The 218,341-nt window shown below is 38.0% G+C and overlaps 5 protein-coding genes across 6 annotated transcripts; 4 read left to right on the forward strand and 1 right to left on the reverse strand.

The window, feature by feature from the left end:
• Positions 1-2,677: 2,677 nt before the first annotated feature.
• tmem150ab (transmembrane protein 150Ab) lies at positions 2,678-18,766 on the reverse strand. Its single transcript, XM_039662384.2, has 8 exons — positions 18,715-18,766; positions 13,880-14,128; positions 13,707-13,754; positions 12,895-12,981; positions 12,692-12,759; positions 12,242-12,369; positions 11,948-12,125; positions 2,678-7,628 (listed from the first exon to the last, which is right to left on the reverse strand). Exons 2-8 carry the CDS (start codon positions 13,942-13,944, stop codon positions 7,318-7,320), a joined length of 885 nt encoding a protein of 294 aa, XP_039518318.1. The 5' UTR covers positions 13,945-14,128; positions 18,715-18,766; the 3' UTR covers positions 2,678-7,317.
• A 909-nt stretch (positions 18,767-19,675) lies between these two features.
• On the forward strand, positions 19,676-31,921 carry slc25a46 (solute carrier family 25 member 46). The gene is made up of 8 exons (XM_039662374.2): positions 19,676-20,115; positions 21,893-21,935; positions 22,049-22,106; positions 22,285-22,362; positions 23,724-23,824; positions 24,087-24,143; positions 24,444-24,501; positions 30,679-31,921. Exons 1-8 carry the CDS (start codon positions 19,863-19,865, stop codon positions 31,264-31,266), a joined length of 1,236 nt encoding a protein of 411 aa, XP_039518308.2. The 5' UTR covers positions 19,676-19,862; the 3' UTR covers positions 31,267-31,921.
• Positions 31,922-41,671: 9,750 nt separating this feature from the next.
• On the forward strand, positions 41,672-73,262 carry wdr36 (WD repeat domain 36). The gene is made up of 23 exons (XM_039662363.2): positions 41,672-41,960; positions 43,183-43,210; positions 43,311-43,411; positions 44,626-44,743; positions 44,832-44,964; positions 46,647-46,701; positions 51,553-51,685; positions 51,767-51,942; positions 52,047-52,167; positions 52,268-52,333; positions 53,744-53,827; positions 54,608-54,762; positions 54,853-54,967; positions 55,060-55,225; positions 61,279-61,387; positions 62,797-62,876; positions 64,216-64,323; positions 66,060-66,157; positions 66,242-66,387; positions 66,475-66,591; positions 67,740-67,821; positions 67,912-68,099; positions 72,993-73,262. Exons 1-23 carry the CDS (start codon positions 41,799-41,801, stop codon positions 73,140-73,142), a joined length of 2,691 nt encoding a protein of 896 aa, XP_039518297.2. The 5' UTR covers positions 41,672-41,798; the 3' UTR covers positions 73,143-73,262.
• A 2,217-nt stretch (positions 73,263-75,479) lies between these two features.
• camk4 (calcium/calmodulin dependent protein kinase IV) lies at positions 75,480-172,920 on the forward strand. The gene is made up of 12 exons (XM_039662379.2): positions 75,480-75,638; positions 75,740-75,886; positions 101,575-101,653; positions 102,280-102,342; positions 102,596-102,678; positions 106,058-106,130; positions 140,618-140,708; positions 141,855-141,929; positions 142,092-142,167; positions 146,015-146,141; positions 165,768-165,920; positions 172,363-172,920. Exons 2-12 carry the CDS (start codon positions 75,777-75,779, stop codon positions 172,525-172,527), a joined length of 1,095 nt encoding a protein of 364 aa, XP_039518313.1. The 5' UTR covers positions 75,480-75,638; positions 75,740-75,776; the 3' UTR covers positions 172,528-172,920.
• Positions 172,921-174,843: 1,923 nt separating this feature from the next.
• On the forward strand, positions 174,844-212,204 carry kcmf1 (potassium channel modulatory factor 1). 2 transcript variants are annotated; one of them, XR_005620938.2, is made up of 8 exons: positions 174,844-175,065; positions 194,638-194,805; positions 196,125-196,264; positions 202,210-202,311; positions 206,423-206,600; positions 206,716-207,001; positions 211,428-211,743; positions 212,033-212,204. XR_005620938.2 is itself a non-coding variant. In XM_039662377.2 (7 exons), the coding sequence occupies exons 1-7, from the start codon at positions 175,050-175,052 to the stop codon at positions 211,687-211,689; spliced, it is 1,152 nt and encodes a 383-aa protein (XP_039518311.1). In that variant the 5' UTR covers positions 174,844-175,049; the 3' UTR covers positions 211,690-212,204. The 2 variants fall into 2 exon arrangements, 1 of the variants encoding a protein (XP_039518311.1); XM_039662377.2 differs by having other exon boundaries at positions 211,428-212,204.
• Positions 212,205-218,341: the final 6,137 nt, after the last annotated feature.

The following is a 218,341-nucleotide window of genomic DNA, read 5'->3' on the forward strand; positions in this document are numbered from 1 at the left end:
AACGGTTTGCTTCCCACAATTAAAAGGTTGTTATAAAGAGGAATGCTCCTTCCCAAATACCAAAGACAACACAAGAAGTGGCTTGAGAACAAGTCCATTCAGAACAAGTATTCAAAGTTCAGGTTTGAACCCTATTTGGTCTCACTTTAAACTCAAACAAACTGGGAGACATACTCATGAACTTCAGTTAGTATGTCTTCAAACAGTTAATCAATGCTCATGAACTGTTTGCAGCCATCAACATTGAGTGGAACAACACTAACTCTTCTTCCTGAAAAAAAAAAACTGTCTATTTACCCACATGGCTTAAACATTTAAAGAAAATAAAGGGGAAAGCCCATGCTATCTACAGTATTACTTTATCTATGATTTTGTGATTTAAACGGTTAGAGACTACTAAAAAATACCCCTTTTTTAATTGTCCAATTACCCCAGGAGTAGGCCTATGTGTGTGACGCTGTACATGCAAAGCGCATGAATAAACAGCAGAGGGCACCATCCAATCTATCAAAGTGTTACTTTTACAGGTTCAAAACACCTTGATAATTGTTAAGTCTAATTTAAAATTAAACTCTTAATTTAGTTTAACATTAAACTTGTTTAATTAATACTAATACATATATATATATATATATATATATAAACAGCCAGTTCAGGAATTTCATGTGTTGGGAGACAGGAACGGACAAGCAAAAAAGCAAAAAGACCTGATCTGACGAAACTATAAGGTTTGTGGGGTGTTTCCAGTAGGTTATGGACCATTTCACAAGATGTAAACAACACTGGTCCAGAAACACTTCCTGTTTCAGTTTGTAACTGTTTTCTTTATTTCACATGTAAAGAAAACATCTTAAAGATGTTTGTTTAACGTTTTGATTCAGTTTTAAATGTTCTGTTGGTTGTATTTTATCCCAGCTTTTATGTAGTGTTAAAAAACTGAAACAGGAAGTGCTTCTGGACCAGTGTTGTTTACATCTTGTGAAATGGTCTTAAGGACGACTGGTGAACCAACATCAGGGTCATGGGTGCTTAGCCTAAAGCATGAGCGAATGCTTTAGCTCGTCTGGTCCAATTACGTAGACAGACCGTAGTTGAGATTGCTGAAAAACTTGATAGAAAGGTGTCAGAAGACACAGTGCTCGCATGATGACCCCTGTTCACTACTGTAAGCCCCTACAATGGGGACGTGAGCATCAGAACTGGACTTTGGATCAGTGGAAGATTGCCTGGTCTAATTAATCACGTTTTCTTTTAGATCAGGTGGACGGTCGTGTGTGTGCCGGTTATAGGGAAGAGATAGCAGCAAGATACACTATGGGAAGAAGGCAGGCCTGTGGAGGAGGCAATGATCTGCTTGAAAACCTTGAAATTGGTAAGGACGGGGACGCCAATAAATAAACATATTTTAAGTTTTGATAGAAATTATTGCTAGGGATATATCAGTCATTGAAAATTGGTAGGGACACGTCCCTAGCATCCCTACTAAATTCTACGCCCCTGGGTCTTGGCATTCATGTGGATGTTACTTTGACACATACTTTCTCATAAAGACTGTTGCAGACTCCTTCATAGCAGTAGGCTCTTTCAGCATAAAGCACCCAGACACACTGCAAAAAATGATTCAGGAATGGTTTGATGAACATGACAAAAAAGTTCAAGGTGTTGGCATTCAAATTCCCAAGGGCCAGTTGTTCAAAGGTAAGCTGATCGGATTTTGGTTATCGGATTGGATCAAATCTTGAAAATGGGTTGTTCAAAAGGGAAAAAAGGAATCTGAAATCAGATTAGATCAAGGAATCCAATCCTAGTTTTAATCTGGATCAAACCTTCAGTTTGTGTTGTTCAAAACTTGTCAGTGGGATTTGGATAACTTTGATACAAAAAAAAAAAAAAAAAACAGGATTGTCCTGATCCCAACAGGGGGTAGGCTTTCAAAGTGGATTTCAGGAAGAAAATGTAGTAAAACTTTAAAATTGGTCAAATAATACATTTGTATCATTTAGTGTATATACTTTTATTTATATTTTGTACTTAACTTGTATAACCATTGTAACAGTGATAAGAAGACATAGGCTAACAATTAAGCTATTCAGTATAGTAAAGTAAAAATAAAATAAAAATCATCTTGTGCCCATTTGAGTTTTGTCTCAAAATAAGAAACACTTACAGTGACCCCATGTTGGCTCTTCTACCTGTTTTTACATAGCTGGTAGCCCACATTGTGATATGTTGTCCCATTTAGAGCACTGGTAATCCGGTAAAACTGTGTATCTGGATCAGGGTGATCCAGTCCAATGTTGCTTTGAAAAACCGGCATAAAATTAAAACGGATTGCCTGATCCTGGATAGGAAAACAATGGACTCATTTTGATCCAGATTAAATGTTTTGAACAACTGGCCCCAAGGTGTCAATCCAATGTTAGAGGTGGTGGTCCAACAAATGCTTTTATTATCAGTGATATCTTCAACAAGGTGCTGGAAACATTCCCCAGATATTTTGGTTCAAATTAAAATGATATCATTACAGTTTCTGCAGATTTGTTGACTGCACATCTATGATGTGAATCCCCCTTTCCACCACGTCACGACTGTGGTGACCATTTGAACTAATTGCCATGTCCAAGAAACCAGTTTGACCAAAAATGACTATAGGAGGGATTACAGAAAATCACTTGAATGGTGTCTGAAATATAATTTATTTTGCATTTTTAAGTGGTTTTAATGGTTACCTATTATTATATACATTAAACATGACATAGCTGCTGTAAACAGTTTGATACTGGCAGCAAACATCCTTCTGAGTGAACAGTGTCTCTCAAGGTACATTTGATTTCACAAAACAAAACCCTTGTGAAAGATAAGGAAATGTGCAGAATGGATCATAATTCAACAGAAAGTTGCAGTTTGAACTTGAAAGTCGATAGCTCTATTTCAGTTTCCATTACACAATGTTATCAGACGATCTGACTTCTAAACAAAAAAAAACTGTTTTTAGAAGTCTTCTCATTTTGACACGTCAATTTGTGAATTTTCAATTGAACAAAAAGTAATTCATTATTGTAGCCTAAAAAGTGACCAGGGCCTAATTCAAACAGCTGCACTGATATTCTCATTCACTGCCAGCCCAGAAATAAAAGTCAGAGTCTATGGTTGGATCATTATTGCAGTGATTATTGTGTTACTAGCATGTTATATGTTTGGATACAGTTCTTCAAACCCCAACTGATGGAGTGTGTAGCTTTTTATATCCTAAAACAACTACGTAGGAAGAAGACACATCATGGCCGTTTTCCAGGATGTCAATGTCAAGATTCATCAGGCTCAACTTGTGAAAGAATGGTTGGGAGGGAGCATGAATAATCATTTTCACACATGAATTGGCACTTCTGAGTCCAGACCAGATTCAGTGAAAGTCCTTGGGATGTGCTGGAGGAGACTTTACAGAGTGCATTGTCAATACAAGATCTTGACCAAACACTGATGCACCCCTTGATGGAAATAAATGTTGTGATGTTATATGAAACATAATGATTCAATCATAGCATTTGCCTCATTTTTAGCATTTTTTTGGGCCGGGCAGTGTAAAATGTACATATAATTCTGAATAACCAAAAAGAGGACTAAATGTAATTATTTTAACTGAGCTTTATGAGGCATCAGGGCATCTATACAGATGTTTGAATTTGGCCTTCCACACTAAACAGAAACAACATAATTAATACATTTCTGTAACGTATATCTTAGCAGCTCCTTTAAGAAACTGTGAACATCTCACCACAGTAAAATTTTCAGAGGTATTTTGCAAGTACTTGAACAGAAGTTGCATGGTTTCATTGTCTGGCATTACAAACGTAGAAATTATAAAACAGATACAACACATAACCAACTGTCATTGGTTTTTATAATAATTCTCAATATAACATATTGCTTTCAAATGAGCAATATCTAAAAACAAAAATACTGTGTAGTCAAAATACAGCTTATTAAGGATTTCACATTTCGGGTCCACTAAATAAAAAAAAAAACAATACTCAGGTTTCCCCTTTAGTGCACTACATCATTTCCAATACAAGAGAATTTCTTTCAAAGTATTCTATATATTACTAAATGATTTGTAGGAACTGAGGTGTTAACAATGGTGTGGAAGCTTTCTTCATTTCATAATTACTGACTAGACCACAGTCTCAAACCCATTAATGATATTCTATGCAATATTATGCTCAGCTAAAGGCATTCACTTACAAGCAGCTCTGCGTATCAAATGCACATCATTTACAAATAGTAATTTTTTAAAACAATGCACTAAAAAAAGACAGTGGATAAGACCTCTGATTCTGTTTTGTGACAGGAATAGGCATGTTGGAGAAACAAACAATGTCTTCATTACACGAAACTATCTCCAAATCCACCTGAAAAGCATACAAATAATAGTTTGACCGCTTAGAGATACACTTCAGCAGTCGACAGCACCAAATAAATAACAATTAGTTCGCTTCACCATCTAAACATTCATCTCAAATGCAGATATAAGAGCGTGCATTTTCTGTAGCATTTCCTGTTTTGAAATATATATATTTCTTAAGTTCAAAAAAGTGATGGGAAAAATATGAGATGGGAGGAAAATTGTAATTTCAGTGCTTTTGCGTTCCCTTGCAAATTAAGCAATACGATACTTTTGCATTCCCCTTAGAAACGTTGGGTTAGCTCGCAAATTGTTCGTGTTCTCTTGCAAAATGAATGCTTTTCCCAGAGATCCCAGAGAAACTCTGCATTTGCTCACAAAAGCACACGTTTTTTTCTCCATCATCAGTTCCAGTTAAGTTATGTGAGCAAATACAAAGATTCTCATGGAAATGCCATGCATTCAAGTTTTGCGTTAAAAAAAAGGAGAAAAAAACGTATTTCAATGCTTTTGCGAGCATTGAAGTTACTCGGATGAATACAAAATTGAGTGTTTCCCAGAGAAACTTTGCGTTCGCTTGCAAAAGGATTGTGTTTCCCTGAGAAACTGTGCATTAGCTCGTATTTGAGTAAATCCAAAACTTCTTTAAGAGAACACAAAATCTTTGCGATGCAAATGCAAAGTTTCTTGTGGGAACGCAATGTATTTCCCACAAAAAACTAAACTTTTGAATTCAAATGTCTTGGTTTCCTCTAAAAATCCTTGCGTTTGCACGCAAAAGCATTGAAATACAGCATTTTCAATTCGTCATACAGACGCATAGTCTTTTGGAAAACTGATAAATATCGCCTAATATTTCTAAAACTGAAATATAAACTAAATACGACTGTGCTTAAAACCAAAACATCAGAATAATAGTCACAAAATCTATTTTCTTGTTGTCCTGAAATGTTTAGAATTTGTTCGCAAGATACCTGGAATTGATCAATGCAGGCAGTTTTTTGGATCAAGTGATGAAAAAACTTGGCAAAAGCACCAAAACGTTTGAAAAGGTTGCACAGAGATGCACTTAAATCTTAGTCAATACAGCCACATGTATCCAGAGCTATAGGACAGAGGGTCCACGACACCTGATGTCATGCCACTAAGCTGTGAGCACATGGAATGAATACATAAACTGTTCCTCAACCTCTTTTCAACCCAACTATTGGCAGCAAAGGCTGGTGTGACTGACTTAACGTCTCCACTGCTACAGTGATGGCTTGACCCGTTGTGTAATCACAGTTTCTACAGATTAAGCGGGTTACGGAAGGTCGGATGGGTTTAGCTAATTATATTCTTTGTCTAAACAAGTGTCTTTGTATTGCTGGCAGCAATGTAACAGATTCACACTGACAAAGACAAAGCAACCAAAGTCACTGATGTCCAATGAGAGTTGGAGATTTAGGGCGACATGACCGTTGTGAAAAATTGCATTCGTTTTTCAAAACTTTATGTAAGAGCAGCGATTCAATGCACCGACTACCAGTAGAGTGCTGCAGGGACGTCATATTTTTTAAGGACAAACCTAGAAGTTGCCATCACCCTGGTTCCCTTGACAAAAACCCAATAGGATTTTTCCATTGGATTAATGGAGAAAATAAACTCTGTGACCAACAAACGTTATGAACACAATTTGTATGAACTTACAAGCCTAAATAAATCCAATCACCAGAAATAAAAAGCTAAACGTAGGCATATAAGCAAAAAACGACATGGTGAAGACTTCAAAAATTACCATCACTTAGCTTCTGCACTGTAAAAAAATATTGATGGTTTAACTTAAAAAAGTAAGTAACCTGGTTGCCTTCAAATTTTAAGTACATTGAACTGTAAAAAGTGAGTCAATACAATGAAGGAGATTAATTTAACCATCAGAAACTCAAAATTATATGTTATCGGAACTAAATAAATTATTTAAGTTGATTTGACAAAAGAAAAAATTTTGTGATTACTACACTGTAAAAAAATATTGTTGGTTTAACTTAAAAAAGTAAGTAACCTGGGTTACCTTAAAATTTTAAGTTGATTGAACTGGAAAAAGTGAGTTAATACAATGAAGTAGATTCATTTAACCATCAGAAACTCAAAATAATAAGTTATCTCAACTAAATAAATTATTATAAAGTTGATTTGACAAAAGAAAATATGTTGTGATAACAAATCTTGAAAATATTTTTTTACAGTGAAACATTCCTTGATTATACACACGAGGCTGATAAAACGGCTAGTGAATTTAATTGTTCAGTTTGTTGATGTTTAGTGTTTCTGACAACTTCTGTAGTGCCATTTAGCCACTTGTTAGCAATCGCCTTTTTCAAGACAAGTAAAATCACGAGGGAAAAACATGAAAGTATCTTGAGTTAACCACAGACCTTTTCAGGTGTTTAAGCAAAAACCCAATGGACTTTGGGGACAATAGAACAGGAAGTGCTAAAATGCTAACTCAGTTTTGGCCTACAAAAATATGTCATCCCTGCAGCACTGATGCTGAAATACTACTAGCAACCAACAGTTAACTTGTTGCCCCTGAACAATTGAATCGCTGTCAGTGTGAATGCACCTTCAGACATGAGTTATTGCAGTCTGAACAGTAAATTGAAACATTCCTATCTATCAGAGGCAGGAATCACCTGTGCTGGTTACTGGGTCTGTACTATGAGTTGCGTTCTCTAAAACATGAATGCAAAATATCATGCAAAATACCTTAGTTACAACCGAACCGAGTGGTCATTACCGTTGGATTATAATCAGCAAGTCTGTAAACTTACTGTGATTCTGTATTGCTTGTATCAGAGTTTCACAAATCCGTGAGCCAGACGAAAAGTTCTGAGTCTATACGCTGAGGTCTGAGGGAATACCATAGCGGTTAACCCCTAAAGCATGGCGATGCTTTCTGGTGTACAGTTGAGGTGTGTGGAAGTGCTGCTGCCACCGGGTGACTTGAGACTGCGGGCGCCACATCCCATTGCAACACCCTTCCCGATACCCCCCATGATGACCGCTGACCCCTGATGGTGATGTTCACTGCGTTTCATTAAGGCTGCCATTATGGTGTCACTGTTGACGGTGCCAAACTCATAGGTGAAGGTGCCGTAGTACACCAGGACCAGCACCGTGAAGACCCATTCACAGATCGCGGCGGCGTGCTGCAAAACAAAACTCTCATGGACGAAGAAGATGCCACCTTGAATGGGAAGTATGATGTTAAGGAATGAAACCTTCAGCATTAAAAATATGGTTATAAAACAAAGATCTGACTAAAAATTAAAAAAAAAAATACTTTAGAGTTCGATTTCTATTAAAGGGGTGAAATAATGCCCTCATGAATCTCTGAATGTCCCCAGAGTGTGTATGTGAAGTTTTAGCTCAAAATACCCCAAAGATCATTATTAAATAGCATGTTAAAGTTGTCACTTTTTGAGGGTGAGCAAAAAAACAGACCGTTTTTGTGTCTGTCCCTTTAAATGCAAATGAGCTGCTGCTCCCAGCACAGGGGGCGGAGCTACAACAGCTGGTTCTTATCAGCTTTGATGACTTCACTCAGACATTTGTTTCAAAAATTTCAAAAACGTTTAGCCTTTTATGTTCAAACCAATGTCAAAAAGATGGAGAGACTCAAGAGTTGATGAATTTATGTGATTTAGTGTTTTCTTCTAGTCATTGATTAGCATATTCCGTCCTGGCCTTTATAATTTATTGTTGTGATGTTGTTCATTGAGTCTCTAATTTCTAAAATTCTCCACGTGAAACTGCGGTCTTCCAACCTTTTACTATCGATTGATTTAATTAATATGCGCGAGAGAGAACAAGACAGCCCTCGTGTTGTTTGAAGACGTGAGAGTTAGGGATGTCAACGATCGATTAATTGTCGATAATACATTTACTTGATAAAACTTATCGATCATCGATTAAGCATGCCCGTGCGTGTGCATGCGCGCGTGCTGCTCAACCGCGAAACATGTAAGCGAGTGCGCCGGAGTTATGTTTGGGACTATTTTACACCTTTATCATGACAAGAAGTTGCCGTGTGCATTCGCAGCCTTCTGTTTTGTGCAAATGTAAGTTGTAATAGGGGATTATCACGCTGATACGCCGTACTTCCGGATTCAGTGATCTTTGTGCACTGCCACTTCCGTTGAATCACCGTTCTCGCTGGCGAACTGATGAAGGACTACACTAAGTTTATTTATATGTCATCCTTGGTAAATTCGTCTGATTCACTAAAGTGCCAGCTGCAAACAAACATGCTACCTTGTTTTATTTTAAAGTTTTAATCCAGTTCTTCCTTATACTCAATTCAGTCGGGAATCCATGAAAACTTAAGTAGGGTTGGCGTTGTTGGTTAGATTTTCAAAGTGGAACAGAGCAGTGACATAAATAGCATTCGTCTCAGGCATTGTTGAACTGCGTCGGAAGTGGACATGCACAAAGTTGACAAATCCCGCCCATGAAACCCGGAAGCGTGATACTCCCCTATAGTTTATTTTGTGTAATGCCTATGGCCTATCTATGTCTGCTTTATCTCATATTGGATGTATTTGGTTAAGAATTGACGCTAATAAAGCATGATTATCTTTAGCGTGCGCTGCTCAAATGGCGATGCACGACTAATAATGACTCTTGGGACTGTCATATTACATAACATTATAAAGAAAACAATATTGTTATAAAACATTGTGAATTATTTGGGTTGAGTTGCCGTGTCGCGTTGTTCCAGGAAGAGCGCGTCCACAACATGAGTCATTCTGAATGGCCCGTAATTAGTTCAAGTTCACTTGTGCATTCACGTCATTTTGTGCAGATATAAACTGTAATATTATGTTTATTTTGTATATATCTGATCAATCTCAATCTTTAAAAGTTTCTTTGAGTTAAATAATGCGCTAGCAAAGTGTTCAATGCGTACAGCGCGCGCCACTCAAGCAGAATGCACGACTAATAATTACGATGATTAACGTTAATTTGGGACTGTCATATTACATAACATGAGAACACTATTTTATTAATTCGTTGTAAAATCATTGGGTTTAGTTGCCGTTTCCAGTGCGTTGTTCCAGGAAGAGCACGTCCACAACAGTCACATTCTCAAAAAAACATTCGCATTAAATTGTTGAGGAACATAGCGTTTTGAGCAGCATTTGCAGACCCTGTTCTGTTGTTGGCCATATGCCACTGCAGCGATGCATATTGCAGTATTAAGGCTAACGAATAATCGTTTAATTGATCGTTAATTTCAACAACGATCGATCATGGGAATTTGTGAAAATTGACATCCCTAGTGAGAGTGCGCGCGCGCTCCTCGCTCTCTCTCTCTCTCTCTGCTTGTTATGCATCTTGTCAATCGCAGCATCACTCACCGATCAAAATAGGCTTTGGCGGCCGCCAAAAAGCGGACGATCTGACGGTTTTAGAAGATTAACTACCCGAAACTAAAAAACAGACCTGGCCTCTATTTAAGGCCGGCTTTTATTTACCCAAACCTGCAGCCACACCAGGCATGTAAAAGAGACAGGCATCTCTTTGGGCATCTATTTGGGACGCTATTATTTGAAGTTTTACGGTAAAAATCACGTTTCCGGGGGCAAGGCTTACGTAAATTTTAGGGGTCGTGATGTCACTACTAGCCGTTTGTTGTAGACCTTAAAAAGCAATCTCTTTAAAAGAGAATATCTCCCTTTGCTTTGAACTTTGTGCGTTGTAACTTTGCAGGTGTTGTTTATGCTCAAACAGCAACATTACACACTAACTAAAGTTCAACCATCAACCACCCCTTTAAGGAAAAACACTGCTCTGAGTCATGTAAATTGTATAACAGTGATATTACTGTTCATTACAGATTGAAACAAGTGTTTTACTAGAAGGCTAGGCCAGCTTTGTTAATTGTAATGCAAGCATTCATCGTTTTGCCCTGTTAGGCCTGGTTTCACAGACAGGGTTTAGATTAAGTCTGTAATGTTCATGTGCTTTGAGACATGAGGTTATACCATCTTTTGTCACATGACGCTTTGCAGACTCTGCTATGAGTTTACTCGTTTGGGTAACACTTTATTTTGATAGTCCACTTTAGACATTCTACTAACTATAAGTAACTTTGCAGCTACATCTCAACTAACTCTAATTAGAGGATTAGTAGACTATCTGCTTAATATTTGTAAACACTTTATTTTGTTGGTCCCCCAACAGACTTGGCAACTACAAGTCAACTTATTCTACTAACCTGAACCTTAACATCTAAAACAGTCTACTGACTGTCTACTATAGTCTACTTAATACTCTAATGAGAGTAAGATGACATTAAGTTGAAAAGTTACTTATGGCGCTTTTCCACTACACAGTACCGGCTCGGCTCGATTTGTTTGGTTTTCCACCGTGTAAAAGTTGTACCCGTTCCTGCTTTCGGGTACTTTTTTTTGTTCCACCTCCGACGAGGTTCAGAGCGAGTTAAAGGCGAGCTGAGGCGATACTAAAATGCGATACTAACCCCGCTATTTTTAAATAGTTTGCCCAGAGATAGTTACTAAACTAACTAATATTATTATGGCAACTCAGAAGAATACGCAGTGGTCAAATGAGGAGGTGCAGACTTTCCTTTGTTTGATGGCCAAAGAGAGGATCCGGACAACGAGGAATGAAAAGCGTCGCTATGACGACCGGGTACTATTTGTGGCGGACGGAACGGAACGAAACGGAACGAAAAGTGAGCTGAGTCGAGCTGAGCCGATTCAAGCTGGTACTGGTAATGGAAAAGCGCCATTATAGTCAGTAGAATGTCTAAAGTGGACAATCGAAGTGTAACCCTCGTTTGTGTTTTGAAGGAGGTGTGGCTTTAGAGAAGGGAGTGGTTGTGAAGATTGGTTGAGATCTCATGATTTCAAAGCATCTTTTTGCTAGCATCTCCGATATTGCCTATCCTACCCATTGATAGCAGCATTATAACTTTTGGATTGTTTACATTTCTCAATGATTACTCAATGTTCTTTACATACATGAAACTGGCAAAGCATTGTTATTGTCTTTGTCTAATGGTTTTCTTTTTATTCTTTGATCTTTATTATTATTTAAGACACTGAAAAACACTTCAAAAACTTCAAGCATTTTCTTTGTTGTATATTTTTTTTCTTTATTACGGATTGTTTCCTGATACTTTACGCATGCTTATTTTGTCTGTTTATTTCAGTCCGTTTACTTAAATATTTATTTGAAAAACTATTTAACTAGTCTATTAATTTAAACATTAATGTTACTTAAAAAAAAAAAGAAAAAAAAATCAAAATTGGTATTGCAACCCGTGAAATTTCAGCAGCATTGGACTACTGAAATATTTGTGAAAATATTGTGAAAACTCTACTAATACATGTATTTACTGGACATTGTATTGTTTATCATTCATTGAAAAGCAATTAACCATTGTGTTTAAGTCTGTTTGCTTAATGTTCAAATGTACTCATCCAAATTTCAGTTTCATGTATCAGATCATGACTTATGAACACCTGGTAAGGATACTAAGGATAAGCGACACCAAAGCTCCAGCTGAAAGCGCCACACGCACATGAGCCATCCAGTAGTCCAGCGCTGTCTCTGCTATACGGTACGTCAGAACGCACTGCAGACACACAAACAACAAGCCGGCAGGGAAAGCTACACCGGCTCCCACATAATGAAGAGTCTTGGCATGATCAACCTGAGAAAAAAAAAAAAAAAAAGAAAACAGATGGAGAGGGTGAGACTATGAGAAGAAGTTTATTTAGATTTATATGTTATGGGCTGAAGTTGTGAGTCTATTATCATAATGTTCACCTGAAAGTTCCCAACCATGACCAAACCCAGGGCATTAATGCAGCCGGACACCAAAGAACTTGTGTTGGTCCAGCAATGATGACTGTGTTCAATCACTTGAGCATAACGCAGCATGCACACCATAACCACTGCAGGGACACATTACAAAATGATCATAATAATCCATTGTCTTAGACAGAGGTGTATTTCTCAGACAAATTGAAGTAATATTGACCCCAAAAAAAACGAATAAAAAAAAACACACATTTAAATATGAAATGCCATATCTTTTTTATACTTAAGACTTGAAAAAGGTTACATTTCTTAAGTGAAATTATGGTAACTAAACAGATTGGATAGCCTTCTAAATTAGATGTTTCTGCAATACAGGCCCAGATTAGGAAATCAACAAAATTTCGGATTTAAAAGTACGTTTATTTCGTTTAATTATTTTCATACTGTAATTCTTACCCATAATGGCCCCAACATTGCCTATCAAACTGAAGAGACAGCTCTCTGGTGGATAGCAACCACATTTACTGTCAAAAGAGCAGAAAACCACATATTTGACAACCGTTGCATGACAAGGTGGTACAAAACAATACTACTAAGGAGCTATCTCGAAAATGTGGTAATTTTGTGGTATTCCAGATAAATTCAAAGTAATTTTTTACCTAATGAGGGGGATGTCTTGAAGAGTGCAGCAGGACTTTGGGAAGCCCCTCTTAGCTGTTTCCTCTGTACATGTCAAATTGTATGTCCTATTATACAAAGAACCATGCATAAAAGTTAACAAAAGTATGTGGTGTTTTCATTTTTATGCAATAGTTTGCTAACCGAAACAGTTTGCATATGTGTGTGGTGTTTTTTATTTATTTATTTATTTAATTCTGAGTTTCATATTTGATACATCAGGCTTAAATGACTCATATAATATGATATAAAATATGGAGCTCATATTCATGGTGGAAAAAAAGCACCTTGAACTGAGCAGAAAATGACATTTATTTGTCTAGAAAGTAACATTAAATTCTGATGGCTTGTTAATAAGATCTATATAGCAGTATATTATCAGTTGTCACTTTACAGTATTTCTCCCAATAATGTCATAGTAAGATAAATCAAATAACGGACATATAATTTTTGATACTCGCTGATTTAAAAAAAAATGCATGTAAAATGATGTAAACATATGTTTCTTTACAGCAGTAAGTGTTTAAATTGAAAAAAATACTAATAATATAAAATGTATTCTCACGTTTTAATTTTACGTCAAAATCAGTAAAGATTTGACAGCAAAAAGAGGTGTACCACAACCTTAAGGAAGACGTTTTATTTAGCTACAATTACTTGCTAATTAATTAATGCTTTTCAATTACTTGAAAAATATAAGCTATCACTCAAATGACAGAAGGCATGTAGTAGATTGTGCATATACATTGATAAATTCTATATAGATACAGAAGGCTTTATAGAGTTAACGTACCAGTTCTCAACAGGACAGACATGGTGGTTCATTACTGCCATGGCGTAACTAGAAAACATAATATTTGAATGATTATTTGCAATAAGTACATGACTTGTCTGAATGTATAGTATATTAGCTAAATAAATAAACAGTAGAAATTTTATGTAATTCTCCTTCACTTAAACACTCACACAATCCATATCCCTGTGATGGAGAAGGCAGACAGGCTGACAGGCAGAACAATCCAGGCAGTCATTGGTCAGTCTGTGAGACGCCTGAGACCCCCGCATGAGGGTGTGCAGGACGGGGCTTATGGAGAGACGGTGTGAGACACCAGCAAGTGAAGCCATGCAGTGTGGGGGTGTGTGGACCAGCGGGGGCAACGTGATGCTCCTTCAACTACATCTGGAGGCTTGCAGATTGCCAACAACCATCAATATCTAGTTTAAAAACACAATACACTGATAAAAGATGTTCACAAAGATTATACGACACACCGCTGCTATATTACTGAAATACAGTTATCAATGTAGAGACAATTTAATTGAGACAGTCTTCGTAGGTCATTTCATGTCAAATTTCGGAAACTTTCCTGGCTCAAATTTGATTTCATTCTTATTTTTTTCCGAAGAAAGACAAACATAAGTGGGTGATTCTCACGAAACCATTAAAACACCACAGCACTAATGATTTTAAATATTAAACATGTTATTTAGTAATATAAAAAGCATCACAATAAAGACAATACTGATCTTTACCTTGCACATTGTGTAATTTCAACATGGGAATTATTTTATTTTCTATTTTACTGTATTTTCTGTGAAAATTCTCATTACCGTAATGCATCCAACTTAAGTGAATGTATGTTATGTTGTAATTTAAACAAATTTAAAAAGAAAAAAAAATCAGAAAAAAGGATGTTCTACTAGATTATTTCAGATGGCAGAAAAAATAATTTACTGAATATTCATGTATAATAATAATGTAAAAAAGTAGGAAAACGATGTGTCCATGACTGCGGTTCTCATCCTCCGCAACATTTTTTTGAGGACTGTTATAACGCACATTCAGAATTTAAATAAAGTTTTAATTTTAAATAAAGAAGCACATGGGCCAGTTCCTTCAAGATGGCTACTAGATAAGAAGATCTCTTTATATTTCTCCAATAAATGTAAAATATTCACTTGTCAGAATGTGTACACGACATTTTGATTATCATTACCGAAACAAGTAGATTTCTACATTTAGAAAATTGTTAGATTTACAATTTTTTTTTATAAAGATAAAGCCAAAATATTAAATGTAATTAATGTATATTTACATGGTAATCCACTATTTTGTACAGGAAGTCAAAATGGCAATTTTTACATGAGATTTGGAGCCAAATTACAAGGGGTAAAAATGACTTTTGATGACAGAAAGATGACAGCATCAGTAGTTTTTTACACAGACATTGGTAGGTCTATTAGTAAAATATGTTTACTTCATATTTTGCTGTATGATATGCCAACAGTGTATCTGCATATCTCCGGTATTGAGCCATAGACTCTTCCATATATACTTTTCCAGTACCAGCTCGACTAGACTCGCCTCAGCTCGCTTCATTACGCCACAAATAGTACCCGGTAGTCATAGCAACGCCTTTCGTTTCTTGCAGCCCTATCAAGGTCTCGCTGGATACTCTCTTCAGCAACCAAACAAAGGAAAGTCTGCACCACCTCGACCTAGTTTGACCACGGCGTATTCTTCCGAGTTGCTATAATTTTAGTAGTAAATTTAGTAAATATCTCTGGCAAAACTATTTAAAAAATGGTGGGGTTATTCTGGATACTCCATCTGGCGCATGCAACAATGACACATTGAATGGTGTTGATTCTCTCTGACCAAACAGCAGTCGGAATTGTTTTCACGTCAAATTTTAGTATCGCCTGAGCTCGCTCAGAACCTCGCCAGAGGTGATACAAAAAAAGTACCCGAAAGCAGGTACAGGTACAACTTGTACACAGTGGAAAACCAAACAGAGTCGAGTTGAGCTGGTACTGTGTAGTGGAAATGCGCCACTAAGGCCGTGTGTCCACCAAACCGATTTTCCATGCGCGTATGTTTTCAATTGTTTTCAATGAGAGCGCCGTGTTTTTTTAAATGCCATAAGCGTAACGAGGTGCTGAGCGTTTTTCATCACCCACAACATAAAGCACGAAGACACTTGCACGCATTTCAGACGTGACACTCGACAATGGAAAAGCAAAGAAAACACGGTCGGAAGAGTCTAAGAAAAGGAAAAGAGAACGAGCCTCTCTGCTCAACACGTAAATAAACCCGTAAAGTTTTGTTTGAGTTCTTTAATGGTCTAAGCGTGTCAGAGGTTACAGGTTCTACGTTTTTTCTCTCTCATCAAAACTGAATACTTATGTTCATTAGTGGTTACAGTCTATATCAAGCAGGGACACGTTTATATATTTTGTGATTTCATTTTGAGTCAATAGAGAGTCTCCACAACTGCGATAGATTGAAGAGTGCGTCCGAGTGAAGACTGTGCACGCACCGCCACAAGAGACACTATCCATGACACTGATAGCAGCGGACACAAGTGCTCAGCTTGAGTTCAAAAACACATTTTAGCACTAGATCTCTTATTTAATGCAAAAAATGCACACTATGCAAGATTTGTACCTTAATATAACAGCTTCAAATGGGTATCAGGCTGTAAGTACAGAGACCAGTCAATGGCAGAGACGCTCTGCGTGAGTTGTATAGATCTTATGTAGTCCCGCCCCTTTTCAGCATTGCGCTCGTTGTCTTTTGACTTCCGGTCTGTATTTTCACAGCGATCTTGCATAGGTATGAATGACCTGCTCGTAAAAAAATTTCCCGGTTGACATTTGTTAAGACATCTGCTTTACAATGCTTTTGATAAACTTTACAATGCTCATGATAACTTTTGTTAACTCTACAATAAGTAAATCCACTTCACCAGCTAATTACTCCTCGACAGCGATGCCATAGAAAACCACAAAAACGGAAGTTCAAACAAAGACAATATTCTAAAGATGACAGCGCACACGTTTCTCTGGTGAATAAGGTCTATACGACAGTAACATTAAATACAAGTACTCCACAGTGACTCTGGGGGTCACTGTTTGACAAAAACGGAATTGCATGCATAGTGTGCCTTTAAGTAAACAGATTTAACTATTGAGAATGAGGAGTTGACGTCATTTTACAGAGCCCCTCCCCTCTCCGCCATGTTGGTAGGATTCCCACGGCAAAACAGTATTGTTTACATGTGTTTTTAGCTCGGTAGTAGAAAAGTTTCTCGCAATACCGCACTGTTTTACCATGTCTGGAAGTAACTGCTGCGTTAAGAACTCCTCCAGTGACTCACACGATACATTTGGAAAACATAGGAACAATGGAATACAGTTTCTGGGGTTACCGAAATGGACACAGCAGGGAGAGTCTGACCTGACGAGGAGACGCCGGATTGCTGGGTTTGCTGATGCCTTTAGTATACGATTTTCACTATTTGCTGTGCCTTAACGAACATATGCAAAAGTGTTGTTTGAGTGTCTTGTTCATTACTTTTTTATTTCATTGAAATAAATGTTTAAAACAACTTGATATGGCTTAACAATATTTATTGAGAACTGAAATATATAGGCTATTTGGACAACATTAGTTTCATGGACAACATAAGTAATAATAATAAAATAATAATACTGTTATTAGTGCAAAAGAACAAATATATTGATGCTGCTTCTCCAAATACAGCTGTTTTGCACTTTGTGTGAGTTTGTTCCTGTAAGGTCCCTTTTCTTTCGCCTTATCTTTTAGCATTGCTTTACTTTCTTCCTTTTTTTCTCGTATTCTTATCCGTCTCTGTCCTGCCAAAATAATAAATGCGCGAAAATTTAAGAGCTCTGGAATGTTTAGTCGCGTCTATGGGTTCTAAAGGCGTTGCCCCTGGTAACCGATAGCGTATTCTACCATCATGGCCGACCGGCTCAGACCCCGCCCAAATCGGCACGTGACTCCTCATTCTCTCCAGCCAACTTTCTTAAGTAATTTTTCCCATCTGTAAATTGACACCAAATCTCATGAAAAACTGTCATTTGACCCCCTTCTACAAAACAGTGAATTACTCAATAAATATACATTCATGAAAAGTAATTTTTAGGATTTCTTCTCCATTTATGTATTTCTTTCACCAGAACAAAATATTATTGAAATATTATTATTATTATTTTTTGCCAGGGATCTCTGGGTGAGTTGACACAGAATTGTCATATTCTAATGTAATCTAAATTACAAACAAGCCACCGTGATGACACTCAGCATGTTTACAATAATAGTTATGAAATAAAAATGTATGACTAATTAATATTGAAAATATTATTTCGCCGAGGATTTAATTCTCTTGAAGTACAATGTAAATCCCACATAAACCTTTTCTTTAAATGCGTGGAGTATAAGCAAAAACTTCGCAGTTGTATTAACAAATTATAAAACTGTTATTATCATTGTGGGTTGAGCTCTTATTTAAATTATACAGACTTCATATGCTTAAATATGGTTATGGCACGTCCACCAAAGACGTCAGGTAGGGTAGGTTTGTAATCGGTTAATCTAAGATGAAAGATCCTTTAAAGCACAAGTCACAGCCGTACTAATAGTGTCCCCTTCAGTCCAAATCAATCTCAATGTCACATCAGCAAATACAGTACGACAAAACTAACCAGATAAATGTTTACAATTATAACTACGGTATACGGACTAATAGCGAAAGAACAGTAAATAATAACTAAACAACAATTTTTAATGATAAAACTCAATATCGTGTAGCTTGCAAGCTATCCAGCAGCAGATGCTATTGCAAGTAAACAACTTAATAAAACGGCTAAGTTCTCAATCTCTACGTATTTGTGTAACTACAAACGCAGCATATGTGTTCGTACAGCATTTGAACTACCATATATTAGTGTGTCATTGAGATATTATGTTTTGAGACGTAAAAGCATGATCTTACCGCAGGCCCCGCGGCTCCTGACCGGATGCTGCCTTTGCAGTCTGAGTCTTCATCAACAGAGGGCGCCCTTCCCTTTGCTCCTCCACAGATGGTATTTCTATGGGGTTAAATCCTGGTCAAATATGATACATTGAGTATGTTGTTCTTGGCAATAATTTACAAAACATGCCATGATGCCATGATACTTGTTCTAGATACTCGTTCTAGAAAAAAACTTCATGTTATTTTTCCTCATTCATTATGTCCCATAAGGAAAAGGGGACATAAGGGGACATTATGTCACACAAGGAAAACAATGTATTCCTTATGGGAATGATTCAAACTTCATGGTTCCACTGAATCATTAAATTACTTATTATTCAAAAGAGCGATACTTCTAACATCATTAGCAAGAGATAATAGTGATAACACTCACTTTCTGAAAAATAATTTGCCACAAGTTTGAACACTGAATTGTCGCCAGAAGCTAACAAAATATGTGGTACCTAATTAAAACTATAAGGGCTATAATTTGCATTAATTTCCTTATTCTTGCCCATATTTATCCTAGTCGTTGTATACTGATTGTATTTATATGCAAAACTCACATCATTCACATTACAAGAGGGCCTCGTCAGAATATTATTAATTTCGCCACTGCGTCTATTTGTCATGCCACAATTATTATTTAAGTTTATTTAGATAGGGACAGATACAAATAACATAGACAAACATTGACAGTAATCTGATGCATGTATCATAATTTAACAATTTACAAAATCAATATAATTTATATAACCCATTTATATAATACAATATCAATATAATTTACAATATCAGGCCCAAACTTGTCTCTTGTGAATTAAATTGCATCTAATCTGTGTGTTTCTGGTTTTCGTGATTTTCGCTTGTCAAAGCAATAAACTACAAAACCCATAATGCCACAATCAAACCGGAAGTAAACTGTCAACTGACAAAAGTCATTCGAACGGGTTGTTTTGCTAAGCACAGGCATTGCTCTCAGCCTCGGTCAACCAAAAAATAATTCTCGCATTTTCGATTGCTACAATTTTCAATGAACTCGTATCACATCACATTGGTTATACATCGTAGGAAGTCAGACTGAGATATATTGTCATTTCAGTGTAGTTTCCCTAGCGATTCCCAGCATGACTTCTCGTCGGCCTGACAGCTTTGAGGGTTTGGGTTACAGGGGCAGAGAGGATCCTTCATTCAGTGGGGGGTATTCGGCCAGGTCATTCAATAATTCATCCAGCTCTGACCTCCAGCACTGGGTCAGCACACCTCCAGATATACCTGGAAGCAGAAACCTGCATTTTGGCGATCGCACACCGCAATTTGAGGCGGCGCCTGCCCAACCAGGAGCAGCAGACGAAGCGCAGTCAGCGGCTCCACCGTCCGGTAACAATGATATGACAATGATACAATTTATGACCAGCATGCAAGTGATATGTTATTACTGAACGGGAAATCCACCTTTTTTCCTAAAGAGCCTACTGCGTTTTAGATAATGGGTGGCGCTTTCGGTTTGATGAAGTTCCACTTGAAAAGACTGAAACAAATCATAAGGTTGCGCTACAAAATAAACCTTATCCGCCAGTTTGACTGGATGAACTGTAACATTTCCTCCACTTTCTAGTTTCAGAAGTCAGGACAATAACGTAACGTTTGAAATTTGAATGCTACATGGTAACAAGAATATTTATGGAAATAATATTATGAATAAATATATATACTGCGCATTTGTGTTCTGATCTCCCAAGTTAAATTACGATATATCCCATGAATAATTCACTGGAATGCAAAATCTTTCTTTTTCTCCCTAAAACGTCTCCTCTCTTTCCAGGTTTGTTTTCACACGGATGCTTTAAAAATGTTTTTTTTTTTAACTTTACTTTTAATCATATTAATAGTGTTTATAGTAAAATATTATAGTAGCAGTGAAATAATGTTAATTCTAGTTAATGCACATTTTTAACATTTGACATTTATTTTATACAAATAACCACAAGCCAGCATCATCTAGCTCTGATCATTTCTGTCATGAGCTTTACTGTATAATACAGGGGTCCTGTAATCATAAAGTACGAGTAAAGTATTATGAGTGTTGTCACTCACAGAATACAGAATTGCAGGGACATGCAGCATGCAGCATCCTCAGGGGCAGGGGCTCATAGGGATGGGCAACGATTAATCGCATCCAAAATAAAAGTTTGTGTTTACATAATATATGTTTGCGTAGTGTGTATAATTAATTTGTATATATAAATACTCACACATGCATGTATATATTTAAGAAATATGTGCATGTATATATTTTATATATATTTATTCACAATTAATATTATATATAAATATTTGATATATTAATAACACATTTTTCTTAACACAAACTTTTATTTTGGATGCGATTAATCGCGATTAATCGTTGCCCATCCCTAGGTACTTATTATAAATACCGGACAAAAGGTTGTACACTACTATTTTTAATGTTTTTGAAAGAAGCCCTTATATGCTCTCCAAGGCTGCATTTATTTGAAAAAAAAAATGAATATTGTTCTATTAATATATATTATAATATATATTGTATTGTAATTGTAACCTTTGATACTTTTTTTAGGATTCAGAGTAAAGAAACAGAACATAATTTATTTCAAATAGAAATCTTTTGTACCAAAATACAGATATTTTGACCTACCATTCATACCATCCAAGTTTGTGGTCAGTAGTATTCTTTTTCTTTTTTGTTGAAATTAATAGGCTATTTTTATTCAGCAAGGATGTGCTAAATTGATCAAAAGCCAGATCACACAACCAAACACCCACCCCCGCACGGGCCTGCATGCGGAATCGTACATCATAACCAATACAACTGCAGTAATAAGACGGATTAACAAGAGCTATTCTACATTTATTTTAATAAACAAATGTCGTTTTGCATATGACAAATCTTGAGTCAGAATTATATACAAAGTGTTGTTAAGCAGGTCATGAACTTTTCTGATGCAGCTGAAACTTAAAGATGTGTCACTCTTACAAACACTCCATGTTACAGTATTTACTGCTAGGTGTAAGCAAACACATGAGTCAAACAGAGACCTTTAAAATATAATATACAAAGGCATATTGGTCAATTCAACACTTTTTCTTAAAATGACTACTAAAATCTGTCTTTCAGAGCAACTGAACAGATTTGCTGGTTTCGGGATTGGCCTTGCAAGGTAACAAAACCCAATAATCACTACTTAAAATAATTTTTCATTGAAAGTACACTGAGATTCAGACATGTGAATGTTAATAAACTCATAATCATTTTTTGTATGGTTTGAATTAGCCTCTTCACAGAAAATGTCCTGGCCCATCCCTGCATTGTGTTTCGGCGTCAGTGTCAGGTAGGCTGAAGACAACGTTGAGCACACAAATCCTTCTATCATGAAAGACTTTTAGATGCTTATATCATAGATATGTATGTGTTTCTGAAATGTACTCATTTTGGATTGCATAGTCCTGAAAAATATAATTTAATTCTGTCATAAAAATATCATTTAAAATTGTGAAACTTTGTTTCAGGTGAATTACCATGCCAGGTGTTACCACCTGTCCCCACTGACTGCCATCAGCGTGATGTACAATGTTACCAAAACTCAGGTAATATATACAGTAAATCATATCTTTGTCGCTGTGTTGTTGCTCAGAAATGCCTTCTTTTAAAGAACAGGTTGAAAGCAGGGTAATTGAGTACTCTTGGAGCTCCTCAAGGCTCCGTGCTTGGACCTATCCTTTATACAGGCACATAGTAGTTTATAGGGCTGGGTAATAAATATCGATTTTTCGATATTAATCGATTCTCATTTTTATGAACCGATATCGATTCTTAAATCTCATGAATCGATTAGTCATCCTGTTTCATTTGAATGAATGGATCATTGTATCGCGGCTGCACGCATCCAAAAAATCGCAATAATCTTTCTCCTTTGTTACTATTGATATGAAACAAAGTCTCAATTTTCAAATTACGTCCATTTTCTTTAGAAATTCAAAAACATAAATAAGGTTTTGGCTCTGTGGCGTGAGATCGCTCTGGCGCAGCTCTAGAGAACCAGCAGCGCTGATCTCTCTTCCGGCTTAATAATACCAGTTACAGCGCGAAATAAACATGAATGAGCATCTGAAAGTGTGTTAAAAGAGAGTACAACTTATCGAAATCCGTATCATGTCACATTGATTCGCTCAATCAGCGTTTCAACCGTGGAAAGACGTCAGTTAAACAGCTTGTAATCAATGTCATGTATCGTCATATTTACCTCAGAAAATCCACATAAACTCGTTAGTCCACACTCGTTAGTGTTCTTCAATATTTAATGCATATTTCAATAAATCTGGCAAGTTTTTATGATGGCCACCATTTAAATGTTTATATTTCATATAATCTTCTTATTATAAAATAAATAAAAGTGTAATTTAAGTGTTTGTGTAGCTACAAAACAGTTCATTATTACCTTCATATTAGGCTAATGAAGTCTATAGGCTACAACTAGACTCCCATAGTTTACAGCATTTAAGAGATTTGATTCCCTTGAGAAAAATTGCCATTTATTGTAACTGATATCCAAAATAATCGATATTGAATCGAATCGAATCGTAATCGAATGGAATTGCAAGCTTGTGAATCGAAATCGAATCGAATTGTGAAATTTGTCTCAATACCCAGCCCTAGTAGTTTAGCCTACCATTGCTACGCTGATGACACGCAGTTTTACTTTCTTTTTAACCAGTGTGGAAGTAAATGAAAATGCAAATTCATCAACTTTCATTCCACAACTTTTCATTCCGCCTTATAACTTTAGAAAAATAAAAACATCTGAAAGAATTCCATCAAAATATAATGTTTAATTAATAGCATAATTTATTGTCTTTTGTCCATCTCTCTCTCTCTCTCTCTCTCTCTCTCTCTCTCTCTCTCTCTCTCTCTCACACACACACACACACACACACACACACTTTCACAGGGTCCAAAGGCTTTATGGAAAGGAATGGGCAGCACTTTTGTGGTACAGGGGGTCACGCTGGGAACAGAGGGCATCATCAGCGAATGCACCCCACTACCAAGGTATAGAAATATACAATGTGAGCCATCACTAATAAGTGTCCATGAAAACACCTTCTAAAGGTTATTCATTGCTTATTTCGTTCATCAGTCTATGTTTCATATCAAAATTTTTTTTTTAAATGACCTCTATATTTAGATCTAGATATTTTGATAAATGACAGTTTTCAGGATTTGAATTTATTTGATCAGTTCTCAAGTTGTTTCCGTTGCCATTATTGAGGTAAATTACAGTTCTGTCTAATATTGGGATGTACATTCACAGGGAGTTATCACACAAGTGGAACCCCAAACAAGTCGTGGGACACTTAGTACTCAAAGGGTAAGTTAAGCTAAGTGAATTCAGTTGTATTTTTGGTATTTTTTGGAAAATGCTATAAGCTGCAAGTTGTTTATCTCTTGTTTCATTTGAGTCATAATTGTTCCTTGGACTTCCATATCTGTATCTATTTGAATAATTTTCTGACTAAGCTTAATATGCAGGTAGTTTTTATATAAAACAAAGTCTCACAAATTCCATAGGCTTGACATTTAAATCGTCTCCTTATCTCTTTTTGTGCAGTCCTTTGATCGTGTGAAATCATTCTGTGTGTTATTTTTTTTTGTTGTTGTTTTTTCCCAGTTTGACATATGTGGTTGCAATGCCGTTTTACTCAGCAAGTCTAATAGAGACTGTACAGGTAAGATATTTTAATACATTGTGCTTAAACCGAGTGAAAATAACTGCCATTAGAACAAGACAAGACATATTTTATTGGAAAACAAAATTCGATTGAGAAAATAATGTTTGCTCTAGTCTATGAAAATAGTTTATTAATCATTCAAATAATACATTTAAAAAATTAAATATTACAAATGTTTTCTAACTGTCAGGGGATTTTCAGTTAAAGACCAAAGGACCAGATATGATTAATTAAGACCCAGAGTCAGAAGTGCACATGGACCGATAGGCAGTAGTACATTTCCATAGTCTGTAAGGCTATAGACAGCTATAGACTGTCTATAGGTGCCAACATGTTGAAGAAAACAAGTCAGTCAATATCCAATAATGCCACTTGTTCATTGACCTGTTAACAAGAATACAATGACGCTGGTAGTGACGATTCTGTCTGACCAATCAGTGATCTGCAATGTTTCACGTCACATTTTAGTACCGGTGTTCTGACAATTCATGCTACCCATCGAGATTTGCTACTTACCGGTTATGTGCATGTGCAGACTCTTTTTTTTTTTTTTTTTTTTTTTTTTTTACAAAAGGTACATTTTCCTGTTATAATGTATAATTTGCCTTTAAAAAATGCTTACTATCATATGAATATTTGTACGGTCAGCCAGCTGAAAAGGAATGACTGAAAGTTTCAGTTACTATGAGGAAAGGTGCTTTGACAAGTCAAAGATGAATATTTTATGAGAATTTTTACTTTTCACACCGTTTTAAAAATAAAAACTGTAGTCTACAGTATACAGTAGCTACTCATAACTTAGAATTGTATTATAATTGTATTTCATACAACTTTAATCGGCATTCTGTGATCAATTCGCGCTACGGTAGCATTTTTCGACAAGGCAGCAAAAATTGGCAGAACACCGGTACGGTAGGCTTGGAACCTCAACAGACCAGGTACCATTTGAAGCGAGCTGTACCATACCTTACCATGCAGTGGAAAAGCACCAAGGTGTGCCGTACCGAACCAAACCCTACCGTATCATACAGTGGAAAAGCGCCATAACAGGCACACAGCTTCTTCAAGGTTGGATTTGGCCAGGCTCTAACTACAAACAGGAAAGTATCAAACCATCAAGATAATCAAACCATCAAACCATCTTTCTCTCAAGGAGAGGACATTTTAATATAACGCAGCAAAGTAAAGCTTTAAATAAGAAATGTATGACTTCAATGACCCCTGTGACTATAGTTGTTGACACAGGGTACCTCCAGAAAAACTGATACATGTATTATTGACACGTTGAAGACCTTTCTCAAACTCAAAACAAGTCCATATTTCATTCAGTCACCTCTCAGATATTTAAAGAGATACTCCACTATTTTTGGAAATAGGCTCATTTTACCACTCCCCCAGAGTTAAACAGTTGGGTTTTACCGTTTTCGAATCCATTCAGCCGATTTTCTGATATTTAGAGGAATATCAGTAACCAGACAGTTTCTTGTCTCAGTGGAGTATCCCTTTAATGCAGACATTAGAGAATACATGACAAAAACATTTCAGTAATCACACTGGTAACCTCTATCACTAAGTAATATCTTGTGCCTGAACGCGTTCATTGAACGATAGTTCATGAACTCGTTCATATTTTGGGCGAACGTGAACTGAACATACTGTATTACTGCCTGAGGAATGTTACTGTGAACGCATTCATTCTGGTGTCTGTGAACGCACGCTCTCTCAGTTTAACTTCGTTCAATTGGGTGCAAGACTTCTATAGAGCCTTCGAGGCTAAAACACACCGTAAACAGGCCTTAATATCTGGCGAAAATAACTAACTAAATAACTAAAATAATTATCTGGCAACACAAGCCACCAGTTTCGCACCGCGGCTGCCGCATGTGTCATCAAGACAAAAAGCAGCATGTCAACAAAGCATCGAGGAGGCGTCGTATATGATCATTTAAACAAGTTTTATGACAAGGTTGGTGACGATGGGAAAATCTTACATTTCTTCGCAAACTGCTGTCTGTGGTTGTATATGGGCTGTGGCAATAATTAAAAATAAATAATTAAATAAATAGCTTGCAGCACCATATGGAAAAAATTAACTATGAACTAGTTCATTTTTGGAACTTGTGAACTTACTTAAAAATTGTGAAGTATGAACTGAACTACAGTAGTTCATTTTTAAAATTTGTGATCTGAACTTTGAACTAGTTCATGTAGAAAGTGAACTTTCCCAACACTGCTCACAAACCTAGAAAAAGTCATTCAACTCATTTGATATTTAGAAGGAAAAAGTTTAATATCTTGATTATAATCACTCATTAGATATATTGAAGCAGCTGTGAATTCCAGAATCCACCCCTTCACAACAACAAATAAAGTGCTTTCACATTTGAAAAACATCTTATCCAGGCACAAGATCAAGATTTGAGTTTCTTTGCAATAACCGCATTTGTTTTGTTTTTATTTTGAGTTCAGCTTTTTTGGAATTTGCTGTTGGAATTGAGCCATTGAGAACATTTTGAGGTTGTACTGTCAAAATCAAGTTAATTTTGGCATGGAAATGGAAATCTTTTGGCATGACTTAACTGTCATTTTTGATCAAATTAATGCATCCTTGCTGAATAAAAGTATGAATTTCTTATTTAAAAAAAAAAAAAAACGGACCCCAAACTTTTAAACAATAGTGTAATTAGTTAAATATTAAAAAATGTGCTAAAAACAAAAATAGTTTGGGGAACATGCTTTGATTATATGTAACTAGTTTTACTAAACCTAGATTAAACTTTTCTTTGCTGTCATGGTGGTTTCTCTGATTGGAAAATATAAATTTTAAGTGAATACGAATATTTATTATTATATTAACCCGTTTAATCCCAAATTTGTTTTGCAACTTGAGTACATGCATTTTACTCCTTAGACCTCCCTAACCGTACGTTCACACCGGCGCCGACTTGAGCTTCCAAAGCGGCCGGAAGTCATTCATTTTCAATGGAAGCTGGCTTCTCTCAAGGAGCGTCAAATCAATTGGCGTCGTGTTTTGGGCGTTTTGAGCGTCAATCAGAAAGTTGAAAGAAGTTCAACTTTATGGTAATGAGCTGTGACGCGGTTCAGCGGCAAGCAGCAGCAATACGCCAGCAACCAATCGGAATATAGACGTCTTTCACGCTGACTGATTCCGGAGAAATATACAATGTAAACTTTCGTTCCTACCAAAACATTAGTTCCGAGTAAATGGAGGAGAAGCTAATAATCGCCGTTGCTGGGCTGCCTACAGGTTTCCTATCATTAATGACATGACGTTGTTTGCTTATAGATCTTATGTAGCCCCGCCCCTTTTCAGTGTTGCGCTCGTTGTCTTTTGACTTCCGGTCTGTATTTTCACAGCAATCTTGCATAGGTATGAATGAACTGCTTGTAAAAAATTTCCCGGTTGACATTTGCTAAGACATCTGCTTTACAATGCTTATGATAAACATTACAATGCTCATGATAACTTTTGCTAACTCTACACTAAGTAAATCCCTTCACCAGCTAATTACTCCTCGACAGCGATGCCATAGAAATATACAGAGCGACCGCAAAAACGGAAGTTCAAAGACAATATTCTAAAGATGACGGCGCCCACGTTTCTCTGGTGCATAAGGTCTATACGCCTTATTCACGGCAGCGCCATCTTTGATTTTTAATGAGAATGAAAGCGAGGCTGTGAGGGATAGACTTGCATCTCTTCAATGGGCTGTACTGTTATTTAATGTGTTTTCGTATTGTTCTGCTCATGAAACACTGGAAAAATATCTTTCAAAGAAATGTCAGTTGACAAAAAACTCCCGACAATGTAAGCTGTGGAAAATTGTAAGTAATCTAGCCGCTTTATTCAGCTTTTTACAGCGGATGCCATTGGAAACACAGTAAGTCTATTCCTCACAGCCTCACTTTCATACCTGTCATGGCGCTGCTCTGAATAAGGTCTATAGGGACCGCATGAGCGCAACTTTGATTTGAAATATTTACGAACGTTCGTTTTAAAGCGGGAATGCAATTAATTTGCTCATGGTGACACCGATTTGACCGCAAATAATAATAATAATGGCTAACTATTTTTTTTCCAACCAAATATGACCAAAAGGGTTATAAAAATGCTGTCATTATAAAAGGTTTCTTTATGTATTTCTTGTTTTTTTTCTGTTTATTAAATGTCATGTTGTGATACTTCTATTCTCCATGCAACGTCAGAGCGTTCAAAGCGTCAACAAGCTTCCCCGTACTTTTTTACAAGCGTCCTTGACAGGGCGGCCAGAGCCTCTTTGACGTTCAAGTCGGCGGTGGTGTGAACGTACAGTAACACTCAAACATTATGCCTTTTTTGATTTTATGTTGGTTAAGTTATATGGTGGGAAACAACATAGTCAGAATTCATTCAAATTCTTCAATTAGACCTATTGACGCAATTCATTACAAGACATCCAATATCTCGTTTTTTCTTTTCGTGAAGAAGGCTTAGTGAGGGGAAAAGGTTGTCATGTACAAAGTTACACCCTGGAGGAACTTCTGCTTGATCGGCTAGACCCCATGGGCTAGACCATGTCTACACTTGGGCCTTGTCCTAGGCCAGTTTAAGTGAGGTGTGTTTTCACTCATTCAGTGTACTGAAGATGGGCCATCCATTGTAGAAAGTGTTGTTTGTGGTCATGTGTGGGGCACACCAATTCGTTCTCATGAACATCTGCCCATTCCTCCAGATAGTTCACCTCTGCATTGCCATTCAATAGTCTACTTGGCAAATGGGCCGTTTCACCCTGGTACTCCCCATCTGAGCCATCACTATCATAATCACTTTCAATTTGGGGTGGGGGGAAGGGAGGTCACACATTGATATTATATAATTACACTGAACAATAAACGCAATACTTTTGTTTTTGCCCCCATTTTTCAAGAGCTGACACAAAAGGCCTATTTCTCTCAAATATTGTTCGCAAATCTATCTAAATCTGTGTTAGTGAGCACTTCTCCTTTGCCAAGATCATCCATCCTCCTCACAGATGTGGCATATTCAGTGTAGGATTGCCAATGCCAGCCAATACCTGTGTTTTCAATTGAAGCACTGTGTTATACTACCGGTCACAATGGTCAAAAAGTCTTACTAGCAAAATATATATGCAGGAGTATAATTCTCAAAATACATCAGTAGTAGACCCTTTAAAGAATATATTTACAAAATATGATAGTTCTATCTGTAAATTAAGATGTTTAATATACTACTTTTTGTAGTAGTCTGAGGAAGAAATCTTCTAGAGGTGCAAGCTAGAAGTGAACTGATCTGGGGGCCGTTTACACCTGGCCACTTCATGCGTTTTCTGTGATCGTGAACGAACCAGGTGTAAATGCCCCTCGAAACGCATTTGAGACGGATTTGAATCCGATCGCTCAAACCACATCAGAAAGTGGTCCGGCCTGCATTCCAGACGAAACTGGACATGTGTAAATGCATCTAGTTGTTGAAACCACATACGTAAATTTTACTCCTCCCAAAAATGCTAAAAAAATAAACGTGTGAGAGTCATGCTATATGTCATGCTATTTTAGTCAGATATGACGACGCTACTGCGACACGCATCACCTCAGATGAGCAGCTAAACGTGTATCAAGCCAACGCGCCGCAATCTATCGCAAATCAAAGTGAAAGTAAGACGCAGACGATTAACACTACCATCTTCATTAAAAGTAGCCTAAGAAACGAAATGATCTTACCAGGACTGCCGCTCTCTTATTGCTGTCTTTGCTGATTTTGAAATTAGCCGATGATCAAAATTCAGCTCATATCTGTTGCTTTCGGTGACGTGCACTTCATGAAATCTGTACATAGCGTGGGAATTGAAGATCGGATTTATATCCGTTTTGCAAAAAACACATTTATGTGGCCAGGTGTAAATGGAATCGTTTTGAGAAATCCGATCTGAGAAAACGCATGAAGTGGCCAGGTGTAAACTAGGGACTGGTCATGTGACCATTCACACTAGTCACATGACATTAATTGATTTTAATTGATCTTCCAGAAATAAGAAAAAAGCTGCGCTCACAATTGTGACCGGTGGGATTAAACGGGCTCTTCCCATTTTTGCAAATACGTAAATATATTGAGATTTTGTCATTTAGTGTCTCTTCTTGGCATTCCCTCACCAGAGTGAAATAATCCGAGACAACCCCGGCATCCTGGACTGCGTGAAAGAGGGTCTGGGACGTGTAATGGGTATGGGAGTGCCTCACAGCAAGCGTCTCCTTCCTCTCTGGGACCTGGTGTTTCCCACGGTCCTCCACGGCATCCTCCACTATCTTATCAGTTCCAGCGTGCAGCGGCTGGTTCTTTACCTGTTGCGGCGTCGGAATAACGGCTCACCGAAGCATTCGCCCCCTGACTCGGGCGCAGACACGGTCCAGTCTATGTTGGATGCATATTTCCCCGAGCTCATGGCCAGCTTTGCCGCCAGCCTGTGTGCAGATGTGCTGTTATTTCCTTTGGAAACGGTGTTGCACAGGCTGCATATCCAGGGAACGCGCACCATCATCGACAACACCGATCTTGGTTTTGAAGTGCTGCCCATAAACACCCAATATGAAGGAATGAGGGACTGTGTCAATGCGATCCGCCGTGAGGAGGGCACCATGGGCTTCTACAAGGGATTCGGCTCCATCGTGGTGCAGTACTCGCTTCATGCCGCAGTGTTGCAGTTCACCAAGATGATCTACTCGACGCTGCTGCGAAACGCTTGATTCTGAAGGGATTCGTTCCTTATTAATTCACTAAGAGGTCCTTTTTTGGTTGAATTGGACATTCCAAAAAATGTGTCCTAGTATGAATTGATAATTGCAGATATGTGAGGTTTTCTTTACCTCTTCCTGTAATTTTTGTCAGTCTACTTCTGTACATTTGTTTTATAAAGCACTGGTTGTTTCATTGATTGCACGACACATTTATGCAAAATATGCTCTCATATTCGCACTGGATTTGAATTATTCTCATGGTGACCCCCAACCCTCCACCAAGCTTCGCCACCAGCGCCAAAACATGTATATTTATAAAACCCTGACCTTTGTAATTATATGTCCGTACTGTTTTCTGTTCTCAGTTTCTTTAATGGTCACTAGGTTTTGGCAACATTGGTTTAAGCCCTGTGCCAAGTTTCTTTGTCTTTAAATTATTATTTGCACCTTAGTGAAACTTGTGCCAGTGTTTTAAACTGTGAAAATGTTTCTATTTGCCAGGTTTAACAAGATATAAGAGATAAAAATGTCAATTTATTGATAGAAGTCATTATATACACAAGGTTGCATGTGTAAAACTAATGTACCTCTGGTTCCTGGGTGAGTAAATGATCAAGTTCTAAATTATTGGGCACGATGCTTTAAAATAAATGTGTACAATCAGTGTCATGTGATTTTTTTATTTTTTTTTTATTCTGTGTTTCATGTTACAGTACATATGTTGCAATAAAAATGTAGCCTATACACTACTGTTCAAACATTTGGCGATAGTAAGTAACTTTAAAGACACTTATGATATTACAATTGATTTCTATTCAAATATTTGCGGTTCTTTAACTCTTTACTTTAATTCACAGATGTATCAGTTTTCACAATAAAATAGCTGCACAATTTTAGTGTAAATACGGGGGTTCCTCAGGCCTGCGTGCTGTCGCCTATTTTATTTTCTGTATATATAAATGAAAGCAAGTGTCATATTAATGGTATGTCACTTTTGAAATGACATGGATTTGGTGGCTTGCATAACAGATGAGCAATCCCTGGTCACATATAGACAATATGTTGATTCTATGGTCCAAAGGTTCCAAGAAAGTTCTCTGGGTTTGAATATAAGTAAGACGGAGTAGTTGTGTTGTCGGACGTTTTGTTCATCAAATACCTTACATTACAATACTTAGGCTGGTAGTGGAACAAGTTAAGAGACCTTAATCTATCCTATACTCAGCATGTGAATAGTGGCTATAAGAATGCTCAACAATGCTTATTTCTTTTGAGAAGGTTGAAGGGTTTAAAAGGAGTAGTTCACTTTAAAAAAAAAAAACGTTTGCTGATAATTTACTCACCCCCATGTCATCCAAGATGTCCATGTCTTTCTTTCTTCAGTTGAAAAGAATTTAAAGGGATACTTCACCCAAAAATGAAAATTAAGTCATTAATTACTCACCCCCATGCTGTACCAACCCTGTAAGACCTTCGTTCGTCTTCGGAACACAAATGAAGATATTTTTGATTAAATTGGAGAGCTGGATCTCTGCTACATAGGATGCCTGAGGGATTGAAACTTGACGGCCCAGAAAGTCAAGGAAGAAAATGTTTAAATATTCCATGTGACAACAGTGGCTCAGCTATAAGTTTATCAAGCAACGAGAATACTTTTTGTGCAAAAAACAAACAAAAATAATGACTTTATCCAACTATTCCTTTTCTTCCTTCTGGGCCTCAGACGAGAGTTCAAGAGATTTCCACGACGCATGCGCTAGAACTGCGATCTTCTTCTACTACTTCTTGTTCAGTTCTCGCGCACGTGTCGTGGAAATCTCTTGAACTCTCGTCTGAGGCCCAGAAGGAAGGAAAGGAATAGTTGAATAAAGTCGTTATTTTCGTTTGTTTTTTCGCACAAAAAAGTATCCTCGTCGTTTGATAAACTTATACTTGAGCCAGTGTAGTCACATGGAATATTTAGGCAAGGCAAGGCAAGTTTATTTATATAGCACGTTTCATACACAATGGCAATTCAAAGTGCTTTACATAGAAGAAATTAAAATAATCCAAAAAAGAAATCAGAATAATTAAAACAGTTTAGAATAAAAAATAAGAAATAATGAAAAATAAAAATTATGATAAAAATAAAATACAGTAAATTAAAACCATTTAGAATAAAATGAAGTGCAGTAACAGTCGGACGAACAGTGGCACAGTGCTCATTCAGTAAATGCACAGCTAAACAGATGTGTTTTGAGTCTGGATTTGAATGTGACTACTGTAGGAGCACACCTGATCTCTTCTGGAAGCTGGTTCCAGCCGAGGCTGGCATAATAGCTAAAAGCAGACTCTCCATGCTTAGAGTGAACCCTTGGTATTTCTAGCTGATGTGATCCTAATGATCTGAGCGATCTGTTGGGTTTATATTCAGTTAGCATATCTGCAATATATTGAGGTCCTAACCCATTAAATGATTTATATACCAGTAATAATACTTTAAAATCAATCCTAAATGTAACTGGCAGCCAGTGTAAAGACCTGAGGACTGGTGTGATGTGTTCATATTTTCTGGTCCTGCTCAGAATCCTGGCAGCAGCGTTTTGTATGAGCTGCAACTGTCTTATGGTCTTTTTGGGAAGACCAGTGAGGAGGCCATTACAGTAATCCACCCTGCTGGTGATCAAAGCATGCACAAGTTTCTCTAAGTCTTGACTGGAAACGAAGCATCTAATTCTTGAAATATTTTTCAGATGATAGTATGTTGATTTAGTTATTGTTTTGACATGACTATTGAAACTAAGGTCTGACTCTAGACATGGGGGTGAGTAAATTATCAGCAAAAGTTTTTTTTTTTTTTTAAATGAACTACTCCTTTAATGTAAGACAACATCTTAAAAGCAGTGCATCATTCTCTTGTTGAATCAATTGTGACCTTTAATATTACATCCTTTTCTGCTGAAAAGCAGTCTCCATTGTTACTGACTCTTTTCAGTTACTGCCATCAGGTTGTGAATTTAGAGATCCTTTGCCCAAAATGAAAGCTAACAGGAACTCTTTTATTCCTACTGCCATTTCTATTTTAACCCTTAAAGAGTTTCTGTATCCTGGGGGATACAGACATTTAACAGGCTGTAGGGGGAGGGGCTATGGGGGGAGAGGCATTATTTGGTTGCAGTTGATGAGAAACACTGATGGGGTGATGGGTCATGTTTTGCTTTAACAATCCAAATATTTGTATCAAAATCCAAAATGGCAGCATATATGGACAAAGACACTCGCCATGAGCTAAGTGTTTTTATATTTTTCACGATTATGCTATTTAAAGTGATTTTGTTTTAGAAAGTAGTTTTTTAAGGATAGTTTTACATGTTCTTGTTGTTATTTTCAAAATAATCTTCTCACAACTTTGATTATTAGGCATTGAATGTTTGTATCCCGGGGGATACATTGCCCATATAAGGGTATTTTCCAGGGCTGATCACTCACAGATATTCTCATGTTTTGAGGCCTGTTCTCTACAGATACTGAATAGGATAAAGGTTTTGGATGTGCCCGGATGGGCAGAAATCCATCATGTGTCAGAAGTGCAAAGTCAGGCTTTGGCTGGTCACTGGTCAGCCCCCCCCCCCCCCCCCCCCACCCCTTTTTTTTTTGCGAATGGGGGTTAAATGCTCTATTCACACTTAAATGGTTATAATTCAAGAATGCCTTGGAATATATACCCAAGTTTGGTCTTGTTTTAAAGAAAACACTCAGCAGATTATTGCTGAAGTGAAAACACTTCAAAAAATGAAAGTATGAAAAAGTTATGGAAGTTTTAATTCACAGTAAATCAAATATACTGTACTATGTATTTTTTATTTTATATAAAATATATATTTTACAAAATATTTTTACTCTAAAATTACTATAAAATCAAAGCCATAAATCTAACCAAGTTATGTTCCAAATTTGAAGTTGACATCACAAAAATTGAAGTTCCCATGAGATTTTGTTTAGGCGTAGTACCAAAAATAGCCACCGGGTGCCATTGAATTCCATTGAATTTAGTTGTGTACATTCTGCCTTAACAAATTAATACATTTCTGTCCAAATATCAATTTTGTCACAAAATTTGGAACCTTGGGACTCAGACCTTTCTGACAATATGTGTTTTGTCAAGATTAGAAAAGGTTTTGATCATAAATTATGAAATATAAGGATGCCCAAAAGGGGAGGAGCCTCATAAAATAAGTACCGTTTCTATGGTAAGGCAACGTTCAATTATAAAATGGTTTTCACAGGATGAATTCTGAGTTTATAAGCTTTCAAATGATACCTAATTTATGATAACTACTAAAATATGTGAATATTTATAATATATTATTATATGATAATATATACATATATATTATAATTTTTAGAGGATAATGTTATACTATACTTTTTATTTTTTATTGAAAAATACTAGATTATATGTTTTATTATGAACTTTTAGCATAAAAACAGAAGTTTCAATGATTAAAAGTGGGTGCATCAACTTTTTGTGACAAAGGTCAGACCTCCTGTTATGATGCAGATTTTTTTAGGTGCACTCTTGTCATAAATTCATTAATTACTCTTCCTAGATAATTTTTAACACAAAACAGGGGTCGAATATTTAATTAGAAGTCTTAGACCTTTCCAAAAATATATAATTATTGACAGTTAAGGGGTTAAAAAGTTATGAAATATTAAATGTATATCCTACATAGGCAATGCATCTTGGGAGAAAAAGTTCAGTTTTTTCAAATTTTTCTAATGTTGTATGGATAACATGAAAAATTGTAGCTAATTAATTGTTCATTAAATGTTTTAAAAGTTGTCATATTAACTATAATAAAAAAAAATAATAATAAATTGCAAAATGTAACCCTAAATGGGCAATGTATCTCGGGAGATACAGAGTATAACTTAGAAACTATAGGTCATATTTTGAAAAAAATTTATGAACTCTGCCATTTTAGTCTAGATACATACAAAAATAGCAATGAATCATTTTTCCATCAAAATTATTTATACTTGCCCCTTAAAGGGTTAAATAAGAACAAATAGTTTTATTAGTATAGTGTATTTAAGCCTTTATTTATTACATATTTGTAAGGTACTTTCTTTGGAGTAAGTGTGTTTTGTGATTACTGTGTATATGTGAGCCTTTTAACCTAGACAAATTTCTATCACTGGTTGATTGATAATAACGTTTCATGAATTGAAGTGAATTATAATGCGATAAGCAAATCATCATTTTAGAATGATTTCGGAAGGATCAGATGGCACTGAAGACTGGAGTAATGATGCTGAAATTTCAGCTCTGCCATGACGAATACATACTGTATTTTTGAGCAAATAAATGCAGTCTTGTTGAGCTTAAGAGATGTCTTTCAAATGTCCTTCAAAAACATTAAAAAAAAATTCACTGTAGGTTTCAGAAACCTTTTTTTTCTCTCATTATTCTTTGGTCTTCTCATTATCCTGTAACTTCTGAAGCAAATGTGTAAAGCAGACCTATCATGTCCATATTCATTGCCATTATTGAGAAAAGTTGAGCTTTAGTTAGACTGGGGCTAGTTGTCACACTTATAAAAACAGTGAATGGTTTTCAGTAGCATTTTATTTTTGAGTCAATTTCTGTATCTACACGAACCATGTTGGTTTGGCAAAGCATTTTTGAATATTTCCACCACCGTTGAAGACTAAAGACACCTTTGAAAATGATACACACTGTAAAAAAATATTTTCATGATTTGTAATCAACATTTTTTCCTTTGTCAAATCAACTTAAATAATTTACGTAGTTTAGAGAACATAATATTTTGAGCTTCTGATGATTAAATCAATCTCCATCCATTGTATTAACTCATTTTTTTTTTCATTTCAATGAACTTAAAAATTTTAAGGCAACCAGGTTACTTAATTTTTTAAGTTAAAGCTACACTGTGTAACTCTTTTAGTTTATTCTTAGCTAAAAACACTTAGTTCTTATAAAAATATATGTGCTCATTAATGTATATTTACTTAATATACTTATAATATTATAATATTATACTTATAATATGCCATTGAAAATACATACGGGTAAGGGGTTCTAATGTCGGTCACCATGTTGCCAAAGAGGGACATACCCGTTAATTCAAGCTTCGCCTTTCGCGTTTACGTTTGAGTTAACACTCATGGACGAGGTCGAACTGGAAGCCATGTTAATCTTGGACTACACTGGCCACTGTAGGAGTTAAAACGAAATCGGAATTGAGAGGAACAGAAACTAATATTCACTGGATGGTCATATACCTTTTCACCGCTAGATGGGGTTAAAAATCACACAGTGTATAGCCAAAGAGTGGTGTAGCTTTATAGGTGGAATACCTAAGATTTTTGCATTAAAATATCCCATAATCACAAGGCCAGTGTTATATATTTAGTTATGATGATAACTCACAATATTCCAAATGTTTCAAACAATGTTTAAATCGCGAGAAAATTGAGATTTTAACCAAGGAAACGGGGCGTGTGAGCAGGGGTGAGCTGGGAGTCGCGAGTCAATCGCGTCATATCCGCTTACCTCGGTTTCCGCTCGTACTACGTGTAGTCCTGGACAAATGCGGTAGTTGTAGTTGTGCGTTAGCGTCTATCAAGCAACAAACGTCAGCTTGTTTCGCGCATTTGTTATGGAATGGAGCACAATTATTCTTTTCATTTATTCTCGGAATGTGAACTGTTGGCTGTAAAGGGGGTCGCACACCGGATGAGAAGCTCCGGTCGCGTCTAGGACAACTCCAGGTAACGTTATCGCACACCGGACGCGCATTTTCTCATCAGTGTATGGCCAGCAATATTGTTATGTTTAATGACATGAAAGGAAGATAATGTCTGTTCTATGTTATTGTACTGTACAATTAAATACAATCGTTGCTGAGTCTGCATTCTGAAAACTTTACCTCAGAGCATCCGTTCACTGAATGAATTGAGAATCTCACCTGAAAAATCTAATAATCAGTAATTGTCATTCAAGCAGCTGATTTCTGTAAATCACTGCAAAACTAAATGCATATTGCAGCATAGGGCGAAGTCAGGATCCATTAGCAACGATTTGAGACAAAAATAATTACAATTTTATATAAAACTATGTAAATGGCGCTCTGTGGCGCAGCAGGATTTTGAACACGGCCCTGAGGCGTTGTTGCTGGGCGCCGCGGACAGACGCCGAATGGCGCCGGCGGTATGTGTACACTTATAGATAATAATGTGTTCGAATTTTAAAGATGTGGCGCGACGCGGCGCTGCAGCTTCTCGTCCGGTGTGCGACCCCCTTAACGTTTATTTTGTGAAACTGTAGCTGTGGTTACTTACACGACATGAAAAGATGTGTCAAATGTACATTAAATTGATTTTTTATTTTTATAAAGTTACCAAGGAGGACCAGCCACGTCAACTCCTTGCAAGAGACCTGCCCCTTCAAACCCTTTCCACCATAGCTTCGTCTAGTGACTCGTACAGTAACTAATTTACTTTCAAACCTGACTTTTCTTGCGGTTATTTCAGTTTAATGAAAAACAAGCATGTCATAGAAATCGATCTTTACCTCATCCAAGACAACTAATTTTCGATTCCCGTCTGACTGATTTATCCACGGTGGAGTTGAAAACAACAGTTCCCATCATTCCGCGTTCCTCCACGTCGTCATCAAGCAAAGCCATTGTTGTTGTTTCGAATGTAGCGCCCTCTAGCGGCATCTAAATCTTAGGTATTGCAGCTTTAAACCAACAATATTTTTTTACAGTGCAGTGCACTGATCTCACATAGTGGGGATGTTGTCACAGTGTATGGGGTTGCAATGGGAACCTGCTTTAAACAATTATGAAGCTGCAAGTTTAAAAGATAACATCAAATATTAAATAAACACGTGACAACGAACCCCAATATTCTTATTTTCACCAACACACAAGGCCAGTGCTAGAGAAAACATACATTTTGAGTTTTAAGGCAAACTTTAAAAATCGTACTTTGTGAGATTTTACATGTGTGGGCCAGAAGGGTTGCAAAAATTAGATTTTTTTCTATCCTGGTGGGGACTTCAACCTGAATGCACATGACTCATGGGGACTTGTGTCACCGTTGGAACCTAAAGCGAGGTCCACATAAGTATAAAAAAAAAACCTTAGAAATCAATGAGTTTTTTTTTTTAACATTTTAAAAATTAAAGGGACAGAATATACAGTTTGTACAGTATAAAATCTATTACGTCTATGGAGAGTCCCCACAAAGATAACAAACCAGATGTGTGTGAGTGTGTGTTTGGTTCTTAAAAAAAATGTATACAAGATTGTATCAACTCTAATCGTATTCTGTGTCAGCCAAATTGTAAAAATGTGATTTGGATCTGTGTGTATTTTTTGGTTCTTAAAAAAAGTTTAGATGAGATCGTATCATCACTCATCTTATGTTGTGGGACAGCTATAGTGATCTTTATAGTGATCTTTTGAAACACCACAGCAAATAGAGGCCATAGAATATTGCGTTTGAATATTTGTTTTTGCGTAAATGCTTAGAATTGTCAAATAAACTGTGTTGCCTGCCTATAGTTTCTGGATGATTTGGTCACAACTGTGGAATTCCTACGAAAATGTGTGGGGTGAAGACAAGCAATGAGATTTGAGTCATAAGTGTAATAAGTCCTTATACGTAGAAGCATTTATCTGTCACAAAGTCATACTTGAGGTAAATCTTGCACTGCATTTGGTCTATAAAAGAAGCGTCTTATGTGATTTGCAATAGTGTTAAAAGATGAACAACAGAAATCTTTGGAGTAAGAGCTATTTCACTTGCATTTATTTACTGAGCATGTGTCATGATATTTTTTTTCTTATCTCTTAACATTTTTTTTACAGAGTTGTTCCTTGTAGTGCTCACACTACACTTTGTCAGGTCAAATAGAAAATTGACAAATATAAAATGCCTCGAGACAATTCAAAAGGATGCCTTGAATATTATACATCCTCATTTGAAGGTAAGTCTTTATTCTGGTAATTTTAATGGTTATTTTTTTTTTTTAATGATTGTTTATTGACACAAGGTAAAATAAATCTGCAATTTCTTCCCTGCCAGAATTATAACATCACCTGTGACCACCTGGTAAGTTATGGTTCACATGCAGCCTTTTTTCCCAGAATAAATAAATAAATCTCAAACTACTAATAAATACATATTGGAAAAAAGAGAATACAAATGGTGACACTTTACCCTTATGTATAATACATTATAAAGGTATTTGTAACATTATATATTTTCATAGTTAAAATCATAGTTAAAATACATTATAATATTTGCAGATTCCGAAATTGGTTGTTTGTCAGGTGTTTTAATGCGTTATACTTTTTAAAGGTTTGTTCAATGAATAGATAAATAGTGTATTATAACAGTAATTACAATCATTCATGAGACCATACAATGCATTATAAGGTGCATTACAGGACACAATGCTTTTATAATGCATTATACAGAAGGAACTTAAGTTAACGGAATGTTACAATGTTACCTTGTCTTAATTGTTTTTTTACAGAAAAAAGACATTACATGCATCTTGGGCTGGACTTTAGATGGAAAATGTACAATATTGGAGGACATTCAAAGGATGATAAGAGACAGCAGTGTAAGAACAAATGTGTTACATTTCAATTGCTAATTTTAACATTCAGAATAAAAGCATTTTATTTCTTTGAATTATTCTGTTCTTTTTTTGTACTGTTGTTATTACATTGTAGAATTGTAATTATCAAGGTTTTACATGTATGCATTTTTTTTTTTTTTTTCAGGAGAAGTGTACCATAAGACCAACCCTAAAATCGCCGAGGAATTGCTCTCTTAAATCCTTCTGCAGATGCTGGTGTGGTTTTATACTTGGAAACTTGCAAAACAGTAACCGATATAATTAAATTTGTTAATCTAACCTAAAAAAAACTGTCTAAGCTGATTGATCTGTTCTAGAATCCCCACAGGACAAGTATCAATCCGTTAAGAAAATGGATTGATAGATGATTGTATTTGTTCTGCACAGTGTGCACAGCACGAATGTTTTATTTTCAAATATTTGCTGAACAGTTAACTATTTTAAATATTTGTCTTATGGTATGCACTGTGTCAGTCTCTTTTATTTTTTCATCATTTTTGAATGTAGGCATTAACAGATCCAACTAATATATAAGCCAATATACTGTATCAACAATGTTTATGAAAATAAAGAATTATGCCTTTACATTCGTTCAGTAATGCAGTTTGTTCTATTTTTTTAAACAAATGTATTTTTTATTTATTTATTTAATTTTTTTTAAATAAAAATGTTCAAAGTAGTAAAAATGTTTGAAAATTTAATGATTGACTTTGTGGGTAGGAACCCATTGTATAGAGTTTCCTGACGAACCGTTTTTAATGTAACACAATTTGACAGCTTCGGGTTTTGATACAGAAATGTGTGGGGAACGGTGGTAACATTTACTTGAATTCTGTGCAAAGTCAGTGAAGTTTAAAGAGTGTACGGGTGAAAATACATGAGCAATATGTCTGCTGGAAAGAAAGGAAGCACGATCTTCTCTGGATTCAGGGCGCTGGGGAATTACTCGAATCATCTGGCGCACGTGCTTCGCTTCCATAAGAAACACAGAGAGTTCTATGTGGTCACTGCAGTCGGACATTGTTTCCACACTTATAATGTAAGTTTGAATTCAATTAATGGAAGTTAGTCAAAACAACCTCTTTGTAAAATATGTTATGCTATATTCTTCGTGTCTGACCTCTTCAGTGGTAATACCGTTAGTAACGTTAACGTTACTTGGGATAATCATTTAAAATCCATGGTACATAGCTTAAAAGTTTAACTTATTAGCCTACCATGCATGTAAGACCCATAGTATCCTTGAATTCACCATATAATACAATATAAATACATTTGTGCATGCATTTCTGTGCTCTGGTTTATATCAAAGCGCAAGTTGTACAGTGATAATACTATGGTATGGAGATTTTATGTATCATGATTTGTCCATGGTAGCATTGTAAATGTCTACAATACGATAGTTGTACCATGATACCATGTCCAAAATCAAGGTAAACTATAAACAAGCTTTTCAGTAAATGCACCGTAGTATTGCCATCATTGTATCACCCACAGGAACTCTGGGTTGCCATGTAACCACAGTAACTTACTTGTTTACTGTGGAAATAATACCTGTAGTTGATGCACTAATTAAACCAGTTTAGATATGCATGTTATTGTTTTTGTTTTGTCTCAAAGTGACGGATTAATTTTGTACAAAATTTGGCAACATTATTTTGTAATGTCGCACTGTTACATGTATTAATATATTACTCAGTATTCATTTGCATAGCCACACTTTTCTAGATACAGTAATCAACCAAATATGGTGTTACAATTAAAGTAATACAAGTTGTGTGTTAATAATTGTAAGTTGGAATAACTTAATTCATATAATATGGCTTTTTTATTAGTTATTGGGTTAGTTCACACAAAAATAAACATTTGGTCAATAATTACTCACCCTAATGTCATTCCAAACCAGTTAAACATTTTGTTCACACAAATTAAGAAGATCTTTTAATGAAATCTCATCTGAAAGCATGTTGTTTCTCCATTGATGGCTACAACTACCACTTCAATGCTTCAAAAAGTTCATAAAAATATCAAAAAGAAAGTTTTTGAAGCGTGCTAATTGCATAGCTGTCTATGGCATTACAGGAAGCTCTTTCCGAAGATGAACGAAAGTCTTACGGGTTTGAAACGTCATGAGGGGGAGTAAATGATGACAGAATTTTCATTTTTGGATGCCTTTAATTTATGGTACTGCTTTCAGCGAATTTAAAATGAACTGAATCTTTGATGAAATCCAAAATGAATATTTTTTTTTTTCCTGGCAGGTAAAGAAACTTGGAATCGTTGCAGTCAGTAAGTAGAATTCAGTACATGTATTTCCTGATTACAGAACATTTTCTGCACATACATGATCAAACAATTATTGAAACACTTGCAATAACCACCTATACAGGTAATGCCCTGCCAGAAGAAATTTCATCCCTGGCGGCAGATCGTATGCTTGTCTATGCTGCATATGGAAAACTTATCTCAGCTTTTGCAAAAAGCAAAGAGGTAAAGCATGAAAGTGCATATTTAGTGATCTACTGTGCTCTTAAAGGTGAAGTATGTAAGATTGTTTTTTATATAAATATATTATATATTTCTGAACCCAGTTTATTGTTCATTGACTACTATTAGTATGCCATTCATGGGTTTATCTCCCCAAAAGTGTAAACATTGAACTTCCCAGGCTGAGTGCGATCCGCTCCGATCCATCAGTCTCTTACCAGCTCAACCTATAGCGAAAGTCTGGAGCGTGGCTACTGTAGCAGGCCGAGCCAGAGAATGTTTGATGTAGGGCTGTGAACGATTTATCACATCCAAAAATAAAAGTTTGTGTTTACATAATGTATGTGTGTGTATAATTATTTTGTATATATAAATACACAGACATGCATGTATATATGTATATACTTTATATATATTTACACAAAATTAATATTACATATATAAACATAAATATTTGATATATTAATAACACATTTTTCTTAAATATATACATGCATATGTGTGTATTTATATATACAAAATAAGTATACACACTACACACACATATATTATGTAAACACAAACTTTTATTTTGGATGCGATTAATCGCGATGAAGGGATAGTTTGCCCAAAAATGTTAATTCTGGCATTAATTACTCAGCTTCATGTTGTTGCAAAAAAAGTCTTTCATTCATCTTCAGAACACAAATGAAGACCTTTTGATGTAATTTTTTTTCTGGCCATTGACAGTTACGCAACTACCACTTTGACAATTCAAAAAGTTCATAATAATATCGTAAAACTAATCCATGTGAATTGAGTGATTTAGTCCAAATTTTCTGAAGAGACTTGGAACAGGTTTAATTTATGCTTTTATTCACTTATACAAGTAAAATACTTGTGTGCACTAAGTATGCAGAGTATTAGCCCTACTCATTTGCTGACTCAAAGTTTTCCTAATATTTTATTAAAAGTAGCATGCTTTTTTTCTGTTGAAACATGCCTTCATGAGCACCTGTAAGAGCTGTTTGTGATTTTGAGTTGGCGAGGCACGAATCACGACTCACTGAAGGGCAGTTTGTGCGGTTGTATGATAACATGCTTTGTTTTTGTAATTCCGCTAGGCCACTAGTGTCGCAGAAACTACACACTTCACCTTTAAAGATGCATAAAACTAAAGAGACTTTGAAATAATGATTAGTCATAAGTAATATGTTTTTACTGTCTCTTCCATCCAGGTTGTTTACACATACAAAGGCCATCAAGCTGATGTTCACTTACTCTTGCCTTTTGGAGATCATCTCATTTCTGTCGACAAGGACAACGTTGTCATTATTTGGGATATCGCGTCTGAAGGTTGGTTTGTTATTTTTGCTATGTTTAAATTTCGTTTCTTTCAGCAGAATGACAGTGTGTGTAATATGTTCTGTCAATCTCACTGCAGACACATACCTGCAGATTTCATATGACAAAGCATCATTTGAGGTCTCTGCACTGATGCACCCGAGCACCTACCTGAACAAAATCCTGTTCGGAAGCAGTCAAGGGAGTCTTCAGTTATGGAACATCAAATCAAAGTATGCACTTCTAATGACTGCCGAATGTAGTGGGTGATATTAGTGGCTTCCACGACATTTAAAGTTAGTGTTTATACAGTTGAAGTGTGCTCTGTGCCTTTAACTCGTAGATTAATGGTATGAAGATTATCTTTTGAGTAGGGGTGGGCGATATGACCAAAATTGTGTTTCACGATATGACTAATTTTATTTCACGGTAACGATATATTTCACGATATAGTTATCCTCAAAAAATAAAAAATAAATCGACAAAAAGGGCTTTGTATAATAAATAAACTCAAATAATTTAGAAATGAAAAGTATGTCACCTTGTTTTATTTTTATTTTATTCGGTAAATTATTTATTTGGTAAACTATTTTTATATCAAAATATAGTAAACAAAAAACACTCATAAACTTTTAGATGAACTTCCCACAATAGATTGATATTAAATACAACTCATAGGTGCATTTCAACTTTAAATAATTTTTCAATCTCATGCATTGCTTTACTTCATCAATCAGTTTATAATATAATTATAATATTCTTTTTACCACATGTGCTTATTATACTGCGTTTTTAACGGAGAAGGGTATTCCTGCACAACCGGAGACTGCACACACTGTTGTTTTAACGGGCTTGTTTTGCTCTTTTTGTAATATCTGGCAACCCGTCAGTTCAGAAGTGACAAGAAGGAGAGCAGCAATATGAAAACCAAACCGCAGCTACTGTTAGTGTTGTTAGTGTTGACTGTCAGTGTAGTTTAAATTCACCTTATAACAGTGCGTCGAACACCGCGCGCTCCCTCTCAGTGCATGTGCACGCGCGCGTCTTTTACATCAACAAAATGCGATGCGAAGTTGTAATCACGGATCGAATCAAAGGAAGATTTTATCAACTGGTTCAGTAGGCAATTGTTTGGAGTTAAAAAATATATAACTCGCGCTGCATATTTAGTGATTTTGCCTCAGAAACAGGATTGTACATTCGTTTTAACAAGCAGGATGTTCATTCATGCTGAATGCGATTTTCATGTTTAAAAAGTAACTATACATAAGAGAAGGAAAGATGCGGATAACTATACATTATTTAAGGTTATTTCTCATAATGATATTGATATAGCCTATGAAATGTTGTTATCAAGTAACTTCATGCTTTCCCCGTTGCGAACGTGCACTCCTCTAAACTGTAGCCTGGGTGCTGCTGCTCTGCTCAAGTTGACGGCTGCCTTTCCCCCCGAACATATCACGTTAACAACAACCCTTTAGAAAACGTAATTCCTTTGTGGATCCTCTTGATCTGCTTTCTCCATGTTTCTTTGACAAATCTCAGCATCAGTCTCACGCGCGCTGCACTGGAGTTAACCACGCCCCCTTATTTGCATTTCGCGGTATACACGGAATAAAAAAATCTGTTACGACTAACGTTTTCTATCGCGGTAACGATATACTGTATATCACCATATCGCCCAGCCCGTTTTGAGTATTTGCATTGCTTATAATAGTAAGTAGCTGTGTTACTTACGAGTTGAAGCACTCCAACGTCATATTCCACTCCGAGAAAAAGAGAAATTCTGTCACAATGCAAATATTTTCTATTTTATTTGTAATTCTCATTATTCCAAATGATGACTGTTCTCAATGATGACCTTTTTGTTAGTGTTGTTTGAAATAATAAAACAAATCTTCCTTTCTTAATCCAGCAAACTCCTGTTCACATTTCCTGGATGGGCATCTGCTGTAACTGTTCTTCAACAGGTTGGTCTCATTACTTTCTTTCTTATTATTCTTTACCCTGTGCACGTTTAAAACTACACCTATTCATAGTTGACTAATTCAAAAACAGAATCCACAAACATGGTAGAGTCGAGTAATTGACTGATATTAAAAGAGATATACGCACTGAATATCTGTAACCTTTGCACAAAACTATCAAAGATGAGAAAATACTCTAAAAGTTGTTGCGCCCGCAGACAGGGATGTTTTCATACCCTTTCCAGCAATTAAAAAATATATGACAGGGCTAGCCTGGTTAAAACCAGACCAGTTATTCTCTGGCAAAGCTTCATAGACCAGTCATTTCCAAAGGGGCGTCACCAACGGACATAGCTCAAATGCCTCTGGGCACAATTGGATAGACCTAAAACCAATCTAGAGCGATGAAGGAGATGACGTATGCAGAGCAAAGTTCATCTGTTATAGAACAACTTTAATAAACTAGCAGACACTGGTTAGCTACTTGCTCTACGTTAATTTAAAATGAACAGCAAGACAACTAGAAGTAAATATGCTTTCCAGTAAATATATCACACACAGTAAACAAAACCTGCGGTGAGACGTACATGCTCGGGCAGATTCGGCTTGAAGTCGTTCATCCTCAGACACGGCGCTGCGCGCACTGTAATAAAAAAAGCCATGCACATATCCAAGCGAAATAGGGTCTTGCGCACCCAACGCGTCATTTTTGTGCTATAAACAAGTATAAACAAGGCTTTACTCCGTGTCAGCGCGCGCTTTGATCGGTAAAGGTGCACAGACCTCACCCGAATCATATCCAGCAGTAGCAGCCTCCAACTCCTAACTAACTCCTCCTCCGTTTCCCTTATAAGCTAAAATTAGTAATTAAACAATCTCTATGATAAAAAAGATTTGTGAAAAAAAATTATAACATGGTTTTGGCAGTTACAAAGTTCTAATGACGGTGTTCAACTATAACCGTTCCACAGCGGCATCCATCTTTGTAAATGTACAAAATCTGCTTCACCATTGCTGTGCAGTCGTCATCGTGTAAAGCCCGCCCCAACGTTTCTGATTGTTTCTGTGATTTCAAAGGATTAGAATTGGGCTTGAATGAGCTCTTTGCCAGACTAAGTTGCAGAGCAAATCTAAATTTACCCGAAGTTGTCTGGGTTTTCCCAGGCTATTGGTGCCTTCCTCCTGGGGAAGTTTCTTACATACGAGGTGGGAAGTCGTGTTTACGATGGCAGTGCTTTCAAGTCACTTTTGTCGGAGTAAGATGGTGGAGTACTTTCTCTTAGGGTGTATTCACACCTGCCTTGTTTGGTTCGATTGAATCGAACTCTAGTTCGTTTGCCCCCTTGGTGCGGACCTTTTGGGCAGGTGTGAATACAGCAATCGAACTCGGGTGCGGACCAAACAACCGAACCGAGACCCAGCTGAAGAGGTGGTCTCGGTACGGTTCCAAACGAACTCTGGTACGGTTCGTTTACGGTGTGAACATGAACCGACCCAATTGCAAGAAAGCACTGCGTCGAAAGAGAATATTGCGCGTCTTTCTGCGCGTCGTGTGTGAATGTCTAATCGCGCAAAGATCCAAAAAAAATATCATTTGCGGTTCATAAAGCATTTGCAGTTCACCACCTTTTGGTGGTGGTTGAAGAGTTTCCCCCTTAAAGCGAGTGCCGAGAAAAATTCTATATAAATGTAATGAATTATTATTATTATTATTAATGTAAGGATAGTTACAATACAAGGATGATGATGCGTTAATTTACGTTAAACTGGACAAACTTAATCGCAGGCGTTAACATTGACCGCACTTGTTAGTACACAATAAGAATCTCATTATTTGAATGAGTGAACATAGCCCCTCTCTATGAATGAAAACTTTATACCTTCTCCGTCTTCTGTGCAGTGCCACTTGTAACGCAAAGTTGAGATGTTGCCCAGAGATAAAAAAAACAGAAGGTGGTCGAATGAAAAGATGCACGAGAGACGAGAGTTGTCGTATTTCCCCGTGTTTATAGAGCCACTCAAACGTTACACTCGTCGTCTTCTCAAAATCCGAATTACAACTTCGTATAGATGACATTGTATCATATGATACTCATTAGTTTCTTCTAGGGATGCACCGAAATGAAAATTCTTGGCCGAAATCGAAAACCGAAAAAGAGGAAACCAAGGCCGAAAACCGATAACCGAAACACCGAAAGAATTATTAGTATCATTGCATTTATGGCTATGACTGTGTACAAACTTTACTAAAATCAAGGCATTGCAATTGCATATTAATATCACATTTTCAAAGAATAAATCAATTACAAATTATGCAAATATTTATTTAGCACAATGCACAGTATAAAATAAAATTCTAACTAAAATGTTTAACTTGACCCCACTCATGTGTACACTAAATAATAATCTACTGGCCTGCAGAAAGGTTTTAAAATGAAACGTTCTCTCAAAAACAAAGCCGAGCGCAAACTTCTCATCAAACCAGGACCCAGTTTGCATGTCTAAATTAGTTACATTTTAAAAATATGGCATACAATAGCATAAAAAGCCTTTTTAAATGAACAATAGTCCGTGTTTAATAGAAATGTACATGAAACTTGATGAAACATGTTTAGTGAATGTATTTAAATATTTAAGAGAGCATTAATTTAGTTCTATACATACATATACATAGTTCCCAAACCCATATACATATTTTTTGTAATGTCACAAGTAATAATCTCAGGGTTTACTGGATTTTACATGATTATTTTTGTATTGGTGGTGGAATAGCCTACTAAAAAATAAGCACTGTCATGCGTTTATCTTTCTTCTTCTCACCGATTCCTGATGGTTAGAGGACAGTTACTTGAGTCGTCCCCTGTCGTTTCAAGGAATAGTAAAACGGAGAGCGCTCCAAGTATAAACGCCTCGACCGTTTGGAGCGGTGCGCGCGCTGTCTGTGGAGACTCGCGCTGCCTTGTTTACTTTCGCCTGCCTCCGCAGCGCGAGTCTCCACAGACAGCGCGCGCACCGCCCTTGACCCGCTCGCAACTTGAATCGTCGTCATGGCGGCGCGCGTTGTTTAGAGCAGATATAGGTGGATAAACAAGGCTTCCGTCTCCTCGCGGGTTCAGATACACTGAAATGCGTCCGCACCGCAGACATGTTGCTTCAGACAAGCACGTGCAGGTCGCGGTTTCTGTTTGCGTCATCACAACATTTCGGCCGTATTGTTTCGTGATAAAAGTCTTTCGGCCGAAAACCGAAAATGCACTTTTGGGCCATTTTCGGCCGAAAGTTTTCGGCGGCCGAATATTCGGTGCATCCCTAGTTTCTTCATATTGCGTTTGTACAGAATTAACACAAAATTAGTAAAAGAACAAATATTGCAGTATGAAATATATGGAAATATCTCCATGCTGAGCCTTTTTTGCACTTCCTGATTTCCCTTGAGAATCCTTGTCCAATGAATGGACGACCTTAGCACACGTGTGGTTTGGTTTACAAATTTTGGTTCACTTGCAAAAAGAGCAGTGTGAAAGCGAACCGTACCAAAAAAAAATAAATAATAATTTATTTGGTCCGGACCAAAGCAAGTGAACTATCGGACTTTCCTGGTGTGAATACACCCTTAATTAATTACACAAAAATACCGTAAGGTTCTTCAACTCTTGTTCTAGAAAATGAAGAACAAAGAAATGTGCATTGGATGAACTTTGTATTTAATTTTTTTTTTATTTATGAAGCCACTGCCAACTTTATATGCTTTAAACTGCAACGTTACATGTTGCACTGTTATATTATAAAGCCATCATGCAGGCAATTTGCTTAACTGCACTGTAAATAAGAAAACCTTGACAATATCACTGCATAATATTAAAGTATTGTGGTATTCCGCCATGTTTGACACGCTCACAACACGGAACAATTGGAGCTTAGAAAAAATTCGACGTTTAAAGTATTTTCAAACAAAACGGAGGCTAGATAGACCCTTCCTCCTCCTCATCTGCACTGACCCCCCAAACCCCACCCCCAGGGCCTTCTTGGCAGTTATTGGCTGGAACAGTTTGTTATGTTTCGTGGAGCGGGTTGCCACAGTTTGTTTTTGTTGCCATTTGTGGAGCCTGCATAGACCTCATTTTTTTACAGTGTGTTTAGGGAACAGACAGCTAGCGGATAGTGTGGAAATGTTTGCTGTATGTGACAAAAAAAAAGTTTGGCCCTAAAAAACATGTGACATCGCTTAGAGCTCCTTTTAAAAAAAACATTTTTTTTGCAAAGGATACAAAAATGTGGAAGTATAATCTGTAGTTTTCATGAAAGCAGTGGAGCTGTCAAAATTCTGCTGAATGATGTGTTTTTTTTCATTTACATTACATTTACAGACATAATAACAATACAAAGCAGGTTGAAAATTGGCAAAGTTACACTTGAACCTGTTATGTACATGATGAGAAAGAATAAAAAGAGCTAAAAATCGAAATCAACACTGCCTAAATGATAACATGTGAAGAGCTGCCTTTCAACACATTGACCTCTCAGATATTACTAATGAAGAAAAGTGGACTCACTGGATGTGTACAAGACAACATTTATAGAATGCATTGAGGAGGAGGCCAAATTACACTGGCCATGTGATACTGACATAATTACCTTAGTTCCCAGGACATCCACAAGATGGATGAAAATGTGGATGCTGTAAAATGAGGGGAACGATGTAATCGCATGATAGGATGGCTGAAATTAAGTGTTTCAAAAATGTCAAAAAATTTTTTTATTTTGTAACACCTAAACAGTTATTTGGCGCCTAAAATTGATTTCTTTGTGTGATGTCTAGTGTGTAATGTGTTCTGTCGAAATGAATCTTTTTAGACTACAGCTGTGGATGTTGTGGGTGTGGGTTTAGCATCTGGCCAGATCATCATTCACAATATCAGATTTGATGAAACACTGATGAAGTTTCAACAAGACTGGGGTCCAGTTACAGCTTTATCCTTCAGGACAGGTAATGTTATTGCCTAGGCCTCACAAAGTGAATACTATACTTTTCCAATTAAATTCTACTTACTTTGTCCTTGCCATGCAGATGGGCATCCAATAATGGCATCTGGCAGTCCTATTGGACACATAGGGCTGTGGGATTTAGAGGAGAAGAAATTAGTCTGTCAAATGCGAGATGCTCATACAACAGCCATTGCCGGCCTCACATTTCTTCAAAATGAACCCCTCCTCATCACTAACGGAGCAGACAATGCCATACGGGTTTGTGTTTGCTCTGGCTTGTTTTTCATATTGTAAATTATTCAGATGTGACGGTAGAATTTGAATGTGTGTTATGCCAGTAAACAATGGTATGTGTGACGTAGGTGTGGATTTTTGACGTTTCCGGAGGAGACGGCCGTCTTCTAAGACATCGGATTGGTCACAGCGCCCCACCAACAAAGATTCGACACCATGACCAGAGTGGCTCTCAGATTCTTAGCGCAGGTACCGTAATAAGCAGTACATTATAAATGTATAAAGGCGTATAAGCGCAGATAAATGTATTTAAGCATAATGATCTTAATATTTTTACTTCTCATAATAGGCCAAGATGGTACTTTGCAGTCATTTTCAACTGTTCATGAAAAGTTCAACAAGAGTTTGGGGCACGGTAATATTTACTTGCCATTTTCTTGTTAGTGCATGTAAAGGTAATGGGTCTCATTCATGAAACACGAGCAGAACGAATTTGTGTGTAAAGTGGTCCTGGCGTAAATTTTCGGATTCATTAAAATGTTCGTATTTTCCAAATGTTAGTTGGTACGCGAGAAATCTACACCTGCTCCCAGCCACGCGTAAATGGTGCGCTTAACATTCGAGCGTTTTGCTCATTAATAAGGCTGCATTTTAATTTACCTTAATCAGGTACATATTCACACAGCATTTTGAAAAAATATTATATAGTAATTACATATGGTTTTTCTTTGTACTTTTATTATGATAGCCAGTAATAGCAGATCTGGTGATCGATGGCGGTCCTTCTCCAGTTTGAATACGATTTTTTCCGAAGTGAACTAATTAGTTTTTTTCTGTCAAGCTTAATGTCGAACCATGTTCTTTTCACTTCTGGGACTGTTCGATTAACATGAAACTCCATTAACTGCATCTGTAATATGCTGCCAAGCTTCCTTTTTTTAGGACCCAATACGCCACTATGTACGCTTCAAAATAAAATGTGGCGTTTTGAATGACTTCTGATAACTTCAATTTCTGCATCTTTTGAAATCTTTCTTTTTCATTCGCATTCATGTTATTATATGCCTATATATAGATGTCTGTGGGATATAATGGGCAGGATTTATAGTAATTGAGAATGAACGTGCACGCGCATCCCATTTACGACTGGTTGGAATTCATTAACACACACACACATTTCACGATCACATCTGACGTTTACGAAGTATTTGTGAATAAGGAGAAGAGTTTTCGGGAAGGTCTCTTTACGCGCAAATCACTCTCATATTGTATATTTACGAATGTTTCATGATTGAGACCCAATGTGTGATGCATTTATGACTTGCAGTCCAAACAGATTTGCATAAAATAATTAGATTTGTACGTTTTCTGAAGTGTTTTTTAATGCTTTGCTTGGGTGTTCTTGAAATTGAGTATTTTTATACTTTTTATGTTTAATTCAGTTTGTTCAGATTATTCATAATAGCGAGGCTTACCTTGTTTCCAAACATGTTTTTTAAATACCCTTAAGCCTTAGTTTCCCATCATTCAAACTATCAAGTAAATTATTTGCTAAACTACTTATTACAGCTTGTCCCACCTTCAAATTCACACCATCTGTCGTTATATCTGTCAGTTAAACAAACAACACTCTGTTTTAAAACAGTCTTAACAAGGTCAGCCTAAAATTGCCTTCCCTCCCATTAAATTAGTAAAAAGTATTCTTTTAAGTATTACCTTAACGCTTAATTATGGGCTTGTTACGTTAAAAAGACAATTGATGTCATTTTGGTTTGCTTCAAGTAGTATCTATTCTGTAAAATACTTTTTTTTTTTTAACCAACAGGCACCCTCAACAAAACAAAAGCTAAAAAAAAAGGTGTGAGGAACGACACTGAAAAACTTCCAGCCATCACAACTTTTGCCTCAGGTGATGATGATTTAATTTTTAGAATACCAGTTATAATGTATGTTTTTAAAATGATTAGATGAAAATTCTGTCATCAATTACTCACCTTCATGTCATTTGTTCATCTTTGGAACACACTTGAAGATATTTTTAAAATTCTCTTACCTTTATTTTTGTTCATTCATTTGAAAGTCCACACAACCAACGTTTTCAAGCTTCAATCAAAAAAAAACAAAGACATTTGTATAAGTAATCCTTATGAATCAAGTGATTCACTTTATATGATGAACAGATTTAATTTAGGCTTTAATTCGCATATAAATATTGATCAAAACACATGCATAGAGCACATCAAATGTGGCAAACGGAAGCTCAATCATGCATGCTTGAAGTGAGAACAAACCCCATAGTTTCCCACGAGTCATGCATGCATTTTTGGACTTTCTAAAAATATTGAACTTATAAAAATATCTTCATTTGTTTTCAGCTGTGCACTTTTACCAGGAGGGACAATTATGTTCATAGCAGAATAATAATGGGTTTGCTTATTGTATTCAGGGGCTACATGCAATGCACAGTTTAAATAACTTATTTAAGAGGTAATTGGTAAATATTACAATGAATGTCTTATTGGTTTGGAGCGACATGACGGTGTGTAAACGATGACCGATTTTTAATTTAAACTCTGTTCCTCTCTCTATATCCAAAACAGTGTTAGAATTACCTTACAAAATAACTCATCACATCTAAAATATTGAAAGCCATAACTGTGTGTTATGCTGCTGATGTTATTTTGTTTAGAAACGGCTCGTCAGAGTGACTGGGATGGCATTATTGCATGCCACCGTGGTTTCCTTATGACTACGACGTGGAATTACCAGAAAGGTTCAATGGGTGCTCACAGGTTGCAGCCTGAACGCCTTAACAGGGACCTTATCGTCAATGCCCATGCAACCGTAAGTGTGTAGATGTGAGGTATATGTTTACATGATCATTTAGCTATGTAACAAATGACTACAAATCAGATTTGGTCATATGTTGTCCAGGCTGTGGATATCACCTCCTGCGGGAACTTTGCAGTGGTTGCACTATCTTCAGGACACATTGATGTGTACAACATGCAGTCTGGTTTTCATCAAGGATATTACGGAGAGGACAAGGGTGAGTTAACCCCATCCTGAACATCAGGGGCAAAATACGTGTCAATTTCAGTCTGATCTCAAGAGCATTTTTGTGTGTTTGTTTGTGTGCAGCTCATACAGGGCCCGTGCGTGGGGTCGCTGTGGATGCGCTGAACCAATTGACTGTTAGTGTGGGAGCAGATTGCCTTCTGAATATCTGGAAGTTTAAATCTAAGGAGCTGTTGCATACACACAGCCTGCCAGCCACCCCTGCCTTATCTCAGCTTCACAGGGACAGGTATTAAAGATGTTAAAAATTAGCGTAAGAGATTTCTGAGAAACGCTGTTGATATTTAAAATCCCCACAACAAACACTCCCTTGCCCAAAAAGATCAAACCGCTATCTTGATAGCTCCGCCCCCAAATTCAGGAACACACCATGCAACACCGGCACCTCCCCCCTAATGAGAGTATACGCCTCTTACTGCTTATTGGCTACAAGTGTGTTTTGATGCTCAGTCCGATCCATTTTAAACAGTGTTTTTCGGAAATCGCTTACTGCACTTTTAATGCATAATTAATTATGCATTGTTTTAAAAACACTTTTTATGGTACAGAAGATTTGACCCTCAACTCAAGATTTGCGGTTGGGACTTGAATCTGCGAGCGGAGCATTGTTTTGGTAATTACGTGAGAGGGGCTTCAGCTCAGCTCTTCAGTGAGGATGAATATGATGTTTTGAGACATACCCTACGGCGTACCTGTTAGGGCTTTCGTGGTTATTAAATATAACCATCTGATCGTGGTTATTTGATTTAATTGTGATTATTTCAGACAACCAGGATTATTGTGCTCTTTTAGAAGACACATGGGGGAGATGTATACCAAGAGTTTTCGGTGATTTAACAACGGATGATCCTCAGGCTACAGCAAGGATAGTTTTTAACACTGATTTCTTTCGAAGTTTTCTTTTTAAACCCTAAAATAAATCTTCTTTTCTACAGCTGTCTGTAAAAGTGTAATGCAACTCTCCTGTTTTGCCACTGGTTTTTCACACTTCAGATTTGAAAAAGACTCTTGACATGGATGTGTCAAATTAGAAAAGTTGGATTGTAGAATGTGGGAGTAGGGGAGGCAACAACAAATTAAACAGACCTAACACACTCATTATACAGAAAAATGAATATTAAAATATGAGCAGAGAAAAAAACAACAACAACTGAGGGGCAAATTGAAAACAACAAAATCCCAATAATCTTATTATTAGATAAGAATAATAAAATATTCTAATTATTAATAATATTATTAGATTTTATTATTTCATTGTTTGAGCACTACAATCCATGAAGAAATGACATGCATCAGTTCAGCAAAGAAAGAATAAATGCTTTTAATAAATTACTTTTTGGACATTATTTGAATATTACATAAATTATACATTGTCTTCTGTGGATCAGAATAATTAGAGTAATTTTGCCTAACGTTTAGAGACCTAACGTTGGTTCGAGTCTCTCTACCGGCAGGAAATGTTGGTAGGGGGAGTGAATGAACAGCGTTCTCTCTTCCACTCTCATTGCACACAACTGAGGTGCCTTTGAAAAAAGCACCTAACTCCCAATCACTTCTTGGACGCTGCAGCAAAAAATGTCTGACTGCTCCGGGTGTGTGTGCACTTGGTTGGGGGAAATGCAGAGTACAAATTCTGAGTAATGGGACCAAAGTCACTTTCGCTTTTCACTTTCATTGCGTTCATAATCAGATGTTCCGTTGAACATGTGCCAAAATAAAAGGGAAAGTGAGATGTGAAGGCCAAGTTTTGTAACCCATACTCGAATGGGTTAAATGTAGAGGAGAAATTCCAAGTTAGTGTACAAACATTTGGGGTAGTGAACACACACCTGGAACAGTGGGCAGCCATTTTTGCTGTGGTGCTTTGAGAGCGACTGGGGGTTAGGTGCCTTGCTCAAGGGCACCTCAGTCATTTTCAGCCACCTTTGAGACTTGATCCCGCAACCTTTGGGTTACCAGTCTGACTCGAACCATTAGGCCACGATTGCCACATAATGACCGAACATTATGGCCAGTCGCACATGAAGTATCATTGATCTTCTAACAAGCCCACATATAAAGCTCTGGGTAAATTAGATTTTAAGCAAACAATCAGTTCCTCTTTGTGCCAGATTGTTAAGGAAAAGAGAATGCTTCAGATTGTCTCTGAAATGGCAAGGTTTGTGGGTTGATCCCGGTCAGCAGTGGTGAGAATGTAGCAACAGTGGTCTGAGGGACAAATCACAAACCAGACTCAAGACTCATCAATGCATGAGGGCAACAAAGGCTATCTTGTCTGGTCCAAGCCCACAGAAGGTCTACTGTTACAGGCAAAATTGTATGACCAATAACAGACCAATTAGAGTACCTATGATGTCCCTTGTCCACCGCTGAAAGCATCTACAATGGGTGTAGTGTTGAGTGTTGGAACTGGACCTTGGAGCAGTGGAAGAAGGTTTCCTTGTCCGATGAGTCCTGTTTTTTTTTTTTTTTTTTTTCATCATGTGGGCAGTCGATACGTGTGTGCCATATCCCTGGGGGAGTGATGTCACTAAAATGCACTGTGAAACTAGCCTGGATGCCAGCCGGACTCAGCACTGCCCACAACATTTGAGGATGGGAAGTTCGGTCTGGACTTGATCCGTTGTGAAGCAAGTATGGCCGAACCAAAGCTGTTCGGACCAATCAAATTGTCAGGACAGGCTTTATACTATGATGGACAGATGTGCTACAGTAATGTAACGAGGACTGTCAATCTTCCTCTGTAATACTATTTGAATTCCATTCCTTATTTTATGTAATATTCAAATAATATTCGAATATTAAATGCTCAAATTTATCCTATTATTAATATTTACGACATTACATGTTCCTATGGATCGTCAATGCCACTATAGCCTGTGGTTGTTGTTACACGTTCGGTCCACTAGAGGTGCATCTAACATTACTACAATGTTACTACTGGGCTGTTTACACCTGGCCACTTCATGCGTTTTCTCAGATTGGATAGCTATCTGATTTATCAAAACGATTCCATTTACACCTGGTCACATAAATGTGTTTTTGCAAAACAGATATAAATCCGATCTTCAATTGCCGCGCTATATACAGATTTAATGAAGTGCACGTCCCCGAAAGCAACAGATATGAGCTGCATTTTATTGATCATCAGCTAATTTCAAAATCAGCAAAGACAGCAATAAGGGAGAGCGACAACAGCCCTGGTAAGATCATTTCATTTCTTTACTTTTAATGAAGATAGTAGTGTTAAGCATCTGCGACTTACTTTCACTTTGATTTGCGATAGATTGCGGCGCGTTGGCTTGATGAATAGTGGCTCAGAACTGAGGTGATGTGATCGTCATATCGGAAGCATCGGAAGTTCCGGGAGTCTCCCGAATATTGATAGCGTCTCCCTGATGGCCGCAAATTAGTTAAAATCTCCCGGAATCCGCGCATGACATACATAGCGCGCGGCGCGTGCATGGCAGAGAGGAAATGAACGAGACCTTGCGAATGTGCCACGCGAAAGCTTGTCCCTGGCTCTCCTATTGTTAATAAGAAAGCAATCTAAGGGGCAGTGTACACCTGGTCACTTCGGAAGTATATATATATATATATATATAGAGCTTTCGTTAGAACTCATGTCTCACAGCCATAAAGCTCTACAGATAGACAAGTTGCATTAAAGAGCTGAGTCCTGAATTCCATCGATGGCTTAGTAAGCAGATTCTTTAACTTGGTAAAGGCCACCCATGCAAGAGATTTTTGACGTCTTTCTCCATCGATATGATGTAAGAACCAAGATACTTGAATTCGTTTATGATTTTAACATCCTTTCCGTTTATTAGTAGATGTTCATTGTCAGTGGAAGCAGTCATTTGCACTTGGACAGTCTTCTCCTCATTTAATTCTAGCCCGACTGTGCCAGCTTTTTGTTGTAGTTTGGTGAGCTGTTGTTTTGCCCTAGTAGGATCATTTTCCAGGAGTGAAATATCATCTGCAAATGCTAAATCGTTAAGTTTGCTTTCTGCTCTATATTCCTTGGCTATGGCTGTACCACGTTGGGGTCTCGTATTACTCCTGTGTGGAGGACCTTTTTGTGTAAGGTATCCGAAGCTTCCAGCAGATAGCCTTGGCCTATTGCTATGATGAATAAAAACGGAGCTAGAACGTCACCCTGCAATACTCCAGTTGTGACAGCAAATGGCTCTGAAAGCTGGCCCTCCAAGTATACCTGGCTCACCGATGCATCGTACAAGACTTGGATAGCATCAACGATCTTTTGAGGAATGCCATAGTGTCGCAAGATTGCAAACATCATAGGTCTATCTATCGAATCAAATGCCTTCTTGAAATCAACGAACGTGATGTAGGGGTGTGCGATATGACGATTTTTAATCGTGGACGATTAAAATGTCTCCACGATCTGCTTTTGAAGAAATATCGTAGTATCGTGTTACAGTGCATTCTATCAGTTCAGTTCTGGCACCTCCGTCTCTCAACTGTACAACGCGACGTAGCCTACACATGATCACACGTTAAGGAATAGGTATGGGACACCGCAATTCACAAAAGTTAATTATTTGCATAAGCCTTGCCAGTTAAACATTTAATTCACGCGCTGATGCGCTGTTCTAACGTGCGCTTTCCTGACCGCATACCCCCCGACGCTCACATGCACTAGAAGTCTGTCAAACAGCGCCTGAATACTGGACTAAGTTATCTCTCGAGTCTTATTAAGCTAATACTGTTAAATACACACAATGTTTACATAAACAAGCTATGTCTAAAGTGAAAGCAAACATTTGAGAGAATATCTGGTGTAATATGCGTCTATATTAAACGCGTCGCGTGCTGGTCTAAAAGCAACAGGAATATATAGTAGCCTACTGCCGCTTGATCTTAAAGGGATAGTTCACAAAAAAAAAAAAAAAAAAAATCCGTCATTATTTACTCACTCTAATGTTGTTCCAAACCTGTATTAATTTCTTTCTTGTGCTGAACACAAAAGACAATTTTTTTTAATGTGGGTAACCAAACACTTGCTGGTCCCCATTAACTTCCAGGAGAGAACCTATAAAAAAAACTATAAGGAGACCAGCAACTGTTCGGTTACCCACATTATTCAAAATAACTTTTATTTTCAACAGAAGAAAGAAACTTATTCGGGTTTAAAACATCTTGAGAGAGTAAATTAAGACAATTTGAATTTTTGAGGGAACTATCCCTTTAGTGTTAATAAAACAAACAAAAAAACACAAGGAGAAAATCACTCACTGACTGAGAACTTTAATATATCTTTAATAAGAATCAATAATTTATTCAGTGAAGTCTATGTAGTGTTTTAATTTCATATTTGTTCATTTAATTACTACAATGCTACTGCTAAATACACCTACTGCATCTGAAAAAATAAAGCACTATTTATTTAATATGAATATTAATTTGTGTAATGTTTATCTTGTCTTATTTTTTTAATAACAAAGAAAATAATGACAAAGATTTTTATCTTTGCCACTGGCCTAAATGTGTGGCTTTCTTTTTTCTTTTGTTACCTAAGGCTGTGTTTTTAACATAGGGACATTAGTTTGGCTGTAATGAACAGCCATTTGCAAAATATTAAAACCAACTTGAAAAAGAATCGTGATAAAAAATCGTGATCGTGATTTTCCTAAAAAAATCGTGATATGATATTTTTCCATATCGCCCACCCCTAACGTGATGTGCAACGGTAGTAGTTGTGCTCTTGCTGCTTCAATGACTCTTCTTCAATGTGGATCTGCTGTGCGCAGCTGCGCCCGCTCCTGAAACCTGCCTGGTTGTTTCTGAGGAGCTTATCGATTGGTTTCCTGATGCAGTTAAGGACAATGCGATTGTATGTTTTTGCTGCGATGGACAGCAGACTGATTCCTCTGAAGTTGTTCATCAGCTGTAGATTGCCCTTCTTGGGCATCTAAACCATCTTTCCATCTAAACCTGTATATCTCTTAGTAATGAATGTTTTATGGGCAGTACGATAACCATATTCATCCACACAGTCTGGCAGAGCCGAAGCACAACCAAAACAATGCTCTTTCACAAAATGCTAGTAGTATTTTTTTAACCCCTAGATGTTAAAAAATGTTAAGTTGTTTTTTAACCCCTAGATGGCTACAAGTTACATAGTGTACCTTTAATAATAAACATAATGAGTGCTATTGTTGTTTTCATTATATTATTATATATTGAAATACCTTTTTTGTCATAGAGCCCTAGTTTGGATGACAGTGATGTTGATTTATGCTTGATCTCTCCAAACAGCGGGATGCTTGCTATCGCGCTGGATAATTTTTCAGTTCACATTCTGGACATGGAAACTAGGAGGATTGTTCGCAAATTCTCTGGAAATCGTGGGCAGATAAACGACATGGTGAGCTTCAACTTCATAATTCAAAATTGACAAGTCTTTGGCCATTCTCAAGCATTATTTTATATATACTAGTGTTGTCACGGTACCAAAATTTCAGTATTCGGTACCAATACCAGTAAAAATTCACGGTTCTCGGTACCAATTTCGGTACCAAAGCTTAGTTTAAATTTACATATATTTAAGTGTTTATCACGGTTACAAGTATGGAAACTGTACATTTGTATTATAAACACTTTAGAAAAAAAATAGATAAAATGACCTAAAATAAACAATAGTACACTAACACATTTTTAAAGTTGTTTGTAAAGTTCTAATCCGTTAACATTTATTTAATGCACAATGAATGAAGTGAACAAACATGAACAATCAAGTGTTTCTATTAAATAACATTTACAAACATTAATTAATGTTGTAAAAATATATTGTTCACTCAATGTGTTGATGTGAAGTAGCTAATGTTGATGAATGGTATCTTATTGTAGCATTACCAAACTATAGGCTACAGGAGAAAAAACATGTTTTATTTGATTTGACTGTACTTTTATTTAATCTAAAACTGCATTCATATTTAATTTTGAAAAGGCTTTTTAAAACTGCTGAGTTATAAAGGCAAGAATACGCCTAGAACTGGCACTGACATTAAATGACATAAATCGGGATGCATCGATACTAATACCAGTACTCTGGTGTCGGTTGGATACTACTGTGCTCATGTACTCGTAAAACTACCCCTAAAGCACTTTAGAGGCCGTTCACATATCGCGCGTGTTTTTTTTTTATTATATTTTTGCGCGTGCTTATTCTTTCCAAAGCGCTTGCTCTCACGCGGCGTCTGTCGTTGCTATGCAACGAGTTTTTATTATGAGCGCGCTTGCCTCGCGCCTATATTTGAAATTGCGAATTTGCATGTAATCGGCCTCTTATGGCAACGTGACATTAGCCTAATCCAAAATATTTCCATATGTGGCTCTTTCCTCCTTTCGTGTCAACAAGTGGATTCAGAGAGAGAGAGCCATATCAGCGTTATGAAGAGGACGCAACTGTGCACCTTTCAGACAGCGCGTCTAGAACTGGATTAACCTGGTATTCGGTACCTAGAAAAGCTGGTACCGTAACATTTTTTTTTTTTTAGTACCGACTTGGTACCGAAGTACCGAGTTTTTTGACAACACTATAGACTACTATTGTGGTTATTTTTTGTCATTGTTTGGAGCTTGATAGGCCCTGGTTACCATTAAGGTTCTTAATGTGGACAAAATACTTTTTTTTCATATTGTGTTCCATAAAAGAAAGTCAGTCGAATGGGTTTTGCATGAGGGAGAGTAAATTATGACTTTTCATATTTGGGTGAGTGATTTAAGTATGCATAACTAAGTGCTTATGAAGTGTGCTTTATGCTTTTTGTGCAGACATTTAGTCCAGATGGACGTTGGCTGATAACAGCATCTATGGACTGCACCATCAGAACATGGGATCTTCCATCTGGCAGGTACAAAGTTTAGAACATAAACTAAGGCTTTTCAACTTGCAGCCAGTGAGCCCTAAAATTAATGGATGAAATCGCTGTGCTTTTCTTTTGCGTATATAATATTTTCTAAGGAAAAACACCCAAATTAAGAGAATTCAAAGACATTCACCTACATTTTTGTGGCAGATGAAAACATAATAAAAAAAGTGGCTTTTCTTCAAGCTCAAATTGTTTGGTTGGTAGGAAAATTTACATACGGATTGGACATAATTGTATCTTTTTTTAATATATTTTTTACAATAGCATGTTAAATTGGCAGCCCTAATCAGTATGCGAATAACTTCTATGCTGACATGGTGTTTTGCTCGATGCATGAGAGGTTAAAGTGTGTTAACCTTGAGAGGTTAAAGTGGGTTAAAGTGTGTTAACCACACAATTCAAGAATAAAAATAGAAATGGACTCTTTACTTTCTGGATGTTTTATCATCTGAAATGTGCTGCAACTTTTATTCCAAATCAATTATTGCAATTGCATAGGTACCCGATCCCACTTTTTTTGTATAGCACATTTCTCACACGCTTGAATTTTTGCTTTAAATGCATTTGTTTAGACTTGCTGTATATGATAAATGTTGTTTAAAATAAATGCCACTATAATTTGTTTGTTTGATACTCTGTGATATTTTGAATATTGTTGAACGTAAAGGATGTGTTGTTTAACTAAAATGCATGTTTACATTGCATGCAGTTTTAGTCCAAAATGTTATCGAATTTTACTGTTTTTGAAGGTATTTATTGTTTATTGGCAGTACCATAAAAATCTTCAATTGAGTGCTTCTAAATATTTTATCAATAGGATGTTTAGATGATGATGTTTTCTGTCCATGTTAACATGCCTTTAAAATGGAAGTGCTAAAGGACAGTTCCCTTTTTTCATTTGCATAATCTGGCCCTGAAAGTTCGTGTCTTGTAACGTGTGTAGGTAATGCTTAGATTGGTAAGTGAGATTGCATCACGGTCGTTCCACTACAAACCACTAAAGTAGCCTTTTGAAGGAGGGAAAGACCAGGCCAGTCCACTGATACCTTTTCCACTTTCTATATTATTGACTGGTTAGATATTTGTGATGACCTTTTTCTGTTTAGTCAGTCACTGATACTTTTCAAAGTAACTAGTGAAACCAAATTCAGAGATAATTATTATCTTTCATAGATACGGCCGTAGTGACATTTAGTTTGTTGGATATTTTTTCGTTTGTCTAAAGGGGATTCCTCCAGCCGATGAAGTCCCCTCTGGCCCAATTGAATGACTGAATGATTGTCTTTCACACTCTTCCACTTTCTCTTACTGTCATTCATAGTTTGGTCGACTGTTTCCTGGTAGACGCGGCAGCCGTCAGTCTCAGTATGTCCCCTACCGGGAACTTCCTGGCCTCTTCACATGTTGACACCCTAGGTGTTTACTTATGGTAAGAGATTGCCTTGCAGATATTGTGTCTGTAAACTCTTGTTTCTACTTCAATGAGTTATTTCACACACATGAGATTGAGATTTGTGCGGTTGAAGTTTGGTGAACAATTAGCACAAATATCTTATCATTCATCATGACTGAACAGTGAAAAGGTTATGTGGGTAGGTAATGAGTTCATGATGTTGCATTTTTATATAGTTTTAGTTATTTAATTAAGCCAATGTCCTTTCCAATTGATGTTTTTTTTCTATGCAACACAAAATCAGGTCAGACCAAACCAGATCAATACAAGTACAAATGCGGTACACGTGACTTTTTGCTGTGGTGTAAGAATGTTAGAATAACATGTAGTAAATTCATAATATTTCAAGATGAGTAATTACTGGGCTGAAGCAACTTGGTTTTATTTTATTATCGGGATAATCTTTTAGGAAAATCATGTTAAAATTTGCATATCAAAAATGATACATCAGACTGTTGAGAAATGTTTATTTGTGCATCTTTCAATCATCATTGTTTTGCATTTCATTGCTTATATTGCATATGCAAACTACAGAGCTTTGGTCATAGAACAAAGTATTTCCCAGTTTACTTGGGCATTATTCAGATATATAGAGTGACAGCTGATATGTATATGAATTTTATATAAATAGTCTGATATAATGTTTCTCATTGATTTCCCACTAATTTACTTTTCAAGCTGTCAGAATTTGATCTTACTGTTTGGCCACATAAATATCAGCATCTGCAGCAATTAAGGTGTTTTTTTCCTCAAATATGTGCTATAGTATAAAAGCCTGGTGTATCCAAGGTGTATACTCCACAATAAACACATGAGAGAATCTTTTGTATTTTGTCAAAAGGTTCAATAAACTGTTACATTTAAATAATTTTTTATATGTATGTATAAATCTCTCTCTCTCTCTCTCTCTCTCTCTCTCTATATATATATATATATATATATATATATATTTATTTAAATATTTATTTAAATATTTAAATATGTGCTTTGCTTTATAAATAATAAATAGCCAATATTGTAGTATATATATACTGTATATACTACAATATTGGCTGTTTATTATTTATAAAGCACATATTAATGTCTTATTCTGCATGACCATATTCTACATCCCTTAAAGGGATACTCCACTTTTTTTGGAAATAGGATCATTTTACCACTCCCCCAGAGTTAAACAGTTGGGTTTTACCGTTTTCGAAGCCGATTTTTTTCGAAGCCAATTTTTTTAGCCGATTTTCTGATATTTAGAAGAATATCAGTAACCAGACTGTTTCTGGTCTCATTGAATCCCATAGTATATATTTTTTTCCTACTATGGTTGTTAATAAAACCAGAAACTGTCTGGTTACTGATATACTTCTAAATATCAGAAAATCGGCTGAATAGATTCGAAAACGTTAAAACCCAACTGTTTAATTCTGGGGTAGTTGTAAAACATTGTGTTTCCAAAAAAAGTGGAATATCCCTTTAATCCTACCCCATACATAGATTTTAATCACCATATTAACTATTAATAAGCACCGTGTGTATATATATATATATATATATATATATATATTATATATTATAAAATTTCATGTTATGTTTTATAGAATTATGGTAGTGTGCTGTTTCAAACATAGCCTGTCATGACCCAAGTATTATGACTCAAAGAAGTTGCCCAATGAAATATGTAATATTCCCTAAAGAATGTTGTTTCGTTTCATTCCTAGGTCCAATAACACACTGTGCAGTATGGTGTCATTGCGCCCTCTACCTGCAGACTATGAGCCGACTGTGATCATGCTGCCAGGAACCTGCCCAAGCAAAGGTGCAACCCCAGGATCATATTGATAGTCACTTTAAAATCATTCAACTTGATATTAAATCCTTTTAATTTTGTGCTTGTAAACAGAAACAGAAGAAGAGGAAGGTTTTGACGTTGACAGCTCTGAGATGGCTGAGTACGTTTCACCAGCACAACTGGATGAACATCTGGTCACCCTCTCACTGCTTCCTGACTCACGCTGGAAGAACCTGCTGCATCTGGACATCATAAAGGTATTATCTTTGTAAAAGCAGCAAAAAAAGGGTCTGTGCTTAAGTGTGATGTTTGATAAACTCTTAAATTAAAATCTTCATCTACAGAAAAAGAACAAGCCCAAAGAGCCTCCAAAATTACCCAAAGCGGCACCCTTCTTCATTCCCACCATTCCAGGGCTGGTGCCCCAGTTTGCTCAACCAAACACACCCTCAGAGGGCCAGGTAAACTCTCTTTTGATGGTGTCTCTTGAGTTTGGTATTATAGGAAACTCCAAAGTGAAGACCAGGAGATGTGATTGTATCTTCAGCAGGATTCTTTATTAAGAACACAAGCTGCGGTCATCAAGTCCGACTAAGGGAACTTTACATGGTATTTTATGGGCAGTCAGTGGGCCAGCCTTAAAGGTGGTGACCTTACACAGCCGATGTGACCACTAAAACAAATCATCTAAAGACAATACAGGCGATTTCCCCTAACCTTGCAAGTAATGATACCCCCCCAAATTGTATAAACACTAACTCTAAGATTGTAAAACACACAGTTTGACTCTCAGTAGGAAGAGCAAAGACTGACAAATCCCATTACTGGAAACTATTGAATCTAATCAATAAATTTATTCCATCACGTTCAGGTTGAATGCCCAAATTACAGTGTAGTTGACCTTAGTTTTTTCATGTGATGTTATATCCAGGATGTAGGATCAGCAGATCTTAAACAAATTCTTAAATTGTTAATCCCACATTTTAGTATTTATTTATGTTGAAAATATATATATTTGTAGATTATACAAATCAGAAAGTTTCCATTTTTGTTTAATGTCTCGGAAAAATAAAAACACTTTGCTCTTGTTTCACAGATGGGGCTTAGATTAAGTCAAGTTTGGGCCTTCGTTTAATTGGGACATTTGAGTAGCTTTTATAAACATGGTTTAGAAAAAAAAAAAACATTACTGGTGTGCATCTTGAGACAAAACAATGCCACTGATATATTTAAGATATGTCAGTTCAAGTTGCTTTCATTTAAAACAGCTCAAAAATATTTTAATCTAGGACTAAATCCTTGTTTGTGAAACGTATAAGCACTGACTGGAAAATATTTATTAGAAAGTTTACATTTACATTTAATTAGCAAATGCTTTTATCCAAAGCGAGTTACAAATAAGGAGAACAAAAGAAGTTATCAAACCTACAATAGGGCAAAAATATGCAAATGCTGTGACTAGTCCCAGTTAGTCACACAGTACAGGTTGCAAGGTGTTTTTTTTATATATATAGTTGAAGCTATATATAATGTACAAGTAGAATATTAATTATTTACATACAATGCATGTTATGATCATTTAAATTTGTCGTATTTTTTTTTTTCTTAGTCTAAAGTTGTCAACTTGGGGGTGTTGGCACAGAAGTCCACCTTCTACCTTCAGCTTGAGAACTCATTAGACAGCAACTCATGTAAGTCTCTTATGCTGTTATTTGAAATGAGACTGTACTTTTGAATTTGCAACACATTCACTGTGTTGATCATCCGTTTTCTCATGATAGACGAGGAGCCAGTGAAGCTGTTGAGAGAGTTGGGCCCCTCTGCCATTGAAACAGAACTTCGGGCCCTGTCTCCAGAAATGGGTGGTGATGTCAGAGTTATGCAGAGTTTCCTCAAGATGATCCGCTGCATTCTTCAGTCCAAAAGAGATTTTGACCTGGCTCAATCCTACCTTGCATTGTTCCTCAAGGTACGGGATAAGCAATCTGCTGAATTTAATTTTTTTTTCTTCCAAGTTCCAATACAAATCTATAAGCAGGGATGTGATTTTTCCGGATTAATCCGGAATTCCGGATTTTCTGACCTGAAAATGTGACCTATGTGAATCATGCAGATCTGTAAAAAAAAAAAAAAAAAAAAGAGGGGGACGGGTGTCAGCAGCCGGAGTGAAAAGGAGAGAATATGAGGACATAACCCATAACTGGCTGACGTGCGTACAGAAAGTTCCTTTCAAAGTATCAACAAGGACGTATTTGCGTTCAGCCAGAGAATGTCTAATTGGTTCAGCTTGTTCACCTGCTCAATTTCGTATCTCAGTCGCTCTCGCGCTGGTATCGTTGTCAGTTGACAACATCACAGTTAGGTCACCAGGGCTGGGCGATATATCGATATATTTCAAATTTGCGCTATGATCCTTGCTCCAAGCAAGCTGCTGACTGCTTTTGTAGAAATATGTAGCAGCTATATCGTGCATTCTGTCAGTTGCAGTCCTGACACCTCCGTCTCAACAGCATTAGTGTACAACGCGACAAATACTCGCAATATTAACGCAGAAGAACGGCTACATCAGTTCAGCGAGTTCACAAAAGTTAATTTGCATGTGCTTTAAAGCCTTGCCGGTTAAACGTGTCATTCACTGCTGATGTGCTGTTCTGAGCGCGAACACCCGACGTGCACATGCACTAAAAGCTTGTCTAACAGCGCCTGGTTGCTGGACTAAGTTATCTTTCGAATATTATTTCGCTAATACTCTCAAATACACACAAGATTTACATAAGAACATTTGGTTATGTCTAAACTCAAAGCAAACCGAGAAAATTGAGAGAAATCTGCTTGTCAAATGCTCCGTGTATATTAGACGTGTCGCGTACAGGTCTTAAAGTGACAGTAGCCCTAATAATAAAAATGCAGCTGCTTGTTCTTAAATGGATAGTTGACCCCAAAATAAAAATTCTGTCATTATTTATTTACTGTAAATGTTGTTCCAAACCTGTATTCATTTATTTCTTGTGCTGAACAAAAAAGAAGATATTTTGAAGAATGTGGGTGACCAGACAGTTGCTGGTCCCCATTGACTTCCATAGGGAAAAATTTACTAGGGGGGTCGGGTTCCGTATATTTTCCTGCTTTTTTGTCCTTAGCCAATCACATGCCTGATAAGACTTTTTGTAGGACCTGCTAGTTTCTGGCCCAGCTATGATTGATCTAAGATCCTGTTCCACATAGCTCTATAAAGCCAAATAAAGACCGTGGAATGTATTTTTTTATTTTTATTTTTGGGAGGGAGGTGGAGGATTTGTGCTCACTTCCAGCAGATGGTTTTTCTATGAAAATATGTATAATATACTATTATAACATTTATGTAATATTTATGATTTAAAAAAAAAAACACAATTGTTTTTAATCCAGTTCCAGAGGAAATTAAAATTTTAACAATGAAGGGCTCAAAATTTCTATAGAAAACGAAATTCGAAGTTGCCAACCATGATTTGTGTATTCGTGTGTGTGTATAGTGATCAAAGTGGGCAGTACCGGCTTTTCTATATTTTAATCTGTAGCGTACCCTTACTTTTTCTTGTATACTGTCACTTCTCACATGTTTCTAGGCTCCTCATCATATTCCTCAAACCATTCCTGAACAGTGTGTGGCAGGGTGCATTATCCTTCTAAAAGAGACCACTTCCACTAGGGAACACCATTGTCATGAACTTGTTTGTGGCACTGGTTCAATTTGGTTCACATGAATGACTGGACTCTGGGTTTCCCAGCAAAACATTGCCCAGAGCATCACCCTCCCTCCACCGATATACATCATTCCACAGTGCATCCTGTTGCCATCTTTTATAGTGCTTAGTTTGTGCCGTACAAGCCAGGGCTGCGTTTCCCAAAAGCATCGTAAGCCTAAATTGATTGTAAAAACGATCGTACGAATGATCTTAATATTATGTTCTGTTTCCCAAAAGCATCGTAACTTAAGTAGCACTTGAAAATCTTCGTAGAACTACGAGTGCTCTGGAGTAATCGTACATCCCCCAAGTGCATCGTAAGAAGACAGAGTTATGAGGTCACCTGCAGGACAAACGGCAGATTACACTTTTATCTAGATTCAATAGATTACACTGCAATGTAAGTAGCCTATAATATATAGGTTTTGATTTGTACACTTTGTTGTACTCGTGTTTTGTTTAAATGAATAAATTAAATAATTAAAAAGGAAGAAAAAAATAGAAAATTAAAATTAAATCTAAATTAAACGAATGAACAACAACAACAAAAAAAATCATAAAATAAGTAATCTGAGAAATATGCTTTAAAAAAAATCTGTCAATGACTTGCTGACGTGCACGAAAACCAGCCATGTATTGGGCATTTCTCGTGGACCTCCTTCCCTGATATTTGAACACGGTTTCAGTTAGTTTGCAATGTGACATGTCCTTCCAGATGTTTTGTTTTTCCTTAAAGCAGCAGAGTGCAATGCCACAGTAGACTTTCTGTTAGCTCAGACCAGACGGGATATCTTTCCTTGGCCTCGTGCATTGAAGAGTTTTGGGCACCAAACACCCTGTGGAAAGCCTTGTCGTTAGTTTGCAATGTGACATGTCCTTCCAGATGTTTTGTTTTTCCTTTAAAATCTGTCCTTTAAATCTGTTAAAAATAAAATCTTTGTTTCCCTCTATCTCCTCTGGAAGGACATTAATTTTATCTTTTTGAAAGGTAGCCTATCTTGTTTTTTTTTTCAGCCATTTTGTCAGCCTGTATAGGTGTTTTATATCCATATAGACTTGTCTTGATTTCTAATCCACAACAAATGACGATTATTAGGTTAAACGTTCAGAATACGACTCCATAAGGTTATATTTCAGCACTTCGCGAATGGATAGCGACGCTTAAGTAGCACGTAGCACGTTCACGCGCATTCATGTTAAGTGCATTTTTGGGAAACGCACGTGGAATTGCTGCGATCGTTCGTAACCTTGCACGTAGAGAGCACTCTTAAGAGCTAAGATACATCGTTATCGGGAAACCCGGCACCTAATTTGAAAAAAATATATATTAATGTTATCACCTGTGTACATATTTGCAGGAAAATTTGTAAAAGGATAGTAATGATAACGTTGTTTATTTGCTATAATTATGTATTTAAAAAAAAAAATAATTAATTAGGTGCAGCTTCAAAGTTTTCCATGGTTTTAATGACATGTCAATGATTTTATATTGAGAATGAGAATATATATTTAATATATTTAAACTTTGATGCACATCATCAGTATGCATTGTCCGTTTTCGGAATCGTATGCGTTAATGCCCATCAAAATATTTGGATGGAAACCCGACTAAAATTGCGCATATGTTCTGTTACCTTAAAGATCCTATTCTTCGTGATCCCATGTTTCAAACTTTAGTTGGTGTGTAATGTTGTTGTTAGAGTATAAATAATATCTGTAAAATTATAAAGCTCAAAGTTCAATGCCAAGCGAGATATTTTAACAGAAGTAGCCTACATCGAACGGCCCGTTTGGACTACATCCCTCTACTTCCTTCTTTAATGACGTCAGTAGAACAGTTTTTTGACTAACGTCTGCCCACAGGAATGCTCCCTCAACTCCCTCAACTTGCACACTTCTTATAACTGTGTTAACTCAGCTCTTACGGTGATTTTCTGAAGTAAAACTGCTGCTTCATCTTTTGTGTGATGTACTATAAACTTTATTAAACTCATCAGAACATATTTGATCATCATTCGTACCTGGTCTGAAACGGCTGACTTGTAGGCTATTAATAAATAATGGATACATACAAGCAGATGACAAACACGTTATAATAACCGTAATTAAACTACTAAACTATACCTGTTCCATCTCTATACAGCACTCTGACTCTGTAGGCATTATTGTCCGACTCGAAATGAACACCGTTACTGAGAGTTTCTGATATTATCATCATTCCATGAGATGAAATTGTCTCAAAAGACTGAAGCTCCGCCCCCTGTGCCAGCAGCAGCAGCTTATTTGCATTTAAAGGGCACAAATTAAAACAGAGCGTTTTTCTGAGCCCCAAAAAATTTAAACTTTAAACTATACTGGACATCAGAGACTTATTTTATATCTTGTGAAAACTGAAAAGGGGCATAATATGGGACCTTTAAATGACGCACACATATATGGCCATCTACTTGATGTAAAAGAAAACGAGACTTGTCAGACCAACAAACTTTTTCCACTTCTCCAAGGTCCATGTGCCCTTTGTAGGCATTGTCAGCTTGGACAGGGGTCTTCATAGGCACTCGGATTGCTCTGAAGCTACACAGTCCCATGAGCAGCAGAGTGCAATGCCACAGTAGACTTTCTGTTAGCTCAGACCAGACGGGATATCTTTCCTTGGCCTCGTGCATTGAAGAGTTTTGGGCACCAAACACCCTGTGGAAAGCTTTGTCGTTTTCAGCAATACTCTGACACATTCTCTTTGCCATAATAATTTGGCCTTTCTCAGATCTTTATTCCTGCCCATTTCTCCTTCATCCAACATGTTGATTATGATCACTGATGGTTTGCTTAACATCTAATATACTCAGAGCTTGATATGTGGCCTTGTTAGGAGAAGATCAATGATATTTGCTTCACCTGTGAATGGTCATAGTGTTTTGCTCATCAGTAAGTGATTGTTTTGGTTTTTAAACAGCAGATGGCAGCAAATGTTATATGAAAATATTTCCCATTGTGGTTATAGTTAAACAGCTTTTGTAGACTGTCTCCGTCATTTCTGTACATTTTAATTGTAAAATCATCTGAACATTATTTAGTAATTTAACAATTTGAGGTTTTTGACTTTTTTTTTTTCTCACAATGCCGTCTTTCTGTGTCAGCTTCATCTTCGGTTCATCGCAGACCAGTCGGAACTGATGGAGGAGGCAGAGATTGTGTTGAAGGACCTGGAGGAGATGTGGATGTCCATGCAGACGCTCTTAAACCAGAACATTTGTCTGTTGTCTTATATCAAGAGTGCGCTAATATAAAGCACCTTTTTTTTTCCAATGTAGATCTTTTGCATTTTTGAGAATCTTGTTGACTGACTGTGTCAGACTAAATGTTCTTGCTCTATTTTGTTAATGCACATTAAAAGTATTCCAAATCTATGTGACTTTTCTGCTTAGAGTTAAAACATCATGTTTACAGTGGTTTTGAATGGATGACACAATATCAGACCAAGCCTTAAAATAAATGCTGTTTGATTTGGTATTCTGTCATCTAAAGCTATACACAATATATCTGCTATACATATGCACACCCGTACATCCAAAAGGATCCTCCATCATCTTCCAGTGCTTCTCATTTTGTATGACTGTGCAGCAAGGAAGTGAATGTGTGAGGAGAGTGATGCTGGGATTGTGGTTGTTTTGTATTGAGCAGATACTGAACAGATGGGTCTCTCTGTGTGGGAGCCCAAAACACTCCTGCACTGCTTGAGCTTTAAAGGATGACCAGTCATGCAGGCCAGTACAGAGATTTGGACTTTGTGTGGGTGATTTCTTCCTTATAGCACATTCAAATCATCACTGAAAGTGGCATATTTGAAAAATGTAAGAAAAAAGTTCTTCAATAATGCACATTAAGTCAAAATATGTAAGGGTATTGCTGTCATCCAAACGAATGAAGACTGAAGTAATGTGTACGTGCTTCAGAGGTCTGGGGTAGTAAATGCTTTAATAAAACATGTTTTTTTAGAATTGCCTTTTAAACAGCACTTTCAAAAAAAAAGTACTTCAGATCAGATGGTAATGCCATGGCACTTATATAATCTACCAATGATAGGCAAAAGTATTGGGGTGGTTCAAGATTGCCATTCATGCCATAGATGAAAACTAGAAGTAACAAAATAAAACAACAATGTAAATATTTTTATATAGTAATGAGATTTCGTACAAAATGTCTTAATTTGTGTGCCGAAGATGAACGAAAGTCTTACGGGGTTGGAACAATATGAGGGTGAGTCATTTCCGACAGAATTTTCATTTTTGGTTGAACTAACCATAAAAGTTTAGTGCATCAAAACTTATTGGACTTTGTTTGACTTTATGCAAAATATAATTTCTTAATTAGGGCAGTGTGTTCATTTTATTGAATTTTGTTAGTAATTTTTAAGGCTTATATGGCATGTATTTTTTATAATTAATTTATGTATATAAAATAATACTTTTATAAAATAATGTTGGTAACAGCATTGAGCCAGACCAATTAGGAAAACATTAACTAATCCGGTCTCACAGACAAGGCTTAAGCCTATTTCAGACTAAAATGCATGTTTAAGTTGTTTTAACTGAAAGCAACTTGTGCTGACCTATCTTTAAAAATGTCAGATGCAAACTAGTAATGTTTTTTTTTTTGTTTTTTTGCTGTAACAAAGAGGCAGGGATGAAGCGGAGAGAGAATCCACCTGCAAGCACTACTTTAAAGACAATACAAACAGGTATCCAGGGCAAACAAAGAAACTCAGGACAGAAACATGGAACAGCAAAGAACGACTGACGAACCACAAGGGAAATTTATACACACAGGCTAACAAGGTAACACACCCTTCCTGTAACCAAGGGAACTAACAAGACACACCAAGAGAGAAAAGCCTAATCAACATGAAAAACTACATAACATGGCACTAGACTGGAAATAACACAAAAGTCCTCACACAAGACATGAACAAAGCCTGGCATCCTGACGCCTAGCTTGGCTTAATCTAAGCCCTGTCTGTGAACCCGGCCTAAACGTTATAATATTACTTAACGTTATAATAATAATAAAAAAAACGTTATAATAAAAAATAAAAATAAAAAAATAAAAACTTTTTCATGGAAAGTGCTACATTATAATTTGGAATACAATATATTTTTTTATTGTTATAGTATTTAGCTGCCACGCAGTGCACTGTTGCTATGGTTACCTAAGCATCTATTCATGAGTGGATATTTAGCGCCCTTTTCATGTTTTTAGTTTTTAAAATCAAAAACGCAGTTGAAAATACATGTGAAAAATTCACCCAGGTAGCTGTAGCCTAAATCTGCGAATTATTCATTTTATAGACAGAAAGGTGTCTTATAAGTAAAAAAAAAAGAAGAAGGATGAAATCGATATGGCTAAAATATCATTTGCCATAATGATCTATTTAAAAAAATAATATATGGCGGAGTAGTTATTTGACGACGTCCATTGAATCCAGGTAAATCTCTCTCTCTCTCTCTCTCTCTCTCTCTCTCTCTCTCTCTCTCTCTCTCTCTCTCTCTCTCTCTCTCTCTCTCTCTCTCTCTCTCTCTCTCTCTCACACACACACACACACACACACACACACACACACACACACACACACACACACACACACATCCTCAGCGCCCTACATAGGCGACAGTAAGACCCAGTGGAAACCGCGCGCGTCTCGTTCAGAGAGAGCGACATGACAACCGCGATCAACTGACGATACACATTCACGGCCACTCAGCGCACCTCACCAACAAACATTACAGGTAATGGCAAACTCTTTCGAAAATCATGTATATCATTTGCCTATCTAGATTGTGTGCCCGCTTTTACCACGCCATTTCTTGACGTTGTTGTTTCTGTGCAGGTCGGCGCTGCCCTGATAGTGAACTAAAGCGCAGGAGATGCTGAAAGTGACGATGCCCGCCTCTAGAGCCGCTCCTGAATACTGGATCGATGGATCCAAGAAAGAGACGCTGGCGGACTTCTATGAGCTGGAGTCTGAATTGGGACGGTAAGTGAAAGTGCAGCAGTATACAAAGGCTAATGTGCAAATGAGGTTTGAGGGTGGATGTGGAGCATCTTTGAAAATAAGCAGCTTATCAAAGAAAATATTCATTTATTGGACCCCTAACAAAATATAGGCTGCCTGCCAGAATATGTGTTGGTTTATGTGATTATGAATGCGATTAATTTCAATTTCTAATAAATATTAGACTACTGTTGTTGTTGTTGTTTTTTTAAAATATCCTATTTTTTAATCATTTTATAGTAATTTTGGTCACAGTGGCCACTGTCAGTGTTGAATAGTTAAGCTTGCCAGACCCAGTCAACACTAAAATGTGTGTAAAATTTCTTGTTGCAATCAATGAGATCATCAGTATCTATCTAATAGGTTAGGCTACTGAAAGAATGTGGTATTTGTGTAGCCTTTTTATTGTAGCGTTCATGGAAATAGAATTTGACCTAAATTTAGCTGTCATTTTGAAATATAGGCCTAGGCACTGATACACCTATAATGCTATTTTACTGGTATTGATACATTTCCTTGAATTAAATCTGAATGGCCTATTTGTTTATCTTTCTCACAGTAATTTTGGCAATAGTGTTGAGCTTGACGATTTACAGTCTTTTTTAATTGAGATTTATACATCATCTGAAAGCTGAATAAATAAACTTTTCATTGATGTACGGTTGGTTCGGATATGACAATATTTAACCGAGATACAACTATTTCGCCTTCAAAGAAAATCGCCTTCAAAGTTGTCCATTTATGTTCTCGATTTTGCTGCATTTATTCACAAAAATAAATGTTTAATATATTTACGGTAAGAAATTTACAAAATATCTTCATGGAACATGATCTTTACATAATATCCTAATGATTTTTGGCATAAAAGAAAAATCGATAATTTTGACCCATACAATGTATTGTTGGCTATTGCCACAAATATACCCGTGCTACTTATGACTGGTTTTGTGATCCAGGGTCACATATAACATATCTAATAGTTCTCACTCCAAAAAAACGAGGGAATTGTGTCTTTTGTTAACCAAGTTTTAACCAAAATGTTGCTGTTTTGCTGTCACTTAGTGAAACTGTTTGGAAATGTTGGTTTATGGTATTTGATAGACCTTTTTTTTTATTTTATTATAAATATCTTTTGTAAAAAAAGAAGAAGATATAAATCATTTTGCTAACAGTATTGAGCCTGACCAATGTATTCAACACTAAAACTTTTATAAACAATCGATTTTACTGCTTTAAAATAACATCACTAATTTGGGACAATGGGACACACATTTTTGCCTTTTTCATGTAAAGTGCTACACTAAAAATTGTATTGCAAAATATCAAATCTGAATCTAATCCTACAGGAATATCATGCGTTTTGTTCTCAGGTAGAGAGAACAGTTCTTCTTCTTTAGTTCTCCTCTTTATTTGTGTAGAGATCTCAATGTTTAGGATGGATAGATTTAACACAAATTCTCTTTTTTCTCAGGCAGGGCATTTATTGATCGTCATCATGAATTCATGTACACGAGGCAGACATTAGCAGTCTGTTGAAATGTTTCAATGAGACTCATGGGAAAAATGACACCATTAGAAAAACGAATCATTACTCTAAGACAGGTCATTCGTCTAAATCTGATTGCTGTTTACTTTGCCACCTATTCATTTTTCTCCAGGCAATAAATATTATAGGAAAGGACATCCTCAAAGTACAAAGTGTTTCAGGACACTGAGTCTGAAATATTTGGTATCAGCAGAATTTCATAGTGTACTTATTTTGGCAGACAATATAGGACAAGATGCTTTCTTAACAACTATTGAAACCACACACTTCTTTAACAACTATTCACCCAAAAATGAAAATTCTGTCTTCACTTACTCACCCTCATGTCGTTCCAAACCCATGAGACTTTGTTTATCTTCGTAACACAAAAGAAGATATTTTAAATTAAATCTGAGCAATTTTTGTCCAGACTACTACCACCAGACTACAGAGCTTCCCTGAGAACCAATGAGGTTCATTATTGTGTTACGCAGCACGTTTGAGCTTCCGTAAGAACCAATGAGGTTCATTATTGTTTTACACAGCACATTTGAGCTTCCCTGAGAACCAATGAGGTTCATTATTGTGTGTTACACATAGGGGTGTGCGATATGACGATTTTTAATCGTGGACGATTAAGGGCCGGTTCACATATCGCGTCTTTTGCGCGCTCAAGTTCGTTATTTCAAATGTAGGCGCGCGGTATGCGCGCTCATAATGGAAGCGACGCGGTCGCGGTGCGACGCGCTCGTTTTTTCCAGGCGCGTCCGCGCCGCATCGAGATAAAAACATCTCAACTTTTCAGAATGCCGCAAGCGCAGCGTAGGTCACGTGACACGAACCAACCAATCAGCTTCCTCGCCATTTTTGTTACCTCTTCTTAAAATATAATCAAACTGGTCCTTGTCCACTCTGGAATAGGCTTTGAACCTCCCATTGTTCAGGCGGAGTTCCTGAATCAGCTGGTGAAATTCCCCATGGTTCTTGCGTTTTTGTAGTATGGGGTGCACCCAAACACTGCGGCGTTTTTTTACTTTTCTGAGTAAATAAATCTTGTAACAGAGTTACAGCAAGGGTTGTTCGGTGGTGGAAATCCATTGCTGAAATTTCCTTCATGTAATGGAGAGCGCAGCTGATGGTTGCTTAGCAACGACAGACGCCTCCGGAGTGCAACCGCCCTAGCGCTTCTTTGGAAAAAGGAGAACGCGTGCGCCTAGCGTTTTCTACGCGTTTTTAGGCGCGATATGTGAATGGCCCCTAAAATGTCTCCACGATCTGCTTTTGAAGAAATATCGTAGTATCGTGTTACAGTGCATTCTATCAGTTCAGTTCTGGCGCCGTCTCAACTGTACAACGCGACGTAGCCTACACATCACACATTAATGAATAGGTATGGGACACTGCAATTCACAAAAGTATATTATTTGCATAAGCCTTGCCGGTTAAACATTTAATTCACGCGCTGATGTGCTGTTCTAACGTGCGCTTTCCTGACCGCATGTCAAACAGCGCCTGAATACTGGACTAAGTTATCGTTCGAGTCTTATTATGCTAATACTGTTAAATACACACAATGTTTACATAAACAGGCTATGTCTAAAGTGAAAGCAAACATTTGAGAGAATATCTGGTGTAATATGCGTCTATATTAAACGCGTCGCGTGCTGGTCTAAAAGCGACAGGAATAATACTGCCGCATGTCCTTAAAGGGATAGTTCACCAAAAAAAAAAAAAAAAAAAAAATCTGGATTCTGGCATTATTTACTTACTCTAATGTTGTTACAAACCTGTATTAATTTCTTTCTTGTGCTGAACACAAAAGACGATTTTTTTAATGTGGGTAACCAAACAGTTGCTGGTCCCTATTAACTTCCAGTAGAGAACCTATAAAAACTATAGGGGGACCAGCAACTGTTCGGTTACCCACATTATTCAAAATAACTTTTATTTTCAACAGAAGAAAGAAACTTATTTGGGTTTAAAACATCTTGAGAGAGTAAATTAAGACCATTTTCATTTTTGAGGGAATCTCTTTAGTAAAAGGAAAAAAAAAAAAACACAAGGAGAAAATCACTCACTGACTGAGAACTTTAATAGTAGCTTTAATAAGAATCAATTTATTCAGTGAAGTCTCTGTAGTGTTTTAATTTCATATTTGTTTAATTTAATTACTTTCTTCAATGCTACTTCTAAATACACCTAGTGCATCTGAAAAATAAAGCACTATTTATTTAATTTGAATATTAATTTGTGTAATGTTTATCTTGTCTTATTTTTTTAATAACAAAGAAAATAATGACAAAGATTTTTATCTTCGCCACTGGCCTAAATGTATGCCTTTCTTTTTTCTTTTGTTACCTAAGGCTTTGTTTTTAACATAAGGACATTAGTTTGGCTGTAATGAACAGCCACTTGCAAAATATTAAAACCAACTTGAAAAAGAATCGTGATAAAAAATCGTGATCGTGATTTTCCTAAAAAAATCGTGATATGATATTTTTTCCATATCGCCCACCCCTAGTTACACAGCACGTTTGAGCTTCCTTGAGAACCAATTATGTTCATTATTGTGTTACACAGCACGTTTAAGCTTCCCAGAGAACCAATGAGGTTCATTATTGTGTTACGCAGCACGTTTGAGCTTCCGTAAGAACCAATGAGGTTCATTATTGTTTTACACAGCACATTTGAGCTTCCCTGAGAACCAATGAGGTTCATTATTGTGTGTTACACAGCACGTTTGAGCTTCCTTGAGAACCAATTATGTTCATTATTGTGTTACACAGCACGTTTAAGCTTCCCAGAGAACCAATGAGGTTCATTATTGTGTTACGCAGCACGTTTGAGCTTCCGTAAGAACCAATGAGGTTCATTATTGTTTTACACAGCACATTTGAGCTTCCCTGAGAACCAATGAGGTTCATTATTGTGTGTTACACAGCACGTTTGAGCTTCCTTGAGAACCAATTATGTTCATTATTGTGTTACACAGCACGTTTAAGCTTCCCAGAGAACCAATGAGGTTCATTATTGTGTTACGCAGCACGTTTGAGCTTCCCTGAGAATCAGTGAGGTTCATTACTGTGTTGCGCTGCAGCACGTGACGTTTAAGCTTCCGTGAGAACCAGTCATGTTCATTATTGTGTTACACAGCACATTTGATCTTCCGTGAGAACCAATGAGGTTCATTATTGTGTGTTACACAGCACGTTTGAGCTTCCTTGAAAACCAATGAGGTTCATTATTGTGTTACGCAGCACGTTTAAGCTTCCCTGAGAACCAATGAGGTTCATTATTGTGTTACGCAGCACGTTTGAGCTTCCTTGAAAACCAATGAGGTTCATTATTGTGTTACACAGCACGTTTGAGCTTCCATGAGAACCAATTATGTTCATTATTGTGTTACACAGCACGTTTGAGCTTCCGTGAGAACCAATGGGGTTCATTATTGTGTTACGCTGCAGCACGTGACGTGTGAGCTTCCGTGAGAACCAATTATGTTCATTATTGTGTTACACAGCACGTTTGAGCTTCCATGAGAACCAATGAGGTTCATCATTGTTTTACACAGCACGTTAGAGCTTCTGTGAGAACCAATGAGGTTCATTATTGTGTGTTACCCAGCACGTTTGAGCTTCTTTGAGAACCAATTATGTTCATCATTGTGTGTTATACAGCTTGTTTGAGCTTCCTTGAGAACCAATGGGGTTCATTATTGTGTAACGCAGCATGTTTGAGCTTCCTTGAGAACCAATGGGGTTCATTATTGTGTTACGCAGCATGTTTGAGCTTCCGTGAGAAACAATGAGGTTCATTATTGTGTGTAATGCAGTACATTTGAGCTTCCGTAAGAGGTTTGTTCTCACATGTCAAACAGTTTCGGTTGAGCTTATGTGTATGTTCGCTTATCAATGTTTAAATGTGAATAAAAGCCTAAATTCAATCTGTTCATCATATAAAGCATCCGAGTCTGTTAAGAAAATTTGGACTAAACCACTAAATTCATATGGATAAACTTGACTGAACTTTCTGAAGCGTTATAGTTGCGTAGCTGCCAATGGAGTGACATACTGTAAAGCTCTCAGATTTAATCAAAAAGATCTTAATTTGTGTTCCGGAGATGAACAAAAGTCTAACAGCTTTGGAACAACATAAAAGTGAGTATTTGATGACATAATTTTCATTTTTTGATGAACTAACCCTTTAAATATGTTTTAAATACCCTTTAAAAGTGTTACTCTTTTTACTTCCATATTCATGTTCCATGGTGGTTCCACATAATATTGCTATTTATACCTGTTTTTTTGTGTAACTGTGACGTGAAGCTAAGACAACACAAAAAACAACAACAACAACAAAAACTATATGTTCATGGTGTCCAAATATCATGGTCAAATCATACATGTTACTTTTTCTGAGAACAGGTTTAAATAGCAATGCCATTATGGATAGGATACCATAGTTTGTGCTGAACCCAAATTGTCTTGGATAATCAGATTGTGGTGTTTCTCTCTGGACTGGGCACAGCAGTGCGTAGGAGAGGGAACATTCATCGATCTTTGACGGGTTGGCAATGAATTGTTGCTGAATGCCCATAAATTGTATTTCTCTATGTAAGAATGGCTGCTCCACAAACCATACTACTATATCAGCCTAGATCATGAGAGCTACAGTCTGTACTTTCTAGACACTTGGAGAGACCTGGGCCACAGTCCAAATGGAAATGGACACTTAGTTCCTTTAAAAGAGCATGAATATATACTGTAAGTGCCTTTTACTGGAAAAATTGTATAGTAAAAGAATATTCTTCCACTAAATGAAAATATGTATCCTACAAAAGCATTTAGCTTTTGCTTTGTTTTTCCTAACACAAAAAAATCACATTTGGTGAAAATTAATAAGGCCTAATTATAAAGCTATTGTGAGGTTTTATGGCAGATGCTGAATATTTGCAATCAAGGTGTCTAATTTGAGGAACAGAAACCCAGCGCATGAACAAAACACGCACATGGAGCTGGTACAGCCTGCGGAAGCAAGACAAATGGATTTTGCCATCCGCTCAGCTGAGAGTGATGCTTATCTCCAGGCACTTAAAGATAAATTCAGTTAATGCAATTAATCTTGAGAGAAAAGAATCACATGCATCTGTGCTGACGGGGGTAATATATCTGTTAATGTGATTACTCACCGGACAGCGCTGAGGCACAACATTACAAATGATCCCAGATTTGTACATTTTCTGGAAAATATGAGTGGTTCTTGTCTGTGCATAAAATCACTGGCAAGATGCTAGTAGTTTCCCTGGGAATGCTAGTAACATGGTAGTACCATGGTACTTTTTGCGACTTTTTGTATGTGTATTGCTATGGTATTTTGTGTATTTTTGGAAGTTTCTGTGCGGTTGTTAGGGTGTTCTGGATGGTTGTTAGGACGTTGCTAGAATATTATAGTTGTTACTTATTGCTCTAAAGAGCCCATTCCAAATCTTTGTGATATTCTGGTCCCTACATAGGGGTCCCTCCATACATGTAACATGACTTTTTGTGTTTCTTCAACTTATTTATTTCAATTAGCTGAAATTAGCAGCATTTCTGATTTTTATGTGTTTTTTTTTTTGTTTTTTGTTCAATTACCATAAACTGTTTTAAATAGTTTAAGTTTTAATTTAACAACACTGCATTGCAACAATGAATGTGAATAAGTACAACATATTCTTGGATCAACATCCTTATTAATGTTGGAACAACAGTCCAATCAGCCAATCAGATCTGAGGGAGAAGTTTACAGTTAATGTAAAGTTTTACAACTAGGGTTTGGTTCTTCTACATCATTTCCCTCTAATTTTAAGGATAAGTTATGAGTACGCTTAGGTTTAAGACTAGGAGTAGGAATATTAGGGCTACGTTTTCGGACAGGAATGCATTGCATTGCAACCCATTGACCTGCATTCATTTTATAGACAAAAAACACTGAGATAAATATCTTGTTTTGTGTGTGACAGAATAAAGAAATGCGTACAGCATACGTCTGGAATGACATGAGGGTGAATTATTCCTAGTTATATTTGTGCTTTGGACTAAGATCTAAGATGGATCTCAAGCAAAGAATGCCATGAATAGAAGTTTAAAGTAGTTCATACATTAGCATTATCAGCTCACAGTTGGCCATGGGCATAGATGCTGGACTCTTGTAAATGGGGCCAGATGCAAACCGCCCAGATCCTAAAGAAGGCAGAACGAGCTGAATAATGAAGCCTACCACACTCCCTAGAGAGCTACTCTTCCTCCCTCTCACACTCACTCTCTCTCTCTCAGTCTCTGCTGTGATTATATAATGCTTGGAAAGTAGAAAACAGAAACAGGAGCAGCTTGTGTAACATACACTTCCACACTGACTCAGCTGTGTATCAAGTGCACAGGAAAGCTACTGTAAAGAATACACGTGATGGATCTAGTTACAGTAAGAGAGCCACATTCATCCAAAACATTCACAGTTGTTCGAGTACGGTATTACCGTTGGGATCAATATTTAATTATTAAACACAATATATTTTATGATTCCAAAACATTTGCTTGGGTCTTAATTTTTTAACAGTGGATAACATTTAAAATTGTGTCCTATTCAAGCAATAAGGTTTCAGTGGTTTTGCTATTGTAATATAGACCTTGTTATGTGGTGTATTTTAGACTGACTGGAATGATGTAACAGGCACCATCCATTTTATATATATATATATATATATATATATATATATATATATATATCCTATGCCTTTTATATTATTTTAGTTTTTTTTTATTAAATGTAAAATCTTTTATAATATGAATTTTTTTTTTTTTAGAGTGTACTTTTTATATGTTTATAGCAATACTGTATGTTTTAACTTTGGAATATGTTCCTTGAGGTTCACTTATAATGTTAGTGAGAAACTGTGCCTCTTTAAGACTTGTCAGTAAACGCCCAATGATTGGCTAATGTCATAAATTAAAACAGGTGTAAAAAGTAATCAAAAATTATACTTAAGTGAAAGTATAGATACTGGGTGAAAATTAAGTATCTAGCCAAAAACATAAAAGAAGTAAAGAAGTTACTTTAAATTGTACTAATTAAAAATAGAAGTAACCTAGAAAAAAAAAAATGAGTGAGGAGTTTCGTTTTACGAATTTATTATTTTCTCCATGCGGTGTGAATGAATTGCATAAAATATTATGACAGACAGACACTGATAGATTTGGTTTATGGGTAAAAACAAAGTGTATACAATGCATAGTGTATATAGGTCAAAAACAACCATCTTGTGTATGTTTACATAGAACAACAAACAACAAGGTAACAACCCATAAATCTACCTTTGAAAGTCAAAACTAAATTCCTAAAAATGGATTGCTGTGGACTGTAGGTTTTATAAGTGATATAGAATTAAAACATACAATATGGACTTCTAAAGCCACTTTTAGTGATGCAATTTCATTTTCATCTGTCTGCGACAATGAAATGTCTTTAAATTGTTTCATTTTGTGGCATTTTGCTTGTTTGCTCGTTTTTTTTTTCTATTTATATTATTGATATGTGATTAAATACAATTATATTAATTAGTCAGGATATAACAGCCCTACTTGTTACTAATTATAGCCCTTTGTTAACTTTATACAATTCCAACATGTACTCCCTGGTTAGAATCAATAAACATCTTTGGTAGGAACTTTAGTAAATATTTACAAAGAATTGAACATCTTATAATATTACTATAAGTGCTAATTGTTTTCAAGGTTTTTAACATTAAATAAAAAAAATAGGGATGCACCGATAATAGAGTTTTGGTCGATACCGATAACCGATAATTATATTTGTATAACCGATATATTGGCTGATAAATCTAAATCCATATTTTTATATAATTTTTTAGCGCCTGATTACTAAAACAAAAGTCTCAACATTAAAAGCTATGTCTCAATCAAACAATTATGTTCTCATTATAATTTTTGTCTGAAGTCAGGCTTGATTCCTCTGCTTGTATCTCTTCTCCCTCTCCTACACGTGTGGTCTCGCACAGCTGAGCTCATTCTCAATCAGCGTTCCCGCTCTTCTCACACCCATTTCCCCTTTGCCCTGATTTTCTAGCTATTTAGATCTTGTGTCATTTCCCCCTCTTTGACGGTTTATTGTTTGTTTGTTCATGCCCGTTACAGGCGCATCATCATAGTAAATTACTACTGCTTATTCTTGTCCTGTCTGTGTATGTCAGACGAGAGGTTAGCTACCCTGTGTTATCCTAACCCTAACCCTAACCCTAACCTGCTACCCTGTGTCAAGCCTGAAGCCTGCGGTTTCTGCCTAGTGGAATCTGTGCTCGTCGTTACCAGCGTGCACTTCCTGACTGCAACGACCTGTGCCTTTCATCCTGCTTGGTTGCAGCCTTGTTCTGTTCTGCGTCCGTCTAGATGGCCGGTGACTGGCAGACAGACTGTGTTGACATTTATTCTGATTTCCAAGTAAACCTCTTTTAACCAGCTTTCGCTTTTGGGTCCTTTTCGAACTGTGACAGAATAAACCGACCATTATGGATTCAGTGAACAATACGACCATCCGCTTAGCTGTTGAAATTGCAGAGAGCAATGCTGGACAGACATTGCCCAGGTGTCAGATCTGACTGGTCCGCTACACCACTTGTGCCAAGACCAGTCCTCATCTGAGTAGCGACACACCTCCGAACCTCGTATCAACAATCTTCCCTGCTACTCTGGTGAGCCTATTGAGTGCCGTGCATTTTTTACCTAGTGTGAGGTGGTGTTTTTTCTTCAGCCTGTCACATTGCATGGCCATTCGTTTAGACAAACATTTCGATTTACGCCAACATGCTCGTGCTGATGTCATGGGATTCCGGGGATCCCCATTCACTCAAACAGCGTCACCACCTGAACCACACCCGGAGCCTGAGCCAATGCAGCTAGCTAGAAAACACCTCTCCTCCACCAAGCGCCAACGCCGTAAGAGAGGTTGCTGTGTTTTTTGGACATTTCGCTGCCACATGTTCATTAAAAGAGAGAGCTCGCCAGTAGTTCAGGGAAAATTGGCGAGCACAACTCTACTTTCCCCATCCTTCAAGACAAGTCCTGCACCATGATTTTGTCCATTCTTCACTGGGGTACCACTTCTGTCGGCTGCTCTGCTCTAATGGACTCCGGGGCTGAGAGACATTTTCTCTATGAGATGTGGGCTATTGACCACGATTTCCCCCTTCATGAATTAAGAGAGACACCCAATGGCCTCTGCCCTGGATGGCCGCGTTCTTTCTAATATTCACCTGCCCACTGCCCCGGTGAGTCTCACCATGTCTGGCAAACACCAAGAGAGAAATTCTTTTCTTGTGTTTCAGTCACCTATGGCCACCATTGACCTAGGACACCCCTGGTTAAAACAGCACAAACCCCAGATTAACTGGTCTGGGAGATGAACCCATTCAGCGTTTTTTGGGGTTTGAAAACTTTTATCACCGCTTTATTAGAAATTTCAGGTAGGTTGCTACCCCTCTGACTGCGCTTACGTCTGCGATGTCCCGTTTTTTCTGGTCCGAGGTGCCAGAGTGTCGTTTGAGCGTTTGAGCGTCTTAAGAGATTGTTTGCGTCCGCTCCCATTCTGATTTTGCCTGATCCGGAGAGTCAGTTTATTGTTGAGGTTGACAAGTCTGACATCGGGGTGGGAGCAGTGCTTTCGCAGCGCTCTGCTCTTGATCAGAAAGTTCACCCGTGCACGTTTTACTCACATCGGCTCTCGTCTGCCGAACGTAAATATGACGTGGTTAACCTGGAACTGCTTGCCATTCGACTGGTCCTGGAGGAGTGGTGCCATTGGATGGAGGGAATCTCTAGTCCGTTTATTGTCTGGACTGATCATCATAATCTAGAGCAGCCTTTCTCAAAGTGGGTGCCGCGGCACACTGGGGTGCCCCCTAGCTGTGTCAGGGGTGCCGCCAAAAAATTACGTAGGCTAAAAAAAATGTAAAAAAAAAACCCCAGAAAAAAAAACAGCTGACATTTCATATATAAATATATTTGAATTTACATTCTTCTTTTTAAACATATGAACATATTAATAAAATTGTAAATTCATTTTAGATAAATATATAAAATTAATCATAAAAAATCCGTCTCACAAGACCGAAGCAAGACACACACAACTTGACGCAAGTGACGCAATCCATAGCAACGCGTTATAGCAACACCTCAGACTGACAGAAACGTAAAATAAACGTGAATTTAGGCCACTTTAGTTACAGCATTATGGATCGTTTTTTGAAAAGAAAATCCCCACAAGAGCCGGGGATTTTTATTTTATTTTATCTGCATCCTGCACTTCATTTGAGTTCTCCTGGTCTGGATTTGTTATTGGGTTCTTGTATTGGGCGGTCCACCTCTTACGGTTTTATAGCATTTGTGTCTCTGATTAATTATTTTGTGAATTACTTTCCAAACCTGTGTTTTTAAAGGTGCTATAAAGTTTTTATTATTATTGTTATTTACAGTTCATATTATGCTCTGTTCATTACTGTTCTGTCTAACTAAACAAGACATTTGCATTTAAATTTGGGTTATGCAGTGTTTTTAAATTATATTTTACACTGGGGTGCCTTGAGATTTTATGCACTTTTGAAAGGTGCCCTGACTGAAAAAAGTTTGAGAAAGGCTGATCTAGAGTATATCCGCCAAGAGGCTTAACTCTAGACACGGTCGTTGGAGCCTTTTTTGGGGGGTTTTCAATTTCACCATCTCTTATCGGACCGGGTCAAAAAACATTAAGTCTGACACTCTTTCTCACCAGTTGTCCTCCTCTGAGGCCCCCCCCCCACCACGGAGACCATCCTACCGGAGGTATGTGTGGCTTGATCCATCATGTGGGGGGTGGAACAGCTGGGGGGTGGACAGCTCACACCGTCGTTCCCTGAGTGGAAGCTATTTGTTGCTAAGTCCGCTCGTCCGGCTGTCCTTCGTTGGGGTCACTCCTGTAAATTGGTCGCTCATCCGGGGGTGGGGTGTACTATGGCAACTGTACGCCAGCGATTCTGTTGGCCTGCCACGGAACGTGAGGTACACCGATTCTTTGCGTCATGTTCCGTCTGTGCCCAGCAGAAGTCCAGTTACTCGCCTCCCAACGGTCTGCTTCGTCCCCTCTTTAATCCCTCCCGCATTGGTCCCATATTCCCCAGGACTTTGTCACGGGGCTTCCCCCCTTCAGTGGAAATACCGTGATTCTCACTGTTGTTAACCAGTTTTCTAAGGCGGTTCATTTCGTCCCTCTCCCCAAGCTTCCTTCTGATGTGGTTTCAGACAGGGGACCCCAGTTTGTCACTGACTTTTGGAGGGAATTCTGCTGACAGATTGGTACCACTGCCAGTCTGTCATCAGTGTTTCACCCCCAGAGCAAAAAGTTGAGCGCGCTAATCAGGACCTCAGTCAGGAACTCCACTGTTTGCCAGCTCATAACCCCACCTCCTAGTGGGAGCAATTTTCATGGGCAGAGTACGCTCATAATGCTCTGCTATTGTCGTTCACTGGCCTGTCCCCATTTTCTTGTTGTCTGGGCTACCAGCCACCTCTGTTTCCCTCTCAGAAACCAGAGGTTGCCGTTCCCTCGCACACAATTTCAATTGTAAAACTAATAAAAATATAAACTAATGTTTTAAAAATAGGTTTATTTGGCAAGTGACCGTGGTATAATGCCCTTCAAGGTGTCCATTGTATAGGTATTAATGGACTTCGGCAGAGGCAACCCTACACTGCGCATCAGACGGTTCACGCCTCGCCGTCGTCCATTAATACCTGACAATGGACAGCTCGTCGGGCATTAACCCTTACTTGTCCACCCCTGAAAATAAATAAATAATTTTAAAATAAAAACAAAATAAAACACTAAATTATTCAAATTAAAATTATTAAATATCTTCTGTTTACCTGCATATCATGTGACCATTGACCAACATCAGACAACCATAAACATGCGATTATTTGTCAAGTTATTGAAATATTAACTTAAAATCTCAGAGGTCAAAGCGGTTCGGCTGATAAAAATAAGGTTTGGAATCCTTGACATTATAAGGTTTGAGAGGTAACTACACATTATTAGTTTTGGCATTCTAATTTGAATTCGAAAGACAGGGGTACTACATGTGAAATTTGAACTATCTTGGGTACAGTGGGATGTCTGGTCACCCAACTTCTGAAAAGAGTTATAGAGCTAGTTTTTCTCAGTCATACCATGACTGTTTGCATGCACATGTCTGAATCCCATGTGCGAATCAGCAGGTTATTACAACACTTTTGTAAATTATCAAAAATTTCAATCATGTCAGTCATGCCCATGATTTACTCGCATAGACACACATGGTCTGTGGATCAAGTACCCCTGAGAGAAATCAGGCTGCATCATCACCTCATGTGTGTTTCATAATGATCTGCCCATGGAGGATGCAATTGTTTTGCCCTGTGTACCTCCCAGTCACAATGTGATGTTATTAACATAATGAATATTGGTTGAGTTTGAGCCATTAATAGTAATGAAGGTTTATGACGGGAAGGACTCCCATCTGCCGGCCTGTTATAGCTTTCAAAAGGAGTGAACTAGAGTTTATTCTTTCAACAGGCCATTTCATCTCCCTTTTCCCAGAACAGGATGTGTAAGTTAAGGCTTGGTCGATTCTGAACTAGTCTCAGCCCCTGACTCGCCCATGGACAGTTTATAGACCGTACAAACTGCTAGCTCATATCTGATTGGCTGGCTTATGCAATTTCCAGATGTCCGTTTTTATACATCCACCTGAGAAACAGGTGTGATGAGCTGATTTGACATGAATAATTAGGCATTTACTATATTAGATATATTTGACTACATCTGTATATTCCACTTTAATCTCAGACTTTAAATATTGTAAGATTTATGTGCCCCAAAACTGGTTTATGGTTACATGATGGTCATATGGCTCGTGGGTGGTTCTTGGCCAGAATATACTGGACTTGGAGTGTTGACTGGACTTCATGATGATAGTAAGAAACGAGTAGTACACTTTGGCATCTTTTAAAAGAGAACTAAATAAATACACAATTTGAATTTACAATACAAATTACTATACTTACACAATTTAGTGATTATAATGTTTTGAACACTTAATTGCATGTTAATTGAATTAAAATAAAATTTATTATAGTTTAAGTAAGTTTATATTAAAAGCAATGAGCTGAACTTTAGAGTGATTTTTTTAGCCACTTAAAGGGATAGATCACCCGAAAATAAAAGTTAGCCCATGATTTACTCACCCTTAAGTCATCGAAATTTGACATTCTTCTTTCAGACGAATACAATTTTACAATTTTTACGGATTTATATAAAATGTCCTGGCTCTTACAAGCTTTATAATGGCAGTGATGGATGGTTCTGTTTTGAAGTCCATAAAAGTGCACCCATCCATGATAAAAGTGCTCCACGCGGCTCCGGGGGGTTAATTAAGGCGTCCTGAAGCGAAGTGATGCGCTTCACAACTTTATTATGTAAAATAACTAGCTTCCGGCCAAACGAACATACGGATTTGACTTAAATCGAAGCGCAACTTATGCGAGTAATGTGACATACTGCTGATATTTACGCTACGCCTTGACGTACTACGGTACTTCTGACATCATAAGTTGTGCTTTAGGGGTAAGTAGACTGTGTATGGGCGTTTGGCCAGAAGCTAGAATTTTACTTTGTGACATGTTAAATGTGGATATTTTTCTTACACAAACGCGTTGTTTGAGAGGGGGACAAATATGCAAATTAGTCTTACCTCCACTCACTCACGCCAGCTCGGACTACCTCAACTGTAGTAAATGCTGTACAATGGCAAGTGGAAATATTGATTTAATAAGGCAAAACCATCCTTAGTTGATAAATATCACATTGACGAAAACAGATGTGGTAAACACTCCAGTCATTTTGCGTTTACTCTCTGGAGAAAGTCAAATGTTTCTATTTACTACGTGTTTTTAAAGCAGCGAGCAATGTAGCCAATCACAGACATGTTTGTTGATACACATTCTTTAAGGAATATATTGTTTGTCCATGGTTTAATTGACTAAATCTGTTTTGCAGCACTTTGCCAAAAAATAAAAGGATTAAAACATTTGCTAAACTTTTATTTGATTACCACTGTTTTGGATAATATATTTCTATTAAATCATTGAAAAAATTGTTTTTTCAAATCATGATAAAAAATAAGATGTCAATCATAATCATAATCAATTATTGAAGTTAGTTGATATTATGTTTTATTGAACAAATGTTTAATTTATTTAACTGTCATTTTAACTGGTGAAAATAATAACCGTAATTTAATAATGCAGTTTATATATTTAACAATTGTTTAATACCATAAACCGTGATATTTTCTGAGACGGTTCTGTGAAACTCTCATACGTTACAACCCCACATGGGGGAGTCCCCAACCCCACCCCCGCTGTTAAACAAGTTACTCAGCAACTTTTACTCATGTTTTAAATTAACTACTTTTTACTTCAGTAGATTTTTAGACTGGTATTTTTACTTTTACTTAAGTAAAAATGTATCAAAGTAATAGTAGACTACTTTAGGTTGAATAACATTCTTCCAGTTTCACCTCTGATATTATAACAGTTACTCTAAAATAGTTATGAATTATTAACAACAAATGACATCTTCAACGGTGTAGTTAGATTAATGTAATAATTACTATCTCTAGAAAGTATTGGTCTACATATTACTAAATCCTATATCAACCTCAACCACTTGATTAATACAAGGAGGAGAGACAAGAAACTGCACTTTTAATGCTTTCAAATTAACAATACAATTGCATGAATTATTCTTGAATTGATCAAAGTGTGTAGAGGGAGAAGGTTATATAAAAATATACCTTTTAAAAATGTATGCTAAATCCATTATTGTTTTATACTGAATTAGTCTATAGTTTATGCAGTAGCCTATTTAATGTAATTGCATCATATTTTATTTTAAATTAAAGAAGAATTAAGAGTAATCCCTTTAATTAAATTACAATATTTAGATTACTTGGTAATTAATTATACCCAACACCTCTTTTTGTCTGGCGCTGTTGCCATGGTGACTCGTAATATCTGCGCTCCATTGATAATGGCTTTTTATAGCTGTGGTGCACGCGCTTAACTCAGAGTCAGTCAACTCAGAGTTGATTGAACTAACTCATTTCAGCTGTTCTGTAACCGAAAACTCGGAGTTTCCCATCTCAGGGTAAGTCAACTCTGAGTTCAAGCTTTAACTCAGAGTTGGTTGAACCTCCTTATTGAAACGGGCCCCAGAGTTTTTGTTCAGTGCTGTGTTTTGCACGCTTTTAAATCCTCTCATTCACAAAGTGTTGGCACTATGTAAATAATAGATACATTATGTAGTGTAGACAGCTTCACTGATTATAATGGAACTTTGTGAGATCTTGAACTTACATAAGTGACAGCTTTTTAGTTATTATTGTAATGGTCACCAGGTGGAGTGCCCTTGAGAGTCACCAGAGGGCACTCCACACCAGATGTTCATGTTTCCCTCACAACTACGTTTCCCAGAACTCACTGCCCGGACTCATCATCACTGATCACATCCACCTGTACCTCATTCACTGATTGCATTCACCTGTCTCATCATCCTGTTAGTCTGGCTATATATACCTTGTTCATTCAGTCACTCACCGCGAAGTCTTGTTTAAGTGTTTCACTGCAATTCTGAGCATTCTTATGGTTTTCTGGTCTCTTGGTTTTGGATATCTTGCCCTGTTCCCTGGATTACTCTCTTGCCTCTGGTCCCTGCCTGTTTTGTTTGTTTCTTTGTTTATCTGTTTTGGACTGCCTATCTATTTATGACCCTTGCCTGTACATTGGATTACGCCTCTGGATTGCCCTCAAATAAAGCTGCGTTTGGATCTCATCTACAAGCCTCAGAGCAGTTCGTAACAATTATAAAGGGAGTGCTCTTTGCAAGCTTTCTACAGTCCATTAAGAATTTGAATAAAAGTCAGCATGACATGAGCGTGAGTTTATAATTATATAGTTTTTTCATTTTTGGATGAACTATCCCTTTAAGCAGAAAATACTCAGCAATGGTGTTGACTGATGAATTTGTACATGGTTTGTCTTAAGCATATTAAAGCATATTAAAAACACCCCATAGACATATAAACAACATTAAAAACTTGATTTTGACCACAGTGAGTCTTTAAGTGTACTTCTGGCGCTCTAGCAGTTAATAAACAAAACTGTATGCATCTTGTGGCTGGAGCTACTTGTTTATGAATGTAAGCATCCCACTTGGTCTACAATTGTCAGAATATAAACACTTATTAAAGGCGTTCCATAGTGATTCGGGATAAAACAAAAACACGGTTTGGAAGATGGATTGATGATCGCTCATTAAATCAATTTTGTAAATTTTGAACAAAAAAAAAAGGTTACACCATGTACATTTTACATATATGTGTACATTTGTAATGTAATTTAGCACATTTAAAATATATTAACTTTTAATGCAATATTGAATAACATTATAATCAAGTACTTTACATGCTCTTTAGTATGTTAATCAGCACATCAAAGTGTAGGCTACTTGGTAACACTTTACAATAAGGTTTGTTAGTTAACATTAGTTAACTACATTAGTTAATATGAACTAATAATGAATAGCACATATACAGCATTTGTTAATCTTTGTTAATGTTATTTTCAACATTTACTAATACTTGATTAAAATCTTGTTAACATTAGTTAATGCACCGTGAACTAACATGAACAAACAATGAACAGCTGTATTTTCATGAAGTAACATTAACAAAGATGAACAAATGCAGTAACAAATGTATTGCTCATGGTTAGTGCATGTTAGTAAATACATTAACTAATGTTAACTAATGAACCTTATTGTAAAGTGTTACCGTGTACTTGAGTGTACAAAGTGTACAAAGTGCGTATAAGTGTACTTAAACATGACAAAAGATTATTGAAACAATGATTTAAATGTAAAGTAAATTATTACAGAGAAATAGCATTTCAAGAAACAGTCATGAAAATGTATAATCTGCAAGTAGTCGTTTAAAAATTATGCTTTAAAGGTTGGAAGAACACAACAAGTGCACAATCAGGTGAGAATAGCACTAAACAAACTTCACTGGTGGCGGGTTAAGTTATAAGCTAATGCTATTGTCAGATGTTTATGTTACTATAGGTTTTGTGCTAGTAGTGACTGCCACAAAATACCTTTTTTCTTTTTTTTTAGCTGTAAGCTGCATTTTCTGAATTAGCTCTCGCTCATGGACAATTCCACAATCACCTTACAATACAATGCCTCTAATTCTATGCAAATGCTTAATCAAACAATGCTAAATAGTCCAGTTGGGAATTAATGAGATGGAAATCCCTGTAGCATCTCATTCCAAGGATTGAGTGCTGCAATAGAATGAGGTTGACTTTATTAATAGAGACAGAGTGACTTATCAGTGGAGGATTTCTTAAAATCTCAACTAATCATTTATTGTATGATAAAGATAAGATGATTCTGCATGAAGTTGAAACTAATTGTTCTCTCTAAACCTCTAACCTTGGGTTAACATAATCCTGGATTATCTTGTTCTATTGATAGTGTGTTAAAGTTTAATGTTGTTTATATGTCTATGTGGTGTTTTTAATGTGCTTTAAGACTAACCATTATGCTAAAGCATAAATCAGCAAAATCTCTGGTGTTTGTGACATCACAAACTACCTTGTAACCAAACCCGTCAACGTGTGATCATCAACGGGTGGATCTCTGAGCTGGTGCGAGTGAGTGGAGGCGGGGCTAATTTGCATATTCATAGAACCGTGTATACCTACTAAATGAGGCAAGGGAGTAGAGTTACACTCAAGCTATTTTAAGGCATGAAGAATTTTTTTTTGCGGAAATTTTTTTTTTAATATGTAATATTGGTGATTGATCAAAGATGAGTTTTAGGGATAAAATTACAGAGGGACTTTAAATAAAAGTTAACGACATAATGAGTTTTGACCCTATACTTTTTTTTTTTTATTTTAATACACGTTCTTGCCTTGCTGTGGTATACAAGTAGCGTATACAAGGAGGCGGCTTGCCCGCAGGTCTTGTAAGCTCTGACCGCCAAACCTGACGCAAGCTTACAGGCCTGCGAGGGGAGACAAGGATCCCCCAGATGCTACGGCCATCGGGCACAGGTGCACCTGTGTCGCGACATACCACTCCACCAGAGGGACAGCCTCATAACCCCTCACCGCTCCTCCCTTAAGGGTAGCGATTGGGAAAAGCTATTCAGGCAGTTTCTGGCAGAGAAAAGTGCTGTCCGCAATCTAGTAAGCTCTCCATGGACTTTGGGAAAGAAAGGCAATGGGGCGGCGAGCTAAAAACCAACGCGGCCCGTCCTGACATGGTCGCATTAAAAATAGGGCTAGGCGGGGCAAAAGCCCCGGGGCCCGAGCGAGGAGGGGGCCCGTGATTGGCTTTGGACCAGATTGACTACTACTAGCCATCTGATTGCCATAGCCTTTCCACGTCTCCCACAAATTAGCCCTGTTATCTATTGGCGCTTTGTCGTATATTTCATGCGTTTATAATGGAATCATTATCATGAATATTAAGGCCATTGCACACTGAGTCCAAAATTCGCATCCGAAATTTTCGCACGTTAAAAAAAAAATTCGACCTCACGTTATGTCAGTCACGCTTGCACACCACCTCCGAAACTTTCGTCCGTCATAAAATTAATCGGATCGGGTTCGATTTTCTGCGTTTTTCGAATCCATTCTAGAGCCAGCATTTTGAGAGGTCTTTTGACAATTCAGGGCCGGGGGGAGCTTGTCCTCAAATCATTGCACATATGCGCCGTGCTTTCAGTTTCGGTTTTCAATTCGATCAAGTGTTTATGTTCTCTTCTCTATATTGGATTATGAAATTAATAAACCTCCCCTTTCAATCAGATTGAACTTTAGGATCGAATAAGGTGTGATTGAGCAGCCTATTCGATAACTAATGTATTTGGGCACAATACACAATAACAGCCTAGCTGTTCTGTCTGCCCAGTGTCTCCACCGGGCCGCGCGCGCGCGCGCGGGTGTGTGTGTGTTTGTGTGTGCCCATACCTGGTCCATACCAGACACACTGCTAGTCTCCGTTCAGAATCGATTGGTTCACGGAAATTGGTGGTCTTGTTTTTAATATGTGGCTCCAGAATCGCTAGCAAAGCATCAAACTGTCCCACTGACATTCTGAGGTAAATTTTGAATCGCTCAGGATAAATGCGCAACTCCTTGATAAGGAACTCACCTTCCTCTCGGCGCAATTTCAGGATTGGATGGACGTAATATTTTCTCTTTCTTCTCTTTTCAATAAGAGAGAGGGCAAAAATCATCCGCACTGCTTGACGAATCCATTTGGTATTTTTGCGTTTTTTCCCGCAAAGGTTTAATAAATACGCAACGGACTCGGTGTGCAAGGTTTCTATGCGTGACGAATTTTTAGGCTGACGAACACGAAAATACGCATACGAATATTTCGTACTCAGTGTGCAATGGCCTTTACAGTGACCGTTCGCAAAGACCCACCTTTTTTAGTTTCTATGTGACAAGCCAGGTGGCTCTCACAAGTCACGCACATCATGTTCTCACTCACGCAGTGAAAAATACATCACGGGGCAAAGACTAATTTTACACTAAGTGACTATTCGCCAACATACAAGAGAGAGCTCATAGCAGCTTACTGTTGATATGAAACAAACTTTCAAATATTGTCATTTAAGTAATTTAAACAATACCGTTTTCCAAATTCAAGTCCACCAATGTTAATCTACTGACAGCTTTGTTGTCGGACAAAATTGTGTATTCAGCATTAGGATTGGTCAGGTTGCCTGTCAATCAAACCCCCGTGGGTAGCAGGACATGGTGAATTGAAATGGCACGTTTTAATTTTATATAGCAATCAAATACATTTATATTTAACTTGTGAACGATCTATCAGATGATGGCTGCCTGCGCCTTATTAGAATATATGCATCAACCAATCAATCGCCTCGACTCTTCACTTCATTCTAGACTATTCTTAAGACACAGCGCCATCATCGACCCCACCAATTTTCGATAAGTTTGATTATTAATTTGATGGATGTATGATATTGTTTTTTTGTGTTTGATCAAACTCTATATTCGCCTAAAGGGATGGCGATAATATATCCGGTAGAAATATGTCAATTTTGCTGCACCATCATGATGTTTATAATTTAAATGCGTTTTTTTAAGCATTGTGGTTTAGATACTATTTTAAACTGCTCAGGCACAGTAAGTAGCGGGAGAGAATTCATTTTGTAAATGCTCGTTTTGGGACCATGGTGAACTTGCGCTGTGCAGCGCACTTGAGTTCCGACCCTGAGGTCTTAAAGTGACAGAAGCTGCTAGTAAAGCTGCTGTCGCCTTTTGTGTCAATAATGTTAATCAAATATCAGAAAGAAAGTAATTAACTGCCCTTGACTGAATCACTTTTGTAAAATAAATAAGAATGAATGTTGAATTTATAGTGTTAACTATGTATTGTATATTTGATTACTTTATACAATATAATATTATTCATTATACAATATATGCTTTAAGTTTCTCAAGTAGGTCTATTTCTTATGTGCCTTTGTTCTATTATTATTTTTGACTCTTGTCATCAGTAAGCTTAAGATTCTTTTCTTAAGCTACTATTATTTTTGTGATATTAAAATTGGTCACAAGAATTATGAAATTTTAGTGGCATTCAATTTTAGTGGCATTTTAGTGGCATGTAATATTATTCAGTGTTTTAAGTTTCTCAAGTAGGTTGATTTCTTATCTGCCTTTGTTTTATTGTTATTTTTGACTCTTGTCATCAGTCAGCTTGAGATTCTTTTCTAAAGCTACATACTATTATTTTTGCGATATTGAACATGGTCTCTAGAATTGTGAAATTTTAGTGGCATTCAATTTTTATAAATGATAAAAATCGTATTAAAAGTAATATAACTTGACTGTGAAGTATATCATAGATAAACTAAATGTTATATAATTTTACGAGTAATTTTATCTATGTAGTTGGTGACCTAAAGTGGTGGGGAGCCCTGCAACTCATAGCCCTGGGGCTCATTGAGCTCTTAATGCTGCCCTGCGCCCCGAGATACCAAACTCTCCAACCGAGATAGAACAGGACACGTCGAAAGCATAGAAAATATATTTTGGTCCAAAAATAACAAAACCTATGACTTTATAAAACCTGCATTGTCTTCCGGTTCTGTCCGCAGTGACGCTGGTGACGTGTTCTCTGGTAACCAGTAGAGAATACAATGTTTAATAAAGTCTTAGTTTTTGTTATTTTTGGACCAAAATGTATTTTCGATGCTTCAAAACATTCTAACTAACCCACTGATGTCACATGGACTACTTTGATGATGTCTGTATTTCCTTCCTGGACAAGGACAGTATACCGTACACATTTTCAATGGAGGGACAGAAAACCCTCGGACTAAATCTAAAATATCTTAAACTGTGTTCCGAAGATGAACGAAGGTCTTACGGGCTTGGAACGACATGAGGGTTAGTCATTAATGACATAATTTTCATTTTTGGGTGAACTAACCCTGTAAACCCCTGCTAAGGATCCAGATAGAATCTAAACAGGGTTTTGAACACAGTAACTATAACTAATGTTGGTATGGATTCTTACAAATGTGGTTATATAACCTACTGAAATCAATGTTTTTGAGACCTGGGGATTATGTGGAGGAGATTGGAGCCATAAGCCGGTTGCTACACTATTCACATGTACAGTCAGTGGGAGGGTACGGTCAGCATAGAGAGAGAGGCAGGGGATCTATAGCTGTGTGGATCTGGCATTGGTCTCCTAGTGAGTACCCAGATGCTAGTTCTCGGACACTGAGGTGGCCTTTCTGCTTTAATTGCATTAGCCAAGCTGTCCACCCAAATTTCATTTATTTGCACACTGGACAGTTTCCAGCTGAGATGCTTGTTTGTAACTGCTGGCTGGTTATTGCTTCCAACATATTGTGCTGGTCCTGTGCCAGCAAAATACCGTAGTAAGAGATCTGATTATGAAGATATTAAGAGATTGAAAGCACACAAAGCTAGACAGCAACTATATCTTTATGTCTATATTTTATGCATTGCTGAAGTTGATATGGTGTTGTGGATGTGTGCCAAGGCATTACTGCACATTTTATAGGATGATCTACATTAGGTGTGTTTCTGAGTGGTTGTTAAGCTATTGTATTCTGGCATAGGTTAAAAGAACCTACTCCCTTTAACAAGATTAAAGTTTTTTACTAATTTTTATGTACCATGTGAGCCACCGACCATTAATAAAACCTGACCCTATAATCATAATTTTTGTGAAAAAAAAGGACTAAAAGTTGTTGGTGTTTTACCTCCACTAGTGTTCATTTTTACTTTGCCATAATGTAGGTAGAGGCACATTGCTCCAATGTTTTTCATTTCAATTTATAGTATTTGTTAATCTATTGCTAAGGGGTGTTATGAATGGTTGTTAAAGTGTTCTAAGTGGTTGCTAGGGTGTTATATGCAGTTTCTTACTAGACCAAGTCAAAAGAGCCCCAATTATCTATGAAGATAGCCAGAGCACAAGTACAGTACAAGTTACATACCTATGTTAAACACATAGGGCAAGATTTAATACACAGGGCAAATTAGCGTGAGATCACAATTCCAAAAAAAAAAACGCTGGTGGGAGTAGAAAGTTTTGCGTGTGATCTACTGATGACGTGCAAAATAAAGAACACAGATGCAGTCAGATCATTTCCATAATGACCAACGCATTTAGCAAAACCAGCGGAAATTAGCATCTGGTTCAAGACACGCTTTTTGGGGCGTTAAATAATGGCGCAATGTAAATTGACTGGTGCAAAACCTTAATAAATCACTTTGTGTGATGTATTAAAATTCTCTCCTCCCATAAATTTTGCATCTGAAATGGAAACTAAGTATAAGCAATAGTAATACACGCCTTAGCAAACACTTCTATACGTGTGCCATAGTTACCAGTTGCTAAATGGCTCACTTAAAGAGCTTTAAATATGTATTCCTTTGTGTTTTTGTACAAAGTTGTCTTTTTAATGGTACTTCCCCAGTTGACAAGCTGTTGTACAAGGTACAATTTTTGCAAATCAAAATGCATGGCACTGCAAGGAGTAAGATAATATAAAGTAGGTTGTCTGAATAAGGGACGAGGTTAGAATTTAAAATATATAAATTTGAATTGCTATAATTTCGAAACCTGTGGTATTAATATTAAACTTAATATTGTCATGTTTTTTTTACTGTTGGGGATGGAAAATTATTGTTTACATGTTCATCCACCTAGAAAAGTAGTCCCAGGTGCACATTTTTGTATGAAAGAAACACTTTCAATGCTTTAATAAAAATATGATCTCTGATATTTGAGAGTTATTTTGCTGTGCATGTAAACACACACATTGTGTCTGATACCAGACAGCATGTCACAGATGCTGCTTAACATGCTGTAAACCTAAAAGATTTGTTTAATTTTCAGTTTATATATGTCTCTCAACATATACAATAAAGTTCAAAAGTTTTGAGATTGTTTTAATACTTTTTAATACAGAAATTAATACTTTTATTCAGCAAAGATGCATTAAATTAATGCATAAAGACTTTTACACTGAGATAAATTATTTCGACTTTAAAAATGCTGGTCTAAAGGCTACTAATTAAAGAATCCTAAACAAATGTAACATAGTTGCCAAAATTTGTTTCCAAAAATGTTTCTTGAGCTCCAAATCATCATATTTGACTAATTTCTGAAGGATCATGTGACACTGAAAACTAATAATGACTGCAAAAAAAATCAGCGTTGCCATCACAGACATAAATACATTTTAATAATAATATTTCACATCATCAATTTTTTTACTGTTTAAATGCAGCTTTGGTGAGTATAAAATACTTCAAAAACTTTTTTAAAATGCTACTGATCCCAAACATTTGAACGGCATTTTATAGTGGTAAATGTTAATGTATGGGATATAGTGAATGTATGAGTCTGCTATTCTTCTCTCTTGCAGGGGAGCCACATCAGTGGTGTTCAGATGCCATCAGAAAGGCACCCAGAAGCACTATGCTGTGAAAATGCTGAAAAAAACAGTAAGACAGATTTCACTCCACGTTACCGCATGCTTTGTTCTCTTGCCTTTGTTCTCCCTCATATAGCCAAGGAGTTTCTGGTCAGGACTTCCTTCCAGCTGCTAAGATCTTAAAGACCTCACTGCTGTTGTCTTCCATTTCTCTACATCACTCTGATGCATGATGGGTAAAAATTGCTGTCAGCCAGTGTTGTTGTCAGAGCCATACTCCACATACCTTGCCATTTGTAACATATCATCATTTGCGCTTTCTTGCGTCTGTGTAAAGAATACTAATGCTATCTTAAGCCTCTCTAATGCATACACAATTATATTATGATGCTATATATAAGGTGTTATGGCAATGCATTGTTAAGTTGCTGCTTAAATGTAGTGTCAAGTTACAGTAAGAACTAGGTGTACTAAACATGGCTGAAATGGAAAAGATAGAACAAAATGATGACAGAATATTTATATATGGAAATTTATATATTTTCCCTTTAAATATGGAAAAATGTTTGATTTACTCTTTGATTTTTTTGAGTTTTTGAGCTGATGTTGCTATTCCACTTCACTTGATTGTAATGGCTTCATAAGTGTGCACCTTTTTCACTTTGTACTCAGACAATATCTTGGTTGTTCTTGCAGGTTGACAAGAAGATTGTACGAACGGAGATAGGTGTATTATTGCGCCTCTCTCATCCAAATATAGTAAGTCAAAAGGGGAAAAACCCAGGGCCTTGTCTACTTGTGTCCTATGGTAGTTACACAGCCTAAAATATGGATAAATATACATGAACACTCTCTTAGATGTCTCTGCAGTACTGTTGATTTAGTAAGGTCTGATTATGCAAATGTTAGTCAGACATTATAGCTACCGTAGACTATCAATAATTAATCATTTGATGTTTTTGAATTCCTCCAATGAAATGTTCTCTCTTTTTTTCATTCCATTTTCTGTCAGATCAAACTGAAGGAGATCTTTGAGACCCCTGCGGAGATTAGTCTCGTGTTAGAACTTGTTACCGGCGGAGAATTATTTGACAGGTCAGTTCACCATGGGGCTAAAGTGCTACAAGCTAATAATGGCTGATTAAATTGTGAACTCCATGCTGTGCATTGACACTTTTTCCCAGAACTTGAATCAACGGTGTTTGCTAAAGGAAGCGTCACTATTTCTAATGCTCATACTTAGAGTTAGAGATTTTCCTTAAAGGGTTAGTTCACCCCAAAATGAAAATTAAGTCATTAATTACTCACCCCCATGCTGTACCAACCCCGTAAGACCTTCGTTCATCTTCGGAGCACAAATGAAGATATTTTTGATTTAATCTGAGAGCTGTATAACTCTTCCATTGGCTTCCTAAGGGACTGGCTCTTGACGGCCCATAAAGTCATTAAAGAAAATGTTTAAATGTTCCATGTGCCTACAGCGGCTCAATTATAAGTTTATCAAGCGACGAGACTTTTTGTGCGAAAAAACATAAATAACGGCTTTATTCGACTATTCCATTACTTCCTTTTTGGCGCATGCGCGAGAACTGAGACGAGGACGTTCTCATTCGACCACTTCTTGTTACCGGCTGCTCACCGCTTAGGAGTTTTACCGCCCCCTACCATATAAGATGATAATAAGGCACACTGTCGTTTTTTGAGAAGATTAAAGGCTTTTAAATGCACCTTGTAGTGCGGAAAATACGCTAATTGAAAAGTGTATGTACAGCGCGCATCTTCCTCTGCTTGTAAACAGAAAGTTTTACCGCCCCCTACCGTATGAGCACATCATCTTATACGGTAGGGGGCGGTAAAACTCCTAAGCGGTGAGCAGCCGGTAACAAGTCGAAGGAGAACGTCCTCGTCTCAGTTCTCGCGCATGCGCCCATAAGGAAGTAATGGAATAGTCAAATAAAGCCGTTATTTATGTTTTTTTCGCACAAAAAGTAGTCTCGTCGCTTGATAAACTTATAATTGAGCCGCTGTAGCCACATGGAACATTTAAACATTTTCTTTAATGACTTTATGGGCCGTCAAGAGCCAGTCCCTTAGGAAGCCAATGGAAGAGTGATACAGCTCTCAGATTAAATCAAAAATATCTTTATTTGTGTTCCGAAGATGAACGAAGGTCGGATATGAACTTACGGTGTTGGAACAGCATGGGGGTGAGTAATTAATGACTTAATTTTCATTTTTGGGTGAACTAACCCTTTAAGCAACTTGTTTTTGCTGCAGATATGATACATTGTTGAGGAGAGGTTTTATTACTTTTCAAAGCAAGCAAACATTGTAATTTTTAGTGAGTGATAAAATGGGTGGAAAGAACACTTACTCGACTCGGTTTTAATGGAGAGCTTTATGGAAACATTTCACATCTCAAGTCACATCTCCTCTGAAAATGAATATATATATATATATATATATATATATATATATATATATATATATATATATATATAATATATATATATATATAATATATATATATATATGAAGAGTTCAGATGCAAAAGCCTCTAAATGCCATTTGAAATTTTCTTCTTTAATGATGATTTTTTATCAAACTTGTATATTTAAGTTCAGTAATTTCACTTAAATAACAATTAATAGGTAATTATCATTGCCATTTAAGTGAAATCACTGAACTTAAATATACAAGCTTGACATAAATTATCATTAAAGAAGAAAATTTCAAATGGCATTTAGAGGCTTTTGCATCTGAACTCTTCATATATATATTTATATAAAGATATAGGAGAGAGCAAAGGAAATTAAGCTTATTTTAACATATAAAAAAGATCATTGTTTAAGTGTCATATAAAAATAATAGGCTTTAATTTGTCTGTGTAAAAGATATTAAAAGTATATGAATATAATAAGAGTATTAAAAGTAAAACAGTACTAGTGGGGCCTGCATAGGAGCATGGGACAAAACACACTGAAAAAGTGGTAACCTTGGTAACTTAAATTAACAAGGTTTTATTGAAATCAAAAATGTTGTTTAAAGGAGTAGTTCACTTTTGAAAAAAAAAAAAACTTTCGGTGATTATTTACTCACCCCCATGTCATCCAAGATGTCCATGTCATTCTTTCTTCAGTCGAAAAGAAATTAAGGTTTATGATTAAAAACTTACAGGATTTTTCTCCATATAATGCACTTCAGTGGGAACCAAACAGTTCAAGGTCCAAATGACAGTTTCAGTACAAACTGTTCAAAGGGCTTTAAACGCATCCAGACGATGGATAAGGGTCTTATCAAGCGAAACGATCGCTCATTTAAAAAAAAAAGTTTAAGTTTTATCAATAAATATAAGTTTAAGTTTAACTTTTATAATAAAGTTTAAGTTTTATAAGCTCAAATGCTCGCCTTGCTCTGTTCTGTGACACACGTTTGTAACTTTCCTGTTTGAACTCGTTCATCAAAATGAATGAATCTTTCCGAGTCATTTGGTTCATTTTAACGAACGAAAAAGATTTGTTCTTTTTATGATCGAGTTCGAACAGGAGAGTCACAAACGTGCATCGCAGTACAGAGCAAGGCGAGCATTTGAGCTTATAAAACTTAAACTTTTTTTTGTTCTTTTAAATGAGTGATCACTTCACTTGATAAGACCCTTATTCATCGTCTGGAATCGTTTAAAGCCCTTTGAACAGTTTGTACTGAAAGTGTCTTTTGGACCTTGAACCGTTTGGTTCCCACTGAAGTGCATTATATGGAGAAAAATGCTGGAATGTTTTAATCAAAAATCTTAATTTCTTTTCGACTGAAGAAAGAAAGACATGGACATTTTGGATGTCATGGGGGTGAGTAAATTATCAGCAAAAGTTTTTTGAAAAGTGAACTACTCCTTTTAACATTACTGAATCGACCTAAATTATTGTATACCAACAAAACTGGGGGGTTAAATCAGGTAGAAATACAACACATTACCAAACTTTAGCAGGGACATATAGTAATGCCCTGGCAAGAAAATGTTCTTCAGAAAATGTTAAAATCTAGTTGGTCTAGTAAAAGGCTTCTAGTAAAAACTGGAAGACCTGAATTTAGCTTCATCATCTGTTACAAAATAACAGGTGCATGTCTGCAGTCATGAACTAATCAATTAGCAGAATTAGACTTTAATAGAGGAACATTTGTGACTGTGAAACCCACTGATTTTACTGTTATTCACTCCATTTTATCCTCATTCAGGATTATCTTATTTCCCGTTTCCATACAGCTGCCAACGTGAGTCATTTAAAAGAAAAGCCTCTTCATAAGGACAATCAATAAAAACGTCTCCACTCATTTTGTGTGCTGAGGTGTGGTTGACTCACACTAAGGCTGGAAAATTATGAAGTGAAAATTGGAGGGAAAAAAAAGAGTCAGCCAGCTTTTTTTACGCACAATATGGAGTTACACTGGAGACCAAATGGTGCCTTCCATTTTTCAGGGTGGTGGAGAAGGGCTACTACAGCGAACGAGACGCTGCTGACGCAGTTAAACAAGTGCTTGAGGCAGTCGCGGTGAGTTTATTACATTTCCTGTTTGAAAACAATTCTAGTTTTTCTAGTTATAGTTTTTTGCTTTTCCTGAACTACTGAATACAGATGATATATAGGACATAGTGTGGCAACCCAACAATGTACCAAAATTGTTTGACATTAATATTGCTCCGAACCATGAACTGTAGTCAGATTTTACATTGGACATAGTGTTGCAACCCAACAATGTACTAAAATTGTTTGACATTAATATTGCTCTGAACCATATACTGTAAACCCAACAGTGTTTAAAATTATTAAAAAGACATGGCTGAATAAGAAAATTAACAATTTTGTAAATGCATAGACAACAGCAGAGGTGTGGTTTATCAACCTAACACATGAAACAAACAATTGGCCAAATATTGTATTATAAGCTACTGAACATGAAATGCACAGCTACTAAATTCATAAATATATCAAGGAGATTTCAGTAAGAGAGACTTCAGAAAACCGTGCAACTGCCCATATTAATATAATATTTTTTGTGCAGTTTTTCACTGTTTTCGAACATCATAGCATGGCATGCAACCTGTCCATGTTGGCATCTACCGAATTTGGCTAGCTTGTACTAAACGACAGATGATACTGTAGGATACTGTAGAGTTTGATTGGATGCACGACGTTTGACCTCACCAAGAAAAAATATGCTAAACCTTTACAGTCAATTTCTTTAACCATCTTGCATAGCTGATACCAGATAGAGCCATGACTCATTACTATCCACAAAATACTGTTTACGTGACTCAGCCCACAGGCATTTGGTATCAAGGGTTATTATTGTTAACTAAAACTATTAAAAAAAATGTTAATTGAAATAAAGCTGAAAATAATAAAATAATAGATGAAAAACTTGCTTTTGACATTTAGAATTATTTCCTTGGCAACAATAACTGAATTACTAACTGGAAATAAATAAATAAAACGAAAACTTAAAATGAAATACCTAAATAATTATATATTTTTTATTTTTTACAAAAGCACTGAACACAATTACTTTTAATAAAATTTAAATTAAAAATACAATTTCGATCAAAACATAAATAAAAAGTATGTTTACATATTTTAAATATAAAGAAAACCTTTATTTGTTGTCTACAATACATTAGCGTTTCCCTGAGAAGGGGACGAACGAGTCACTGCGTCATGGAGGTGATGCTATGGGAAAGCTCCGCGTGAGCTTGTGTCTAAAGCACTTTTGTTACACGGCAATCTAGATTGGCTATCGCAGTCAGGTGACGGGACAGGCGCTCCGTCAGGCTATAAGAGGGCACCTAGAGAAAATTTCATCAACTTCATATTGTCTGAAGGAAGATGTACAGACATGCCGGAAGTATGACAACACGATGCAGTGTCTCATTTCTGGGTTACATACTTAACCGAGATGTTCCCTTTTGAAGTGGACACAATGGGAACATTAATACCCACCATACTGAACAAATGCCTGCTCACTGTGCTGTGAAATTCTCCAATGAGCTAGGATATAGCTTAAAATTGCCATAAAGCACAACAAGTGACCAAGGGCTAAATTGCCTGAGTTACGACATCCGCAGCTCAATACTGCACGCACTTCCTGTAAACAGGGGCAGAACTGACTAGGTAGATCGCAGCAACACCGCATCTGACAGCAGCTTCCAATAAGGAGGGGCAGACTAGGGTACTGCTACCCAGAACTAGGCCATCAGCTCCAAAGGACAACCTACTCCAAGAGAGCAAAGGATTATTGTTAACTTTTGAACAGGCTGATCTCATGAAGTAGCGTGTGTATGACACGCCAATTCGTATTTCCATTTTTGGCGTGCTATCAAGACGCATAATCGCCTTTCAGCGTGTTTATGAACGCCGTTGACTTAACGTTATATAAATATAGGACTTACCTCAACCCCGTCCCTAAACCTAACCGTCACTGGGGTTAATGGCATTTATGACTGTTCCCTTACCATCCTAGGTAAAAAAAAGATATGACTTACCTCAACCCCATCCCTAAACTTAACCGTCACTGGGGTTCATGGCATTTATGACTGGAGATTTGACGCGCGTGTACGGACACGCGGAATGACGCGGACGTTTATGGCGTAGACATATACGCATACACGTGGATACACGCGGATAGCTCAAAATGCGTAGAGATAACACGCCACCTGACTCGAAAGTGGCGTATATGTTTATGCAAAAGTCATGATGTCATGTTGCTTTTGAAGCAGCATCTCAACAGCCTGGAAAATGTGTGCAGGGCATCAAGGAAACATGTTGAGCCCTGCGAGGTTTAACTACAGATGTCGCTCTGTGGCTATCATATCAGCAAGAGTGCGGCCAATGGCACGAGCCGCCTGCTTGGTGGCACGGAGAACAAGGTCTGTGATGTGGCGGAGCTCCAGGTCTTCAGTAAGTCGGCCTGGTACACATGCAACACTGCCATGGTGTGCAGTGCAGCAGCTGCCTGCTTTGCCTACCAGCTGCGATGTAAACCAGCATGGCTTAGAGGGCAGGACTGGAGCCTTCAGTGAGGATACCATTTCAGGAGAACGATATCTCACAAGAGTCTCTTTAACCCAGGGCAATATAGGCGGCGAGCTACATAGGCCTACCGTGCACCCCCCCCACCTCCCAACAAAACCATACTTTTTTGAAAGGTCTGGATGTGTAGAATATGAATCTGAATGTTAACATTGAAAATTTTGGGTTGCACTACCTGTTTTAGGCCTGTGAATAGGGAAACCCTAAAAACGTTTTTAAGCGATTTTAGTATTTCGAGATTGGCCTAGTCAATCAGAACAGCATTTAGGGACCCAATACACACTCAAACTTAACATATGATGACTTAGGTCAAATATCTACCATGCTGCTTATTGGTAGGTGTCTAAAATTAACATAGTTAAGGCTTTATGTTGACATAATGAGCCCATTTCATGCATAGGCCATGACCATTCGCCTATCAGACACCCCAACCCCCTCCCCTGACAAAATCATGCTTTTCTGAAAGGTCTGGATGTGTAGAATATTAATCTGAATGTTAACATTGACATTTGACATTTTTGGGATACACTACCTGTTTTAGCCCTGAATAGGGAAACTCTAAAAAAACGATTTTAAGCTATTTTAACATGTCGAGATTGGCCTAGTCAATCAGAACAGCTTTTAGGTTACCCAATACTCTTACTATACTACATTGATAGTTACTTTAAATAGTTGTTTTTAATTATTTTTTATTTAATATAGTTAAGGCCTTGTATGGATATAATCGATCAAGGTCCATTTCCATAGTATCACTTAATATGCTAACATTCTAACCCTCATTACCCTTTCCATCAAAGGGGTGTGGCTCACAAATCATTTCATTGACAAATCAGAAACCTGTCTGGGTTGTTCATCCAATGACAAAATAAGATATTTGTTGAATTTTCATTAATAGTTTCCTCTGTGTCAGACAGCATAGCTGTCAACATTGAACATTGAAAATAAGGGAGATTTCCCGGAATCCGTAGCCAAAATAAGGGATTTTTCTTTTATTTTTTACATTATTAAGAGCATAAGAAACAAATGAAAAAAAATATATATATATTTTATTCCTATGTTATGCTATGACCTCTGTAGTGGACACCAGGACTCGATTGTTTAAAAAATGATATGAAAATATATATAGGCAAAAATAATGGAAATTTTTGACATATGAACATCGTTTTTTTTTTGGCCTGGAAACGCTTCCAACACGCTTGAGTGTCGCGTGGAAAATAGGCATCTGGTTCTATTTCTAGCATGCACGCGTTTGCGCGTGTCACGCAGGCAGTGTGCAAGCTCTAATCTGTTAACATGGGAGCCGAAATAAAAACCATAGACAGTAAAATAAAAACGGCCACGCCACGCAGCTGAGACGCACGCAGCCAATGTGTCTCCGGCCAGCACGCGCAGCGCTGCATCCGAATATGAACGACGTCAAGCCGAATAGGTCCGAGCTTATACGTCTCACACAATCAGAGCGTAAAAATACGGGATATTTTACGGGAAAATACTAAAACGGGAAGACAGCGGGAACAGAGATAAAATACGTGAGAAACCCGGAAAAAACGGGAGGGTTGACAGCTATGGTCAGACAGGTATATAAAGATTGTCCTGAAAGACTGTTCTTACTCACACAGACAGATCCTCCAAGTCTGCATCCTCTGCCTATACAGCTAGAAATTTGTTTCACTGAATTGCTCGATGTTTGATATTTTAGTTTACAATTTAATATAATTGACCCATCTTACTACACTACATTGATGCTTACTTTTACTTTTAGCATCAACTACATTGATGCTTACGTTTTTAATTATTTTAAATGACATTTGATAGATTAATAGATATATAGCCTACTTTATACCAAAGGGAAATTTTAGACGTCCAGTAGCTTATTCACACACACACACACACACACACACCCACACACACATATCTCATAAACATAGATAATCTAGTCGGTTACGTAGTTGGTTTCTTCAACATACACTCTAAAAAAATGGTGCTAAATAGCACTAAAAGTGGTTCATTGGCTTGTAATCATAGGGGAACCACTTTAAGTGCCATATAGCACTTTTCTTTGTCATATGGTGCTATGTAGAACCATAAGAGGTGCCATAGAGCATGTTAACCAACCCAGGGAACCACTGAAGAACCAAACTGGGCTTAGTGGTGCTATATAGCAGCATGACCACCGCAAAGAACCCCTGAAGAACCTTTTTTTTAGCTGAACTGCTCAGTTATGCCTGAGTCAAGACATGAGTCAGTGGGCCAGGACTGCAGGTCCTTCAAGGCGTAGGGGATGTCATGGGACAAAACCAAAGTCCAGATGCATTGTGCATGTCCCTGGTCTTGTATATGGACCACTCGTGCAATTATGGGCAAATGCAGATTCTGTTTTCTATTGATACAGAGGAGGCATAACCTACTTTAAATGTATTGAAATTATTAAGGTATCTTTGAGTAAACTTTGAGTATCATTTGAGTAGGCCCAGCTGTTTGCCAGGCCGAGTGTCCTGGTTTTTGGTAATCAAAATATGGTCACCCTATGTATAATATACACAAAATTTTGAAAAATGGAGTGCAAGCAAAAAAAAAAAAGTGCAAGCACAGAAAACAAGGCCAAACAAATCCAACTAGTAGAAGCTCACGGTGAGGCATTTGGTGCTGTATCTCGAGTAATTGACAAGGAAATCATCGGCAGCAACAAAATGATGAAATTGACTGATCTGACCAAAATCTACATAGCTCATCTGCAATGCACAAACTTCCCCAATCCCAAAATCCCAATCACATGAACATTGTAATTCCATCTAATTTGGATACAGCACCAAATGCCTCACTGTGAGCTTCTACTAGTTGGATTTGTTTGGCCTTGTTTTCTGTGTTTGCACTTCTCCATTTTTCTAAATTTTGTGTATATTGGACTCTACAGGATTTGTGGTATTTAGCTTCTGTAGCAAATAGATCCTTTCCTCTAATTCTGCAAAATAAATTTTCATCAAAGTTTTGTTCTGAACCTGGGTTTTGATCCTGGGTTCTCCCAAGGTTTTTTTCTCCATCCAATCTGATGGAGTTTTGGTTCCTTGCTACTGTCGCCTTACTTTTGGCTTGCTTAGTCGGGGATATTTAATATTCAACAATATATTTTATCTGTGTTGTACTACTTTTATGTTATCACTGTGAAGCTGCTTTGATGCAATCTATATTGTGAAAAGCGCTATATAAATAAATGTGACTTGACCAGTTGAGGCCCTCTGACTTTGCCTTGAACTTGCTGCTAATAGTTCAGGCTTCTGGTCGAGTCTTTTGAGATTCATGGTGAATCTTTGGTAGCATTCTCTGTGATATCCATCACCTTCTGTAATGGTGTCTGGTATAAGTTCACAGGTTACAGTCATTCTGTGAGCAAATTCCAGTGGTTCAGCTAATCTCACGTCTCTTATTTCTTTCATTCTGGCTAATCTTGCATCAGAATCTGCTTTTGCCCATAATTGCACGAGTGGTCCATATACAAGACCAGGGACATGCACAATGCATCTGGACTTTGGTTTTGTCCCATGACATCCCCTATGCCTTGAAGAACCTGCAGTCCTGGCCCACTGACTCATGTCTTGACTCAGGCATAACTGAGCAGTTGAGCTAAATAAAAGGTTCTTCAGGGGTTCTTTGCGGTGGTCATGCTGCTATATAGCACCACTAAGCCCAGTTTGGTTCTTCAGCGGTTCTTCAGTGGTTCTCTGGGTTGGTTAACATGCTCTATGGCACCTCTTATGGTTCTACATAGCACCATATGACAAAGATAAGATTACAAGCCAATGAACCACTTTTAGTGCTATTTAGCACCATTTTTTTAAATTGTATGTAAGAAACCAACTACATAAAAGACTAGATTATTTATGTTTATGAGATATGTGTATGTGTGTGTGTGTGCGTGTGTGTGTGTGCGTGTGTGAATAAGCTACTGGACGTCTAAAATTTCCCTTTGGTATGAATAAAGTAGGCTATATATCTATTAATCTATCAAATGTCATTTAAAATAATTAAAAACGTAAGCATCAATGTAGTTGATGCTAAAAGTAAAAGTAAGCATCAATGTAGTGTAGTAAGATGGGTCAATTATATTAAATTGTAAACTAAAATATCAAACATCGAGCAATTCAGTGAAACAAATTTCTAGCTGTATAGGCAGAGGATGCAGACTTGGAGGATCTGTCTGTGTGAGTAAGAACAGTCTTTCAGGACAATCTTTATATACCTGTCTGACACAGAGGAAACTATTAATGAAAATTCAACAAATATCTTATTTTGTCATTGGATGAACAACCCAGACAGGTTTCTGATTTGTCAATGAAATGATTTGTGAGCCACACCCCTTTGATGGAAAGGGTAATGAGGGTTAGAATGTTAGCATATTAAGTGATACTATGGAAATGGACCTTGATCGATTATATCCATACAAGGCCTTAACTATATTAAATAAAAAATAATTAAAAACAACTATTTAAAGTAACTATCAATGTAGTATAGTAAGAGTATTGGGTAACCTAAAAGCTGTTCTGATTGACTAGGCCAATCTCGACATGTTAAAATAGCTTAAAATCGTTTTTTTAGAGTTTCCCTATTCAGGGCTAAAACAGGTAGTGTATCCCAAAAATGTCAATGTTAACATTCAGATTAATATTCTACACATCTAGACCTTTCAGAAAAGCATGATTTTGTCAGGGGAGGGGGTTGGGGTGTCTGATAGGCGAATGGTCGTGGCCTATGCATGAAATGGGCTCATTATGTCAACATAAAGCCTTAACTATGTTAATTTTAGACACCTACCAATAAGCAGCATGGTAGATATTTGACCTAAGTCATCATATGTTAAGTTTGAGTGTGTATTGGGTCCCTTAAAAGCTGTCTGATTGACTAGGCCAATCTCGAAATTCTAAAATCGCTTAAAAACGTTTTTAGGGTTTCCCTATTCACAGGCCTAAAACAGGTAGTGCAACCCAAAATTTTCAATGTTAACATTCAGATTCATATTCTACACATCCAGACCTTTCAAAAAAGTATGGTTTTGTTGGGAGGTGGGGGGGGGGGGTGCACGGTAGGCCTATGTAGCTCGCCGCCTAATACCACATGATTTTCTCCACGATCTCGAAACTTCCTCATGGAGGTTGTGAAGAAATGGAAGGCTCAAGGTAGGAAAGCAATTATGCTTTCTTGTTTGTCTTGTCTACCTGGAGCAGATTCCTCTTTATCCACTCAAAGATTCTCAGGTTCCCGCAAGGTCACCGTTTCAAGCTCTGACTTCTTGGAGATGGGGCATGGGCAGCCACACTTGCCTTCTGACCATGCCTCCACCAAGAGCAAGGTACAGAGTCAGAAGATAGGGTTGAAACTCAGGGAAATGATCATGTATTGTAGAATACAAAATACATTTTCTTTAAATGTGAAATATTTAAAAGGCTTTTTTTAATAATGTTTTGAATTAATTTTGTTTATGTGCGTTATATGTTAATTTATTATGGACAACAAACAAAGTTTTTCCTTTAATGTGAAATATAAAAATTTATCGAAATATATGGAGGACAAAATATATTATTAAATGCTTTAAAAGTATATGTTTGTGTTTTTAAAATATATTATCTAAAATATAAAAAAAAAAGATTAGAAAGTATATTTACGCTATTATATGTTAACATATATACTTTACCAGCTATATTTTTTGTATACTTTGAAATGTTAAAATATATTTTAAAATATATGTGCTGTATGGGTTAATCCTGACCTTATTCAACAGTGATGCATAGGTTATTCTAATAAAGACTCAGTGAATTTTCAGTGGTTTTCTGAGTCATCAAATGTACAATTATCTTCTGGCCTATAATAAAACAGGCTGAAAACTCTAGGAGACCCTAGTAATATCTAGAGACCAAAATCATGAAGACTTGTTAAGTAACCACCCAGAATGCATTATTAGACTTTTCAAATACCCTAGCAACCACTCAGAAAAACCTAGCAACCGGTGAAACTGTGTAACTCATGCATATGTATCAGGCTTTGAGATTTTAGTCCATAAAACTTATAGTATATGCACACATTAGATCATCAGTGAAACCTTTATTAGTGGAAAGAGAATCCTATTTCCAAAATTAAGTTACCATAAGTGGATCTAGATTGCATTTGAGGACCACAGGAGACCATTTATCGTTTTTTTATTGCAAAGAGCAAGCTCTTCTACTGTATTTCACCCTTTCTCTCTCTCCCTCATTCCTTGTGTTTTGTTTGTTAGGTCATGTATCAGTCTTATCTACCTTGTCATCTACTGTATAACTTGTGCATACAATTTCTGTTTATATTAGTCATGGATCCATGTGCCTTATTGATATACAGTCAAACCAGAATTTATTCAGACACCACCTTGCTATCCTAACTTACATAAATGAGCCAATATTGTCCTGCACCCACTAGTAAAAAATATAAAAAATGAAACGGTGTCTGAATACTTTTGGTTTGATTGTAGGTGCCTGAATTAGAATGTAGACCTGTTCTTCATCTCTGTGAATGTATTTTAAAAGCATTTCTGTTTGAAGTGTGTTTTCCACCACTGGCTCTCACTTCATCAAAGATTCCGGTTGCCAAGGCGATAGTAAGAAAGTGGGCAAATTTCACATACGCTGGATTTAGTTGGTGGGCTGCAATAAGAGAATTCCAACTCTCCTACTCTCACTGGGGCATAAAACGGAGCAGAGTAAAGGAAACGTGAATGCTGCTAGTCCCTTTTGAAGTGACCCGCCTTTACAGAAAGTATTTTTTAACGTGTTATTGTGTGAAGAGTTTCACAGTTTCCCTCACAACAGCAGAATATGAGTTTCTGTCACATCAAAGCCAGCTAGCTGTTTGGCATCCATCTGGATCTGTGTTTTGTAGATTTCTGACAGTCTGATTGGCTGGGATGTCCTCTGTGGCTTGGGACTTTGTAATATCTTGAATTCTGGAGCTCTCGAAAATGATATATTTTGTACTGCTTGAATTGAGAATCTTTCTTGCTCAGAAGGTTTGAAATTAGTTGATGCCACCAAGTTGGTACTATTGTAAGACTAACAGAACCTACTGTAAGACACGTTGATCACTTAAGATGTAGACAACACAAACACATACAGCCATTTATCTCCACACCCCATAGAAAGAAGTTGCGGGAAAACTTCTTTCCTTCCTGTCCTTCCTTCACATTTGTTCCTTTTCCCCAACTTCTTTCCCTTTATACATTCTTCTCTTCACTCAGTTCAACATAGAAAGATTATATAAAAATTGAGACTGATACAATGGCCTCGTCTCCACAAAAGTTAACTAAAAGGTGATAAAGGTTTTTAGAAGTTTAGAGATATTTTGCTTACAGAGGAGGGTGGATCCGCTGCCAAGGTTTTCATGCAAAATTACCAGTGTCATCCATGTTTTTCCTGGTCGGGTATGCAATGTTTTACTCTTTATTTCTGTATTATCTTTTAATTGATTATGTAATTGGCATGATAAACTTAACAGACTTGATTAAGTTTGACTTGATTAACTCTAGTAGATTACGTTCTATCCATTGTTACCGCAAAGCTGCATCAGGTTAGTAACGGACTAAAGTCCAGTTTTGAGTGGAGCATAGGGCACACAAGTTCCGGCAAACTCGTGGCACTGGTTCAAGTGTACTAAGACTGTAAAGACTAATGAAGTGAATTTCAGCATGTTGCTTGACCAACCTACGAGGAGCAGATGAAGGGTTGGTATCTGGAGGGCTGTTTGGCAGGAGAGGCCAGGTAGGAACCAGAGGTGGCAGAAACCAGGGATGTGATGATGGGTGTATCCAGGGCGGAGCAGAAGGTGGTAGAAGCCAGAGTGATGCGATGTGATTTTAGGATGATTCCCAAATGCCCAGTCTAGTGTCCCATGATGCTGTTGCCAGAGGAAAGAACCATGTGGTATAGAGTTAATCGCCACCATGGAGACGGATGATGGGGATGTTGCTGTTGGGGAAGGAGCCCTGGGTACAGAGGGTAGATAGAAACTTACGACACTGCTGACTTTGAATGCCGCGAGGAAGCTTCCACGCCGACCCCCCAAGGTGGACCTGGAGTTCTGGAGCGCTGCGTCAGAAGCAATGTGGTTGAGGACTGTCGCGAATGCTGAGGTAGGACGGTGCCAGACTGAGCTGCAGGGGTGGAGGGCCAGAGTGCAACGGATGGTCTGCAAGTCCATGGCAATAGGCAGGCAAGGTCTGACCCAGGTGGAGCTGGCAGGTCGAGGGAGCACGGGCACTTATAGTCGACAGAGGAGCCGAGGGAGGGAGGAATGGAGGAGGAGGAGTTAGACTGGCCGAGGTGGAGTAGTGGGGACAGTGACTGGAGGCGGAGCCAAGGAATCCTCCAGCCTGGTTTAAGATGACTAATGAGATGACCCAGGTAAATTCTGATACAGTGAGGAACTTAGGGATGAACAATGGGGTAGACAGGTGAGGACGAAGACAGGGCTGGAACTAGAGATTGTGGTAAAAAATGAAGAGAGGGTGGGACCAACATATCCGTCTCCCAGTCCAACACGCACTCACTCACAGCTGCGTGATTGTCAGCGGGTAACTTCTCCATTCCCTCAATCTCCACTAGTATTTCCTCTGTCATGGGTATTGGTGGCTGGCTTGCACTTCAGGTCAGATGTAAGGGGCTCGGGCTCTGGTGCGATGGTGGGCACACCCGCTTCTATTGACATTGGCAGCTCCATAGTGGCAGGCGCTGGCACTCCATCTTTTGGGGGCTCCAGCTTTTACTCCGTGTTGCAGGGTGGTGGTGGGCTGAACCGGGGTAGAACCTCTCCAGACAAAGCAGAATAGCATCCTTCCAGCTTAGTCCTTGCATGCCTGGGAGGTCTACTAGATGTTTATGTTCCCCCTATCCAATACAAAGATGTGATGGTTTCATCATCAAACGGGAAACGAATGGCAAGGTGGCAAATTTGTAGAGTATAGTCCATCAAATTTGGCCACACCTGGCCAATTCAGCAAATTAAGCTGCATAATTAATTTCGTGCTCGGTTAATCTGTCACAACTATAAAAATCCAAAGATGAGGAAGAGTCAAAATGTTCTTATACGAGGTAATTAATAATAAATCAGACTCCATAAACCATAAGGCATAACAGAGTGCATGTATCAAACAAATAGCTGTGATGATTAAATAAATATCCATGGTAACAAACAAATGGTGGGAAATGTGAACAAAGTTCACTAAAAGTCAATGAAAAGGAAAACTAAACTGACAGTTCATGACAATCTCTCAATTCTGACTTTTTTTCTTGCAGTTCCAAGTTTACTATAGGCGCTTTTCCACTGCATAGTACGGTACGGTTCGGCCCAGTACGCTTCGACTCGGCGCTTTTATCTTGGTTTGCAATTAAGCAATGTTAAGCTAAAGTTTCTAAAAGGCCCATTATAGACTCATGCGTCACGCCATATCTGTAATCTCTAAACATGGATGATCAGGTTTAAGTGCTCTCCCATACATGATTCACATGGGAAAATCAAGCCTTACACTGACAAAACTTCTCTTAACTGTCAAACTAATATGCACGACTGCCCATATTAAGGCAGAGTCACCACAGTCCCCAGTGTAAAAACATTTCAAATGGTTTGTTTGCAATAGAGCCGCAGAAGGATTCCTCAGAGGACGAGCAGTACAGTGTGCCAGCTTCCCAACACCAATTATTATGGTGACATGAAGGAGTGTTATCTTTTAGAGGGGTCTGAGGGGAATACTACCATCCTGTTCAAAACTCAGTGGAGCTGACACACATAAAGTACATCTTCTCTCTCCTTCTCTTCCTCCTCTCATCTGACAAGAGCAGGTCTGTAGCTTGCCACTGCTGCCATCTGTGTCCCTACGCCATGAAGATTATTTTAGCAACTAGCCTCGTAATGTAGATTCTCACAGTTAAAGTGAAGTGTGTATTTTTAGTGCACTAGTAGTGGCTCAAAATGGAACTGCAAAATGAATGTCTGTTTTCAAACGTTAGTTACTGTCTTTGTAAAGGCTAAATTACTCTTCACTGACAGATTGTCGACCAACAGCAACAGATACGTTCACGTGGCTTTGTCAGATCCTTCTGTTAGTGTTGGTCAGCGCTTGTTTTCGCCAACTAAATATGTTCAATCTGCATTTGTTAGGTCGCGAAATGTGTGAGAAGTGACATCCTTTAATCTCGTGATTGTCGACGGTCTCTGCCACTGGTCTTGCCAAATATGGCTTTTGGTCTCAACCGAGTCCAACATTTTTGAATGTGTGTTCATTTATTAGGCTAGCCTATCAGGGTAACGTTAAAGGGTTAGTTCACCCAAAAATGCTCAAGAACTGAGACGAGACCGCGAGAACTGAGACGAGACCGTTCTTCTTCGACTACTTTTTGTTACCGGCTGCTCACCGCTTAGGAGTTTTACCGCCCCCTACCGTATAAGATGACGTACTGATATAGCCGGAGGCGCAAAACGTTCTGTTTACAAGCAGTACGTCATCTTATACGGTAGGGGGCGGTAAAACTCCTAAGCGGTGAGTAGCCGGTAACAAAAAGTAGTCGAAGAAGAACGGTCTCGTCTCAGTTCTCGCGCATGCAGCCATAAGGAAATAATGGAAAGTCGAATAAAGTCGTTATTTACGTTTTTTTTTCGCACAAAAAGTAGTCTCGTCGCTTGATAAAGTTATAGTTGAGCCACTGTAGGCACATGGAATATTTAAACCTTTTCTTTTAATGACTTTCTGGGCCGTCAAGAGCCAGTCCCTCAGGCTGTCTATGGAAGAGTGATACAGCCCTCAGATTCAATCAAAAATATCTTTATTTGTGTTCCGAAGATGAACGAAGGTCTTACGGGGTTGGTACAGCATGGGGGTGAGTAATTAATGACTTAATTTTCATTTTTGGGTGAACTAACCCTTTAACTTAGAAAATGTCAAAATTAACCGACCAAGTGTTCACTAAAACGGAGCGCATCTTACTGTCTACTAAAGCCAAGTTCACACTACAGGATTTTAAGCTCGATTTATGCCCGATTTGCAAATCGTTGAGCTCGCTGACAGGTCAGGGTGTTATCGCGTGCAAATCGCGGGGGATTAGAGGACGATGAACGCTTGCCAATCTGTTAGTATGAAAGCGAAAACGCTCGCAGACGCCTTGCAGATGCCTCGCAGACGCCTCACAGACGCGTTGCAGAGCCCAGAAAAATATCTAGCCTGCTAGATATCCAGAGCCGTTGCGCGACTCAACCTCAGTGATGTCATGTGCTGCAGCCAATCATAGCACTGCATGGGTTGAGGACACCAGGGCGGGGTTAGGTGACAAGACAACACAAACATGCAGCCCAAACAAATGGCCATGTGCTTACACATAAAACATGGGTCTGTCATGATCCTGCCACAAGACTAGGAAAAAATCAAGGAGATGATGGCAGAATCATGACAGAACCCCCACCTTAAGGAGTGGCTTCCAGACGCTCCTCAAGGAGACATCAAACACGGGACAAGACTGACTGAGACATTGACAAGAACCAACAAAACATGACAAATAACAGTAGGCAAACAAGAAAACACAACAACAGGGTTAGGATGACAAATTAAAAATAATAAACACGGAAGGGGAAGCGGAGGAAACACAGAGTTCATGGAGGATTGTCCAGGGTGCATATGTGGAGGAACATGAGAGTTCATGGGGGATTGTCCAGGGTGCATAGATGGACAGGGGGTCCTGGGTCTTTGGGACGAAGGCTGAGGATGAGGAATCCGGGCAGACTTTGACGGGGACACACGAGGAGAGGTCTTTGGGAAAACAGTCTGGGGCATAGTGGTGGTAGGGGTGACCGGGGCAACACACGGGGGTACTGCAGAAGGGGGCGCAGCAACAGACACAGAAGGCGTTGAAACAGGAATCTGGACTGGGGAAACAGCAGGTAAAGGAAACGGGCACATGACGGGGTGAAGCAGGAGGCTGTGAAGCGGGAACAGGAACTGGGATCTCAGATGCAGCTTCAGAACCGGTGCTCTCCATAGCATACTCGGAAACGTCGATCTCTGCAGTAGACTTGGAAACAACGTTCTCTGCAGCTAGCTTCAGAACAGAGCTCTCTACAGCCCTAGGCACGGGGTCTGGGGACAAGACAGGTCTGACAGGGACTTCTAGGATCTTGGCAGCAATGATGACAGGCATCTCCTTCTGGGCAGAACCTGCTTGCAGAACCTCCTTAGCGGCTATATCGGCCGCAACTCTCTCAGCAGGTCCGGAATCGGCCTTTTCTGCAACAGATCTTGGGACAGCTCTTACAGTAGCGGGCTCTGGGACAGCGCTTACAGTAGCGGGCTCTGGGACAGACAGAGTATTGGAGACTCCCTTCCTTCTCTTCTTTCTCCTTGGCCACGGGGCAGATGCCATTGTTTGACTAGTGACTGGTTGGGGAAACTCAACAGGAGCTGTGACTGGGGCAGGGAGGACCGTCTCAGACAGGGCTATTTCCGTCGCAGAGGATTCTGATGGAGACTCCCATGAGGTCCGTCTCCCTCGCTTGCCAAGGAGACTTTCGGGTACGGCTGATGCCTCGGGATTGGAAGTGGAGACAGCTTGATTCCCCTGGGTAACCACAGCCAGAACACGACCCTCCGGGATCACTGACAGCTTGGGTGATGGTGACGACAAGGTGGAACCCCGCGACTCCCTCTGTGATAAACAATTCACCATCTCACCAAACGGGTAGCAGACCAGCTTCTCCCATTCAGCCAGGGGTGGGGGAGCGTTGAGACCCACAATGAAGTAGCGGTTGAGGAGGATATCAGGTAGGAAAAACCTCCTCTCGTTTGCAACCTGGGCGTGCTCCCTCAAGGACCGCTTTCCCTGGGAAGGAATCGGCAGCTTGCCATTACTTGCATCAGAAATAGTCCTCAGCCACCATTGTGCACCATTGTCATCCGGGTTATGCTCAATAAAAGAGGACGTACTGTCTGCTGGGTTCTTTGGTGGTCGGTACATTCTGTCATGTGGATGAAGGACGGACCCAATAGCAGACAGCAAGTAACTCAAAACAGGGATTTATTAATGACAAAAACAGAAAACAAAACCCATGAGGGGGCAAAACAGGACTGGAGGATAGTATACTTAGACTACGACATGATGACAAACTAAGACACTGACTTGACAGGAAACAAACTCACAATGTTTGACAATGTACCGACACAGGACAGAAGACATGAGGGGATTAAATAGGGAGCAAACTAATCAGGAACACATGTGAAAACGATGGTCTAATACAGGGGTGCCCAATCCTGCTCCTGGCGATCGACTGTCCTGCACAGTTCATCTCAAACCCTAATCAAACACACCTGAAGTAGCCAATTAAGGTCTTTAGGATCACATTCAGGTGTGTTTGATTGGGGTTGAAGATGAACTGTGCAGGACAGTCGATCGCCAGGAGCAGGATTGGGCACCCCTGGTCTAATAATTACAACAAGGGGGCGGGGTTAGGTGACAAGACAACGCAAGCACACAGCCCAAACAAATGACCATGTGCTTACACATAAAACATGGGTCTGTCATGATCCTGCCACAAGACTAGGAAAAAATCAAGGAGATGATAGCAGAATCATGACAGTTCACGTCATTCATGGCACAAAGTTTCTTCCTGGTTTCCACGTCAGCGCTGTTTGATCTGTTAATAACGGAGAAATGTGAAGGTTTCTCACTAGATCTTGCAGCGATGTTATTACTTCAGTGGTGAATTCAAATGTTTTCTTTACTGGATTTGGCTGTGTAGTAACAGTGCTGCTTGATTAAGATCGGCTCGCGCTGCATTGGTCCAAACTGATAAATGGTTCATCATCCAGACAACCACCTAACGAGTAGCTCAGTTTCGTTCTGCTTACATTACATTTGCCATTTGATGTTGGGCAATGTTGTGATCACGCCATTGTCTCTTACATTATGAGTGTGCTTGCCATGCACAACGCGCCTACATTTGAAATAACGAAATTTTGGTCGGCAGGAAAAATGAACCGAACGAACCGTTCGGTTCAAAAATGCATACCGAAAACCGAAACCGAAAGCCTCGTACCGAACGGTTCAATACGAATACGTGTATCGTTTCACCCCTACTAATTATATAAAACTATTATCAGTGCACTATAAATAAACTGGTTCTGTGCCTGTATTAATAAAACTCATTTAAAAAATACAAGGTTTAAGACATTTATAAAAATGCCTTCTATATTTCTGTTTTGCTTTTCACTCCATTTTACCGAAATCGTACCGAACCGTGATGTATGAGCCAAACTATGACTTCTATGTACCGTTCCACCCTTAGTATTGTCGTCATACTATGAATTACGTTAAGCTATGGTAAAAGTGGTACTGCCAGACCTTGAGATCGGCTGAATTGTTTCCTAAACGGTAAAAAAAAAACTGTTATCGGTACCGGTAGGCGCCGGAGGTGGCGCAAGGAGAGAAAGCAGAAACCTTGAGATCAGCTGAATTGTTTCCTAAACGGGGAAAAAATAAACTGTTATCGGTACCGGTAGGCGCCGGAGGCGGCGCAAGGAGAGAAAGCAGAAACGCGGATGTCGGACAGGTCTGCTAGCCCAGCTAAGGAAACAGCCATCCGCTATCATCTAGCCTCCTCATGAACGCCAGATCTCTGGTGAACAAGATGGATGAGCTGCAGTCACGGACCGCCTACAATCACCTTATCCATGAGTGTTGTCTGCTGATTGTTAGCAAAACCTGGTTACACCCACTAATCCTCGATGCTATAGTGGAGCTAGCAGGCAGCACTATCAACTGCCAAGACCAGACTGAAGCCTCCGGTAAGATCAGAGGAGATGGACTCTGTGTCTACGTACTTGAGGATTGGTGCTCAGAAAGTAGAGTACTGCTCACCGGACCTAGAGGCCATGTCTGTCCAGTGCCGACACTTCTACCTGCCGCGGGAGCTAACAGTAGCTATTGTGACTGTTGTTTACATCCACCCAAATGCTAACGTTTGCATGGCACTCAGCTAGCCTTAGCTCATGGCAATTAAACAACCGAGGGCTCATCTGGATGGTATTCACATCATTGCGGGCCGGGGTACTTTAATAAACCACGCCTTAAGACTGTACTCCCCAAATTCCATCAGCACGTCAAGTGTGCCACTAGGGGAGAAAGCACATTACATCAGGTTTACTCCAACATTAAACATGCCTACAGAGCGCCCCCCCCCCCCTCCTTCACCTCGGACAATCAGACCACCTCTCCCTGCTCCTCTTCCTGGCCTACACCCCCTTCAGGAGGCAAACAAAACCAGCCACACAGACCATAACAGCCTGGCCTGAAAATGCTCTCATCCAACAGAAATAAGTATTTTTGAAGACCAGGACCTGGACATACTGAGTCTGTACTATTTTACATCAAGTGCTGTATCGAAAACATCACAGTGAAGAGAGGAATCTGGATTTTCCCAAACAGGAAGCCCTGGATGACAAGTAAAGTCCAGACCCTGATCAGAGGTCATAACTCTACCTTTAGGATGGGAGACACCACCACCAGAGCTGACCTGAGAAGAGGCATTAAACAGGCCAAGGACTCCTTTTGGAGGAAAGTAGAGGCACATCTGATCGACAACAACCCATGACAGATGTGGAGGGGTATCCAGGCCCTAACCTAACCAATAATACTAAAGAGTTTTTTGCATGATTTTAGACCACCACCACACACCTGCAGTCACTGCCTCCCCCTGGCTCCAGCACTCCATTGCTTTCTCTTCAGAAGCACGGGGTGATGAAGAATCTAAGAGCAGTGAACCCCAGGAAAGCTGCTGGTCCCGACAGGATCCCAGGAGCAGTGGTTAAAGCATGTGCAGACCAGCTGACAGGGATCCTCACTAAACTATTCAACCTCTCCCTTATACATGCCACCATCTACACATGTCTGAAGGCCTCTACCATCATCCCCATTCCCAAAAAACCTGCCATCCAAAAAGTTGGATGTATCCATGATGGGGTCCAGACAGCGTACAGGGCAGAGGTGAAGGATCTGTCGGGCTGGTGCTCAGACAATAACCTGACCCTGAATATCCTTAAAATAAAAGAACTAATTTTGGATTTCAGGACGAAAAGACAGGATTACACCCCCTCGTCATTAATGGAGATCAGGTGATCACCTTCAGGTTTCTGGGCATTAGGGTTGGGTATTGGTTGGTTTTTATCTGATACCAGTACCTAATCTGTATTTTTTAAACGGTTCCGGTGCTTAAATGGTTCTTGAAATGGTACTTCAGAAAACAAAACCGCACACACTATGTAAAAAAATAATACCCCTTTATTTATATGGCCAAACTGGACACAATATTAACTTATATCTTTAAACAATATAAATACAAGTAACATTTGGTAATAATAAATAAACCAATATAAATTAAAAATTCACATTTACATAATATCAAATAAAACAATATTGTATCAAACAATGTAAAAATACTGGAGATTAATAGAGATTACTACCAGGGTAATCTAATATCGACATGGCTACAGGTTCCCATGTTTTGTCAGCTTGAACCAGTCATGTAAGTGATCTGGTCATTTTACTAATTACGCAGCACTTAGCTTGGCGAGATTGGTATTTCGTTCCCACTGTGTCTTAGCTACACAGCTTTGAGTAAACTTATGAAAGAGAACATCTCTGTTTACACCCATGTTCTCTGAATAGGGAACGAGACGCTGCATTCGCTGCCAAACTCCTCGCGCTGCCGACAAGCTTCCTTTTTCTACAGAGAAATCTGAGGAGCAGATGATGCGTGCCCTAATATAATATGATGACCTGAGCGTCAAGGTGGCCCGAACAATCGTTCTGACGCGTAATTTTACACGTGAAATGCAGCCAAACCTTGGAGCGTTTTGTCTTCGCCATCATTAATCCTCTCGCTATCAGCAGACGTTCCGGGAGTCTCCCGCATATTGATAACGGCTTCCTGAAGCCTGCAAATTAGTTAAAATCTCCGGAATCTAGCGAGTAAGCAAGTGTGCGCATGCAAGACAGATCAGACTGTGATCTAAACCGTATAGTGCGTGCACTACGGAGAGGGGGAGAGCGAGAGACTTGCATCTGTGCGCCTCATGACAGAGACTCAGGCACCGAAATTTTCGTTCTTATTCGGTCTGGTTACTACCGTTTACGTCAGAACCGGTTCCCTATTGGCACCGAGTTTTGGAACCCAACCCTACTGGGCACCCACATCTCTGCTGACCTCTCCTGGACCTACAACATCAGGACCCTGATTAAGAAGGCTCAGCAGCGGCTACACTTTCTGCATGTCCTCAGGAAGAACAACCTGGACACAAAGCTGCTGGCTTGCTATTACTCCTCTGTGGTGAGCACACTAACACGCTGCTTCAGTGTGTGGTACGCAGGCTCCACAGCTGAGGACAGGAAGGCAGTGCAGATGGTCATTAACACTGCCTAAAACATGATCAGCTGCCCTCTGCCCAGCCTGGAAAACATCCTGTTGCCTCAGGAGAACCAAGGCCATCACAAGAGACCCCTGACACCCTGCCTACCCCCTGTTTGATATGTTGCCCTCGGGGAGATGCTACAGGTCAACCCAATCTCTCACCAGCAGGCTGACGAACAGCTTTTTCCCTTGGGCCATATGAACTGCCAACACCGATGGGTACTCGCAGACACAAGCCCCACCTCCAATTACCCCATACCGCCTTGAAGAGCAAACAGTCAGCTCACTTCCTCCTACCTGCACTCTTGTAATAACTTTAGAAACTGTAAGATTTTAACTTTTTATTAGATTCTAGCGATCCTAGCTTTGTTACAACAGCGCCTTTTATACTTGTATTACTTCAGCGTGTTAAAATGTTTTAGAGTTTATTCTGGCTTTTTTTTCTCTGCAGACTCGCCACATTCCAACTACCACATTCAAAACCAAGCTAAATCTATCCTAGCTAACCGTCTTATAGCTAATTCTCCATCCCAGCAAATCAATTAGTTTTTGAGGTTTACTTTTCAGAGAAACTTAAATAAGCCAAATTAAATTAAATAACTTGGTTTAATTCCATTTTTTCCTTCTTTTTATATTTTATTGGAAACACAACTGGTAATTTAAATAACACAGTTCTCAAATCATCAGGCTGACTTAAAACTATTATAGAATAGAAAAAAAATCTTACCTTGAATAATTGAGACTAATGCCTGAAGATGTGATCCTGTTTGTGACGCCAAATTATAGATTTGGAAATCCTGCTTTCCCCTATTATTGATGAATCACGGAAGCTACACCAATTACTTTTTCCAAGAGATTTATCAATTGAACATGTTACATGTGTCGGACAGAGAGAAACAGTCATATAAGAATAAGGCTAGAGGCGAGGAGGTCTTCATTCCAGATTTCTCTTTTCTCCATTCGTTCACATCTCCATTCGTTCACATCACCCCATCATGCTAGCTGTAAATGGTTTATGGGTGTTTCTCCTCCCTCACCCCCTAATGCCTCAGTTTCTCCTTCCTCTCACCCCACCATGCCTCTATTTCTCTGAGGTGGTACAGTAAGATCGAGCTTATATAGATCACAGAGAGACTTACAACTTCCTTGTAAGGTAGAAAAACATATTGCTTATGTTTAAAAATGGAATATAAACTTAATGCTTACACATGGTACAATCCACTCATCTCCTCCCCCTCCCTTCCGTGCTTCTTGAAATAATTGTGAACGTGCTGAGTGATCTGAACTGTATGAAGCGGGGTTCGGGGATCGATTTATCGAGACTATTTTTTAAGATGGCTCCTGTCTGTATACGCGAAGTGAACTGTCTTCATAAAGTATCTTCTTATTAAACGGTCTGTACACTTACAAAGTTCTCAATGCTTCGTTTTGCATGTATGGAGCCTCATTATGTTACTGCGTTAGTGTGGGGCTATTTGTGAGCCTTGTTAGTGGTATAAACCAGCGGTTTCTTTTTACTTAGTCAATGCCCCCATTACTAGCATAATACGCTAAACAGTTTTTAGAGATAAAACTCTTTACATTCGATTATCATGAAAACAAATCTCAGAGAACGATTGACTAGGTAGGTACCGATGTTTTATTAGACCAAAGGTTCATTGTTCGCCGGAGTTCTCCTTTAAGTCTCATCCAATAATGCCAGTGCAGTCAAATTGATAATACTACAGAATATTAAGTGTTTTTTAAACCAAATGCAACACTGACAAGGAACCAAAACTCCATCAAGTGACAGTAGTGGAGGAAATAACACACGTTTTGTGCGTTTTGTTTGTTTCGATTCTTTAATCGGTGGAGATCTAGGGAGAGTCATGGGTAATGTATTTTTTTATCTGGAATTCTACGGTTTAACATGATTATTTTAAAATAAGTTGAAATAATGTGGGCTAATGGCTGTAACAACATGCCTATACTAGTATAACAACATCGTAGCTCACGGTAGGTCTGTCTTTAATGATTTCTAGTTTCCTAAGGAGAAAATGAATGGAACTTTTACTTCTGGAACCTAACTTTTGCACTTTACTGCACATTCTTAGAAGAAATGGTTCTATATGGAACCTTAAAGGGTTCTGTCAGGCACTTCATATAGAACCTTTTAGGGGTTCTATCATCAGATCATTTTATAATTTTGTTGAAATTCATTTAGCTTTAATTCATTTATTATTTTTATTAATTAAACAGCTAGTAAACATGCTTCATCACTGGATAAGATTGAAATTACTCATTAAATATGAAAGCATTACACAATCATTTAATACATACAGAGAAATGATCTTCCATTTTTATACATAGCTATAGTTTCTAGCATGTTATGTAGTTATAAGGAGATTGCTTATTGGCCTCATCAAAATAAATATTTTTGTTATTGTTGTTGTTTCTGGTAATACCTTTCACTCATCTTCTTCAGGTTGGGAATTTTTATCATGTTCATCAGTTCCCTCGGTAGCAAATGACAGATAGTGACCACGTGTTGTTTCTCTGTAACCAGGCAGACTTATGGCCCATGCTACTCTGTTTAATGAGTTTCCGTGGTAACACTCACCAAGGCACTGGCAAGTGCTTCTGGCTGATTATAAACACAGATCTGTTGAAAGCGATGGACATTGGTCTAATTAGTAGTATTTGCTAAGACAAGTGTCACTTTTAGCATTACTAATTCTGAGGAATAGTGATTTGAACAACGTCCTAACACTAAGTATTTAACTTTGGTTAGAGCCTATGTAAGAATTATCATCTATTAACCGCTTTTTGTAATACCAGTGTGTGGACAGCTTGTAATGAAACTTCAAAAACAACATAGCAACTACATAGCACCTTTTACTTTTCCAATTGTTATGAATTGACCTCACACACATAGCAACAATGTAGAAAACCCTAGCAAATTAATAGTGCTAAAACACTCCAAATACTTTAGCAACTGCATATGAACACTTACTGAAGGCAGCTAAATATCAAAACTCTAAAATGGCTCTCAATGTATATTTAACAGTTACTGTTAAGTGTCTTACACAATTTCAACTTTAAAATCACTATAGTAGTAATCATAAACACAGTCTGTTTTCATAAAGGCGCTCAAGGGCTCCTTACCAGTTTTCCTCCCTAAAAAAACTCATCTAGCACAGTTTTGTCATTGGTAGAATATAAAATGGGTAAAATATTTCTATACAAGCTTTCCTGTAAATTACAATGAATGTCAAACCTTTGCACAGGAAAAACTTTGCACAAGGATCTTGGCGGGATTAAGTTAAATTCAACAAATTGTTGACATGTTGTTAACTTGGAAGATTTTACAGTGATAGATTTTAAATAGGGATCATTTTAAGATTTTCAACCTTTAAGATCTTAACCCTTTGATGCATGAATTATTGAAATAAAAAGTATTCACAAATTATTAAATTATTCATGTTGTCCTAAATTCAAAAGGGCAGATATGGAATAAAGGATAAGGGTTGAAAGACCTTGCAGGGATAAGAATGTATAAGAATTGCTTCTTTGATGATGGTTGATATCAAAAAAGTTTTTCAAAAACAAACACACCTAAATAACGCACGTAAGCATCACATGTATATTCTGTTTTGCTTGAGTCCCTGGCGAAATTGCATACTCTCTTGAGTAGGTAGGCTACTTATTTTGAATATGTAATTACTTCGCTATAAAAATATGTATAAATGTGTGTATGAATGTAATCTGGACGTACCACATTCAGTGTAGGCCTACATGATCTTAAAGTTGGACATCCGGGTATGTTTTGCCTAGTCTTACTGTGAATTCAAACACTACTTTTGTCACTTACTGTTTTTCATCTATTAAATACTTTGTAGACAATTATGGGATTTCAGGTTCAGCCCTTGTGTTTTGGTTTTACCTAGTTAGGGCCCAAGCCCTGAAAGGGCGAAGGCCCTATTGTTTTCCTTGGGATTATTTTTCTTCACTATTATTATAATAATTAGGGCCCAAGCCCTGAAAGGGCGAAGGCCCTATTGTTTTCCTTAGGATTATTATTATTATTATTATTATTATTATTATTTATACGACTATTCGGGCACTTTTGGGGCCCTTAACATGCTCAAAAACTCTTGAAACTTAGCACACGGGTCAGAACCCGCGGCCATCAGGGCCGGGCTGAAGATGGTACCCGGGCGTGGCAGGGGGACTAGACAGCGCCCCCTGGAACGGGGTCCGAAAACTTGGTCCAAAAATCAAACACGCTTGCATGTAATAATATGAAACTCGGTGCACATATAGATCTCATCGTACATATATACCTCATACTATTACTTTTTACCCCAGCCCAACAGGAAGTGTGTTATTTAGAGTTGTTCATAAAACACTCGCAATGGAATTTGAAGTACTACTCCTAGAGAATTCAAACACACGGCACGAAACTCGGTCAGCATGAAGTCAAGGCATTGACGATGAAAGTTTGCGAGGGGATTTTTGATATCTCGAACGGTTTGGCCATGGCGAGGAAACGAAATTATGGCGAGAAACGTGAAACAGGAAGTGTGTTATAACTTCAGCATACATTAACTGATCTTGATGAAACTTCAGCAGTGTGTTCGCTGTAAGAGGACGATCACATGGATGTGACTATTGTGAGTCAAAGTTATAGCGCCACCAACTGGTAGCAGGAAGTGTGTCACTTTCAAAATGCTTTGAACTCACCCATTTATTTTTACCCGATGTGCTTCAAACTTAATCTGTATAATGTAAATACATAGCAGATGAAGACCTGTGAATGGATTCTTGATATCTTTGATACTGTTGCCGTGGCAACGCATCAAACTTTAAAATTCTTTTTTTTATGATTTTGAGACTCTTAGCGGCTTTTGGGGCCCTTAACGGCTTTGAAAACTCTTGAAACTTTGCACAAAGGTCAGATCCCACAGCCATCAGAGCCGGGCTGAAGCTGGTACCTGGGTGTGGCAGGGGGGCTAGACAGCGCCCCCTGGAACGGGGTCCGAACACTTGGTCCATAAATCAAACACGCTTGCATGTAATAATATGAAACTCGGTACACATGTTGATCTCATCGTTTCATCTATACCTCACGCTCTTACTTTTTACCCCAGCCAAACAGGAAGTCGGCTATTGAGGTTTGTTTGTAAAACGCTCGCAATGGAATGTGCAATACTCCTCCTAGAGAATTCAAACACACGGCACGAAACTCGGTCAGCATGAAGTCAAGGCATTGAGGATGAAAGTTTGCGAGGGGATTTTTGATATCTCGAACGGTTTGGCCGTGGCGAGGAAACAAAATTATGGCGAGAAACGTGAAACAGGAAGTGTGTTATAACTTCAGCATACATTAACTGATCTTGATGAAACTTCAGCAGTGTGTTCACAGTAAGAGGCTGATTACATGGATGTGACTATTGTGAGTCAAAGTTATAGCGCCACCAACTGGCAGCAGGAAGTGTGTCACTTTCAAAATGCTTTGATATCACCCTCTTATTTTTAACCGATTTGCTTCAAACTTCATCTGTATAATGTAAAAATACAGCAGATGTAGACCTGTGAATGGATTCTTGATATCTTTGATACTGTTGCTGTGGCAACAAATCAAACTTTAACATTCTTTTTTGATACTTTTGGGACTCTTAGCATGCTTGAAATTGCTTGAAACAGATAGATACAGATAGCTCGACAGATACATCACATTTATTAGCCAGTAGGCATGTGCAACTTTGGCAAAAGATTAAAGTAATGTCAAAAAAGTAAACACTAAAAGCCTCATATCTTCTAAAAATGTAATTATACATCATTTGTTTCTAAATTAAATTATACAAATATTATAATTAAACCAGTTTTTCCCTTTTTTCATTAAAGAATTATGTTTACGTTCAAAAACAGCCAGAATGGTTGTAATTCAGAAGAAGAAAAAATAATCTGAGTCATACGTAGTGCTATACTGCCCTCTTGTGTTCAATATCAGTTATCACCGGTTAATCAACGTGTGACTCCGCTGGGACTCGGGAACTTTTAAATCGCTTACTTAAAACCGAAAGTCAAAATACAGATATCCGCACAAGACATTAATGTTGTGGAGTAGAGCAAGCATTTTAAATAAATTCCTATTAAGTAGGATTGAACTAAACAGAATGAACGTTCACTCTGTTCTGCTGGTTCCTCGCTGTTGGCGCGCACAGTTATGAATGCTTGTGCAGCCATGAGTTTTAGTTTAATTTTAAAATTAGCGCAATTTCGGGATTTGTATTATTTGAATTTATTTTTAAAAAACACAATGTTGAGTTTTATTGTAACACTGTTTAATCGCGCCCACGGTTATATTTTGTATATTATATATAATTATAATGTATTTCTGTATAAAATAATACTACAATAAAAAACACATTTGTGACCGACCTGATCCAGCAAAATTAGTCACAGTGACCCAAATTTAAAAATTGAGATTTTGATATTAATGGAAAGAGGACACTGTAAGCTTTCAAATGATACCTTGGTCATACCTTGAATGGTTGTAACGATATACAGATTTGAATTCTGGTCGTCTGCCCTTTTTTTTCCAATTGAAAACCTAAAAAAAACGCTTTTAAAGTTTTTTTGCCCGTTTTTTTTTTTTTTTTTTTGATATCTTTCAAAATCCATAGCATTTTAAGGGATAAACTATTTATTTTATATAGCTTAATTTGACCAAATAGATTAACATATATAAATGCAATTTAACGAGGCTGAAACTCAACTTATTTTTAATTTTTTTGAAATAAATAATTAAAAAGTCACTTTTACAAAAATGTTCTAAAATCAGAAAGATTAAAGAGGAGTCAGAGAGAAATTCAGTTTTCATACGGATTAGCCCACATAAGCAGAGAGCAGTCTGTTTTCTTTCATTTTGAATGGTTGTGTTTAAAAGTAGACATTTCAATATATATGTCTGTGAGGATACCTTATACGCTGACTTTCGGTTCATGAGACAAGCTTCAGTTCACGTGCCGCGCGTCTCCGCGTCGTGATTAGGCCTAGCCTATTGTCTGCAATTTATTTCTTATTATTAAATCCTAGTAATTGGTTGATGAAACATTGATTTAAATTAAGATAATTATTTTAAAACGAAATTTACTTTAAAGAAAGGCTTTGTGCTTGCATGTTTAAGCTATGTGAAAGTTTTAGTGCTGCTTCGGATTGTTTTTCCTCATAAATGCGAACACGGAAAATAAAATAAAGATTTTATGTTCTGGAGAGAGTCAACCCTTCTTCATCGGGTGAGTATTACTTTTGGTTTGTGCAGTGTGGTTCACATAGGCCAATTTATTAAAATATTTAATTATCTGGGAATTGGATCTCCTCCATAATGCTGAAATTGCCCAATTTAAAAAAAAAATTAGTAATAATTTAAGTTTTGTGGTGTAAGTCTACGTATTTTATAATGTTAACTTCAAATAATACTAATAGTAATTTAAAGATGTTGTAGCTAGCATTGGGTCTGGACGTGAAGGATAACTTCGGGAGTTGAAGGGACGTGTCTGTGTCGTGATTCTGTCTTCTCACACCGCGACACAGGTTCGTGGATCTGAGTGTCGCGATCGTTACAGCCTTACATAGGCTATATTCTTCTTGCAGATAAATATACTCACGCAGTTTAGGTTAGAAGCCTCCAGTGAGTTCAACGTTTCAGGGGATACCCGGGAAATGCTCAGAGGTGACGAGGGGAGTTGAGAAGAGCAATGTTTATTTCAGCGAATTTAAAGCTTTGACAACTTTAATCGTTATTTAAATACCTTTACTCAATTATCTCGACTACGAAACCCTGTGAGATTATTTTTGAATGTCTGTTCTTTGAATTTTTTTTTTTTTTTTTTTTTGTTATTTCATGGTTTTTCCACATAATCGGCCCATATCTTAAAATGGAAGGTTGCAACTTCCGACTCATTTCGCCAGAGCGGGTCACATTTGATTTTTATTTTTTAAACAATGTAATGTGTAACCTAAAAATAAACATATTATTTGATAAATGGTATATTTAAATCTGCATATTGTAGCCTAATATCTGCAGGGCAGCCTAGTCTTAATAAATGTATGCTTAATTTTTCATTAGTAAATTTGATCAATAAATTCAATAATTTAGAATAATAAGACACTATAGGGCTGTTACCCTAGGTAAGGCTGATCAAATTAAATCGGTTACACAATAATGTTACGAGATTGGTTTAACAGGAGTCAATTAAAAATCGCTGTAAAGAACGATACTTTTAAACATAACCCTAAATCACCATAAGGTGTCGCCAGATGACCGTCTTAATGAACGAGTCATGGATTCAAAATGCTGAATCATTCAGTAATGAGAAAACACATTGCTTTGAGATGCGCGATGGGTCGCTGTGATCTTTGTTTAACTATTTTCTCTGCTGAAACAGAAAAAAGTCAATATTGCATCTAAAAAGTCAATATTGCATATAAAATGTAAGTGACTTGACTTGTGTGTGTGACTATGTTTGTTGTAGTGATAAGAGTTGCACCCTTGTTAAAGTTTAAGGCCTTGTGTTTTTGGATATATATCTTTCTTTCTTTTTTTTTCTTTTTTTACAAAATATGCATATAACCCATATATTTTAGATTTATTATTTGCTTTAAATTAAATTAAGATTGTATTTTTAGTAATTGAACCTGAATGAATTTAAAAATGAATGTGCTATATTTCAGATCATATATTTGTTTTTCTTAAAATTTGAACTAACTTTATTCTCAGCTGAATTATAAATATTTTATTTCTGTATGAATTAAAAACACATTTGATTTTTCTTTTTTAATCAATGTAGAATGTGTAACTGAAATATAAACAGATTAGGGCTCTGTTCGAGGACAAGTAACTAAAACCAATGCGACATGATGAATGTTTGTTTCCCAAACCATCTCAGAGTAACAGCTTACTTTTCTTTCTTACTATATTCTTTCTTACTATAAACTGTGCTGTAGAGCTTGCATCAGTCAAAGCAGGGTTACATTTTGCATGTCGTGCACAATAAACCTAAAGGCACCAGGGTGGCGGTGCCACCGGCTTCATATATATATGTATATATACAGTATATATATATATATATATATATATATATAGCTGTGATCCGCGATGAAGGGCCAAAGCCAGTGGCATGGCCACCCTGGTGCTTTTAGGTAACTAAGGAACCAGGGTTGCGGTGCCACCGGCTTGGGCCCTTCATCGCTGCTCGCAGCTATATTTATTATTTTACTACCTTTTGGGCACTTTTGGGGCCCTTAACGTGCTCGAAAACTCTTGAAACTTTGCACACGGGTCAGAACCCGCGGCCATCAGAGCCGGGCTGAAGCTGGTACCCGGGCGTGGTAGGGCGGCTCGTCAGCGCCCCCTGGAACGGGGTCCGAACACTTGGTCCATAAATCAAACACGCTTGTATGTAATAATATGAAACTCGGTACACATGTTGATCTCATCGTTTCATCTATACCTCGCGCTCTTACTTTTTACCCCAGCCCAACAGGAAGTCGGCTATTGAGGTTTGTTTGTAAAACGCTCGCAATGGAATGTCATATACTCCTCCTAGAGCTTTGATCCAAATTCGACGAAACTCGGTCAGCGTGAAGTCAAGACATTGAGGATGAAAGTTTGCGAGGGGATTTTTTATATCTCGAACGGTTTGTCCGTGGCGAGGAAACGAAATCATGGCGAGAAACGTGAAACAGGAATTGTGTTATAACTTCAGCATACATTAACTGATCTTGATGAAACTTCAGCAGTGTGTTCGCTGTAAGAGGACGATCACATGGATGTGACTATTGTGAGTCAAAGTTATAGCGCCACCAACTGGCAGCAGGAAGTGTGTCACTTTCAAAATGCTTTGATATCACCCTTTTATTTTTACCCGATTTGCTTCAAACTTCATATGTATAATGTAAACATACGGCAGATGTAGACCTGTGAATGGATTCTTGATATCTTTGAAACTGTTGCCGTGGCGACGCATCAAACTTTACCCTTCTTTTAGGATGCTTTTTGGATGCTTTTGAGACCCTTAGCATGCTTCAAATTGCATGAAACTCGACAGACACATCACATTTATTAGCCAGTAGACATGTGCAAAGTTTCAGAAACGGGCGTGGTGAGGGCTCAGTAGCGCCACCTTTTGACAAAAGTGGGGTTGTTAGTTTTAACTAGAGTTACAAAAATTGGTATGTATATTGTACTCCTCGAGCCGGACAACTTTCTAATTGACACTTATTAGCTAGGACCCACAGAAAGTCAGATATTTTTGTTTGAATATGGCCACTCTGAGCCTACATGTCTCTGTGTCTCTGTGTCTTTGGCTGGCTGGCTGACTGGCTGGCTGTCTGTGTGTGTGTGCAGGGGGAGGGGGCTTAACCATTTCACTGCTGTGTGTATGACCTGCCTAAAGAAAATACATTTCTCAAGCCTGGTATTTTTTAAATAAGTTTTTATTTTTATTTTTTATAAGTAAAGGCATATAACTACACTCTAAAAAATGCTGGGTTATTTTAACCCAACTTTGGGTCAAATATGGACTAACCCAGCCGTTGGGTTAATTTTTTACATTACATTTTTAACCCAACATTTAGGGTTTGTCCATATTTGGCCCAAAATTGGGTTAAAACAACCCAGCATTTTTTAGAGTGTAGTTTAATTGTAGTGAATTGACAATAGTTTTATATAATTAGTTTATTAATCAGATTAACTTGGTCAATAAACTTGGTCTGAAAATTTGGTCCATAAATCAAACACACTTGCATGTAATAATATGAAACTTGGTACACATATAGATCTCATCGTTTCATATATACTTCACACTCTTACTTTTTACCCCAGCCCAACAGGAAGTCGGCTATTTAGGGTTGTGTTTAAAACACATGCAATGGAATTTAAATTATTGCTCCTAGAGCACTGAACCAAATTTGACGAAACTCGATCAGCGTGAAGTCAAGACATTAAGGATGAAAAAGTGCCACGGGATTTTTGATACCTCGAACGGTTTGGCCGTGGCGAGGAAACAAAATTATGGCGAGAAACATGAAACAGGATGTGTGTTATAACTTCAGCATACATTAACTGATCTTGATGAAACTTCAGCAGTGTTTTCGCTGTAAGAGACCGATCACATGGATGTGACTATTGTGAGTCAAAGTTATAGCGCCACCAACTGGCAGCAGGAAGTGTGTCACTTTCAAAATGCTTTGAAATCACTCTCTTATTTTTAACCGATTTGCTTCAAACTTCATCTGTATAATGTAAATACACGGCAGATGTAGACCTGTGAATGAATTTTTGATATCTTTGATACTGTTGCCGTGGCAACGAAACAAACTTTAACATTCTTTTTTGATGCTTTTGGGACTCTTAGCATGCTTGAAATTGCTTGAAACTCAACAGATACATCACATTTATTAGCCAGTAGACATGTGCAACTATGGCAAAAGATTAAAGTAATGTGAAAAAAGTAAACACTAAAAGCCTCTTATCTTCTAAAAATGTAATTATACATCATTTGTTTCTAAATTAAATTATACAAATATTATAACTTCCCCAATTTTTCCCTTTTTTCATTTAAGAATTATGTTTACGTTCAAAAACAGCCAGAATTGTTGTAAAATTCAGAAAAAAATAATAATCTGAGTCATACGTAGTGCTATACTGCCCTCTTGTGTTCAATATCAGGTAGGCCTATGGTGTATATTCCCACCGGTTAATCAACGTGTGACTCCGCTGGGACTTGGGAGCTTTTAAATCGCTTACTTAAAACCGAAAGTCAAAATACGGATGTCCGCACAAGACATTAATGGTGTGGAGTAGAGCGAGCATTTTAAATAAATTCCTATTAAGTAGGATTGAACTAAACAGAAAGAATGTTCACTCTGTTCTGCTGGTTCCTCGCTGGTGGATCATATGATTACTTTGTCATAATCTATGACAAAAATGCTATTATAAACTATATTAATAATAGATAATACACATTGCTCTTATTTTTAAAAAATACATTCATGAAAAACAAGATAACAAAAATCATAAAAAGATATAGCCATGGCTGCTATAAATGTTTGAAATGCATAGGACAGATGTTTAATGACGCAGCAACATATAATTGAAAGGCAATTAATAATCTGTCATTACGTCACTGCATTATGATATTACAGCTCTAATACGGTGCAGCACAAAGCACTTATGTGCATCCCGAGCGGAGAATGATGTGCTTGAAGCCACATGAAGTTACAGCGCATTGAGTCCGTATTGAAAAGTTCAAAGCACAAAGGAAATACATATTTATGAACAGTGTATTATACATTATATATCTATGCAATAGTTTATTGAGCCTTTTCTTTTAAAGGTTTTAAATTTCAGTTACTGTGTGCGTGAAGAACAATTATAGTGCTCTGACTCTAGTGTTGTGATCTAACCGACAGCGTCTGACACCCGGTAGAAAGTAACACGATTAAGTTACAGCAATAAAGTCCAGCAAGAAAAAGTTTCTTCATTCGAAAATATAGACCTTTAGACCTTTATCTTAAAGACCCAGTATAATAGGATTAACATTGAATCATCTTGAAGATCGTTTCATCATTGACTGTAACCGAATGCGACGTGCTGTTTGAATGCTGAATGGAGAATGACTGACAGGCGCAGAGAGGGAAAAGTTTACGTGTTCTTGAATTTAATGACTTAAATATTAATTTCTATATCACATAATAGCTTCAGAACACTTATAATACAGTACACAAAAACTTTATGGTACTTTAGAAAGTTTTTGTGCCTTTGTGCCTTACATAGAATAGTATATGCACAATATAGAATTTGAATCAGCCTCGTCAAAGATGGCAGTGTCAGAGCCGATACCGATCCTGAGTATCTAATCGGCGCACTTCTTTTCAACAGTCAAATTGAAATTGAAATTGCTTGAAACTCAACAGATACATTACATTTATTAGCCAGTAGACGTGCAAAGTTTCAGAAACGGGCATGGTGCAAGGACTAAATAGCGCCACCTTTTGACAAAAGTGGGGTTGTTAGTTTTATCTACAGTTACAAAAATCGGTATATACATTTTACTCCTCAAGCCGGACAACTTTCTATTACATAGTCATTAGCTCGGACCAAGAGGAAGTCCGATATTTTGGTTTGAATATGGTGAGCCTCTCTCTGAGCCTATGTCCCTGTATAAAGCTAAGTTTGCCTATCCGGAATTAACATTGTAGATATCAACAACGTCTTTCTGTCTAGTCGTAATTACATTTTGGATAGTTTGTATTATCATTTAAGATATCTGTAACATAATTTTGACTAGTCGAAATGACAGAGTATGGCAAGCCGTTTTAACATTTAATCATGAAAGGGCCAAAGCCTTCGGCACCGCCACCCGGGTGCCTTTAGGTAACTAAAGGAACCGGGGTTGCGGTGCCACCGGCTTGGGCCCGCCATCGCTGCTCGCAGCTATATTTTTCTTTGTTATCGGTTTCCCGCCACTTGTTTGTTACTGTTCCTGATTAATCCTCACCTGTTCCTTGTTCTGTTGATTGGCATCCCTGTATATTTAAAGGGTAACTAAACCCCTGGTCAGAGCCTGGCAATATTTGAAAAATGCTGGAAAAGTGGGCAGAGCCCAGCGGAGGGGGGCGTGCACCTGAGACGCATCTCTTTGTATGGAACTTGCCTACGTCACCAACAACCGCTGTGCCACGTACAACCGCAAACATCCAATAGGAAAATTCAACTGCAGTAGCCACCGTTCAACCTGAAGAGGGCAGCACTAAGACGTTTTTACACCATATATTGTAGAAATAGAACACTTTATAAACAAATGCCAAAAAAGTTACTCGAATCAATGACTGGTATTAATAAAGATTCATTCTTACAGATCATTAACTAAAAAAAGTTGGTTAAGTGTTTAGTTACTCTTTAAGCCCTCAGTTTCTTCAGTCCTTTGTCTTGCTTTGATGTTTCTATTGTTAAGCTGGTGTGTTACTCTGTTCCTGTGTTAATTTGAACTTCTTTTGGTATGTATATGTATGTGTGTGTGTATATATATATACAGTATATATACAGTATATATACACACACACACACACAGCAAGTGTGACACTAGTGTCTCAAGATAGAAACATAAAAAGTTTGAGAAATATCAATACAGTGCGTCCTTGGCTACAGTGTAACACTTAAATGGCCTCCGAGCAGTGGAAAGATCTCTTGATGCACTAAATTATGTTAGTTATGAAACATGTTTAATCAGTACAGCTTGGTCATTACTTTAAATTTGTTCATTATCAGGCCCAGATTAATCTGTTTACCAACCACAGAGGAGATTCCCATATGAATTTGAAAACTATAAATGGTTCACCATTGTGCATGTTAATTATTGTCACTATATTGTACAGTCACATGTGTCTGTGTACACCACAGATTAATAAGAGAAAGCCCCCTGTGTCTACATGTGTGTTTGCAGTACCTGCATGAGAATGGTGTAGTGCACAGAGACCTGAAACCTGAGAACCTGCTGTACGCCACATCAGCGCCAGATGCTCCGCTCAAAATAGGTAAGGCTCTCTATTTGCTTGATGGGGGAACTGCAGTTTGGCAAAACATCTCTTGTTGGTGAATTAGCTTGCAAACATGCAACATGATCCTGTTGTGCATAAGAGAAACATTCACTGTAAGATTTAAAGGAAGAATAATCACTGAAATTGTGTCATATTCAAATGTAGCTGTCACCGGTCATTTGTAATGATTTCCTCATTCATAGTTTGGGTTAAGGATTTGAACTCATAAGCGGATGTATTAAACTTCAGCATGTGACTTAATGTCATGCAAACCTGTCCAGGTCAGGTTTCATCACAAAAGCAAACTTAACTTACTAATCCAAACTTAATGGAATGCAGAAGCAAATATTTGCATATATTAAGCACTATAAGCATGAGTATTTATTTATTTATTTATGAAAGAATGAAGCATTCTAATAAGGTGCTATATCCTATATATATATATATATATATATATATATATATATACTGTATATACATATATATATATATATATATATATATATATATATATATATATATATATATATATATAGGATTCTTTGATAAATAGAAAGTTCAAAAGAACAGCACTTCGGTCACTTTATTGTTTATGCATTCTTGCTAAATTAAACTGTTAACCTAATTTCTAAAAATAAAAAAAGTACATTTATATATGTATTCAAATTCATATGTATTCAAAAGTTTGTGGTCAGCGAGACATTTTTTAAAGACATTTACATTTTTAATTAGCAAAAAATGTATCAAGATTTCTTTATTGTATTCAAGAATGTTAACACTAAGAATAATACGATACACTGAAAAAAATGATATGCTTTATCTAATCAATAAAATTGTGGCAACATATTACAAGCAATAATATTAATTAAATTGTACAAATTAGAATTAATTAGAAAATTAGTTTGATTAACTATTACTCAATTCTAATTTGTTCAATTTAATAAATAATATTGCTTGTAATCTGTTGCCACAATGTTATTGATTAGATAAAGCATATTCATTTTTACAGTGTAGATAGATAGATAGATAGATAGATAGATAGATAGATAGATAGATAGATAGATAGATAGATAGATAGATAGATAGATAGATAGATTTTTTTTTGTTAATCTGCTTTTATTTGGTGTGATTTATCTTTTACAGCCGATTTTGGTTTGTCGAAAATTGTAGACGATCAGGTAACAATGAAGACTGTGTGTGGGACTCCAGGCTATTGTGGTGAGTTCATTAAAGAGTGTTTTAACAGCACCATCTGTGGCTTATTTGCACAAAGAGAATTACAGATTTTTTTTTTTTATTCTTTTTACAGCATGAGTGCAGCAGAGCGTCTCCTCCCACTTTTATTCTTTTCTTCTGATGTTCTTTCTTTCTCTTCCTCAGCTCCTGAGATTTTACGGGGATGTGCCTATGGCCCCGAGGTTGACATGTGGTCTGTGGGAGTTATCACGTACATTTTGTGAGTGACACGACATACTTGTCTAAAGTTATTCTCTCACAAGAATGCTGTGCTTAGTCATTCCATCTCTCTGTCATATCAGTCACGAGAGGCTGGTTTTGTCTCAGATCAGTCTCAAGTGTGAAGCACGTTTTGAACTTTTGTGTGCAATTCTAGGAGTTTGATATAAATTATTTTACAAAAAGTCTGAGAAATGTTTACTCTTTGTCAGAAACGTTTTAGAAATGTCATCATTTAGTTTACATGCTATTAAATCCATTTGACCCATTTGTAAGGAACCAGTTATTCACTGAAAAACTCAAATGTAATCCTGAATTTCTTTTTTTGTATTCCTATGAAATTCAAGTGAAATAGGCATTAATGTATTTATGCACTTTCTAACCACAGGGGATAATATTTAGATGTACTGTATACAAGACGATCTTAAAAAGTAGCACAAATTAGCTAGTAACTAGCAAAGTAACTAGTACCTACATAAAGGTAGCGAAGTAAGAAAGAAAGAGAAAGAAAACTGCTCAGTTCCAGATTGAATATGTAAAAATTTTACTATTAAGAGTGCACATACAGACTTTAGTCTTGTAGTTTTATTTGAATTAGTAGTAATCTAATTTGCAGTATTTCCCATGGTTTGTTTCTGTTTTGGGTGTCAGCTTCCATGTTTTTTCATTGTTTGATTATTGGTTGCACCTGTCTTCGGTTGGTTGGTTGCACACTGAGGAACGCATGCGCCGAAACACGTCTGTGCAAATAAAACAATTTATGCGATAGTGCGGCCACTTTCCTGTTTTTATACATTCTATTCATTCAGGCCAGCACTCTTAAAGTCTAAGGCCCTGTTTACACGAGAACGCTCACGGGTGAAAACGTAAAAATATTTTTTCGGATGTCCCTTTCGTTTACACGGCGACGGCGTTTTGGGGGCTTAAAAACGCAAAAAAGTGAAACCACCCTCCAGAGTGGAAATCTTAAAAACGCTCCACTGCCGCGTTCCCGTGTAAAGGGAAAAACGCAAAAGTCTGCTTGACAGTGAAGGTTGTACGCAGGCGCGCAGTCTTGGTGTTGTTGTGTGGCAGTGCTCCACATTGCCACCTAGCCGCCTGGAGTGCATACTACATTGAATTCCAAACTCTTTTGCGTCACCATATGCACGCGGATTTCCCACCCAAAACGCTCGTCGAAACGCAGAATAAAAAGTGATAACGCAACGCCACTTTTGCGTTTTCTCTTCAGAATCGTTTCCGTGTAAACATAGCCTAAGTGTAATTATTGAGTGAAACCTGCTCCTACTCCCATTCATTGATTATTGGTTGCATTGATTGTTTGGTTTTAAGCCCCGAGCTCAGGGCTGTTTTCCAGAAAGCAAGGTTATCTTACCGTCAAACACACCCTGAGTAAGTTGTTCATCCAACTTATGTATGTTAACGGTTAACTCACCAGACATTCTCAACAGACCGTGGAATTGACGAGTCACCATGGAAATGGACACTAAGAAGAAGTGCGCCATACTACTAATTTCTTCTTCTTTTGTTAGATGCTGATTTATATACTTAATGCATATTGCCACCTGTTTGGTTGTTGTGCAGTAATTTTTCAATATTTTTGTTTAATAATCTGTAATCACAGTGAATAAGAACTATATAGTTTGTTTGATGATAGTTATATACGGTAATAAAAACAAAGACTGATTAAACTAAATAACAGTCTGTGCATGCAAAGATAGCTTGGCTGTAGACATTTATTTTTTTGTTTTGTCATTTTGCTTCCACATCGCTTGAAAGGTATCATATATCATATCATATATGTATTTTATTATAGAAATACATTATAGCATAGAAAACGTCCTGTTGCAAAATAAACAAAAAATGTCCGAATGCAGATGAACGATGTGTGAGATGAGAATAATATAGGCTAGCTATATATATATATATATATATATATATATATATTATAATATAATTAGCATTACCTTGTTTTAATAGCACTTTATAAATCGATATATATTTAATACTGTGTGCAATCTATCACACCTACTGAAGCCTCATCATTCGGGCACGCATCGCATGCGCTGAACACCTCTGAAGTAAACTAACTTTGGTAAAGAACCTGCTCTGGAGCAGGTTATGTTCAGGTATAAGTTGCTATGACTATTTACATACAGTACCCTGAAAGTTAACTCCGTTTTTGGAACCGAAACTTGAGGTTATCCACCTACCTTTAAACATACTCGGGTATGTAACATAACCTGCTATCTGGAATACTAGAATACAACTCTGCTACAAATAGATGTAGCACCTTTTATTTCATCGTCTTTGTTGCAACCTGGCTGTGACGGCAAGGAATCTACAGTAATTTTCTATTCTATATTTATAAAATGAATCATATTATATATAATATAATATTTAGAGCCAGATATACTGACAGCTTGCGCCAGCACAAACCCTCTTTTGCCATTAAAAACCTACTGAAGTATTTACCAAAGACACGCAGTGAAAAATTAACGCTGAAAATGTGTGGACAGGGATATTTTTGTGGCTGACCTTATTTCGCATGATGCATTTGTAGGAGTTTCCCTTTCAAACACAAAATTTATGGGATAAGAGTATTTAAATGAATCACACAACATGATTTACTAAAGTTTGCATTATTTAACGCCCAAAAAAGCATGTCTTAAACCAGATGCTAATTTGAGCTGGTCTTGGTATTGCATTGGTCATTATGAAGATGATCCCACTGTATCTGTGTTCTTTAACTTGTCAGTAGATCACAAGCAGAACTTTTCGTTTTCTTGGATTTGCATTTTTTTTTTTTTTTTGGAATTGCGCTCAATGTTTATTAAATCTGGCCCTTCGTATTTTGCTACATGTATCCATTCAAGATATATAAATATACATATATCTATTCATGTATCTACAGTACATATCTATTTAATATTTATAATATTAATAAAACAATTATCATAATATCTATTATTTTCTGCATGCCTATATTACTTAAAAAAATCTAAGGTATTTTATATAAAATATTATTATAATTATATTAATATTAATTATATATAATATATTATAAGATTATTATAATAATATATAATAGTATACACTACCAATAAAATGTTTGGAATAATTATGGGTTTTTTTAAGAATTATCTTATGCTTACCAAGGCTGCATTTGTTTGCTTAAAAGTAGAGTAAAAACAGTGATATTGTAAAATATTATTATTGTTTAAAATATCTGTTTTCCATTTTAATTTTAAAATTTAATCTATTCTTGTGATGGCGATCATTACTCCAGTCTTCAGTGTTACATGATTATTTCTGAAATTATTTCATTTCATTATTTTCACACTTTTATTATTATCAATGTTGTAAAAAGTTTTTGCCTCTTTTTTTGTGGAAACCATTATACATTACCATTCAAAAGTTTGGGGTAAGAGTTTTTTTAAAGGAAATTAATACTTTTATTCAGCAAGGATGCATTCAATTGATCAACCATGACAGTGTGTTTATAATTTTAGAAAATATTTATATATCAAATAAATTCATTGAACTTTTACGGTCTCCACAAATATATTAAGTAATATAAATGTAAATTATTAATGATTGAGCACCAAATCAGCATATTAGATTGATTTCTGAAAGATCGTGTGACACTTAAACCTTAAGAAATGGCTGCAGAAAATCCTGCAAATAAGTTACATTTTAAAATACATTAAACTGTTAAAAGTTTTTTTTAAATTGTAACAATATTTTACAATATTACTGAATTTGATATTGTTTTACAGTATTTTAATGAGGTTTCTGTTAAATCTAGTATTATTAAACATTTTTTTCTGTTTCTGTTCTCTCTATAGGTTATGTGGTTTCGAACCCTTTTTTGATGACAGAGGAGACCAGTACATGTTTAAACGCATCCTGAATTGTGAATATGAATTTGTCTCCCCCTGGTGGGACAATGTGTCTCTCAATGCCAAGGACCTTGTGAGTAAATCTCAATATATATATATATATATATATATATATATATATATATATATATAAAATTATATATATATATATATATATATATAAAATTTTGCTAAAATTTTGTAATTTTGTTGTTACTGCCAGTTCATTAAATCTGTTACGTTTTGTGCCTAACAACACCTAACAACACCAGTAAATCACTATGATGCACACACAAGATATTTTATATATGTTTATATTTATGTTGCAAGATAATATGTTCATTTTCACATATTCAAATACTGCATTCCTTCATATGGTACAGTGTGCATATTTTAAATTTAACTAGTCTGAAACGTAATAACTTTCATTATAAACAACTTTTTTTGTTTTCCTGGTTACACTTGATTTTTAAGGTTCCATTGTTACAGTAATATTAATTAACATGTACTTTAGTGTTAAGGTTACTTTAGTGTTACAATAAGTACATGTAACAAGGACACTGTAAAATAAATTGCTACCATTTTCTTTTATGATTTCTTTTATGATGGTGTTGGGTGGTGTTAGTTTTTCTTGTTTTGGAATTCCACATATGATAAATGTCCCCATTACCTGACAGATATCACTGAAATACAGTAGGTGTCCTGAAATATCACACATTTCTGTGACCGATTTACACTTTTAAAGGACAACTCCGGCGCAAAATGAACCTTTGTTCTAATTACACATTGTTACCTATTCAACCGTTATCTGAAATTTGTTTTCATGATTGCTGAATGTAAATAGTTTTATCTCTAAAAACAGTTTAGCCTATAACGCTAGTATAATGCTAGTATATAGGGCATAGAGTAATGACAAATAAAAATCGCTTGTTATTATCACTAACAAGGCTCAAAATAGCCCCACACTAACACGATAGCATAATAAGGGTCCCTACATTCAAACCGAAGCATTGAGAACTTTATCAGTATCCAAACAGTTTAGTAAGAAGATATTTTATACACACAGTCAACTTCGCGAATACAGGAAGAAGCCATCTTTGAAAAATAGTCTCTACCAGTCGATCTACGAATGCCGATCCAAGTGCGCTGAACTGTGCAGAATCTCATATGGTCCGTTGTTTCCGAAAGAAACACAAACACGAACCGTTTTCTTCTCTTCAATATGTACATCTAGACTACTGTTCGCGCTCACCTTATCACCTTATTCACATCTCACCAGCGCACATGGATCGGTGTTCGTAGATCGACTGGTAGAGACTATTTTTCAAAGATGGCTTCTTCCTGTATTCGCGAAGTTGACTGTGTGTATAAAATATCTTCTTATTAAACTGTTTGGACACTGACAAAGTTCTCAATGCTTCGGTTTGAATTTAGGGACCCTTATTATGCTACCGTGTTTGTTAGTGGTAATAACAAGCGATTTTTATTTGTCATTACTCTATGCCCTATATACTAGCGTTATACTAGCGTTATAGGCTAAACTGTTTTTAGAGATAAAACTATTTACATTCGGCAATCATGAAAACAAATCTCAGAATATAGCTGCAAGCAGCCATTACCGGGGCCAAGCGCAAGAAGCGGCAACATATGCCAAAATGGCTAGGAGTGGCAGACCAACTGCAGCAAGGAGCAATTACGGGCATTTTGAGAGAACTTTTGGCAAATGGCTAAAAAAATCACAAACATTACCTTATAAGATGATTTAATGGGTTATCACTTTCGAACAATAGGTGGCGCAGTTCCGAAATAGATGTGATGTGGTCAGAGTGAGGTGACAATGACACATGCAAAGTTTGGTGTCAAAATGTGAAGGCATTGCAGAGATAAAGCCTAAATAGTAATTTTGGCAGCATGCCTAAACTTTGATGCTGTGTTATACCAAAACGGTTTTGTCTATCATCGTGCAATTCATAACTTTTATTCGGCACAGTCTGGAGATGATACGATTAAATTTCCGTGAAAATTGGACAAACAGTCTAGGAGGAGTTCGAAAAAGAAGGTTTTTCAAAGAAATAAAGATGACGGACAGGAAGTTTGTCTGATTATGGAAAACCTGATATCTATGTTTTCGGCATAACCCAAGGAATCTATTAAGATCAGTTTCATTGCAATAGGCACATTTATTCAAACGTTATTAGCGTTTTCAGAAATTAATTATGACTTTTGACCAACAGGTGGCGCTGTCTCAAAATATTTTGAGTACCTTCAGGGCATGCTGCTTATGGCACACACTGAGTTTTGTAATATTACACCAATGCATTTGTTTAGTATAGCATTTTATTTCACAAAACTCTATTGAAGTCAATGGGAATTTCACGTTTTCTTCTTTTATAGCGCCACCAAGAGCCTCAGTCCCACAATTTTTTTCCTGTGTCTTCAGAGTGAGCCCATACATATGTGTGTCAATTTTGGTGAAAATATCTAAATTCGCTTCCGAGTTATAAACATTTATATGAAAAAACACGTAAAAAATGACTGACACATGACTTTTTTTGAATTTTACTACCCCTTACTATCAATATTTTCGCATTTGGGCATTTGCATGTAGTTAACAAGCTATGATTCCGTGTTTCTGACGATGGTTTCGTCTCGATCGGAACAGCGGTTTTGAAGATATCGCCAAGTGTTTTTTTCGCGCTAAATCGCTACGCTACACCAACCGTAAGACGAAACCCAGCATGTTTAGTATCGTTGGACTCGGCAACGATTCAGGAACTCAAAAACATGACTCCCGTGAAAATAAGTGTACCACACCCAAAGCTATAAGAGTTTGAAAAAAAAATTCACCACTAGGTGGCGCTGTTTCGAAACTTCTCAGGCTCCTTTAGGGCATCGTACTGATGACCCATACCGAGTTTCGTAACAATTCGTTCATGCGTTCAAAAAATACAGCATTTTAGCACATAATTCAAAATGGCCGACCGTCAAAATGGCCGTTCTGGGAAAATTGGATATCGGTGGACTCGGCATGACGCCCTGAATCTAACGAGACCAAATTTATGATTTTTGGACAAACCGTTCAGAAGTTACGAGCAAAAATAGCCATTTTTCATATCTCCGGACCACTAGGTGGCGCTGCGCCGAAACGCAGCACGTAGCCTCAGGTCATGCTTGTGATAACAAGTACCAAGTTTGGTGTGAAAACGAGTAAGCGTTGCGGAGATACAACCTCACGTCTGTTTTCGCAAGCGCTACGTAAAATTTGTTTATGCGTTTATCGAAAACGGTTATTCGAATCATCTTGAATTCCATAACTTTTTGTCAGCACTGCCTGGAGATGATCGGGTGCGATTTTGGTGAAAATCGGACAAACCGTCTAGGACGAGTTCGCAAAAGTAGGTTTTTTGGAAAATTCAAAATGGCGGCCGTTTTTTTATGACGGAAAATGACGTCATAGGGTGCGATCGAATCGGCATGAGCTCAGGAACAAGAGGAAAAAAGAATTTTGTTGATAGGCCTTACGGTTCAAAAGTTATTAGCATAATAAAAGTGAAACTTTGGACAGTTGGTGGCGCTAGAGGGAATGAGTTAGAGACACCAAAATTGGTGTATTTAAAGTTGGGACTGTCCTCTATCAGAATGTCAAACCAAAACAACTTTCCCGCAAACCGGTCTATGGGCTGCCATAGACGCCCAGTCGGAAGAAGAATAATAATAATAAATATAGCTGCAAGCAGCCATTACCGGGGCCAAGCGCAAGAAGCGGCAACATATGCCAAAATGGCAAGGAGTGGCAGACCAACTGCAGCAAGGAGCAATTAAGGGCATTTTGAGAGAACTTTGGGCAAATGGCTAAAAAAATCACATAAACATTAACTTATAAGATGATTTAATGGGTTATCACTTTCGAACAATAGGTGGCGCAGTTACGAAATAGATGTGATGTGGTCAGAGGGAGGTGACAATGACACATGCAAAGTTTGGTGTCAAAATGTGAAGGCATTGCAGAGATAAAGCCTAAATAGTAATTTTGGCAGCATGCCTAAACTTTGATGCTGTGGTATACGAAAACGGTTTTGTCTATCATCGTGCAATTCATAACTTTTAGTCGGCACGGTCTGGAGATGATGCGATTAAATTTTCGTGAAAATCGGACAAACGGTCTAGGAGGAGTTCGAAAAAGAAGGCTTTTCAAAGAAATAAAGATGGCGGACAGGAAGTTTGGCTGATTATGCAAAACCTGATATCTATGTTTTCAGCATAACCCAAGGAATCTATTAAGATCAGTTTCATTGCAATAGGCAAATTTATTCAAAAGTTATTAGCGTTCTCAGAAATTAATTATAACTTTTGACCAACAGGTGGCGCTGTCTCAAAATCTTTTGAGTACCTTCAGGGCATGCTGCTTATGGCACACACTGAGTTTCGTAATGTTAGACCAAAGCATTTGTTTAGTATAGCATTGTATTTCACAAAACTGTATTGAAGTCAATGGGAATTTCACGTTTTGTTCTATTATAGCGCCACCAAGAGGCTCAGTCCCACAATTTTTTTTATGTGTCCTCAGAGTGACCCCATACATATGTGTGTCAATTTTGGTGCAAATATCTCAATTTACTTCCGAGTTATAAACATTTATATGAAAAAACACGTAAAAAATGACTGACACATGACTTTGTTTGAATTTTACTACCCCTTACTATCAATATTTACGCATTTGGGCATTAGCATATAGTTAACAAGCTATGATTCCGTGTTTCTGGCGGTGGTTTCGTCTCGATCGGAACAGCGGTTTTGAAGATATCGCCAAGTGTTTTTTTCGCGCTAAATCGCTACGCTACACCAACCGTAACACGAAACCCAGCATGTTTAGTATCGTTGGACTCGGCAACGATTCAGGAACTCAAAAAGATGACTCCCGTGAAAATAAGTGTACCACACCCAAAGCTATAAGCGTTTGAAAAAAAAAATTCACCACTAGGTGGCGCTGTTTCGAAACTTCTCAGGCTCCTTCAGGGCATTGTACTGATGACCCATACCGAGTTTCGTAACAATTCGTTCATGCGTTCAAAAAATACAGCATTTTAGCACATAATTCAAAATGGCCGACAGCCAAAATGGCCGATCTGGGAAAATTGCATATCAGTCGACTCGGCATGATGCCCTGAATCTAACGAGATGAAGTTTATGATTTTTGGACAAACCGTTCAGAAGTTACGAGCAAAAATAGCCATTTTTCATATCTCCGGACCACTAGGTGGCGCTGCGCCGAAACGCTGCATGTAGCCTCAGGTCATGCTTGTGATAACATGTACCAAGTTTGGTCTGAATAGGATTAAGCGTTGCCGAGATACAGCCTCACGTCTGTTTTTGCAAGCGCTACGTAAAATTAGTTTGCGCGTTTATCGAAAACGGTTCTTCGAATCATCTTGAATTCCATAACTTTTTGTCAGCACTGCCTGGAGATGATCCGGTGCGATTTTGGTGAAAATCGGACAAACCGTCTAGGACGAGTTCGCAAAAGTAGGTTTTTTGGAAAATTCAAAATGGCGGCCGTTTTTTTATGACGGAAAATGACGTCATAGGGTGCGATCGAATTGGCATGAGCTCAGGAACAAGAAGAAAAAAGAATTTTGTTGATAGGCCTTACGGTTCAAAAGTTATTAGCATAATAAAAGTGCAACTTTGGACAGTTGGTGGCGCTAGAGGGAATGAGTTAGAGACACCAAAATTGGTGTATTTAAAGTTGGGACTGTCCTCTATCAGAATGTCAAACCAAAACAACTTTCCCGCAAACCGGTCTATGGGCTGTCATAGACGCCCAGTCGGAAGAAGAATAATAATAATAAATATAGCTGCAAGCAGCCATTACCGGGGCCAAGCGCAAGAAGTGGCAACATATGCCAAAATGGCAAGGAGTGGCAGACCAACTGCAGCAAGGAGCAATTAAGGGCATTTTGAGAGAACTTTGGGCAAATGGCTAAGAAAATCACATAAACATTAACTTATAAGATGATTTAATGGGTTATCACTTTCAAACAATAGGTGGCGCAGTTACGAAATAGATGTGATGTGGTCAGAGGGAGGTGACAATGACACATGCAAAGTTTGGTGTCAAAATGTGAAGGCATTGCAGAGATAAAGCCTAAATAGTAATTTTGGCAGCATGCCTAAACTTTGATGCTGTGGTATACGAAAACCGTTTTGTCTATCATCGTGCAATTCATAACTTTTAGTCGGGACGGTCTGGAGATGATACGATTCAATTTTCGTGAAAATCGGACAAACCGTCTAGGAGGAGTTCGAAAAAGAAGGTTTTTCAAAGAAATAAAGATGGCGGACAGGAAGTTTGTCTGATTATGCAAAACCTGATATCTATGTTTTTTGGCATAACCCAAGGAATCTATTAAGATCAGTTTCATTGCAATAGGCAAATTTATTCAAAAGTTATTAGCGTTCTCAGAAATTAATTATAACTTTTGACCAACAGGTGGCGCTGTCTCAAAATCTTTTGAGTACCTTCAGGGCATGCTGCTTATGGCACACACTGAGTTTTGTAATATTACACCAATGCATTTGTTTAGTATAGCATTTTATTTCACAAAACTCTATTGAAGTCAATGGGAATTTCACGTTTTGTACTATTATAGCGCCACCAAGAGGCTCAGTCCCACAATTTTTTTTATGTGTCCTCAGAGTGACCCCATACATATGTGTGTCAATTTTGGTGAAAATATCTCAATTCGCTACCGAGTTATAAACATTTATATGAAAAAACACGTAAAAAATGACTGACACATGACTTTGTTTGAATTTTACTACCCCTTACTATCAATATTTACGCATTTGGGCATTAGCGTATAGTTAACAAGCTATGATTCCGTGTTTCTGGCGGTGGTTTCGTCTCGATCGGAACAGTGGTTTTGAAGATATCGCCAAGTGTTTTTTTCGCGCTAAATCGCTACGCTACGCCATCCGTGAGACGAAACCCGACATATTTGGTATCGTTGGACTCGGCAACGATTCAGGACCTCAAAAATATGACTCCCGTGAAAATAAGTGTACCACACCCAAAGTTATAAGCGTTTGAATAAAGCAATTCACCACTAGGTGGCGCTGTTTCGAAACTTCTCAGGCTCCTTCAGGGCATCGTACTGATGACCCATACCGAGTTTCGTAACAATTCGTTCATGCGTTCAAAAAATACAGCATTTTAGCACATAATTCAAAATGGCTGACAGCCAAAATGGCCGATCTGGGAAAATTGCATATCAGTCGACTCGGCATGATGCCCTGAATCTAACGAGATGAAGTTTATGATTTTTGGACAAACCGTTCAGAAGTTACGAGCAAAAATAGCCATTTTTCATATCTCCGGACCACTAGGTGGCGCTGCGCCGAAACGCTGCATGTAGCCTCAGGTCATGCTTGTGATAACATGGACCAAGTTTGGTCTGAATAGGATTAAGCGTTGCGGAGATACAGCCTCACGTCTGTTTTTGCAAGCGCTACGTAAAATTAGTTTGCGCGTTTATCGAAAACGGTTCTTCGAATCATCTTGAATTCCATAACTTTTAGTCAGCACTGCCTGGAGATGATCCGGTGCGATTTTGGTGAAAATCGGACAAACCGTCTAGGACGAGTTCGCAAAAGTAGGTTTTTCGAAAATTCAAAATGGCGGCCATTTTTTTATGACGGAAAATGACGTCATAGGGTGCGATCGAATCGGCATGAGCTCAGGAAAAAGAAGAAAAAAGAATTTTGTTGATAGGCCTTACGGTTCAAAAGTTATTAGCATAATAAAAGTGCAACTTTGGACAGTTGGTGGCGCTAGAGGGAATGAGTTAGAGACACCAAAATTGGTGTATTTAAAGTTGGGACTGTCCTCTATCAGAATGTCAAACCAAAACAACTTTCCCGCAAACCGGTCTATGGGCTGTCATAGACGCCCAGTCGGAATAATAATAATAATAATAATAATAATAAGAACCGGCACAGATACAATAGGTGCCTCCGCACCTTCGGTGCTTGGCCCCTAAATATAGCTGCAAGCAGCCATTACCGGGGCCAAGCGCAAAAAGCGGCAACATATGCCAAAATGGCAAGGAGTGGCAGACCAACTGCAGCAAGGAGCAATTAAGGGCATTTTGAGAGAACTTTGGGCAAATGGCTAAGAAAATCACATAAACATTAACTTATAAGACGATTTAATGGGTTATCACTTTCTAACAATAGGTGGCGCAGTTACGAAATAGATGTGATGTGGTCAGAGTGAGGTGACAATGACACATGCTAAGTTTGGTGTCAAAATGTGAAGGCATTGCAGAGATAAAGCCGAAATAGTAATTTTGGCAGCATGCCTAAATTTTGATGCTGTGGTATACGAAAACGGTTTTGTCTATCATCGTGCAATTCATAACTTTTAGTCGGCACGGTCTGGAGATGATACGATTCAATTTTCGTGAAAATCGGACAAACGGTCTAGGAGGAGTTCGAAAAAGAAGGTTTTTCAAAGAAATAAAGATGGCGGACAGGAAGTTTGGCTGATTATGGAAAACCTGATATCTATGTTTTCGTCATAACCCAACGAATCTATTAAGATCAGTTTCATTGCAATAGGCAAATTTATTCAAAAGTTATTAGCGTTCTCAGAAATTAATTATAACTTTTGACCAACAGGTGGCGCGGTCTCAAAATCTTTTGAGTACCTTCAGGGCATGCTGCTTATGGCACACACTGAGTTTTGTAATGTTAGACCAAAGCATTTATTTAGTATAGCATTGTATTTCACAAAACTGTATTGAAGTCAATGGGAATTTCACGTTTTGTTCTATTATAGCGCCACCAAGAGGCTCAGTCCCACAATTTTTTGTGTGTGTCCTCAGAGTGACCCCATACATATGTGTGTCAATTTTGGTGAAAATATCTCAATTCGCTTCCGAGTTATAAACATTTATATGAAAAAACACGTAAAAAATGACTGACACATGACTTTGTTTGAGTTTTACTACCCCTTACTATCAATATTTTCGCATTTGGGCATTAGCATTTAGTTAACAAGCTATGATTCCGTGTTTCTGACGGTGGTTTCGTCTCGATCGGAACAGCGGTTTTGAAGATATCGCCAAGTGTTTTTTTCGCGCTAAATCGCTACGCTACGCCATCCGTGAGACGAAACCCGACATATTTGGTATCGTTGGACTCGGCAACGATTCAGGACCTCAAAAATATGACTCCCGTGAAAATAAGTGTACCACACCCTAAGTTATAAGCGTTTGAATAAAACAATTCACCACTAGGTGGCGCTGTTTCGAAACTTCTCAGTCTCCTTCAGGGCATCGTACTGATGACCCATACCGAGTTTCGTAACAATTCGTTCATGCGTTCAAAAAATACAGCATTTTAGCACATAATTCAAAATGGCCGACAGCCAAAATGGCCGATCTGGGAAAATTGGATATCAGTCGACTCGGCATGACGCCCTGAATCTAACGAGACCAAGTTTTTGATTTTTGGAGAAACCGTTCAGAAGTTATGAGCAAAAATAGCCATTTTTTATATCTCCGGACCACTAGGTGGCGCTGCGCCGAAACGCAGCACGTAGCCTCAGGTCATGCTTGTGATGACACGTACCAAGTTTGGTCTGAAAACGAGTAAGCGTTGCGGAGATACAACCTCACGTCTGTTTTCGCAAGCGCTACGTAAATTTTGTTTACGCGTTTATCGAAAACGGTTATTCAAATCATCTTGAATTCCATAACTTTTTGTCAGCACTGCCTGGAGATGATCCGGTGCGATTTTGGTGAAAATCGGACAAACCGTCTAGGACGAGTTCGCAAAAGTAGGTTTTTTGGAAAATTCAAAATGGCGGCCGTTTTTTAATGACGGAAAATGACGTCATAGGGTGCGATCGAATCGGCATGAGCTCAGGAACAAGAGGAAAAAAGAATTTTGTTGATAGGCCTTACGGTTCAAAAGTTATTAGCATAATAAAAGTGCAACTTTGGACAGTTGGTGGCGCTAGAGGGAATGAGTTAGAGACACCAAAATTGGTGTATTTAAAGTTGGGACTGTCCTCTATCAGAATGTCAAACCAAAACAACTTTCCCGCAAACCCGTCTATGGGCTGTCATAGACGCCCAGTCGGAAGAAGAATAATAATAATAAATATAGCTGCAAGCAGCCATTACCGGGGCCAAGCGCAATAAGCGGCAACATATGCCAAAATGGCAAGGAGTGGCAGACCAACTGCAGCAAGGAGCAATTAAGGGCATTTTGAGAGAACTTTGGGCAAATGGCTAAGAAAATCACATAAACATTAACTTATAAGATGATTTAATGGGTTATCACTTTCGAACAATAGGTGGCGCAGTTACGAAATAGATGTGATGTGATCAGAGTGAGGTGACAATGACACATGCACAGTTTGGTGTCAAAATGTGAAGGCATTGCAGAGATAAAGCCTAAATAGTAATTTTGGCAGCATGCCTAAACTTTGATGCTGTGTTATACGAAAACGGTTTCCTCTATCATCGTGCAATTCATAACTTTTAGTCGGCACGGTCTGGAGATGATACCATTCAATTTTCATGAAAATCGGACAAACGGTCTAGGAGGAGTTCGAAAAAGAAGGTTTTTCAAAGAAATAAAGATGGCGGACAGGAAGTTTTGCTGATTATGCAAAACCTAATATCTATGTTTTCAGCATAACCCAAGGAATCTATTAAGATCAGTTTCATTGCAATAGGCAAATTTATTCAAAAGTTATTAGCGTTCTCAGAAATTAATTATAACTTTTGACCAACAGGTGGCGCTGTCTCAAAATCTTTTGAGTACCTTCTGGGCATGCTGCTTATGGCACACACTGAGTTTCGTAATGTTAGACCAAAGCATTTGTTTAGTATAGCATTTTATTTCACAAAACTCTATTGAAGTCAATGGGAATTTCACGTTTTGTTCTATTATAGCGCCACCAAGAGGCTCAGTCCCACAATTTTTTTTATGTGTCCTCAGAGTGACCCCATACATATGTGTGTCAATTTTGGTGCAAATATCTCAATTCACTTCCGAGTTATAAACATTTATATGAAAAAACACGTAAAAAATGACTGACACATGACTTTGTTTGAATTTTACTACCCCTTACTATCAATATTTTCGCATTTGGGCATTAACGTTTAGTTAACAAGCTATGATTCCGTGTTTCTGGCGGTGGTTTCGTCTCGATCGGAACAGCGGTTTTGAAGATATCGCCAAGTGTTTTTTTCGCGCTAAATCGCTACGCTACACCAACCGTAAGACGAAACCCAGCATGTTTAGTATCGTTGGACTCGGCAACGATTCAGGAACTCAAAAAGATGACTCCCGTGAAAATAAGTGAACCACACCCAAAGTTATAAGCGTTTGAAAAAAGAAATTCACCACTAGGTGGCGCTGTTTCGAAACTTCTCAGGCTCCTTCAGGGCATCGTACTGATGACCCATACCGAGTTTCGTAACAATTCGTTCATGCGTTCAAAAAATACAGCATTTTAGCACATAATTCAAAATGGCCGACCGGCAAAATGGCCGATCTGGGAAAATTGGATATCGGTCGACTCGGCATGACGCCCTGAATCTAACGAGACCAAATTTATGATTTTTGGACAAACCGTTCAGAAGTTACGAGCAAAAATAGCCATTTTTCATATCTCCGGACCACTAGGTGGCGCTGCGCCGAAACGCAGCACGTAGCCTCAGGTCATGCTTGTGATAACATGTACCAAGTTTGGTGTGAAAACGAGTAAGCGTTGAGGAGATACAACCTCACGTCTGTTTTCGCAAGCGCTACGTAAATTTTGTTTACGCGTTTATCGAAAACGGTTATTCGAATCATCTTGAATTCCATAACTTTTTGTCAGCACTGGCTGGAGATGATCCGGTGCAATTTTGGTGAAAATCGGACAAACCGTCTAGGACGAGTTCGCAAAAGTAGGTTTTTTGGAAAATTCAAAATGGCGGCCGTTTTTTTATGACGGAAAATGACGTCATAGGGTGCGATCGAATCGGCATGAGCTCAGGAACAAGAGGAAAAAAGAATTTTGTTGATAGGCCTTACAGTTCAAAAGTTATTAGCATAATAAAAGTGAAACTTTGGACAGTTGGTGGCGCTAGAGGGAATGAGTTAGAGACACCAAAATTGGTGTATTTAAAGTTGGGACTGTCCTCTATCAGAATGTCAAACCAAAACAACTTTCCCGCAAACCGGTCTATGGGCTGCCATAGACGCCCAGTCGGAAGAAGAATAATAATAATAAATATAGCTGCAAGCAGCCATTACCGGGGCCAAGCGCAAGAAGCGGCAACATATGCCAAAATGGCAAGGAGTGGCAGACCAACTGCAGCAAGGAGCATTTAAGGGCATTTTGAGAGAACTTTGGGCAAATGGCTAAGAAAATCACATAAACATTAACTTATAAGATGATTTAATGGATTATCACTTTCGAACAATAGGTGGCGCAGTTACGAAATAGATGTGATGTGGTCAGAGTGAGGTGACAATGACACATACAAATTTTGGTGTCAAAATGTGAAGGCATTGCAGAGATAAAGCCTAAATTGTCATTTTGGCAGCATGCCTCAAATTTGATGCTGTGGTATACGAAAACGGTTTTGTCTATCGTCACGCAATCCATAACTTTTATTCGGCACCGTCTGGAGATGATACGATTCAATTTTCGTGAAAATCGGACAAACGGTCTAGGAGGAGTTCGAAAAAGAAGGTTTTTCAAAGAAATAAAGATGGCGGACAGGAAGTTTGGCTGATTATGCAAAATCTGATATCTATGTTTTCAGCATAACCCAAGGAATCTATTAAGATCAGTTTCATTGCAATAGGCACATTTATTCAAACGTTATTAGCGTTTTCAGAAATTAATTATGACTTTTGACCAACAGGTGGCGCTGTCTCAAAATCTTTTGAGTACCTTCAGGGCATGCTGCTTATGGCACACACTGAGTTTTGTAATATTACACCAATGCATTTGTTTAGTATAGCATTTTATTTCACAAAACTCTATTGAAGTCAATGGGAATTTCACGTTTTCTTCTTTTATAGCGCCACCAAGAGCCTCAGTCCCACAATTTTTTTCCTGTGTCTTCAGAGTGAGCCCATACATATGTGTGTCAATTTTGGTGAAAATATCTCAATTCGCTTCCGAGTTATAAACATTTATATGAAAAAACACGTAAAAAATGACTGACACATGACTTTTTTTGAATTTTACTACCCCTTACTATCAATATTTTCGCATTTGGGCATTAGCGTATAGTTAACGAGCTATGATTCCGTGTTTCTGAAGATGGTTTCGTCTCGATCGGAACAGCAGTTTTGAAGATATCGCCAAGTGTTTTTTTCGCGCTAAATCGCTACGCTACACCAACCGTAAGACGAAACCCAGCATGTTTAGTATCGTTGGACTCGGCAACGATTCAGGAACTCAAAAACATGACTCCCGTGAAAATAAGTGTACCACACCCAAAGCTATAAGCGTTTGAAAAAAAAAATCACCACTAGGTGGCGCTGTTTCGAAACTTCTGAGGCTCCTTTAGGGCATCGTACTGATGACTCATACCGAGTTTCGTAACAATTCGTTCATGCGTTCAAAAAATACAGCATTTTAGCACATAATTCAAAATGGCCGACAGCCAAAATGGCCGATCTGGGAAAATTGGATATCGGTCGACTCGGCATGATGCCCTGAATCTAACGAGATGAAGTTTATGATTTTTGGACAAAGCGTTCAGAAGTTACGAGCAAAAATAGCCATTTTTCATATCTCCGGACCACTAGGTGGTGCTGCGCCGAAACGCTGCATGTAGCCTCAGGTCATGCTTGTGATAACATGTACCAAGTTTGGTCAGAATAGGATTAAGCGTTGCGGAGATACAGCCTCACGTCTGTTTTCGCAAGCGCTACGTAAAATTAGTTTGCGCGTTTATCGAAAACGGTTCTTCGAATCATCTTGAATTCCATAACTTTTTGTCAACACTGCCTGGAGATGATCCGGTGCGATTTTGGTGAAAATCGGACAAACCGTCTAGGACGAGTTCGCAAAAGTAGGTTTTTTGGAAAATTCAAAATGGCGGCCATTTTTTATGACGGAAAATGACGTCATAGGGTGCGATCGAATCGGCATGAGCTCAGGAACAAGAGGAAAAAAGAATTTTGTTGATAGGCCTTACGGTTCAAAAGTTATTAGCATAATAAAAGTGCAACTTTGGACAGTTGGTGGCGCTAGAGGGAATGAGTTAGAGACACCAAAATTGGTGTATTTAAAGTTGGGACTGTCCTCTATCAGAATGTCAAACCAAAACAACTTTCCCGCAAACCGGTCTATGGGCTGCCATAGACGCCCAGTCGGAAGAAGAATAATAATAACAAGCAGCCATTACCGGGGCCAAGCGCAAAAAGCGGCAACATATGCCAAAATGGCAAGGAGTGGCAGACCAACTGCAGCAAGGAGCAATTAAGGGCATTTTGAGAGAACTTTGGGCAAATGGCTAAGAAAATCACATAAACATTAACTTATAAGACGATTTAATGGGTTATCACTTTCTAACAATAGGTGGCGCAGTTACGAAATAGATGTGATGTGGTCAGAGTGAGGTGACAATGACACATGCAAAGTTTGGTGTCAAAATGTGAAGGCATTGCAGAGATAAAGCCTAAATAGTAATTTTGGCAGCATGCCTAAATTTTGATGCTGTGGTATACGAAAACGGTTTTGTCTATCATCGTGCAATTCATAACTTTTATTCGGCACGGTCTGGAGATGATACGATTCAATTTTCGTGAAAATCGGACAAACGGTCTAGGAGGAGTTCGAAAAAGAAGGTTTTTCAAAGAAATAAAGATGGCGAACAGGACATTTGTCTGATTATGGAAAACCTGATATCTATGTTTTCGGCATAACCGAAGGAATCTATTAAGATCAGTTTCATTGCAATAGGCAAATTTATTCAAAAGTTATTAGCGTTCTCAGAAATTAATTATAACTTTTGACCAACAGGTGGCGCTGTCTCAAAATCTTTTGAGTACCTTCAGGGCATGCTGCTTATGGCACACACTGAGTTTTGTAATATTACACCAATGCATTAGTTTAGTATAGCATTTTATTTCACAAAACTCTATTGAAGTCAATGGGAATTTCACGTTTTGTTCTATTATAGCGCCACCAAGAGGCTCAGTCCCACAATTTTTTTTATGTGTCCTCAGAGTGACCCCATACATATGTGTGTCAATTTTGGTGCAAATATCTCAATTCACTTCCGAGTTATAAACATTTATATGAAAAAACACGTAAAAAATGACTGACACATGACTTTGTTTGAATTTTACTACCCCTTACTATCAATATTTTCGCATTTGGGCATTAGCGTATAGTTAACAAGCTATGATTCCGTGTTTCTGGCGGTGGTTTCGTCTCGATCGGAACAGCGGTTTTAAAGATATCGCCAAGTGTTTTTTCCGCGCTAAATCGCTACGCTACACAAACCGTAAGACGAAACCCAGCATGTTTAGTATCGTTGGACTCGGCAACGATTCAGGAACTCAAAAAGATGACTCCCGTGAAAATAAGTGTACCACACCCAAAGTTATAAGCGTTTGAAAAAAGAAATTCACCACTAGGTGGCGCTGTTTCGAAACTTCTCAGGCTCCTTCAGGGCATCGTACTGATGACCCATACCGAGTTTCGTAACAATTCGTTTATGCGTTCAAAAAATACAGCATTTTAGCACATAATTCAAAATGGCCGACAGCCAAAATGGCCGATCTGGGAAAATTGCATATCAGTCGACTCGGCATGACGCCCTGAATCTAACGAGGTGAAGTTTATGATTTTTGGACAAACCGTTCAGAAGTTACGAGCAAAAATAGCCATTTTTCATATCTCCGGACCACTAGGTGGCGCTGCGCCGAAACGCTGCACGTAGCCTCAGGTCATGCTTGTGATGACACGTACCAAGTTTGGTCTGAATAGGATGAAGCGTTGCGGAGATACAGCCTCACGTCTGTTTTTGCAAGCGCTACGTAAAATTAGTTTGCGCGTTTATCGAAAACGGTTCTTCGAATCATCTTGAATTCCATAACTTTTTGTCAGCACTGCCTGGAGATGATCCGGTGCGATTTTGGTGAAAATCGGACAAACCGTCTAGGACGAGTTCGCAAAAGTAGGTTTTTTGGAAAATTCAAAATGGCGGCCGTTTTTTTATGACGGAAAATGACGTCATAGGGTGCGATCGAATCGGCATGAGCTCAGGAACAAGAAGAAAAAAGAATTTTGTTGATAGGCCTTACGGTTCAAAAGTTATTAGCATAATAAAAGTGAAACTTTGGACAGTTGGTGGCGCTAGAGGGAATGAGTTAGAGACACCAAAATTGGTGTATTTAAAGTTGGGACTGTCCTCTATCAGAATGTCAAACCAAAACAACTTTCCCGCAAACCGGTCTATGGGCTGCCATAGACGCCCAGTCGGAAGAAGAATAATAATAATAATAATAAGAACCGGCACAGATACAATAGGTGCCTCCGCACCTTCGGTGCTTGGCCCCTAAATATAGCTGCAAGCAGCCATTACCGGGGCCAAGCGCAAGAAGCGGCAACATATGCCAAAATGGCAAGGAGTGGCAGACCAACTGCAGCAAGGAGCAATTAAGGGCATTTTGAGAGAACTTTGGGCAAATGGCTAAGAAAATCACATAAACATTAACTTATAAGATGATTTAATGGATTATCACTTTCGAACAATAGGTGGCGCAGTTACGAAATAGATGTGATGTGGTCAGAGTGAGGTGACAATGACACATACAAAGTTTGGTGTCAAAATGTGAAGGCATTGCAGAGATAAAGCCTAAATAGTAATTTTGGCAGCATGCCTAAACTTTGATGCTGTGGTATACGAAAACAGTTTTGTCTATCATCGTGCAATTCATAACTTTTAGTCGGCACGGTCTGGAGATGATACGATTCAATTTTCGTGAAAATCGGACAAACGGTCTAGGAGGAGTTCGAAAAAGAAGGTTTTTCAAAGAAATAAAGATGGCGAACAGGAAGTTTGTCTGATTATGGAAAACCTGATATCTATGTTTTCAGCATAACCCAACGAATCTATTAAGATCAGTTTCATTGCAATAAGCAAATTTATTCAAAAGTAATTAGCGTTCTCAGAAATTAATTATAACTTTTGACCAACAGGTGGCGCTGTCTCAAAATCTTTTGAGTACCTTCAGGGCATGCTGCTTATGGCACACACTGAGTTTTGTAATATTACACTAATGAATTTGTTTAGTATAGCATTTTATTTCACAAAACTCTATTGAAGTCAATGGGAATTTCACGTTTTGTTCTATTATAGCGCCACCAAGAGGCTCAGTCCCACAATTTTTTTTATGTGTCCTCAGAGTGACCCCATACATATGTGTGTCAATTTTGGTGCAAATATCTCAATTCACTTCCGAGTTATAAACATTTATATGAAAAAACACGTAAAAAATGACTGACACATGACTTTGTTTGAATTTTACTACCCCTTACTATCAATATTTTCACATTTGGGCATTAGTGTATAGTTAACAAGCTATGATTCCGTGTTTTTGGCGGTGGTTTCGTCTCGATCGGAACAGCGGTTTTGAAGATATCGCCAAGTGTTTTTTTCGCGCTAAATCGCTACGCTACACCAACCGTAACACGAAACCCAGTATGTTTAGTATCGTTGGACTCGGCAACGATTCAGGAACTCAAAAAATGACTCCCGTGAAAATAAGTGTACCACACCCAAAGTTATAAGCGTTTGAAAAAAAAAATTCACCACTAGGTGGCGCTGTTTCGAAACTTCTCAGGCTTCTTCAGGGCATCGTACTGATGACCCATACCGAGTTTCGTAACAATTCGTTCATGCGTTCAAAAAATACAGCATTTTAGCACATAATTCAAAATGGCCGACAGCCAAAATGGCCGATCTGGGAAAATTGGATATCAGTCGACTCGGCATGATGCCCTGAATCTAACGAGATGAAGTTTATGATTTTTGGACAAACCGTTCAGAAGTTACGAGCAAAAATAGCCATTTTTCATATCTCCGGACCACTAGGTGGCGCTGCGCCGAAACGCTGCATGTAGCCTCAGGTCATGCTTGTGATGACATCTACCAAGTTTGGTCTGAATAGGATGAAGCGTTGCGGAGATACAACCTCACGTCTGTTTTTGCAAGCGCTACGTAAAATTAGTTTGCGCGCTTATCGAAAACGGTTATTCGAATCATCTTGAATTCCATAACTTTTTGTCAGCACTGCCTGGAGATGATCCGGTGCGATTTTGGTGAAAATCGGACAAACCGTCTAGGACGAGTTCGCAAAAGTAGGTTTTTTAGAAAATTCAAAATGGCGGCCATTTTTTTATGACGGAAAATGACGTCATAGGATGCGATCGAATCGCCATGAGCTCAGGAATAAGAGGAAAAAAGAATTTTGTTGATAGGCCTTACGGTTCAAAAGTTATTAGGATTAATAAAAGTGAAACTTTGGACAGTTGGTGGCGCTAGAGGGAATGAGTTAGAGACACCAAAATTGGTGTATTTAAAGTTGGGACTGTCCTCTATCAGAATGTCAAACCAAAACAACTTTCCCGCAAACCGGTCTATGGGCTGCCATAGACGCCCAGTCGGAAGAAGAATAATAATAATAATAATAAGAACCGGCACAGATACAATAGGTGCCTCCGCACCTTCGGTGCTTGGCCCCTAATAATAATAATAAGAACCGGCACAGATACAATAGGTGCCTCCGCACCTTCGGTGCTTGGCCCCTAATAATAATAATAATAAGAACCGGCACAGATACAATAGGTGCCTCCGCACCTTCGGTGCTTGGCCCCTAATAATAATAATAATAAGAACCGGCACAGATACAATAGGTGCCTCCGCACCTTCGGTGCTTGGCCCCTAATAATAATAAGAACCGGCACAGATACAATAGGTGCCTCCGCACCTTCGGTGCTTGGCCCCTAATAACGGTTGACTAGGTAACAATGTGTAATTAGACCAAAGGTTCATTTTGCGCCGGAGTTGTCCTTTAAAGTTCCACTGTAGTCAATAATGTTATCCTTTAAAACTCCCCAAAATGATGCATTTAAGCATTTTTTCCTATGATAAAAAAAATTACTCATTCCTTAAAATAGCTTGAATGTAACTCTACACCTTGCCTCATTTAGTATACGCGGTCTAATGAATATCCAAATTAGCCCCGTCTCCACTCACTCACACCAGCTCAGAGATCAGCTCAGCTCAGATGATTGGTTTGTTTCAAGGTAGTTTGTGACGTCAGAAAAAACAGCGATTTCAAACCGTCTTTGGTTCACTGCAGTTTTAAGGACAAAACACTACAATGGTATTGGCTTATGGATTTGCACATGGTTTTTCTTAAAGCAGATTAAAAACACCACATAGACATATAACATTAAAAACTTGATTTTTACCACAGAGATTTAACAGTTAAGGCAGTGATGGCATAGAAGAAGTTTGGGTTCAACAAAGAACCTTACTGGACAGCTGATATTGTGAAGAACATTTAATGAACATTTACCATTAAATACCCTTTTGTGCAATGAAAAGTTTTTTTCAAATCCACATTTGAAACCTCAAAGTGTTACTGAAAGTGTAACTTGTCTTTCTTGGCTCCATAGGTGAAGAAACTGATTGTCCAGGATCCAAAGAAACGGCTGACGACGCAACAGGCGCTGCAGCACCCCTGGGTGACTGGAAAGGCGGTTAACTTCACCCATATGGACACTGCTCAGAAGAAACTCCTGGAGTTCAATGCTCGAAGAAAACTCAAGGTTTGAAGCTTTTGGCTTAATGACGCATTTTTATAAGGGTTTTAACCCGGTAAAGCCTAATGTATCATATTTGATATGCTAAATTCTATGGCTTCTAAATGATCAAAATGATAAACAATTTGCCCAAAAACCTGTTATACACAATCTAATACATGCCTTCTGGCATCTTTTGATTTATATTTGATTGGTATATTTTCTGCAAGTAAAAGTCATTTGCTTAGCATTAACACACCCATGCTAAAAATTATCTTTTGGAAATTGATCTTAATGCCCTAATTAAAAATTTTGGAAAAATCCAACCTTTAAGGACGCCAATTTTCTTTGTGAATGAATGCATAAGTCAGGACACCCCTATGTTAAATTCCTATATTCCAATTTTTATTTTTAAAGGCCAGTTATTTCATGGATCCAGGATACCATGCCTCCTGATAAAGTTCCCTTGGCCTTTGAAAGTAAAATAGCCCCACATCATCACAGATTGGCATGGTTTTATTTCAGTTAGCCTAATAGCTCGTCTGATTTGCATTGACATATGATCTTATGGAAAGTACCCCATGCCAATCTCTAGTTATGTGATGATGTGGGGCAATTTTTAATCCAAAGGCCAAGGGAACTTTATCAGGATGCATAGTATCCTGGATTCATGAAATAACTGGCATCTGTGAAAACCAAGCGTGCCACACAAGCCCTTAAAAGTGATGCCAAAACGTCTTGATCGCCCTCCAGTGACCGGTCCTAGTATAGGTTATAAACCCCGCCTGAGCCTCCCCATGTTATTCAACGTGATGTGAATTAACTAAACAATTAAATTACACTTTACATATCCTTTATCCAAAAAGATAGTTTCTGTCATTTATTGTTGTTTCTATCACGTTTATATAATTAGTTTGTTTTTAAAATAAGTTTGTTTTAGTTAGTTATGTGCAGTGGCGGAATGTAACGAAGTACAAATACTTTGTTACTTTACTTAAGTACATTTTTCACGTATCTTTACTTTACTTAAGTAGAATAAATAGTGCATACTTTTTACTTTTACTTTGTTACATTTTGCAGCAATTATTATACTTTCTACTCCACTACATTTCTACAACTTCTGTTACTTTTTCATTACATTTTCTGATCAGTTTTCCCCTGCCAAAACGTAATCTGACCATCCGTTCGTTGCACGTTTGTCTCACCAGTGACGTTTGGTTGCCATTGCCATAGATATATCAACTCGGTCACACTAAATGCGTCTCGCACGCAGTGTGTTTATCGTGCAATTTATACGCGATTTTTTTTTTTTTATGTGCATAGGAAACGCACCGTGTGTAATATACGGTTGGTTAGGATTATGGCAAGCCAAGAGGTTCAGAATTACACCATAAATTAATCACGTTTACTGCCAAACATAGTTATTAATATATAGTAAGCATAAGCATGATGTGCATATTGCCTAATTGCAAGTTTGTTTCAGAAATGGTGACAACAATTTCAACAACAATCAAAAACGAGTATTAGGTGGAACAAGTTAGAATTAAATGTTTTATTAATCATTAGAAAAAATAGACATTAAGAGAATAAATTGTTATGCAAGTACTTTTACTTTTAATACTTAAAGTACATTTAAAATCAGGTACTTTTTACCTAATATGGTTGTCATTGTGTTACTTCTACTTTTACTAAAGTTAATATTTATCTGTTTATTTGTAGTTTTACTTAAGTACTGAGATTCAGTACTTCCTCCACCACTGGTTATGTGATGCTATAAAAAACGGTCCTGTGACATCATGATTGACAGCTGTGATTGACAGGTCACTGAAGCACCAACAGACTTTTTTTTCACAATGTTGACTATGTGGTTAGTAGTTGTATTTACCTTATTTTAACGAGGTACTGCAATCAGCAGACATCATTGGAGAAGAACGGAGCAGACAGAGGTCACTTAATAAAAGTGTCGGGCGTTTGCTTGCGTTTGATTCAGCGAGAATGAGGGCGCGGCCTTGATTTCGCAGCTTTACTTCCTGCTCACGACTGTGCATGTCTGGTCCCGAAAAGCAAGTGCGCAGACTCAAGTTCTAAGATGTCAGCGCCATATCAGAGCCCGTCTAACGGAGAGCCTTGGCACTTCCTATTAGCCCCATTGTGTATCATCCTGGTTGCAGTTCCATTAGAATTCCACTGGAGGTGATCGCGGGTGAGTGCAGAATGAATGGGAGTCTATGGGGCTAAACGGCTAAATGTGTCTCTTTCACCTGCTTGTCGTTAAATGAACATAGATTTTATTGTTGATTCCGCAAGTTCAATATAGATTATAGGACAAAAGTCGAATGAACGAGTACTTATGTCCTTTTGATTTCTTACAGGTTAGGCCGTTGTTGGCCGGAACACGCTAGCATTCTGCTATTGTGTGACGTCATCACAGTTTTGAACGGATTTTTAGAACAGATAAGTAAACTTAAAAATGCAATTTTCAGCTGAGTGTATTATCTCAGCCCTCCCCTTTGAATGCAACTTTCAAATTACTTGACAAAAAATTACATCCTGAGAAAAGTGGATTTATGGGGGTGAAACCCCATTGACTCCCATTCATTCTGCACTCGACCGCAAGTGCCCCCGCATGGACAGAGACGTGTTACTGCAGCCAGTCCAGAAACCGGAAGTAACCAGCCACTGCCAATTCTCTTCAATTAGACATTCTCTGGCCATATTGCGACATTGGCGGCTTCAGTTCTCTCTGATGGAAAAGAGCGAAGGGGCTTCGTCCATTTTTTTTTTTTTACAGTCTATGGTGAATACACATCATGTGTATTCACTTATGCTATAATTATGTCCACCTTCCATCCGTGCTGAGACATTTTTTTTGTCCTGCGAAAACTGAGTTTTTTTGAAAGCGCTTTACCAAGTGGATAAATTTGAAAACAGTGTTTTCGTGTTGTAGTGTGGACTGTGAAAACGGAGGTATTAGAAAACGATGAATCATGTTTAATCATATGATGCATATTGAACCAATAGATATCTATGTTTATACCGGTAATGCGCCTGTTATGTGCTATTCACTTTCACAATGTTGCGATAAGTTACTTTGTTATGTTACTTTCATATTGCTGTCCTGCAAAGATGATATAAAATTTACTCGCAAACCTGAGAGCAGTTGCGTTTTTTTGACATACTGTATAATGGTGAGAGTGCGACCTGGATGCATCTGTGAATGGCGAGATATTTTGCTAAATAAAATGTTCCTGTCAGAAGATTGAGAACTTTATTTTGTGTGTTCAGTCTGTATCATCTCAGTGAGCTTTTGTGAGAGGTTACGCATCCACAGTAATGTGAATTTTGTGTTTTCTGGCGTTTTAGTGTGGATGAGAAACTTTTGGTAAATGCTAGTGTGGAAGGAGAGCGTTTCGAAACGAAAATGCCGTTTTTAAATGTATCTGGATTAATGTAGACGTAGCCTAAGAGGGATGACAGGCCATGGTGGAGCCGAGGGAGCGTAGAGCCAAGGTGGAGCTGATGGGTTGACGGGGCAAGGTGGAATCCAGGGCTCGGAGGCTTGAGGTCAGCGAAGGAGAAGCCGAAGGGAGCCAGCGGAGACAGGGACTAAATACTAACGCAGACCAATGAAAGGAAACGAGAAGCAGGTGTTGCGAATTAATCAAACAATGAATCGCCATTAAAACTAATGCATACTGTACGTTACAGAACAGGAAATTAAACTAACCAAGAATACAACTAAACAAAACTCAGACAACACATGGCTACGGAAGCATAATCAGATGTCAGATCAGATTCCTGAAACATTTTTTTTTTTTTAAATTTCCGATCTCTATTGCAGTACTCTGGTCAAACTGGATATGACTTCAATAAATTCAAACTGTGGTAATGTTTTTGTATTAAGACAACAAAGAACAACTTTGTATTGTAGTACAGAGATTGCCTATACGTGCATTTATTCAGGAACCATAATCGCAAGTAAAAAATTCAAGATTCATATTTTCTCACAGATTTATTTTTAAGTTTTGGGTAACTTTTCCTTTAATAATCATAACTAATTATTAAAGGCCCACTGAAGTGCCTTGGAACATGCAGCTTTGTATGATGCTTTGACGTAATTTCCACTGAAACAGGAAGCTAAGGCGGGACATATTGAACGGCTCCTCCCCCTTTTGAAATAGCCAATAGCATTTAGTTTACCTTACAGACTGCAATTGGTACTTGACAGCACAATCGAAGCGAATCCGGAACGCTCATGATAAATTGTATTCAATAGTAGAGAGGTGTGAATAAATTCTAGCCATTTCAATCTTAACCAACGTACAGTTGGAAAACGGAATAAAACTCATCTCCAACCCATATTGCTCCGTGACATGCCAAAGGTCACATTGGCCAGGTATAGAGAGCCGAAGTGATGATGTCACTTTGTAGGACAACTCGGAAGTTAGCGGCGCATGGGTTCCCTCGATTGAAAAGCTATGCATTTTCATCATAGACTTTTGGAAAATCGCAAAAAATAAGATCCGTGTTCAACAAAGAGTTGTGACCCTTACACGTTTTGTTTATCAAGATAATCTTTACAAGTTAATCCAGAATTTATACATTTTGAAGCCTATATAAAGTTTTTAATAAACTCAAGCAGACACAATAAAGTTTACAATAAATTGTGTTGGTAACACTTTACAATAAGGTTCGTTAGTTAATATTAGTTAACTACATTAGTTAATATCAGTGTTGTGCAAGTTACTTCCAAACTGTAATACATTAGGTATTACTTGTTACTTTTATTTAAAAGTAATTCATTACCTTACAATATTACTGTCTCAGAATTGTAATGCGTTACATTACTCATGTATTACTTTTGAGTTACTTTCACCAAAATAACTAAGTAGAACTTAACTTTGGGGCTGTAACGATATGCAATATGAAACCGAAATCGCCATTCGCCACACGACTCAGATCCACGAACCTACAGAATCGCGACACACCTCTTCCAACTCCAGCGTTATTCTCCTTACCGTCCAGATCCAATGCTGCCTTATCTTTAAATTAGGCTATTAGTATTATTTGAGGTTAACATTTGAAGTTAACCACAAAACTAGTTGAGGATAAATTATTGAAAATTGGGGAAGTCCAGCATTATGGACATGAAATTTGCAGTCAAAACTTGAAATAAAAAATCTCAGAAAATACATGTATTGAAACGTATTAGACAAATATCAGTCTATGTTTTATTTTTAATATTAGGGAAAAGACACACATTCATGCGTGACAAAAAAATAGGAGGCAAATATATATTTTGTAACTCTGTTAATTACACTGCGCAAATCGGATGAGGAAAGGTTGGCTCTCCAGTCTCCATAGAACTTAAAATATTCATTTTATTTTAGTTTTCGTGTTCGCATTTATGAGTAAAAAACAATGTTACAGACGCGACCGCTCTGAACTGGCACTAAAAGACTGCTTTAAAACTTTCTCACAGTCTGTTGCCTTTAAGAAGTAAAAGCAGACAACACACTGTAATACAACTGTAATACAAGCCTCACTGAACATGTAACGAGTAAAATATTACTGAAAATTGATTAGTAATGCCTTACACTACTGCATTACAGCAAAAAGTAATATGTTACAGTAATGTATTACTTTTGTAATGCGTTACTCCCAACACTGGTTAATATGAACTAATAATGAATAGCACATATACAGCATTTGTTAATCTTTGTTAATGTTATTTTCAACATTTACTAATACTTGATTAAAATCTTGCTAACATTAGTTAATGCACCGTGAACTAACATGAACAAATGATGAATAGCTGTATTTTCATGAACTAACATTAACAAAGATGAACAAATGCAGTAACAAATGTATTGCTCATGGTTAGTGCATGTTAGTAAATACATTAACTAATGTTAACTAATGAACCTTATTGTAAAGTGTTACCAGTGTGTTTTATGTCATAGATCAAAACGTGAAAATATTTAGAGACTTTGTTAACCACAGACCTTATTTCAGGCGATTTAGCAAAAACCCATTCAGAAATCCCATAGACTTTATAGCGAGGGAACCGCGTTTTGGCCTACAAAGTGACGTCATAACTTTGGCACTCTATTTATAGCATGGGGGCGGGACGCTTTAGATTCTAGAGAGTATGTGATTGGACAGAAGATGTGATGAGAACCCAACGTCCGCGGTGATGTCATAAAAATCCGTGATCCACTTTAGCGGAAGTGAAAGACTATAAGTTTTGAATCTCCTAAATGCGAATTTTCTCATCGTTATAGAACACACCAGCTTATTCATAAGGCTAACATATTCATAGTAAAGGGGTCCTTTATTAGTCATGATTATAATTTTCTGAGCAAAATATTTGTAATATATCAGTTTAAACATTACCTTGCAGCATAATGTGCTTAAATATAAAAGTAATCAAATTCTAAACACAATGCACACCTCTATGTTTCCACAGGCTGCGGTCAAAGCGGTGGTAGCTTCATCTCGACTGGGCAGCGCAGGAAGCCACGGCAACCCAGACGGCAACAAAACCAACAGCAGCCCCTCCTCTGTCAAAGAGAAGACAGCAGAGGATCAGCCAGACACTGAACAGCCTCAGATTCAGAACCAAGACTCTTAAATCTCCTCAGAGCCTCAATGGAACTCAAACTTCTTCCCTTCATGAAAGGAACATGTTGCTTTTTGCAGTGGGCCTCTTAAAGGACAGAAACAACTGGCTTTAGTTTGGTTCTTCTGCATGCGGACTGTTTGTCTATAGAAACGTCCCACATTGTGACTCAGCCAGTTGCCATATCACGCCAACATTTGATAAGTCCGTAAATTCGGATTTTGTACAGTGAATGAGCATCATTGGATGGTAATGGGAAGAACCAAATCTACTTTATATCAGTAAATATTTGTCATCGTGCTTTTGCTGAGATAATTGCCAAATTATCATAGTACTTTCAAGGGCATATGTTGCTTTTTAGTTGTATTGATCACATTTGTGCTGCATTAAATTGAAATCATTTTATTTGTTGAGGTTGTTTTTTACATAATCTTGGTCAGTGGTAGAAAGATGCAGATATTGAACTGAACCTTTACATACTGTAAGCTTCAACTGAATGCCTTATAACATGTTTTTATATGTCCTAAGTTATTTAATATTTTAGAAATACTACTAAACGGTTTATTTTAAACGTGTAAAACAAGTATATTGTGCTTTGTTTAAATAGAGAGATGGTGATTTTTTTTTTTCTTTACTTGCATATATCCTGTCTCAACAGATTTAGACACAAACATTGCAATGAAAAACACTCCCTTGTGCCAAAATGGTCTTTATTTGAAGTACACTTTCACCATCTCATTTAAAGCCCTGCTTATTTAGGAATGTCCCTTTAAAATAAATCAAAACTGTCAGGTTTATATTGAAATGACTTACTGGCAATAGACTTCCTCAGAATCCAGTGCTTTACCAAGGAATCTGTGTTTGGTTTTAAAACGCACAGAAGAGCATGGAGGAGTTTTGATCCTATTCAATATTCTTTAACGCATGCTTGTAATGTACGGTACGAGGGAATGCTGTTTCATAATCTGATTATCACATGTAAGTAAGGAATGTAATGTGGATATGCAGGGGTTCATGTTTTGCATGTAGGAATGTTTATCTTAACTGCTGCAATTGTCTTTTTAAATGCACTGTATTTTACAGATAAAACTCGCTGTCTAATTAACAGAATGATATTGGAGGCCATTTGACGGTCACTTTGTACAAGACACTAGTGTGTCAACTTTGGTTATCTGCCTGTTTCTATGTCTAAGGACTCAAAAATGCCAATAAGATAGCACTGTATATTACTTGCAGAAATAAAGAATACAAAATAATCTAGTTCTGAATGATTCATGTACAGTATGTAGCTTGTTGATCTAATTCTTTATACCCAGGGTTATTTCTCCAGTGGATCAGTGTTTGGGGGTACTAGTAACGTGAGTAACATGATCAGATTACTTTTTTCAAAGTAACTAGTAAAGTAATATGCAGTACTTTTAAATTTACAATAAAATATCTGAGTTACGTTTTCACTTTTTCCATTTATTGACTGAGACCTCTGTTGAGATGTTGAGAGAAATCAGGAGTAAGTGCAGGTGCGTTGTGTGCACTATGGGTACATGATGGTTATTGTATAGTTCGAGACTAAATGTGAGCATGCATTTACTCATTTTACTTGCAAATGAATAAAAACTGCAAACTTAGAATATTACTCAAACCTGCAACAATTTAATGTTAAATAATAAAAATATACTTTGTGTATTTAATCTCTCTTTATGAACCAATGTCTTTGCTGGTGACCTTTGATGATCCTATTCAAAAATGACTTATACTGTACATATACACATAAACATCACATTTGTGTTTCATTGGCTACATATGAAATCGCATACTTCCCTGCTATAGGCTATAGTAGGTGAAAAAACAGTGTATGTGACAAAAGTAGTATGTCCAAATTCACAGTAGGCCTATACTAGTACGCAAAAAGTAACCTTATGAAGTAGGCTATGGACACTTTACTATCCCATGAGGCCATGGGGGAGGATTTATGAATGGTTGTGAAATTACACTGGTCAGTGGTCACATGATAATAACAACATGATGAATCTATAGTCCAGATTACATTTACACTACACACATTCATACTATATAGACAGAATATGTGTATGAAATAATAAGTGCTTTTGTGTCCACCGTATTTCTGCTTTTTGAAGAAAAAAAATAATTAAATCTAATATATATATATATATATATATATATACATATATACATACATACATATACATACAGTAGAGGGCGTTAGTCAACACTAACAGAAACCCATTCAACAGCTCCACGAGTTTACCGCCCTTCAAACACCACAGAAGAAGAAGCAGATGAGTCCTGCGCCCCCTGCTGGCAGACCTCGCCCGCACCCGGTCCATCTCTCACACACACATTCGCTTGATGACAGACGGGGAGGGGGAAGCGGAGAGAAGTAAGCCCCGGATCCATCTTCAAGAGAGAAAATAGGAAAGAAAGACCGCGTCCCACTTTTATTTCGTTTTTAGCGGCACCTTTCCGACTCATAGACGTTAGGGAGCCCGAGGAGGGGCTGTGTCACTGTCTGTAGGATGTCCCGACATGAAGGTAGGTGCGAAAAAACCGCCGATCGCTGCGTCGTTGGCTTGAATTGTAGGCCAGTGCTGACCCGCGGGTTGCCATGTTTTCAATTCAAATGCACTGGGAAAGACTCATCATGGCGGCCGCCGTGAATTTTGCAACCTTTTATGTACCTACACCGCATCGTTAGCGCTAAGGGCGTTTTCCTGAACCCGCTTGGTGTGAAATTGAGCTGGGCCTGTTTGCTAGGCCGGGCCTGCTGCGGCTCCCTCAGCCGCCGGAGTGAGTGCGAGTGTGTTCCCGCAGGTAGTCCGTGGAGAGGTCAGGGCTTCGGTTGGGCCTGTTTTAAGAAACTTAATTTTAAAGCTTTCTGCTGTAAATTACCCAGCACTGCTAGAATGACGACCGACGGCCAGTACTCAACTGGGTAAGCGGTTGTAGAGCTCAGTCAGACCGCCCTGGAGCTCATGTTAGGGAGTATGTCTGTGTGAGAGAGCCGTCTTGAGTCATGTCATGTTTCAGGCCAGCACAAGTGAATGACTTGCACGTCTGGTTTTAGCATTAGCTGGTGTCAGTGAAGCCATAGCTGTGATTGCTTACGATTATTACTCTTATTATTTCTGGAAACACGTTTATATTTCTAGTTCCCTTTGTGTAGACATTCAGTATTTAGTCAAAACAGTATGTTTTGGATACAAGGAAGAGATTCAGCATTAAAGTTATGGCTTGATTGTGTGGCTTCAGACACATTTGTCCTGCTATGAGTTGACATAGCCTCAATGAGTACTGTCAGTGCATGCAAATGACGTTACATTGAAATATTGGTTTGGGTCTGACATAATTTATGCTATAAGCATAGGTCATTGCCACTGTATTAGCTTACTCTTTTGAATATGGTGGTACCATGGTGATACCATATTTTGGGACATTCTACAGTACAATGGTGTATGTTTTTCAAACAAACTTGCCATGTTTTGTGTGGTTCTCTTTTTATTTGTAGGCTACTTGTATTAAATCTGGGTATGGTATTACTAAAATACATATACTATATGTTACTTAAAAGAATACTTATTACTTATCTTATTGTTTTTTTTTTTTTTGGTGAATCGAACTGAAATCTTAGTAACTCAGTGTGAGTTATTTGAAGTATAATTCTGTTCAGACATTTGTTAAGTGCTTTCTATTTATGTCTGTCTCAAACCTAGTGAGCTGCCTATCTAGATAACATGTTTGTGGATCATCAAACATGCCTTTGATTCTCAAATATGCTGTCTTTGGTTTGGTGGAAGCTCACTAGATTTCAAGACAGCGGATGTCACCTGCCTGTGAATGAAGACTGCTTACACATGCGTCTAGTTTCTCTGCAAACAGCACATGGTGCTTGAGAGAAGCTTCCAATGGGTGAACACTAGTGATAACTGACACTGCACATAATTATTATATCCGGATTGGTTATAGTTTGGCAGCTGCTCTTTGATTTAAGCACAGTGGCAGATTCGCTCTGACGTTCGAACAGAGGATTTAAATTCTGTAATTAATGCTCAAGGTATATTAAATACAATACAGTATTCATTTCAGATATGACTGCACAAGTCTAAACTTTAAGGAGTCCCCTTGGGTTATTAACACATCTGTTGCCAAGACATTTAGGCGTTATTTTATGAAGATGTCATTTTTCTTTCTTCTTTTTTTTAAAAATGTAGGCAAGTTTTAGGATCAATTTCGTTTCAACAGATGTCATCATTTTTCTTTCTTTCTCTTAAAATGTAGTTTTTGGATCAATTTAGTTTCAAAATGGAGTGTTAAGTTGTTTCCATATTTCACATCACCTAAATGATCTTTGATCCACATAAACAAATTGAAACAAAGCCCATCTGTAAAAAGCAGAAATATAGCCTAACTATTAGTTTTAGTCTTTCGCATATAGGTCTTTGGAACAATAATAATAATTAAAAAAAACAACAAAATTGTGTCAAAACAGGAACTTATTCTGATTTTCTATGACCGAGTTCAGGGGTTTCGAAAATTAGGAATGCCTGATGGCCCAGGTCAACAAGAAAGACACGTTGAAAATTATGAATTAAGCGGATGAGTTTATGCTTGAATGGACAAAGACACAATTTTTAGAAGGAAATCGTATATGTATCATCATATTGGATCCTCGTGTACGCTCTTAAAGTGACAGCAGCCTAATATACCTGCTCCTGTCTCTGTCATTAATTTGCATTAAACAACAAAAGACATCACACACTGCTCTTTAGTTGACTCTTTACACACACTGCAAACAAGAATTGCGATATTTTACTGATATGTAAATTTTGGTGTCATAATAAGCTTATTTATTAGACAAGTTTTTTTCTGAACACAATGACCAATCAGAGGTGTTCAAGTTAGTCAGAATCCGCTCATTAATACGGCAGAGTTTAGCAGAGCTAAAGTACAGCAGAGCACAAATTATAAATACGATGACGAGAATCATATCACAGCGTAGACCACTTATAACAGGACTTTTCACAAGAGCGCATCTTTGTAGTGTTGGGCGATATGCTCCATTTTCATATCGTCCTATCGTCAGCCTGTGAGATCGGCGATACACGATATTATCGTGAGGGGGCGGGGCTAACTCATTTGATTATTAACTATTTAGCATACTCATTAATTTGCTTGTTTTATTAGCCTACTTCGTTTTATAAACGAGAATCTTTTTTTCTATTTTGCTAGCAAAGGTGGAGTGTTTATTAATAGGATCAGGTTATTTCCTGGTATAGTGAGGTAAAAAAAAAGATCCTAATACTTTTGTTTGTCAACGGGAAATTTACGGACACATTAGCCTATCCTGATGCCGTTATATGCAGCATTTTGACTAGGGCCTATTTCTGCACGAGATGAAAACACGTTTATTTCTTGGGTCAGAAAGAGTCGTCGGAGTTTGCGATATGTGTCCCCCTACCATTGCGCTCTCTGTCTGGATGCACTTCACATGCGCACTTCAGTAAGCACGAAGTACGCGGGTTAATGTGTTTTAAATGCCGGGAGAAACCAGAGCAAGGGCCGAACGTCTAGCTGAGTCGATCGGTTTATACTTATACTTATGACTTGACTCTGATAAAGGAAAACGGGTTAATGCGTTTACATGACCACATGCATTGTCAAGTTAATTCAACATAATCGGGTTTAAGAACGTCGTCGCATGTAAACGCGCTCAATCTCTGAAAGTGAAAGTAAAAACGGACTGCTTTCGCCATCTGCATTAACGCCGCGTTCCCTCAGAGACGACGATGATAACGGTAACTAATACTATTTTAGTGATATTATTATTAATACTATTTAGTAATTGTATTGTTTTAGTGTCATTAAACGTTTTGTTAATGTGTTACGGAAACAAATAGCCTACTGACGAACAACGGTGCCGTTTTCATCTTGGATCTGTAGGAAATTGAATTTTGCGTCTGTTAAAACGAGCACACTTGATAATTTGTGAATGGATCAACTTGCAATTCAACTTTGATGTGGGATGTTTTTTTAGTCTGTTTTAAAAACATTCTCTTAGAGGAGTCCTAGTGCGTGTCGGTATTGTTGCAATTGTTATGAGGATTGCAATTGTTATGAGGATGATTGTAAATTCAGGCAAGGCAAATTAATTGTAGTTCCTATTAATTTAATAGCAATACTAGCTTTATAATAATAATAATAATAATAGGCATAATAATAATAATTTAATACATTATGGTAAAACGAGCCAATTATCGTATTGATATCGTCAAAGGCATCTGCCATCGGCGATATCTCAGACTATCGTCGATACACGATACTATCGTCTATCGGCACTAGGGATGGGACGGTATGAAAATTTCATATCACGATTATAGTGTCCAAAATAATCGTGATTATCAATATTATCACGGTTTTTGTTAAAAATTTATGAAAGTGCTCAAAAAGAACTGATGCTCACACTGAAAATATTTCATTTCATTTTATAATTGAAAATCAACAAACAACAAATAAAACAAGTCTCTCTATGCAGTTTTTTAAGCAAGATTCTATTCTATGGCATTTGCTTCTTTATAATGCCCGTCGTCAATAGCAACGCATTATTACACAGCGCACATCCATAACATTCACAACGGACGCGTGCTCTTGTTTCATTCAAATACAACTTGCTGTCTTGCGTCTCCGGTTTTTGATTGTATTGCAAAAATGAAATCAGAGTTGATTTATTTTTTACATAGTTTGATAATATTGGTGTGATATATCTTGTCTGGGCGATTGTTTTACAAAATGAATTCATAAACAGGTAAGATTTAAAACATTAGCTAATCTCATTATCAATTCAATATGTCCCCGTAATTATGTGGTAAAAATAAAATTGGTTTAATACGTGATGTATCTATACTTTACTATCCCTTAAAATATCACTCTTAATAATAGTCTTGTTTGAAGTTGTTCGTTCGTCTTTGGCTCAAAGCCACTTGCTACGAACTTTTCTTCGCGGAAGCTTGACGTCTATTTCAAGTGAGTGACATAAAATGTTTCAACTCAAAACAACATTTCGTGCCCAATTGTTTCCCAGACGTAGTTTTGGTATTTAGGTCAAAGTTAACTTGCCTTGCGTTCGGGTGATGATCACACAAGACGACTCGGCAGATTTGAAGGGTTTCTATTGTAGTGACTTTTTGTTCGGCAGACAAGGTGACCATCCTCGATCAAGTTTCCCTCAGGACTTTTGTAAAACCCAAAATATGACCACACCTCAGATTTGGTCCTCTTAAAAGGCTGAAAAACCTCCTGAGCATGGTCACTGCCTTCCACCATTCCTTCTCGAATAGTAATTAAAAAAAATATTGCGTGCTGCGCGCCTGCGCGCCTGCGTCAGACTGGCCGACAGGATTCAGTGAGTTATTAAAATCGCGATAATCAAACACGGTTTTAATGATAATTACATTTTAAACGATAATACTTACCGTCAGTACATTTTATCACGGTTTATAGTGAAACCGGTTATCGTCCCATCCCTAATCGGCACAACCCTACATCTTTGTGTACATTGCGTTTGTTTTAGATGCCATCTGGGGGTATATTTGGCCTTGATAGTACATTGTTACTTTTACAATGGCAGCAACAGCAATGTGATAAGACACAGATTTATTATGTTCATATTTTACACAAAATAATAAACTACAGGATTTCCAGGAGACGTGTGTCGCATTCTTTATCTGTCCGCCTGGAAACAAAGCCATCATGAAGCAAAACTCCCTCATGAAAGAAGAAAGCCGTCGTGTTTACTACTGTGACATTGAACGCTTATCAGGATGAACCGAACGCTGGATTTTTTTACATTTTCACGCCCCTAAACATGACGCAGTACAAAACAAACGGCTAGGTTGCTTTGCATGTCAGTCTGGGAATTGAACCTCGGCAACTCTGTGCTCTACAGGAACACTGGGAGCTTTAGAAATGTAGCAACGTGGGACAGTAATGCGGAATTGAATTTGATCAGAAAGAATTTTAAGTTGGAGCTGTCAATTTTAATGATGAGTTTTGATCATTGAATGATTGATCTCACAGAAAGCAAACTTTGGACGTGTGGTATGGGAGCCTGGAGATAGTAGCAGATGAATCAAGAGGGTTGTTCTGTCTGTGCAGTGCAAAGTAAATGATAAACTAGTTTGGATTCATTACCGTGTCCCCATGCTCATCATAGTGCTTCATCTTGGTAATGACACCAGTGTTACAGGTTGAATTTTTTTCTGAGTGAGAACTGAACTTGCAACCTCTTTAATGGAAAATAAACAAGTGAGTGAAGACCCTTGAAGAATGGTGCTGTTTTGATTCTCTCGGAAAACATGTCCAGTACAGTGCTGAAAGGTTCTTGACATTATTTTTGCTGTTGTTAAACTTAGTTGACAGGTTTTGTTGTGCTTGATAGGGTAATTTGCTGTGATTTAATAACATCTAGCCTAGATCAAATGTGATCTGGCAACAGGTGGGACAGAGCCACACAACTCTCTCTGGCATTATAACTAGAGTTTGACCGATTGATCGGTAAGGCCATCCTTAAAAATATTTTGGTTTGCAGTAACAGCAATTTTTTTTTAAAAAGGGTCGTTAGGTAGGTCTATATTTTTTTTTTTCCAAGATTCAGTGTAAAAAAAAAGGTACTATTTTGGAGACGGTGATCGTGAATTTAAAAAAAAAAAATGCATATTGTGATGTCACTGACTGGGTCTTCAAACTGTGCATCCACAGCTAGGTGTTAATGCAAAATACGACCAGTTACATTTTAGGCTAGTCACAAAATGTATAAAATATATATTTGTTATGCATATATACATGAGATAAGCAAAAACAAGTACAAACACATGGTCAAACAAAGAATTAAACAAAGATACAAATTAGCCTATATACACAGTCCTTTAATTTCAGGAAGGTCTAAAATTAGCTACTTTTCAGTTAAGTCTGTCGCTCTCTCTGAAAAGAAATTTAATTTAGCTATAATCAAATGTAAAATGACACTGCATAGTTTATCATAGTTAGATTAATGCTTATTAAAGTTTAAGTTATTCATTCAAGAGCTGTGAGTGATTTGTATCTGCCTTTTGTTGTTTGATTCGCATTGGCTCAATCGTCACGTTTATTGGACTACTGCCCCTTTAAGACCGAATGCAGAACTCTACTGTAATAGATGAACGATGCACCATCATTTTCTCCCAACTTACGTCCAATTAAGACATAAACTGTGTTTAAATGAATCTCAGAGCAGGTCATTTTATATTTTATGTATATTTGATGGTTTAGATGCGCAGATGAAGCCCAAAATGAGGCGATAGCCTACTTTACTTGTCTCGTTTTAGTTCATTTCGGAGCGCGCGTCGTGAACAACGTCTCTTGCGCAGACTTTTGTGCTTTTAATAGCTCTTTTAATGATTGAACGCGTACGCAGTTTAGCAACAGTACAGACTGCATTTTACAACAATCACCGATCGTGCTGATTCTGACGGTACGTTTGGGTTTTAGGAAGAAATTACAACGCAACGCTGTGAAGAGAAGGAAGTTGCGCTAGACAGAATGCGCCTGTAATGGGTTCATCTCAAATATCTTCTTTTTATAATCTTTGAAAGCGGAAATCTAAAATACAATTAGAATAATATCCCAGATCTAAAGTGTAACCACGTTTTGTCCTCATTGTCACTCATTAAGCAGGGCTGTCGTGCTGTGCGCGCTGTGGCTCCGGATGAGAGATCGCTCTCTCTTCTGTACTGCGAATAGCAAAATTGCATCACAGACAAATTGTTTAATATTTTTATTATATATATAAATGGTTGATATTCAGCCCCGTTGCCCTTTTAATACCGGGTACCAAGCGGGAACACTGAAACGAGCGAACGTACAAGCCATATAGTGACACGCGTAACGTAAAACCAATGGTGTAAACATAATCTGATGACTATGACACCACGGGTTTTTATTTAAGAAAGAACGTAGCCTACGTTTGTTGTAGGCTATGTAGACACAAGCAACTTTCACAATAGGCTACTAACTAAAATATAATTAATATTATTTTATTGAATTTGAATTAGTCGTTTGAAGAGTAAAAAAAAAAAAAATCGGTCGGTCTGAACGCAGGTTACAACCGGCAAGTCGGTCGGACTAAAAGGAAAAAAAAAAAAAAATGGGTCGGCCCTAAATTGACAGGGTCGGTCGGGTTACGGCAAACAAGAATATTTTTAAGGGTGGCCTAATCTGCAAAAATCCATATGATAGTTTTTGCGTCCATCACTGGAGTGGCTAAGAAAGGTACGCTGTCATTATACAGTACAAGAGTGGTAATGGAAAAACAGTGATACAACCTAATATGATTATTAAACTTAGAAAGTCGATTATTAAATCAAATAGCCTAGTTAAATGGAGTCGCGCTGAATGAAAATAGAGTACACATTCAGGTTTTACTATAATAGGAATACTATTTTAACATTATTAATATTGTTAATATGTAGTGTAATGTAGATTAAGACACTATATTACAACTAAAAAGAGGTTTGAGTGCCCTTTAAAGTTTAGGTTCAAGTCAGTGGACAAACTTTTTTCTTTATTCAATTTGCACACTGAATATGGGAATACTCAAAGTTGACTAGATTGATGAATTTAACTTCGAAATTCTTCACCTCAGAGGGACCGAGGTCCACCTATAACAGTTTCACAAAATCCGGTGAGAAACACTGCTGTATACACCAGGACCTGAATTTCAGGGTTTCCCATAGATTCATTAATTTGTGGTGGCCCGCCACAATATCGATGCTGACCACCACGCATTGATTTTCAGATTTTTTAACTATTTAATATGGGTAAACTTTTATTTTACTGCGCGCAGCTTGCTCAATCACTCCCACTCTCACAAACTGACAAGAGAGACGCGAATATAGCCCCTCTTCGAGCACGATCTGAATCAAAACATGAGCATGCGTCGGAGGACGGGTTGCCGGTGCTTATTCTTCCAGAATCAATCCGGTGTTGAATGGTTTGTATAATGAACACTATAACTCTGAGAAGTTAGTCTGTTAAACGCTGTTGCGTTTCCGTTACAGATTTGTGCAATTTTTTTTCTAAATATCGATACAAAAATCTGTTTAAAAATATGCCAAAAATCTGTAAAAAAAAAAATAAATATGCCGCAGCGCCCAAAATGTCTCTGGTTGCGCCGCTCTCACTATGGAACCGACAGGAATCAAGTGCATCTCCCCTGGAGTTCTGCAGTCGAGCCTGCCATTTATCAGCTAATAAAAAAAAAAAAGTGCTACACAATAGCCAATCAAAAAATAGTACTATTGTATCTGGATAAGATTTAACGCAACAGCCAAAGAAAAAAGCATATCCTGAAATTGTTCATGTGATTCTGTCATTTCTGCTGCCTATCTTCAAAACTTGAGAGCCCTGCTATATAATTGAGCGTAGTACGTACCTGGAAGGTATCAATCAGGAAAGTAACGATCAGTATTATGAGTTATTTTTATCTTTTGATTAATCACTTGGATTAATCATTAATTTTGACAACACTAATGTTTAGTGTATATCTAGACAAGACAACCATACAAGGGTTTTTGTTACTAAGCCTGCCCTGGGTACACCAATTTTCTTGGCTCATAATAGAAGCGACGTGGCGAGATAAAAAAATCTAATCTCAACAGGTCATGCGACACAAACCAACCGATCGGCTTCGGCCTTTCCGTAACAACATTGAAAGCTCGGCCAAACAGCTGATCAGCTGCACAGGGCGGCTTTATATTTCTCATCTCTATAATAGATCTAGTAGTAAAGCAAATGCAAGGGCTAGAAATCAATTAATTATTTGTTGATACTTCCTCGTCCTCATGGAGCGCGCAGTTCGTGCCGCTTTCTCCTTTCCTTTCTGCTTGCTCTCCTGTGTCGTCTGTCATTGCTATGCAACCATTAAGCGTGCTTGCAGTGCCTACATTTGAAATAACGATTTGCATGTGCGAAAAAACGCGCTATGTCCTTTATGGCAACGTGACATTAGCCTAATCGAAAATATTTTCATAGCTCTTTCCTCCTTTCTTGACAACAAGTGGATTCAGAGCCACCGCATTAGCAGCGCCTCCGGTCACCATGTCTCAGTGTTTTTAGGTGTAAGTGAATGTCATGATATTACCAATTGATCATGTGAAGATTTTGCAGTGGCGATGAGAAACCAGGTGTGGTGCTGCGCCGCTGCTGAATACATTGTTGGGGAAACACTGGTGCTGGTGAATAACTCACCATTCACCATCGGCCCTGTGGAGGATAACATCATCACCAGACCCGCTCAAGCATCGGCAGAGGCTAGCTATCCACCACCATCAAGCGACTCAATGGAGAATGTTTCATGTACCCACTGCAGATTGTGTGGCTGCCTAAACTGCCGCGATGGACTAGCCTGAACCAAAAAAGAGGCTGAAAGAAGTCATCACCCCGAATACTGTACCACAACTAGCGTTTGAACAGCAACACTGCAGATCACAGAGGGAGTGTTAGTGGAGTTTATCAGCTTGGAGGGAAGCCCCATTCACAACCTTGTCACGGTGGATGTGGTGGTGAAGCCCTCTGGTGGATATCTTGAGGAACTTAAGGACATTTTTGATGAGGGTTAATTTGACTTTTAATGGGCCCCTGTATCTCCAGTGTTTCCTGAGTCTCCAGCATTTTCTGTTTCTCCAGCATGTGTCTCCAGAATGCCTGCCCAGCCTCTCTCTCTCCCACCTCTTAAAACAGCCAGTTCTTCAACCCCGCCTTCGCTGGTGTCCTTCAGCCCATCTGCATCTCCAGCATGCTGTAAGGAATTGCCAAGTGTCAGCTCCACCTAGCCTAAAGCAACATGACATCATGACTTTTGCGTAAACATACATGCGGATACACGTGGATAGCTCAAAATGCGTAGAGATAACACGCCACTTGACTTGAAAGTGGCGTGTTATCTCTACGCATTTTGAGCTATCCGCGTGTATGTCTACACCATTAGTAGACAGGCTCCAGCAGCCATATCACCCTGTAGCCCAAGACTGGTTGCCCATTAAAGCTAAGCAGGGCTGAGCCTGGTTAGTACCTGGATGGGAGACCTTCTGAGAAAGCCAGGTTGCTGCTGGTAGAGGTGTTAGTGAGGCCAGCAGGGGGTGCTCACCCTGTGGTCTGTGTGGGTCCTAATACCCCAGTAAAGTGAAGGGGACACTATGCTGTCAAAAAGAGCACCGTCCTTCGGATGAGACGTTAAACCGAGGTCTTGACTCTCTGTGGTCATAAAAAATCCCAGGATGTCTTTCGAAAGAGTAGGGGTGTAACCCCGGCATCCTGGCCAAACTTGCCCAGTGGCCTCTGTCCATCATGGCCTCCTAATCATCCCCATATACACCAATTGGCTTCATCACTGTCTCCTCTCCACCAGTAAGCTGGTATGTGGTGAGCGTTCTGGCGCACTATGGCTGCCGTCGCATCATCCAGGTGGATGCTGCACATTGGTGGTGGTTGAGGAGACCCCCCCCCCTTCTATGTGAAGCGCTTTGAGTGTCCAGAAAAGCGCTATATAAATGTAACGAATTATTATTAATTACCATTAACGTCCGAGTGATTCCGTGTGTCTGTACACGCTGTCAAATGTCCGAGCGAAACGAAGCAAAATGTAGATCTACATCTGGGGAGTGATCTTTTTTTTTCCTAGGATGGTAAGGGAACAGTCATAAATGCCATTAACCCCAGTGACGGGTAGGTTTAGGGACAGGGTTGAGGTAAGTCATATATATTTATATATACAGTAATAATGTTAAGTCAACGGCGTTCATAAACACGCTGAAAAGCCATTATGCGTCTTGATCGCACGCCAAAAATGGAAATACGAATTGGCGTGTCATACACACACTACTTCATGAGATCAGTCTGCCTAAAGGATCCCCTGGTTCCGCCTCTAACCTCTCAACCCAGTTGAAGGAAATGTAGATTTTCCTCTTGGGGTTTAGTTTGAATGTGTAGTTTGGTTTGTTTGCAGGACTCTGCTGTGAATAGGCCGCAGAGGTCATTTGGCAGCTCATAAAAAGAAATGCTAGTTACAACTCACCAAACCTAATTTTTAACCCAAAGATATGCAAGACCACAAATTAAGACTAAAAATGTGGACAGTAGTGAACACTGAAAACGTGTTAAGCAACATATTTCCTCTCAGTAACTAATAGGCTATTTGATTTAATTTCACAAGCAAACATTTCATTATTTGAATCTGGAATTAGTTCCTGATGCTAATTCCTCCCAGCGCTACATTAACCCAGCAGTTTCTGTGTGTAGATTATTGTCAGAAGCTTTTGTCTGCTTTGTGTTTGTCTCAGTCCTCATGTGGATTCAGAAAGACTTGAGGCTGCATCTTAATTCACATACTTGACTAATCAGTCTTAAGGAATATCTGCATTGGTTTCTGTGCCAATGACATTGTGTTTGTAGGGATACAACAAAAACTGCAACATGGAGGGGTTTGCAATATAGATGTTGTCTTATTTGCAACATGACAATGTGTTGCTGCCGTGCTGGACTATACTCACTGCAATGTTCTTTTTCGTTCTTCGTTTAGGGGTTAAATGAAGTTCGAAATACGGGACCAGTGATATACTCTTACTGAACATTTGATGCTACCCACACTTCTGAAAGCGGTGTTTAGATGATTATGTAAATAATCGCGGTGCGCGCTTTCCTCTCTATAACAAAATGAGTTTACGCACAACAAAATTAAGAAAACAGCAAGCATTTTTGGAATAAAACATAAGAAAAGCATCTGATCATAGCAACGTGGATCTGTTTACACCAGCTCTGAAATTCGGCATTCTAGTAAAGTTATACGATAACGTTTATTTCTATACGATAGATCAAACAGCTTTATCGTATTAAACATGAAAAACTGTCAGTCCCTCATTTCATCAGAAGTACAACTTTACAGAAGTATATTTTCTACTATAAAGCAACTTTCCTGTGTGTTAGTGTTTTCACCTGAGAACGTCTGACCTTGACGGACTAAACCGTAGAAATTAACTAGAAAAGTTTTTCATGTGTGAAAGAAGGCAGAGTCTCTGCACACACCTGCCTATTACATAATCGCCACGGACCAATGGTAGTACAAAGGTGTTTACCAGTCGCAGCAAACTCATTTGCTGTTTCATACTCACTCGACGAACTCTAAACAAACGTAGTTTTGGCCTGATTTTGCTCAAAATCCAGCAAATCATTCTTCGATTTCGCTTGAAGTATTATATATCTGGGCCTTTAAGGCAGCGGCAGAAATGTAAGAGGCCGGTATGAGTGGCTTTATTCTGTGCTGTCGACTCCACTGGTTTTTTTTTTTTGTTTTTGTTTTTTTGCTGTTGCTTAATCTGATCGGATGTCCAAAAAAATAGGATTTGCATTGACAGCCTGAACGAGGCTTTAGGAGTTGTGTACGTAAGACTTGAATAGCTTGAGCATTGCGTTTTTAATACCAGACTCTGCTACTTCACTTTGCTTCGTAGACAGAGTCTGGAATGGCATAACAGAGAAGTGTTTTCTCTCTCGCTAGGGGGCGCTTCTCTGATGTTTAAAATCATTGGTTACCCGTAAGCCAATCAGATAAGTTTATTTATGACGTATGTTATGCGCCGACACAGCCGCATCGAACCACAGACATTATGCATCGAACTCAAATCTATGATCGAACTTAAACAGGGAGCGGCGCTTTTGTAAGGGCTGCAAAATGTGTGCCAACATTTTTGGTTTTCGATTTCTCTAACCTACAATGTAAAACTCGGTGCTTAGCGTCTACGTCACGGCTCTCAGCCCGCCCTCTGTTCGTTGATTGGCCGGCTGTTTTCAGACCGGTGGAAAACTGAAAGATAGGCTGCTATCTCAGACGGACTACAGGAGCAAAATGAAATTAGCGGAAGTAGGAAGTCTGACGTAGTCAAGCTACGTAAGTAGCATTGAATCAAAATAAATATCTGCCTCATACATTGATCAGAATCCCCATCAGATCGAAAGGAAGTTTCAGAAGTTTCACTAGCTGGTGTCTGAAAGTGAGTTTTGAGATGAAATTTAAATGTCTGAAATGTTGAGGTTATCTGGTGGCCTGATATAATAACATGGGATCTGAGCAGCGGTGTTGACCCTCTCCTGAATCAGGGAAACTCTGCCTTTGTTTATGACCACTCCTTAAACCCCAGTTGACCTGCTTTAGACCAAGGTATTTGGTGGGTAAAAACCTCTGGCCGTTGGCCCAGAGGAAGCCCCGATCAAGCCCCGGAACTGACAGTGGAAACACGACTGGCCCTGGCATGCACTACTAGCATGTTCGCTTTTGGCCCGACAGTGGAAACAGGGTTAATGGGCATAGTAAAAGTATGCATATTGGGATGCAACTTACTTTCAAACATGCAGTATGACATTACCTCATGGAACACTTAACAGGCCTTTTAACACCGGAAATCGGGAGTTTAGTCTTTAACTATCTCGCTCTTGTTTACAGAAATATTAATTGTTGCTTTGCCGGTTCTTCTTGGTCCACAGTCATTTTTAACATTGTGTTGGTGATTTATCTTTTCATTTTGCTATAATTAATTGAAGTAGGTTCATGTCTGATGGAAATATCTGTTTAGCAGCGGTCTGTTGTCCTTCACTGCTGTTGTCTGATTGTCTGAACTATGATCAGCTCTACAGCATTAGGCTGATGTTCTTCCGTTTGAATCCTGGGGTTTAACAAGACCAACTCTGGATCAGTTTTATCACCAAGTACATGTAAATATTGGCTTTATTACAGTGTGCAGGACTGGATGAGATACTAATTAAGTAGCTTTATGGTTTTTTTGTACCTTTTGACTGACTATTTTATATATATATATATATATATATATATATATATATATATATAGCCTATGTAAATACATATTCAATCGGAAAGAAACATTGTTTCAACCAAACATCAATTGTTGGCAAATAGATTGAGAATGTTTAAAGAAATGGCTAAAATGCAGAACAAATGTACAGAAAATAATGGAAGGTATGCCTTTAGTTAAAGGGGGTCATGAGCTGCATTTATTTTTATTTTGTAATATTCTCTGAGGTCCACATCACAATTTAGATGTAATGGGCTATTTTCTATCCTGTTTTTGACCCTCTCTTTGTAAGACTGTTTTGATAGGCATGCCGCATTCAAGACTTGTAAGTACGCCTACTGCTATGATTGGCTAATTAAATAAATTTTCAACATCCCCGCCATTACACTTGTGGAATTGTTTTGAAAACTTTGGATGTTGATTTATTTGCCAACAATGGGAAACATTTATGCTTATTGCATATTGTGGCAAGATAACCAATGCCGGAGTCACATCTTTTTTCACCAATTTTTTTTTTCTAAAGTAGTGCAAATATTTACAGTGTCCGGAAAGTCAAAAATGCAAAACAAAAACTGTTCAAAAAAATACATCTCTTACAAATCTGAAATGCGGCCATTCATAAAAGCATCGATAATAAATAAATTTAGGTGTCGTGAGGTTTTTAATTTCCGAGTATCGCAATACTTTTGAAGTATCGGTGCATCGTGCAACACTACTTATTACCAGAAGACGTTAATACAGATGGGCGATGAAAATTACAATGTACAGTTCGCGTAATATATGCTTGGAGCCATGCACAAATATTTGCTACTTAAGAATGCCGATAGGCCTTTCCCTGCACTTTAAACAACATTGCATGCTTGCTGGCATTTTTTGGTACACTGTGGTAAATGACATTGTGAATAGTGAACCAGAACTGAACAAACGGCAATGACAGTGATATGACACGGAGAATAGCGGCAGGATACCTTGAATGCTAGTGCCGGCGTTTGGCTGGCTGTACGCTGCATGAGCACATCACGGCTCAGTCTGTGACGCATATTATGGGTCCTCCGATCAGGATTTTTGGGGCCGATCACCGATTACTGGAAACTGTATCACCCGATACTGATTACAGAGTCTGTTTGAAGCCTTCTATTTATCATGTAGCATTATTATTAAACTATATTTAACAACAATGTACATTAAGGATTACATTTAAGAGAAGACAATGTATCATGAATTTACACCGGTGTATTTATCAGACATGAAAACGGGTCAGGGGTGAAAAAGGTGAGAAGGATATTACCCCTCCGGGGGGGGGATCCAATTATTTTATAGTCTACTATAAAATTAAGAAAAAAAAATATAGCACAAATGTATAGTACAGCTGTTTAATGAGGCAGCAACTTATGATAGAGGACAGAACAGAACAAAAAATGCAATTAATAATCTTTCATTGTGCAAAATTATTATGATATATGATTATGAAAGACTCCAATAGAGTGCGGCACACAGCGAATATGGCAACATGAGTCACAGCGCGCAGCTCTTCGAGTCCGTTTGGAAAAGTTCTAAGCACAAAGGAAATACATATCGATGCATAGTGTATTATACAGTATCTATGCAATAGTTTATTGAGCCTTTTCTTTTAACAGTTTTACTTTTTAGTGACTGTGCGCGTGAAGAACAATGATAGTGCTCTCCAGTATTGTGATACACATGGTAGAAAGGAACATGATTGAGGTACTACAGCAAGAGAGTCAATTTATGCAAATCCAGAGCTTTATCTACAGATCAAGTATAATAATATTAACATTTAGTCATCTTGCAGAGAGTTTTCATCGTTGCCGAACGCTACGCGCTGTGATGTTTTAATGCTGAATGGAGAATGACTGACGACGCGCTGTTTGAACATGAATGGAGAATGACTGACAGCAGAGGGAAAAGTTTACGTGAACTTGAATTTAATGACTTAAACATTAATTTCTATCTCACATTATACTACAGTATGGCTTCATATATATTATGAGTTTTTGAACTCAACCTGAGTGCTTGTTGCCGCGGCGATCAGTGGATGCAGTGTTCTCTGTAGCTCGTGCTGTCTTTACTCGGACACGCGCTCTGTGGGCCGACTCTATTCTTTCTGGTGATTTAACGGGTTGATCAGAGAGGCTGCACAGTTTGACAAGCAGACAGCGGCGTGGTACACACATTGCAGATGAATTGCTTTTTCACACACCTTGTACAATTGCCAGACAGCTGAAGCCATTTTTACCAGGGCATAAAAAAATTGTCTCGCGAGTTTTGCGCCATCTGATCTGATTTTCTGGATCGGCCTTTATAGAGGCCGCCGATCACACATCCCAAAGCAATTATCGGCCGATTGTGATCGGCGACCGATCAATCAGAGCACCCTTAACACATATGCTTAATAAATCTTGGTTGTAGTGGCAAATAGGGGTGTAACGGTACACAAAAATCACGGTTCGGTACGTACCTCGGTTTTCAAGTCACGGTTCGGTACGTTTTCGATACAGCAAAAAGAAAGAAATGCCAGAGAAATGTCCTATTTGTTTAAAGAAAAAATATTTTTAAATAAGTGTGAGTTTTCCTAGATCTTGAAACTTTCAGGTTTATAAATGGGGGTCATCTTTGAAGGATGAACAAGTAATGTTTTGGTCATCATCACATTAAAAATAACTTTTAAATATATATTTATTTATATAATATTTGAATTTTGAAGTGCTGGAAAAAGATGTGTGAAGTACTTGAGAGCATTTCACCATTCCAGCCAAACTGGTTCCAGTTAGTGTTACTATATTAAATCCATGGTGAATGTTGCTGGTCTGTGGACGTAAAGTACTAGTTCATTCACGGCACAATGTTTCTCCTGGTTTCCATGACAGCGCTGTTTGATATAATAGAGATACGGTTAATAACGGAGAAATGTGAATGCATCTCACTAGATCTCGCAGCGATGTTATTACCTCAGTGGCGAATTCAAATGTTTTCTTCACTGGATCTCTTAGCGCTGTGTGTTAACAGTGTTGCTTGATCGAGATCAGCTCGCGCTGCACAGATGTTGCTGGTCCGAACTGATAAACGATCCGTGAAGCACATAACGAGTAGCGCAGTTTCGTTCTGCTTTTATTACGCTTGCCATTTGATGTTGCGCAACGTTGTTTTGGCCGCATCAGCATGAATTTAGCCGGCAGGAAAAATGGTCCAAACAACCGTTCGGTTTGTGCGCGTACCGAACCGGAAGCTTCGAACCGAAACGGTTCAATACGAATACGTACCGTTACACCCCTAGTGGCAAATAGTTTAAGTACTTTCATGGTTATTGTTGTTGACAGGATGACTTGCGTATAAAACTTGCGTATACATTGTCATATACATGTTCAATGCCCAGAGCCTGTTAAACTTGAGCCAACCAACCCCGTGATGTCAACTGCACAATGGTGGCGCCCTGGCGGCAAAAGATACAAAGTTTTTTCTTTTTTTCTTCTAAATGTTTACATTTGTAATGTTTCTTATATAATTGTTGATTATATTGGAAATCTATCTTGTAAATCATGTAAACTTGATTCACTGCTTCATTTCCCCTTTAATCAAAGGAAAGAACAGCAAATCACAACTATTCAGGTTTAACTGCGGCACACAGTATAAATACTCAGAACATATCAAACGATCTGTTTCAGACAAAGCCATTTAAAAACTTTACTTACACTTGCGATAATACTGTCAGATCCAATATTGTTGGCGGCACTGCATCTTTTATTTTCAGTCTCTTTGAAAATCCTTGTTCTGTATATTTTTAGTTAATGATGGTAAGTTAAGCAATTTCTCGTCGTTTTTTTCCTTTTGTGTTTTATAAAATGACTACTAGGGCATGTGTTCCTTGATTGGTGTTCCCTGAAGAGTTGTACATTGTTCTAAAATACGTTGAATCTAAAGCAAATGTGACGTATGTTTGTTGCGTTTTACCATGAAATAAGAGCTCTGTGTTTTTATTAAATCAACGAATTAATGATTTATCTCTCATCCAAACGCGACCGACTTTCAATTAATTGAAATGTTTTTGTTTTTTTACTTGGTTCGCCTGAGCCACGTATAATCTGTGCATCTCTAATCCTCCACACATTTGAAGATTGAGAGCAAAAGTATTTATAATGACCCATAAAGAATTTACTTTCGATATATTTTATTAAACAAATTTAGCAAGTCATCTATAAGGTTGCATTTTCCAGCATATGTCCCAACATTGCAAAGAACCAACAGGAAAAGAAATGTGTGCCTGTACTGGCAGCATACTTGTAGTCAATGAATACAAACTTCAGCATATTCTGAATCTCTAACATAAAATAATGGATTTCAAACCAACATCTTCCTGTTATGTGCAATGAGCAATATAATCCTTCAGACAAAAAAATAAAGCAACATTTGCTGTAGCAAAATCACAAACCGCTTGCACACTAAAATATAAAATGATGTCTGTGGACTTGCGCATATTCTGAATGATTAGTAACATACGAAGCGACATACATATCTTATACACAAATAAATAATAAAGAGTCTAAGACTTATGACTTGAAATTGTTGCAGTATACCACAAATCAAATACAGAGAGCATCTGCAGAGAGCACAGTCAAAATGTAACTTTTTGTGACTGGCATTGTACTGATACACACTGTGACTGTGGAGGGCAGTACAGTAAACCTATGTGTAACAGATCGTTTTACAGCCTATTGATGTGATATCGGGCCGAAAAAACTACGCCACCCGGCGCTCAAAAATGACCTGATGTTGCCCGACGGCAAACCGTCCGCTTGGTGTGTCCCTGGCTTTACGTTGATGTTTAAATCTACTAAGATATATTAAATATTAATGTCACTATTCACAATTATCATGATTTTCACAGTGTTGGTAATTTAACAAAATATGTGTTACTGCTTGCTGTTTTGACCGTGTAAATTGAACTCTCTTGCTGTCTGCAGTCCATAAGTCGAACAATTCAGTGGTCAGTGCTGTGGTATAATTTCCTCCTGCTTTGCACAAGACAAAACACACAAGGAACTGTTTTGAATAAGTGTTCTGCAAGTCTCATGTGTAGTGCTGATATCATGTTTTTTTATAATGGATTGAAACTAACCAGGCGAATCCCGCCTGTGCTGAATACGATCGGGGTCTTCTGTTGTTGTTTGGAGTTAAATGCCTCTGTGTTCTCCCGCAGGTGTGAGCTGTGATGCGTGTTTAAAAGGGAACTTCAGAGGGCGCCGATACAAGTGTTTAATTTGCTACGACTACGACCTTTGTGCATCTTGCTACGAAAGTGGAGCCACGACAACTAGACACACCACGGAGCACCCAATGCAGTGCATACTAACCAGGGTAGACTTTGGTAAGCTGTAATGTCAAACAATACCATGCTTTTACTCTATTTATCACATAATAATTAATGTTACCTTGTTCAAATAATGCTTAAAGATGAACTGAACTGAAATTTGAAAAAAGGTGACATAACAGATGTATTTTATTAATTATCATTGGTACAATTTTTAAAATGGCATAATTTGTTAAAAGGGATAAAATGGTACATTGAAAGTGTTGTTTTTGTTACACGGGCGCCGCCATGTTGGATTTCAACATTCGACTACGTCACTGGCATGGTAAGCCACTCCGCTGCCTACCCGCACCAGCAGAACAGCCGTAGCTTGTAAACAGTCTGAGGCGCGCTGACATGGCTGAAGAAACAGAATTTTTAGCGACACACTATCTAGAGATATGTACTTTCGTCAATGAGTACATGACACGTCTGACAATGTCTGCATTAAATGTTTTATTTACACAAGTTACAAGTTCAACACATCACGTTAACGTTACACGAATCCTTGATATTCGGCTGAGGGGAAAAGATTCCTGATGTGTAGTTCACGGTAAAGGATGGGATTCTCCTTTCTAAATGCACCCTCGCACATAGAGTGAACTGCCAGTACGCTGTTAATCTAAACAGTCTGAGAAAAGTATAACAAGTTAGCCCAGCCGTCGCCTATTCGTAAAAAACCCTGTTACTGATGGGGCGCTCGCGTCTCAGCTCGGACATCCATTAGAGACAGCATAGCCTCCCCCAACACGTTTCTCTCACCGAACAGCATCCGAAATGAACGGTGCATGATGGTGATGCATTTTTCGCCGATCAATAAATGTTTCAGGTTGACCTCTGCAAAAGATCGACTCCTGTGCAGTATGCATACTCCACAGCGCTCGCGCCTACAATCACTTCTCCCCAAAAACGATCCTGTACTGTAAGTGAAGCCTAAAACTGATCGTCCTCCATGTGGTGGTAGTCAGACACTACCGGCCTGTCCCTCGCGGGCTCAAATGCGTAATCCATGCCGTTAAAAGTGCTCATTTTCGTCTGTGTATATGGGACCTGCAGCTGTTGTTTATGGTGCTCCGCGGGTCCTACCATGCCAGTGACGTCATCGAAACTGCCAGCGCTAACAAACGCAATTTTGCGTTGCTTATAAAAAGCTATATTAATATTTTTTATTAAAATGTTTAGTGTAATTTACTTTTAATTCTCATAAACAACACGTTTTCATCGTCGATTTTTTTCAGTTCAGTTCATCTTTAAAACATTACAGAATGTGAACACCAAGTCTTGGTAATGGTGATGCTAATTGAAGTGTTTTTGACTTTTATCTGACCTCTCTACAGACTTGTATTATGGGGGGGAGGCATTCTCAGTAGAGCAGCCTCAGTCGTTTACTTGTCCTTACTGTGGTAAAATGGGCTACACGGAAACATCTCTACAGGAGCATGTGACCTCAGAGCACGCAGAGACCTCTACAGAGGTGGTGAGTACACATGCTGTCTTTGTTGAAATGTTTAAGTTATGTGACACCGTGTCCTAACTAAACTCGATGAAATAAGATTCCCGCGACAAGCAAATTTCCTGTCCACACTAGACATGATGAGGCTAAAAGATGACAAAAAATCAATTACAATCACAGCCAATGAAAGGAGCGTGTGGGCGGGCTCTCGCTACAAGCGCACTGACATAGCAAACAGTTTGTGTCTTCTTGTTCCCAGTAGTGACGTTGCGTAAAAAAAAAAAAAGTGTTATGTATAGCTGTTGCGGCTCACTGAGTCTGGTTTGGACTTGGTGTGAAGCTGCTGTTTTTTTATTTTTTATTTCTTTAACGTTTAACTGTTGTACAACATTTTCAAGCTTTCTCAAGATCTTTATTACCCTTGGTTTGATGTTCTTATTCACAAACACAAATCACCTGCAGGGACTGACACCAAAACTAACAGAACGTGATGTGAATTTTCATCAACCACTGAGAGAGAACTTTCATTCCTGAGCTAATCATTCATGTGCTTTGAATGCAAAATACAGCTAATCTGACTGATAGTTTCAAGTGGCTCAACTATGTTTTGATGCTTTGTATTTGTAATAAAGGTGTGTGTCTTTACTTGCCTCACGATTCGATTAGGATTTAGAGAGGGCAACGATTCAGTTATAAAATTATTCTCAATGTATCACTATGCATCTATCTATATAGATATATCTATCTATATATAGATATCTACAGTGGGGCCAAAAAGTATTTAGTCAGCCACTGATTGTGCAAGTTCTCCTACTTCGAAATCGAATGATGAGAGAGGTCTGTTGGTACACTTCAACCACGAGAGACAAAATGAGAGAAAAAAAAATCCAGGAAATCACATTGTCGGATTTTTAAATAATTTATTTGTAAATTATGGTGGAAAATAAGTATTTGGTCAATAACAAAAGTTCAACTCAATACTTTGTAACATAACCTTTGTTGGCAATGACAGAGGTCAAACGTTAAACGCTCTAAAGCCTGTTTTATGCTTCTGCGTCGAATCGACGGCGTACCCCCGCAGATCCCTATCCGTCGACGCGAACCCCTCTCCGACCCCTCCGCCGTAGCTCGACGTGCACCTCCAAACTACGCGTCGAGGCGACGCAGACAGCAAGGGCTTTGATTGGTCAGATTATACATAATTTCAGGAGTGTAGCTTTTCTGATTTCCCCCTCCCGCTATAGCGCTATTTTTAACATTTGCACCCTCGTTCTGATAATTATAATACTCTTATAAAGAAAGTAAATAAAGAATTAACGTTAAACTAAAAATAAACCGTTTTTTTATTTCATTGTTAATATATATGTCTATATTCTTTTCTTTCTTTTTTGCTCGCAATAAACTTCAATCAATCAATAAATCAACGTTTGTTTTGAAACACAGTAGTGTTGTCAAAAAAACTCGGTACTTCGGTACCAAGTCGGTACTAAAAAAAAAAAATGTTACGGTACCAGCTTTTCTAGGTACCGAGTACCAGGTTAATCCAGTTCTGTTCTAGACGCGATGTCTGAAACGTGCACAGTTGCGTCCTCTTCATAACGCTGATATGGCTCTCTCTCTCTGAATCCACTTGTTGAAACGAAAGGAGGAAAGAGCCACATATGGAAATATTTTGGATTAGGCTAATGTCACGTTGCCATAAGAGGCCGATTACATGCAAATTCGCAATTTCAAATATAGGCGTGATTCAAGCGCGCTCCTAATAAAAACTCGTTGGCGTTGCATAGCAACGACAGACGCCGCGTGAGAGCAAGCGCTTTGGAAAGAATAAGCACGTGCAAAAATATAATTAAAAAACACGCGCGACATGTGAACGGCCTCTAAAGTGCTTTCGGGGTAGTTTTACGAGTACATGAGCACAGTAGTATCTACCCGACACCAGAGTACTATTAGGGCTGGGCGATATATCGAGTATGTACGATGTATCGTTATATTTTTTGAAACGATATGGAATGAGGCAATACCGTTTATATCGATACAGTAGTTTGATATGAGCACATCTGAAAAATAGCGGAGGTTGCAGTGTGAGCTGCTGCAGTGAAAGTAGCTAGGCTACGTAGTACAATTTGTCCTAAACATGACACAAGCTTATATTAATTGCGTCAAAATCACTTTGATATAGTTAACAAGTTTAAGGCAGCTTGCCGCCCTGTCAAATGCTCTGACAGACACTGTTGCTGACTGACAGATATACTTGCGCTGTTTAATGCGTTTGAGATGTGGTGCTTTCCTCAGTGCTCAACTTACATTTTACAGGTATATTCTCCAACTGTAAATGTTAGAAAGTAAAGCAAATATGTCCATTTCACAACAAATATGTCCATGTCAGAAGAGGACGAGCTTCTGCAAGTGAATCTCCGCTAAAATTCATGCTTCCTTGAACGAGCGCCGGCGCGCGCATGCGCGTGAATAGTACTACGTAGTACGCAATAATTCTGACTAAAATAAACATATTGCTAAAATATTTGTTGTTGGAGAAAATAAATGTGCCATATGTGGAAATTTTAAACCTACAAGTATATATTTTTAATGAAAGTGAAAGGGATTATAATGGGGTAATCAAATGCAGGCTAATATAATTAGTTTGTGCGTTTGTTTTTGTTTTTATTTTCATTTTTAGTTTAGCTTTTAGTCAATATAAAAACAAAAGCTTTTTGCACATAATATATTGCATAGCCTATATTATATTTGTTTCCATATCCTTCAATATCAACATTGTTTGTAGGATATCATTGGGCCGAATGTGAATATATATATATATATATATTTTTTTTTTTTTTTAAATATAAAGATTTTCTTTATCTAAATACAAAACATAGAAAGTACCGAGATATATATCGTATATCGCCATTTGACCAAAAAATATCGAGATATGATTTTTTGGCCATATCGCCCAGCCCTAAGTACTATGGTATTAGTATTATCATTTAATGTCAATGCCAGTTCTAGGCGTATTCTTGCCTTTATAACTCAGCAGGTTTAAAAAGCCTTTTTAAAATTAAATATGAATGCAGTTTTAGATTAATAAAAGGACAGTCAAGTCAAATAAAACATGTTTTATGGTAATGCTACAAAGATACCATTCATAAACATTACTTGGTTATCAACTCATTGAGTGAACAATATATGTTTACAACATTAATTCATGTTTGAAAATGTTATTACAAACACCTGATTGTTCATGTTTGTTCACTTAATTCATTGTGCATTAAATAAATAATGGATTAAAACTTTACAAACAACTTTAAAAATGTGTTAGTGTATACTATTGTTTATTTTAGGTCATTTTATCTAATCTTTTTCTAAAGTGTTTATAATACGAATGTACAGTTTCCATACTTGTAACCGTGATAAACACTTAAATATATGTAAATTTAAACTAAGCTTTGGTACCGAAATTGGTACCGAGAACCGTGAATTTTAACTGGTATCGGTACCGAATACTGAAATTTTGGTACCGTGACAACACTAAAACACAGTTTGTTGTTTATTTTCAATACAATGTTCACGGTTACATCATTGATAATACAGTACTAACCAAGTCTGCCACGGGACACATTATCCTTCCATAGCACAGTTCCCTGTGGAGACTGAAAAAAATCCTTCAAGTCATTCCGAACAGCTATCGACAGGCAGCTCGGGTGGAACCTTTATTTTGCTGTCTATGGGTGGAACGGGCCCTGGACATCCGTGTTGTTTCTTTTATTATTATTATTATTATTATTATCCGTGTTGTTTCTGTGGGGATAAAGTTTGTGTCGTCTTGTTATTCAACGTCGATTAGCTCCAGCTGGCAGCTGCAACAACATTCTCTCTCTTTCGCTCACTGCGCACGGAACCAAAGAGATTCGCGAACCCCCCTAGCGTTCTGGCGGCGAAATGCACCGCGAAGCACCACAGCCTGACGCAGAAGCATAAAACGGCCACGACGCCGTAGCAGTGACGACGTAGCTACGCCGTAGAGTTGACGCAGAAGCATAATGAGGCAGTAAGTCTTCACCAGGTTTGCACACACTGTAGCTGGTATTTTGGCCCAATTCTCCATGCAGATCTCCTCTAGAGCAGTGATGTTTCGGGGCTGTCTCTGGGCAACACAGACTTTCAAACGGGGTTGAGGCTTTTTTCTATGGGGTTGAGGTCTGGAGACTGGCTAGGCCACTCCAGGACCTTGAAATGCTTTTTACGGAGCCACTCCTTCGTTGCCTGGGTGGTGTTTGAGATCATTGCCATGCTGGAAGATCCAGCCCCATTTCATCTTCAAGGCTCTTACTGATGGAACAGGTTTTGGCTTAAAATCTCAAGACACATGGTCCTGTTCATTCTTCCCTTAACACGGATTAGCTTTCCTGTCCCCTTTGCAGAAAAACAGCCCCGAAGCATGATGTTTTCTCCCCCATGCTTCACAGTAGGTATGGTGTTCTTGGGATGCAACTCTGCATTCTTCTTCCTCCAAACACGACGAGTTGAGTTTTTACCAAAGAGTTCTATTTTGGTTTCATCTGACCGCATGATATTCTCCCAGTTCTCTTCTGGATCATCCATATGCTCTCTGGCAAATTTCAGACAGTCCTGGACATGTCCTGGCTTTAGCAGGGGGACACGCCTGGCACTGCAGGATTTGAGTCCCTCTCGGTGTAGTTTATTACTTATGGTAGGTAGCCTTTGTTTTTTTGGTCCCAGCTCTCTGCAGGTCATTCATCAGGTCCCTCCGTGTAGTTCTGGGATTTTTGCTCACCGTTCTCATGATCATTTTGACCCCACGCGATGAGATCTTGCATGGAGCCCCAGATCGAGGGAGATTATCAGTGGTCTTGTACGTCTTCCATTTTCTTACAATTGCTCCTACAGTTGATTTTTTTTCACACCAAGCTGCTTGCCTATTGTAGATTCACTCTTCCCAGCCTGATGCAGGTCTACAATTTTCTTCCTGTTGTCATTCGACAGCTCTTTGGTCTTGGCCATGGTTGAGTTTGGAGTGTGACTGTTTGAGGCTGTGGACAGGTGTCTTTTATACAGATAACGGTTTCAAACAGGTGCCAATAATACAGGTAACGAGTGTAAGACAGAAGAGCTTCTTAAAGAAGAAGTTACAGGTCTGTGAGAGCCAGAAATCTTGCTGGTTTTTGGGTGACCAAATACTAATTTTCCAACATAATTTACAAATAAATCCTACAATGTGATTTCCTGGATTTTTTTTTTTCTCATTTTGTCTCTCATAGTTGATGTGTACCTATGATGAAAATTACAGACCTCTCTCATCATTCTAAGTAGCTTGCACAATCACTGGCTAACTATACTTTTTGGCCCCACTGTATATATGAGAGAAACCAATTAAATAAACAGTGCTTTACATTTTTTTTTTACATCCATTTCACAAAAGCATAAAAGTAAGAAATAATGCATAATCTTCAGTGTATTGATTACAAATAAATTAATAGATTGTTATCAAAGCTACAAAAGTTATTCAGTCTAGACCAGTGATTGATTTCCCCTTTTTTTATTGTTTGATGAACATTAATGACAAACAGCAGCAGGTTTACATCTATGTCACCTAATGCACGTAGGCTATCTTTCTGTGCATGCGCTTCCGGGGTGTCAGTCAGCACGAGTAAAGCATTGAAATATTTTTATTGCCCCTAATAACTCTGTTAAACATCAAACGCATCCCACAGTTTTTCTCATTCATGTATGTTCTTTTCACAATAACAGATTGCTTTGCTTATAAACAAAAATGCAATTTCTTTTAGTAATATAGCCTTTATTAAGAGTTGTTGTTTTTTTACAATAAACAGTTAAATTTAAAAAAAAACAACTATTCTTTTGTTTTTATGCATCAATGCAGAATCGTAATCCGTATCGTAAAAACGAAAATATTCCTCTAATTTGTAAGGATTTTCTCTCTGTTTCAGATTTGCCCAATCTGTGCAGCTTTGCCTGGTGGCGACCCCAATCATGTGACAGATGACTTTGCTGCTCATCTCACACTTGAACACAGAGCACCTAGAGATTTAATATCCTTTTAATCTGAACCTAATATGTATATAAATAATGAACTTCATTCCTAAAACACTGTTTCATTTGTTCAATCCATGTATAATAACTGAATGTTGTACCTTATGGCTATACTACAAATGTTTTTCGACTCTGCGTGGTGGTTGCATGATGTCAATGTGGTTTCTTTGCATATTTGAGGAATGTAAAGGTTTTCACACAATCTGAAGTTCAGAATTATTTACTTACCTTCATGTCGTTCCCAACCTATATGAGTTCACTGTTGTGGATCATAGAAGATATTTCAAACAATTGTACTGGACCTTCTTTTCCATTCAATTACAATGAATGGGGGAGACTTTTAAGTTGCAAAACAAATTTCAATGTCTGATTCATAAATGAAAAGTTCTTTGGAATTGGATCTTTTCACTGAAACATGTAATGTAATGTAATGTAACCAAATATATATAAAAAAATACTGAATAATTTGTTCACAAACCGGACTGATCCGCTTATCAAGTTCAATTTACCCGACTTGATCTGGTCACAGCATAGATCTCACTGGAAGTAAGGATTATCGGTGTGTAGTGAATTAAATTAGGGCTGAACGATTAATTGCATTTGTGATAATATCGCGATATGATGAAATGTGATTTTACAAGATCAAGCATCAACTTAGCACGCTATCCAGCTCTTGAATGAAAAACATTCAGACAGCCTACTTTTAAATACTGAAAGCACTCTTTGTTTATTACTTGTAATGCTTTTTTTTGTCCCTCTTTATTTACTAGCTTTTATATTTTGAAGCTATATTCGTTTGTATAGCCTATTTAAAATTCTTAACATGTAAATGGTTTTATTAAATGTTTTTATATATATATATATATATATATATTTAAAGTGTGTATTTTTACACATGTAATTGAGTACATATTTTAAGTGTTAAGATTCATTAATAAGAAAAAAAGTAGACCTGATCATAAGCTGCCTAAAGATTCCCATCCCTACTGTACAGTGATTAATTGCTTGTCTTTGTCGACTAATACAGAAGGTAAAGGACTTAAAAAGTAATCGCATATTAAATCGCAATATTGGTTAAAAAAATCGCAATTAGATTATTTTCCATAATCGTTCAGCCCTAAATTAAGTTGGCTATTTCGAATTATTGGAGGGGACGTGTCCCCCTCAATGTCTATGGTGGTTACGGCCCTGACTTGGCTACTTCACCATGTTACACATTTGCATAATACCCGCCTGCTTGGTGCTTTAGCCCGTTCTCACAAAACAGCTATGATTTTGCTGTCAAGGACACACTGTTTTTCCTCTGCAAGGGCGAAAAAACATTGTATCGACTTCCAATATCAACGTTATAGTTACTATAGATTTAATATTGTTTACAGCTGATCAGGAAGCTTAGGGAGCTGAAACCGGATTATGGTCAGACCAATCACGACAGACTGGCCCATGTGACCAATTAGACACCCCTGCTCTAAAGAGAAAGGAGCCTAAACTGAGTGTTTCAGGCAGAGGCTAAAATGAGGTACTGCAGCTCTGTACAGTATGACAAATATGTTTTTTTTTACTTTAAACCATGTAAAGGTGTTCTAGCAGACCCCCCCCCCCCCCCCCCCAAAACCAATTAACTTTTCAATGAGTATAACCTGTATTGGTTCTTTAAAATAATATGTTAAACTTCATTTTTGTATTCCCCCCCCAAGACATTCAATTCCGATCAACAGAGGGGTGGCACCAAAATAAAATATATTATGGGAGTTGAAGTTTTCAGCAAAACAGTTTTATAATATATATATATATATATATATATATATATATATTAGGGGTTTCATCAACTAGTCGACTCTCACAACCACTAGTTGGCGCTGTTGACCTTGGTTGACTATTCGGAAACAAAATGATGACGTATATATAGATATATTTTTTTTGTTAACTATCCCTTTAAATACAAGTGGCAGTACTATATACTATAAGCACTATAATGGCTCTTTCAGACTGCATGATTTTCAAAGTAGTCAGGTCGCTGCTCTTTTCACACTGCATGACTATCTTGGCCAGCATTCAGTCGCTGCTGTGTTCAGACTGGACGATGGATCGGCGACAGAAGGTTTCACACTGCATGACTTTAGAAAAATCGCCGACAGACTCTGTCTAGCACGCTGCACGCAAACTACATTTCACAACAAACACGCGTGAGATATGAAAAGGAAACAACGCGCGACACCACACGTGCAAGACCGGAGTTCTCACGTGAGACTTTTTTTTCGCCCCGGTTGTGGTACAGCTGGTGAAACAGACACGAGTGCTCCTGCCAAATTTCTACTAACTTTTCTTCCATTTATTGTGTCCAAATAGACCGAGAAGAAGCTTTTTTTGTTGAAACAATGCCATATCATGTTGATATGTGATCTATAACTCCTCCCCGAACTCCCTGCTGCTCTGTATCTTGCTCTCTCACTGGCTGCCGGTGATCGCCGATGTAGTTTTCAGTCAAAACACTTTTCACACAGCAGGATTTTGAATCGCCGACAGGTCCAGATATTTAGCATGCCAAATATCTCACGGGCGTCGGCGACTCGTCGGTGATTCTCTCAGTTCGCGTCTTTGTTCATTCACACTGCGTGATTGTCACTCGCGTGAACGAGCGCCGATTTGCCTGTGATTTCGGGTATTTGTCGGCGATTTCTCAAAACATGTCGGCGAGCCAAAATCGTGGCTAAAATCATGCAGTCTGAACTCGGCATAAGGCGCACCTTCAATGACCTATTTTAGAACATTTTTCAAACGTTTGACTGGGTTTGCATTATGCATCCACTAGATGTGCTAAAGGGAATGCAGCGAGTGCGCGGCGTCGGAGGTGAGGCGTTTATTTAGTAAGCGTGAGCGCTGGGGCAGGCACGTAACTTACATTCGCAGCCTGCTGACAGCAGTGTCTGTTCGTGTGTGTGTTAGAGATAGCGCTCGTGAGCGGGAGACTCACATAACCTGATTTATACGAGATTGAACTGGCCGTGTGACAAAGCGGGCATAAGATGGACACGAGCGCTAGCAATTGATCCATATATAATGCGCTCCCGATTATAAGGCTTGAGAAAAGGCCGGATTGAGAAAATTAAAGGCTTTTAAGTGCGCTTTATAGTGCGGAAAATACGAATACTACTCTCGCTTTTAGACCAGCACGCGACGTGTTTAATATAGACGCATATTAGCCTACACCAGATTTTTTCTCAAATATTTGCTTTCACTTTAGACATAGCCAATTCTGTTTATGTAAACATTGTGTGTATTTAACAGTATTAGCGTAATAAGACTTGAAAGATAACTTAGTCCAGTATTCAGGTGCTGTTTGACAGGCTTCTAATGCTTGTGAGCGTCGGGGATATGCCGCGCGCTCAGGAAACCGCACGTTAGAACAGAGCGTGAATTAAATGTTTAACCGGCAAGGCTTATGCAAACAATGAACTTTTGTGAATTGCGGTGTCCCGTACCTATTCCTTAACGTGTGATGTGTAGGCTACGTCGCGTTGTACAGTTGAGACAGAGGCGCCAGAACTGATAGAATGCACTGTAACACGATACTACTACCATATTTCTTCAAAAGCAGATCGTAGAGACATTTACTATTCGTGATGTCGCACACCCCTAGAATAAACCATTTAACGACTAGTCGTCGACTGTTATGCAAAACTAGTCGACTAGCAAAAATCAGTAGTTGTGAAACCCCTAATATATATATATATATATATATATATATATATATATATATATATATATATTCTGAATAGACGTCCGAGTTTTATTAAAAGCACATCTTGCAAGTAGCGAATTATACATGTTTATGCTTGGAGGTTTGAAAATTGAGTGTTTGAATTATTATTTTTTAGGCTTTCTCCTCTTTACTACTCTGCATAATAAAGTGATAGTAACAGGCAATAATTGGGGGGCAAAAACTTAATCAGACTCAAACTCGAACTCTTATAAACACCACAGCTCATTGTGTCTGTCTATGTCAATGCATTATGACTATATTTTTTGAATTAGCGTGAGATGTGATCTATTGCATCGGGTGTGTAGTGACGCATTCTCAACAAGTTGCTCCTTAACCAGCGTGTGCACGATGAGAGCAGCGGCGTGCGGCACGTGCGTCGGATGTTCCACCCTGGGCGGGGGCTGGGCGGTCCGCGGGCACGCAGGACTAACATGCACTTTACCAGCAGTTCCACTGGTGGGCTCTCCTCTTCACAAAGCTCCTCCTACTCTCCAAGCAATAGGGAAGCCATGGACCCCATAGCAGGTGTGTAATGTGTAAGGACAGGAAGTAAGGACTTTCTAATCTGGCCTTGTTTTTTTTTTTTTAGTCTTTCCTGAATTGTCTCACACAATCTTTCTTCCTGTGTCTACATCACCAGAGTTGCTGTCTCAGCTGTCGGGCGTGCGGCGCTCCGCGGGAGGGCAGCTCAACTCTTCTGGGCCCTCGGCCTCGCAGCTGCAGCAGTTGCAAATGCAGCTTCAGTTGGAGCGCCAGCAGGCGCAGGCGGCGCGCCAGCAGCTGGAGACGGCTCGCAATGCTACACGCCAACGCAGCAACCCTAGCAACATCAGCGCCAGCATCCCGCCGCCCAGCACCGCCACAAACACAGCCATGACTGAGAGCAACCCGCTGGCCTCCCACAGCTCCCAGTTCCTTCTCACACGGTATGGCTCAGGCCTAGCCATAGGCTCAAAATTGTTGATGTGTTAATGGGATGGGTCTTACATCATCAGCTCACCATGGCGACACCTCTAGCATCTATAGTTTTACCTACTTCAGAATGTAGTTTACTATGAATGATTTAACCTTGCACATTTTTATATACATGTATACATACATAAGTTTGTCCAATAGCCAGACAATTTAATGAAAGGAACAATCACTACAATTAGCCTATGACAATGATGCAATGAAACTGAAACACTGGCCATTATGTAGTTTTGGAGGTTTCACGTATATATGTGTATATTTTACATTCTACTTTCAGCAGAGTGTGAAGGTTGAATTACAGCAATAGCAAAGCTGTACATAAAATATTGCAATCCAAAACATAATCGGAGACTAATCAGAGTTCAGAAGAGGGCAAATTGATGGTGTGCGTCTCACTGGCTCATCTGTGATCTGTGACCTGGCAAGTCTTTGTGGTGTATGGAGAGCTATAGTATCCAGGGTAATGGCGGCATACCGCCACGTAGGACAAACCACATCCAACAGGAGTAACTGTCGAAGCAAGAGTAAGCTGTCTGAAAAGGATGTCCAGATACTAACAGTGACTGAATAAAAAAAACATAAACCCACAGCTGCCCAGCTGCGAAATTAAATGTACACTAGGCTTGGGCGGTATTACGGTAATATCGTATACCGCGGGATCTAAAAATAGCAACGGTATCATTTTCAATATCGTCATACCGTCAGAAAAAAAAAACAATGCACTTAAATAGGAGACAAGGAATCCTTGTCTCCTAAATAAGTGCAATGTTTTAAATACAATTTATTTAATGGCTAAAATGCTTATATCTGGTTCTCATGACGTGACAGTGTGGTGACGAGAGAGGGCAAAGATTGCAAGTTGCGCACTGAGTGACTTGGTCTCGAAGAAGAACACGACTTCTGCAGTTTGGCAGGGATGGGCATTTCAAGCAAAAATAATATTTAAAGATTGCCTGGTATTATTCGATTATTATTTGAAAATTGTGCCCCACCACCACATGCACGCCACATGCATGTAGTCTACAGCGGGACGGACCGTGTGACGCTTAAATAAGCTATAGGTTTGGGAAAAAAACGTATTCCTTTCATATTTTTTTAATAATATGATTCTATGTATGTTGATTTTATGAAAAGGGAACTTCATGAGATGACTAAGATAACATCATAAAATGCGCAATATCGGAAAACATTTGGAATGGGTCAGTCAGACATATGACCACTTATTACGTTTTGTTTTGTAGAAATCCTTTCTTTAAAACGAATTTCGTTTTGAATAAATTGCATCTTCATTTTATTTTTTTTTTCATCAACGAATTGCCTGGATTAATTAATAATAAGCAAATATAGTGATCAGGACACGCGCCGGCGCGTGACTGGAGCGCGACTCATACATGAACTGAACCTCGCATATAAGAAACAAGATCTGAGACGTGTATATATATAGTAAGCTTGAAATGTCTTCTTTAACAATCTAAAAGAAATTGCGCTGCTCTCTGCTTATGTTTAGGCTAATTCATATGAAGTGTGCATTACTCTTTATTCGCGTTCACTACCGCGAAGATGCAAGTTTGCATGCAATCTTTAGCAGCAATTGCCATAGAAAACACGTTGGGTCAGTCAGACATGATTATGACCACTTATTACGTTTTGTTTTGTACAAAGCCTTTCTTTAAAACGAATTTCGTTTTGAATAAATTGCATCTTCCTTCCGCATCAACGAATTGCCTGGATTAGGCTAATAAATAAAAAGCAAAGATAGTAATCAGGACACGCGCCGACGCGTGACTGGAGCGCGATTCATACATGAACTGAAACTCGGCATATAAGATACATGTCTTAATGATCTGAGAAGTGTATATGTAAGCTTGAAATGTCTATACTTTTAAACAATTACAAGCTAAAAGAAATGGGCTGCTCTCTGCTATAGGCTTATTCATATGAAGTGTGCATTAGGCTACTCTTTATTCGTGTTTTCATACCATGAAGATGCAGTTTGCATCGTCAATGCAATCTTTATCTTTGCAGCAACTGACATAGAAAACAATAGTTTATTAATAAATAATTTTATCTCGGCTCCACTCGGCTCGCGTCGAGAGCTCGTGGCGCGTGATCTTCAGAAATGCGCTCCCCTCTCTAGAGGAAATATCACCACTCTGCTCACATTCTCTGGTGTGAGACAATGTGTATCTCCTGTTTTCTAATAGTTGATTGACAGCTTTTAGATGCATTATTGGAACCGACACTCTCTGGTTGAACGTGTCATCATGTGTGATGCCGTCTGAGCCTTATCTCGTAATTTTTAATTAGTCACGCGGTAATACCGTATACCGCGGTAAAATAGGGAGGAGGTTTGACGGTATAAAAATTTGGATACCGCCCATGCCTAATGTACACCTCTACTCTCCAGTTTCCACCAAAACTGTTTTGACGGGACCTCCACAGAGTCAGTATTCGTCACTCGTGCCAGTGCCAAATGTCATTATCAATGGTGCCAACAGTGCAAATCTTGGGCTGTGGACAATGTGAAACATGTATTGGTCTCTGATGAGTCCACCTTCACTGTCTTTCCCACATCCGTGAGAGTTACGGTGTGGAGAAGCCCCAAAGAGGCATAACACTCAGACTGTCACTGCCAATACTGAAGCACGGGGTGGATCAGTGATGGTTTGGGCTGCAATATCATGGCATTCTCTACTGTGCTTGATGGGTGTGTCACTGCCAAGGACTACCAAACCATTCTCTCCATAACAACATGATAATGCACCAGTACACAGCAAGACTTGTGACAGACTTGTGACCTGAAAGTGAAGTTGAACAACTCCCATGGACTGCACAGTCACCAGATCTAAAAATGTTTGAGCCACTTTGGGGTATTTTGGAGGAGCAATTCAGAAAACGTTATCCTCCACCAGCATCACATTGTGACATGGCCGCTGTCCTGCAAGAGAAATGGCTTTAAAATCCCTCTGGCTACTGTGCAGGACCTCTATCTGTCATTCCAAAGATGAACTGATGCTGTATTGGCCACAAAAGAAGATCCTACACCATAAATCACCAATAAATCATTGTGGTGTAAAAACCAGGTGTTTTAGTTTCATTGTCCAACTGCTATAGGGAAAAAAGAAAATTGCAAGTTTCATGCTATCTTCATAGTTTGGCATTATTTTTTTGATGTTTCTTAGAAAAGAAAATAATATAAGTTTTGAGTGTCTTAAAATATCTAATAATTTGATATTTTTATTACAATGCTAGGTAGGGGTAAGCGATATGACCAAAATATTGTAAAACGATACGAGTAATTTTATTTCACAATACCGATATATATCACAATGTAGTTATTTTTTCTTTTATCAAGTTTTTATATACAAAATGTATACCACTGCATTTTCATAACTCTCACTAATTTTAATATCACACAAAAAAATGTAATACTAGCCTATCAAACAAAGCTCACTAAAGAGAAGTAAACAGTCAGTGATAAAATAGAAACAAAGAAATCAATTTCAAGTAATATAAATGACGATACTTGTAAAGGTGGGCATTTTGAATGTATTTGAGCGTTCAAGCGGCTTGAAGTGTGTGTGCGCAACATGACATCATGACTTTTGCGTAAACATATACGCCACTTTGGAGTCAGGTGGCGTGTTATCTCCACACATTTGTGCTATCCGCGTGTATGCGTATATGTCTACGCCATTAACGTCCGCGTCATTCCGCGTGTCTGAACACGCAGTCAAATCTCCAGTCATAAATGCTATTTACCCCAGTGACGGTTAGGTTTAGGGACGGGGTTGAGGCAAGTCATATATTTATATAACGTTAAGTCAACGGTGTTCATAAACACGCTGAAAGGCGATTATGCGTCTTGATAGCACGCCAAAAATGGAAATACGAATTGGCGTGTCATACACACACTACTTCATGAGATCAGTCTGGTGTGCGCATAAACAGCTAAAGAGAACTCATTTTGGTATATTGCGTTTGAATGGTTTCGCGCCGCAGCACAGCTTAACCGCGACAGAGAGGATAGTCCAACATCTCTACCGGTTAATCGTGTCTACCGGTATAGTCTAGGTTACTAGAGGTTGTTAAAAGCATACACTCAATGTTAATGTGATATTATTAGGGCCCTGTGATTTACACAATGCAGGAAAATATAAAATATTTCATAGGGCTCTTTTACATATTTGGGTTTCACTTTATTTTGATGGTCCCTTTAAGCAGACAGTCTACTAATACTCTAATGACTGCTAGTTGAAAAGTTGTTGCGAAGTTACTTCTAGTCAACAGAATTTTCAAAGGGGACCCTCTAAATAAAGTGTATTTGAGTTTAGTACTTGTAATTCAGTAGTCACCCTCTGTCCATCTAAATTCCACCAGGTTGAACGAGCCGAAAATGTCGGAGGCAGAACGGCAGGCGCTGGAGAGCGAGCGCGCGGACCGCAGCCTGTTTGTGCAGGAGCTGCTGCTGTCCACACTAATGCGAGAAGAGAGCTCGTCTTCCGACGAGGACGAAAGGCGAGACTTTGCTGACTTCGGCGCCATGGGCTGCGTGGACATCATGCCTTTAGATGTGGCTCTGGAGAGCCTCAACCTGAAGGAGAGCTCCACAGGCAAGGAGCCTCCACCGCCTCCTCTTTGATGATATCCCACCACAACGCAGACAATGTCCTCTGTGCTGTAACTGCCAATGACGGTGGGCAAAAAACACAGCTCTCTCTAATTTTTTTTTTCCTTTTTTTTTCTTTTTTTTTTTTTTTTTGGTGATTGTAATTTCAGGTCTGTCACCTTTGTTACATTGTATAAATCCATGAAAGGAGAGCGAGAGGGAAAAAAAATCTAAATGCATCAGAACAGGCGTGTGAGAGAGTGAGCGAAACCGAGAGACACATAATCGGGGCGAGAGAGAAAACAAGAAATATAAATATATAAATATATATAAGTTGATAATCAATTCCACATAACTAATTTTTTTCCTTTAGCAGGTGAGCGTAGGTATCTGTGGCAGACCTCTGCTTCCTGTGTCTTGCAAAAGGCTCTCCTTATAAATACTCCACATTCAAAAACTGAAGAGGAAACAAGAGACCTTCTCTAATGAAGCTGCTGTGTGTATTTATGAATATTAATGAATAAAAGTGCTTGGATGGTTTACCATAACTACTGCATGAGGTTATTTGCAGCGTGCATGATTTTTAATGACCTTGTCATTAAAAAGGCAAAATATCCCAAAGCTTTTCTTTAACTTTATTTTCCCCAGGGTTACTTGAACAGAAGCCCACTTGACATGGGTGAAATATCAAAAGATGTAGGATTTTTTTTGTTTGTTTGTTTGTTTAAAATGGAAATCAATCGCAAAATCGGAACCTGCACTAGCTTCGCGAGAAAACCTGCTAAATGCTTTTGTCACTCGACTCCAATCACCCTCTCCTCATCTGTGACACTACAGAGCGCAACAGTGACTGCTCGCTTCATCAGCGACATGGGGGTTTCACATTCATTTTCTTCATAAGGATGACATTTTTTTTTTAACAAAACCAACAAACTCCGAGATCTGTCGCACACTTTAATTTGTATTTAAATTAAAAATCAAAAGGTATGGCAAAAAAGATGAATGTACAAGGCTATATAATTCGATTCAGTGATGGATTGAACTTCTCAACCTATCAAAGCATTGTGAATGACAATCAAATAAAAATAAAGTGTAAAACGAATTGTATTTAATAAATAATTAGGACCGCTGGACCGACGACGAGGTTCAGGCTTTATTCAACTTCTATGCGGAGGATGAAATCCAGCGGGAACTGGAAAGTCGCGCACAGGTCTACGTCATTGGAGTGATTTGCCTAATCTGGAGAAAAAAACAATCACTCTGGGTAATTTCGGTGGAAACGCGGCTTTATTGTAAGGCTAAAAACGCTACATTTATTTGCGGAAAGAAGCACTATGCAGTTTTTTTTTTTTTTTACCTTAACTGAATAGCTTCAGAGTTATTGCAATTGTTATGACTATTTTGGGTTGAATGTTGGGCGTCAAGTTGAATGTCTTTGGTTAAATTTCCCCATCTAATTAGCATATTATGACGTCATATGGTGGCAGCACTCTTGGATTATAGAATTTTCATGAAAAGTGAAACAATGTGGATCATGAATAATGTTTAAATGATAAAATGCAGCACTTCTCCACCCCCCCCACCCCCCCAAAAAAATGTCCATTACCTTCTGTATGCTATATTGCACAATACTGAATGCTCAGGTATATAGTAAGTAGTAAACAAACTGTGTGAATCATTACTAATAAATGGTAGAACAAACCATATGCATGTAGTGGTTGGCCTTTTGCTGTAGAGATTTTCCATTTACTTCATACAGTAGGCACTCTGATTCCATGTATGGGGCATATATTATTCATATGACACACAAACACAAGTAGACAAGACCTGTTTAGTTCAAAAGATCACTCGTTACGGCAAAGCACAGATCATAATTGATAATATGAGCAGTGCGAGCGCTGCCAGATCTGGTATGCACTGTATTGCGACTCCCTACCCTGCCTTCACGTTACCCCCTATCTGACCTTGTCTAAGATACCCAGTGATAAGTAGACAAAGTCTCCACAACAATACTGTCGCTGCGATCGCGGAAAGGCTCTGATGAAATGGCTCACTCTCACATTAGCCCCGCTTTTGATCGCACTGATTCAATGCGCTGTAACTATGATGTTTTTTTTTAGTTTGGGATGAAGTATGACATGTCTGCCATCCAGTGGAGGGGATGTCGAACGGAATTTGACAAAATCGCAATTTGACTAAATTGAACGCCCAACATTCAACCCGAAAACAGTCATATAACAATTGCCATAACTCTGAAGCTATTCAGTTAAAGGGATAGTTCACTTTGAAATTAATTTTTGATATGTTTTGATATGATTGAATGACTCGTACATGTAAGTACACATTGATGGCCTAAGACACGAAACGAGCGGTTTGTGTGAGATAACGAACAGTATTTATATCGTTTTACCTCTTGTAATCATAGCCATGACAAAATGATCTGACGGCACGGGCGCTTCGGTCTGCGCATGCGGCGGAAGTGATCGCTTGCGTACCTACGTCACTCTTTGTTTATACAGAGATTTCGGAAGTTTTACCTTTCACTAAACATATTTAGATATACAGGAAACCGCAATGGAAGACGATTTCGGTATATCTAAATCTGTTTAGTAAAAGGTAAAACTTCCGAAATCTCCGTGTAAATATTGAGTGACGTCACACGCAAGCGATCACTTCCGGCGTAACATTGAACTGATTCAGTTCGGTTCAGTTGGACATTGCACAACTGATTCAGATCACTTGGACGTTACTGTGATTACACGAGGTAAAAACGATATAAATACTGTTCGTTTTCTCACAAAAAACGCTCGTTTTGTGTCTTAGGCTGTCAATGTGTACTTACATTTACGAGTCATTAAATCATGTTCAATTTTGACTTCTCTGTGCATGCTTTTTGGTGGACCCCCTTAGCCTCCAGTGTATGACTGATAGACAACAACTGTTTGACTGAAAAATGTCAAAATTGAAAATACTGTGGAAACAAAACACCTACATCTTGGATGCCCTTGAGGTAAGCTAAAACATATACAAAATTAATTTCAAAGTGAACTATCCCTTTAAGGTAAAAAAAAAACTGCATAGTGCTGCTTTAAGGACTGAAAATGCAAAATTTCTTTGAAACAGCAGAGGCTCTGGGATGCGTTCTTATTGGTGGCTGGCCAGTTTGGAAGAGTGATCCGTAAAGAACAACCATCCGTAAAAAAAGATTTAAAAAATCACATTGATGGCATGCAAATGTTTGTCTGAACAGACTCATATAGAGCAGTTGATTCAAATTAAAAAAGTCTTAGAGTGACCGGTCCTTTACTTGATTATGTCTTTCATAGTGCTTTATGGGAACTCTTTCTTCAAATGTGTTTTTTTTTTTTTTTTCATATATGGGAGTAGCGGTGAAGTCTTTTCTTTTTTCTTTCTATTTTTTTTTTTCTTTAATCAAACTGAGCTCATTGTAGATCTGTTTACATGAACTGTTTAAAAATCCATTTCTATTTGGAGGAAGTAAATAGAAAATAGATTGCTAGATTAATAAAGTAAGTCGATTTCTACTTCGGAAACCCCACTGTTGCGCTCTATAGGATGTTTAAATGGTCTGCCCTGATTGGCCGTGGCAAAATGAACACCTTAAATGTCTTGTTGCCTACAAAAAAAAAAAGTGACGGGTATCGACAAAAGATAACCTGCTTTTTACCATTTTAACTAGACGTCGATGTCTTAGTGTCTGTGTAACCAGATGTACTCTCTAACTTATGCACCTGTACAGACAAGTTAAAGCTCTCCATTGTCATTTCGCTCTACTCCTCACATTTCTGCTTTTAGTACGCTTGGAACCCATCTCTCTTCTTCGGTAAAGGAGGGCGTGAGATTTGCCACGCTACAGGCTTTATGTTGAACTTCTCAAAAGAGTGACATGCTTACATACTCTGCTAATAGACAGCACCTTCTATTTATTCTGGGTTTTTATATCTCTTGATTTTTTTTTTTTTAAAGCTTTGTGATTGGTCATGCCACCTCCATGCCTATACTCTTTATCCTCTATGTAAAATACAATGAGATGTATATGGAATTTGTGCGTTAACTTTCATAATGGATCTAGGACATGGGCAGGCTTTCTTTTTTAATGTAAATTTAGAATACTACAATAAAAACGGCGCACAGCTTTTGATGAAAACACAACCCCATCCTCTTACTCTCTGTGACTGTGGTCTGAATACTAGTCACATGAACCTATCATACAGACTAGTGATTGTTTTTAAATTGATTTTTCATATCGCTTTCATAGTTATATCCCAAATGACGTACTATGTAGTGTACTAGTGCATGAATTTTAGAAGGGTCGTATGTCATCCAGCAACGGCGCTCCTTCCGCTACGGAAAAAAAGCTGACCTTTTTTTTTTTGTTTTCAGCTAAATAAGTAAAACATCTGGGTAAGGTAAGTGCGCTTCTTGTTGGACTTTTCAGTGTGAACATATCACACTTCATACTACAAAATAGCATACATATGCAAATCTTGTCAATATTTGGTCATACAGGAAGTCCCGCCCCAAACTCACACCATTGTTTTAGACAGAAGTTGACATATTGGACTAAATAGTATCAAATATTTTAATGTAAAAAAAAAATCGCACTTCATCTCTGAGCTTTATTAAGAAAAGTAACGCACTCAAGCCCATAAATATGAAAGATGCTGCTTTAAAACAGAAAAAAGTGCTTGACTTGTCAACCGTTTGTCCACCACAGGCAATATCACGAACACCACTAAGACTTCAGCCCTCGAGCCTCAAGATACCTGATGCCGTTTTACCACGGGCACTTCGCCACAAGAAGTTTTGTGCAATCTACAATTGATCGTCTCTGTGAATCGTGCCTTGGTTTGGAACAACTGTCCTTGTCAGTTCTCCGGCTATTGTTAGAACTAAATATTACCCTTGGGACGCCTCTCATGCCTTCCATTGGCCTTTCTACCAAAATAACCCTTTGTGGGCAACAACAACATGATACAAATAAATCAAAACCAAATCATTCTGGGAATTAAGAGAAATGAGTTTAGCTTAAGTTCTTTGAAGTAGTAAATAATGCCTTATTTTTCTGCATTGTTGTATTTAAATCCACAGGCCAATGAATGACTGATCCCTACACATGGAGGATTAGTGTATATTCCTTTTAAATATACCAAAAGAAAACAAACATGCATTAAGACACACAAAGATGCATTAAATTTGACACTAAAGACTTTATAATGTTACAAAATGGTTCAAAACAAATGCAATACTTTTTACTTACCATTCACCAAAGAATACTGGGGGAAATAATAATAATAATAATAAAATCATTAAGCAGCACCAATGTTTTCAACATTATGTTCCTTGAGCAGCAAATCGGCATATTAGAATGATTTCTGAAGGATTGTGTGACACCGAAGACTGAGTAATGATGCTGAAATTTTAGCTTTGCCATCACTGCAATAAATAACTGTTTTAAAAAAAGTTAATTGGAGCTGTATGTAAGATTGTGGCCAAAACTGGTACTGCAATCACTTCCAAATTACTGTATCGGTGTATCCGAGCTGGGCTCGTTCTTCGTACGTCGTTAGCTCAGTTAGCTGGATTTGATTTTTGGCGATTTGCCATGATCTTGGATTGTTTGGTTCTTCGACGCTCATCCTGGACTTGCTGTCATAGCAACAAGTCCGTCAGCTTGAACCTGCTCGCGAGCAGGCTAATTTCATGTTAGCAGTAGATACGCGACTGATACGAGAAGTCCTTTAGCGCAGCGCAATAGTATAGCCTAATTTCTGAGATTTATTTATTTATTTCTCGTGAAACGATCGTCGTGACTCGTGAGGGTGTCGTTTATAGCCTACATTATTGTCTTGTTGGAAATGCACATTAATGTTCGATTCGATGTCGGGCTTTAACAACAACAGCACAAAATGTTTGCCTTGCCCTAAAATTCTTTGGGAGTGGCTTCCTTTACACTATTGGAGATGCGGAGAACCATTCGCAAAGTTTACCTAGCGCTCTTAGTTTTTTTTTTTTTTTTTTTTTTTGACAACTTATGGTAGGCTATATTATAATATTTAATGAAGAAAATGCAATCATGATGACCATGCCAATTTTGACTTACAGTCCCTCAGGCTTAACCTTTTTTTTTTTTTTTTTTTTTTGATTTTGTGAGCAGAAAGGGGGCTTACAATGTAAATGTGCCGCCAAGTTACTATTACAATTTGTAATATTCCAAATTATAATATTATATCAAATATTTAACCTTTAAAAGGCAGTTGACTGAGTAAAATCAGATGGTGTGTGACCATGTTTCATATCACAAATCAGTGTGAAAGCAAAATGGCCAGGATCTGTGCATGACTCAAGAATTTTCAGAGATTCACATTTATGAACATTATTTGAACGTGGTAAGGAAAATTATAAATATCAAACTCACAGTATTAAATACACTTACTGTATGCTGAGAACTGCATTTTTCCATTATACAGGTGATTACAACAGGATCCTGCATGGAGACCCCATTCCCTGACCCAAACCCCAGACCAGTTACAATGCAGCTCTAGGACAAGGGCACACAATGAAATGAGCTTTGGCCAACTAAAGGGAAGATTTCAGGGTCTGAAAAGCCTGAGGGTTGCACGGTGCACCTGACAGGGCCTGTGACATTGCATGTGCCATATTA

This window comes from Pimephales promelas, chromosome 4 (genome assembly GCF_988280905.1).
Source record: "Pimephales promelas chromosome 4, fPimPro1.hap1.1, whole genome shotgun sequence".
Lineage (NCBI taxonomy): Eukaryota > Metazoa > Chordata > Actinopteri > Cypriniformes > Leuciscidae > Pimephales > Pimephales promelas.

Bases quoted from the DNA above. Each gene is read 5' to 3' on its own strand.
- kcmf1 (XM_039662377.2), top strand. The intron at 194,806-196,124 runs GTAAGCTGTAAT...ACCTCTCTACAG, and splicing joins ACTAACCAGGGTAGACTTTG to ACTTGTATTATGGGGGGGAG. The intron at 196,265-202,209 runs GTGAGTACACAT...TCTCTGTTTCAG, and splicing joins CAGAGACCTCTACAGAGGTG to ATTTGCCCAATCTGTGCAGC.
- wdr36 (XM_039662363.2), top strand. From the start codon at position 41,799: ATGAGCAATATGTCTGCTGGAAAGAAAGGAAGCACGATCTTCTCTGGA. The intron at 44,965-46,646 runs GTATGCACTTCT...TTCTTAATCCAG, and splicing joins TTATGGAACATCAAATCAAA to CAAACTCCTGTTCACATTTC. The intron at 52,168-52,267 runs GTACCGTAATAA...TTCTCATAATAG, and splicing joins CTCTCAGATTCTTAGCGCAG to GCCAAGATGGTACTTTGCAG.
- slc25a46 (XM_039662374.2), top strand. From the start codon at position 19,863: ATGACTTCTCGTCGGCCTGACAGCTTTGAGGGTTTGGGTTACAGGGGC. The intron at 24,144-24,443 runs GTAAGTTAAGCT...GTTTTTTCCCAG, and splicing joins GGACACTTAGTACTCAAAGG to TTTGACATATGTGGTTGCAA. The intron at 24,502-30,678 runs GTAAGATATTTT...TTCCCTCACCAG, and splicing joins GTCTAATAGAGACTGTACAG to AGTGAAATAATCCGAGACAA.
- camk4 (XM_039662379.2), top strand. From the start codon at position 75,777: ATGCTGAAAGTGACGATGCCCGCCTCTAGAGCCGCTCCTGAATACTGG. The intron at 102,343-102,595 runs GTAAGTCAAAAG...ATTTTCTGTCAG, and splicing joins GCCTCTCTCATCCAAATATA to ATCAAACTGAAGGAGATCTT. The intron at 146,142-165,767 runs GTGAGTAAATCT...TTGGCTCCATAG, and splicing joins CTCTCAATGCCAAGGACCTT to GTGAAGAAACTGATTGTCCA.
- tmem150ab (XM_039662384.2), bottom strand. From the start codon at position 13,944: ATGACTGCCTGGATTGTTCTGCCTGTCAGCCTGTCTGCCTTCTCCATC. The intron at 12,982-13,706 runs GTACGTTAACTC...TTTGTATAATAG, and splicing joins GTCTGTCCTGTTGAGAACTG to GACATACAATTTGACATGTA. The intron at 12,760-12,894 runs GTAAAAAATTAC...CTCTTTTGACAG, and splicing joins CAAGACATCCCCCTCATTAG to TAAATGTGGTTGCTATCCAC.